We start from the raw sequence: 205,583 nt of genomic DNA, 5'->3' as shown, positions 1-205,583 counted from the left end.
AATTAAACACACACAGACTGCCCTACATGTAACTTACAAAGCGGTGCCAGTTCTTTACCATACTCATTCACTTGTAATATTTTATCTCTGTGCCCTCCCTTTATGAAGGGGAGGGATTTTCTCTTTTCTGTTTGTGCAGCACCCAGCTCATTAGGGTACAGATCTCAATATAGTAGTGCCTACAGGGCTCACTTTAATATATTTACAATAAAAATGAGAGTAACTGAATACATGTGTAGCAGGGTAGTTAGCCGCTCCTGCCTTAAAAGGCTTAAAACAGCCTGGGGAGAGGGCTGTGGCAGGGGAGGAAAAGCTGAGTTGATTGGGAGAAGCAGCCTCAGCTGGGGGCCATGCCCCAATCAGGCCACAGCAGGCCCTTATAAGAGGGCAGTGGGCCAGGAGCACACAGAGTCTCCTTTAAGTGTGGAGAGAGATGGGCCTGGCTGCTGGGGAGTGTACCTTAGGTGAAGCAGGGCTGGGAAAGGGCAGTGGATGTGGGACGCTCTAGACTGGAAAAGCTCCAGGCCTGGCAGATGGCCTAAGAGAGGGTACCGGGGTTGCAACAGGGCAGCCCAAGGGTAGGCAGAGGCAGCAAGTCCAAACTCCCCTTGCCTATGATGACTGGCTTATACAGACTGCCGTCAGCCTCAGTGAAAGGGGGCTAGATGGTGACTGGCAGTAGCCCATAGGTTGAGGCAAGGTGGAGATAGAGGGTCAGGGGTTCCCTGGGGAGGGGAGAGTCAGATCTGTGGGTGGGGTCGGGGGTTCCCTGGGGAGGGGAGAGTCAGATCTGTGAGAGTCAGATGTGTATTGCCCGGAGGGGCAGCACCCCAGGTAAAAGGGCACCCAGGTCCAGCAGCGGTGAGACAACGGCAGAGGGCACTCCAGAGCTGGTAAAAAGAGCTGATTCCCAGACAACCAGCAGGAGGTGCCACTGGATTAGTCTGTGCCCCATTACAACATGGTAATATTGCTCTTATGTTGGCTCCTTCCTAACCATTGTGCACTTTCTAACCCATTATTGTGCACTGCAACACAGTAAAAAACCACAGGCTTCCACCTCATACCTTTAATCAATTTCAGCCTGATTCTGCTGGTACTGAAATCAGTGACATCTTCTTTTGCATGGCTGCTCAGCCTTAGGGTTATGAACATATTGTGAGTGTCTGTGTGCACGCACATGTGTGTTTCTTTGGGCATATGGGAATATAATGCAGAAAAGGTTGAGAACCACAGTCCTATTGCATTCAGTGGTAGGGGTACAGGACCTTTGCATTTTAAAAATTAAAAGAGTATCCTGTCTGATCTTCACTAGAGGAGGAGGAGCTCTGGCATGTTCAAACTCAACACTGTCTGTAGAGAAACTCCATTCTAGAGGACAGGATGTCACACTGTTTCTACACATGCATTTCTCTTGAATAGAATATCAAAACAGAATCATGGCAGTAAGTATCCAAATGCATATGAAAACAAAATTCCTCTAAAGGAACCAGACAAAAAGAATATAAGTTACTTGAACAATATGGCTAAAGGCTATCCCCTTTGCCAAGCTCAGCAAGAATAAAGCTGTTAGTCCAGTCCACTAAATACTACTAATCTTGGTGATGACAAGATACCACTGATAAGGCTAGGCCAAGAGGTGAAAATGAGGGCAAATTTAGGATTTAGTATCACTAAAGCCAATCTCTTGAGGGAGTGGATATTTGATCACATTTAGTCTATTCCAGATCTTTAGGTAGTCTTTGCACAGGTATGTTTTAGGAAGGAAGGAGTTAAAACCAGCACCACACTTTAATCTTGTCAGGTTTTGTTTTGGAATCATCCACCTGATAACTCTGAGCTGACAACTGCATAAAGCCTTCTAAATACTTTACCAGCTAAAGAGACAGCATTCTTTTTAGGTGTAAGGAACTAGTGAAAAGCAGCTTCCCCTCCCACCAAGTTGGTAAGAATAAAATATACCTTATTACTGTTGTATGTAAAGTCACGTAATGAGGGACTCTCAAGATCCACAATGCCCTGTCAAAGTATATTAGTTTTAAACATTAGATGCCATTAACCTTTATCACAAGTCCCAAACCCTACACCATAGCAAAATACATTGTATTACAGAATATATTATTTTGATCATGAAGACAACCTTTGAAATTTTGATTACTTCAATTTGAGAATAATTAAGATCATCAGAATATCATTGCAGCACTGCCACTCAATGACAGAAAAGCAAAGATCGAGTTTCGTGCCTGCAAATTTCACTTAAATAATAAATGGCCCCAGTTTGTCTGTTCACTTAGGTCCTTTCTGGTAGTTTTCCCGTAATTGTGCTAGATTAGAAGACAAGTGAAATGGCAGATACATCACTGATAGAATCTTTGTTTAAGATTTATAATCCTTTAGTTTGTGTGCTTTTGGGGCTTGAGGGCATTTTCCAGTAGCTCTTCTTTATCCTGTAGGGATTTGTGTATCTTTAACTAAGAATTAATTTAATCCTTAAATTAAATGACACCAGAACCAGAGCTTTCACTAGTTGTCAAGTTAGAATTTAAAGTTAAATTGCTTTCTGAAAAAATTAGAAAAAGAACAAGAAAATCATAACCATAAATTGCATATGAGAAAATATATAACCCTGGAGTGACCTAGTCATGAATTCTCTCAAGAAAAAAAAATTGGTAACTTAATTTTTTTAACGACACCACTCTTCCCCCCATGGCTAGGCAATAGTAAATACATGGTCCTTGCCAGAATAGCCTATAATTTCTATCAGTTCAAGATTGAATGAGGAAAAGCAAGGGTTCAAACTGAAAAAAGATAAAAGTTAAGCTCTGTCCCAAATCAAATGCTCCACTCAAACAAATATGCCCTACACAATCTGAGACTTCAAAATGAGATTCCAAGACACTCCTCTTTCTTGCATATTCTGATCAGCAATTAAGTAGTTAATGTTGCCATTTGAAATAGAATCATTAGGCTCTGGAATTATCACCCCAATAAGATGAATAAGAGCAGGTTACACACTTTAGAGCTATTATTTCAGGCTATCTGCAAACTCAAGCAGACAGCATTACACTGGTTTGTTTGGTTAAAAATTTTAGGATTTTTCTCATTGCTCTAAGAGCTGGAGATTCCTCTCCCTCCCCCCGGCAAATAACAAAACCAAAAAAATCAACCAAACAAGCAAGCTTAGATTCTGGATCACAAGTTGGGAACGTCTATGTGATTGTCTAGCTATAGCAAGCTGGGATGTGGAGGAAGGACTCCCACTGAAATTAGTGGCAGAACATTCATTGGTTTCAATGGGATCATTATGAGGTCCTGTATACAGAAGTTTTCCAAGATACCATTTCATTAGAAAAGGAAATAAAGTAACTTTTTGTAATTCTTAAGTTCTTTCCTGACAGGAGTGCTGCTATTTTTGTCTTACAATCAGGCTTTAACTAGTATCACTAGTGTTTTATGATGCAATGTGTTGGGATGTCAGCTGGCAACAAATAAAATATGTAGACAACTTCTGGTGATGATTTGTCAGCAAAGTAATGTGTAAGTGGAAGAATATTCTCTGTTTAAGATATTTGGGCAGTGGCTTAGAAACAACACAGTATACCTTGAGATTTCCTTTGAGTTTAAGAAGAAGGCCCTGCAGTTTTGTATGGCATTTACAGCAATTCCATGGGTCCAGAAGAATTTTATTTTTAGTACTGTTAAGAATTGTAATTTTTTAATAATAAGGAAATTAGAATGAAGGACAAGAAAACAAATTAAGAAAAAACAACTAATATTTAAATGGGAACTTGTTTGGATTTTTCTTCATCCCCCACCTTTTCTCCTGGTTTTGGGAAACGCTATGACTTTTAATAAGCCTAATAAGATAGGAAAACAAGGATATTCTTGATATGTAGAAATACATATCTAAAGAAAATCCATTGTGCAGTATATGTCCAAGGCAAGTAAGATGCCCTCAGAAAAAAATTAGAAATGCAACCTGTTTTAGACAATTAAAAACATTTTGTTAATATTACTGTACAGTCACAATGCATATACTTGAATTTACTATGACCGGTCAAAATAGGGTGGGATATTTAAGAACACTCAGTGTTGGCCTAACTCTGCTCTCACTGAAGTCAATGAGAGCAGAATTAAGCCAAACACTGAAAGCTTTGGAAAATCCCACCCTCAATGTGCAAGAAAAAAATCTAGGGGTAACTGAACAGATTATTTCAGATCCAGAGCATAGATACACAAATTTATATGGAAGAATTCAGTTCCCAGAATGAAGTATTTTATCGTTTAGTACTGTAGGTCTCTCTACATTAAGAAATAAAACCATTTCAACAATCATCAATTTGTTTAATAATACATAGCTCTTAAATAACACTTTTCATCAGTACATCTCAAAGCATTTTATAAACGTCAGTATCACACACATAGTACAGATGGGGAAACCAAAGCACAGAGTGGTGAAGTGATTTGTTCAAGGTCACCCAGCAGGCTAGCAGTAGAGCTGAGAATACAGCCCATATCTTCCGAGTCCCGGTTCAGTGCTCTATGCCACAGGTGAACCAGTGCTGACCACAGCTTAATTTAGGTACAAATCCATCTATTCCAGTTGTTGAAAGTGTTAAATTTCCTAGCATTGACAAGCCTTTGACTTTTCTTACAATGCGTTTCTAAATATTAATGTACGAGTGTCTTATTCTAACAGGTCCTGATTCCAATTAATTTCTGTTACAAATGCCTTTGTCAGCAAGAAAAAACATTTGATTTACTTCACTAATGGGAATATCCCTCAATGCAGGGATTGCTTCTTCTTGAGATTTCTTCTGCTGCTGATTTTTTGCAAAGTTATCTGTAGGAAATACGACAAAAGACATTTCACTATTCCATGATTAAAAACAGATGGTATAAAATGAAATACTTTGTTTTCCTGCTAGAAGTGTTGTTAGACTCCTACACTTCATCAACATAAAAGCATACTGCTCTGATTTTACATCACATCCAGCTACAACCTAATCCAATACAACGTTTAACAGAGTGAAATTCAAGAAACATTCCACTTTTCAGACATTTACAGCATCATTCTGGTTTACTGAAAGTGAATGCATTTTATTGGTAACATCAGTTTATCTACAGTAGATATTAACGTTTTGCTCCCTCTAGCAAAGCAAATTCCATAGTGCTGATTCAAGAAAGAGTTGGGGCTAAATTCTGCCTGTGGATGCGTGTTGCTGACCCTTTTCGTTCTTGACCTCAGCAGCTTTCTATCAAGTCATCAGTCTAGTCATCAAGTCATCAGCTTTCTTTCTATCAAGTCATCACCATCTTTACTGCAGAGTCTACACTTGGCTCTTTCCACTTCAAAGTACAGTTCAGTGGAAGCAAGTCAAAATAAGTCAATGAAACATGCCTTAAATACTAATTTTGTTAGTCTTCATTAGAAGTGAATGGACATGGGCGAAATGGTGCTGCCAATTGGGACAGCTTATCTTTAGCATAGACTTGGATTCTAATAATCTGGGTAATTTTTGAATTCTCCCATGTTCTTGCTCAGGAAAAACAGTTATCAGCAAATAAAAGAAATACCATCTTGAGAAAGATGGGAAAATACTGAGGAAGCCACCTGTATTTCAAGTAGTCAGAACTGGATCGGTGGGCAGAAACAAAATCCATGGGAAAGAGTAGCAAATGCTAGACTGTAATGGTTGTCCTAAAGAAGATATATTTGGAAAAAAATATTACTGCAAGTTTTGACTGTTTTAACATTGTATTGAAATGAAGTTTGAACAAAATATATAATTGTTTATAACAGCTCCTGTAATACATCAATACATGAAACATAGGTGAAAATTCAAGGCTTTGAATCTGATTTAGTTTAGTTATACTAGCAAGTATGTTTACGGTGATTGTCAAAACCTTTTGTTGGAGGCTTAAGAACTAGACAAAAAAATTATCAACTACCTGTAATGGTGTGCATGGAGTTGAGCGGAGCAGTACTCATCATGTTAATACCAAAGAGTAGTATATAGCCAATTCCTAAAGTAACTAGAAGGTATACAGGCAAAGCAACTGCCCAGTACCTGCAGAATAAAATATTTATTTTTAAATTACATCTTGCAAAAGAAAGTCTTTAGTAAAAAATTATTTCCACCTCTAAATCAAGCAAGACTGTGCAGAAGTAGAAACATTTAAATTGAATTTAAAGTGTATAGAAAAAACAATTATAGACAAACCCACCACACTAAAAAGAGAAGACCCTGAAAATACAGTTCATTAACTAAAGATCCAGTCTGGAATTATGTGATCAGTATGTGACCAGTATGGAATAATAGCCAAATAAATGCCTTAGACAGTTTATTTGGAAAATGTAATTTAATAAAATTTACCATGATATTTCAGAAAAAAACCTTAGTTAAACCAAGCTGCCAAATTACTTTAAGAACATAGCAGACAGGTGAACTGCACTTCATTTTAGCTTGCTGACAATTTTTCAGAGTAAACTGTTGTTTCTGACATTACTTTACATACTTTACATAAACATTACTTTACATAAATACTGTAGCTGTTTGTGAGGAGAAACATATTAAATCTCCTTTTCCAAGTTGGATTAAATGTAAAATATTTTAAATGTAAAAGGACACTGGCACAATTTTTCTGGGTATGCGTTTGCTCGTTCACATGTTTAACAGTGAATGAATTTAACCTACTTTTGAGGCCAGTATGTTAGTCCCAATGAGAATAACCAAGATTCAGGAACATACGCCCATACAAGGTATAACACTGTGCAAAAAGAATAAAAGTTAATAGTTAGATCATAATGGTACTGTTTACATTGTTTTAAGAGATAAATTAGTTCTAGACAACACTTATAGCACTGTCATTACAGAGGATACAAACAAATTATAAAAATTTTCTCTATGGATTCCAAAAAGCATCTAAATAGGTCTGCTGAAATACTGCATAGAATGTTACCATGAAAACAAAAACTACGCCACAGGGATACAAACTTTATAACTGATGGTACTTTAACTCTCTCTTCTTCTTCATATTTGTTTTCTAATTCCAGAATAAAATAGACAAGAATTCCTTGCACCATTTGTCGATTTTTTAAAAAAGGTTAAAATTTTAATTTAAAATTAATTTTAAACATTTGTATTTTAAGAACATTGATCCAAGGTATTTCTCTAGGTCTTCAGAAATATGCACAAATGACTACGCATGTAGAACTATATGACAGCACTAAACCACAAAGGGTTTAATTCTGCAGTCAAAACTAGCAATAATGTTAATGGGTAATATGACCACACAAGGACAGCAGGATTTAGCCATTAAACCCCCCCCAACAAACCCAATTAACTCCCAAAATGAGACGTCTGTGGAGTACCAAATGTTATTTGAGCGGAATTCCACACATCTTCAATGAGATTTTCTTTTTTAAATACTTCAGTTCTTTACTATAGTATGCCACGTAAGGGGCTATCACAATAGAAATGATAAAATGTAAACACCCAAAATAGGGATTAGGATAGCATTGTACTAGGTAGTGTACAAACAAACACACAATGACAGCTCTTGCTCCAGAGAGCTCAAAATCTAGAATTCTGGCAAGTAAGTAAACATATAAATCGGGAATTGGTGGGGAAGGATAAAGTAACAGAGAGTCACACTAGTCCCAACTGTCACAAAACTGAAACAAGAGTTACAACAACCTAATACTTGAAGCAATGTTTTTAAAAATGTGTATTTTACTGAAAATATATTTAGAATGGGAGTAAATTTGGATTTACTGATTTCAGTGCCAATGAAGTAAGTATTAATCCAAAAATATTTCTCTTAAGAAGAACAGTAAGGTCAATTTTGGCTCAAAAGTTAAGGTTTTACACCATCTTAGATCAACAGAACAGTTACTAGCAAGAGGATATAGAAGATGGAATCCCAGGGTAGAGTCTGGTGGGAACACCCTTGGAGTGGAGCCCGCCTTAGCTCCATCCTTGCTGAGGTGTTTGAAATGGGAAGGGTTCTGGGATTCCTACAGCCAGATGCTCTTCTGTCCCTGAAATCGCTGGTGCTCCATTTTTCATCTCTGTCTTTGATGTGCTAAATTTGAAGTCCCTAAACTATTCTCTAACTGTTGGAAGAGAAGGAGCACTCCTTCTCTATTTAGTGTTCCCCACCCAAAAGCCTCAAACTTGCTGCAAAGGAGTATGGGCTCTTTGCTACTCCACTCCTTACCCAATGAGTATCTCCAGCACCTTCCTCTGTTGTGGCATATCATTGCTGAAAGCAGCAGCACAGTGAAACTGATGTGATTCTCGTCAGCCTTCATCTTTGAGTATCAGTCCACATCTTCAGCATTTGTGTTTTGCACCTTTAACTTCTACACAGGTCACAAAGTGCCAACTGTGTACACATGATATGCTGTACACTCAGCCTACTGGAAAGATTTTCAACTAACTCCCTGAAATATAGTTGTTCCCACAGTACACTCGGCTACATGGCCAGCAGCAGCAGTATCAGGGAGAACAAAATCCAAAAGGATAATACAAGGGAGAACTGAGAAGACTTGGATTATCCCACAAAGTTGCATAATGATTTTAACAACAGTTCAGAGAGACAAGCTTGGGAGGTAATAACTTTTATTGGACCAACTTCTGTTGGTGAGAAAAACAAGCTTCTGAGCTTACACGGGGCTCTAATGCTTCTCTCTCACCAACAGAAGGTGGTCCAATAAAAGATATTACCTCACCCATCTTGTCTCTCTAATATCCTGGGCCCAACACTGCAAATAATAGAATCACAGAATATCAGGGTTGGAAGGGACCTCAGAAGGGTCATCTAGTCCAACCCCCTGCTCAAAGGGGGACCAATCCCCAGTTTCTGCCCTAGATGGCCCCCTCAAGGATTGAACTCATGACCCTGGGTTTAGCAGGCCAATTCACAAACCACTGAGCTATCCTTCCCCCTAGTTTAGTCCTTCTTTACAACTAATGTAATTTTTATTACATGAGAAGTATTAACACAGAGTTAATTTTTTTTAAAACTTCTACATCTTACTAGAAGCATGACTGTACAGTATTCATTTCTGCCTTTTAATACAACAAATACATGTAGCACTTTGCTCAGAATGCAAACATACTTACTAAAGCCAAACTGGGAACCTAAGAAAAGAACAAACCCATATATTGCTCTTTCAGGCAATGGGGCTGGAGAGTTTTCAACCATGTCAGTCTCTTCTTTTTAACTGAGAAAAAGAATTACAAGAAGCTATTAGCTACACTTCACCTTAGGGTAGGGCTGACAACTTTCTAATTGCACAAAACTGAACCTTGCCCCGCCCCTTCTCTGAGGCTCCACCCCTGCTAACTCCATTCCCCCCTCCCTCTGTCACTTGCTCTCCCCCACCCTCACTCATTTTCACCAGGCTGGAGGAGGGGGTTGGGGTGCGGGCTAAGGCTGGAAGTGTGGGCTCTGGGGTGGGGCTGGGTATGAGGGGTTTGGGGTGCAGGAGGGGGCTCAGAGCTGGGCCAAGGGGCTGGGGTGCAGGCTCCAGGAGGGAGTTTGGGTGCAGGAGGGGGTTCTGACCTGGGGCAGTGGGTTGGGGTGCAGAATGGGGCGAGGGGTGACACTTATCTCAGGTGGCTCCCAGAAGCAACCAGCATATCCAGCTCCTAGGTGCAGGGGCGGCCACAGGGGTTCTGTGTACTGCCCGCAGCTGCTGCCCCCACAGCTCCCACTGGCCATGGTTTCTGGCTAATTGGAGCTGCAGATCCGGAGCTCGGGGCAGGGCCAGCATGCGGAGCCCCTGTGGCTATCCCCTGCACCTAGGAGCCACATATGCCAGCTGCTTCCAGGAGCCACGCTGAGCCTGCTTTAGTCTGGCTTTTAGCTGACTGGACTTTTAGCAGCTGTCAGCAGTCCCTTTTCGACCAGGCATTCTGGTTGAAAACCGGATGCCTGGCAAAGCTACAATAGGGATTTTTTTTATAGGTTTTTAGGTTTCCATGATGTTGAGAAACCCATGAATATGCTATTCCTCTCACTTTCATTATGGCGAATGGGAATCAAGTAGTTTTGTTCCTGGTGCAATGTGGTCACACCCATACTACTAGGGCAAGGGTTCTCCAACTGGGGGTTGGGACCCCTCAGGGGGTCACGAGCTGTCAGCCTCCCCCCCAAACCCTGCTTTGCCTCCAGCATTTATAATGGTGTTAAATATATAAAGAAGTGTTTTTAATTTATAAGGGAAGTCTCACTCAGAGACTTGTTATGTGAAAGGGGTCACCAGTGCAAAGGTGTGAGAACCACTGCGCTAGGGCTACCTGTCGCCACGGCTCCTGGCAGGGGAACCTGCACTCTAACTGGATTTGTAGTTGTTGGCACGGACAAGAAGCCAGGGTTGAAAGAAGCAGTATTTCCTGCTCAGCACCAAGCAGGTTGTTGGGCCCAGGCTGCCCCTGCCGGGGGCGAAGACCCATGCGGAGCCCGGGTTTTCCCTGCAGTGGAGTTGGGCACCCAAAGGACGCCTCACTCCCCTGCGGGGCAGAGCACGGCCCGTGGGTGCCAACCCCCGACGCCTCCCGGAGCAGCCGCGGCCCTCCTCGCCATCAGTGCGGAGACGGGCCCTCGAGGAAATTCCAACGTCAAGGCGACACCGGGGCAGCTCGCCGCGGCCCAGGTGCCTCCCACAGGTGGCCGGGGGGGGGGGGGGGAAGCGGTCAACAACAACGCTGCAGACGGGGCCGGGAGCCCCATTCGCCACCGCAACGCGGCCGCCGGAGGCTCTCGGTGTCCTGGGGGCTGCGAGGCCCTCAGGGCTGGCGCGGCTCCCGGCACGGACCCGTCCCCCTCGGGAAAACTGCCGCCCGCGCGGCGCCAAGCTCGCGGCGGCCATTTGACACCCGCGGGGAGAAGCAGCAGCAGCAGCGGGCCGAGGTGGCGCCCCTTGGCCTCCCGCTCCGCCCATCCCCCTCTCTCACCTCCCCCCGGCCTGCTCCGGGTGAGGCCTGGGACTCCCCAGGCCAGTGAGAGAGAGAGAGAGGAAGCCGCGCACGACGAGCCTCCTCCATCAGGACGGGGAGGTGCGCCCGGCCCCGCCCGACCGCCCGTGACACATCCAGAGCGCAACGCGACGGCTTTCTGCGCGCATGCGTGGTGACACGACAGACACGCGTGAGCAAGCGGAGTCGTCGCCTGCGCATGACGTTCAGAGAGGACGTCAGAGCCGCTTCCCTGCTCTTCACCAGCCAGCCAGCTTCAGGAAGCGTCGGCGTGCACCTCGGCCTCGCGCGCAGGCAACGCAAGGTGCGAGGAGCTTGTTCCCGTTTCTGAAACCTCTGACGTCAGGAGGCAAGCAGCCAATCGAAGGTCTGGGAGGAAGAGGGAGGGGCGGTGGGGGAAGTGGCTGTTTTTTGGCAGAGGTTCCGCTCCTTGGCTGCGGCTGCTGAGCAGAAAGCGGGGGGTGTCGCTGCTCTCGGGGCTCGGGCCCGGCCCGGTGAGTGAGGGGGGGGCGCCTGGGGTGTCGGTTGAACGATCGTTTCTGTGCTCGCGCTTCCCCCGCCTGCTCTGCGTGTGGCGCGCGGCCGGGGGGGGGGCGGCGATTGTGCTTAGCCCCGGAGAGGCCTGTACCCGCGGCGGGGGGGAGGGATGACAGGGCGCCCCCCCCGTGCTATCTGCCAGGGGTGCCCCAGCGAAGAGGGGACAGGAGCCGGAGCCCGGGCGGATGGGGCCAGCGGGCGGGTCCCGCTCACTCCCCTCGCCCACCCCAGAGCTCTTGCGGCGCCGCCGCCGCCAGGCCGCATCCGGTGGCGGGGAGAGGCGGGTCGGAGGCAGCAGGCGCGCCCGGCAAGGAATGCCGGCCTGGCCTGAGGCGCTTCCGGCGCCCTGTTTGCGGAGAAAACGTGGGCGAAGGGAGCTAAGTGTCACGTGAGGCGGCGTCCAGCCCGCGTGGAACAGGGGCCCGCCCTCCGCCGGCTCGGGCCCCGGGCCCCCTGCTTCGCCGGCGCCCGCGCTTCTGGGGCGGGCGAGCGCCCCTCCCTGTGGTGACTGACCGCCGTGAAGAGCTGGCGTTGTCTGCACTAAGGTGTACCTGTGCCCTGTGAAACGGGGGTTGACGGATTAGTTCTGTAAGTGTTAAGATCACCCCTAGCTAGCTTTGGGTCACAAGAGCCAAGACATGATGACTGCAGACTGCTGTAATGGTCCTGTGCTGAACTAGATAATGCCTGGGATCCACTGTACGGTAAAGACTATAGGTAAGCCCCTGTGGGGAAACACGCAGACCAGTCTGGACTGCATGCAGGGTGCCAAGTCAGACAAAGGAAATTGGGAATCCTGAACACAGAGTCTCTGGAATGGATAAAATTGAACCAGGGAGCTGAGGTGAGCGAGTCACTGACTGGAGAGCTCAGTATGTCAGGAAGGCAGCAGTTACAGGGGGCAACCCTTCTCACTCTGGCCAAGCTTGGAGTACCTGGGTTAAGCAGTATGTCCATAAACAGGCAACGGTGGGCTGGGTTTAGGTAGGAAATATATGTATAGGCTTTTTTTATTTAAAACCCTATTCTCTTTCCTTGTTACATTTCTGTGAATGAATAAATCACTTGTTTTTTGAAAAATGTGTTCTGAACCACTGCATTTCATATTGGCCACAAGCTTCAAGAGAGGAGTCTATAGTTAAACCCATTTGCACAAGCTGAGGTATATATGGCTGGTAAATGAGGAATGTTGTAGTCTGGTGATCCTATCTAAAGTGTTGTGAATTGTGGGGTTCTGGTCTGGGAGAAGTGCAGGTAGAGGCAAGGTTTGCTACTTGGAAGAAGTGCCCATGGAGAGACAGAGATCACAGGACAGTTTGCCCTGAGCCAAACCAAAAGCATTTTATGAATGTGGGTTAGTGTACATAGTTGTCTATGATCAGTAAAGAGTACAGGCTGTAAAATGCAAATTACAAAGAAAGTGTTTTGGGTTAGTTTTTTTTTGAAGCAGATAGTCAACTTTATAGGAATTTCTGTTCTCTGTAGTCCAGTGCAAAAAACTTTCTCGAGTCATGAAGCCTACAAAAATCTTAACAGGCTGTGCTGGGACCACAGACGATCATGCTGACCGATATTTGTCTCCTTGTTTCCTGTGTTCCCTCATCGGTCTATCCATCTTTTGTTTCTAGTTTTATACCTAGATTGTAACCTCTTTGGTAACACTGATTATCTGGACTTCTAGACGGTCCTGAGTGGAAAGCTGAATGGATTCACAGCTGAATGGATCATTTCCCCTCACATTAGGTTATAACTTAATTTTGCAGACATTCTAAGCACTATCAGATGAATATACGAATTGAGTTTTTGGTTTTTTTTATAATGCATTTCTGGCTTTTTTCCCCCCAGAGGCATGCACTATGGAAGTAACTACATTGAAGTCTGATTCCACTTTTTATGGTGGTTGTGCTAAACAATGCTGTGAATTGGTAAGTAACTATTAATATATAAGGGACTGGCAGGATGCCTAATGGAGGCTCTTAATTAGGTGGTCTGCACTCTGATTTTGTCCTGGAATAGCTGTCAGATAAGGTGTAGGTGGTTTTTGTTTTTTAATTTAAATCATTATACTGGTAAGGTCCCTAATCAGAACACAGTTATACTGATAGGAGGATGATCTATACCAGTATAGATTATTCCCCTTCCACTTGGGGAATAAGTTATATGGGTGTATCAGATGGTATCTGGCCCTCAGGAGGAGTCAGGGGCTCGGCTTACCTCTGACAGGCTGCACTAGGGAGAATGAGGCAACTCAGGGTCATCTGGCGTACTGAGTAATTAGGAGGCATTTAATTAGGCAGTGAAGTACCTGAGTGTGATAAAGAAAGCTATTCCCAGAGGGGATGGGAATCCAGTGAAGGAAACCTGGGAAGAATACTCTTCAGTGGGAGGGTTTCTGGAGGGAAGGGACTATGAATGACTCCCATGAAAGACTTCAACAGGCAGAAGCCCTGGAAAAGAGAAATCAGATGTTATCCTGAGGAAAGGTCTTGGGAGTTTGGCCTTCACCCAAGAAAAGAGACCCTCCCCCAGTTAGTAAGAAGAGGCCCTGGACTCTAGAAAAGGGTTCTGTGTCATGAAGGCCTCACTGGTAGGGGACATGGGATATAACTGTGCTGACAGCCTAATGCTGACTCAGGCCCTACACCTACCTGTGCATATGGTATTCCACCTTTGGGGTTGAATAAACTAGGCCCCTGAACGGGTGATGTTCAATATATACATCTCATTGGACTTCATAAACCCATCACTCAGGGAAACTGAGGCAGAGACAATGGTGGGGCTGCACTGGGCTGCCAGGGGTACTCTAGGGTGAGGGCCCTGATTATGGTATGGTGCTAGAAGTGGGGAATGAGGCCCCCTCCCATCATGTAGGGATGATAACACGGAGCAATGCTTACACTCATCTTGAGTGAAAGATGTCATATGTTCTGGATCTGCAGAAGGAGTAGCAGTGACAACTCAAGGAGCCATTGTCACAGGCTTGCGAGGGAGCCCAGCAATCCTTGTAGGCCCAGCTGTTAGAAATGGAAGGGAAAGAAGTCAGATGGTCCTGCTAAGGGGGTGCAGGTACTGTGGGCAAGAGGGGCATGCAAATTGGGTTTGTCCCTGGAGTAACAAGGGAGATTACTGGGTGGTGCAGAGTACTGTGGCACACCCAGAAAGTGCTGGGTCACAAAGGATGCCTAGTCTCAGATGCAAGAGACCCCAATGTCTCTTAAAGAGACTAAGAAAACACTGTTTGTGGCCAAGAAGGGTGATTGTCCTAGAATTATTAACGTGCTTGAAATGTGAAGAACTGGGGCATGGAAAGACACGTTGCCTGGCAAGAACTTTGAATTTTAAACAGAGGAGACCTCCCATGGGAATGCATGAAGTTGTGTAATGGGAAACTCACAGTACAGAAGCCAGGGCTAGAGCTTGACCAGAGGGTTCCACCTTCCCACGCTCCAAATTATCTGGGATACAGTGATTTCTCTTGTAGCCACAGGGCAGAAAAACTTCAGAAGTTTGAAGGGCTTGATGGTTCTAGCACTTTCTGGGAAAGAAAGAAGGGGCCCCAGGCTGATGAAGCTTGGGAGGCAAGATCAGCCTAGGTCCCAAAGATCCCAGAGTCCCAGGGAGCATGTGGGGTAAGAATGCAAATGAGGTGGAGAAGCAGTTCTACATTTGCATCTGCAAACTGGATGTTTTCCTGGCAAAATTATTTGAGCAAGGGAAGCAAGCCCATGAACTATCTGACAGGTAGTTTGGGCTAGTAGCAGATAGTGCGGGAAATTATTTAGTCAGGTCTTGGATTAAAGTGCTTGAAAGGGAATAGAGTCTGTCTTAGGAGAAACCTTGTGTTAGCACTCAAGAAGCCCAACAGGTAAGAGTGCAGCACTAACACCTGGATGAACAGACAATGGTTTAAAATATTCCAAGCTTTGGAAGACCGTAAACCTGAATAAGATGTCAAAGGCCAGATGCTGCCTGACCAGGAGAGACCACTCTCAGCAGTGGCAAATATATGAGACCAAGAAATCCTGATATTTTTTTTTTTTTTTAGGAGGGAAGCAGGGCTCAGATGGGAGTAGCTTAAGTCAAGAGTCCAAACGACAGCATTACTGGGGATGACTGATCAAGAAAGCAAATATAGACTCAAGGCAAAAAGCAGATGCACTACCCTAATAAGAGAGCTGTCCTCAGACTCCTTTGCATATGAAAAGCTGGGCAGTTCCAAGTCTAAGAATAATAGAATCATAGAAGATTAGGGTTGGAAGACACCTCAGGAGGTCACCTAGTCCAAACCCCTGCTCAAAGCAGGACCAACCCGATCTAAATCATCCTAGCCTGTTTATAGGCTGGGCCTTAAAAACCTCTAAGGATGGAGATTCCACTACCTCCCTAGGTAACCCATTCCAGTGCTTCAGCACCCTCTGAGTGAAATAGTTTTTTCCGAATATTCAACCTAGACCTCCCCCACTGCAACTTGAGACCATTGCTCCTTGTTCTGTCATCTGCCACCACTGAGAACAGCTAGTTCCATCCTCTTTGGAACCCCCACTTCAGGCAGTTGAAGGCTGCTATCAAATCCCCCCTCACTCTTCTCTTTTGCAGACTAAATAACCCTAGTTCCCTTAGCCTCTCCTCATAAGTAATATACCCCAGCCCTCTTATCATTTTCGTTGCCCTCCGCTGGACTCTCTCCAATTTGTCCTCATCCTTTCTGTAGTGGGGGGCCAAAACTGGATGCAATACTTCAGATGTGGCCTCACCAGTTCTGAATAGAGGGCAATAATCACTTCCCTCGATCTGCTGTCAATTCTCCTACTAATCCAGCCCAATATGCAACAAGGGCACACAAATGTTGACTGATATCCAGCTTCTCATCCACTGTAATTCCCAGGTCCTTTTTTTTGCAGGACTGCCACTTAACTAGTCAGTCCCCAGCCTGTAGTAGTGCATGGGATTCTTCCATCCTAAGTCCAGGACTCTGTACTTGTTGAACCTCATCAGATTTCTTTTAATCCAATCCTCCAATTAATGTGAGTGACAGATGCCATCAACCGGCCAAAACAGGAAGTGAAAGACACTATGGACGGACAGTACAGCACCACACAGAAGGATTTGAAGCAGCTGCTGCATCTGGAATAGAAGAGGGCAGACAAGCTCGATGAGGCATCTGGGCCAATGGCAGGATACAGGTGCCAATCTCTCTGTGGCCAAGCAGCTGCTTTTGGAGGTGAGGCTAAAAAGGGGAAATGAAGAAAAAAGAAGAGGCTGCTGAAGGATTAGCTGCGAAGTCTGCACATAGCAAAGCAGGCTGGAACCTCGCAGTTCCAAGAAGAGTTAGAAAAGCTTACTGAGGAGTTAAAGGAGAAGAAAGAGTTTCCAGCAACTACAGATGCTGAAGGATGCTTTTTTCATTAACAGCAGGGCCAAGATTGACTTGATACAGCAGAAGAAAGATTTCAGCTCTTAGTCTTTCTTCTGCCATATGTACTCAGCTGTGTTCAGCTGATGCACGACTGCTATCAACAATTGCGAATTGTTTCACTATGGCTTGCAGCAGGGCTGCTTGGATGACACTGCAGTGTTCCATGAGGGGGCTCTTGTCTCGGCTCTGGAAATACTGCAGGATAAGGCATAAGGTGTTTGTAATGCTCACAACAAGAGCACACAGCTGAGCGGGTTCCATGCTTATCAGGCTGTGGTGTCCGTGTGACTAACCCAGGCTTTTGAAAAAAGGGGCGAAAAAACTTTAGTTTGCTCCTCATTGATATGACGGAGGGAGGGAGGAAAATGCATCATGAGAAGCTAAAGCCATGTTCCCATTACGACCTGCGACAATGTTTTGGTCACATGAGGCATTGCAAGCCCTACCCAAAATCCCATTTGCCTACTTGCACTGTGGGTAGCTATCCCACAGTGCAGTGCTCGGTGCATCAGTGCAGGCGCTGCTAATGAGGATGCAGTCCGCTGACACGATGAGTATGGGGTGGACACACAAGACTGACTTGCTTAATTTGGAGGTTAGATGTTGACTTACATAAAGTCAACTTAACTTTGTAGTGTAGACATGGCCAGAGCTCTTCTTCAGGTCTGGGAAACGTACTTAATGTTACAGCTAAATACAAGGTGGAACAGATTGTTTAGTGTAAGTAGTTCACCTTGAATGGTCCCTTGAAATATGTTAAGTGGCCTGTTAACAATCCTCCAGTCATGGGGGAGGGGGAGAGGGAACGGGAACGGGAACGGCAGCTTGTTTTGTGGTTGGTAATGGGTTACAGATGGTTGTAATGAGCCATAAATTCAGTGTCTCTATTCAGTACATGATTTTTATTGTCAAGAAAGTTTGAACTAAAGTGCAGTCCACACCATCCTCCAGATCGTTTATGAAGATATTGAACAAAACCGGCCCCAGGACCGACCCCTGGGGCACTCCACTTGACACCAGCTGCCAACTAGACATGGAGCCATTGATCACTACCTGTTGAGCCCGACAATCTAGCCAACTTTCTACCCACCTTATAGTGCATTCATCCAGCCCATACTTCTTTAACTTGCTGACAAGAATACTGTGGGAGACCGTGTCAAAAGCTTTGCTAAAGTCAAGATACAATACATCCACTGCTTTCCCTTCATCCACAGAACCAGTAATCTCACCATAAAAGGCGATTAGATTAGTCAGGCATGACCTTCCCTTGGTGAATCCATGCTGACTGTTCCTGATCACTTTCCTCTCATGTAAGTGCTTCAGGATTGATTCTTTGAGGACCTGCTCCATGATTTTTCCGGGGACTGAAGTGAGGCTTACTGGCCTGTAGTTCCCAGGATCCTCCTTCTTCCCTTTTTTAAAGATTGGCACTACATTAGCCTTTTTCCAGTCATCTGGGACTTCCACCGTTCGCCACGAGTTTTCAAAGATAATGGCCAATGGCTCTGCAATCACAGCCGCCAGTTCCTTTAGCACTCTCGGATGCAACTCGTCCGGCCCCATGGACTTGTGCACGTCCAGTTTTTATAAATAGTCCCTAACCACCTCTTTCTCCACAGAGGGCTGGCCATCTATTCCCCATGTTGTGATGCCCAGCACAGCAGTCTGGGAACTGATCTTGTTCGTGAAGACAGAGGCAAAAAAAGCATTGAGTACATTAGCTTTTTCCACATCCTCCGTCACTAGGTTGCCTCCCTTATTCATTAAGGGGCCCACACTTTCCTTGGCTTTCTTCTTGTTGCCAACATACCTGAAGAAACCCTTCTTGTTACTCTTAACATCTCTCGCTAGCTGCAGCTCCAGGTGCGATTTGGCCCTCCTAATTTCATTCCTACATGCCCGAGCAATATTTTTATACTCTTCCCTGGTCATATGTCCAACCTTCCACTTCTTGTAAGCTTCTTTTTTATGCTTAAGATCTGCTAGGATTTCACCGTTAAGCCAGGCTGGTCGCCTGCCATATTTACTATTCTTTTGACACATCGGGATGGTTTGTCCCTGTAACCTCAACAGGGATTCCTTGAAATACAGCCAGCTCTCCTGGACTCCTTTCCCCTTCATGTTAGTCCCCCAGGGGATCCTGGCCATCCGTTCCCTGAGGGAGTCAAAGTCTGCTTTCCTGAAGTCCAGGGTCCGTATCCTGCTGCTTACCTTTCTTCCCTGCGTCAGGATCCTGAACTCAACCAACTCATGGTCACTGCCTCCCAGATTCCCATCCACTTTTGCTTCCCCTACTAATTCTTCCCGGTTTGTGAGCAGCAGGTCAAGAAAAGCTCCCCCCCTAGTTGGCTCCTCTAGCACTTGCACCAGGAAATTGCCCCCTACGCTTTCCAAAAACTTCCTGGATTGTCTGTGCACCGCTGTACTGCTCTCCCAGCAGATATCAGGAAAATTAAAGTCACTCATGAGAACCAAGGCATGCGATCTAGTAGCTTCTGCGAGCTGCCGGAAGAAAGCCTCATCCACCTCTTCTTTGTTACATTTCTGCTCTGCCTCACAGGACAAAGCCTGCCTTACAAAGGCCTACCCTCTTCAAGCCCCGGCACCCCAAATAACAAGGGAGTGGAACAGAGTGCCTCTTGCTGTCCACACGCAGGCATGTGCCGTGCCCTGCCCTGCCCCGCCCCGCCCCCTTAGCATCTCTCTACATTTCTCCCCCCACCCCCAATCTACATCTCTTTTGGCTGCTCCAGGCAGATGTGCCCAGGCTGCCAGGGAAAAGGGTGTGTGTTTTCCACAGATTTCTTTGCTCCCCCAGGTATTTTTCAGCAGGGGAGCAAAGCAATCTGCAACAGTATTCTGTGAGGAATTCACCCTGGAGTAAATGAGGAGTAGTGTTGATTGATTTCTAAGGGCAAGTCTACACTTCAAATGCTGCATTGGTGCAGTTGCATCGCTGTAGTGCTTTAATGAAGACTCTAAGCCAACACAAGAGAGCTCTCCCATTGGTGTAGTTAAACCATCTACCTGAGAGGCTGTAGCTCTGTTAGTGGGAGAGCTTTTCCCATAGCGCTGTCTACATAGGGGAGTAAGCTGGTATAACTTTATTGCTCAGGGGCTTGGATTTTTCACACCCCTGAGTGACTTAGTTATACCAGTATAGGTCTGTCTTGTAGACCAGACTTGAGGCAGTTTCATCCAGTTCTACTCAAAGAAAATAGTAAGACTATTTGTGTTGAAGGTGGGATTAAAAATGCTTGCATTCAGAGTAGAAGGACAGGAATGATCCTTGTGGCTGTGTCCACAAAGTGTTTTTTTTTCCCTTGTGTTATTTGAGAGCAAAGTCTTCTAGCACTATTACTATTCCTTGATATCTTTGTACAGCAAAGGGTGACAGACCTTAAGTCCTTAGCAAGGTTAAATAAACGTAAACTGTTTTAGAACCAATTAAATCACTATTGCAAAGAGGAATTATGTTGCCTGTGGTTTGTGCATTGTGATTGTTGCTTGCTGTGCAAAAAATAAAATTTTCTTTATTTTTAGGTTCATGAGAAATTTAGAAAGCGTTCTTCAAATAAACGTAAAACAGGTATGTAAACTGATGTTGGAAGTTAGCAAACATTTTACTTTTGTCTGCTTTACTTGGTCATTTGGACTGATGTTTCACAGCAGCATAGCTATGATGCCATTGCTATGCTGCTACAGTGCCCATACTGTTGATATGGCTTTTGTTTTAAGAAAGTGGTTGGTCAATAACGCTGGTCACAGGTTACCAAAGGGTAGAAAACTGTACTGTGTTTCTGTTGACTAATAAACTTTCTGTTTTACAATGCTGGCTGAGAGTCACTGCTGACTGTGTGAAGTGGGGGTGTCCTTTGGAGGAATGTAATGATTCCCCAGGTGTCCCATCTAGGTGGACTCACTGTGGGGAGCTCACGGTGTGAACGGGGGCGAGGGGGGGGTGCTGAATGCTCTGAGGTTGGACCCAGGAAGGGCTGAAGCTGAGGAGGCTTGTTGCCCTGGCCAGCATGCCCTGAGGGGAGTCATGCTGCAGCAGTGTCTTCTCCCAGAGCAGTTTCAGAACACCCAGATTGTGACCCCTGTGAGGGTCCAGAGCAAGTGGACTCCCTGAGGGGGTACACAGCGAGAGACAGGCTTGTTGGAGGTTCCGGGAGGTGTGGTTCCAGGAGGCAGTGGAGTCCAGGGCTTAACCACTGAGAGAGAGTGGACCCCCAAGAAGAGCTGTCTCACTGAAGTGAGGTTCCTCCCAGGGACCGTACAGAGCCGAGAGGGAGCACAGGGCCTGTAAGTCCGTGACCTGTACAATTTCCTCATGAATAGTAACTCTTCTTTGTCATCTCAGGCCATTATTAGGACTGTCCTACTGGTTTCTCTCTCAATTTGCATAACTGGCCAGACCCTGGATACTATGATTGAGGAGGAGGTGGCGTGGCGGTGACAATTGTCATTGTTTGTCCTTAACAAGTACCTCATCTCTTTTGAGGCTGACACACTTTTCTGGTCATGTCAGAAAAACAGTTTTGATGGCATGCTCTTGGAGGCTAATAGTCTACTGAATTTTAGAAATCTTTAAGTGGTTTGGTACATTAATCTGTTGTCCTGGGTCCTCTGTGTAGTGGCTTCTGAGTGTCTTTTTCCTGGATTTGCTTCTCAAATTACCTACTCCAGGTCTAATTGCAGCACAAAGATCTTTAGAAATCTTATTGTGGTCATACATCAATCAGGAAAAAAATCTGCTTTGATCGTGGTTTTTGCAGCATTCTGACCAGCTGAACTGTTCTGAGTGATTAGTGACCTGGTTAATTAATGCTATTTGCAATCTTGGGACAGTCAAGTGCTTGTTTCTCACTAGCAGGAGTTTCCAAATTACTCTTTGATATTGCTTAGTTCTAGATTGTGGTGAAGTTGGTTCTGACTGGAAGAGGGAGAAACAAATGCTTGATTTCAGCCTGTAATGCTTGCAAAAGTATGTGTGGACTAGAAACTTTGGGTCAGATGCATGTTCTTCCTGAAAGGTGAAAGCAAACAAAAAGTTGTATGTGTTATTGCTAGAGATTTGTTGAGAGAGGGTAATATGTCCTTTCTTAAAAACAAAATCCCCAAAAAACCTCCCTCTCCCCTTCTTTACTTCCCTTCCCCCAACCCCAAAAGATCTCTTGATGCTGATCGTTTGCAAATATAGCCCTTTCTGGAATCTCCCATTTATTTGGGAGGTTGTGGCAAAGAACTCAGCTATACCTGGTGTGTTCAGATTTCCTTGATTCCAAGTTTTAGGCCTGAGCATAGCATAGAAATTACTCAAATGTTTAAAAAAACCAGTAAGCTTTGGTTATTCTTAATCAGGTTCCTCATGTCTTCCTTTTCTTTTATTAAGCAGCTGATCCCTGTGAAGTGTGGTGCAGTAAGCCAGTTCATGTACTGAAAGACTATTGCGATGTGATTAAAATATACATCATTTGGCCGTTTCTGTTTAAACTTGAGAATAAACCTGTAGTAACCGATTTCAGGTAAGCATGCATGTATTCATATTGGTTAATCATGTCCTTTATATTTTTGTTTTTATTTTAATGTAGAAGATTTCTGTGAATTTAGAGTATAGATGCATAAGTATTAAAAACGCCCACATTAATGCTTCAATCTGGCAAAGAGCAAAGTTGGCTATAACTGGGACCATACCAAATTCACAGTCCATTTTGGTCAATTTCATGGTCATATGATTTTAAAAATAATAAATTTCATTATTTCAGCTATTTAAATCTGAAACTTCACGGTGTTGTAATTGTCAAAGTCCTGACCCAAAAAGGAGATGTGGGAGGGTTGCAAGGTTGTTGTAAGAGGGTTGCAGTACTACTACCTCTGCTTCTGCATGGCTGCTGGTCACGTCACTGTCTTCAGAGCTGGGTGGCCAGAGAGTGAGGGCTGCTGGACCGGAGCCAAGCTCTGAAGGCAGAACCACTGCCACCAGCAGCGCAGAAGTAAGGATGGCGTAGTATGGTTTTGCCACACTTACTTCTGCACTGGTGCTTTCAGAGCTGCGCCCTCAGCCAGCAGCTGCCACTCTCTGGCCACCCAGCTCTGAAGGCAGCACAGATGTAAGGGTGGCAATACTGCAGTTCCTCTAAAATAACCGTGCGATTCCTCCACCCCACCCCCCGGACCCACAACCCAGTTTTGGATCAGGACCTCCAGTTTCAGAAACACTGGTTTCCCTCTTGAAATCTCTATAGCATAGAGTAAAAAAACACAAGACCAGATTTTACAACCTGTGACACGTTTTTCATAGCTGTGAATTTGGTAGGGACCTAGCTATAACTGAAGTGACTTTAGATTCTGACTATCTGGGATAAACTCTTCAAAAATAGATGCCTGTATTTAAACATCCAAATCATTGCCCTGGTTTTTGAAAGTGCTAAGAACCCCACAGCTACCATTGATTTCTCATTTTTAAGAGATTGCTCCAGGTTACTAAACACTGTCTTCTTTAGATCTGACTGACTTTAATAATAGCTATGGCTATATAACAGGACAAAAATTACTTTTCTAAAAAAATAAATGTTTTCATTTAAGCAATACCTACTTTTGTGAGCTAAGTTTGAAGAGACTCTGGGATATTGAAGTTCTCGAAGACCTTGTTGATTTGGCGAAGAAAGTTGTGGTAAGTGGAGGTCTATAACTTATGTTTTCAAATGTGTTAGACTGCTTAATTAGCACCTTGCCATGATACAGATCTTGATTTATATGTTAAATTAGTACAAGGCAGTTGTTTCTGCTAGGGTGAATAAATATGTTGACAGTCGGTTGGGTTGCACCATGGGTGACTGTTTTTGATTCAGTAATGATTCAGTAATGTCTGCAGGAAAACTGGCTCCTGGGGCTTGATTGGAACATGGACCATCTTTTTGTTATGTGCTTGAACAGTGGATAGTAAAGCATTCTCTGATCCATGATTGCAGTACAGACAGTAGAGCCCTGTCAGTGAGTTGAGAGGTCCTCCTACCCGCAGAGTGAAATAAAGTTGCTTTTTTTTGGTCACTTTCACTGTTCTTTTGCTCAGTAACAGTTTGCTGTTTAAATGTTGCTGCTGCTGCTAGTCTGGTCCAAAACAACCATACACTGGTACGAGACACCAACAAAGTAGAGGGGGAAACAGCAAAGAAAACTTAGGGCGAGTGTGCAAATGATGAACCAAATATTTTGTGTGGGGTGTTTTTTTGTTTTTAAATTGAGGTATTGCACAGTTTTTACTTTGAAAATTCTGATCAATGGAAGATTGACTGAGTGCAGCCCAAAACTGCATCTTGATGGTCCACTCTGCTGTTACATGACTTCATAATAACTAGTGCAGTGGTTCTCAACCAGGGGTATGTGTACCCCTTGGGTGCACAGAGGTCTTCCAGGGGGTACATCAGCTCATCAAGATATTTGCCTGGTTTTACAACAGGCTACATAAAAAGAACTAGCGAAGTTAGTACAAACTAAAATTTCCTACAGATAATGACATGTTTACACTACTTTATATACTATACCAGTGAACTGTAAGTACAATGTTTATATTCCAATTGATTTATTTTATAATGTGGTAAAAATGAGAAAGTAAGCAATTTTTCACTAATACTGTGCTTGTGACACTTTTTTGTATTTTGATGTCTGATTTTGTAGCAAGCACTTTTTAAGTGAGGTGAAATTTGGGATAAGCAAGACAAATCAACCTCCTGAAAGAGGTACAGTAGTCTGGAAAGGTTGAGAACCACTGTACTAGTGGGTTGCACAGTTTGTTGCTTCTGTCTGAGCACATTGCCCTTACAGGGGCTCCATGCATCCTAGGTTATGGCTACACTCTGCAGCTTTTAGTGACATGGTGTGCTGTTATAGCCATGCCACTAAAAGCCACACAGTGTAGCTGCTGTTTGTCTGAAGGAGAGAGCTCTCTTGCCGACAAAAAAAAACAAACAACCAAACTTCCACCCCCCACGAGCAGCAACAGCTTTTGTCAGCAGGAGGGTGCTCCTGCTGATAAGGCACTGTTCACTCTTTGTCCATAAAACTTGTCCTTTGGGGGCTTTTTTTTTTTTTTTAAACCCTTGAACAACAAGTTTTGCTGATGAAGTGCCAGGGTAGACATTCTCCTGGTATTCCCTCCCACAAGCTCCCTGTGTGCCAGCCTCCTTCTATTTCCTTTCTCCCCACTATCCCTTCACCCAACTATTCTTATTTTTTGTCTTTCTGTCTGTGAAATAAGTCATTTTGGATATCAACATTGTACTGTACTGGGAGGATCAGCAAAGTTGAGATAGAGGGGGTATTGTTATGAGATAAGGTGTTAATGGCTGCTATCAACTGGTTCTTTGAAGCTGCTGGCTCTCCAAGTCAGATTCCTCTTTCTCCCCCTTCTTTTTTTTCTTCTGATTTTCACCAAAATCAATATGATTCTACTCAGTGTTGCCTAGAACATTTCCTGAAATTTTTGAATGGATCAGATGTAGCATTCAAAAGTTACCGCATTACAGACCGAGAAATGCTGTTGAGTGAACAACCTCACTTTGCTTTTGGTTGGGTGAAAAGTCTGATTTCTTTTTTTGTTTTTTGTTTTTTTTTTCCACAGAACAATCCATTTTTTATCAGTGGCATATTGAGTATTGGTACTCGAATAGAAAATGTAAGTTATTTTGACTTTTTTTTAAAATAAAAACCTCTGTAAATAAGGCTTTTCCATCTGTTTGCAGTATTTCTTTTTTACCTATACACAAGGTACATGGGTATTTAACAGCTAGAGCACTTGATGGTCTCATTTTCTTAGAAGTCTCTCAGTTCTGAAGTTTTGGTGTGTGGATGTACTTTTTCTTCTGCATGTCACTTCCTCTTAACAGATACAGATGGCATAAACTAGCAAGTTACTTTAATATTAAAGAAATTTGCTTTTTAGTTTGCCATTTTGAAGACCATATCACTTTTTATAGTGGGAGAAATAAATCAGCCACTTGTTACTGGATAATTCACTACTTATATTTTTATTTAATTTAAATGGCATTTTGTCTTGATGGACATGCATTTAATAGTAAATAAAATAATATTCTAAATTCACAATCTGTTTTAAAAACACATTGATAGAACGTACCAGCCAACAAACATTCTGCACTCAACCCCACTCGTTTAGAACGTGCTTTGATGGTCACCCAACTCAGGCTGTGTTGGACACAGGAGAAGTGTTTCAGAGTCAAGGGCTTTTCACTTGCAACACCCTGCTTGAAGAAAGTCTGTTCTCATGTCCGCTATTGTCTCAGTTTGGGTTGAAGCACAAATACATAGGTGGGTGTAGTAGGGCCCTCAGTGGGCTTGGGTGGCTTAGTGGTTAGCATCCACTCAGTTATGGGGTAGTGGTAGGGAAGCCTGTGCCTGCCCATTCCACCAGGCTCTGACCCAGGGCCCTATGAGGGTCAGCAGCGTTGATAGACCCTCTGAGGTACCCTCTCTCTGGGTTGCTTCCTACCACTGCACCTTCTGCTTCTGGTCCCAGATAAGGAAAAATAAAAAGGAAAGCAAACAGTCAGCTTGAACTGGGCTCAGCATATAGTCCTGTGCTTCAGGGATGCATCTCTAGCCCCTTTTGGCTGGAGTTGGTGGGGTAGTTCTGTACTCCTCTCCAGCTTTCTGAGTGGGCTTTGCTCTCTTTTCAGCCATGTTGCCAGTTGGAGCATGTTCTGCTGGGTTAGGGGGGCAGGGCTAGCTGTACCCAGGACTGTCCTTTAACCCCATACATTCCAGTGTGGGGTTTGTATACCCCACCACAGTGAGTTACCAAGAAAAATGCTAAACAGATCAAACCCTACAACTTGAATGGTACCCGGAAGTTAATTGAAAGCCAGTGCAGTTGAAAAGAAGCTTGTGCTCCCTGTGGGAAACCCAGATAAGTAAGGTTTCAGAGTAGCAGCCGTGTTAGCAGATGTCTCATTTTACCTTAACTGATACTTCCAAATGGTCTTCAACAGGAGCACTCATTCTGTTGAAAAGTAGCTTGCAGGATGATGTGCAGACTCTTAAAAGTGATCACCAAAATAAGCCTTCTGCAGAAACACCTTAACAATTTTGTATTGTAAAGGTAGCTTTACAAATTTTATGATGCTACAGTGACAAAATACAAAATTTAAGTTGGTAGGTGTAAACCAATATTTACTTGTTTCCTTCAGTGGAGTGATTTTAAATGATTGAATAGTGCATTAAAAATATTCTTAAAAAAAAAAATCCTGCAATACTTAAATTCAAGTACACTAGTACTGATAACTAATCTGTCAAAAAGAGCAGTTATGGGAAAGCAGGGTGAATAAAAATCAGTGATTTTTTTTTAAAAAAAATTTGAATTTAAATTTTAAAAGTTGTATTTTTAAAAATGTATTTAATTGGTTTTCATATTTCACATTTATCTTAAGGCCTACGCTTACTATAATCTATTAAAATAATTTAAAATAAAAAAAGGTACATTTGCCAAAGTTTTAAAGGAAGTCAGACCACTTAACTGGTGGAAGTCACTTGCGAAGTACCTGGAACCAGTTTTTGACAGCAGTAGCCTCTTCTATAGGTACAGAAAGAGTATTTTCTTTTTTCATTTTATTCAACGAGTTCAGTTCAGTGACTAGTTCATTCAAAGTTAAGAAACCAGTTGGGAGTTGCTAATGCAGGAAAGCATGTTTTCCTCTTCCAACCTGAATAAAAGGTAAGTGTGAGAAGATGAGTCTACTAGTTCTAAAATGTTGAAGGACAATGGAGACAAGAAACAATCAGTTCAATTCACTAACTAGACATTAGTACTTTGTTTTGTCAATGTTAGTTTTAAATGCAAACCATGTTTTTTGATACAGTTTCTTAGATATCCAGCACATTTAAGGAGTTTACTCCTAGGAGAATTCTTTGCCAAAAAAATTAAATTTTTGCACACAATATTTTAAAATTTTACAAAATTTAGCATATTTTATTTGTCAAAATAACACAATATAATCATGCTCCCAGTATCAGCCTGGGGCTGTCAATGGGACACCCAACCCCCAGTGCCATGTGTGTGCAGGAGTGTTGGGGGAAATCACAAATTCAGCATGAAAAAGTAAAATTCTGCAGGGAACACAATTCTGCACAAATGCTGTTTTGTGCAGAATTCTGGCAGAAATAGTCATTTTATTTAACTAAAAAAAATTGTGCATTTTTAATTAAATTTTTCATTGACATGGAGTGTGACACATCACAAGTAAAATATTATATAGTAAGTAATGCATCATTCACCATTTTGTAATGTAATAAATGTAAATTAAAAGGTATATAATTGCTTACATTTGTATACAATGTATCCTTCTGGTTAGCACAAAGAAGCATGAAATATAGTGTAAAGTCTATGTTGAGTTGCAAATCAATGTGTTTTTATGGTTACTAATTATAGAGAATCAACCTTCCCTTAGGAGAAAAAACTAAAGTACAAATACAATGCAGGACTAAAATCGATGATTTAAATTAATTTCCTGCTTGCTGATTTAAATTATTAAAATTGATGAGTTAAATTGCTTTGATTTTAAATTACAATCCTTAACCCACCTTTTGGGAATCTTTTTTGTGTGGGTGTGGTTAAGTTATAAAAAGAGGGGTGGCACCAAGAGCTGTGCTCCGGAGGCACCAAGAGCTGTGATTCACCTATTGCCACCTTCCTGCTGCTTGAGGGCGTGTGGTCAGTGCCAGCCTGGTGTCAACTCCCTAACACAACAAAACTGTCAGCAACTCAAGAATTCTCCTCTGTGCTATTCTAATCGTACTTTTGCCCTGCAGGTTGACAATGGATGCACCACAGCTCCCAAGTCCCTTTAAAGTGCCCCCCTGTGGTGTCCAGCCCCTGATCACTGGATGTCCACAGAAGTACTAGGTTCTCTGTTCCTAAAGGAACAGTGTACCTAGTTTACTAGTTTTACCCTAGACTATTGCTCCTGTATCAATTGCAGCACTTGAGTTCAATGATAATTAAACAAAAGGAAATTCTTTTTAAGAAAGAATAGACATTCAAATTGATACAAGTGTGAGTGATGGAAACAAATGGCTACATACAAAGCAAAATCATAAAACACTAACTAAAGCCTCCACTTATTAATTCCCATCCCAAAGTTCAGTCTTCTTGCAGCAGTTTGCGAGCTACAAGGAGCCAGAACTCAGCTATGGCTACACTACAGTTTAAGTTGATGCAGAACTGCTTGCTATGCCCTCCCCAAACTCCTCCCACACATTCCTTGCAAACACCTGGCCTGTCTCAGTATCCCATTCATGCCACACCTTTTGGATAGCTTCCAAAATGATACCTGGACTTAGCACAGCTATAAGAGCCTACACTATCATCACCCCTCCCACCAAGTGTTCTGTGTGTTAATTGGTATTTAATAAAAACATGCTCTCTGAAAGATTTTTATTTGTCTCCTTCACAAGGTGGTTGCTGCTGGAATTAATACACAGTGGCAATTGGATCATTTGCAGACTGCAGATCTTGGTCAGGAATCAACATTTTCATGGAAGGTGGAAACTTAACAAAGCAGACAAGATGCTGTATAGAAAGACTCATTACTTGTGGTCGTTATCAAAATAGTGTCTTAAAGCTTCCCTTATTCAAATAACCTCCATTGCACCCCTTCTAATAGCCCTGCTATTTGGCTGCTCAAAATCAGCTGCCAGGGGATTCACCTCGGTCCTCCAGCAAAGGGGAAACTTTTTACCTTTAGCCTCACAAATATTATGGAGTGCACAGCAGGCTCCTATGACCATGGGAATATTTTCCTCATTTAGGTCTAGCCTGCCATAAGGGCAGCGCCAGTGTGTTTTTAATTTGCCAGAGGCACATTCTGTACCTGCTCAGCCAATTGTTGAAGCACTCCTTGCTGCTGTCTAGGTTTCATGGCTAAGGCTTTATGAGCCTTAGGAGTAAGGGGTATGCTGGGTCTCCCAGGATCACTGTGAGCATTTCAACAGGCCCTGGTGATCCAAAAGCATCTGCAATACCATAGAGAAGTACCCCTTTCTATTAACGTACTCTGTCGCAAGATGATCCGGGGCCAAAATTGAGATGTGTGCCATCGGTTGCCATGCTGCAGTTAGGGAATCCCCTTGTTGCAAAGCCATCCACTATTTCATACACATTTCCAAGAGTCACAGTCCTTCATAGCAGAATGAGATTAATGGCCCTGCAAACTTGCATTCACGCAGCCCCAGTGGTGTACTTCCAGACTCCAAACTGATTTGCGACCGACCGGTAGCAGTCTAGAGTTGCCAGCTTCCACATAGCCATTGCTATATGCTTATCCACCGAGAGGTCAGCTCTCATTTTGGTGTTGTGCCACAGTGCTGGGGCAAGCTCCATACACAGTTCCAGGAAGGTGGCTTTCCTCATCCGAAAGTTCTGCAGCCACTGCTCATCATCCCACACCTGCATAATGATGTTTTTCCCACCACTCAGTGCTTGTTTCCCAAGCCCAGAAGGGACGGCCCACTGTGTGTAGTTGCTCTATAAATGCCAAAAGTAATCTGGTGTTTTCTTTTGATGACATGTAGCAGGTCAGGCAACTCTGATTCCTATTCAGATTGGGAGTTCATGGTATACTGCATGATCATCCGTGATTTGTTCATAACAGTGACCACAACAGCAGAGAGCCATGCGGGATCCATCCTTTCAGACAGAGATGGTGGGTGCACAGGGGCTGTTGAAAAATGCCACAAAATGCAGTCAGAAGCCTGTGGAATGATGGGATGGAAAAAAAATGCATCATGGGACATTGAGCCTACACCCATGATGCATTGTGATCCACTCTGCTTTCCCACAACTCCTAGCTGCAGAAGGGGGCGAGTAACGTGGGGGGGATAGCTACTCGCAGTGTGCTGCTCTCACTGTCTATGCTAGAGCACCAACTGTGTATGCGCTCCACCTACAGAAGCAGCATTGTGTGAACATGCTCAAGCAATGTAATTACAGTGCTTTTAGATAGAATCATAGAATATCAGGGTTGGACGGGACCTCAGGAGGTCATCTAGTCCAACCTCCTGCTCAAAGCAGGACCAATCCCCAATTTTTGCCCCAGATCCCTAAATGGCCCCCTCAAGGATTGAACTCACAACCCTGGGTTTAGCAGGCCAATGCTCAAACCACTGAGCTATCCCTGTAACTTGCATCAACAGAGCTCTAGTGTAGACAAGGCCTCAGTCTTTCATGAAGCACCCCTGTTTAACAAGGCGCATCTTAGTGAATGGATACAGACTGCCTTTCTCCACCTTGTGATACACTAAATCAGTCTTTTGTCTTTATTCACAAACATGGCCACCCCTTGCTGTCATGTCATTCCTTTTCACTTGCAATTAGTTTCAGTGTTTATAGTTGCTTTGTTGGTTTTCCATTGCCTTTTCTGGGTTGTTACTGGGGTGGATGATTGAGCAATATGTTACATCGTTCGCTAGCCAGAGTGGGGGTGACAGCTCCATTCCACTTGAATTGACCATCGCCAAGACACATTATTCCCTGGTGACTCTCTTTCACTTCAAGACCATAAGGGCTTAATTTTCAGTATAGTTACATTATTCCTTAAATATTTCGCATATGCACATTTCACAATAAGTGAGTGTCGATAAGTTACAAGCTTTTAGTAGAGAACTCACATGCTACTGTTTATAGTGAATGTAGTAAGTTTGTCAGGTTTGAGGAAGGAGCTGCTTGCAAAGAATATTGAGCCATTTGCCAGTTGTCACCAATGGGCCTCGGTGTCACAGTGGGCATTTACTATGCTGAGTAACATTCAGTTCCTTATAAGGAGCAATGATTGGCTGATGACTGCAGGCAAGTTGATCACACACAATGCAGATAATGGTTTTTTAAAATTAACATTTGGTTTTATACTGATATACCAAAAGTGTCCTTTCTGGTTTGTTGTCAAACAAGGATTTGAGGAAAGGTTCATAAGTCAGGAGTAGTAATCTCTAGCACCAGTAAAAAGTAACAATGTATGAGAAATACTACCTATCGAAAGGCATTTTGATATGCTACCTTGCCTTGACTGTAGTGCTGCCTGCAGTGATTCAAAAACAGAAGTACTAACCTCAGGGCAGACTGTTAGGAAGCAGAGTACAAACCCCAAATTGGCTGTGAGTTCTATACTAATACTATGTCTACATTAGCACTTTTGTCAGCAAAATTATTTTCAGTCGGGGTGTGGAAAGAAACCCTGATCGACATCAGTTTCACTGATGAAAGCGCCAGTGTGGACAGCACTATGTTGGTGGTAGAGCGTCTCCTGCCATCGTAGCTACCACTGCTCGTTGGGGGTAGTTTAATTATGCTGGCGGGAAAGCTCTCTCCTGCTGGCATAGAGTGGCTTACACAGGAGACTTTACAGTGGTGCAGCTGCAGCGGGACAGTTGTGCTGCTGTAAGGTCTGTAGTGTAGACATAGCCTTAGAGTTCACCAGCCATTTATCAAGTGCAAACTCCTTAGGCACTATAGCAGCATTAACATGGAGTCACAGACAGTCCCCTGGGCTACTCTGAGCTATCTCACCACCCAGGTGCGCGTACTTTTGTGATCAGTGATCCTTTACACCAAGAAACACAGCAATATTCAAGTTACTCTGAGTCCCAAAGGACCAGTCACTTACCCCAGGTCAGTTGCACCTGAAGTCTCACAACAGAGATAATGCTTTCAGCCAATCCTGTAAAAAACTATATAAAGATTTATTAAATAGGAAAAAGAAATTTAGACAATTCTTTACCAGGGTAAAGCAGTAAACATACACAAATAAGTTACAATCTTAAATTTCAAAAGGTAGTAGAAGTTTCTATAATCCACAAGCTCTATGTCCTTTAGGGCTAACCCAGGTTAAGCAGCTGGGGATCTCTTGCTTATGCCTGGAAAAATCTTGTCCCCAGAGTCCAAGCATCAGTTTGTGTTAGGGGTTTTATACCCCTCATGTCATGTACTCTGAGCTGGAAACTCAACTGATCGGAGGAATCCACTTGCATGACTTCTTGTCACAGGGAGGAGGACAGAACAATAAAAGTATTTTGTTCTCTTGAGGGTTTTTAGGGAGACTCCAGTTGCAGGGTCCCATAATAGTCTGTCGAGTGTTCATGGACCTTTCCTTTGGGGAAAGGCATAACACTTTCTTTTGAAGATGAGCCCCTCACTAATTAAGGTCTTTCTCCCATCTGGTGATTTATACAGTCACAGAGGTTCACAATGTAACTGCTGAAATATTACCTTACAATATCGGATACAATATTATAAATAATATTAATGCACTCACCAATTCATAAGCATTCAATGAAGTATAAACACATTCTTATAATTGTTAAAATAGATATTAGAATTATTACACAGGTGAACCAGACTGATTCCAGCTATGTATTTGTCAGTGTCCAGTTGAGACACGGGGACCTTGGTATGAGCAGGTACCTGATCTGCCAGCGTCACTGGTATGTCACATCTAACCTAGCAGCTAGAGCAAAAAACCTTTTCTAAGGTTGTCCATGTGCCTTTGTTGTGCATAAAATGAGGTGGCTGTTGTAATTTGTGAAAATGCAATCTAACTTAGTGTTGGTTCTCTTTGACCATATTTTTATGCAAGAAATAACGTAGAAATAAACTAAAAATATCTTTCCTGAATTCTATGGGTTGTGGAATAGATATGAAGTATTTGAACTATGCTTTTCTATTTTTTCCAGGCAACACCCTAAACATTTGCCCTTGCACCTTATTTGTCAGACTGTTACACAACATTGCTGATATGCTATCCATATTTGTTAAATTTTTTAGTTTATATTATGTTGCCAGTAATTTAGGTTATTTTCTTTTACTTAGCTTATCCCATATAAGAAAAACCGAGTATAGTTGCTAGCTTTCTCTAATTTCTACCCTTTATTTGAAATAGAGAGTTTTTGATATTGGGGCTGCTCTTGCCTGGGTGAAATGTACAGGCGAGTTCAGTGTTCTACAGAAATTAGAAGAACTTGGAGATTACTGTTGGCCTCCTCTAGAAGCTTTCTTTGCTAAATGTAAGTATAATCATTGTGACAGGCATCCAATTTCCTGCAAGATTCTGGACAAACATTATTGAATTGGGCTACACCTTATTGAATTAACTTTTAAATATCATGGGATCTCATATTAAAAATGCAAATGTTTGTGGTGTTGTGGGATTGTATGTAAGCTGTGTAGGAGACCTGACTAATGTAACCCTTGGGAAGTATTATGAGCTTCAAAGGACTCCTTTAGAAAATGGGCTAAGACAGGAATGAATTTATAGTTGAGCAGGTTTTCTAGAGGGTATTTGCTTTGGGGACAAGACCTCAAGACCTTTATCTATGAATTACCTATTCCCAGGATCAAAAGTTCCAAACAGCATGGAGGAGTAATTCGCAGATTCATGGGGGTGCTTTTTTCTGAGCCAAGGCAATTACGAACTTGTGATCATGAGGGGGGAAAAAAACCTTGGTGAGGCTTGAAGGACTACTCACCAGCCAGAGACCTTGTAGGATTTGGGGCAATCTCTGGTAGCTTATTAGCATGCATGTACGTTCTTTAATTGGTTTTAATATGCTTTCTGTATAATGCTTTTACTTTAAGAATAAACATATTTGCTTAGAAAGAGCTGTGATAACTTGTAACTCTAGCAGTTACACTGTTTACAGCCTTTGAAGAGTAAGCCAAGTGCAGGCACAGGCCTGTTAGGTGGTCTGCCTTGCTGGGGAATAACAGCCTTAGAAGAGAACTGTGCAGCCTGGACATGCCCTGGTCAGGAAGTAGAGAGGTGCATATGTCAGTCCAAGAGTGGTAATGGCTTAGGAGTGGGAAATCTAAGATTGGGTGCTCTTGCTGGATCATAGAGGGGCAATTCAGGTGCAGTTGCCCAGACTGACAAGCATTTAAAAAAAAAAATGGGGGAAGATACCTTGTCATGGGGTGGTTGGGGGTGTGGATGTGTGTCTGAGTCCTATATTTTTTTTTTCTTTAGCTTTGGAGCAGTTGAGGTATCGTGGGAAAATTAGAATCTTTTCAGTACAGAGGATTATTCTCTCGTACTTATGTATTTGTTTTCTAATGTTCATTACAAAGGAAATTCTTATCTTGACTTTATCCCTTCCTGCTGCTTATTCCCTCATTGACATTCCACTCTTAGTCAGTGATAGTAATTTTCACAGCAGTTGATTGTATCTTAAATATCATAACCTCATTTGTGGAATAATTGACAAGAGCCAGATGAACTCTTAGAAGATAACAAAGGAAAAGACAGAGAACATGATTATCAGCTAAGTGAAACAGTTTCTAAATGCAGTATACTTAATTTTTCCGTGGAGTCATCCACTCTTCAGTTTTGTCAGCTATTCTAAAGCTAGAAAAACAGCTTAGCAGTCTTTCCTTTGCAATATCCAGTTTTGCTCCAGTGTTTATCATCGTTCTTGCTGCAGCTGCCATTGGTATGATATCCCCTTCTGTATTAAAAATAAGCTTTTGATAACTGGGATGTGTTCTGTCATCAGTGACATTGGAATCTGAATCCTACTTGGCGTGAGGTACTTTTTTTCGTAGAGAGACAATAAACCAGAATATTTTCTCTTACCTTCCTTTTCAAGAATGACTGTTAAAGAAAACAAGGCTGGTCTAACATTTGATGAAAGACTTCAGTATAACAAAAAACAAAACAAGAGTTTATATCTAATTATAAAGAAGTGACTCACTAGCACTTTCTAAAAATTATCTGAAGTATAGTAAAAAAAAAATTTAAACAGGAGTCCACAAGTTTGACAGTGTCTTTAGGCAGATTAGGACACTGATAATTTTGGTCCCATTAGAAACTAGTGAGAAGTCAGTTTCAAAGTTAAAACAACTCCATAACATTTGGAGACAGTCTGACGATTGGATATGATCAGAAATTTTGCAGTCATCTTGCTCAGGAGGCTTTGTCTCTTGTTGTGATGTCCTGTGGGTAGGATGGGTGCCTCCTATGTTAAAAGACAACATTCCCATATACTGACTCTGTCAGATATTTTTAGAAACTCTTCAATTTTTTCATTTTAAAATATTCCAGACTAGTAAATAATTAGCTCTAAAGTCTTAGCCCACTTGGTTTTAAGTGTAAGCTCTTCTCCTTCATAGAACTGTTTGTGGGTACCCTCTGGTACTCATTATCTGGCTAATATTTTTCTTAGTTCCCAAAGTCTTGAAATGGTAATGGATTTAATAGGTAACTTTACATCCATTTTGTGTGGATATTTTAAAGTATATAACAGTGGTAGAGTGAAAGATTGTTACTTTGTCATCCAAATGAAATACTTGATTGAAACAAAATGTTTGGTGAAACTCTTAACTGCTGTTCGTTCTACTACATGACTGTGATGGTTAACACATTTATATCTGTTTGTTATATTACTGTGATTAGAGCTGAATAATATCTGTCAGCTTCATGAAACTTTTGAATAAATTATTCAGAAAGATGAGAATTTAATTCTTATGATCCAAAAAAGTTCTATTGTAGTAGCAAAAGGCTCCATGGCACTGAGATGTAGGCTGAGGATGGCAGGGTTTGGGCTTTTAGTTCAAAGGGAGAATCATTTAGTCCTTGATTCAGCAAGGTACTTAAGTACATGCTGGCTTCAAATATGTGAGTATTGTCACTGACTTCATTGAGATTGCTCACATGTTTCAAGTTAGGCACAATGCTCGTAATTTTAAGTACCTTGCTGAATTCAGTTGGGACTTACATATTTTGTGCAACAGTGGAAACAAAAATAATCCACATTCTGTTCGAAATTTATTACTTTGTTTTAGCTTATTTCTGTTGTTGATGAGGGGAAAAACAAAACTAGACACATCCTGTTTACGGTTATAGAATATACAATGATTGTTAAAAGCAAGCAGTTAAACCTATTGTTTGGCTTTTGGTTTTTTTTTTCCTTACTTTACTAATTTCTGCCTACAGATAAACATTATATAACTAAAGTTGCATTGGAAGACTGCAATTTAGTTGAAGAGTTTGAAGTTCAGAGTTGTGAAAACTGTATAAAGGTAGGACAAAATACTAAAGTGTGTGTGTGTATAATTTTTTTTTAAAAAAACAAGAGTGATCAAAGATAGTCAAAGTTACAGAAACTTGTAGAGAAGCTATTGGCCAAAAATGAGTATTCCTTTTATAGGATCATTTTCCAACACTTATTAGGAGTTGCATGCCTTTTCAGATAATTACACTGCTCCAGGTCAATTAGTTATGAGTACATTTCAACATTTGGTATACACACGAATGAGATACTTAAATACATATTGTTAAATGCTTTTATAGTTCTCATCACAGTTGGGTTAAATTCTGATTGGTTGCATATTTGTTTTTCTTGATCTTACAGAAAAGTGAATTTATGAAAAAGAGAGGAAATTGTGAGTTTTCCCAAGAGAAATTTGCTTTTGCTATAAGCTCATACACTAAAGCCATAGAATTTTGGTAAGAACTAAGTCAACTAACTAGATCATCTTTGTGTATATCACATTTTTATCTTTTTCAGACTTGTCTTGGTTTGTTTGACCACCCATTTAAAAATCAGATGATGCCTAACTGATTTACCACAGTTTTGTTTACTTTCATATTATCTCTGTTTCCTGTCTTAGTACTAAAGACACTTTTTATCTTTGTCTATGTTAGTGGCGTTTTAAAAAAATGCCCACCATTACTAATACTAGTTCAGCAACATCAGCTCGAACGGTGTTGGTAGCGGTAGGGTAAATGGCCCTTCAGCTTCAGAAGCCAATTTCAGTGCTGTGTGTTAAACATGGTCCCATCAGAAAAACAGGATACACTACTGAAAATGGCTACTGGAGCTGATAGCTGCCTACAATAGGGCTCCCAGTGTTACTGGCACTAGTGGGGCTGACCCAGTGTTGGCACCAGTGGGATATTTAGGGTTTGAGATCATGCTTACTTCATCTAATATGTGTTGCTTATTCCTCCCCTGAAGTCATCCTTTGGGTGGTTGTGGAAACTGTTTTATAGGTATGACTTCAAATGGAGAAAGAAACGTAAAACAAAAACAAATATTATTCATGCAAATGGTACAGTATTTACTTAGTGTATAATGCTATGCCTTGTAAAATAAACTAGCAACAAAACACTGGTTTGCTGAAATTAACAGTGCTATCACAAGCAAGTGCTGCTTTTGGCAAATTCAGTTGTGTCTGTGGAAAGGCTGTATACTTCATAAAGATTCCTATCTTAGGGAGTATTGGGCCTGACATATATTGTCGGCATGCATTTGAAAGGATTGATGCCTTCCTAATGTCTCCCCTCAGACTGTGTGCCAACTGGTAAAGTAGATTTCTTCTTTGAGTAGCTTCCCGTATGAGTGCTCCACTTTAGGTGAGTCTGCATCCCTGTGCCTGTGATTGGAGATTTTTGGTAGCAGTGCTCATTCGGGCTGCTTATACACACTCCCACAGTCTTGGGCTGCTTTTGGCGGCTCTATATTATGCTAAGCGGCCAAACTGCCTTCAGTTCCTTCTCAACCACTTTTGGCCTGAGGTGGAGCCCTTAGCAGAGCCTATTTAGTATATCTTTAGTGTTACTCTTTAGTGGTGTTGTTGTTGTAGTGATAGAGTAGAGTTAGTTTGTTTGAACTATCCTCCTCTCCCCTCATTTTCTTTCTTTATTGTTCAAAAAATATATTATTTACTCCTGAGGGAATTCTGCACAAAAAAATTAAAAATTCTGCTCCAAAACAATAAAAATTCTGTGCACAGTATTTTAAAATTCTGCATATTTTATTTGTCAATAAATAAATGTGGCAGCTCCAGCATGGCAGAAGGGAGCACAGGCCACTGGCTGTATGGAGTTGGGAGATCACCCTGCAGTCCCTTCCTCCCCCACCCTCTTGTGGCCATCTCATCTACTTGAAGAGTGGAGGAAATAGGGGCTCTCATGCTGTACCCCCCCATATATAATTTTCTTTAAAGATAAAGTTACGTTATGACCACATCCAAAGTTCTTACCAAAAATACTTTCCTCATACCACTTGATTAGCTTATACCTATCATCGTTCTTTCCCAAGGCACATGCAATAAAAGGGAGGCCCTGCTCCACATGCTAGACGTTAGAAGAGCGCTAGCATTCTCAAAAGAACTAAACTGTTCAGAAAATCATCAAAATTATTCTTTTCTATTACTGAAAGATCAAAGGGTTCAGCCATATCTAAACAAAGGCTTTCAAAATGGATTTCCAGTTGCATTCACCTCTGCTATAGTCACCATGATATGCAGCCGCTGCCAGGAACTCGAACACACTCCACAAGATCGATTTCCACCTCTACATGAACAATGTACCAATCAGACATCTGTAAAGCAGCCACCTGGGTAAAAAACTGAAAAAAACTTCTGTAGCAGCAGTGCTTTTGGGTTCCTGTCTATATTAGAGAGAAGCCTTTGTAGATTGTACCAGTTCACACCTACCTGAGATGAAGAAACTGTTTGGTACAAGCCATCTTGTAAAATGGCTAGGACAGCGATAAGTGGAATTAAAACATAGTTTGTTTATTGCATGCTCAAGGTGTTCTCATTGTTTTCTGCAGTTTCTTCCCGTGTGTCCAGCAATTAAAAAGTTAAAGATGCAGCATTGTTGTAGATGTAGTTGTTCATAGAACTGAGTGGAGAACTATAGTCATAATCAAAGACAACAAACATGAGAACCACAGGCTGGAAAATTGCTTCCTTTATATGAGGGTGAGGAAGCTAATTTCCTTTACCACCACTTTGGTATTCTCCTCCCTTCAATAGTTAGGGGCAGTGATATGTTTGTTATTTGAAAAGTGACATTTTTATGAAAATTGTTATTTTAGTGGTAGATACTTAAACCCTATGGCCTAGCACTCATCAGTATTCACTTTACCCCTTATAATTCTTGTGGATTAGACATTCCTATATTTCAGTGATAAAATGCTCTCTACTTCTGTAGTAAATAAAAAAAGTATTTGTGTCTGAAGGCATCATGGTAGAGCTTACAAGAAAAGGCCAGTCTTCCTCTTTCAATCAGAGAATTTTGTTAGCTGTCAGTCTGCTGCAAGAAGATTCCTAGCTAGCTGGGAGAACCTCCAAAACAACAGTCAAAATAGAATAAAATACCCTCTTGTTTTTTTTTGTTAATGTTTCTTTGTTAAATGAAGTCATAAGCAATAATACAAGTCACAAATGAAAAATCTGTTTTGCTGTTGTTCTGATTTTTGCTTCAACTCCTCTGGATAGCATTGGATTGATCCAGGAACAGAGGAAGTCTACAGTAATTCATTCAAGAGGGCTTAATGGAGTAGTTGTATTAGTGTATTGTTCAGAAACAAGAATATATTTGCCTAAAAACATTAGTTTCAGCACCAAATAAAGTGCAGTATATATTACAGTACAGCTGGCCTTTCTGCACCTCAGGCACCTTTTTCAGCCTGAAAAAGTGAAGTTGAGCTAATAGAAAATCATGGTAAATATACCCTCTCAAAGGATTTGAACTGCACTTCAATAAGTTCAACAGAGCTGAGTTGCAATTTATCTTCACTAATGCTTTGCTCCTGATGCACCCCATTTCTTCCTCCCCTGAATATTTAGATCTTTCTGAACTGTTTTTTAATGTGGGGAGGGAACTGCCAGAATTGACTGAGTTCTGTACCTTGCCCGAGATTACACACCTGAAATCAATGGGACCATTCAGATTAGTAAAATTAAGCATGTTTATAAGTGTTTGCTGGATTGGGTCACAGACTTGCACATATTGAGGAAATGGAGTGGTTGGAGAATTTTATTGTGAAAAATGAAAGTTTGTTTTCCTTATGATTAGTCATTTTATATTGTTCAGAAGTAATATACTTTATTAACTGATACCTTTTTAATAATTTATTTTTAAGTCCTGAAAACCATCTTCTTTACGGTAACCGGGCTCTCTGTTTTCTTCTCACTGAACAATATGGGTAAGTAAATCATTTCTGGAATCTGAAATGCTGAAGTTTCCTGTAATTGCAAACTCTGAATTGGCCGTATACTTGGTAAAGTAGTATTTTAATCCCTTGAAGATACAATGCTTGGTTCCTGAAGTAATAATAGCACAGTATAAAGGAGACAGGATAAAACTGATTGTTTTCAGGCAGACTGAAAATAGCTGTTTAAAAAAAAAAAAAAGTGAGCTGTGTTGTCATCCTAGTTCTTTGTTAGGCTTCATATTTAAGTTTCATCTTCTATTTTCTATTTTCTGTTTTCATCTTCAACCTTCTATTTTATTGCTGATTGTCTGAGCAGAGCCATCCAGCAAATGTGTTTATCTTGCATGGCTGGATTTCCATCCATTTGAAAGGAAATTCCACGAGGAGAATATGATTGAAAACTTGAAAGATGTAAACATCTTTAGAAAACATGTATATTTTGAATAGATATAATTATATAGATAATTATATAGATATAATTTGCAGCAAATACAAAGCATCTAAATATTACAACTATTCTGATCTTTTCCTCTAACCTTCCACCTGTGCCAGGGATCCCATCCCATCTCCTGATATACCTTACCGCCACTCTGATCCCCTCCATTTCCCTGGTGCTCAAACTCACTCTTAGCATGCTCCCTTCCATTGCAGCACAAGCATGCTTTAGTTTATGCCATTTTAAAAAACAAAAACCCACTGAAACCCTACTTGCTTCTTTAGCTATTGCCCCTTTTCCCCTTCATTTCTAATTCTCCCCAGACTAATTGAATGCATTATCTACTCCAGCTGTCTGGAGTTCCTCTCCTCCTATGCCACTGTAGCCCCTCTTCAGTCAGGCTTACTTTCCCTCCACTGAAATGGTTCTTGCCAAAATCTCTAATGAACTCTCCTTGGTAAAACTCAGAACCAGTACTCTGTTGTCACTGTCTTTAAATTTTGCCATTGTTAACCATGCTCTTCATTAAATCTTGTTTTCCCTCTGCTTTCATGACTGTCCTCTCCAGCCACTCCTTTAGCATTTTATTAAGAATCCTCTTCATTTCCCTTCTGACTTTCTGTGGGAATCCCAAAGAGCTCTGTCCTTCTCATCTCCTTTTTCTTCCTAACTGTTCTTAGTCATAAATATGAGTTCAGTATTTTTATACTGATGACTCAGATTTACCTCTCCATTCCTGATGTGTCACCTGTCCAAGCTAAAAATCTCATCTTGTGTCTCTGGCATTTCTTTGTGGATATATAGTTGTCAGGTGAAGCTCAACATAACCAAAATAGAGCTCAACATAATCAAAATATGATTTCCCCCCATACAAGCCTCTTTCCCTCCCGCTTTTAGTCACGTAGACTCAATTTCTCTTTCACTCAAGACCATAATTTGGGTGTCATCTTTGACTCATCCCTCTGTCTCGATCTTCACATCCAAACTATGCCTAAATCTTGCTGCTACTTCCTGCCTTTCCTTTCTATCCACACAGCTAAATCTCTCATTCAGGTCTTCTTTCATCTTGCATCTCAGTCACTGCAATATCCTCCTTTCTGGTGTTGACAAATCCTGTCTTGCCCCACTTACAGCCATTTAAAATGCTGCTGTAACAATCAATTTTGATGGCTTGTTTTGACCACATCAACCCATCTTTGCATCCCTTCATAGTCTTACCCCTTCTCCACTGCATCAAAATACTTGTTTTCACCGTTAGCATCCTTTTGCATGGTATCGAGAAGTTGAACCCTGCGTCTAATGCACAAATGATGCCTGTCTTGATTGCCACAAGGCCACCTTATTGTCCATTTTCAGATCCCTCCTTACAACTCCTCTCTGCGTTGATGGCTACAAAAAACTTGATAGTTAGGCAGCTGGTATGCTGTGCTTGTTATGCTAACAGCTATTGTCCTATTATTCCTTTTTAGACCCCCTCCATAAGTTTTTGTTATAAACACCTGTTGTCTAGTCTTACATGTAAATTAAAAATTGTTTTGTGCAGGAATTCTTTCTTTGTTATATCTGTACAGCGTCCTGCACAGTGGGGCCCTGAACTCTAGGTACTACTGCAATACTAATAAATATTTCCTTTTGTTTTTTTTTAAAGGAAAGCTCTTGTTGATGGAAAAAGGGCCACTATTTTGAAGCCTAATTGGCCAAAGGTTAGTTTAATGTAAATTTGGCAACAACTCTATCTTTACAGTAGAAAGAAAAATACATCAAATGGTCTAAATACAAGATCCCAGTGTCTGATATAAGGGCACAATCCTTTTAGATGCAGAGTTAGCTCCACTCCAGTTAGCTCTCATGGAAGTGGCAGGAGCTCAGCTCAGTAATCAGAGTAAACTTTAAAAAAAAAAATTAAAATTTAGATTGATTTTTTTTTTTTTTAAATATTATTGGGTGGTGTTTTTGTATGCATGAGGCTGGAGGGTAGAGAATATATTGTACATTTTAAAAACACTGTTGTGATAAATAAAACACGTATTATGTTGCTACATAGCATTAGAATATGCACAACACTTCATAATAAAATATGCAGAACAGTGAACGAAGTCTCATTCCCAAAGTTTTGTCTAAAAAGACTTGAACAATTGTGTAATTGTCCATATTTAAGTGCAAAAGTGATATTGCGGTTTAGGGAAAGGCATCTTCACTTTTCTCTGAAGCCAGAGATGGGATACTAGACTTGATTGATCATTAATCTGTTTTGATGTGGCAAATCTTATGTAACACTGGCCATTCAGCAGTTGGCTAGAACAGATAGTAACTTGTATGTTACTGAGTAGGTCAAAACTTTAACTTGTTCAGTCTACTAAGACACTCTTTCAGCTACAAGTTAGTATTTTTCTTTTTTGAAAGAATCATCACTTTGTAAAAAAAATTTAAATTGATATTCACATTAGGGTCATTATCGCTTCTGTGAGGCGCTCTCGTTGCTGGGAGAACATGAATGGGCCCTGGAAGCTAATGAGAGAGCCCAGGAACTCTGCAAGAATATTCCTGAGCGAGTTAAGGATCTTATTCTGCAAAACACAAAGTTAAGGAAGGAAATGGACGAAATTAAAGGTAGCTTTTTCTGTCTTCAAGATATTTTCTGAATACAATAAAGTACCTTAAACTGCAACTTTCCTTTCAAATGACTTAACATTTTTCAGTTGCTGGATTAGTGCTTTCTGTGTTAAATTTCTATAGGTCTGAAAGTGAGTAAAAACAGAAGAAAGAAAATATTTTTTGAGAAAAAGTAAGTTAAAGACAGATTTATTTTTATTTATAAAAATTAACTCAATTAATCTAAAGTTAATTTAATGTTTGTTTAAATAGCACAGAGCACAGAGTTTGCTTGAATTACTATGTTATACACTAACAAGTAAAAATAAGGGGAAAAGAGGCAAGTATCTGAACCCAGCAGTGTCTAATGCCCATTAATCATAATGAGGGGTAGTTGTGGAGGAGTGTAGGAAACAAAGTAATTAAAAAATGTATTTCAGTTGTTTTGTGCTGACTACTACTACCTCTAGATTGTTTTCTTTAGTTTTTTAGTTTCCCCATGCTATAAATTGTAAATCTAAAAAATCCTGAAAACATAACTAACTTTCCTTCTATCTCTGTTGCAGTACTGTAGCTATTAGGGAAGCAGATTGGGAAATATGTTCCATTTAAAGCATAAAAAGTTTAGATTTAGATTCAGCTAAACCACAGAAAATCCCTAGGGGTTAAAACCATATTGAATCTTAGATATATGGAGTAATTGAGCACCAATCATCACATGTAATAATCATAGATTAATTTTAGCATCACTGAAGTTTAATATGTACATCTATTGGGCAATCCCAGTCTAGTCAAATGTATCTTTTGGGTCTGTATATAGAAAAATATAGGATTTGACCCTTCAGGTATTTTTGTTCCCCCTCCACCTTAGTCACTGTTTATTTAGCTGTGTTAAAGTACATGCCTATAAACTAAGCTTTTTTCTCTAAAAGATGCATTAGATTTTATTGTTACACTTGTAAGCTTTATGGCATGTGCCATTATAAAAAAGAATGCAGTCACTATAATTAAAACCAGTTTTCTGTAAAAATTAGTGACCTGAAGAAATTCCCTCCATAACCTCCTTTTCTGTATAGCAGAAACAACATTTGCTATAGCATATTGAGTATGATTGATGTGTAGACAGAAACGGTATAAATGTACACTCTTTATAGAAAACATCACTTTGCTATTTGATTAGAGGTGCTGTCCACTTAGTTCTTTTCTTGCTGGTCAGTAGTCTGAAGAACTTTGAAGAGCTTGGTAGCTTGGCTACATGACCACCTCTTTAAATATGTCTAAGCTATCTGTGATCCATCTATTTATGGGGATTTTTTTGCAATACATATACAGTCTATAGTCTTAAGAATTGCCTATATGACTTACCAACACTGAAAACATCATTTTATTTTCCTTAGAGAATGTGGTTCTTCACGGTCTGATTTATTCAATTCTCAAGAATCAAAAGAAATGGACAAAGAAAGGAGGAAAATACAAGCAGACTCTAAAGACCACAGCTGTCATCAAAAACACAATATCAAGGTAACTTTAATCTTTAAATTGTACTATTACTGATTAGAAATTACTGTTAATAACGTGTGCTTTATAAAAATTGTGGACTTCCTTGATAGACACAGTTTGTATTATTGAGTCCTTAGACACTGTCCCAGAAGCTCTGATAAACTGGAGCTGACAAAACTTGGCTCATTACTCACTATACCAACTTTGATGAGTATTAGGTGACCATATCCACTCCTGAAGGGCTAGCAGCTTTATTCAGCTCATCTGTCCTGCTGCATCATGAAACTGAGTTCCATGCAGATTTCTCCCCTGATGCACACTGTGTGCAGCCTTGCCTTTCTTTCCTGATTTGAAGGAGTAGTTGGAAATTGATTGGACAGGGGTGGAGTTTGGTGCTGGGGGAAGAGAAGAGACTCCCAGCTGGAATAGACAGGGATTGTTTGGGGCTCACTGGAAGAAAGAATCCTAACTGACATTGCCTCAGTGGCCAGAAAACCATCTCTACTTGCCTCCTGGCACAGTCCAACCTTCAGCCACAGGATTTTGGCCAGTCATTACTTACTGCCACAAACAGTAGGCTGCTTAGTGAACAAAAATGCAGTATTTCCAACCTCAAACATTCAAAAAAGTAGTTTTTTTTTTTTTTAATTTGCTGTCCTGTTTGAGTTTTTAGTGTGCATTCAGGTCACATTTTTAAACTCTTCTCCGCAACCGTAAAAGCTATGGGTAAAACTCCTGGTCCAGCTGAAATCAGTGGGTGTCTTGCCAGGATTTCACACCAGAAACTTTTTAATATGAAACCTGAGGTTCTCATGCTTTAATGTGATTCCAGGAGCTCGGGGTTTCAGTAAAACACCAAATATCGGGACAGATTTGCAATGAAGTTCAGATGGGAAATTCCAGTTCACATCACTAGAAACAACACTGTTTGTACCTGAGCAACAAGACCAGACATTAGATAAATGATAGAGAATAGATAGGAAAGACTGAAAACAATCTGTAACAGGACACCTAGTATTGACTTCAGATGTAAATCACTGGAAAGTATTGTAAATTCCCTGGAAAGCGATACCTTAGTAACATATAGGAATAAGTAATGATGGTTGCAGGAAAAAAACCAGGAGTACTTGTGGCACCTTAGAGACTAACAAATTTATTAGAGTATAAGCAGAGTAAATCTCTGTTAAGAATTTAGGCCTGGTATACTTCAGTGGGAAAAAACATGGCAGTGTAGATGTTTCAGTACAAACGTCTAGTGTAGATGGGATTTGAAAAGGTTCAGTTTATCCTGTCTTGCAACAAGGGTATTCTTGACTGGTACAAATCATATTACACTAGTACAGGGGCTGGCAACCTTTCTGAAGTGGTGTGCCAAGCCTTCATTTATTCACTGTAATTTAAGGTTTCATGTGCCAGTACTACATTTTAATGTTTTTAGAAGGTCTCTCTATAATATATAATTAAACTATTGTTGTATGTAAAGTAAATAAGGTTTTTAAAATGTTTAAGAAGCTTCATTTTAAATTAAATTGCAGATCTTATCAGTTTAGTGTGATCCTTACCCTTGCCCTTGCTTTTCCTTGCTGAGTTTTCCAATGTCTGGCACGTACTTGGAACTTGAAGCTGCACGCAGGCTTCTGAGTGATCAGTTCTTAACTGGCTCTGAGAGGGATAGAGGACAGATTTCATGTGTGAAAATACCTGTTCATACAGGTGTGTGGATCCAAATGCTGAAAGCATTGCGAACACAATTTTCTTCAAACAGTTAAATTTCACTGGCAGGGACATCCATCAGGTCAGAACAGAGGCCCCATGATCTCTCTCGGTAGCTATAAGTGCAGTCCACAGAACTCCAAACTTTGATGCCCACAATTCTGAGCTTTTTAACTGAATGAGCTGCATTTCGAAATCTTCAACACCTATCCACTGAAAATAGACAAATCCAAGTCGCTTTCATTGAACTTCTCAGGTTTAATTAGAAAAGAAAGCATTGGGCCAAATCACTGGAAATCTTGCAATCTGTCAGAAAATTCCAATTCCAGTTCTTGCATGTACATTCCAATCTCATCGACGCTGACAGTGCAATGTGTCGATAGCTCTTTTATGTGTTGGAAGTAGCAGAAAGTCGTAGTTCAAATATCCTGAGAAAAAACTGCTAGTTTTACAACAAATGCCTTTCATAAAGATCCAGAACCATTTGCCCCGCACCCTTGAGACGGAGGTTGAGTTCGTTTAGGTGAGTGGTGATGTCAGTTAAAAACATGAGCTTACGCAGCCATTTGTCATCATCCAGTTTGGGGTGGTTTTGTCCTTTTTCTGACAAAAGGGCCTTGATTGCATCAAAACAGTTTACAAAGCGCATCAAAACCTTGCCACGGCTTAGCCACCAAATGTTGCTGTGAAGTGGAATGTCATTCTGAGCACTGTCCATTTCTTCTAGCAGTGCTTGAAACTGTCTGTTAGTCAAAGCAGATCAAGCAACAACGACATTCACAATTTGCACCGCTGTATTCATCACATTATTAAGCTCTGAATTAGAAATTTTAGCACACAGGTTTTCTTGATGGATGATAGAGTGAAATTTGAGTGTTGGGCGGCCAATTTGATCTTCAGGTAACTTTACAAATCCCTTTTTTTTCCCGACCATGGCAGGAGCACCATCTGTTGTCACACAAAATATTTTTCCGATGTCAACTCCTCGTTCTTCAAAATGGTTTACAAAAGTTTCCGCTATATCTTCCCCCTTTGTTGTGTCATGCAGGCATTTTAGGCAACAAAGTTCCTCTTGGGTTTCATTGGAAGCACAATATCTTGCAACAACTGCCAAATGTGGAAAGTCGTTTATATCCATGCTCTCATCAACTGCAACACTAAACACTGCTGTGTCTTTTAATGCAGTTTTCTGCTTTCCGTTAATGTTTTCTGCCATTTCATTTATGCATGTCTCAACTGTTCTGGCAGAGACAGGCAGTTCTTTTATTCTAGATACGCATCTTTATTTGGTAAATCATTGAAAAAAACCTCCGAATTGCTGAGAAAAACTTCTTTTATATATTTCCCATCTGTAAATGGCTTTCCGTTTTTTGCAATGCACTGTGCAATCTTGTAACTTCCTTCTGTGGCTTGATTTTTACTTATACTTAAGCATTTAAAAAACACTGCTTTGCTTCTCATATCCTGCTACTGCCTTTTTGATTGATTCAGTCTTGTCTGCTTCGTTTGAAATTGTCATCTAACGCTTGATGTGTGACAAACAACACTTTCCCAACAGAAAGCACAAACAGCACAGTCCTTCTTTTGAATAAATCCAAATGTATCTGTCCAAGAAGGCTGGGACTCAAAATCATCTCACATGCTGCCTTTGACCCCTGCATTAGTGTAAAGTGTGTTTACACTGTTGGAATGACAGCACTGGCTACAGGGCTGGGATAAACAAGGCATTATTTGCTCAGCTCTGGCTAGGACCAAGATAAAGCTGTATGCGCAAACGGAATGAAACTGAACAAAAAGCTGTCACTCTCTGAAGGCATTCTTTCCTTTTAAATTCAACTTTTCTGCCTCTTTCTGACTCCGTTTAGCATTATCAATTACTAGAAATTAATAGGTTAGTTATGCTGTGTACTAATGGAGGCATGATGATTCATAATGTGGCTCTTACAGCAATGTAAAAAGACATTTACCTGCTATGTAAATGTGAAAGAAATTCTGCCTAGCAACGTGAAAACAAGGTCTGGCTAGAACCAAAACTGATGTGGTTTCATTTCTCAGTAGATGACTCAGAAGAGCAGAGTAGCAAAATAGAAAGTAAGATTGAGCAATGAATTAATTGGAATGCTCTCACTGAAAAGAGGAAGTATATGAAAGGAGGTTTCAGAGTAACAGCCGTGTTAGTCTGTATTCGCAAAAAGAAAAGGAGTACTTGTGGCACCTTAGAGACTAACCAATTTATTTGAGCCTAAGCTTTCGTGAGCTACAGCTCACTTCATTGGATGCATACTGTGGAAACTGCAGAAGACATTATATACACAGAGACCATGAAACAATACCTCCTCCCACCCCACTCTCCTGCTGGTAATAGCTGATCTAAAGTGATCACTCTCCTTACAATGTGTATGATAATCAAGTTGGGCCATTTCCAGCACAAATCCAGGTTTTCTAACCCTCCGCACCCCCCCTCCCCCCCACACAAACTCACTCTCCTGCTGGTAATAGCCCATCCAAAGTGACCACTCTCTTTACAATGTGTATGATAATCAAGGAGGACTTTAAAGCTTCAGTTCTTATGTATTAGTGGGTAGACTGCCTCTTGTGAAAACATGCCACCTGTTGTTGAGCTAGGAACATCTTCATAAAATAGGTCAGTATACGCTGTCTCCTTTAAACTGATAAATACTTTCTGTACTACTGAATTAAAAGGGGTAATATTTTAATGCAGTTTAGATAATAAAATTAATATGAATTTGAAATTGAATTTCAGTAATACATTATAGAAAGGAAACAAGTGCCTTTTGAAACTTGGTATCCTAGAAAAATGGTGTGAATTTAAAGAACTAGTATAAAAGAGGAGTTTCCATCGCTTGATATGGGAGGGAGACACTATCTTATTTCAGATTATCAGTGTTGCAATAAACTCTTACTGTAACAAACTTTGAACAGTAGCTTAAAGAATATTTAAAAGACTTGGTATGTCTTAGGAAATTGTATAGTTGTATCCATGCAAAATGTAGATGGATAATATTTTAAACTGTCATCTATTTGTTTTATTTAAACTACAGTTAACTTTATGCGGGTGCAAATATTTGGCCTTATCATGCACACTTAATATTTTGGAGGGGGGCTTATGGTGAGCATCTCCTTTGTATGTGTGAGAGAGAGGGGTGGCAACATTTCAGTTCCTTTAAGAACTATAATTGATAAGCGTTCCATAGTATGAGAACAAAGAGGTCACTCATTAATATTCAGTAAGCATAGAACAGTATCACATGTATTCCTGCAAACACTGTTGTTTGAAAAATAGCCCTCCTGGTTTAGGTTTGAAAAGAATATAAATTACAGCATGACTCTCTATTTGAAGCAGAAAAGTCTTCAACTTGTATAATGTAAAGGATATCAGGGAAGGGAAAAAAGCATGAGTGTAGAAGGTGAAGAGCTCACATTTATTTGCTTCCTGGAAAGGCTTTTTGAAGAAAACATACTGTTCTCCTTAGAAGAAGGGGTCAATATTGGTTTAATGTGCAGAGTTGGAAATTTCTCTGTGGAATAAGGTGGATTATAGAATCCAATCAAAGTTGAAAGAGTTTCTTAAACACTGTGGTTACTGAATATTAGTGTAATTGAGGAAATTGGAGGGATGATCTAGGCTCCCTCTTTGTGTTCCCTGTGATATCTCATCTACTCTCCACAAATTCAACCCCCAGTCCCTCTTTCCCCTCATCCTCACCCTCCCCACTATGAGGCTTGGCCTGAGGGTTGTCATACTGAGACCCTTAGATGGCTGGGGTTGCTGCCAGAGCAATGCATCTAGGAGCTGTGTTGCTCAGCCTCTTGGGGATCAGTTTCCCCTTCTGCCTTCCCCCTCTTAAATATCCCAGAAGCCTTGGAGTGGGCAGAAAAATGTGGGGGAGCTGATACATTAGAGACAGAGGAGCACAGCTGTGCTGTTCTGACAGCTGCCCTAGCCTAAACTTTCAGTGAGGAGATGAAGGGTGTGAAGGGGGGAGCAGAACGACCCCTTGTGGACAGTTTAACTTTGATTGGTCTCTACAGCTTAACAGTATCTTCAGTTTTATTTAAACAAACAAACAGGGAAATTTAAAGATTAGGATTTTATTAAAATTTTACTGTTTTGTATGTGTGCTTTTAAGTTTGGGCATTTGTTTTTAGCAACCTTATTATTTTTAACAACTCTTCCCCAAGCAAATTAACACTTATCAGCCAAGGTAGTACCTACACAACCTTACCTATGTCCTCTGTGACATGTCACATGCATACAATATCACTCTAAAATTACTGTGCTTGTGCATTCCTAGCATACAGTGAACAATTATACTACAAACAGAACACTCCTTACTAATAGCAACAAAATTTAGTAAACATTCAATATTACAACAAGAACAAAAATCTTAAAAATGATGAAGGTTCCAAAGGGCAAATGGCTCCCAAAACAAAATCACAAACTAGAAAAGAGAATCCTTCCACAGAATCATTGCCATCTCTCATGAGGCAGAGTTAAGATTGTCTGGATGTCACTTTGAGACTTCGATAATTTTTGATTTGCTTACAGTAGAGATAGTGTGGGATTTCAGAGAGGATATGTATGTATGAGAAGTTGATGAGAATAGATGTATGGCTTTACCCTTGCTTTCTTTGTTTTTGTGGTTTTGAGTTGGGGAGTGTTTGCCCATAGCAAGTGAAAATGTTTTTACAAAGTTTTTTATATTTTTTAATTCTTGTCAGTATTATATGCAATCATGACATCTATGCCTGTGGCACTACCAAAAGTCTTGAATTTTAGAGACAGCCCTGAAGATCTGAGCTACCAAAAGTACGGTGGTGTGATACCTGCCAAATTGGTGACAAAATTAGAATTTGACTAAATATCTTCTTCCTGATACATTGTGATTGGATGTAGCTCTTGTGGGTATTTAGCTGAAATACGGTACTAATAAAGCAAACCATGTAAGGTAGAAGCTTGTGTTGTGCTATTGTTTTAGATTGCCCATAAGTATGCTGCATGTTTCGTTGACAGAGACCAGTCCCAGTTGCTACCTTAAAGAGACTGCAGTCTAAATTTTAGATGTGACACAGCAAGTGGGAGTGCCATATGGTAGGAAGAGATGAGAAAGACGACAAAGATTAAAGTAGTGCAATAATGCAACTGTGCTGCTTATGCAATGTGCACACAATGGTCTGTCCATCGAGCTTTTTATTTAAAAAAAAAATGAAATTGGCATTATTTATTCACTTCTTGTTGGCATAGAAGAAGCAGTACTTAGATGAAGTGAGGTTAGTGGCCTGGCAGACTACAGTAAGAAAAGCATGACAAAGAAAGTCATAGAGATACTTGTGGGAGAAACAGATGAACAGGGCTTTGAGGCTGGTTCACTGGTAGAGTGGAAGGGTTGGATGGAGGTTATGATATTGGAACAAATATTTAGGTCCTGATCCTGCAAACTCTTCCATATGAATTGACTGTGTAGATATGTGGTGCCCCATTGACATTAGTGAGTTCTCGGCTGCACTTCAGCGGGCGGTTCTCAGGTGACCGCGCTCGGAGGCAGCATTTTGGCGGCACGGTGTCCTACGGGTGCACACAACTGCCCCAGGGGGCGCCATTGCGTCCGCAGGCACCACGTTGAGGACCCCTGGTCTAATGTATTTACAGTGAATGAGAACATAAGTGAGTTCCTTTTACTCACCAAAGTTGATCACTTCTAATTTTACTTTTTTTAAGAGAAATTTGTCCCTATTTTAGTTCTTTAACTATTGATATCATAACCTATTTTTAATATTTTATTTTATTCGGATAATACTTATCATTATCTGTAGCATAAACATAGTTCTACTATGTCATTGGAACTTCATATTTATCTAATATATGTTTTCTGTGAAAAATCAAGTTTGTTTATTTGTTGTTAGGTGACTACTGATTCTATAAGTGCAAAAAATAAAGACTGGTCTTCAGCACTTCCATCAGGTGAGTTAATTTTTAATTGACTGAGTTAGCTCTAAAAGTAATGGAAATTTAATTTAGGGGGTGTGTCTTTTTTCCCCTTCTTAAATAACTGTGTCACAGTCAAGCAGACTTGAAAATACTGTATACCAAAATCTCAGTAAACTGTCATTTGTCTTATGTTTTCCCCCCTTCAATTGTCATATTGCTCTTCTCTTATCCAGCTGTCCCCTTCCTGTTTTATTCATCCATTGTTAATTAGATCTTACTCATCAGTATGCATTTGGAATTGAAAGTGGAACTAAACAGACCAACGTATATGAGTCAGGCAATAGCAGCAGGTTAGACTATCCCTTTGGACGGGAGATGGATCACTTAGTGATTACCTGTTCTGTTCATTCCTTCTGAAGCAGTGGTTCTCAACCTTTCCAGACTACTGTACCTTTTTCAGAATTCTGATTTGTCTTGTGTACTCCCAAGTTTCACCTCACTTAAAAACTACTTGCTTATAAAATCAGACATAAAAATACAAAAGTGTCACAGCACACTATTACTGAAAAATTGCTTACTTTTTCATTTTTACCATATAATTATAAAATACATCTATTGGAATACAAATACATTTCAGTGTATAATATATAGAGCAATATAAACAAGTCATTGTCTGTATGAAATTTTAGTTTGTACGGACTTCAGTAGTGCTTTTTCTGTAGCCTGTTCTAAAATTAGGCAAATATCTAGATGAGTTGACGTACCCCCTGGAAGACATCTGCATACCCCTACGGATACATTTACCCCTGGTTGAGAACCACTGCTCTGAAAACCTGGCATTGGCCACTGCTGGAAGACACGATATTGGGCTAGATGGACCTTTGGTCTGACCCAGTACAGCTGTCATTGTTATGTTTGGTCCAAAATTAGAATGCACCATTTTTCTTAGTGTGCATGTATAACTTTAAGATACATAATGATTTCAAGATGCATAGTTTACTGATGAATGCCAAAATCAAAGCCCAACATATTTAAAAAGAAAAACTGTAATCGGGGAGAAAAAGCACTTAAAGCTATAGCGGTTTCCATGCCCTCCACCCTACCCCCCCCAACCCTTAGTTATTTTTTAGTTTAGACCATATAAAAAGGTACGATGCAGTTCATTGTTTTATGTGGCAAGTAACTGTAAACACTGAAGCATAGCTCCACTAAACTCTTTTTTCTGTATATTGGAATGAGGCAGGTTACTAAACGGAGAGTAATGTCGGAATAAAGACACTGCATATAGGTGGAGGGAAAAAGTAGAGAAATTGAGAAATAGAGGATGTTCACATAACTGTCAGTAGCTGGCTATTTTGAGGTCTAGAAATGTTTCCTCTTATAATTATATGTATTTTGGGGAAATCTGGCTTCCATTTGGTATAAATTAGAAGTTAAACAATCAAGGGATATAGTGTGTAGAGATCACATAGCTCTCTAGCTATTGACCCCATACACACTAGCCGTCACTATCCATTCCATATAGATTCCATCAATTTTTGGATAAGAACTTGTTTCTTGGACCAAAAAAAAAAAAAAAATCTCTTGATAGAGGATCATCCCCATTGCAGGGGTGTGTGGGGGTGGGGCTTCTGTTTCTGTGCCAAAGATGGAGATTTTAAGAGTTATGTAATAGTCCTCTTCAAAAAGAGTCTGCCTTTCCTAAATGTAGTTAACAATGTTGATATTTCCTGATAACAGTAGTAAGTGGTTGAGGAGGCATGAGAGTTACTCTTTGCATTCAGAGCTTGTTCTTGTTTAAAATGGTTATATAGAGTTGCAGACATTCCTGGTTGCTGAATGAAGTGTGTGTTTACAATCTGAGGGCTTGTTCCTGCAAGGCACAGGGCCCTGTAGCCTGACCACGCAAAAGTTAAATACATGCTGCTTCTTTAAGTAGTGTCCCTATGTGTGCTCCACTATAGGTTTGCGTGCGTCCCTGTGCTGCCGATCGGAGAATTACAATAGCAGTCCATCCTGCCCACGTAGCTCCTCGCTTGCCACGAGGCTAGCCAGCATGCACGGGCATTTCCCTCTCAGTTCCTTCTCAACCACTCCTGGCTAGAGACGGAGTTGAGAGCTGTCTGTTCATGGATCGTTAATGCTCCGTGGATTTGCAAATTTAGCCTCATTTGAAGCTTTTTTTTCTTCAAGTACCTTCAGTTTTTCAGTTGGCCGTGCCAAAAAAAAAAAAAAACTGGGAAAAAGAGAAGAAAAAGAAAAGAAGAAAGGGTTTGCCTCCTGTCAATCGTGGGACCTCCTGGACCAGTCAGGATATGCCTGACTCTCCAGGCTTCAAGAAGTGTCCGACCTGCGAGGAATCCATCCCGGTAACAGAGGGACACTTGCAATGCGTTTGCTGCTTGGGGGAACAGCACAATCCACAAAAGTGTGATTGATGCCAGCAGCTAAAACCCAAGTCCAAGAAGGACAGAGAATTGAAGCTTAAACTTCTGCTTACAGAGTCGGCCCTTCAACCTCCGGAGTCCCGGTGAGAGCTATAACTGCAACCTTTTATGTCAAAGGCAGGTGATTTCAAGGAGACGAGCCACTCACTCAAGACCTTTAAGAAAAGGTCTGAGTCCCCACAGCGAACCCAGATTGAGCTGGAAATGTTCCTCGGCTCCATCCTTACCATTGGTACTATTGGCATCAATGCTGAGTAGATTGACTACTCAAGGCTCTCAAGGTACTGAGCCGACTGAGCAAGTCAGTCATCCCAAAGACCCAATGGCATGGGCAAGGAAGCTCTGCTACTAAGAGGGTGTGAAAAACATAAAAAGTCCACCCTAGGGAAGCCACATTGTCACGTCAACAGCACCAACACTGGTGCACGTGGCACGGGCGGACCATTTGGTCAGGCCCAGGTTGCTGTCTCCATCAGTACAAGCCAATCAGCAATGACAACTACTGGCACCAACGCTCCCTGCACTGACAGAATTCTGGTGTGCATCTGACCTCTCCATATCTGAAGTACCGGACTCACCCATACTCCGCACCAGAGCCCTGGTACCGAGCTCCCCCAGGGCATTGGAATCGATGGCTTCTCCGTGCCGTGCACTGCCCTTCTCCTCAGAGGAATTGAAGAGTTAGCAAGAGGGGGACCTGGTTTTCCAGTGCTCCTCATACCCGCCATACTGGCCTCAACTCCAGCATAGACAACAGGTATACCGCCTGCCAGCCCCTCAACCTCCATGGTATGGGCAGCCCCGGTATCAGCTGCCAGCCTGCTACCCCCAGTGGCCATACTGGGACCAGCCCAGAGACAGAAAACCTCCAGGGTCCTAGTGTGATACAGCAATCTAGGAGATACCCTCCTTCAGCAGCAGCATCAAGGACCACGGAACCTGCTGTACAACTGATGGAGGAAATCGAGCCTTCAGGCAGAAAGAGAGGGTATCCTTCAAGCCTGTGTGTCGTTCTCCTCGCCTGATCAGGCGGTGATGCCTCCTCCGCCATCCAGATGACTTCATGATGACTTCATGGCGGATGACTTCAAGTCATTGCAGGATTGGCCCAGAGTGTTGCAGAAGCCCTACAAATTCAGCTACATGAGGTGACTGAACCACAAACTGGTAGATATTCTACATACTTCCACCTCTGCCTAAGTGTGCTCCCTGTGAATGAGGTGCTTCCATACCCTGCCAGAATCGTATGGCAGACCCCAGCCTCTGCACTGCCAATGTGTAAGTGGGTGGACAAAAAGTACTATGTTGGCAAAGGGCACAGAGTTCCTGTTTTCTCACCTGCCTCTGAACTCTATTATAGTGGACGCAGTTAGTTCTAGGGGCCTCCAGTACCAATCTAGGTCCACTCCTTCTGAGCGGGACAGAAAATACTTGTTCGGCAGGAAAGCATACTCATCTGCCTCTCTGCAGTTATGGGTGGCTAACTACCAGGCTTTTTATTGGCCAAGTTCTACCAGAATTACAGGAAGTTAAATTATTTTATTGAACAGCTGCCAGATTCTTATAAAGACCAATTCTCGGCCATAATCAGAGAGGGCCAACTGGTAGCGAAGACATTCCTCCAATCCGCTCTAGATGCAGCAGGTACGGCAGCGTGCCTGATTTCCACTGCAGTGGTTATGAGAAGGACTTCGTGGCTATAGTCATCAGGTTTCCCCAAAGAGTTCCAGGAGACAGTGGAGGACCTCTCCTGTGAGGGAATGAAGCTGTTCACTGAGAAGACGGATGCATCCCTTCACACACAGAAGGGTTCTTCGGTGACCCTCCGCTCACTGGGAATTTACACTCCAGCCTAGAAGAGGAAGCATAGCCCTCAGCCACAATTTAAGCCTTGTTCATTGCAATATATGCCTCAGTATCAATCACAGAGGCCCTATGAACCTCAAAGGAAGAAACTGAGGTTCCCTAAGCGGAAGCAGTCAGGACCACAAACGACTTTGTCACAGCCATCAATATCAAAATGGTAGTTTTGACGAGTTGTTTGAGGTGGCCGTAGAACACTCTCTCTACTACCACACACTGGGAAATCCCTCTCCTCCTTTCAGAGATGGCCTCTCCCCATTTTACAGCATCTGGGAACAGATAACCTCTGACAAGTGGGTGTTTGAAATCGTCCAGAACCGGCCAATGGGAGCTATGGGGGCAGCGCACGGAGACCCACTGCCCATCTCCCTACAGGGGCCACAAAGACTTGCTAGCAGCCAGCCACTTCTGGGAGCAGCATGGGGCTATGGCAGGCAGGCAGGCAGCCTGAGCCCTGCTGCACCGCTGGCCAGGAGCCGCCTGTGGTAAGCGCCTCCCAGCTGCAGCCTACACCTCGCACCCTCTCCTGCACCCCTGCCCCAGCCTGGAGCCCACTTCTGCACCCAAACTGCCTACTAAACTCCACACCCTCTTCTACACCCCAATCCCCTGCCCCAGCCCCCTCCTGCACCAAACTACCTCCCAGGAAAAAGACTTGTGTAAAGGGGCCTCACAAAATCTAATAGCCCCGGGCCCACAGGAGAGTTAATCCGGCCCTGCCCTCCTCCTGATGCCTTTCTTTTCTAGCCTTTATATCTATCTTGCACAGAGGTGCCACATGTCTTCAAATTATGCCTAGCTGGCATTATGTAATTAATTTGTCCTATGATAGTTCTGTGAGGGACAACTGAGAACAGGCCACTGTTTGAGGTTGACACTACTGATAATTATTAACTTCTCACTGGGACTCTTGCAGGGGCATCCATGTTTCAGGGCAACATACACCTATGTCATGTCGTTCTTTGTATACTTTTTCTTTTACATGATTTGACCAAAGGCCACCATCAGTTTACCCAAGTCCCCAATGATAGTCACAATTCAGCAGTTTTCCCAGCCTGATGCTAACAGAACTCTGCTCCCCAAATCCTCTAGCAGACGTAGGACTTCAGGTTACCAGACTTACGTCAGCACCACCCCAACAGATGGCTCAACCTCCTTTCAGGATATTTTTTCTGGACAAGGTCACACCCAAGTTGCATCTGAAGTTCACCCCTAAAGTGTCTTCTGCTTTTCGCATGAACCAACTTATTCAGCTTCCAACATTTTACCCTAAACATTTTACCGTAAACACATGGATGAAGAAAAAAATTTTAGACACAAAATCCCAGAAGCTAAAAGACAAATACCACGAGCAGTATAGCAAGGCACACCGGTAGGTCAAACGCCTTGTGAGAGCGGACAAACGGCATTATTTTGATAATCTGGTAACACAAGCAGAGAATGCAGTTGCTCGTGGTGAGCAAGGAACCATCTACAAAATGACGCAGCTTATCAGTGGTAAATGGCAGACACCAACAAACATTCTCATCAGAAACAAACAAGGACACCTACTAACAACCAAAAAAGAACAAGAAAAGCTTTGGACAGAGCATTTCAAAGAATTGCTGAACAGGGAGCCACTTAAAGAGGAAGCAAACATCCAGGAGGCAGAAGAAGATCTTGATGTCAACAGAGCCACCCCAACTAAGGAAGAGATCATTCAAGCCATCAAATCCTTAAAAAATGGGAAAGCTTCTGGCAAGAATAACTTGAATGCAGAATTGTTCAAGGTGAATCCTAAATTAGCAGGACCTATCCTGGCCCCTCTATTTACATCAGACTGGGAAAGGGAAAAAGTGACAGATGAGTGGACCAATGGGGTTATAGTGAATATACCAAAGAAAGGAACTCTCAGTAATTGTAATAACTGGCGTGGTATCACACTTTTATCTGTGCCAAGCAAAGTATTGTGTAAGATCATAGTCCACCGTATATCAGAGGCAGTTGATAGTGTTCTCAGAAAAGAGCAAGCTGGTTTTCTGAAAGGGCGTGGATGCACAGACCAGATCTTCACTCTGCGAAACATAATAGAATGGTGCTTAGAATGACAATGGCAACTCTTCATAAATTTCATAGACTTTGAGAAGGCTTTTGATAGCATTCAGAGGACCACCTATGGTGCATTCTGCGGGCATATGAAATTCCTTTCCGTATAATCAACGTCATCAAAAGCTTCTATTTCAACTTTACATGCAGTGTTGATTACAGTGAGCTCAGTTTTGAACTCAAAACAGGAGTACGTCACGGGCGTGTCATATCTGCAATCCTCTTCAACGTTGCCATCGACTAGGTAATGCAGCGTACAACAGAAGACATGCCAGAGGCATTAAATGGACACTCCTCTCATCCCTTGAAGACTTGAACTTTGCAGATGATGTCGCTCTCCTGTCACATACCCAACACCATATACAAGAAAAAACAATTTGACTCATCACATTCAGCCAGCAAATTGGACTGAAAATCAACTGCAATAAGATAGATATCATGACCTTTAATATTGCCTCACCATCACCAGTATGGATAGAGGATTATGTTCTCACCAATGTAGAAATATTAACATTCTTGGGCAGCACCATCAGCCAGGACGGTGGAACAAGCCAGGAAATCCGGAACAAAATCAGTAAAGCCAGGAACACCTTCAGGAGCTTAAATAGAGTCTGGAAATCATCAAAATACAACACCAAAAGCAAACTCAAGATTTATCAGAGCTGCACTTTATAGTGCAGAATGCTGGGGAATCAGGAAGTATGACATGTCCAAACTGTCTTCATTCCATACAACCTGCCTCCGAAAAATCCTCCCTACCTTTTGGTCCAGAACAGTCTCAAAGCAAGATCTATTGACACAGTGCAGCCAAGAGGATCTGAGCACCACCATTGCCAAGAGGCGCTGGAGATGGATTAGTCATGTGCTTTGGATGGAAACTGATTCCATCACCAGAGTAGCAATAAGACAGACACCTGAAGGCAAGTGGAAACGAGGCTGCCCAAAAACAACATGGTGAAGAGCTGTGGAAGCTGAGTTGAAAACCTTGGGCACAGCTGGGGAGCCATTGAAAGACTTTCCAGGAACAGACAGGAGTGGAGGAGCTTCGTCACTGCCCTAAACACCAAAGGCGTAATAGGAACATCATGATGATGATGATGACACATGGATAACAGAGACCATCCTCCATACGGTTAATGTGAGAAGGGACAGAGCAAAGGCCTTTAGAAAATCCCTGAGACTATTCCTCTCCCTTGTGGATAGATCAAATGATCTATCAAATGATGCAGCTGTTTCAACTCAGCAACTCTCCAAGTGGGTCTCTGGCTGCTTCAAGCTCTTCTATCAATTGCGTCGGGAAATGCCCCCATCGTCAATACATATGAACTCCATGAGATCAGTCTCCTGGTCCATTCTCCGACGTTCTCTCATTCTCTTGCATTCTCCAAGGGTATTCCTAATCAGAGATCTGCAAAACAGCTACCTGCTCATACCTTTGGTGAATACATCTTGGGGAATTTGGCTACAGACTCCCAATTCGGCGCCACAGTTCTGTCATCGTATCAGATATGTAGGGCCCTACCAAATTCACGGCAATGAAAAACGCATCACGGACCGTGAAATCTGTTCTTCTGTGTACTTTTACCCTCTGCTATACAGAATTTTTCAAATTGAGGGTCCTGATCCAAAAGGGAGTTGCATGGGGGTTGCAGTACTGCCACCCTTACTTCTGCGTTGCCTTCAGAGCTGGGTGGCCAGAGAGTGGCGGCTGTTGACCAGGTGTCCAGCTCTAAAGGCAACAGCCTGCCAGCAGCAGCACAGAAATAAGGATAGCAATACCATGCCACCCTTACTTCTGCGCTTTTGCCTTCAGATCTGAGTGGTCGGAGAGTGGTGGCTGCTGACTGAGGGCCTTCAGAGCTGGTATCCCAGCTAACAGCCACTGCTCTCCAGCTGCCCAGCTCTGAAGGCAGTGCTACCATCAGCAGCAACGCAGAAGTAAGGGTAGCAGTACCGTAACTCCCCCTACAGCAACTTTGCGACCCCCGCCCACAACTCCTTTTTGCACCTTTGCCTTTGCACCACTGACCGGGAGCCACCCAAGGTAAGCCCATGCCCTGAGCCCCCTCTAAGACAGAGCCCCCTCCTGCACTTCAAACCCCTAATCCCCAGCCCCATCCCAGAGCCCATACCCCCTCCCGCACCCCAACTACCTGCCCCAGCCCGGAGCCCCCTCCCGCATCCTGAACCCTTCATTTCTGGTCTCACCCTGGAGCCTTCACCCCCATTGAGAGCCCTCATCCCCTCCCACACCCTAACCGCCTGCCCCAGTCCAGTGAAAGTGAGTGAGGGTGGGGGAGAGCGAGCCACCGAGGGAGGGGGAATGTAGTCAGCGGGGCCTTGGGGAAGGGGCGGGGCAAGGGTGTTCGGTTTTTTGCGAATAGAAAGTTGGCAACCCTACTCAGGAGTCACCTACAGTGGAACATCCATTGGGACACACAACTCAAAGAACCATCATTACTGCACAAGGTGAGTAACTTCTTAAGTGCTTAAGCACAAAAGTAGTCCTGTTGAGACTACACATGCTTAAATACTTCTGCTGAATTGGGGCCAGAGTAAAGAGCACCTTGCAAGATTGAACTCTAAAACCAGAAGTGGGTACAACACAAAACAATACATGATAGAACCAGAATGTTGAAGAGTAATCTGGTAGTATGAATGATTCTCAGGACAATTAAGCATATATATATATATATATATATATATATATATATATATATATATATATATATGTAAAGTACGATGAAGAAAGAAGGTATTTTTGAAGCCAGGAAAAGGTACAAAGGAACACGTCTAGACAACTTTGGGTATAGCGAAGAGATGCAATGTAGTAGGATTATTGGGAAGAGATGTTAGCTGTCATAGAATTGTGAAGTATTGCAAGGACTTAATGCAGAAAGATCCTATAAGGCAGTAAAGAGATCTATGAGGGGGGAAAATCATGGTCAGGAGGAAAATCATATTGACAGCTGTATTTGGATAGTCTGGAGAGGCAAAATCTGAGGAGTAAGAAGGTTAAGGAGGCTTTTGTAATAGCTGAGGCAAGAGAGGCCCAAGGCATGAACCCAGGTGTTTTTGAGAGAAAAGGCTAACCCGTTTTAGAGAACGAAGAAATAATAGGGTCTAGTGGAGGATTGAGTTTTTGGGGAAGAGAGAACACACTAAGGCTAAGCAGATAATAGGGCTGTGAATTGCTGTTCCTTAATATGAATTTCTTAGAAAACGTGATACGCTTTTCATTCTGTGCTCTTTAGAGCTTTTCGGGTTTTTGTTTGTTTTTTGTTTTCCTTGTAATTGTCTGTGGTACAAGATATTCTTTGTGTTAATACTGATTTTGGAGGAAATATTTAGGTTGGCCTTGATTTGGGAGGAGGAGTTATGCTGTGCATGTCTGATTGTTACAGTTTTTAGGTGGGTGGAGGGAGTGAGTATTCTTTTCCGGGTTCTTTGTTCAGTGAAGGGCTGTGGCTTGTGGGAGATTTTATATAGGACCCTTGTGCTTCCATTTCTTTTTAATTTGTATTTCCTTTTCTTTTCCTTTCAGTTTTGTTTACATGTATTTTTTTGAGTGTGTTTGCCTTTCTGTAGTATATTTTTGTTCATTCCTAATGGCACTTCCGGTCAGAGTTAGTGTTACTTCTGGTAAAGCTTTAAAGTGTTTCAGGGGTAAGTGCTTTTCATTTACCTTTCAATATGTTCTCCTATGGGTATGTTAAGTAAACTTCAGCAGAGGTTTTTTTGTAGTTTTGTATTTTAAGAGCAAATTGAGATTCTAAGTAAGTATTAGTGCTCTCAGATAAGCAGTGCTTGATCAGGATGATCAGTGGAAGGGGAGACTTATATTACACAACGGAGCAAGTCTTTTTCCTTTTAATTGTTGTCTTTTATATTTTAAATATGAAATGCATAGAAGATAAAATAGAATCATACCAATTGGAATGTTTTTTTCCTTTTCTGGACTTAAGTTTGTGTTGCACTTAATGTTGTGGTGTTCTTTTCTATATATGCTTTTTAAACATTAGAAGAAGATGGGTTATTACACACTAATTAGGCAAATAGCAGGACAAAGGTACAAAAACTGTTTTTTAATGGGGTTTTGGTTATGCTTTTTAATGTTTGCTTGAGTGCAATATCAGTTCCTTAAAAGAAAACTCCAGTGTAATAATGAAAAGAGAATTTAATCTCTACGCTTAAATGCTAAAATGAGGATATACTTAAAACCCTTGGTTTCAGACAGGCTCTCATTTCCTAGTTTCCCACAGGCTACAAGTATGAGGAAACTCTATTGTGCATTATTATTTGTAAGTGTCACCTTCAGTAAATATTTGAACCTGCACCGTGCAGAGTTCCCATAGAAATCTTAACTTTAGGCTCCTATTTTTTAAAAGGTTTTGGTTTGTTTATTCTAAAGTTCATAATTATTTTATTAAGTCTAAATAACTTTTCATTGTTAACACTGGGGTAATTTTTGTTTTAAAGTGATAAAGATTTTATGCCACTAAGAAGTTTTTAGTAAACATATTCGTCCCTGATGCTGCAAATACTTATGCATATGTTTAAGTACATAAATAGTCCCATGGGACTATTCGTGTGAATTCAGTGGTGTACCTGTTTAAGTATTTGCGGAATCAGTCTTAATTTTCATGGTTTTTTTACCTATAGCATTTGTATTAAATTCATATAAAAGATGCCACTAATGTATAATATATTCATTATACATTTTCATCTAAAGTTGCAGTAGCACATATTTTCAAATTAGTTTTACAGCGCCTCAGCCTAATTTAAAGCAGTGATTTAAAAAAATCCTCCTGGAGTAGTTCAGTGAGTCAGAATAAAGTATATCCTTGCATTTGCTAAGCCTTTTATCGAGTTGTGATCGATGAGCATCCTTTTTATTTTTTTAAGGAGAAAACCCTGATTTTCATAACTTAGCATGTCATGAAGAACCCTGGCAAAATCAAGCACTCACCAAATCTATAACTGAACATTGCCAACTATTAATTGTCTATTTAGGAGTCCCAAAACATAATTTTGCTTACACAGATAATCAGATCTTCTGATCATGGACTGGTGAAAGGTTGAACAGCAAATTAATTGCCTGTCTCATAAAGCTTTCATTTAAAATCTACTAAAAATTCAAAACAAAAATAAAAATGTTAAAAATTGAATTTTGACTTCATAATAAACACACATTCAAACATCCAATCTTACATTTCATTTCCTTCCATCTTTAGGCAAGTAACTGAGCAAAAATACTTTTCCAACCAGTGGTTTCACTTCTTATTTCTAGCAGACCAGAAAAGAAATCAAAATACTTTTAAATGTTTTTCTTCATTTTGTTGCATTTTCATTATGTTGCGCTTTTACCTATAGAATTGTAATAAATTAATAAAAAAATGCCACTAATGTATAATATGTTCATTATACATTCTAAAATTATTATAAAAAAAACCAGGGAGTCCTTGTGGCACCCTAGAGACTAACAAATTTATTTGGTCATAAGCTTTTGTGGGCTAAAACCCACTTCATCAGCTGCATGGAGTGAAAAATACAGAAAGCAGTATATATATATTACAGCACATGAAAAGATGGGAGTGAAATTTGTTAGTCTCTAAGGTTCCACAAGGATTCCTCGTTGTTTTTGCTGGTACAGACTAACACGGCTACCACTCTGAAATCCTTAAAATTATAGTTTTAAATTATCACAGGAACCAACCAATTGAGTAATCATCACGATATTAAGATATGTGAAGTACTAGAATTAATTACTTGAGTTTGACTTCAATCACTTACCTGCACTGGAGACAGTGATAGGTATCCTCGATGGACATTTGTTTAATAAATTCTTCTCAGAGTTCTAATTGACCTAGTATCTCACAGATGACTGGGTTTCTAAGACACGGGCTCAACAGTGATGTGTTCAACAGTAAATTTTCTGTGGCTATTGATCATATGAATCTTTCAAGCATTTGCACATTTTATAGCCTCAGAGCTTAATATTGGTCTGAGACAAAGATCTGCAGTCCTAAAGCTAATCTAGGCCAAAATTTTTAAGTCATTAGTAATTTTGGGAGCCCAATTTGAAACATCCCAAGGGAGCTTAATTTTTAAAAGGCTTCTATTTAACACTTGCAGAAACTCATGCCCACTTATGGTGTCTCAAGTTTGGCACCCAAAATCATTAATCACTTTTTAAAAAATTGGAATTTAATCTGTGGTGGAATAATTATAATTTTACAGGAAAAAAAGATCTCTTTTACAGTTGCCTGATATGATGTAATATAGAGAGGAAGAAACTTAGTCATGAATTCTCCTCATCCGTAGAACATTACAGTGTGGACTGGCATAGGTAGAGAAAATAACTTATTTAGATTGGATATACTGGAGTGTTTATTCTCTCCATTTCTTTTCTCTCTCAATGTAAAGTCAGTCGTTTGAACTGAATGAGTCTATTCAGAAAGGTATTCTTTAAGTATTGTGGCTAAATACAGCGAATTGAAATTATAATATGAAATATGTTCTAATAAGGCCCATATTGATATTTTACTCGTTCAAAAAATTAGACAATGTCAACAGGAATTTTCAAAATGAAATAATTTTTAGCTTGTTGCTGATATAACCTCTGTATAATATGTGATTGTTTAAAAAATAAGTTTCTTTAAACAATTGTAAGGGTTTTTCTTCTTAATTAAAAGGGTCTTCTAGCAAGGGAGAAATTGTACACAAAGTGGTGGTAAATTTCCAAAGTAAACAAACTGGATAAAGAAAGAAGTGATATTTTTATTAACTTCTTTCAGTTACATTAATCTGAGATATTTGTAACTGTTGGGAGTACAAAATTTTCAGACAAAATGTGATTTTCGGGTTGGTGTTCTTTTAAATGAATGTTGTCTTCAATTGGTTCAAAATGATATTTTTATGTAACAGGAGAGAATCACCAAAATAAAGGAAAACTAAAGAACAAAACCAGTGATTCTGAAAAGACGAGGTAAGAAGGAGATATTTTATCATTTTAGTAACTTTACATGGTGAAAATCTTTGGAAGAACATTAATGAAATTTTCACTGTTCCTATTTTTATATATTCTTGAAAGGACAAATTTTCACATGAGGAAAGCATTCAGATATATTGGATACAAACTCTCATTGACATGTTGGAGACTTCAACATTTTGTGCACTCCTAGCTAATAAAGAAGCTGTTCATATTTTTTTTTTTAAAGTGGTTGACCAGTAATGGTGGTTCTCATCTTTTTTTGATTCTGTGTAGAAGTCTGTAATATTGAATTTGATCACAGTTGTTTCAATAGCAACAGATAGTTGTCATAAGCACAAGTTTATGATTTCCTTGAAGGTCCAAGAAGAAGAAACTAAGCTGTAGAAGGAAGAGCCATGATTAAAAATTAGATCTTCAGTGACAAAAGGGACCCAGAAAAACAGGACCATATAAATATTATCACTGCTAAATTTGCTCAACTTTTCTCCTTCAACAGTTTTTCTGTAATAGTCTTATAATAAGTATCTAAAATCATGTCCCAACAATTCATTAACATTTGTAAGTAAGTGAATGCTCTAAATGAGTTGGCAACCCTACTTGTGAAGTAGCAAACTTTCTAATCGCACAAAACTAAACACTTTTGCCCTGCCCGTTCCCTGCCCCTTCCCCAAGGCTCTGCCATGAGGCCCCACCCCCCACTCACTCCATCCTTCCTCCCTCTGTTGCTCACTCTCCCCCACCCTCACTCACTCATTTTTACCGGGTTGGAGCAGGGGGTTGGGGTGAGGGCTCTGGCTGCGGGTGTGGGCTCCGGGCTGGGGCCAGAGATGAGGAGTTCAGGGTGTGGGAGGCGGCTCTGGGCTGGGGCAGGCGTTTGGGGTGTGGGGTAAGGGCTTTGGCTGGGTGTGCAGGCTCTGGGGTGGGGCTGGTAATGAGGGGTTCAGGTTGTGGGAGGGGGTTCTGGGCAGGGGATTGGGATGCGGGGGGGTGATGGCTCTGGTCTGGGAGTGTGGGCTCCAGGGTGAGGCCAGAAATGAGGGGTTCAGGATGCTGGCAGGGGCTCTGAGTTGGGACAAGGGATGGGGTGCGGGCTGCGGGAAGGAGTTTGGGTGCAGGAGGGAGCTCACAGCTGGGACTGGGGGTTAGGGTGTGGGAGGGGATGTGGGATGCAGGCTCCAGGAGGAGGCTGAGGGCAGGGGCAGGGGGTTGGGGTGCAGGAGGGAGTGAGGAGTGCGGGTTCTGGGTGGCGCTTACTTTGGGCAGCTCCCCATAAGCAGCGACATGTCTCTCAGCTCCAAGGCGTAGCCAGGTGGCTCTGCGCAGTGTGCACTGCCCCCGGCCTCAGGCACCGCCTCTGCAGCTTCCAATGGCCGGGAGCCACCCAGAGCCAGGTAGGGAGCCTGCCTTAGCCATGCTGTGCTACCGACCGGACTTTTAACGGCCCAGACAGCTCTACTGCCAGGATCCCTTTTTGACTGGGTGTTCCGGTCGAAAATGGGTTACCTGGCAACCCTATTCACAAGGCATAGAAGTTATTTTAAAAAACAGATTAGCAAAAAAGGAAAGTAATAGCAGAATCGCTAATTATAACACATTTGTATAGGTTCAAAGGTATTGAGATGCTAAAGTGTTAGAATTACCAGAGAAATGTCTATAAACAAATGTCTAAAAATAGTGTGCATATGAGAGAGAGAGAGAATACAAACAAATCCAAATCACTACTTGTATAACCATCTTGTACCACACAGCTGTTTACTCCTGCCAAAGGGGTTTCTTGATGATAGTAAATGCATTGCTGACATTAAGATATGCCTGTAGCTATTACAGTAGATCTTACTTTGAAAAATAATTATCATAAAAGTCATAAAATAATTATTAAAACTTCTAAGAATGGTACACGGGCTATAAAATTTTGTTAAGTTTGTATTAAGGCTGTCAGTTTGCTGTTTTTACCTCTCAGATAATTAGATGTGTGATCAAAGATAGGTATTCATAGAATCATAGAAGGTTAGGGTTGGAAGGGACCTCAGGAGATCATCTAGTCCAACCCCCCTGCTTGAAGCAGGACAAAGATCTTTTGATAGAGAACTGTGTCTAGACACAGCAGAATTTTTTTGGTTTGCTTTTCAGCTGTAACATTCTTTATCACAGTGGCTGACTACATAATCTATCATTCTCACAGCCTGAAACAAATTTGATATGGTGTTAGTGGAACACCAAAGTATGAAACCCTACTAGGCCATTTTGAAGTCACTTTTCAGAGCTGAACTACACTTTGATTAACTTTACAGATCCAGACAGCTGACTAAATTTCTTTAATTACTACATCTGTCATGGAGAGGCTGCACTATTTGAAGTTTTTATATTGTTCAGAGGCCATTCGCAATTTTATAAATAAATGCATAATTAGAAAATTCTTGTTAAGAATATGTGTTGATGCCATTACTTAATCACAAACTACTTTTATATCTTTGTGGCTGTTGCTGTGAAAAGTCTATGGAGCCTAGCCATAACAATGAATGTGTTTATTGTGCAGTCGAGGATACTGTGGATCTTATACTAATTAGTGAATTAAAATTTAGCCACACCAGCATAGCTTGGATCATATCATTTTTCAAGGTCCCCTCACACTTGCTCCAGTGTATATAACGGACACATTCCTTCTGAGAAATCTCCATTTCCTTAGCACACAATCTTTAGGACTCTTCCCATGTGATGGGTGCTTGCTGCCCTTGAACATGGGGCAGAGATGAAGGTATAATCAAATGCCTTTAGAAGCTGGGAGTATGGTTCTCAGCACAGGTAGAGAGATGCATGTTAGCTATGCTGGAGCTAGTGCACTAAAAATAGCAGAGTGGCTCAGGTGGCTAGCCCTATGCCCCGTCCTTGATGCTGCAGTCATAATGTCGTTTTTGTGTGTTAGCTTGAGCAGAGCTAGTGCATATCTGTCTACCTGCCATGGAAAGCACCGTCCCAGTTGCTGTGCAGGCATACCCCATATAGCTACATAAGCCAACGAATTTCTTCACCCTCTGAAGAATGGAGTCTATAAAGTGTATATGTACAAATTCCAATTTAAAAATTGCAGTGATGCTAATACTGTCTTTAATTGTAGAGATCATCTGAGTTTGAAGATTGATTCTAAAAACATCCAGGATAAACTCTGTAGTGCTATCCAACAGGTAAATGAAGGAAACAACTGAAAACACTAGGATCTTAATTTAAAAATACTTCTTTCATGTCTCTTGTTTGAATAAATCATGTTATCTTGGCAATAACATTACTTAAGTATTAAAAAATACAACAATGGTATTTAATTAACATGTTGAGGCAGCCCAGGATTTAACTACACATCTATCAGACAAGCATAAACTTCTGAACAGGGCTATGTATACTCTGGTACAACAGAACCAAATTAAACACCATCAGCCCTTAATTTCTGCTGCAGTGTTAATTTATTGGGTTGCTAGTCAAGTGCAGATTAGGACATTTTAATTGAAGTTTACAATTAAGTAAGCATCAGCTTTGGAAAAGTACCTCTTAGGTGAATATCTTTAAAAATATTACGTATTTTCTATGTCATAGAGGCTATCCAATGATCCTCCAAAAGTATCAAAATTCAAGAGACACAAAACTACTTTTAAGGAAGTTGGTATGGTTGACTTTGGGCCATGAATCCTAAGAAAGACATTTATGTCACCAATTTACAGAAAATTCAATACAATAGAAATACAATAGAAAACCACACAATAATAATAAAAATAACATAAATTGACAACCAGTCACTCAAAGATAAGGAAAATAAATACAAATTCAGATTTATGACAAATTTTACCATCAGCATTTTCTCCATTCTATCCTAAGAGTAGATGAATGTTCTTATTTTTTTTGCAAATAGGGCAATTGTAGTAACCATTTTGTTTTGGAATTCAGCTATGGTTTTTCAGCTTGACTTCTGAAATCTGAATTTTGATGGATGAAAGTTAATCTAAAATTCATCAAGATAAAACTTTTGAAATTTAAAATGTTCTCTAAGGCCCCAGTGTTTGACACTGGCTAGTCTCAGCACAGAATGAGAAGATGTTAACATGGATTTGACAAGGTCGTTACTTCAAAATCTCACTTCAGTGGTATCAACAGGACTAGGTAGATTTAGCTTTTGTTTTTGCTTCATTCAAATTTTTAATATTTGGGTGAAACATTAATATTTAAAAAATTACTTCAAACATTACAATCATAACTTTTCAATTTCTACTTCAAATAATCTGAAAATAAAACAATTTTACGTACTGAAAACTGTAATTTTAGGTATGACTTAGGAAATCATTACAGTCTGTGTAATAGTGAATTTCTTTAGTATTCAGCTTGTTATAATATGTTTTTAATGTATTCATTAGGATTTATGTAAACAGGAAAAAGGGGACCTCTAGCACCCTCGCCAAAGCTTAAAAATACACCAAAATAATACCTAAGCATAATTAAAATACAGCAGTATAATTCAGTATAACACACTCTCAGGAAATCAGGCAGCTTAGAATCTCAAGTCATCCTCCCCCATCCAATATTTCCCCACTTTTATCATTCCTTTCCCACCCCCAACCCTATCTTCCATTGCCTAGAGAGACAATGATGAGCTTTATTCATAATTTTTTACATTTAAATTATTTCATATCTTAAAAGAAAATGAGGAATGAAAGCTTATAAAACAGGTCTGCCTGACACAGGAACAATGAGGTATTATGGTGTGTGCGTATACATACATGTACTGCCCTGTTCGTGCATTCTAAAAATCCTTATGCAGTCGTCTTTAACAAGTAATTGATACCTATGCATAGTAGCTACTTTATGACATTAAATTCAGCTTTGTTTTTCCTTAATTACTTGTTCAAAATACTAAGGCTCCAATCCTGCAACTACTTGTGCTTGGAGGACTTCTGCAGAGCAGTCCGTCATATGGTTCACAGCATAGGATCAGAACCGAAGATATTAGACCACTTTATGAACTAATGACTTCTGTGTTTATCTCTTTTATACAGCAACTTTAGAGGAGTAACAAGCTCATACAATACCCAAGATATTGCAGCATTAAATATAAAAGAAAACCAAAAGTGAAAAGATATAGACCAGGGAGACAAAAAATATTTTCAAATTGCTTTATTGTTTTAGAGAAATGGGTGAGTGTAAGGTGAAAAAATATAGGAAGTCTGCTTTTAGGTGGTAAAAGTGCTGAGGGGCAGACTCTTAAATCGTGGTGATGAAATCATGGGACAGGACAGAGGAGTTGAGATTTAGAGTGACTAAGGCCTTGTCTATTCTACAGAGTTTTGTCAGCAAAAGCTGCCTTTTGCCGACAAAACACAGGAGCTGTACACATTACAAAGCTACTTTTAGCGGCGAAACTCTGCTGTTTTGCAGACAAAATAAAACCGCCTCAACGAGAAGCATAAAACTTTTTGCGGAAAAGTTAAAGCGACAAAGTGTCAGTGTAGACACTGCTGTTTGTTTTGTCGACATAACTGACTTCCACCAGTATCCCACAATGCCTGCCATGACCGCTCTGCTCAGTGTAGGCATGCGCCTCTTCTCTTTCAAAGCTTTGGGAAGTATCTGACAGCTCAGTGTGCTGCTCTGTTTGGGAAACAAAGAGCAAATTATTAGTGTGGAATGCTCCTGTTCTGCCCTGCACTGGGAACACAGGGGCAGGCAGGCTGCTGCTGCGGGGAGCAGGGGGGACGATGGATGATTGCTGTGCTGCTTTGACATTCCTCAGCATGGAGAGCTCACACAGCTGCTCAGGATGCTGCTCCTGGCAGCTCAGGAGGCTGTGGGAGAACTCGGAGGGAATCATAGAACCATAGGCTGGCGGAGTGGGCTGCTTCAGGGGAGACTGCTGTGCTGACTGCCAAGCAGAGTTGGGAGCTGATGTGAGGTGTGGGTCCCCTTCCCTCTCTCAGGATAGGTGGTCAGCCTGCTGTCTCGCCTGCCCCAGCCACACCACTCTCCTCTCTCTCCCTCCCACCACACACTTCATTTGAAAAAAGCAGCTGACAATCTACTAGGATGCCCCTGAAATGATGGGATTGAGAAACCTGCCGCATGTGATGCTGTACCTGCCCCATGAGGTATTGCAAACCCTTCCCAAAGCATCCTGCGGCCAGTTGCACAGTGGGATAGCGACCACCGTGCACTGTGTGGATGCACTCTGCCGACACAAGGAGCTAATTGGACATGCAATAGCGGTTTTTAATAAAGCACTTTAATTAAAGTGGCATAACTTTTTCCAACAAAACTTTGTAGTGTAGACAAAGCCTAGATCTGTGTGGTAGGTTGGAACAGTAGACCATTGACATAGAGGGATGACAATTTTTAAATGAATGGGAAGCCAGTGAAGTTGTGGGGGGGAGGGAGAGGGGAATGGGTCTGAAACAATATTTTTAAAGTTTACCAAATTTACTTCTGTGAAAACTGTGAATACCCACAAGCCAGGTAAAAGTGAATGTTGCCACTGAACTAAATTAAAAAAGGTGGAACTCTTGTAACCAAAATGCAGAAAATATTGAACTCTGATATTATTTAACCACTTGGATTACATTTTTAATAATTAGTAGCTTGTTTCATAACATAGTCAACAAAATTTGATTTAGTTAAGATTGATTTTTGTAGGTGGATTTAACTGTGTTGCCAGAAATGTTGAAGAAGCTTGTTCATGATGGCTATACAGCCTTGACGGACCAGCGTTGTCGCAGTGCTGAACAATTCTTTTCAAAGTTATTGAATACTTTGGATCCTTCAGAGTTAAAGGTAAGGAGTAGGGCGCCCTGGGCTACTTATTAGGGATGATTGAGCCTTGACCTGTAAGTTTTATATTTCACTACTTTCCCCCCGCAAAGCAGTCATTATTATTATTATTTATTAATAATTGTTTCCAGTTACATTCCATTATGTGCTAGGCATTGTACAAATGTAAAAAAAAGTAGTGTGTCTCAAATAGCTTATAATTTAAAAAAATAGAGAATAGGAAAAAAGATACAACATATAAAGTGGTTATGGTGACCATGGACAACATCTTGACATTAAAATGTATTGGGAATACAAATTTTTATCTGTGTGCATATACACAAAATTGCACATCCTAAACATTTTAAGATGTGATCCATAGCCGTATTTATTCTCTCACTTTAGATTATAAATTCTCTGTGGCAAATGCCATGATTTTTCTTTAATTATCTAATCTATCCCCAATAACGTTCTTACATATTTTCATTGTCATACATTTCATACAATTTTTAATGTAGTTTTCAGTATCTGCTCCTGGGAGAATTATGCGCCACTGCGCAATGCAGAATTTGCTCAGAATTAATGTTCTGCACAAGCAGCTCCTTGTGGAGGCGGCACTTAGACCGCAGCCTCCACCGGCATGGCAAGACCTGGCACCAAGTTCATCGGTGTGTAGCGCCCCGGCGACTATGGTGGAAGCGGCACTGTGGAAGGACTCTGTCAGAGACCTGCGCCACCGATGCTCCCCAGCGCTGAAAACGGCTGGATTGACCCAGCACGGCTCCCACTCCCCGACGCAGACACGGCACTGGAAGCAAGGGAGGAGCAGCTCTGCATCCCAGAGGTCCACCCCTGTGGAGTGCGCCCTTAAGAGGAGCACCCAGCACTGAAGCCTGCGGAGACAGTACCATTGACTTCGGTCCTGCAAGGAGGACCGTCGAGTCCAGTGCCGTTGGACTCCCCAGCCCAGGTCATCTACCTCGGACACCTTTCAGGTCATGAGGGACCTCATTGCCACGACAGCGCCAAGGTCACCCACCTGTTGCACCAAGCCTCCGGTACCAAATCGCATGGCACTGTCTCGCGGCAAACTAGCGATGCTCCGTCCCTCAGCGCCGTTCACAATTCTGGCACCAGTCATACTTGCGGCACCGCTCCCGGTTTATGCCAGTGTTCCTGCTCGCGACGCTGATCCATGTGTCGATCCCCGTTGCATGGCAGGTCCCACTCCTGGCACCAGTCCCGGTGCCACTCAGCAACCCTGCGCAGCTCCAGGTCATGGCACTGCTCTCTAGCGTGGCACCGCTCACAGGATCAGCTCCGCTCGGCACCGCCCTGGCCATAGCGATCCTGGTCTTCGGACTCAGAGGCGGGATCTAGATACTCAGAGCAGGGTTGGCACCGGTTGGGCCATGGATGCTCTGAGATGGGGGCAGGGCCGTGGCCTGCGCAGTGGCAGGGACCAGTGCAGTGGCCATTTTGGACCCTGTGGGCATACCACCAAGCGCAAGGCGCCCAGTCTAAAGGCTCCCAATCAGCCACCTCTGAACTGTTGTTGCCAGAGGCTTCTGCCAGTTGCCCCACCCCTCAAGGTGCCGAGGAGGTGCAGTGCCTGCCTCCTCTCTCCCCCTGGACCCCACCCTCCCAACCCAACTCCAGTTCCTAAGCAGAACCCTGGTCCAGCCAGCGAGATAGGACAGGAAGTCCCTGATGAGCAGGAGGGACAGGAGGACCCTGTTTCCGAATTAGCCTCCTCATCCTCCTCCCCAGACAAGGCCGTTGCAGGCACTTCTGTCTCCGGACCGTCACCCCATAGACAACCGCACCCACCAGGACCTCCGTCGCAGGGTTGCACGCAACATGGGTCTGCAGACCAAGGAGGTGGTGGAGTCGGGGGACCTGGTGGTCGACATCTTGGCCCCGGAAGGTCCTTTGAGGGTGGCTCTGCCCCTCATTAAGACCATACAGGCCAATGCCAAGACCATCTGGCAGACCCCGGCCTCCATCCCTCCCACTGCTAAGGGCGTTGAGATGAAATACTTCGTCCCGTCGAAGGAGTACGAATACCTCTTCACACACCCGGAGCCTTGTTCATTGGTGGTTGCAGCAGTGAACAAAGAGAGGCAGGGGCCAAGCACCTGGACTTGTCTGGGTGTAAGGTGTACTCGATTTGGGTGGGGGGGGGGGAGCTGCAACTCAGGATTGCCAATCAGCAGGCCATTCTGAGCTGGTGTAGCTTCAGCTCCTGGAACTTGATTCTCAAATTAGAGCTGGTTCCGTCAGAGACCAGGGAGGAGTTTGGAGCCGTAGTGGAGTAGGGCAAGGTGGTGGCACGGACCTCTTTACAGACCTCACTGGATACTGCAGACTCGGCAGTGCACACCTTGTCTTCTGGTATCGCTATGAGGCATAGTTTTTGGTTGCAAGCCTCGGGCCTTCCGCCTGAGGTTCAACAGACAATGCAGGACCTGCTTTTTGATGGGGCAGGCCTGTTCGTGGAGCAGACTGACTCTCGGCTACATGGCCTAAAAGACGGGCTACTATGAAATCTTTGGATATGCACGCCCAGGCAACCCAACGCGAACATTTCAAGCCCCAACAACAGCAGTGCTTCTACCCTCCTCGGCTGAGGCAGGACTTCTACAGGAGAAGGGGCAGGAACGGCTGAAGGAAGCCTTCCAGCCCCCCTTCTGGGCTGGTCCAGGGCCCGACTAATCCATCATCTGGTTCCATGCTGCCCTTTTGAAGGGGCGCCCAAGGACAGTGCACCAGCCTCAATTACGGATCCTTCCCCGTCTTTTTTTGAATCATCTGTCCCACTTCTACCATGCTTGGTCCCAAATAACTTTGGCCAGCTGGGTCCTCCCTATGGTGGAAGTGGGATATTCTCTCCAGTTCTGCTCCTGCCCTCCCTCCCACCCAACCCCCTTCCCTGTCTCATTTCAGGGACCCCTCTCCCAAGCAACTCCTTATCCAGGAGGTATAGGCACTCCTCACCATGGGAGCGGTGGAGGAGGTTCCTCAGGAGCTAAGGAGCAAGGGATTCTACTCCCAATACTTCCTAATCCCCAAGGCCAAGGTGGGGTCTCAAACCCATTCTAGATCTGTGCTGACTCAACAAATTAATGGTAAAGTTGAAGTTCTGTATGGTCTCCCTGTTTACCGTTATCCTCTCCCTGGATCCAGGAGACTGGTATGCTGCCCTCGACATGAAGGATGCGTACTTCCATATAGCGATTCGTCTCACGCACCGGCTCTTCATACGCTTCATGGTCAACCACAAGCATTACCAATTCACTGTCCTACCATTCGGCCTCTCAACAGCCCCCCAAGTGTTCACCAACTGCATGTTGGTGGTGACTGCTTTCCTCCGTCGACAGCAGGTACAAGTATACCCCTACCTGGATGACTGGCTGCTTAGGGGCCACACCAGGGAGCAGGTGCAGTCCCACATCCGTTTGGTCAGGTACACGTTTGAGCGACTGGGCGTCTTCCTCAACTTAGAGAAGTCGACCTTGGAACTGACCCAAAGAATAGAATTCTTTGGAGCAGTGTTAGACTTGGTTCAGGCGCAAGCTCTTCTGCCAGAGACCCAATTCTGAGCCATCACGGACATAATTCAAAGCCTCCAGCCGTTCCCACCCACAGCAGCAAGGGGGTGCCTGAGTCTCCTCGGCCACGTGGCTGCTTTCACTTATGTGACCTGGCACGCCAGGCTGCTGCTCAGACCTTTGCAGGCATTGCTCACGTTGGCCTACCACCCGAGGTGCAACAGCTTGAATTTGATGGTCACGGTGCCAGGGCAGGTCCTCACGTCCCTCTACTGGTGGCTCAACCCTCGAGCAGTGTGCGAAGGAGTCCCTTTCCACAACTCTCAACCTTCCTTGTCCCTGGTTACGGTTATGTAGGCTCTGGGATTGGTGCACATCTGGGAGACCTCCAGACACAGGACCTGTGGTCACAGGACGAGCTCTCCCTGCATATCAACATCAAGGAGCTGAGGGCAGTGCGCCTAGCCTGCCAGGCCTTTCAGGCCCGACTGCAAGGCCAGTGCGTAGTGCTTCTAATGGACAACACCACTGCCATGTTTTACATCAACAAGCAGGGTGGAGCCCGTTCCTCTCCCCTATGCCAGGAGGCCCTCCGGCTGTGGGAGTTCTGCATAGCCCACTCCATTCACCTGGAAGCATCCTTTCTACCAGGAGTTCAGAACATGCTGGCGGCCTTTCACTCAGTAGCGTCTGGTTGATCCGTCTTCGCCAACGCTATGGTTGGTCACTTCCTCAAAGGTCTGGACTGCCTACATTCCCAGATCAGGCATCCTGTCCCTGTTCGGAACCTTAACCTGGTCCTCTCCAGGCTCAGGGGGACCCCATTTGAACCACTGGCAACTTGCTCCCTCCTATATCTTTCATGGAAAGTGGCTTTCCTGGTTGCCATTACTTCTGCGAGGAGGGTTTCTGGGCTAAAGGCCCTCACCTTTGACCCACCTTACACGGTTTTCCACAAGGATAAGGTGCAACTCAGGCTGTACCCAGCCTTTCTCCCCAAGGTGGAGTCACACTTACACACCAGTCAGGACATTTTCCTGCCTGTCTTTTACCCTAAGCCTCATGCCAGTAACTGGGAGCAGAGGCTGCACTCGCTCGATGTTTGGCGAGCACTAGCTTTCTACATCGAGTGCACTAAGTCGTTCAGAAAATTGAACCAGTTGTTCGTAGTGGTGGGAGACCAGATGAAAGGACTCCTGGTCTCATCTCAAAGAATATCCTCCTGGATAAGGAGTTGCATCCACACATGCTATGAGCTGGCCAGAGTACTGTCCCCGGCTCTTACAACGCACTCCACGAGGGCCCAGGCCTCGTCAGCAGCATTCTTGTCCCAGGTCCCAATCCAAGAAATCTGCAGGGCAGCAACTTGGTCCTTAGTGCATACCTTCACCTCGCATTACGCCATTGTCCGGCATGCCGGAGATGAAGCGGTTTCGGCAGAGCGGTGCTACAGTCAGCGTTTCCTTAAGTCCAACCCCACCACCTAGGTAAGGCTGGGGAGTCACCTAATTGGATTTGATATGAGTAAGCACTCAAAGAAGAAAAACGGTTACTCACCTCTCATAACTGTTGTTCTTCGAGATGTGTTGCTCATGTCCATTCCAAACCCACCCACCTTCCCCTGTCAGAATAACCAGCAAGAAGGAACAGAGGAGGCGCTGGGTCAGCAGGGTCATATATTGAGCGCCATGAGGGAACCACTCCAAGGGGCTCCACAGCCGACCTGATGGGTGCTGCTGGGGGAAAAATTTTCCAACCTAATTGGAATGGATATGAGCAACACATTTCGAAGAACAACAGTTAAGAGAGGTGAGTAGCTGTGTTTTTGGCAAACAAAATGTGCAGAATTTTAAAATACTGTGTGCAGAATTTAATTTTTTGGTGCAGAATTCTCCTACGAGTAAGTATCATATAGTGTGTATGTATATATGTATGCACACACCTCACAAACATGAAATATCCCAGATCCTGTTGTATTAGCAGGGCTTCCTTCTGCAACAAGAGAAAGACTAGCTTAACTGTCCAGGCACATAGTATGGTTATCGACCTGAAATCATGTCTCCTAACTGTGGAGTTTCTAGTAACATCCATTCATTTAGGAAAACTTTAAGAAATTTAGTGTAGCCATCTAGCTAAAATAGTAAATATATTAACTTGTTCTTCCTGTGTTGAGTATTTTCTCTGTGAACATAGTATGGTAAGCTCAGGTATAATTTTACCAAAAGCAGTAGTTCCAGAACACATCACCATGCTATGTTTGAGGATGGTAAAAGAACAGGAGAACCCTTTTAAGCCATCATAAAAGGTCAAATCAGGATCCTGTCAACTGTAACACTGATCTGTTATTGCTTGAAGATTGTGATTGTATGAATTGTGATTTTTCCCTGTACCTTCTGTGGAGAACATTGTCTACTTCAAGGCAGTGTGTTCTGGTTACTAACTTAACCTTTTCACACATACTATTAATATGATTTCTTTGACTATTTGCAGCAGCTGAATCTTGCTGTTATTGACTATGTGGTAGTCATCTATGGACATGCCACTGCTCTCCTTGGAATAGGACAGCCTGAGGTAAGACTTTAAGCTATTACAGTTGATTCTTTTGAATCTTAAAATTCTAGTTCAGACATTAGGTGCTCCACTAGCACCTTTTATGAGCAGACAGAAATGACTGGGTGAACTCCAGGAAGGGAGGTTTCGGCTGTTAGAAAGTCATGTTGTTTACTGTCCAGATAAGCTTGTATTCGGACTTGTAGAAATTAAAGTACTAAGTAAGAAAATTACCTATAAGTTTTCAAATGGGACTCCAAGTCTACTAATCAAAGGGAAATCAGTCCTGCACGTCATTTTTTTCCTTTTCTTTTTTTTTTTATAGTATTTAGAGAGTGAGTAACTTGAGTAGACCCAGCTACCATAACAAGTCACTTTTTAGTAGCGTTTTAAATATTTTTGGTCCATGAATGCCCAACAGCAGGTAAGGATTAAGGTTCTGCCTCATTTAGTTGTCTCTCCCACCCCCAAATATTTTGGACTACTTTTAAAAATAGAGTTCTTGTAGCTTTCTAGTCTCTTGAGATTTTGAATTATTTAATGTATATTCAGGAGAAAAAACTAATGATAACATTGTACACTTGCCTCCCTAAAGTAATAAATAATGGATCATGCGAGAGGGAAGCTTAATTTCCAGAACATGCAATCATGATTCAGTCTAGATCAATGAACTGTTTTTTATGTATGTAAATCATAAAGAAAAAGAAAGTGCATAGTCACACCTTCAGTGTTCTTAAAGTTGACCAAAACATAGGCAGTGCTGCATTTTTTGTGTGCAGTTAAGAACCGTTATCCAAAAGCTGTTTGCCTTTTTGTTTTTTAACTATCTCATTCATTTGTGATTATCTTAAACTTATTTTGAAGGAATTAGCAAAGGCTGAAGACCAGTTTAACACGATAATTGAGCAGTATCACAAGGAGAGATTTAATTGCTTGGCACATTATGGAATTGGAAAAGTATACCTTAGACAAAACAGGTTTGTATAATGTAAAACTTAATTTTTATTAAGCTTGGTGCAGAGACAAATGAACTTAGATTTACTCTATAAATGAAGATATTTGTAACAAATATCCTTGTCTTTAATAGTTAACCCTTTCTCCACTACATTGCACTTCATACAGTCTTTAATTTATGATGGCTTTCAGTTTCACAAGCACGAAGCATTACATTCCATGTAAGACAGTTGCATGAAATAGCTGTAGAAGTTGTGACCTCACTGTCCTGTATGTGTTTAAATTTTAGATTTTCAGATGCTATACATCAGTTCATGAAATCACATACAATGATTAATCATAAAATTGTACCTGGAATATTAACTTGGCCCACAACATCTGTTGTCATTGAAGAGACACGGACTGAGAAATTACAGGTAAATAAAAATATCATCCCTGTTAATCAGAGAATTTCTTAATGAATGGGAAGTTGCTGATTTAATACAATTTCACTCAGTTAATGAATCTTGGCTTTCTACAATATCACCAAGACACAAGAAGGGAGAAGCAAGAGTCCTCAGAATCCTCACCCCGACTGTATTTCTTGGCAATTAAAATATCCTCTACCCAAGCCCCAATTTGTAAAGAGGTGGTATCTGTTCCCTTAGTACCAAGCCAGCACTGCTTGAATGGGCTGGGCTCCCTTCTGAATGTACTCAGTTCCTAAAACTTGGGATTGAAGTAGGGCCCTGAGCTTTAGTACCTTTTTTGGTAGCATATTGTGAAACTACACTGCCAGTGTTGTCCAAGCGTAAGTTGATCAGTTAGTTTCTTAGCACTTAGAAATTCAGTGCAGAAAAATTTCTGTAATACCTTGGACACTGTCAGTAAATAAATCATAAATAATAAAGTACTGAGAAACATGAAATTAAGTAATAGTTACTTTGTCAGTTTTTAAAGCCAACATTTGCTGGGGGTTTAACAACATGATTCCCAGTAATTTTAGTGGGAGTAGTGTGGTTACGTTTCTTGGTCAACCTTGAAAATCTCAACCATTAGCTTTAAGAGTGTCTTTCCCATTGAAATAGTAGAAACAAAACTATTTTTTCATTCACAAACACTATCCTTAAGTTGAGATAGAACTATTAACATGTAAAATGGTCTGGCCAAGCTGTATTACTCCTGGGGGAATTATTGTGCACAGAATTTTTAATTTTTTGGCACAGATTTTAAAATTCTGCATATTTTATTTGTCAAAATAACACAATATAATAATGCCAGTTTCAATTATTTTGGTAATTATTTAAAAAGACCTGTCAGCAAGTATGTCTGTAACAATACAGGTAACAAAAAATATTCAGGAAATGGGTTTTTTTGACAAATAGATTCCTTACAAAGATATTAATACAGAATTCTGAGGAATAATTTATTTAAACTACAATACAGAAACATATTTCCTGGACCTCTCAGACAAAGTGCAAAGTCTTGGGGGAGTAAAGGGTAACGGAGAAGCTGAGGGAGAGGGAAGTAATTGCTGGGAAGAAGCCTGGGTGTAATTGTAGTATGATCCCTTTCAAGGCTTCCTTTTGCCTCCCACTATTCTGCCGTTGGGGGGGGCAGGGGGATTCAGAGCAGGGCACATGGGGGACTTCTTTTGGGGGCGGAGGGACGTTAATTCTGCACTTGTGCAATGGTGCGGAATTACCCCAGGAGTACTGTATGCAGAGAGGCTATGCATTCCTCACTGACACCTGTACAAGTACGAAGAACTTTTGAAATATTTTGCGGCATGTAAGGGGGGGAAGTTTTTAAAAATAAAGTTTATACTTGAAAATAATTACTCTTTTGGCTCTGAAAATGTGGTGTGCGTTTCACCCTAAAAACCTCAAAATCTTAAAAATGTAAGTAGAGAGGTGTATGATCTCATTACTTTTTTTTATGGCTGAGAAATAATTTATTCTTTGGGACAATGTGATATCTCTATTTGTGATTTTATTTGATGTTTTATAGTTGATTTTGGAAAATTTAATTGAGGAGTGCAAGTTTCCTCCAGAGCCAGATGCAGTTTGTTCTTATCAGCAGTGCCATGGACATTCGAAAATTCAAATCTATTTTACTGACCCAGACTTCAAGGTAAACTTGGTTTTTTGTTTTTGTTTTTTTTAAGGGTTTTGGAGATTAAATTTTTTGCTGGAGTTATGTGCCTTACACATTATTAAAGTTTTATGTGAAGCATAAATTCTTAATTTTGTTGTTCTTGTTGTTGAATGATACATTTTTTTTCTTTGAAAGCATAAATTCCTATGGTCTTCAAATTTTAGGGTTTTATACAGATTACTTGCTGTCAGCAGTGTAAAGTGGAGTTTCACATCAGCTGTTGGAAAAAGCTGAAAACTACAATTTACAGTGATAAAAATGACAAGGTAAGACCCATGTGAAACTTCTATTTAAGTATTAGTTATTAACTGTTTTCCAGGGGTATAGCTGTGCTAGAGTCATTAAGATGAGTACAGTCCTGAAGCCTTAACATTTCACCTGTCCTCTGGGGAACATACAGTCTGTGTTGCAGGCATAGGGAAATCCTGTAGGTGTCAAGGTATCTATGGAGGACCGGGATATTTATGTAGAGGCTCAATGTGTATGGCCTGTTCTCTTACCTCTTACTTTATGGATGCTTGATTCCCTTAGAAACCTTGCTGTTGAGGCCTGTTTGGCCTTGCTGTTGGCCTTGCTGTTGATTAGCTGTTTGGCTAATACTCCAAAACCAAAAGGGTTTCAACGTGCATAAGGAGACTTGGCAGAAAATAATGGTGGCAATCAGTATAGTGGCAATCAGTATAATCTCCTGTTGGGAAATCCCAGCAGGTTTGGGATGGGAAAATGAGGCTGTTAAGATCAGAAAGTACCCTTTCTCAATCCATAGAGCACAAATTCTGTGGACAGCAAATGGGAAGATTTCACCATTGGTTTGGGAAGTAAAAAAGTATGTGCCATGAGCCACTGCTCCCATTTTTTCTCTCAGCTAAATGCAAGTAGAGGCACCTTTTAGTGATGGTCTTAATTAGCTTGGTCAGCTCAAGTTCAGTATACACAATAGCATTTCTGTACGAAAGCACAGAGATAGTGCATCTTTCCATTTTCTTGAAAATAGAATTTTTTTTCTACATACCTGATCTTCCCCCACAGGATTTTCTTCAAGACTCATGTTTCACTCCTGATTGTAGAGGCCTCATTTCAAAAATTGTTATCTTCAGTTCTTCTGGTCTTGTGAAATGTGTGGTAAGTAATTAAACATCAATGTGAAATGAGAATCAGTTTTTTAAAACAAATCCTCATCTTGCAATGAAGTTCCACTGAAGACTTGTACAGTGTTACTTACTGACAGTGTGCAGTTATATAATTTCACTAGAGGATCACAACACTTTACATACCTCAATTAACGTTTTTAACACTCCTTCCCCCCACTTGAGGGAGGTGGTTTTTGTGGTTGTGGTTTGGGTACCTATTTTACAAATGTGTAAAAAGAGGCACAGGGTAAAGTGATTTGCCCTTGGGAGATAGCAAGTCAATCTACTGTGTTGCCAATATTACAAAACCACAGGTAAACTGGAATGTTTTAAATATAAGCTTCTTACATTTATTATAAGACCTTGATATACAAATGTAATTTAGTGGGAGCTTCATTGAATTTTCATAGTACAATAAGTATGAGGTGGTCTGGCTCTACTAGTTTTAACAGATCCATGCTGTCTCAGATTCCTTGCACCTAAGTATCCTAGTTTGTTTTGTACTGGTGACATACTGAAATGACTGATCATTGAGGAGCAGGATTTCTGCCTGTTGGGGAAGAGGTACATCCAGTTATTTGAGCATGGTCCTCTTGAGCCCCTGTTTGGAGATTTTCCATTAGCAGTGTCTCTTCGGCCCATGCGTGCACTTGATACAACCTCGTGCCACACACCGACAGTTTTTAGAGCTGCGCTGGTGAAATGCCTGAGTTCTTCTCTACCACCTCAGCCTGAGACTGAGTTTTAGCATGTCCGCCTCAGCATGTTCTACATGAACGACATGGCTTCAACTACATGGCATTCTGTTGTTCATAGTTAGTTTTAGTGTTTCTAGTTAGCATTAGCTGTTAGTATAAGATTAGTTAGATTGTAGTGAGAGGTTTTGGTTTTTTCTCTCCCTTCTTTCCCCCTTCTTTTTTCTGTAGCGCTTATTTGACCTGGCTGGACATGCTTGGCTTGCCAGGTTTCAAATGCTCTCTCTTGTCGGGAGGCTATTCTTGTCAGCAATGACCATTCTAGGTGTATCTGTTGCTCGGGAGAGTCCCATATCTCCCAAAAGTGTAACTCTTGTCTGGCTTTCAAATCTACAGCACAAGAGAACTGGGAGCCCAAACTGAGGCTTCTGATCATGGAGCAGTGCCATTGAGCCACTTCTGAGTCAGGTCAGGAGACACACATACACAGACACGCACCCATATACATTTGTCTTTGAACAGATCCAGCATTCTTCAACCTCAGCCCTTGCTAAGAAGGAGAAGACTTCGGAGCTTTCCCTGAATCCTCCAAAGAAGAGGACTTCAGTCTCCCATCACAAGAAGCCAGCTTCCAAAAGGCCACAATCTCCCACTAAGTCTACAGTGTTGGAGTCTTTGACCTCTCTGCTTGGTACAATGGAGGCGAAGGACTCTCTCTGGTACCAGCGGGACAGGTAGATTCTGGAGTGCTTCAGAGAAACATGGCTCCAGCAGGCCCATGGTGGTACCTATGAAGGACAGGGAGGCCCAGGACATAGACTACCCTAAAATGGCATCATCTACATCAGACTTACCCGTAATGATTGTGGCAATGAATGCATCACTGGTAGAGTGGGAAGCACACTTCAGTACTCTCACAACTCAGGGCAGATGGTCACCTCTGGAAACCAGCCTCTATATCAACCTGTTGGAACTCAGGGCAGTCAGAAACACCTGTCTTCAGTTCCTACTCCTCAGCAGGAGCAAATCAGTCAGAATCTTGATAGACATTGCGGTTTACATGTTCTATATCAACAAACAGGAAGGAGCAAGATTCCCCTCCCTGTGCGATGAAACTGTGAAGTTTATGGAACTGGTGTATAGCCCATCAGATTAATCTCTCAGCTGTTTACCTTCCTGGAGTCCAGAATGTCGCAGCCGATATGCTCAGCATGCACCTGTCGTAGCTGTACAAATGGGTGTTGGATTCTCATATGTTTCACAGGATATTCCAAACATGGGGACTTCCAGAGGTGGACCTGTTCGCTACATTAAGCAATAAGAATTGTCCTCTATCCTGCTCAAGAGGAGGTCTAGGTCAGCACTCTTTGGGAGATGCTTTTCTCCTTCCCTGAAGGAAGGGCATTTTCTACACATTCCCTCCAAACACCGCTTATACTAAGAATGAGGAAAAGATAAGCCAGGAGAAGGCCAGGGTTATCCTTATAGTACTGACCTAGCTACAACAGTATCTTGGTATCCTTACCTGCTTCACTTGTGTGTTAAACCAGCTTTCAAGCTTCGGACCATCCCTCATCTCCTCTCCCAGGACACAGGTCATGTGCTTCACCCTGACATAGGGGTTTCTCTGCCTCTTAGCATGGCTCCTAGATGGTTCATGGCATTAGAATCCATCTGCTCGATAGGTATACAGCAGTATTACTAAACAATAGAAGGGAGTCAACTCACATTGCTTAACTTTCGGAAATGAAAAAGGTTCAACCACTGGTGTCACCATCACTTTCTTGTGCCTGAATCCTTTTAATATCTGCCATCTTGGATTACCTGCTACACTTGAAGAAATCTGAGTGATCAGTTAAGGTTATCAGCATTGCCTCCCCCACTAGAAGTGTTTTCCATATTTGCTCACCCTATATGGTTAAGATTGGTTAAGAGTTTAGGGAACCTGTACTCCAAGATTAAGGATCCTACTCCTACTTGGGATCTCATCCTGGTACTTAAATACCTTAATGGACCTCTGTTTGAACCTATGGCAACCTGCTCCTTGCATCTTATCTATGAAGCTGGCCTTGCTCGTAGATATCCTGTCAGTTCAAGGGGATGGGGAGATTGGGGCCTTGATAACAGACCCTGCCCCCCATTTATGATACTTTTCAAGGACAAGGTCTCTTTATGACCGCATCCTAAATTCTTACCTAAAGTGCTGTCAGATTTTCATCTTAACCGGGCCACTCATCTGTCAGTATTTTTCCCTAAACCACATAAATCCCAGCACGAGATCTCCTTTCAGACTTTAGAGGTTAGATGGGCATTGGCCTTTTATCTTGGTAGGACTGAGCAATTTCAGAAATCACATAGATTGTGTCATCGCAAAGAGATCCATCACAATCTCTATACAAAGACTTTGGATCTCTGGGTGCATTGTCACTTGCTATGATGCACTTGGTGCTCTTCTTCTCCAAAGGATTGTAGCACAGACATTCTACCAGATCACCAACAACTGCCACAGCTTTAGTCAAGAACATTCCAGCATCTGAGATATGCGTAGCTGCCACACGGGCCTCAATGCATGATTTTTCTAAACACTCTGCCTTGGTCCATGCTGTCAGATCTGTTATGGTGGTTGGTACTGCTATACTGTCTTCAGTCTTAGTGAGTTCCAAAGCTCCTTCCTCGCAGTGGGTGTACTGCTTGGGAGTCACCTGAAGTGGAGCACCCATGTGGATGCTATTCAGAGAAAAAGAGGTTACTCACCTTGTGCAGTAACTGGTTTTTTAAGATCTGTCCCCGGATGGATGCTCCATTAACAGCCCTTCTTCCCCTCTGTTTTGGACTGGTGTTTGTTGAACATTTGGATAGAGAAGGAACTGAGGGGGATTTGCCCCTGCAGCTCTATATACCCTCATTGTGTGACACAAGGTTGTATAGAGCATGTGCACCAGTCGAACAAGCACTGCTAATGGAAAATCTCTGACTAAGGGCTCAAGAGATATATGCACACTTGAAGTGAAGCACACATAGGGACATGCATTTAGAGCGGGGGTGGCAAAGTTTTTGGCCCGAGGGCCACATTGGGGTGCAAAACTGTATGGAGGGTAGGGAAGGTTGTGCCTCCCCAAACAGCCTCGCCCCCTCCCTATTCCTGCCCCTTGACTGCCCCCTTCAGAACACCCAACCCGTCCAGCTCCCCTGCTCCTTGAACCCTGACCGCCCTCTCCTGGGACCCCACCCCCATCCAACCCCCCCTGCTCCCTGTCCCCTGACTGCCCCGACCCCTATCCACACCCCCGGCCCCTGACACGCTCCCCCGGGACTTCCACACCTATCCAAACCCCCTGTTCCCCATCCCCTGACCGCCCCCACAGACCCCCGACCCATCCAACTCCCCCCCGCTCCTTGTCTCCTGACCGCCCCCTGGAACCTTCTGCCCCTTATCTAACCCCAGCCCTCACCCCGCTCCCCGCCACCTTACAATGCCGCTCAGAGTGGCAGGACTGGCTTATCAGAAAGCCTGGGAGCTGGGCGGGTGCAAGCCGCGCAGCCTGCGTGGCTGTAGGGGAAGGGGGCAGCAGGGGAGGGGCCGGGGGCTAGCCTCCCCGGCCAGGAGCTGAAGGGTTGGGCAGGACAGTCCCGTAGGCCGTAGTTTGCCCACCTCTGATTTAGAAGGACTACGGTTACTGTGCAAGATGAATAACCTCTTCTTTTAGTAAATAGGAAGCATTGCTCTAAGGTTTTCTGTATTGCTTGGTAGGGCATAAAATATTTGAAATCTTGGAGAACATAGCCATGGGATATTTGGCAATGATTTATTTGAGGTACTGTAGTATCTCTCCAGTACTGCCTCAGATTACTGTCCAAGTCAATCTGTGATCACTGCCTTTGTGTTGGTGGCTAGTGGAGCTGAATTCCTGATTGCCATATGGTGTTAATATGTAAGTGGGTTCTTTAATCCCAGAGATCAGTCAAGAAGAAGAGGCTTTATGACCCAGAGTTACCACTATATCCAAACAAAATAATGACAGTATTAGAGAATTCTCTCATAAGGAGGGGAAGAAACTTTCAAACTGTAAAACAGAGGGGAAGAAACAGAGGTTTCAATGGCACAAACCTCTTGGCAACTCCTAGTAATGAGGACAAGGAAGATTTAGGAGTTCATCCCCCTTGACAAATGACGTTTTAAATAAATATCTGGACTTTATGCTGCAGTGGAGCTGTCTTCCCTTTCTTGTGGCTGTGTAAGGTGGTTACTGCATCCTAGAGCAGTATCATCATATGATACATTGGAGAAATAATTGTAAGGAATGCTTCTTCTCTGTTGTGACCTTCTCTTCCAGATTACCTTTCCCGTGAACTCGTTGTCTTTCTATATAACCAAAGCTTACAGCTATATAGGGCTTGAGCAGCCCAGATGGCTGCATTTTTTTTTTAATTCAAGCTATTACATTGTTGACTTCTGAAACATCAGATGTCATTTTTGTTTTTTATTGTTAAGAAGATTGCTTTAGAACTCAAATTCAATGAATGTGGTGTCTTTTTTTTTTTTTTTTTTGGTGGTAGTTTGAACAAAAAATCCCCAAAATTAAGGATCCACCAAGAGCCAGTGTTAAACAGAAATGTTCAAGGTAAGATTTCTAGGATTAACAATAATTTAAATTAATAATTTGAAGATGAGCACTGTTTACAACAGGATGGGATCACATATTTTAGAAATTGCTGAAATACTTCAAATATTTTAGAAAGACGATAGTTGCTCTCTTTATGGCTGTGACAAGGATTCAAATGATTATTTGATTCATCTGTGTTCACTGTGTTACTAGAAAGTTGACAAACTAGAGGGAGTTCAGAAAACAGCATAAAAGATTTGGGGGTTCCTAATTTGATAGGAAGGACAAAACAGCTGAATGTATATAAGCATGATTAAATTAGAGCTCATATTGAGCTGGTACTAGGTAATAAGTCTTATTAGCAGTTCTGTAGTTGTCCCAGCAGTTTCTAAAGAACTAAGTTTTCATTTAAAAACAAACAAAACTTATTTATGGCCATGAAGAAACCCTTCAAAATATGAATCAATGCAAAGAGTCTTCTCTGAATCTCTATACAGAGAGAGAATCCAAGGTCAAATTAGTTCCTGTAGTAATTCCATTGGTTTCCATAGAATTTGAACTAATAATTCTGAAGTGCAAATTGCTCCATTCATCTAAATAGGCTATTAAATCTGAAGCCTAATTATAATTATTTAAGATTCATAAATGCCGTTTCACTGCTCACATCACAAACAACATGGGATTCCAGGACTGTGGGTGGAACTTGAGAACCATCTCTTCCCCTTCATTCTGTTTACTGACCCATGGCTTAAGTAACTATTAAGGGAGGGGAAGGAAGAGCAGGGAATATGCTACCCTTCTTGACATATGTATGTTCTGCTTTGAGTGATGGTCCCTTTTGTATTCCACTATGGGATATGCCTGCACCCAGAGGTCAGAGGATTTGAAAGTAGTGTCCATTGGTCTGTGCACGCTCCCTAGTTCACCTCATGCCTCCAACTGAGGGGATAACGGGTTGGGTGGACCAACCGCCTTTCCAATTCCTTCTCACTGCTGCATGGTCCAGGTTGGAACCATTAGTGTCCGCAGCTTCAACTTTGTCCCACAAACAATTACTCCTGGGGAAATTCTGCACCAAAAAATTCAAAGTTCTGGTTGCAGTATTTTAAAATTCTTTATAGTTTATTTGTCAAAATAACGCAATATAATCATGCCAGTTTCAATTGTTTTGGTAATTTATTTAAATCACAATACAATGGATGGGAAGAATGGGTGTGGAGAGCATTGGAGGAAATCCCCAAACCCCGTTTGTCTAATAATAATAGCTAGGTTTTACCCTTTATTTCTAGTTATTAGTCAACAAATATATGCAGCCATATGCTCAGTATTACATCATAGGCAGCTGAAGAGCAAGTGAGGGCTGGGGAATTAAACTCACAATTTATATTGGCTACCATCTCCAGAAAAGTCAGTGGTAAACAGTTCATGGAGCACATTTTGATAGGAAATTTTTTCAGTCCAAAAATTTAGACCAGTTCTAATCACTAAAGCACAATCAGCATTTATAAGACCATATTGTTATTTACAATAATTGATGTCTCTCCCAGCACCTCCCCCGCAATACAAACACACATACACGCACTGATTTATGTCTTTGCTGGCTGCTCCAAGCTGCTGGGGAGGAGCGAGTGACTGCTCTTGCAGCTTCTCTTTGCTTCCCCTCGGAAATCATTTTGCTGCGGGGAAGCAAAGAAATCTGTGGAAAATCTGAATTCTGTGCCTGCACTGTGGTACAGAATTCCCTCAGGAGTAAACAATAAATAATTTCATTGTAAATTGTTAAGTTTTAATAGTTTATAGTTTTAGCAAATATAACAATTCTAGTAGCTTTAGCGTTAGATTAGTCTGTGGGGGTACCCACCCCACCCTGTACCCTGTTTGGGTACTATGCCCCGGACCCAGGCTTCAAACTCTGTTCTTCCTGCCCACGATCCTTCTCTGTCAGTGACAACCACCAGTGCTGCCTGTACTGCCTTGGAGAAGGTCACATTATGGTAAGGTGCAGTATCTGCCAGCTTTTCTCCAGCCATATCTGAGAGGGGTGGTAACTTTGTCCCTGTAAACACTTCATGGAGAAGGCCATGAGACCCCAGTCCGTCCCAAGCCATGGAACCCTCCCACCTTGTACATCAGCCTGATTCAGCACGGAGTGTGCCTCCTCCTGCAAAGCTTACGTTTGGTGTGGGAGAATCCACCCTCATAGACCTCATTCCAGGGCCTACTTGGGAAGGTGGGAAACACTCTCATAAGCATGAGACTAAGTCTTCCTGAAAATCTACTTCAGAGAAGTTGAAATTAGTTGTAAGCAAGCGTAGTAGCTCAGCCCATGAGGACTTAGGATATCTTAAGGCCCTGAGGCATGACAAGAAAGCCCACAAACATTGGGTTCCATCGGTTCTGGACCGTGTCCTGTCAGTACTATCATCCACAGGTCCTCCCAAACCCCAGGATCCATCGGCACTGATGAAACCCAGTCACCATCCGATGCCACCCTCCTTGCTAGCTCCAATGATCTGGACAAGCTCAGGCCTCTCCAGTGTGAGGGGGACTCTATCTGTTGCTGCCCCACAGGACATCTTTGCTCTCCCGGTTCCAGAATCCCCTCCTCCATCAAGATTCTCCAAGGAGATAATACCTCCTGCAAGAGGATCCACTGCAGGATGGAGCTTATTACCCCTCCCATAAACTGAATACACCTGCCTTCCAATGATATCGCCTCTGGAACCGGAATCAGCCTTCTTATTCTCAGGAGACTTGGAGCTATCGGGTGAACTGCTCTTCCCTTTCCATACTTATCCTCCTCTACCAAAAAGTCCCGCATAGGCTTGGGAACAACCTTCACCTCAACTAACTCAGAACCACTGATACCCCATGCCATGGGGGCCCATGTGACCATCTGTCAACCCCTCCTACTGGCCGCATTGGGGACCTTGAGACCAGTATCCCCTGCAGAGTTGATCTGATCTGTAGGGAGTCACCGCTTGCCTTCCCTGTAAGGGAACATTTTACCTCTCAATCCAAGAGAGAAGGAAGAATACTTTGAGTCGGTTCTTCCGAAACCATCCGCATCCCCGGACACTTCCCTACCCCTGATGACTTCAGGCAGTTCCAGGACCTTCTCCACAGAGTTTCTGGCGAGCTTCAGATTCCCCTTGAGGAGATCCAGGACTCCTAGCACAAACTCTTGGATATCCTGCATGCCTCCGGACCCAGCAGAATAGCTGTCTCTGTCAATAAAGCTATTCTGGAGCCAGCTAGAATAGTTTGGCACACCCCTGCCACCTGCACTCCTGTCCCCAAAGGAGGAGGAGTATTATGTGCTGGTTAAAGGTGCAGAATTTTGGTTTTCTCACCCAGCTCCCAATTTGTTTGTGGGCCATGCCTTCTCTGAAAAGACCAGACAGAAACACCTTAGGTCTTCTTCCATGGAGAAGGGGGCAAAAGGCCTGAATTTACTGGGAAGAAAGGTCTTATCATCCAGCCTGAAGGTCAGGATAGCCAGTTACCAGGCATTACTGGTTAAATACAAGTTCCTGAACTATGCCAAGTTTGCCGAGTTTACGGACAGCCTTCCACAATAGGACAGAGCTCATTTCTAAGCTATGATAGACGAAGACCAACTAATAGCCAGGGCCACCCTCCAATTGGCAGTTGATGCTGCTGCTATCTCCTCTTCAGCTATATTTACTGCCATTGCTATGTGCAGGGAGTCATGGCTCCATGCATCATGGCTTTCTTTGGAGGTCCAGAATACCATTCAGGACCTCCCCTTTGAATAGCACCTCTTCAACCAGAAGACAGATGAGTCCCTCCATACTCAGAAGGATTCTAGGGTTGCCCTCCAATCACTGGGGATATACGCACCTGATCCTAAGAGGAAGTTTCATTGTCTGTCGGCCAAATTGAGGTATATGGCTCAACACTTCTACTATCAGAGGCCCTATGAACTAACATATAAGAGAGAGAATGTTCAGAAGTCCTGCTTCCCTACCTCCTCCACAACAGGCTTGGCATCTCAGTCTCAGCCATCAGCTCGATGTTATTTTTGACAAGAGCTCGAGAGCCATGCACCACTAAGCCCACCGACTCTAGCACACCATTCAGGGTTTTTCTAGGTCTCTTTTTCAACAGCTGGAGTGCGATAACAATGGGCAAGTGGGTGCTGAATGTCATCCACTCTGGCTATGCGATAGTTTGCATCACTACTTCCCCTGAAACCCTCCTCCCCGTCCCCTTTTAAGGACCACTCTCACAAGAATTGGCTCACACAAGAGGTGGATTCCTAAATGCAGAGAGGAGCAATAGGACATATTCCTCCACAATACCAAGGGAAAGGGTTTTACTCAACCTCCTTCCTAATACCTAAAAAGAAGACCCCGGTCCCCAAGGAGGTAAGAGCTCATTCCATTATGGTGTAAGCAACGACTATAGCATCTCTTGAGGACGCACATCTCCTGGACATTTTGTAAAGTGGCCACTTTAGTAGTTCCATTCACACATTTGCAAGGCATTTTGCCCTGGTGCTGAACTCTTCTGCTGATTCCTCTTTTGGGATGGCAGTACTCCACTCAACCCTATCGTGTGCATCCTCACATCTTTCTCCTACTTAGGTACTGTTTGTCAGTCACCCGCAGTGGAGTACAATAGGGACCATCACTCGACAAAGAAGAGAAGGTTACTTACCTTTAACTGGAGGTCCTTGAAGGTGTGTGATCCCTATCTGTATTCCACTACCTGCCCTCCTTCCTCTCTGCTTCAGATCTTATCTGATTTATGGTAGAGAGAGAACCAGAGAGGCTATATGTCCACCCCACCCTTTATCCTCTCAGTCGGAGGCACCAGGTGAACCAGGGCTCACGCGCCGTCCAAGAGACACGATTTGCAAATTCTCCAGCTCCAGGCGCATGGTATGCATGCATAACCCACAGTGGAATTCAGATAGGGACCACACATCTTGAAGACCCTCCACTTACAGGTAAGTAACCTCCTATTATGGAAGTTGAGCACTTCTAGCAGAGAATACAGCCTAGAGCAGTGTTTCTCAACAACCAGTCCATAGCAGCCTCCTTCCCATTCCCTGAGATTTCCCAGACATAGTTTAGACGGGCAGCAAGCCGGTCCCTGGTATAAATGTTGAGAAATTCTGCTTTAGAGCATGAGTTGTCAATCTGGGGGTTGTAACCATTCAGCCCTTCTCATATTGTTAAATGGGAGGAAGGAAATGGCTAGATTCAAGCTGCGTGGGAGGGGCATTGCAGTACGGAAAAACTTGAGCACCTCTACCCTACTTGACTGAAAAATTCTGATTAAAATCTGAATTGTGTATACCGATTACGTTTGAATGTTCGATTTGCACAGTTTTGGCATTTCTGTAATATCTCTAAAGGAGTTTGCATTTATTGCTCACAACAGATTTGACAGAGTGTAAATACTGGTGCTTTATAGTAAGGGGATAAACTTGTTTGATTAGACAGGAACCCTGGGAAATCCAAACTGTAAATATGTATTGGACAGGTTTAGTATAGATCCTCAGCATTTTATTCCCCTTAATCTTGTTCCAAAAAGAAAATTATATGAAGGAATGAGATATTCACTAAACATGTTTCATTTAGGTGGGAGTTTAGATTACTTGGAATATGAATTCCAATAATGAGAGATACATGTGTAAAGATGGATTTCTTGTGTTAGTTAAGTTGGTCATAGGAACTTTGGGAATATTTTTTTAACATTTATTTATAAATAACTCAACATCTTGTACATGTTAGATGTAAATATGGGCATGCATCAGAGAGTCTTTTAAAGTCAGCTCCTCCTAATACAGATTATTGTAAAATATTTAGGCTATTCTCTCTACATCTACAGTATTAAAATAAGTTGTTCAGTATGCCTGAAGGTAGATGGTCTCCATTCCTTTTTAATTGAAGAATAGCTGTATTCAAATTTTACCTCTCTATAGTTTGACTCATGACTTCTACTGTGAAAACTTTATAATGTAAGCTGACAAATGTTCTAATAGATGGAGAATGGTTTGTAAACTGCCAGAGAAAAAATCGTCCATTGATAGTTGAGGCTGATTGGCCTCACTGATCAGTTCCATTTATCAGTTCTAGGAAGCTAAAAATAAAAGAAGAAAAAAAATTAAAGAGAAAGCATGTAAGAGAAGAAGCACTGAAGTCTGCAAAAGATAGTGTGGAAGAAAATAAAAGGGAAAATAATACATCTAAGTATGATGGTCATAAAGGTACGTGGAAGTTTAAGGTATTTTGTTGTAGAATACGTTTGTATTCTAACATATTCTATCATATAAACAAATGGATATTTTGATTAGCAAAAGTAGTAGTTTTAATGTACCCTCAGTGAATCAAATATGAGTATTATTTTAAGGAAAGGATTATAAATACTGATGTGGAGTGTCCTGTATAGCCATGTTGCTTAATTACTTGATTATTTGTATTACCGTGGTGCATAGGAGCCCTAGCCAATGCACTAAGGGAAGATGTTCAAATACTATAGTGATGAACACTATAGAAGAATCTGTATAGAACAGAATATCTGTTTACATATTTATTGTAGTGCTTACGTCCAAATGCAAATTTATTTACCAAAAATGGTGAGATAAGATGGCTGGCAAGCTTTAATTTAGAATTTAATTTACTTTTCATAGGCTTTGCTGCTAAAATTAGACAATATAGTATTAAATAAAATACTACTATGTTTCACATGAAGCAGTTTACTATTTTGTATGTACTAGCTTCCTTTTGTGGAAAAGATAGTGGATAGTTGCTTTAATTTAATTCTCCTTTGAGAATACGTGTGTAGATTCTCATGTATGGGATGAACACATGCCCTTGGTGCAATCAGAGCACAGTCTTTCCCTTCCCTGCTCCCCTTTGAGACCGTTTTTTCCCTCCAGACAGCATAGAATGAAATAGGGTTAGGAGAGTGGGGGTTAAAAATAATCCGTGGAGAATGTTCCTTAGTTTCATTCTCTGCCACCTCCCTTATCTCCCTTTTGAAACTCTCTTTAGATCTCAGATCTTCTAACTTAGCATAAATAAGTCTCTCAGTTCTTCTACCAGCTCACTTGGTCAGATTGCACCTAGTCAGATTCATCTAGATTTGAAATATGAATTTGTGATGTGTTGCTAAATGTGGACATTGAGTGTTCACAAGTAGTTCAAAAAGTTCTGAAGAGCTGTGAAACTTATGCTCTGAAGTGAGAGAGTTTCTTTGTGGCCCTTTAAGTTCTTTAAAAGGGTTGTGTAATGTATCTCCATCTGTTTAAGAGCTGCCACCTTCTTGTAGTTGGAATCCAGGGCTTGATGAACCTACATTTGAGCCTCTGTATTATCTTTATACTATCTACCCTTTCAACCCATGGTCTTTGTACTGTAACCTCAGATAGGGGAAATCTAAGATTTACTGGCTGGTCCCCCTTATACAGTGTTTCATAAGAGTACTTCCTTCACCAAGTTTCTGACTAGGTGATTTCCAAGTTCCATCTGAATCAATGCATAAATCTGCAGTTATTCTTTCCTGAAACCTCATTCCATGTTGGGGAAACTAGGTTACATATCTTTGGGAGCTTAGGAGTTCAGAGCTATTTAATTAGACCAAACCTGTTCATAAGCCCAGATGAAAGGTGAGGGGGTGCACTCTGTATTATTGTTCTTACAGGTGTGTCTGATCCAAAGGGTTTTAGAGTGTAAAGGGACTAAAGCATTTGTAAGATGAGCTTATCTTATGTAACATAATAAAGGCCTAATCCTTATTTAGTGGATAATTGATTAGCAGTGTATACATAGATGTATAAGCAATATCTATGTAGCTTTTGTAGGCTTGAGTAATTGAGTATAGTTGCTATGAAGTCTGTATAATCTTGTAGAGATAAAAAAAGTAAACAAAGATTCCTGGCAAAAAAATATTAACATTTGGACGTCCTATTATCGACCTTTTGGAGTGTATAAGGAAAACAAGGAAGATCCTTGTCAAATAATAGGATTGATAGTTTTGTTCTTGCTAAAAAGGGAAGCAACGTTCTATGTAACCTGTTGTGTAATTTGAAACATCATGTATGGCAATAAATAATACCAAATAGGAAAGATTTGGGGTAGCCAGTGCATAAAAGGGTGTTGATAAAAGATATGTAATATTGTGCATAAAATCATGTCATGACCTAAAGTCTCTATATCTATGACAGTCTATACTACAGTAAAACACCCATGGCAGGCCCGGGATTAGTAGAAATTCAATTAGCGGACCCTAGGTTTGTTAACCTAGAGCTTGAGTGTCTCACTGCATTATTTGGGTCCGAGTCTAATAACCCATATCCCAGATTTCCTAGCACCCTCATAAAATGTGGCCTCTCTCGCTGTTTGTTCATTCATGGTGCAATGTGGGAAAACTTGACTGTCCAGAGGACAAAGAAAATCAACCTATAGGAGGATAGTGGGTTTTTTTGACAGACTCCGGAGCATGAGTGCACTGAGGCGGTCTACACTGCAAAGCAATTGGGCTCGAAACCTGGTGTCCAAGCTTGGTTCAGGCTCTGATCCTCCACCCCTGTAGGGTCTTAGGATCCTGCTCTGAGCTCTGCATTAGCGCTCTTTGTGTGTAGACTGAAGAGGGTTAGGCTTGGGCCTGAGTTTGAGCCCTGCTCTTACATTGCAGTGTAGACATGCCCTATCTGAAAATAGTCAATTCACTGACCTGCTACCTTCCACCTGATCACTGGGGTGTAGCATCTTGTATTTATGCAAATGAAACCTGGTTCTTAGCGCTAAGAACTCAGTGTACGCAGTGGTTTTGTCTGCCTAAGCAGTGGATCTGTCTGCTTTTTTTGGATTTGTGAGGTAATCTGTGGACCTATTGAATCAGTCCTGAAATATCCTTACATAGGGTATTCTCCAACAGGTCTAAGTGATCATCACCAGCATGTCTCAGATATGTATCACAGATGTGTAAGGCTGCTATCTGAAGCTCAGTTCGTACATGCACACAGCCATTACTTTAGACTTGGGTAGGTCTGGTCCCAAATTTGGGAGAGAGCACTTCAGTCTTTTTTAAAATGATCTTTAGCCAGTCTCTCATGTGGCAGTCTGTTAGAGACAGTTCTTGAAGGAGAAGGAAAGATTACTTTCTAGTGACTGTAGTTCTCACATTTGCCACCCATCTTTTCTTCATTGTCTTTTGCAAAGACTTTCAGGCAGGGATAAGGCCAAGGTTCCATATATACCGTTAAAACATAATGTTCAGATGCATGCATCCACATTGGTCACTGCTGCTCTGGAGAGTTCCATCTAGGCACGCAGGGTGCATATGCATTCCATGTGGTGGTAATTTGAAGCTAAAATTACTGGTAGTTAAAATTTTCTTTCTAATATTAATTGAGGAAGACAAATGGTTTGCGCCTTTTGTAAATCAGTTTCTGATGCATCTAAAATTCAATTACCAGTATGAGAAATTCTGTTAGTCTATAGCAAGTACAAGTAGAACCCCTTGTAGCCAAATCTGAGTTCCAGTTCACACGATAGACATTTAAAAAATGTAATAAAGTTGATCTATAGTTTGGGGTTGATTCTGTTTTGCAGTTCTAAACTGACATAACAATCTTGCTTTATTTTGTTATAGGTTCTGTTCAGAGGTTCTTATTTGCTAGTGATAGAGTCCTGCAGCATATTTTGCAGAACATTGAACAGATAAAAACTGGTGTACATGACACTTCCAAACTTCTAAGTGAACTACTTTCTTGGTGGGTAATAAGCGAGGAGGATTACAGCATGTGTTCTACAAGTAGCAGTACATCAAATGAAGTGATGGAGCAGCTCATAAGTCATTTAATTCAGAAGAAGAATAGAGTAAACACAAGAATTTTTGTCCATGTGCTGAGTGAGCTTGAAGAAGTGGATCCCAAATTACATGAGTGGATAAAAGATCTTAACAGTTTTGGTAGGTCATACTTCATATAACTGTAAGATGACTTAATTTGCAGATGAAATTATAAAATTAAGCATGCTTTCCACCTTCCTTTTTCTCCATTTACTGGAAAGTAAGTCTGTAGTATGCTATCATGAGGTGCCATGTTTATCTCTGGTTTCACATGGAATTTGTTCAGTTTACAAATTAAACGATGGCTAAAAGATCCCTAGTAGCCTGCTCTGCATTCTTAACCAAGGATCTTAAAGTCAAGCTTTGTTCTTTCTGACTTGTGGTGTAATCCTCAATCATATATTCTGCGGCAGAAATTCTGCCTTCAGTTACACCTAGGCAACCCCACTTGGCTCTGCAGTGCCGTCAAAAGCACTAAAAGAACCTGTCACTGAAGTGGTAAGATGTTTTCTTAATGCAAACAAGATGCATCTGAGTAGTAAAGTGGCATTTTAAGTCACTTTCCAGAGTAGCATTGCTATTTTAAGTATTGCACTTCATAGAATTAAACACTGTTCTGTCTATAGCTAATTAAGTTCCTAAAATGAAGGTGGTTTAAATGGCAGATACATTGATTTGAAATATTGGACTCTTTGCAACTGATTTGTATGGGACTTTGCCAGTAGGAGAGGATCAGATGTGAAGAATCCATCTCTTTAAAATCCAGAAAGGAGAAGGCAGTCTATAAAATAGGGATAAATCTAAACATTTTCTACAAAGTAACTATTTATTATCTTGGCCATAGAAATTGGAATGCTAATCTTCTGTTTAGCTGACTACAGTTTGAAGAAGTCAGCTTCTAATCTTTTTGGTAATGTTGCCCTGCTATAGAGCTTTAATTGGTTTATTGTTTGATTAAAATGTAGGGTGTATGTTACAAGTAAAGTGCGGTAAGATATGTAATCAATGCCAAAAACGGGATAAAATCAGTTTTTAAAAATTGGATTCCATTACCTGCACTTCGACAGGCAATTGACACATTTATGAAATTGATAGTAGAGTAAAAAAATTGATTTTTTTGGAACCTGTTCTGATTGTTTGCACTTTTCAAGGCTACAGTATATATCTTCAATTTTGGCAACGTTACATCTGGTTTTGGAGGAAACTGTTCTGTAGCAGATGTCAAACACTCAGCCCTAAATTGGAATAACCGAAGTCCTAAATTGAATATATTAACTGATGTTAACTTTTTTCATTTCAGGTTTGGAAGCCACAAAGATCTTTTTCTCTCGTTATGGAGATATTGTTAAAGAGCTTGACCTTAGCTTTATAACCTTTCTATGGAATGAGAAGTATGGCAGTAAATTAGGCATTGTGTTGACCAGCTTTGAAGATAATGAAATACTTAAGTGTTTCTATGAAGCATCACTGAATGAAACTCGATGTGTAATATGGCTATTAGAGGATAATAGAGAGAAATTTCCATCTCTGCATCAAGCTTTAGATGAATTCTTCGATAAAATGGGTAAATGTATACAGCTTATTTCCTTTATAAGTGCCCTCTTGTGCCTGCCTTTACTCTGCATCTATGTTATTGTGGATTATCCTAGGAAAGTGGTGACACTGTAATTTAAATGTTGCAATCTTGGGATAGTATTAGCCTCTCCGATAAATTGCATATTGGATCTTCTGAGTTCCATATTGAAGACTGAACAGTCTAAAGAGACAGGAGCATGTGAAAAAGAACGCAGCTAGTACAATTCAGAGTTATTTAAATAAAATGAAACTAATAATTAGCATTATTTATATTGTAATGCTGTCCTGTAGTAGCTTCAATTATGAACAGCTATTTTTAAGGGATTACTTTGATTCCCGATGATAAATGTTATTAAAATGTTTGGTTATGCATATGTAAAGATTTTACCCATGTATTTCAAAAATTGGAAATACAAAATGCAGCGTACAGCAGGTTTTACTTTGACTTGTTTAGAACTTAGAATTTTTATCTGCTGCAGTTATCAAGGCTGTGTGAGAATGAGAGATACCATGTTCCACTTTTAGGTCCCAATCCTACAAAGACATATGCAGGGGCTTACCCTTAATTATATATATAGTTACAGTAAAACCAGTGCTTAACTCTAACCATGTGCATGTGTCTTAGCAGGAATGAAATTTTAGAGAATAACTTTTTTTATTCTGGGGGATATTTTAAAGATTAAAAATTTTTATCCCCAAAATCTCATAATTTACAGAATCTAATATTTTGTGTACTATACAGCTTTCTTTTTTTAATTAATTTAATATTTTTCTTTCAATAGATGTTCCTTGCATTATATTAAAGAAGCAGGAAAATGAAGAAATTTCTGTAAGTTTTTTAAATAATTAATTGAAAAATGAATAAATACATGCTCAACAGTAAACCATCACAGTGGACACAAAGTATAATGAAGATGCATGCTCACTTCCTGTTTTTTAAGGGGACTTGCAAAATAGAAAGTGAAAATGGTATACTTCTAGTTTTTGTTTTGTTTTGAAGGCCTGAAAGGTTTGCAAAACAATCTGCAGTTAGAAAAAAGGAGAAGTATTGTGAATATCAAGTCTTCCTTGGTTTTTGAAGCAGCACTCCTTAGAAGACTGGAGAATAAGTATGGGAGCTTTCTCAGCTCTCAATTATGGAGTTGGGGGAGATTTGGAATCTTTGAATAGACAGATTTTCTCCAAGTGTCCATCAGGAGATTGAATTAAATAGATATTAACAAAACTGTGAAACAGTCAGGCTAATGATCCTTTTTCTCTTTCATTTGCTCAGGTTTTAGTCTTTTGTCACTGTGATGACATCCTATAGTTTTGCATTCATAAACGATTGAAGCAAGACCCCAATATTTGTAATTTAAAAAACAAGCATAAAAAACCTTTAACAGGAATTGGGGAGACTGGGCTGGCGGGTGGGGGTGGAAGGTGAGTTTAAAGCCTTAACGAAGTGAACAAAGAACTTTTGTTTTTTTTTCTTTTCTTCCTTTTTTTTTTTTTTTTTTTTAAATCTTTCAGCACAGCATTACATTTGCTTGCATTTTGCCAAACAATTTTTCTTCTGTTTTCTCTTTATTGGGGGTGGGGAGGAATCCAGCTATCTATGACTTTGTTTTACAAGGAAAAATGTGACTTGGCAAATGTAATTCTCCCCCCCCCCATTTATTTAGTTTGCTAGAGGGCTTTAGAAACAGTACTTAATACTAATGTGTGGTTTCGATGTGAAAAGTATCACTGTAAAAATAGCATGGTGGTGGTGGGTCAGATAAATTTACCACTTTACGGGTAAAAGACAGTTGTTGGATTTTTGTTTTTGTTTTTGTTTTTTTTCTTTCTAACTGCCAACTTTGAATCCGAAATTGAACTGAGGGTCTTTTTGCATGTGTGTTATTTATAGTAACATTGACAACAATCAGCATTAACTCTGACCACTTCACGTAGTATACACTTCAAAATAGTAAGTGACAGGGAAAGAACCCAACTTGACTATCAGATCTTAAGTTGAGCTTGCATAATTGCAAAAATTATTTTTTATTAAGAACCTCAGCATATTTGCTCAGGTCATTTGAGACAAACTGAGAACTACACATTGACATTTTTACAGTCACTTCTCAGAGTACAACTATGATTTTAAAAAAATACTTAAAGCCTTCTTTGCTGTCCATCATTCTGAATCATACCTTACTAGTTTGCTACCATACAACTTTAGTAATATCTTTGTACCAAGTGGAATAACAGAATCTGCATTTGTCAATGGTGCTCATGTGTTTGAAGCATTCTGGTTGAAAATTTGTCTATTCTGCTTACTAATTAGTCCACCTATGCACTACAATTGACTTCTGATACACAGAATGGGTGTTTTGACAAGGTTAATTAATGCAATTGTCAATGGAATGTAGAACCATGTGCTATCTTCCAGTTTCAGGGAAATATAAACGTTGTTGTATTAAAATATTTGTGTTTTTGGTGTATTATTTATATACAAAAGTAAGCTAATGACATAAGATCACTACAGTTTGCCACAAATAATTGTTGTCGTTGGAAACTAGACATCAATGTTAAACATAAATTGAGAAGACAAATATCTTATTAGAGAAAAATTGGAGAGGAAATAATCTTTCAGTCAGTTCAGTTCACAGTTCCTGTTAACAATATGTGAAGATAATTCCTAATTCCCTCCTTCACTTATTACATAGAAGTATGTTTCATGTGAACAAGATGGTCAACAGTTGCCCTCTTTCTGATGCTTATTCCCTACATGAAGTTGTGGTGTTTGTGACATCACAGTGTACGGTTACAGAAGTTGTCACAGAACAGAATCATTGCTTCATGTGGGGAACAAGGAGCAGAAACAGAAAAATTGTCAATTCTCTTTTTAAAACCCATGTTCCCTATAATAAAAGTGGAGAATGAGGAAAACGCAGAATTCATGTGAGTGGAACAGTCTAAATACAAGACTTGCCAAATGATTTTTCCATGTGGGTTTCCAGAACTGGGGGGGTAGGGGGGGAAAACCACTGCTTGTTATATTCTGTAAATTATTATTCCAAACAATAGGAGAGTTTTAATTGAAGAACTTTGTGTGTCAGTGTAAGAAACACATGGTAACTTCTCCTGAATGAGTAGCTATTGACTTTATATTTCTGTTTTAGACTAATGGTATCAAAGTTAAAAACAAAAATAGGAAGAAGAAGACAAAAGAATCAAGGGTATGTAATAATTGTATTGAATAGAAATAAGCATTTTTTACTAAAAATTGGAATTTGAAGTATTTAAAAATCTAAAACTGGGTATTTTCCAAAAGAGCATGTTGAGAAATATTCTTCAAGTTAAGTTAAAGAGAAGTCCCTAGATAGAAAATGTTACTAAAGTACAGTTAATGTTGTAGGTAGCAATTAAAGTAGTATTCAAAATGTGTAGTAACAGAAAGCAAAAGGCAATATAGACATAGTTTCACAAACAACCATGGTTCTGACCACATCAGCATTTCCAACAATTTCCTTGCAGCGTACTGATCCAAACTTCAATACAGGAGTGTGGGGGGAAGGGGAGGAGGAATTCAGTACCGTAGAGATAGAGAACACAATCTACTGTGATTACTTCAGTGCTGAAATAGACTTTTTGGCTCCAGTTCACACTGGAAATACAGATCAGATTTGGCACAGGAGCTTTTATCAGTCCAACAGCTTCGTGTACCATAATCAACAGAGGTGAATGTGACCGGGACTGTGAGGAAGATCCACATTGTGAGAAGGTGTATCTGTAACAATATTTACATAGGGAAAGTCTTCCTCTTGTTCTTCTGATTGTGTTTATGGGACATGTTAGTAACTGAAAAAGCAGAAAGTAGGCCCTTAAAAGCTCAGAGGGGAAAAAACAAATCCATTACTAGATACCCTGTCAAATATTGGTTAATAGATAACTAAGGAATAATGTCCTGTTTCTGACTTCTGTGCTGTGGAAACCGTTACCTGTCTGTCCTTAGTTCTGCTTTTCAGGGACTGAATTTAGTGAAGATACATTGCTAAGAAGGAGCCTCAAAAAGAATTTTCTTTGTTTTCAGCTGACTTTGAAACTGTAGTAAAATAGAAGTTAAAAATCTTTCACTTATTATTAGTATTAGATAGGGTACTTCTAAAGTTATAGATATGTGAAGTTAATGAAAATTGTTCTTAATGACAAAGCAAAAAAAATGAAACTTAGGAGTGAATGATAAAAGTAGGTAAAATTATTTAACTTAAAAGGTAACAAATGTAAAGGAGCAAGTTAACAGAAAAAGCCTGTTGAGGCACAGAATATAAATCAAATAAATACTTTGGTCCCAACTCTCTAAAATTTGGTCCCAATTTGGTCCCAATTCTCAGTGGGAATTTTCCTAATGCATGAAATTAAGTGCCTAAATATTTGTAGAATAGGGACCATAGATTACATTTGAGAGTAAATGAAAAGATAGAAAAATGTCATAGGATTTAGATGAACAAAGAGTGAAAAGTCATTTGGGGCTGAATGTCCCTTTCCTGCTTTATACAACTAGTTCTGAAGAACAGACGATCATTTAATTCTGGAAGGATTTTTGGGCAGGCTTAATCAGAGTCCTCTAGCTTTTGTTGTAATCACAGTGGTTAAATTTCATAATTCATTATAGGGCATCTGAATACATGTCAAACTAAAACAGGATTTGATACAAATAAGTCACTTACATTCCTGATGGTGGATCACTATCTTGTAGATACTTGAATTTTATATACTGTGGCAAAGTAAAAAATTGTAATTTTTTTTAATTTAGCCTATTTTAGTACTATCTGGCGGGGTTGGTGCAGTAACCCGAGAAGAAGACAGTATATTTCCAGAAGAAAATACCTTGTGAGTACCAGCAAACAGCTTTATTATTGTTTTTGTATAGCACCCCAGAGTGTGCTGTTTTACACAACGAGGAAAAGATACAGTCCCTGCTCGGAAGGATTTATACCATAAACAGATATCAGACCAAAAAATCTATTAAGATGAAAGTTGAGGTTGAGGGTACTTATCAGTAATTTAAGGGTAAAAAAAGTCTTTACAAAAGCTTTGTAGTTAGCCTAAAAAAAAAGAATGCTGACACCAAGAAATTCAGACTCTCAGAGTGTTGCTTAGGGGTACCAAGCCACTCTTAACATTACTATTAAAAAATTTAAAATTAGTTTAATCAAATAATCTTGGGTCCTGTGCATTAGTCAATTGGATGAATCCAATAAATCAAGGTCTGTTTTTTGTTTTGTTTAAATCATAAGATTTCTCTTCCCAACAGAAGTTTTATGAATCCTGGTGAGCCTTTCATAATTCCAGAATATCTTCGTGATCAAGTGGAAGAATTTGAAGCTCTGTATGACAATGTTTCAGACAGTAACAATTATCAGAGACTTTTGGATAATAACCCAGACCCAACATGTGAAAGTTTATATGAGTAGGTGTAAACTTCTCTGTTCAGTCATTTCAAATATTTGTCCTTTTTTTTTAAAGAAAAAAAATTGGGTGAATTTTCCATCTTATATGAAGATAAATTCTGCATCATCCATTTGAGATTTAATCTACAGTATTTTCTGAAGGAAGAAATGCTGAACCGGTAGACATGAATAAAACATCCTAAAATCTAAATTTAGAGTGTAATTGATAATAGCTAATACCTCAGACTTTTGAAGAATACAAATAAATGCTGATGTAAGGGAACAAGAAATTCCATCAAAGGGAAAGCTGGAGGTTGTTCCTGGTAGATTGACAGCCTTGGAGGCAGAATTGATCTGTTTTGCTGATACAGCATCTGTTCTAACATCCTCCTCCTCTCATATGCTTCATCTTTGAGTTAAAACCTCCTCAGACGTTCTTGTTAAACCCTGGATTTGTGCTGGAAATGGCCCACCTTGATTATCATACACATTGTAAGGAGAGTGGTCACTTTAGATAAGCTATTACCAACAGGAGAGTGGGTTTGTGTGGGGGGGGAGGGGGAGAGAAAACCTGGATTTGTGCTGGAAATGGCCCAACTTGATTATCATACATTGTATCATACATCATCATTGTAAGGAGAGTGATCACTTCAGATAAGCTATTACCAGTAGGAGAGTGGGGTGGGGGGAGGTATTTTTTCATGCTTTGTGTGTATAAAAAGATCTTCTACACTTTCCACAGTATGGATCCGATGAAGTGAGCTGTAGCTCACAAAAACTTATGCTCAAATAAATTGGTTAGTCTCTAAGGTGCCACAAGTACTCCTTTTCTTTTTGCGAATACAGAGTAACACGACTGTTACTCTGAAATACATAAAAATTGTGGTGGTATTGGGTTTGATGTGGACATGAGTCTGCTGGGAACTGAACAGAGATGACCAGTTTTATTTCACAGAGGCCACGAGATAGCTGGCAGTTGGTAATACTTGATTTCTATGAACCCTTGGTTAAGACTGAACAAGTGACTTAGAAGTGGAAGATTTTGATACTATTACTAATTTCCTGAGATGTCTGTCTCTGTTGTTGGCACACGAACTTACATTTAAATCTCATTTGCTTTACTATAAAAATGGCAGCTGTGTCATCAAGGAATAATTTACAGGGATTGGAATGGACACACACTTTCCTTATTTAGTATTTCCAGCAGAAATTAAAACTACAGTGAGATTAGTTGACTATGTCTCACACTGATGTTGTCAACTTTTATTGTTTCTCCCTTTCATGTTCACTTGACTTGGCCTCACTTAAAATAGCTATCTTAGTTTCTATTTAATATCACCCCAATGTTTTCTATAGTGACACTTTGTCTAGGTTGTTTGGTTTTATTGTTTCCTATTTATATTTCCAGTGACTTGTTTTTAACATCCATGTACTTCAGCTAACTACATTATGTACTATCTTTTCCTTGCTAATGCTTCAGATAAAGTATATAACACTAGCTTCTCTTTGAGAAATAAAGTGTTAATTGTGAGATTCTGGTTTGCAGCTTATTACAGTAAGTCATCATCTTAGCTCTTGCCTCTGGCCATCTCCTTTTTATATTGGCCTTGTGTTTGGAGAAGTTCATTTGAGTCACAGTTGTAGAAGAGGTATAGAGAGCCAATATCTAGAATTAGTAGGCATTTCTCAATGTGTTTTTTTTTCTGAAAAAAAAATCGATTTCAAAAGTTTCTTAATACATTACTAATACTATTTGTCTTTGTAGAAATTACTGTTAAAACAGTAATGTAAATATCAAGTATGACTTAAAAGTGAAATGAAAAATGTTTGGATTAATGAGTATAACTGTTTGTTTTTTTTCGAGATATTTCTCTCAGATCTTGGAGGAACATGGTCCCATGGAAATTGATGATAAATTGTTAGTTGGAGAATATGAACATTTCCCTGCAGAAGCCCGTAAGATTGTGGAAGATGCAGGTGGTCTGAAAACTTTCCTTCTGGAATCCCTTCATTTTGTTATGATGGATGATCTTATTGGCTTGATGAAGCATGCAGTTCTGCTTAAGGAAAATACGGAGACTGAAGAAGATACTAGAAGTGAAGAGAAAAATCGCATAGCCTGTCAAAATATTCCTGGAAATTCCAAGAGCAAACTACAGTTAAACCCAGCTGCTAAAGAATTCAAACCAGTGTCTTATATTAAACCTTATATGCCAATTTCTACTAATACTACAGTAGAAAACTGTGAAACTCCAGATTATTCAGTCACGGGATATTCTTCACATATTTCTTATATTTCAATGCATTCTCTCCCTAGTCAGAGTATTGATACCATAGAAGGACCACTATCTTTTTCAAATGTATTGCTGCACTCCTCTATTTCTGATAATCATGATATACCTCTGACTAAGGTTTCCTCAGGTTATGAAAATGAAAGAACGTTCTCAATGATTTGTCAAATGCCTCCTATTCCAGATGTTACTGGGCAACCTAGTTATATATATGCTGATTATGAAGCTCCTCTTGATATTGATAAAACAATAATATCAGACAGAGAGTACATATCTGGCAATCATATACCAAGTCAAATACAAACATACCCGGACCCTCAGTATGTATTGGTGAAGTCAGACTACAGCTCTTATGAAGATAATCTTGACCAGGGTATGAGCAGTATTAAGGAAGTTAAATATGATACATCTGCTGTTAAGATGGAATTTGAGAATAAAAATACACCTGTAGTGAAAAGCATTCCACTTACAAGGATGATAGCTATTCAGGTAAGAAATTAAAAGGAAGAGAATTTTTTAAGGATCTTTGACTAGTAATGCATTAAATTTCCTTTCCTGTTCTTACTTGATAAATAGAACACTTAATTCTCTAGGGCTGTCAGTGCAGACACAACCACTTTTTGCAGCTCATTCACATTTGTCCCTTTAATACTTTAAAGGGACATCGAGTTTTTTTTAATGCCTAAAATTTACACTAACGGGGAGGAGTTACACAAGTCAGTACAAAATTTATCTTATAGGTTGGGGAAGGTTCTTGTTCTTTAACTTGCTTTTTATTTCAGTGGTTGTTTAAATTGATACGTAATAAATGAGACATTAACACAGTGGACTAGTAAATACATAGATATTCTGAAATATTGAATTTACTGTACATTAACGTAAGATGACAATTTAAATGTCTATGTATTTTAAACTATTTTATAAAATACAGCTAAGACTAAATTTGACTTATTGTTTTGGGATCCAGTCCTGCAGATACTAACAAGCATTGTACTTTAAGCTAAGTGTTTGCGGGATTGGCCTCTTTATGGCTCCTCAGCACCACTTCAGTAACGTTTTCACAATTATATTTATATCATTTGGTTACGTTAGTGCAAAAAGGCTGATATTTGTATAGGAATGAGAAGGTAGTATACAAATTGTGGGTTTGCCTATTTTTCATAAATAACTTAAATAAAAATGTGCCTTCATCTCTCTTCAAACCAAAGGGAAGAAAATCAGATTGTTCTCCCTGGTTTTTCCATTTGGAAAACAGTTTTCAAATTAACACCTGCATATAATGAAACACTTACAAAAAAGAACCCCTCATGTGCCTAATATTTATATATCTTTTCAGTGGTGCCATATTTAAGTCTTGCAAGATCAGCAGAAGTAAACTTTTAAGACTTTTGGTACAGTGGGAAATGCAACTGCATCATACTTTTAGTAACTATTGTCTCAATATTAGGGATTTCTTAGGGACTCTGAAAGTTAATGGAGATAAAACAAAGAAAAGAAAACCCAAACATTTGTTGCTTCAAATAAGCATTTGAAAAAAAACTTCCAAATAAAATTTGCATGTCGGAAACTACTGCAGGTAGTAGACATCTCACCTGGAAACATGACCTCATTAGTGGAACAGGCAATGTTTGAAGTCCAGTGTCAGATTAATAAAGTACTATTAAAGCAATATAACAATTTTTATAGCTTGCTGATGTTGAATTCCATTATCGCCACTGTCCCTAATGAGGCTAACTTTTTTAGAGCTGTGTGTGCTACAGATTATCAAATGCAAATTTATAATTAAACTGTATTTTCAGGCATTACACATTATTCATGGTAATAATTTGTTTTTTGAACTCTGAGAGTGGTATTTTCAAAGCATTCAGTGTTGGCCTAACTCTGTTCTCATCAAAGTCCATGGTAAAACTCCCTCTGCCTTCAGTAAGAGCTGGAGGCCAGTCATAAACACTTTTGAAAATCCTACCCTGAGCTTTCGGAGAAACTCTGCTTGCTCACTCAAGCTTCTTTTTAAGGAATCTGAGGGAAGGGGTTGCTCTTTAAACATAATATGAATATCTGTCTGTCTGTTGACCTGAGTGGAGAAAGTTCAACCAAATATCATGCATTCACTTACACATGCAGCCATTTTAGGGAACTCATTTACAATATTCACAAAAAGAAAAGGAGTACTTGTGGCACCTTAGAGACTAACCAATTTATTTGAGCATGAGCTTTCGTGAGCTACAGCTCACTTCATCGGATGCATACCATGGAAACTGCAGCAGACATTATGGTTAGTCTCTAAGGTGCCACAAGTACTCCTTTTCTTTTTGCGAATACAGACTAACACGGCTGTTAATCTGAAACCTGTCATTTACAATATTGTTATCCTCAAGATGGTTCCTTCAAGTCTGGTAAATGGGAACTACTCAAGAGCTAAGAGAGGTGTTAATGTGGCTTTAAGTTAGGCCCATCTACACTGCAAAACTTTTAAGGGACTGGTTGCAAGTGTAGATGGGATATAATTTTTTTTTAATTTAAATAACTAGTGGTTTTTTGTATTCTAGGTAAATCAGGAATTAGCAGATAGGGATGCTAATACCATGCCTTTTTATCCATTTGAAACTCAACAAGTAAGTACATGTATTTTTATTTAGCAAATATTTTGAAAGCCTTTGCTAATTAGATAAGGAAGAATTAAGGTTCCAACGAGAAGTGCATAGTGTCATTTAATTTAGTATCTCGCTAATAAAACTCAACAAATTAGTCACTTTAGTAGTAAAACTTAAAAATCTATCATTATAGGATTTTTTTTTGTTTGTGGGACGAGTGTTTAAATCACCGAAACTACTTCCAAACTATTAAAACATTCCGTTTGTATAGATCAAGAGGAGCTTGAGATAAAAAGCATCCCGTAAAAGTTTAGTAGTGAATCTGGCTGAAAATGACAGAGAATTTTAGTGACCTTTGGGGTTTGTTTGGTTTTTTTTTTTCCCCCCAGCCATAGTGTTAGGACCTGCTTTTTAGTATGTCATAGTGTCGGATTCATAGAGTTTTAATGAAAAAGAAGTGGCAGTTTTGGAACTCAGGTTCTCTAGTTGCCCAACCATTAGAGTCCGTTTCAGTGGTGAATTTTGTAATTCTTCCTTTCCAACAGTTCTGAGCATTGATTACATCCCTCCATTCTGGGATATAGAAGAATCAAGTTGATAGGATCACATCAAGGGGGGAACAGACCTTCCAAGTGTTCATGCTAGTTCAGTGCTGAATCAGTATTTGTTTCTTGAGTTGAATTCAAAATCTTTTAAACATTTTATCAACAAAGTTCTCTGAGATCTTGGACCATAGTTCACATTAATCTTTTCCTATTAATGTATTGTGGACTCATGTTGTTCTCTAGGATACTGAGTTCTATAACAAAAGTTCTTTCATAACCTAAATTTCAGGGAGATATTTTACGTATGGAAAAAGAGCATCAGGTATTACAAGAGCAACTTAAGGAAGCAAAGGAAAAATACGAACAGTTACAGTGCCGAAGCTCAGACGAGACGAGTGTTTTGGAAGAGCAGTTAAAAAAAAGAGTTGAAGAAAACAAGGTAAAATTTTTACGCATACCCCAATGTAGGGTAACAGATATAGAGCAATTGGAATTATTTAAAAAACCCTCTTCGTTTTAGACAGCTTATTGATCAATAATGCACTTGAGATGTAAGTGGTAATCATCACAATAAAGCTTAGCTTTAACAACAGAATGCGTTTTTCACTTGTTCTGAGTAGCCCTGTTTATTTTCATCTGAATGTGAATCAAACACTGGCTGGAACACGTGTTCTAATCAGCATGCATTTGCTAGGAGGTGTATAAATCCAAAAAAACCCCCACAACTTACTCTAGTAATTTTTAAAAGAAATGTCTTTAAGAAGCTACATTTTCTTAAATATTTTCTGCCTCTAGATTACACAAAGAGAGCTGGATTGGTTTCACCAAGATTTAGAAATGGAAGTTAAGAAATGGCAACAAGAAAAAAAAGAAAACCAAGAGAAATTAAAAGCAACAAAGAATACATCCAAAAAACTTGCAGATACCAATGAGATGTAAGGGACCCTTTTAAAAACTGATGCACATTGCTTTTTGTTTGCATGATTTTAGAAATGGGAACAGCAATATAAGTACTTGAAATATTAGTTGGCTAGAAATAAACCTTAGATATTGATTCTGTATATTACAACTGAATGGCAGAATAATTTATATTATTGTTCTGACGATAAAAATCTACAAAATTGGTGATGGTTGGTAGCTGGGTAACAGGTATGAAGTGAGAATACATGCGACCAGACTTGTTTTCTTAGGGTGTGACACCTTAAAAATCACATACCTTATTCTGTGATTAGCCCTACTGAAAATGATAGGTCTGCGTGCAGAATAATTTACATAACCAGGTTACAGAATACCTTGTTTCCCATCTCAGACTACCATCTTCAGTATTGTGTTTTCCCTTTGCACTTCCTTGAGCACCCCCTAATTTTCCACTGCTTTTGAACTTTTCTTCTCTTCCCTCACCATCACTGATTCCATATTGTATTCCCTCAACTCCTATGCTCCTCCTCCATTCCCACTACACAGTCATCCCAGCCAGATCCCAGCTCTAGCTCACACTTCAGATTCACTTTCTGTGTTCATTCTGCCATGCAACAGAACATTTCTGGGGCAATCCAAAGACAACATTGATTTCCTCCTGCTTTGATTCTGCCATTTCTTGATATAGTTACACCTGACTTCATGCTATCGTTGCATCTAAGTAGCATGTAGTTTTGATATTCGATTCAGAAGTAGTGATTTTGCAGTTCAGTGTGAAACTACAAGTGTTTCCTTATGCCTACTGTGTTTTTATCCTGTCCTATAAAACAGAAGCCTGAAAGGAATCTCTATGGAACTGGGATCCTTATTATTAAGGGTGCACATCCCTTACATGGGCTCCTATCATCCCCATGCTGTGAGGTTTCTTGGCAAAAGGGCTCTCTGGCTGTGGATGAGAGGGCATTAACTAAATCAACTCCTCTCCACCCACCCAACTCAGTGAGCACTGGCAATAGTAGCAAATAAGAAATTTTCAAACTAGTGATGTATTGGATGAGTTGTTGAGGGTTGGTTGTGGTTTTATAATAATTCATTGTGCTTTCCAACAATCATCTTAACACTTCATAAATACTGACTAAGTCATCTGGTTTTTAGACGTCTTTCAGGTAGGTGTTGGATCACTGAACTTGCGTTAAGGTAGATGCATATCTGCTTAAACATGCTTTTTTTTTTTTTTTTGTAGGTAAACACATTCAGTATTGCTTTCTTCTAACTTGCAAAACATATACTGAAACTGGTTTAGTGATATATCCCTGATTGGCTTTGACATCTTCCTGTAATTTTATTGTTCTCTATTTACATAGACCACCAACCTCAGGAGACTTTGAACCTTGGATGTTTTGCAGTGTTTTCTTTTTGCATATTTATCGATTAATTTTGTCTTATTTTGTCTTGCTAGATGGGTTGGGTCACATCTTGAAATAATCTTAAATAACATTCAAATTACAAATTCACAGTGCTGATATAGCAGAAAGCAAATTTGTGGACTTAAGAGATTAAATCCTAAATGAACTACCTACAAAACTATAAATCAAATGCATAGACTTATTTGTCAACTAAGGTTATAGAAGATTGTATTGTGGTTGCTGAGTAAACATTTTTCAAGCCAGACTTAATAGATTTCCTTTTTTATGATGCACGTAGATACTTGAGGAACATTGATGAGAAGGACAAGCAATATACAGTGTATTTGGATAAATTCCTGGAGATCAGGTAATTTTTTTTTTTTTTAAGTGCTGCTGTGGTACAGCAGGGGGAGCTCACATACTGGTTCTAGTTATAGCAATCCTGTAGCCTTGCTCTCAGGGCTTGTCTACACTGGCAATTTACAGCACTGCAACAACTTTAGGGGGTGTGAGAAAACAGCCCCCGAGCGCAGCAAGTTTCAGCGCTATAAAGCGCCAGTGTAGACAGTGCACGAGCGCTGGGACCTATGCCCCTCGTTGAGGTGTTTTTTTTAGCGCACTGGGAGAGCTTTAGAATTGCCAGTGTAGACTAGCCCTTAGTTTTTTAGTCTACAAGTGGTAGGTTTAGAATTATTCATATAGAATTATCATTCAAGTGTATCTGCCCCACCGTATTTAAGATGAGTTAGCACTGTCCTATAATTAGTCGAATATCCATGTCTACATGTACTGTACATAATGTTAGCAGTGATGTATATTTTTATAGAAGAGGAAACAAATGTCTGTTGTAGAGTTTTTGGAATATAGTTCAAATGTAGATGGCATCCCAGTATTCTTTTTGACATCTTCATTTTTATTTTATTTTATTTTACTTCACAGTAATAAATTTGCCAATGAAAAAGTACAACTGGAGGAGCTAAATAAAAAGAGCAAAGATAATTACCAGGAGTGTATTAAAAGAGCTGTTGCAGCAGAGGTAAAATGTGCTACACTAGAACCTTGCTCCTTTGCATTTCACCAATCCCCACAAAAAAGGTTGATCTGCCCACTTTTCAGCATAGTTTTAATAGAGAGATCTGGTGAGGTCTCATCTTAATGATGACTTCGTCACTGTTACAAAATCACCCACACAACATTTAATAGTATGCTTAGAAGTATTAACATAAATAATTAAAACTATACTTGCTCAATCAGCAAAGTATGTTTTGTGATGCGCTATCCTGGATATTTTTGTTCACTTCGTTGCTAATTCACCAAGGGTCTCTGAGACACTGCAACTTAGCAAGGTTCTATTGTATTTGTTCTGTGTATATATTTTTAGAAGAGGTTGGATGTTTGGGTCAATGTGATATATTGCCAGAAAAAATTTAAAAAGTTAAGTCTCCTATTAAAAGGTAATTGCAATTAAAGAATGTTTTATCCCTTTGACATGCACATAGTTTCCATTAGTGGGAATTACTCACAAAAAAGAATTTATCCTTTTTATTATTAAAAAATTACTGATCTTGAATAGGAATATCGGCACATCTATTTCTAGTAGAATTAGAATGCACAGATCCCTTTGAAAAGGAGTACTTGTGGCACCTTAGAGACTAACCAATTTATTAGAGCATAAGCTTTCGTGAGCTACAGCTCACTTCATCAGATGCATATTGTGGAAACTGCAGCAGACTTTATATATACACAGAGAATATGAACCAATACCTCCTCCCACCCCACTGTCCTGCTGGTAATAGCTTATCTAAAGTGATCATCAGGTGGGCCATTTCCAGCACAAATCCAGGTTTTCTCACCCTCCACCCCCCCACACAAATTCACTCTCCTGCTGGTGATAGCCCATCCAAAGTGACAACTCTTTACACAATGTGCATGACAATCAAGTTGGGCTATTTCCTGCACAAATCCAGGTTTTCTCACATTCCCCCCACCCCCATACACACACAAACTCACTCTCCTGCTGGTAATAGCTCATCCAAACTGACCACTCTTCAAGTTTAAATCCAAGTTAAACCAGAACATCTGGGGTGGGGGGGGTAGGAAACAACAAGAGGAAACAGGCTACCTTGCATAATGACTTAGCCACTCCAAGTCTCTATTTAAGCCTAAATTAATAGTATCCAATTTGCAAATGAATTCCAATTCAGCAGTTTCTCGCTGGAGTCTGGATTTGAAGTTTTTTTGTTTTAAGATAGCGACCTTCATGTCTGTGATTGCGTGACCAGAGAGATTGAAGTGTTCTCCGACTGGTTTATGAATGTTATAATTCTTGACATCTGATTTGTGTCCATTTATTCTTTTACGTAGAGACTGTCCAGTTTGACCAATGTACATGGCAGAGGGGCATTGCTGGCACATGATGGCATATATCACATTGGTGGATGTGCAGGTGAACGAGCCTCTGATAGTGTGGCTGATGTTATTAGGCCCTGTGATGGTGTCCCCTGAATAGATATGTGGGCACAATTGGCAACGGGCTTTGTGGCAAGGATAAGTTCCTGGGTTAGTGGTTCTGTTGTGTGGTATGTGGTTGTTGTTGAGTATTTGCTTCAGGTTGCGGGGCTGTCTGTAGGCAAGGACTGGCCTGTCTCCCAAGATTTGTGAGAGTGTTGGGTCATCCTTTAGGATAGGTTGTAGATCCTTAATAATGCGTTGGAGGGGTTTTAGTTGGGGGCTGAAGGTGACGGCTAGTGGCGTTCTGTTATTTTCTTTGTTAGGCCTGTCCTGTAGTAGGTAACTTCTGGGAACTCTTCTGGCTCTATCAATCTGTTTCTTTACTTCTGCAGGTCGGTGTTGTAGTTGTAAGAAAGCTTGACAGAGATCTTGTAGGTGTTTGTCTCTGTCTGAGGGGTTGGAGCAAATGCGGTTGTATCGCAGAGCTTGGCTGTAGACGATGGATCGTGTGGTGCGGTCAGGGTGAAAGCTGGAGGCATGCAGGTAGGAATAGCGGTCAGTAGGTTTCCGGTATAGGGTGGTGTTTATGTGACCATTGTTTATTAGCACTGTAGTGTCCAGGAAGTGGATCTCTTGTGTGGACTGGACCAGGCTGAGGTTGGTGGTGGGATGGGTGCTGGAAATGGCCCACCTGATGATCACTTTAGATAAGCTATTACCAGCAGGACAGTGGGGTGGGAGGAGGTATTGGTTCATATTCTCTGTGTATATATAAAGTCTGCTGCAGTTTCCACGATATGCATCTGATGAAGTGAGCTGTAGCTCACGAAAGCTTATGCTCTAATAAATTGGTTAGTCTCTAAGGTGCCACAAGTACTCCTTTTCTTTTTGCGAATACAGACTAACACGGCTGTTACTCTGAAAACAGATCCCTTTGAGTATTTCATTCAAAGGCTGGCATCTTGTAAATAATAGGACTGTCCCTAACAGTTCTCTTAGGTGATTTCTTCTAAAACCTGTATGTTTTTCTATATTCAGATGCTTTTAACTCAGATTTCTTGAATAAAAAGATGTTATGCAACTTTCCTTTTAAGGAAGTTTTGGATTGTCAAATTTGCTTGTGATTGCAAGTTGTGTGTTTTGAAAAAGGTGGTTCTTGTTGAGCTAGAAGCCAGTATATCTGCCTTGAAATAGATACATACCTTTTTAATCATAAAGATAATGCACAATATCAAGGTTACCTGTTTTCTAAGGATGGGGATGGAAAGAGTTTCACTATTTATGAAAGTTTTAATGCTCAGCAGGCTGTTTGCAGCCACCTGAGAGTCATTGTTTCCTCACACAATTCTGCCACTGCATTTTAACGCTGCTTGAAATATCTTACTACAGAGATATTCTAGAGCTAGGCCTTTCCTGAGTAGAAATGTATTTCACTGCATCATAAAACCACAGCTCAGCATGTTTACTGAAGACCAGATTGAGGCTGAATTTAGATTAATAATTACTTAGTTTTAACTGCTTGTGCTAAGGAAAATGCTTGTGCGTCTTTTAAGTCAGTAAATTTAATTTTAGGTGTCCGTACTTGAAAACTGGAAGAACACTGAAGTATGCAAATTACACAGCATAGCTGCAAATGCAGAAGCCAAGCTTAAATTGCTAAAGTTAATGAGCAGGTATGCAATTAATACATCACTATAATTTGTGTAACAACTATGAAATAGAAACATAAGATAAGTCTAACTAGAGAACATTGTCACTATTTCATCTAGAATTACATTTTAGTCTAGATTCAGTTTACAAACATGAAAATTCAGTAATTGCATATAATCTTTTTACCTTCCTGTTTTCTGGTTTTAATATAGTTTTATATCCTCTCACTAATTTAGACTTCCTTTTATTTGTTTAATGGAACTGTACATTTCTATTAGAGATAACAGGTATTCACATTGCCAGGTGCACTGGTGACTTTAAATAAATACCATCATAGATGATTTTTTAGACAGCTAACTACATCTTTTAGAATGTACAAACACCATGTTAAAGCTGTGTCCAAGAATGTGTTATGATGCCTTGCATCAGATTTTAAAGACCTGAAAAATTAAGTTCTGAAAGTTTAGGAAAGCAAAGTGGCATTTATTAGCTTTGTGAATTACATCAATTGTAAAGAATATTCTCTTGGTTGTTAGCATTCAATCTCTGACTATCCAACATGGGAAAAATTCAGAGTAAAAGACTTTGCAGCTCTATGCCTGTTCTAGTTTAGCCATGGTGGTTCATTTAGCACAGAATTGCCCACGTTTTCCTGCCTGATGGTCTGAGGAAGGGAGAAGGACTAGAAGTAGGAGATGGAGCAAGACTGATGGGCATGGTGGAGGTCTGTTTCTGCATGTGAGGAGTCAGAGCTGGGATTGGCTCCACCCAAGAGACTTCCTCCTCCCTGCACAGCATCCTCTCCAGGTCTTGGGGTATCCTTAGGAGTCTTGGCTGTTGCTTGCGGGTTCTTACTTTCCAAGACTGGCCAGTTCCTAAGGGTGAAATTAGTAGACAGACACTGATACTTTAATTTGTTAAAATTCTGTGTGACTGAAGTCTTCAGCTATGATTTACCTGGGAGGGGAAGGAGAGCATTACGGTTTTGGGTAGCAGTTTTCTCTGTTGGAAAATCACTTACAAACTCAAGTTATCACATTATTTTGAACTGAAAATTTGAAATATTTCAGTGGTCCCACTTCAGTGTTACCTCATTTGAAGTCACAGATTGATTCTTGGGAAACATTTATTTCAAATATCAAGAAAGAAATGGAAAAAGTAGAAGTAAGTCTGTTTTCCAAACACATTTTCCTGTATTATAAGAGTCCTCCTTAATTATCTCTTCTTACCAAATTTAGAATTGTGATGTGCCCAGTAGGTTAAACAAAGCAATATATGTATCCTCTGTTTTAAAGATGGATGCAAACTGTTAGTTTTGAAAATAATTTAACAATTATAAATATTTGGATTTATATTTCCTTTATAATTATTTAATACAGATCTCAAATAGCTACTCTTGATGTATTTACTTAAATGAATAACTTGTAAGAGTCCTGATGAAGCATACAAACCTGTCTGTATGGAGCCACACTGAAATCAGCAGAGGTTCATGTGGGGTTCTTTTAAATGAAGCATGATTGATTTCAGTGGGGCTTTGTGTGGGCCCAGGTGTTCGCTCACACAAGCATCCTTGCTGAATTGGTCAAAAATGTGACCACCGTTTCTCATTAGTTTACCAAGTCCACATACCTTATAATGAGTCTTCTCTTATGTTTGGGGTGGGGTATGGAAAACAAATAAAGAGGCTGTTTACAAAAAAAAAAAAAAAAAAATCCTAGGAAGCTGAACAACTGGTAGTGGTACACAGTTGGAGAAAAATATTCCCAGTAATCCTAAATCTGTAAAATTAATGAATGTGTCTTCCCATGGCCATATTTTTTAATCTAAACACTAACATAGCAAAAAGAAAAGCAAACTTCTATGTAGTCTTATTTCTATGTATGAGGTCTTTGATTGGTCTCTCTCAAAATGTACTAGCGTTAATTGGTACTTTGAGGTCTTATTTTGGTGTAAGTGGAATAATATAAAGGCTGATTTGTTTTTGGTATTCTTTGTCTTTTTCTGTAGTCTCAGTATGAAGAGAGAATTCACTTAGTGAAAAATGGTGCACAGCTAAATGATCTCTCTAAAGTGAAAGCTGCTGATCTTCAACCTCCTCCTAGCATCTCAGTAAGTATCTCAAAGCTGCTAGCAACTCTTTGTTTCATAGAAAGCAAATGAGACCACTAAGTTCTTCTTTGAGGTGTTGTTAATGTGAATTCCATTGTAGGTGTGCTTGTGCTTCATGCATTTGAGATTGGAGATTTTTTTGATAAACATGTCTGTGCTACCTCATATGGGGGCAGGAAGGGGTGGCAGTGATCCTCCCTCAGTTCCCTCTTACTGCCCACTAGGAGGAGCTGGAACCTAGCAAGTGTCTGATCTGGCACTCTCTTCAGAGACTATAAAATTGTTTTTTCAATCAACTTCAAAGAAATCGCCATCTTCACGTTCTTTGGAATTGGATGTTCCAAAAGAGAAAAGATTATCGGTGACCCCCCTGTAAAGCAGGGCAAGGTGCTTTGTGACAACTGTCGCACCTCATGGTAGACTGCAAACCTTCAGGATTCAAACAGTGCCTGTCCTGTGAGGGATTGATCTCCATCAAAGATGGACAAAACCTCTTCTGCCTAGGAGAAAGCCACATCCCAGTCATGTGCTCTGTGTGCAAGGCCTTTTCCTCCAGGACCCACAAATCCAGGGATGCTTAGCTCAAGCTACGTCTGCTAGAGTAATCCATGTGGGTCAGTTTGGATACAGAGGTGATAATCACTACCAGAGCAAGACCAGATTCACCAGCATTCTCTCGAGTGCACATCAGACCCGGTAGCAGACAATGGAAAGAAGGCAAAAATGGCACAGGCAGAGCTTTACCAGCAACTTTGACTCCAACCATGTCAATATCACTGAAGTCCTCTGCAGCAACAGCACTGGCAGTAAAGCCTCTAAAGCCTTGTATATACCTTCCCACTGATTTCCTATGGTAATAACGGAAGTTAAGTAAGACAGTACCACAGTTGTCCTCATTGCTGGCTACTGACCAAGGCAGTGTTGGCTGCTGGACCTTCTACAAGTGTCAGTTCAACAGCTTAGTCAGCTCTCAGCCTCCTTAGACATGATCCACAGCACCACAGCCAGATACTCCATCCAGAACTAAATTCATTGCATCTGACAGTGTGGATGTTGAGTAGCATGGACAAGGACTACTCTCTAAAAGGTCCAAGAAATCCTGATACAGAGCAGGAAGACATCCACCAAAAAGACAAATTTGTCTCTTAAGTGGAAGAGGTTTTTTGATGTGGGCCACTCAACACAGTCTAGTTTCAGTTCAGGCCTTGATACTAAAGGTTCTTGACTATTTATGGCATTTAAAGGAGGCTGGTCTCTTGTTCAGTTCTATTAAGGTTCACCTCCCAACAGTTTTGACATGCCATCCGCTTGTGCAGTCGTGCTCAGTTTTTTCTCACAAACAGTATCAGAGTTCCTCAAAGGGTTATTACATATTTACCCACCAGTCAGAGAACTGCTCCTACCTGGGACCTCAACAGAGTCCTCCTTAGACTCATGGAGCCTGCTCCCTTTGATCCACTTTGAGAGCTGTGTACAGTTACCTCACTCTGAAGAGTCTTCCTGTTAGCTATCACTTTAGCCAGAAAAGGTAGCAAGCCTCCAGAACTTACGGCTAACCCTCCCTAAATGACCGTATCATGGGGATAAAGTGGTGCTTAGACCTCACCAAAATTCATCCCCAGTGTAGTCCTCAGAATTTTATCTAAACCTATCGGTCTACCCATCTCCTTCCCGAAACTACAGTCTGCACTGGGCAAAAAGAAGTTACACACATTTAGACGTGTCCAGGACTTTGTTTTGTTTTATTGACAGGACCCTTCACACTGTCTCCCCATGTTTCTGGCTATAGCTGGGCATTCCAAAGATCAGGCCATCTCTACACAGCAATGGATAACACAATATCTCTCTGTTACCAGCTGGCTGGTGTATTTGGTGGGAGAGATACTAAGTCTCACTCCACCAGAGCTCCAGCAGTACTATTCACATGCTTCAGGAATATGCCTAAATCAGAAATCTGCAAAGCAGTGAAATGGAAAAACCAACTGACCTTTGTCAAAGATTATGCTTTGGACTTGGCGTGGGACATGGCTGCTAAGTACTGTTTGACTGATGCAGCTGAAAAAACGATTACTTACCCTACAGTAAGTAACTGGTTCTTTGCTGTTGTCAGTGTGAGTCCCATAACCTGCCTTCAATCCCCTCTTTTCAGAGTCCTCATCTAAACATGGGTTTCAAATGGCAAGAAAATGGAAGGCGGGTCACAGCTGTCCCTTCCTTATGTCCATGCATGGGAGCACACAGAGGCATATGGCGCAAGCGCAGCCCCAAAACAGACTACTACTTTTAAAACAAAAACCACAAGAACCTCCAATCTCATGCACATTAGGCACATGTGTACCTACAGTGGGATCCACACTAATACCAACTTGACCTGTAGGAGATCAGCCATTACTGTAGGGTCAGTAACTGTTCTTTCTCACCACCACCGGAAGAATTTTATGGTGTAAAACTAATATTCATTTAAATGGTAATTCTCTTGCTGATTTAAATCTATATTAACTCTTAGGACACTGGTACTTTCCAGACTGTTTGACTGAGCATGTATTTGTAATGTATATAATTTTTTGACAACGTGACTGCCCTCATTAATTGTGGTCAAATAATGTGACTGAAGACTTAGGGCATTCTACAGTTTATAAATGGTGAGTTTCGAGCTGTTCGACAAAACAAATGCAGTTTTCTTGCACACCTGTGCTTGTTTAGTTCATTTGCTTATCAGTCCCTAGAATGTCCTTTCAGCTCACATCTTATTATATTGTAGCATTTCTGGTGAGTGAGCTTTGAAAATAAGCAGAAAGATTTGATGCTGTTTGGCAACTGGCCTCTTTTCTGTTTTTGTTAATTTGTATTCTGTAGCCAGACGACCCAGTCAGAATGGGGGCCCCATTGTACTGGGCACTGTGTACACAACTTCCCTGGATAGTTTTTGTTTTTAATCTTTTTCTGAATAGTTAATCCAGGTAGAGGTTTGCCATTGAATTTTGCACCACATGAAAACCGTTTTCTCCTCTCTCTCTCTCTCCTTCCCTTTTCTTAAATATCTTCTTTTTCTGTACTCTGAGTACTGATCTCTTAAGCCCCTCTCAATGCTGCTTCATTCTTACATAGTATTGTTATGGGTTGGATTAAACCTTGTTGAAATTTGTGGGTGTAATAGCTGCCTTTCATTCATGATAAATATAAAGAAGTCATTAAACATTTTTATGTAACGACATAGGTGAAACAATAGGGGCGTACCACCGAAAACACAGGCATATATTAAAACTTGAGCAGAAGCTGAACTATGTGACCCAGGGGGATGGATATAACAAATGCTGGGGCTAAGGCATTGATTGGTGGAGCTGTGTACGTCTGAATGCCTCAGAGAAACAGCAGAAAGACTAGAGGAGCAAGGAAGCACCAGAGGCAGCCTGAACAGGCACTGGGAATGTGGCTCTGAGAAATGCTGAGTGCTTTTGGGGCTGAGATGCTTGGAGCTTTGAGCAAACAGTTTCCTATTTGATTCCTCTTGTGTTCAGGAAAATAAATAGATAGAATTGCATCAAGGATACCTGACTCCATCAATTTCTTCTCCTAACAGAAACAACCCACAAGGCCCTGAACTTTGCCCAATCTCTCTGGTCAAAATGGGGTTATGATAGTTTTCATCTTTAGATCTGAGAAACATTACTAAAGGAGATAGCGTTATCCTGATTTTATAGATGGGGAAACTAAAACTAGTACTGTTCTCTCCCTGTATTCTTGATCTTTTAACTGATTTCACTGTAGAGTAATGCAAGGAAAACTTGATTCATTTCTGAAATAATGTCATCTCCATAGTACTCTCAGCCCCAAGGGGTTTTGGTGGGTAGACACTGAATTTAGAAATCAAAACCCTACTTTTCTCCATAATGGTACAAAAAGCTGCCTTCCAGTTTGCTGAGACAATCCATATCAGTATTAAAAAAAAAAATTGGCCTTAGCGTCTTTATGAGATGATGTGCCACTGTAGAGCAAAATCTACTGAAGCTTTATGGATCATTAGTCTGCACTTAATTTTGAAGAGGATTAATTTATGGAACTACATGTGAAATAACTTTGTGGGCAGCTGTCAGATTATTAATCTTTTCTAAGTCTTGTACTTCTTCCATTTGAGTATTTCACTTTTTAAAAGGGCCATTTTGCCTGTCTTTTAACTTTATTTGATCATTATTGACATACGTGAACTGCCAGGGTTCAGCTTGCAGGGAAAGGGGCCAAGCGATCCGGAAATGTGCAGGAGGGGGCAACGTGGGAACAACAGAGCCACCATGCCCCCCGGCAGGCCAAGCAGAGCAAGCCCGGTGCAGCTCAGTCTTGCATAAATCTGGGGGGAGGGACAGTGGAATGTGACCCCACCACTCCTCACCTCTGTCTGGGGGGCAGTGCCTTCCCTGCCCCCCAAACTACACCATGTGTGTGGTTGATCAGTCAGTTTGTAACTCTCGTGTTCATATTTCCAAGTTCTACTGTGTAATCATTCAGATTATACATACGTTGAATCCTTATTACCACAAACCAAATATTGTTTAAAGAAAAGGAGTACTTGTGGCACCTTAGAGACTAACAAATTTATTTGCGCATAAGCTTTTGTGAGCTACAGCTCACTTCATCGGATGCATTCAGTGGAAAATACAGTGAGGAGATTTATATACATAGAGAACATGAAACAATGGGTGTTACCATACACACTGTAACGAGAGTGATCACTAAAGGTGAGCTATTACCAGCAGGAGAGTGGGGATGGGAGGGTCTTTTTGTAGTGATAATCAAGGTGGGCCATTTCCAGCAGTTGACAAGAACGTCTGAGGAACAGTGGGGAGTGGGGAATAAACATGGGGAAATAGTTTTACTTTGTGTCATGACCCATCCACTCCCAGTCTTTATTCAAGCCTAAGTTAATTGTATCTAGTTTGCAAATTAATTCCAATTCAGCAGTCTCTCGTTGGAGTTGAATAAATCTCCCCACTGTATTTTCCACTGAATGCATCCGATGAAGTGAGCTGTTGCTCACGAAAGCTTATGCTCAAATAAATTTGTTAGTCTCTAAGGTGCCACAAGTACTCCTTTTCTTTTTGCGAATACAGACTAACACGGCTGCTACTCTGAAAATTATTCTAATAGTAATTCCACTGATTTGATTTCACTAGGTCCACATGTAGAGTATGGCTCTACTCATTATGAGTAAGTGGACACAATTGTGTTCAAAGTGAGGATAAGTGTATCCTTTTTTAAAGAGCCCTGTGATGAAAATGAATTCTAAACCTGCAGAGCCTTTCAGCATGGTGAATACGGCAACCATTTATTTCTTTAAATAAAAACCCCTATATGGCTAAAGTTTTTAAATATACTCCTTTAAAAACCCCACTTTTAAATGCCTCCAGTTGGTGGATTTCTTACCTGCCATCTTGGAATCGTTAATGAAGAAATGCCCACAGCCACTTTCAAAATATTTCTTCTGTAAAACCATGATGACTGGCCAGGACCATTTCTGTAGCTAAAACCATGGGAACTCTGTATAAGTTAAAATAACGGTAAGGGTTGCATTTGTGTGCATGTTATATTTTAATTAGGTTTGGAGCAAATCTTGTCTATAGGTACTGCACAATTATCAGATTTCACATGTATTTCGCATGATTTCGCATGTGTGCTACAAACAGGTTATCCCGTGGGGTAAATCAGGTCAGGATGAAGTGTCGTCTTTTACTGTGTATTTCCTTCTTAACTGCCTAAGTTAAGTACAGCCCAGTCCATGAAGTAGCTGTAGCCTTAAAATGTTTGAAAATAGTACTTGACTAATATTTTAATTACTCTTCATCTTTCTGCGGGACTTTTTTTATAGGTAATGTATGGCAGTCCTCCTATTAATGATCCAGCCATCATAATGTATTCGTCTGCACTTGTCCGTCCCACTTTACTTCCTGCATTTTCAAGCTCCAAAGATCAAAGTCCAGTGCATTCCACACTTAATGTGCAAACTGGAAATAAAACAGCATGTAGAAGTCCTAATCCTTGTTCTGCAAAGAAAGGATCAGTGGAAATACCCTCTGAAACTTTAGGAGCATTATACTCTGATCAAGTCCGAGTAGCCCAGCCATCAGGGATTTCTGGAAGTACTGCTCAGAACATGCAGCCGAACCAAAGACAACTAAATGATCCAGCATCAGCTACGCAGTTGGGAGCTGTTAGAGTGCCAAACAAGAAGGCACTTTCAAAAGCACTGGATAATATCATTGAGCGTCTAATGGCTATATTTCCACACTATACAAGGTAATACTGTTTTAAAAGGTTTTTTTTCTTTTTTGACTTCTAACATGTGCTGGGTTTCTTGGCAGCGAATCTCCTCATATTTTAGCTGGGAGCAGGATAAGCTCTTGGGTGATTTTTCTCCCTGTCTGGGGTTTCTTATCTTCCCATTAATCTTGTAAAATGTTCAGCTGAAGTAGGATTCTCTCCCGGTACATGAGGCTAAATTTAATAGCATTTGAGTCTAACGCGGTTAGGAATGGGGCAGCATACTTGCTGAAGTGTGCAGGATAGAGCCCACTCTGAGGTGACATGATAGCTGCTAAAGTGTGCAAGAGAGAGGAGGATCCTCCTTTAGACTTCACAAAGTGAGTGGGATGTGGAATTTTAATTATACCTAGCCACATGCTCCAGATTATGGAATTTATGCATGCTGTTACCAATTTGCTACTAGTCCTGACAAAGGTGACATGTCCACTCCACCCAACCCCCAATCTTCTTTCCTCTCTTAATAAGAGAGGAAATTCTGTAACCAGGACCTTATATTATTCATAGAAAGTTATGATTACACTGTCAGATACACATTCTTAACTTTGCTTCCTTTTGTGTGTTTATACATTGACAGTCTAAAGCATTACATTATTTTTAAACACAATGCAATGCTACCCTAGTTTTCTACGTCATGTGCTACTGTGTGTCAGTCCATTAGTCATTTATATGCAAATACTCAACAATAGTTACACAACATACAACAGAATAAGTATATACCCTAGAAGTAATAGTAAAAAGTCCTGTTTAAAGTATTTATAGACCACCTAAACTTGCAGCCATTAGCTTTAGAGTTATTTGCTTTGACCCCTAATTTGCACCTGCAGTTAGCTGTGCTTCTGCTTCAAAAAAGACGAAATTATTCAGTACCCACCATAGATATCTTATATGCTAATTATAGTCATCTCTCAAAGGTACAGTGATCTATTACAGCAAACATGTTGGTGTAAGTATAAAAGTCTGAATAAATATTACAAGGTGTAGGAAATTTCATATTATATTGTAATTGAGGAATAGAATGTAATCATGTAATTCAGCTCTATGATAGTGTATGTACATGGGGGCAAAGTAGAGAAGTTGTTAGTGCAACCTTGATATTCTTGCATTTTGAGTTCTTAACCATGCAACTAATAAGGCTCTCTTAGTTTTTATTTAGACTAAGCATAGAATAATAAAATATGTCAAATAAGCATCAGTCCCTTTACATACCATTAGGAATGTGACAAGGACAGTGGTACTTTATAAAAGGCCCTTCAGTTTTTTCTCAAACACCTTCTTTGATGTACAGTAGAAGAGAAAGTTAGTAGAGCTCCTTCCAAAGTGTTGTATGTATATAGTATTTAAAAATTAGTATACATCCAAGAAGCATGCTAGAATAAACACTGAAGATGAGGCAAAACCACTCATTCAGGTTAGAAGTGTATTTTATTTTATCTCTTGAAAAAATTAACAAATTATCATAAAACATAGGAACAAAGTAATTCCAAAAGTAAGATTTTTGTCCTAGTACAAAACCCATATAGGCTATTTCACGTGACTGTTCTGAAATCCCAAAATCGGCTAGGTAAATAGCAGTTTAGTGTATACACTTTTTATGGATTTATAACTTCTGGTGCCAACTCAGGTAGTATGATTTAAAAAAAAAATCACCTATGCAGTTCTGTTATAAATTTCTGAAATTTTTTAGCTTGGTATTTCTGCAGCCCAAGTTCTAAGGGCTAGGCTCCTCCTGTCTGTAATTTCCCAGAGCAGTTCATTTCTGTAACACAGCTCTAGCTGATTACATCCCCTACTGTAACTTGCCACCAAGTCTTCACTACCATAGTAACAGTTCACTTTACTTCCAATCGTTTCTTTGCCGGCCTTTTTTAAAAATTTTTTGGCTAGAAGTAAGTGACCTTTCCTCTCCCTTTCTTATTCTCCTCCCCTGGATCAGGTAAAGAGCATCATGATGGCGTCAGCCACCTTGATCCAGCATAGCAGGTCTCTTCCATAAACACTGGTTAAATCTAAGCAGTGTTCCATATGTGAGGCAGCATTTACAGGATCTTCAGAGGGCAAATTAATGCTGTCTATTCTCTGCCAGGACATGGGGTTCAGGGCAGGGGAGACCTGACATGCCTGTCCGAGGAGCCATGACTCCAATGTAGAAAATCCCACCCAAGAGACAGGTTATTGGGGTGGGGGGAGAGAGAGCCAAAGACGAGGACACCAGCCAGACAGCAAAGGGGTTAAGTCCTGGGGCAGACCCTGGTTAGAATGAAAAAACAATGGGCATCAGCCCCCCCCCCCCAAAATACAGAAGTGGATCGTAAATTCCCTAGGAAAAGAAACAGGATTCCTACATAGCTCTCCTTCCCACACAAAACTACAGACACTAGCAATGAGACCCCATTCCCAGGTAGAGGGGAAGATAGGAGATATTTCCAGGGGACTCAAGAAACACCACCCCAGCTATAGCCTGGTGACAACTCCTGCTGAGCAGATAAAAAGGGCCAAAAATCCAAAAAAATTAGAAGAAATAGAAGAGTATTTCTCCTCTGACTCAGGCTCTGCCGCCTCTGATGAGGAAGGAGAGTTCTCACATTCAGGCTCTCTGCAGGGCATGGAAAACATGCAAAGGTTTTTCACCCTCTGATAAATTGGAGACCACAAGCAGAAAGGTTGCATCTGCTCTCCAGATCAGCCAGAACTGGCACATAAGGACAAGCCTAAGGGCAAATACCTGCCTTCCAAATCCTCACTTCAGACAGCAATCCCACTGCATCCTTTTGAGGATGTGAACAGGGAGGAATGGGAAATGCCTGAGAAAGCTAAGCGCATAACCAGGTGTGCATTTAGATAAAAGTTGCAAGCACCAAAAAACGCCATTACAGAAATACAGAAAGATGATACTAGAGTGGCATCTCTAGCAAAAGAAATGGTAATCCTAGGTGAAGAGGATTTCTCTCCCAATGATACGAAAAGGTAAAAGCCACCATAAAAGGAACTTTGAGACATCCTTGGCCAAAAGAACCATCCTGACTTCTGGTCTATCTAAAGAAAATAACCCCAGCAACAGACTTTATGGCAGATACCTCAGTAGATACAGTAAGATTCTCAGATACTGCCATGGCATCACATCTAACTGTGTCCTGGACTACAGATGCCTGCTCCAAACAAATTCTATGCTCACCCAAATACACAGGTTGTCTCCTGTCTGGAAAAAAATTGTATTAAGTTGTGGCAGACAGCACTTCCAAACCAAAGCAGTCCCTCCCCACATAGTGTGTTGAGAAGGAATTACAAGCCCAGTAATATGCAGAAATACTCCTTGAATTTTCCGTTTCTCAGGAGAATGGTCTCTATTGACCACAGACAAGTGGGTGAGAAATAAGAGTTCTTCGAGTGATTGTTCATGTCCATTCCAAGCAGGTGTGTGCACACTGCATGCACGACAGCCAGAAGATTTCTCCCCTAGCAGCGGCTGTAGGGTCGGCCTGGGCGCCCCCTGGAGTGGCGCCTTCATGGCGCCCAGTATAGGGGCCTGCTGCCCCCTCACCCTCTGTTTCTTCTTACCCCCCGTGACGGCTAGCTGGAACTTTGCTCGCTCTTACAGCAAGCACCTTAGCAGTGTCTTTTGTTCCTAGTGCACATAGTTCAATAGTTGTTCCCTATAGTTATAGTTTTTTCATATAGTTAGTAGATTGTTAGATCCTTCGTTTCCCCTTCGGGGGTATGCCCAGGTCTCTGGGGTTTAAACTCTGCAAGTCCTGTGGAAAATTTATGCCCAAGAGTGATCCTCACTCGTCTTGCTTGCGGTGCCGTGGTGAGACTCACCAAAAGGACAAGTGGCGCATTTGCAAGAGTTTCCGCCCAAGACCCTTAAGGACAGAGAGCAGAGGCTAAAACGCCTGCTCATGGAGACGGCATTCAGATGGCAATCCGACTCGGGACCCAATGACCCAGCACCAAGCACATCCTCTTTGGTGCGCAGTGCTCCAGCACCAACAGCTCACGAAATGCACCCGGCTAAAGACTCTAAAGCCCACGAGCACTGTCACGGCTCGGGCCATAGGGCGTCTACCTCAGTTCAGCACTGTCTCCATCTCTGGTGCCAGTAAAAAAGAAGAGGCCAGTGAGGGACCCATCACCCCCCTCGAAACCTAAAGGGCCGGCGGCGTCCACGAGTGGCTCGGGACAGACCGACTCTGCCTTGCTTCTGTCCAGGGTTTTGTCGACTCCTGTGCCGGCTGGGGTCCAGTCGAATCCGAACCCTCCTCGGTCCCTGGACCATCTGGTGGACCTACAGCCACCATCGATGCCGGAGGCATTGGAGGTGGCAACGGACCTGATGCACCTCCCGGTGCTATCCTCCCCCTCAAAGGAGGGACAATTCGCCAGCAACTGCACGCCCCCTGTTTCACTTCAGGGGTAAGCCAGCCATGATGGCCCATCGGTCTCCATCTCCGGCACCGTCTGCACAGGCGCAGGAAGCACACTGCTCCCCGGAGTCGAGTAGTCATCCGTTGGCGACCCAGGGGAACTGCTTCTCCGGGGTCTTCTTACTCGGAAACCTCGGGGTCAGAGATGGACTCAACTCGATCCAGCAGATTGCGGAACAGGAGGTCCAGGTCCCAGCGGAGTCACCAACCATACCCGGCACTGTGGCAGCCACAGTGGCAACCACCTGCACAATGGCCCTTCTGGACACCCTGAGCGTACCGTCCGAGCCAAGGTCAAGCCCATGGCCCGCGCTCCAGAACAGTGTCTGTGTCCTCAGCGTCGTTTGTGCCACAGTCGGGAGGGGTCACACTGATTCAGATAGCTTTAGCACCAGTACCTCAGGCAGCTCCATCACTGGCTCTCCAGGTGACGCCACCGGTGGAAGCCTCAGTTCCATCCCTATCGACCCCGTCGGTCTCGGTCCCGCCGGATTTGTCTGCTCCGGCACCGGATGCCATGCCAAGTTCTTCATCAATACCAGGTCCACAGCCTGAGTACCGCATGCTGAGGGACCTCAGGGGGGCGGAGGGTAGTGAACTGGGCCCACCTCCTGTTCTCTCTTCCTCGTCCTCACCTGATGAAGCGGTTGCGGGGACTTAGATGGCCCCAGCTTTGGAGGACAGCCGGGTTCTTCAACAGCTTTTGAGGCAGGCTGCCCAAAGCCTGGGGACTCAGGCAGAGGAGGAGGAAGAGGATTTAGACCCTGTCATAGATATCCTGGCTCCCTCCAGCCCATCCAGGGTTGCATTGCCACTTATCAAGTCAATAATGGAAACAGCGAAGAACTTGTGGCTTCTCTGGCACCTACTGCCAAGAAATCTGAGCACCGCTACTTTGTTCCCTCTAAAGGGTATGAACATCTCTGCACCCACCCTCCTCTGGACTCTTTGGTGGATAGAGACGGATAAGAGGATAAGAGACTTCACAGCTTGAAGGACTCGAGGGCTACCCTTCGTTCACTGGGGCTTCACACGCCTGCTACCCAGCGCAGGCATTTTAGGCCTCAACCTGCCTCTCGTCCTTACCAACCCCAAAATTGCCAGGACGCTCAGCGTAGGCAAAACAGAAGCATTCGGAGGAAGCAACGCCCTCCCTCTGGACAAAGCTCTGGCCAGCCCAGGGCCCCTCTGGGCTCTAGACCACCCTTTTGAGGGTACGGTCGAGGACGGTTTGCCAGTACGACCTTTAGATCCTTCCCATCTTACTTTCTCGTCCCGTCTATCCCCTTTCTACCGTGCCTGGTCCCGAATTACTTCAGACTGATGGGTGCTCCGCACGGTAGAGAGGGGATATTCCATCCAACTCTGTACCTTCCCACCCCCCTCCCCCAACCCTCTTCAGGGACCCCTCTCCCTGAACAACTTCTAATTCAAGAGGTGCAGTCCCTCCTCTCAATGGGGTCAGTGGAGGAGGTTCCTCAGGAGGTAAGGGGCAAGGGTTTCTACTCCCAGTATTTCCTAATACTGAAGGCCGGGGGGGGCCTCAGAGCCATACTGGACCTGCGACAGCTCAACAAGTACGTAAAGAAACTCAAGTTTTGCATGGTCTCGCTAACCTCCACTATCCCCTAACTGGATCCAGGAGACTGGTATGCCGCCCTCAACTTGAAGGACCCGTATTTTCATATCGCAGTAGTCACACATCACAGATGCTACCTCAGATGCATGGTGAACAGAGGCCACTACCAGTTTGCCATCCTCCCATTCGGGCTGATGACTGCCTCCCGAGTATTCACAAAATGCGTCACGGCGTTCCTGCATAAGCACCAGATACAGGTTTTTCTATACCTTGACAACTGGCTGATCAATGGTCGCTCAAGAGCCCAGGTGGAGGCTCAGGTCGAATTTATAAGGAGGACCTTCCTCAACTTAGGTCTCCTCCTGAACGAGGAAAAGTCTGCTCTGTCCCCGGTGCAGAGGATAGAGTTCATAGGCATGGTCCTGGACTCTACCCAAGCCAGGGCGTACCTCCCAGAAGTCAGGTTTTGCTCACTTCATAACATCATACAGAGCCTCAGACAGTTTCCCACAACGTCGGCAAGAAACTGTTTAAAGCTGCTGGGACACATGGCCTCCTGCACATACGTGGTGCAGCACGCCAGGCTTAGGCTGTGTCCACTCCAGTCTTGGCTGGCGTTGGTGTACCTACCAGCCCGAGGTACGTTGGACAGGATCGTAACTGTGCCCCGCCTGGTGCTGGACTCCCTCTTGTGGTGGCTCAACCCACGAGTAGTTTGCACAGGAGTGCCTTTTGCTGGCTCTCAGCCCTTGCTCTCCTTGGTGACAGACGCCTCGGATCTGGGTTGGGGGTGCTCACCAAGGGGACCTCAAGACCCAAGGCCTCTGGTCTCCGATGGACCTCGCTCTTCACATCAATGTCAAAGAGCTGAGGGCAGTGCATGTGGCATGCTACGCTTTCAAAACGTACATAATGGGCAGGTGTGTTTCAGTCCTCACGGACAACACCTCGGTGATGTTCTGTATCAACAAACGGGGGTGCACGCTCCTCTCCCCTGCGCTGGGAAGCCCTAGCGCTGTGGGACTTCTGCATGGAGCACTCGACCTACTTGCAGGCTTCATACGTCCCAGGGGTGCGAAACACGCTGGCAGACAGCCTCAGCCAGACCTTCCATGGCCACAAGTGGTCCCTTTGGCCAGACATGGTGAACTCAATCTTCCGGTTCTGGGGCTCTCCCCAGATAGACCTATTCGCCACTCCGGGCAACAGGAAATGTCAGACTTTTTGCTCCCTCGGGAGCCATGGCTTGGGGTCCATCGGGGATGCCTTCCTTCTCTCTTGGGAGGGCTGCCTGCTATCTGCTTTCCCACCCATCCCACTAGTCCACAGGGCGCTCCTCAAGATCCGCAGGGACCGGCACTGAGTTATACTAATAGTGCCGGCATGGCTGCGTCAGCACTGGTTCACCTTGCTCCTGGAAATGTTCATAGCGGCCCTACTCACCTTGCTGCTGGTCCCCGACCTGATCATGCAGGACCAGGGCCAACTCCGGCACCCGAATCTGGAATTGCTCCACCTTACGGGCCTGCATGCTCCGTGGCTAAGTGCCGCAGAGCTGTCTTGTTTGGACCAGGTCAGACAAGTCCTCCTTGATAGTAGAAAGCCCTCCATGGTCGTAGAAAGCCCTCCACCAGGGCTACGTACCTGGCCATATGGAAAAGATTCTTCATCTGGGCAGAGCAACGCAGTCAGTTGCTGCTCCTCGCCCCCATACCATTTATACTGGACTACCTCCTTCACCTAAAACATCAAGACCTTTCCCGTTCATCAATAAGGGTCCACTTAGCCGCTATCGCCGCCTTCCATCTGGGCGCAAATGGTCTCTCGGTCTTTCCAAACCCTATAGTCAGTCGTTTTCTCAAGGGTTTGGACAGGCTCTTCCCGCACACACGTCAGCCTGTCCCTGCCTGGGACCTCAATTTAGTCCTCTCCAGGCTTACAGGCCATCCATTCGAACCTCTGGCCACCTGCTCCTTGTTATATCTTTCGTTCAAGGTTGCATTCCTCGTGGCAATTACCTTGGCTCGACGAATCTCATAGCTCAGGGCCCTCACAACTGAGCCCCCTTACACAGTTTTTCATAAGGATAAGGTCCAGCTCAGGCCTCATCCAGCTTTTCTCCCGAAGGTCGTCTCCCATTTTCACATGACCAAGGACATCTTCCTCCCAGTGTTTTATCCCAAGCCACACTCCGCCGATGCGGAGCTCCGGCTACACTCACTAGACGTGCATAGGGCCTTAGCCTTCTACATAGAGAGAACTAAGTTGTTCTGGAAGTCCATCCAACTCTTTGTAGCCGTGGCAGACAGAATGAAAGGCCTCCCAGTATTCTCTCAACGCATATCGTCGTGGATCACGTCCTGCATTAGGGAGTGCTACACCCTGGCAAAGGAGCCCGCTCCGCAGATCACTGCCCACTCTACCAGGGCCCAGGCTCCTCTGGTGTTCCTGGCACAAGTCTCTATTCAGGAAATTTGCAGGGCAGCTACGTGGACGTTGCAGATTTTGCGCGAGTCGTGGTCCATTCTGTGGATAACTCTGACCCCACCTCCTGAGCTCTAGCTTGTGAATTACCTGCTTGGAATGGACATGAACAATCACTCGAAGAAAAAAGTTACTCACTTTCTCGTAACTGTTGTTCTTTGAGATGTGTTCATGTCTATTCCAATACCCACCCTCCTACCCTTCTGTCGGAATAGTTGGCAAGAAGGAACTGAGGGTGTAGGGGGTTGGCAGGCCCCTATACTGGGTGCCATGAAGGCGCCAATCCAGGATGTACCCAGGCCGACCCTGCGGATGCTGCTAGGGGAAAAATATTCCGGCTGGCATGCATGCAGCACGCACACACCTGCTTGGAATGGGCATAAACAACACATCTCTAAGAACAACAGTTACGAGAAAGTGAGTAACTGTTTTTTGCGGCTACTCTCTGAGGGCCTCACCCATCCCTCCTTCATCCACTCTTCCATTTCAAGCAATCCTATCAAACCCGAACTGGTGATAAATTAACATTCTGGATGTAGGAGCAACAGAAAGGTTCTTAGGGCTATCCTTCATATTTTTTGTCATCCAGAATTTTAAGGGAGAGGATCGCGGCATGGGACTGTCCGCTGTCTTGGACTTCAGACTCAACAAATGGTAGAACACCACAAAATTCCAGAGGGAACCCTAGCTTTGACTGTGACATCTCTGTCCCCCAGGGACATCCTCAGAATCATAGAATATCAGGGTTGGAAGGTTCCTCAGGAGTTCATCTAGTCCAACCCCCTGCTCAAAGCAGGACCAATCCCCAACTAAATCATCCCAGCCAGGGCTTTGTGAAGCCTGACCTTAAAAATATCTAAGGAAGGAGATTCCACCACCTCCCTAGGTAACGCCTTCCAGTGTTTCACCACCCTCCTAGTGAAGAAGTTTTTCCTAATATCCAACCTAAACCTCCCCCACTGCAACCTGAGACCATTACTCCTTGTTCTGTCATCAGCTACCACTGAGAACAGTCTAGATCCATCCTCTTTGGAACCCCCTTTCAGGAGTTGAAAGCAGCTATCAAATCCCCCCTCATTCTTCTCTTCCGCAGACTAAACAATCCCAGTTCCCTCAGCCTCTCCTAATAAGTCATGCGTTCCGGTCCCCTAATCATTGTTGTTGCCCTCCCCTGGACTCTTTCCAATTTTTCCACATCCTTCTTGTAGTGTGGGGCCCAAAACTGGACACAGTACTCCAGATGAGGCCTCACCGATGTCGAATAGAGGGGAATGATCCCCTCCCTCGATCTGCTGGCAATGCCCCTACATATACATCCCAAAATGCCATTGGCCTTCTTGGCAACAAGGGCACACTGTTGACTCATATCCAGCTTCTCGTCCACTGTAACCCCATGGTCCTTTTCTGCAGAACTGCTGCCGAGCCATTCGGTCCCTAGTCTGTAGCGGTGCATGGGATTCTTCCGTCCTAAGTGCAGGACTCTGCACTTGTCCTTGTTGAACCTCATCAGATTTCTTTTGGCCCAATCCTCCAATTTGTCTAGGGCCCTCTGTATCTTATCCCTACCCTCCAGCGTATCTGCCTCTCCTCCCAGTTTAGTGTCATCTGCAAACTTGCTGAGGGTGCAATCCACACCATCCTCCAGATCGTTTATGAAGATATTGAACAAAACCAGCCCGAGGACCGACCCTTGAGGCACTCCAGTTGATACCGGCTGCCAACTAGACATGGAGCCATTGATCACTACCCGTTGAGCCCGACTATCTAGCCAACTTTCTATCCACCTTATAGTCCATTCATCCAGCCCATACCTCTTTAACTTGCTGGCAAGAATACTGTGGGAGACAGTGTCAAAAACTTTGCTAAAGTCAAGGAACAACACGTCCACCGCTTTCCCCTCATCCACAGAGCCAGTTATCTCGTCATAGAAGGCAATTAGATTGGTCAGGTATGACTTGCCCTTGGTGAATCCATGCTGACTGTTCTTGATCACTTTCCTCTCCTTTAAGTGCTTCAAAATTGATTCCTTGAAGACCTGCTCCATGGTTTTTCCAGTGACTGAGATGAGGCTGACTGGACTGTAGTTCCCAGGATCCTTCTGCTTCCCTTCTTTAAAGATGGGCACTACATTGTCCTTTTTCCAGTCGTCCGGGACTTCCCCCGATCGCCATGAGTTTTCAAAGATAATGACCAATGGCTCTGCAATCACATCTGCCAACTCCTTTAGCACTCTTGGATGCAGCGCATCCGGCCCCGAACCACTTCTTTCTCCACAAAGGGCTGGTCACCTTCTCCCCATGCTGTGCTGCTCAGTGGAGTAGTCTGGGAGCTGACTTTGTTCATGAAGACAGAGGCAAAAAAAGCATTGAGTACATTAGCTTTTTCCACACCCTCTGTCACTAGGTTGCCTCCCTCATTCAGTAAGGGGCCCACACTTTCCTTGACTTTCTTCTTGTTGCTGACATACCTGAAGAAACCCTTCTTGTTACTCTTAACATCTCTTGCTAGCTGCAACTCCAGGTGTGATTTGGCCTTCCTGATCCTTGCCTCTGAACCTTCTATTTCTGGTTACCTCTGAAATCGGCTATAATTTATTTTTTAACATTGCAACTATTTCCTTGAGTCAGTCCATTGTGGTTAAAACATCTAACTGCTGGTGTTTCATGATAAGACCAGTGAAAACTAGACACTGACAGAATAGTATCTAGAAGTGTGTCTACTAAAGTGCATTAAAGGTCAACCTCCCCCCCCCCCTTTTTTTTTTTTTTAAAAGAGGACCACTACTATGAAAAAGCTTTTTTTTACTGTAACTGTGCTGACTGAATCACAGTACAAACTGTTGTAAAACTCTGTGCTTTACTTTTTTCCCCTTTACAGTTTCGATCTTACTAACTTCATAAAAGAAGTACAAATTAAAAATGGAAACAAACTTTCAGGATTGAGCTCAGATGAAATCCTTACCAGAGTGACAGAACTCATTTTGGACCATCAAAATAAGAAAAAGGTACATGGCAGATGTCAGCTTTTTTGCACTGTAATTGATTAAAACTGTGAAACAAAGTTGAAGAGGATACTGAATGTTCTTTAGCAAATGCATGACATAATGCTTGATGATGACAGAATTTTACTTTGCAATACCTCTGTAGGCTCCAGCCTCGGCAAAGAGAACTGAAAAGCCAGCATCCTGTGCTGTAACTCAGACTCTGAAAGTAGCCAAGTCTGCCGTGGGAAATGTGTCTAGCCTATCCAAGGCAAGGCCTTCCTATAAATCTGCCGCAAACAAAACAACTCAGCCATCACAGCCAACCCACCAGCCATGGAGACCTGTTGGAGGACCATCACAATCAAAATGGATAAAATCAAACGATTCTACTGTAAGTTTTCTTTACTCTTTCACTAATTTAAAAATATATATGTATTCAATCGATATATCAAAGCACAAGAGGGCAATTTTATGATGCATTATTCCATGGTTTTTAATTAAGTCAAGGTATTATATCTTACAGAAAGTTCAACGAAGAAATCAAAACTCTTATATTTTAAAAAAGAAAATCTGTATTCATTTGCTTCACTAATGTTCTTAGAAGATACTTTATAAAATGCCTTAATTAGTCAGATCAGATCTTTGTGCATTGCAGTAATTAACGAGACAGCCTGTAAATACTTGGCAGTAAATGCAGCACAGCTTCGTTACACACACATCCAATCGAATGAGAGATGCCTTTTTTCTAATGCTTGTTGCTTTAGGCATTGTAAGCCAATTCTCTGAGTGTTCCCTGGTCTTCAGAGCAGAGAACTGGAAAGTCTCTCCGTGTCCTGCTCCTGGAGGCTGTGCCACTAACTTGCTGCAGAACTTCAGACAAGTCACTTAGGGCTCGGCTACACTTGCAAGTTAGAGCGCATTAAATCAGCCTTGGACTCCCTGACTCCCTAACTCCTGAGGTGTCCACACTGGCAAGGCACGTAGAGCACCTGGACTCTGCAACTGGAGCACTCCTGGTAATCCACCTCCACAAGAAGCATAACGCTTGCTGCGTCCCAGCTGGTACGCCCGGGTGTCAGTGTGGACAGCATGTTGCATTAGTGTGCTGTGGTTGGCCTCCGGAAAGGTCCCATAATCCCCTGAAGTCAAGTGGCCACTCTTCTCATTGTTTTGAACTCAGCTGCAGGCATGTGGATATCCCCTTTCAAAGCTCTGTTTCTGACAGCCAGCATGCTTATCTGCTCTGGGACAAAGCAACCATTAGTGTGGAATGCTGCTGAGAGAGGGACAGGGGGAGGAGGGTCTGCTGCTGTCCAAACTTACAAGACAGCATGCTGACACACTCTCTGCCCTCCAAAACACACTCACTCTCCCCCCACATACACACAACACACTCCCTGTCACACTGCACCCCCCATCCCCATTTGAAAAGCACGTTGCAGCCACTTGCACCCTGGGATAGCAACCAGAATGCACTGCTCTTTGTTGCGTTGCAAGAGCTGCTAATGTGGCCATGCCAGTGCGCTTGCAGCTGACAGTGTAAACACACGGCAGCATTTTCCATGCTGCGGTCTCCGAAGGCTGGTTCAACTCCCAGTGCTCTACAACTGCAAGCCCTTATGCTCTTCCTGCATCAATATACTCATCTGTAAAATGGTGATGGGTACCCTACTTGATATCTTCCCCACTTTTAAAGTGCTTTGAAATACTCAAATTATTATTCACTTTCCCAGTCTCTGTTTTCAGATGTGTAATGTATGTAACAGCACTATCAGGTGTGATAGTGTATGAGGATTTATTTATAAGGTGATTTGAGAAGACAGAACGAGATTTATCTGAGGTGCTTGCAGGATGCACTTACCATAATATGCAAATAAAAATTGGAGATGGGATTCCTAAACTTTCAGTCATTAAACTTTGCCTGTTCCTGAAAATTTCAGTGCTCTGTCTTCGAAAGCATTCCGTAATGGTGTCTCAGCTTCGGTAGCATCACTTGTGTTAACAATTTATTTACTTTGAAATACTATTGTTCTGTTCTGTTGGGCTTTTAAAAAAAGATAGGAGGAATGGGTTTGTTTACAATAGGTTGTAAGCTCGTCAGGGCAGGATCTATGCCTGTTTTAGGTTTGGAAGGCACTCGACCCACTGTGTTACAACTAGCTGACTAGATAGATTTTTTTTTTTTAAGTAGTTGTTAACCTTATGTAAAATATATATTTAAATTATTTTATCTCTAGACATCTGATGATGATCCCTGCATAATATGCCATGAAGAGCTAAGCCAGGAGGATGTGTGTGTGCTAGAATGTGGACACAGTTTTCACAGACGAGTAAGGATTAATAATTTTTTTTATATTCTCATACTGTTTACCTGTGAGTCTTTTGAACCTACCTATCTGGTGTAAAAATATTTGAGTTAAACAAATCTTCCCCCTTCTCAAAAAATCCCCCAGTTTCATAGTATTTCATGTTGATATTAAAGTAGCAATTCATAGATTCGTTTTTATTGTATCCCTTGTAATAACTCATCGTATGTTTGAGAATATTCCTCTTTTGTATTTTCAATTGGCAAAATTTTCTTGTATTTTAGAGAGCTAGACACTAAAATGGTTTTCTTAAACTACCATTTAAGCTTAAAAATAAAGTTGACTGCAACCCTTCTATTCAAAGTTTCATAAAGTTACTAATTAATTACATATTTCTGCATCACTTCAAAAAACTAAAGTGCTATAGACATGCTAAGCTCATTAGTAAGGTTACAATTTTGTCATAGACCGTTTTAGTAAAGATAATGGACAGGTCACGGGCAATTAACAAAAATTCACAGAAGCTGTAACCTGTCCCTGACTTTTACTAAAAATGTCCATGACAAAATTGGCATGGATTCACCAAGGGAAGGTCATGCCTGACTAATCTAATCGCCTTCTGTGATGAGATTACTGGTTCTGTGGATGAAGGGAAAGCAGTGGATGTATTGTATCTTGACTTTAGCAAAGCTTTTGACACGGTCTCCCACAGTATTCTTGTCAGCAAGTTAAAGAAGTACGTGCTGGATGAATGCACTGTAAGGTAGGTAGAAAGTTGGCTAGATTGTCGGGCTCAACGGGTAGTGATCAATGGCTCCATGTCTAGTTGGCAGCCGGTGTCAAGTGGAGTGCCCCAGGGGTCGGTCCTGGGGCCGGTTTTGTTCAATATCTTCATAAATGATCTGGAGGATGGTGTGGATTGCACTCTCAGCAAATTTGCGGATGATACTAAACTGGGAGGAGTGGTTGATACGCTGGAGGGCAGGGATAGGATACAGAGGGCCCTAGACAAATTAGAGGATTGGGCCAAAAGAAATCTGATGAGGTTCAATAAGGATAAGTGCAGGGTCCTGCACTTAGGACGGAAGAACCCAATGCACAGCTATAGACTAGGGAGCAAATGGCTAGGCAGCAGTTCTGCGGAAAAGGATCTAGGGGTGACAGCAGATGAGAAGCTGGATATGAGTCAGCAGTGTGCCCTTGTTGCCAAGAAGGCCAATGGCATTTTGGGATGTATAAGTAGGGGCATAGCAAGCAGATCGAGGGATGTGATCGTTCCCCTCTATTCGACATTGGTGAGGCCTCATCTGGAGTACTGTGTCCAGTTTTGGGCCCCACACTACAAGAAGGATGTGGATAAATTGGAAAGAGTCCAGCGAAGGGCAACAAAAATGATTAGGGGTCTGGAACACATGACTTATGAGGAGAGGCTGAGGGAACTGGGATTGTTTAGTCTGCAGAAGAGAAGAATGAGAGGGGATTTGATAGCTGCTTTCAACTACCTGAGAGGTGGTTCCAGAGAGGATGGTTCTAGACTATTCTCAGTGGTGGAAGAGGACAGGACAAAGAGTAATGGTCTCAAGTTGCAGTGGGGGAGGTTTAGGTTGGATATTAGGAAAAACTTCTTCACTAGGAGGGTGGTGAAACACTGGAATGCGTTATCTAGGGAGGTGGTAGAATCTCCTTCCTTAGATGTTTTTAAGGTCAGGCTTCACAAAGTCCTGGCTGGGATGATTTAGTTGGGGATTGGTCCTGCTTTGAGCAGGGGGTTGGACTAGATGACCTCCTGAGGTCCCTTCCAATCCTGATATTCTATGATTCTATGAAAAAAGACAGAGGGAGGAGGGTCCAGCACCCTGCCCTGCTGTGGCTGGAAGAGACCCCCACCTGCAGCTGCTGGGTAGCTGCCGGGGGAGCTTCTGGAGAATTCCCCATGCTGTGGGGGCCCCTGCCACTCCAGGGAAGGTAGGGTAGCCTGCAGCTCCCAGCCATTGTGGGCTGAAGTCACGGATTCCTCCGCGACCTGCATGACCAAATCCTAGCCTTACCCATTAGCAATCAAACTCCAGAACTGTAATAGGAACACAGGCTTCATTGCCAGTATTTTGTTAAAAGGGTAGACACCCATGAAAATAGCGACATCTATAGTAAGTTCTTACAGTAAGGAAGAATCAAAATTGTATACTAAAGTACATTCATTACTATTATGTAGGACTTTAATAAAGTTGATGATTGAAAAGCTGTCCTTGAGCACTTTTATTTTTGTTTCCAAACCTTAAAAATAAGTGTAATAAAAGTAATTGTATAATTGGTGTACACCAGAAATGGGTTTTAAAAAAAAACTCAGTCTGTGTAGCATCATAGAACCAGAGGCTGGATTTTTTCCAACACCAAATCTTAACTTATGGTTGAATGCTTTGGAAAACTACCTGTTTTTAAATAATGTAATTTTGTTAGTATTTATCACTAAATTGAAAACTCTTAGTATAGCTGAAATTAACTAAAGGTTTCTGACATTTCTCTTGCCATCTTTTACAGTGTATTGGAACCTGGTTTAAAACACAAAATACATGCCCAACATGTCGCGTTCATGCTCTATTGCCTGAAGATTTCCCTAAGCTTCCTGGACGAAACCGACATGCTTAAATCTTCCCTTACTATTAATAATCAGATCAGCAAGAAGATGCAATTCATATTAGTAGCTGAAAATAAATAATCTTGGTAACAAATGTATATGTGTAATGTGCTGCCTAGAAACATAGGTGCAATCTTGGCTCTGTTGAAGTCAATGAAGCCAGAACTTCACTGAGTGTTCTACGTCATGAGAAATAAATATTATCATTTTTATTCCAATTAAAATTTAGAAGAAAAAAAATCAAACCAGTTAATTTTTAATACTGAAAATGCTGGCTTTTTTCTTAATTACTGGCCAAATGGATGTGTGTATTAACATACCATAGGCTATCTTGAAGAGGATTTTATGTAGCTTTCTTTTATGTAATTATCCGCTTTGTATGTTTAAACTGAATAAAATGTATATCCCACGTGTATCAGGGTAAAACATGGGGTATTTTTTTATTTTAAAGGCATACCTAAGCCATGTAGGCCACCAAATATACCTTCCTCCAGGGAAGGCCTACGTGCTTCATCCCTGGAAGATGGAGTGATCTCTCGAGAATTCAAGCAAAAGGTTATATAATTATATAAACAGCTAATAAGGAACATTGTTTTTGGGACCTAAACAGGTTGACTGTCCTTTCTTTGAAATTTCTCTACCTTTAAAAGGTCACAGTCAGATACCATTTGACTCCAAATTTAGCATTTATAAAAGTTTGTCATCCTTTTATTTAAAAAAAAAAAAATCAGCTGTTTACATGAAGAAATCAAATTCCAAGTAGCTCAGTTAATTAACATTCTCCTGCAAAGTTGGAACACAAACATTACAGTGTTGCTTCAGTGTAAAAAATAAATACTAACTTCTTCTCAGCTTGGTCAGTCAAAATAAAACAGCTTAAATAATGAAAAGTAGGGTCTTTCAAAACTTCAGTTTTAATTAGCTGTGCTGTTTAAGATTTTTTTTAATTATTTTTAAAATGAGATTCAAATCTATTAATTTCCAATGTATACACAAAGCAGTGATTGTAGTTAAAGGCTTCAAATCACAACTTGTTCAGAACCCAAATGATAACTGTTGAGATTTTTTTTTCTGCAGATAAGGTTTCCACACAAAGTTATGGTTTATACAAAACCAGAATTAAAGTATTTTAGATTAGACTAGATTTTATATTTTGAATAACCACTATTATGTGTTAACTTTTTCTGATTGTAGACCTCCAAGTGAATGATTTATTCACTTTTATCATGTTTATTTTTTCTCTAACTCACTGTGTGGTTTAAATTTCTGCTGCTACATGCAGTTTCTGATTTTTGTTGAAAGTGATATAAGAACTTACATTTTCCTCTAACTGTAAATGTTATTTTTTTGAAGATGAATCAAGTATCATCATTAGTATTTAAATTTAAATTGTGCCTGGACTGTGCTTGGACACTGGCTTATCTCTTGTTCTCTGATATGTATGGGGTAAATGCTTCTGGAAAATTAGATTTGTTAAATTATTTTTTATTGAACCAGTCTAAAATGTTTATCTGAACTAAGTTTAGTGTTGGTCTTTTTTGAATTGTCCCCTCAATCACGAAGTGCTTGCAATTGAGGCACCTTTAAAAAAAAAAAAAAATCTGCTCAGAGTTGTTAATTGCTGAGTAACTTGTCATAGCAACCTGACAACCAAAACTAGGCTACATACCACTAAACATTTCAGACTCTGAAAATGTCAAGAGTATTAAAGTTGACTGGTTACATGAAATAAAATATCTAATAATCCTTTCCCACACGCAGCCTATTTATACTTATTTTGAAGTTTTTTTGTTAAATCTACCTTGTAATCAATTTAGTATGTTTAATGTTAATTTGAGGCTTGTGATCAAGTAAAATTATTTCTACATCTAAAGTGTGTGGTTTCTTTGTATAAGTCCATGTGTTTTACATATGTAACTATGAACTAAGTTATTACTTCCACTGATTAGGAACTCACATCTTACCTAAACATAAAGATTTTCTTTCTTAGGCGTAACCTCTCTCCCAATCCACGACTTTGCCACAAAATGAGTTTGATACCCCTGTTGTACACAAACTTTCATAGGTGATACTGATGTGGGGATATGGAGGTAAGCTAAGGTCCTGAGAAATCAGAATATTGTTGAGGAAGTATCACAGCTAGGGTTCTATCTCAGCTTTTTTTCCTTTGGCTGAGATCTAGTATTACTCTGGATGTCCTGATGTGCCCATACCCCGACCCCCAAACAACATGAAAGCATAAAGGGTGGAGCACAGCCAACCACCTCAGCACTGAGACAGAACTTGGGCTCTATCCATCTTCTTCCCCACACTTACACCTCATTAGAGTAGTTACTTAGTTGTAGTTGGCTTGTTTTTATATTGCCAGTGGGCAAAACGACACAAAATAATTTGTTGTTAATTTTATTATATTACGTACAGTTTTCCATACAGGGGCCTTACACTTCGTGGCAGAACTTAAATCTCTGATGTTTAAATCTTGTCCCTAATGTGGCATTTCTATGTCTCTGAATAACTGGCACTCTAGATGCCTTTTAAATTTTGGAGAAGAATATATCCTGGATCATTGTTCTATCTGACACCACTTCTTTGAAGTGGACTCAGAAGGCAAGGGATGCCCACTTAAAGCTTTCTATTGGAGTGCCCAACGAAGCTCGCCTCAGACTCTTAAAAGAGAGGGGTGGCCACGGTATAAACCCTCAAGCAGTCCATTACTGTTAGCACCCCTGTAAAATGTGCTTCTGCCCTAAGCTCCTGGGCTGCCTCCTTGATCAGAAATTTCAGTTGTCAGTTCCTGAGATTTGAAGGGCACTACAGGCCTCCTTGATGCAATCGACCTTGTACTGGGGAGGACTTCCAAAGACAAGCCTAAGCATAGGTCACCTTCTTCAGTGCTTGTTAAACCAAGAAACAAGTCACCATTTCTTGGACGCATCTCAGGCTTCACAGTCAAAAAGTAGTAAAGAATCCAGACTGGGTCCCTCCAACACCACAACACGCATGATGGACTGTGTGACTCCAGTATCATCCAGCTCTGCAGACCACAGTCCCTTTGGTACACACTCCTACGCACCAGCACTCAGTGTAGATACTCTCTCTGTACCTGTGTCCTCAGCATCAAGTGTTCCAGCACTGACATTCTGAAGTCCAGCATCTCCCACAATTACAATATATTATGGGTTATTGCCCTCCTGGGTGCAGTTTCCAGAGGCAGCTCACAGCTGTGGCACAACCTGTTCAAGTCACGCCCCCTTATGCAGCTTATTGCCCGATCTTCTGCCTCTGTGGCAGCAGTCAAGTGACTGTTCAATTTGCTCCCAGCTTTACCCATTTTTTCCGGCTGTAGCATGCACCGTTTCTTCTCCTGGACTGGTTGTACAGTGGGGTGATCTCAGCCCCCACTTCAGGCCTGGCAGAACTGACGTGCAAACATCGAGCTAAATCCAAGCAGTGGTCTATTTGTGAGGAAGCTTTTACAGGCTTCTTGGAAGGCAAATTATGCCCTCCTGTTCTCAGCCAACCGACCCTTGCATTTCTAGGAGTGGGGCTGTGTTGGACAGGCTTGTTGGGTTCCCACCCTGTCCCCAAGAAGCTGCAACTCCAACCCAGAAAAGCATGATCCAGTGTTGCTGAGCAGACAAGGGAGAGACTCCAAGGACAAGGAGGACTTTAGCCAGCCAGCTTGGACAGAACACCAGAAGGAAAAAACCCCTGAAGGGCTTGGGCTACAACCCCCCCACACACACACCCTAAAATTCCCTGGAGGGAGAGAAGCAGGGCTTGTACTCAGCTCCCATTTGTCCCAGCTCAAACTGGGGAAACTCTAGCAATGAACCCCATTCCCTGGGCAGGGGGAGAGGGACCCTGAGAGAGAGATCCAGAGGGCTCAAGGTACCATACAGAGCAAGCTGCAAAAGCCTGTGCCCTGACCATAGCAGGGCAGCAACACCAGCAAACGACCAAAACAGCAAAAAAATCCAAAAAGAGCTAAAAGGAAAAGCAACGGCATTTAAAACAAAAAGTTTTGTGCTCTGCCTCAAACACTACCTCCTCCACTGAGAGAGGTGAGCCCTCAGATTCAGGCTCTGAGCAGGACATAAAAAAATGCAACAAGGTGGTTGTTTCACCCCCATGTGCAAACAGGTTGTATCCACACTCCGGATCCAACCTGGGTGAGGCACACACTGCACTGACAAGCTTAAAGGCAAATACCTGCCTTCCAAATCTGAGACAGACAGCAATCCCATTGTACCCATCCAAGAGGACATAATCAGGGAGGAATTGGAAATATCTGACCAGAGTAAGTGCATAAATAGGCACACACATATCTAAGTTGTAAGCAACAAAAGAATGCCATTACAGATATACCAGGGTTTCTCAAACTTCGTTGCCCCCGACCCCCTTCTGACTACAAAAATTACTACACGATCCCAGGAGGGGGGAACTGAGCTCGCCCAAGCCCTGCTGTCCCGAGTGGGGAGGGCCAAAACCCCAGGGCTTCAGTCCCAGACAGGGTGCCTATAACCTGAGCCACGCTGCCCAGGGCTGAAGCCTTTGGGCTTTAGCTTCAGCTTCGGGCCTGAGCAGTGGGGCTTGGGCTTTGGCCCCAGACCCCAGCAAGTCTAACGCCAGCCCTGGTTACAGATACTAAGGACTTCATCCCATCCTGTCTTCATCCACTCCCCCATCTTGAATGACCTCCATTAAATGTGAGCTGTTAATGAAATCTCACATCTCCAGGACATAGGAGAAATAGGAAGGGTTCCTTCAGAAGCAAGATTCTTAGGATAATACTCCACTTTCTTCATTGTCTAGATGTTGTTTGAGCCATCCAGCATTTCAAGTGGCTCAACAAATGGATGAAGATGACAAGATGGTGGATGGAGTCTCTAGTTTCAGATATCCCTGTCTCCAGGGGACTTCCTTGCTTCTGTGATTCTAGCAGATGCACACTCCTATATGGCCATGTAACCACAGACTACTGAGATTCACATACATCACGGCTTGCCACCAGAACCAAATGCTGCCCTCTGGCCATTTGCTGGCCCCCAGGGTCTTTACCAAGATGGTGCTGATGAAGCCAAATTCAGGATTCAGAGCACTCACTATATCCCGCTCCTAGATGACATTTTGATCAGAGCTTTGACCCAAGCAGCGGCACATTGTGCTACAATCCGGATGCTGGATCTGCTTCACGCACATCAATTAGTGATAAATACCAAGAAGAGCTTCTGGACTTCCTCCATAAAGAGAGTTCATCTGGGAGCACTGCTGTAGCGAAAGGCAGGGCCAGCTCTAGGCACCAGCAAAACAAGCAGGTGCTTGGTGCGGCTCATTTCTAGGGGTGGCATCCCGGCGCCGGCCCTGCTGCCCCTAGAAATGTGCCCCCGCCACCCCAGCTCGCCTCCGCCTGCTCTCCTGAACGCACTGCCTCTCCCTCGCCTGAGAGGGAAAGGGGAGAAGCAGAGCGGCAGCATGTTCAGGGGAGCAGATGGAACGGAGGTGAGCTAGGGCGGGGGGTTGCGGTGAGGGGGAGCCGCAGGAAACAATGGGGGGGGAATGCAGCACGCCTGGGGGAGGAGGCGGGGCTGGAGATTTGGGGAAGGGGTTGGAAAGGAGTGGAGCTGGGGGTGGGGGGAGGGCACAAAAAAAGCGGGGGCAGCCAAAAAATTTTTTTGCTTGGGGCGGCAAAAATCTTAGAGCCCGCCCTGGATTGGACAGATTCCACAAGATGCAGAACCTGATATCCATGTTGGTAAAGTGTGCAAGGCCAATCCTAATTATCTACAGCTACTGCGCCTCTTGGTTTTGTGTACAGAAATCACCTCATGAGCAATGGTCCTATATCAGAGGACAGGCCTGGAGGCACCTGAAAGTATGGAATCATTCGCCTGCAAGATCAGGTACTGGTTCCAAACCAGATGCTGACTCTCTAAGATGATGGAAAATTCCACAAAATGTTCGCAAGGGTCTTCACACATGCCTTCCAGACCCCCACATACTCACAAAGAATGCCAGCCTCACAGGATGGGGAGCTCACCTGGGCCCAGGATAGCACAAGGAGCTTAGCAAGCCAAGGAAAAGAACCAGAGTATTAAAGCTGTTGGAGCTCAGAGCTATCAAGCTAGTCCTACAGAGGTTCCAGAACTATTCTTCATATTCATCTCGCCAGCAGGTTTTGACACCACAGTCAAGAGTCTGGAAGAACCTTTGGAGGATTTGTACCATCCCTCTTTCTTTTGGTGTAACCTTCCTTTTTCCGCAGGAAGCCTGGACTGGAATCACCACACACCAGTGAGTCCTAGAAATTATCAGTACAGGATACTGACTGCAGTTCCAGACCCTTACTATTGCTACCTTCCTTCCCCATCCCTCTTCAGGAAATCTAAGGAGGTACTGTTGAAGCAAGAGCTAAACTGTATCCCACATCTTAAAGGAGTGGAGGTGGTGTCCTCAGTTAAGGTACAAATGATTTTACTCCCATTATTTTCTCATCCTAAATTGGAAAGGCGGATGGTGTCCCATTCTAGATTGCACCATGGGAGTTCAAGTGCTTGACAGATGTGGAAGCTCACTTAAGGAGACAGGGTATCAAGGTCTACCCCTACTTTGACTGATTAATATGGGGAAGATCAGTCCAACAGGAGACCAACTCTGTTTAAAGAAAAGGAGTACTTGTGGCACCTTAGAGACTAACAAGTCTCTAAGGTGCCACAAGTACTCCTTTTCTTTTTGTGAATACAGCCTAACACGGCTGCTACTCTGAAACCTGTCAACTCTGTTGTAAGTAATTCTACAGCTTCTTACCGCACTGAGCTTCAACACAGATAGAATGAGCATAGATTTTTCTCTGACTGCAAGTATGGAGTTCATAGAGCTGTGGTAGGTTCAAAGATGATGAGAACTTATCTTCTGCAAGAAAAGTTCCAAACTATAGTAGACCTCATCAACCAACTTCAAACTCACACAGACATCAGTTAGAGCGTGCCTCAGACTTCTCAGACAACATGACCGCATGCACATACATGATGCAATTTGTCAGACTTCACCTACTCTCCCTGCAAAGGTGGTTGAAATCAGTTTATTTCTCCAGCAAATGTCACATGGACATCCAGCTCATGGTCCCACAAGAAGTCCTCTCCTCATTTAACTGGTGAAAAGACCCTCTTCAGGTATGCATGGGAGTGCTATTCTCTGCACCAAGACTCTGGTGACAGATGCCTCCAGGCAGGGATGGCTCATTTGGATCTCCTACAGATAGAGGGCCTGTGGTTACCTCAGGAAGTTCATCTGCACATAAATATCCTGGAACTCAGAGCCATCCACTCTGGGTCTAAAGCATTTCTGTCTTTACTTCGGGAACCACAGTCCAGGTCCTGACAGGCAACAGCTCAGCTATGCATTGTGTTAGACAGGGAAGCCATTTGGCTCTGGACTTGGTGTATTCATCATCACAGCATGCCATTGGCCCTCTATCTTTCAGGTGTTTGGAACTCACTAGCACAGGGGTTCCCAAACTGGGGGTCACGAGGTTATTACATGGGGGGTCACGAGCTGTCAGCCTCCACACCAAACCCTGCTTTGCATCCAGCATTTATAATGGTGTTAAACGTTTTTTTTAATTTATAAGGGGGGGTCACCAGTTCAAACGTTTGAAAACCACTGCACTAGCAGATCCTCAGCAGACAATTCTCAGACACCCACAAGTGCTGTCTCAACAACTCAGTTCTGCAGAAGGTCTTGGTCTTTTACAAGTAGTGATTCCCAACAATAGACATGTTTGCCAGAGATCAGAACAAGAAATGCCACTGATTTTGTTCCCGAAGGAGTGCAAGCCTACGTTCCCTGGAAGATGCCTTTCTTATCCCATGGACACTGGGTCCAATGTATGCCTTCCCTCCATCTCCATGATGCAGTGTGTTCTGAGGAAACTGAGGCAAGACAGAACTGATGATCAGGGTAGGCCCAGGATGGGCCAGGAAGTTTTGGTACTCTGATCTGGTGAGCCTGTCAACGCAGTCCTCTTTCCAGTTACCTGCCATACCCAACTGTCTTGCAGAACTAGAGTCAGATCCTGTCCCCAGCATCATATCATTACACCTAACAGCCTGGGTGCTGGCTGTTTAACTGTCACCACAAGAAGCTGTTCAACTGAAATTCAGACCATTCTGGTCCTAAGCAGAACAGCCTCAACTAGATTGCCGTAAAGCTAAGTGACTTAGCCAGATTAGATCCTTCTGTGATTAGTGTGTACTCCACTACAGTGCAACAACCTGTATGGTCAAGTCTTAGTACTATCCTGGCTTCTGAAATCTGTAGGCTGGCTACGTGGAGCTCAGTACACACTTTTACCCAACATCATTCCTTAGTTGAGGCTTCTGGATCGGATGCCAATTTTAGTAGTGCTGTTCAACAATCCTTGTTTAAATAGGCCTCCTAGCAACCAACTCTAAGCAAGGTGGTAACTGTTGGAAGGTCACCATAAGTGGGATCTCTGTGGACAGACAGTCAAAGGAGTAAATGGCTCCTTGTATTGCAGTAACTTAGGTTCTTCGAGATGTCTTGTCCATGTGAATTCCATGACCTGCCCTTGTTCCTTGCTACTACAGAATTCTACAAAATTGGGATTCAGTATTGGAGAAGGAACTGAAGGGTGGTAGCACCAGTGGGGGGAACAAGGACATCCAGGCCACAGATGCAGCCCCCCTGGACACTGCTGGCCAAATGAATCCAGTCCTGCACTCATGAGGATCATGTGCACTAGGAATGAAATCCATGTGGACAGCACATATTAAAGAATTACAGTTACTGTAAAGTAACACGACTGTTCTTTCCTAAATTTTGTAAAACTTTGTGGCCTGTTGGCTGAGGCATTTGCTCTGGGTGGTATTTTCCTATTCCTTCCTGATAATGTTCTCAAAAGGTGACTGTAGGAGGAGGACAGTCTCCAGTTTACATTTGGATGCCAGGTATTTCCTCATTGGCTTTCTGCTGCTTTATCCTTTCCAGGTTGCATTTCAACCATGGCCACTATTTTACTACACACTGTCAAATTTGACAATGAGAATGAGAAGTTTCTTACCAGATAATTTTCTTTCTGCTAGCAGCTTCTGTACTCATTCATAAAAATGGACAATGCATCTGACCCGTGGAATTTGGAAGTAGTCTTGTGTTGTTGCTTTCAAGTTCCAGAAATGAGTCACTGTCTTTCAACTCAAGCTACTGTCCACAGGAGCTCTTCCAAAGCTGTAGAAACACCCCAGGAACAGATGAGCATTGACAATAACTTGAAGTTACATTAAACCTAAAAGCAATTATGTATTTGTCTCCCTTTAAAAAAAATTGGGGTTATGTCTGTACAATATATGAATTGTGATTGATATCATGAAATTGTATTATGAAAATCTTGCTGTATAATGAATGCCTGTATGTATGTGGATCCGCCATTGCTGACTGGTGTTGTACACACCAGCCCGGGGCAATGGGAATACTTAAGAATAACGATGGTACTTAACCCTCACAAAGCTTATGCTAAAAAGCAGTGCAAGCCTTGGAAATCCAGTCTAGTTTTAATCCTCTGAAATCAGGGGTGAGGTAGGAGCAATGGAAAATTACTAAAAGGAGTACAAACTATGCCTATGGTCAAATATCCTAATTGTGGGAATAGCCCAAAAGAGGGGGAGCCTGAAATTATGCCTGTCTGTTCCCCCCAGGCTGGCTAGCAGCCCTCTGAGCACTTTAGGAAAGAAGTAGGGTCACTCAGGGCTTAACTCAGTAGATCTGGATCAATTTTGAACACAGGAAAGGATTTCTCACTTACCCCCTTGTAATTCCAAAATGGTGCAGCTGCATGAGGAATGGGGAGTCCTCTTCCTGACACGCTGTGTGTGTGCTACTGTGGAGACAGCCTCTGTGTGTGTATCTAGAGGGACTCCTTCCTTCAGGCTCTGAGCTCCTTTCCCTGGCAGAATGAGGGGCTGTGGGCTGAAAGAAAGAAAAGCACAACTCCCATTACAGGGCTGCTTGAAACTTACCCAGAGATGCTGCAACATGGAGGGGAAGGGCAGTGAACCTGATACAGACCACGGGGAGAGCTTCAGTTTAGGAGAAAAGCCCCAGCACACCCTCCCCTCCAGGGAGAAAAGGTGAAGGAGAAGGTTTAACCTGTGATTTTTACACCACTTGCTCATTAACAATATGAATTGCCTTAATGAAGGGGATGTTTTTGTCTTTTTGGGTCCTGGAGCCTCTGGAGTTTGCAAGACTTTAGCCCTGTGAGGGGTTCTCCTTTCTGCAGGAATCCTCATGTTCTTGGTCCAGCCTACCATAGCTGAGTTGTGGCTTTGGGCGGGGTCTGAGGCGCTGCCAGAGTGAAGATTGGCAGCTTGGGGCAGCAGGACATAGCTCACTCGCTGAGGCTACTGGGAAGCTGCCTGTGCCACTTCTTGCATATGGCTCAATGCTTGGAGGCCTTCACTGCCACTGTGCTAAGGGGTGAGAGTGGCTCCGGAAGCTGAACTGAAGTCGCTGCTGCATGAAAACAAATCAAAGTTAAATTATATAAAACAAAGCAATCAGAAGAAACTGAACTGCCAACATGTTCCCTTGTTGGAAGAATTATTGCTGGTGAGCTGAGCTGGAGGCTCCAGCAGCAACAGCGGGCTGCCCCCCAATTCCACAGGTGAGAGGTGTTACCTGTTAGTGAGGAATGAGGAGCGAAGCTGTGCAGCAGAATCCTCCCCGCCCTCGTGGTTGCATTCTGAAAGCTGCTCCTCTTCAGCTGAGGAACAGGAATTAAAATTAAGAGAGAGCGCTGCCTTTGGTGCCTCTTGGAGTTCATTCTCCTTTTGTCTCAAAGCTCTGTCCTAGCAGAGTGAGGGTTGGTGGGCTGTGGGCAGCTAAGGCATAGTTCAGTCTCTCAGTGTCTGAAAAAGAGTTGCTTCACAAATAGAGAACTGCTTGGGTTTCCCTTGCTGCTCTTTGGACTGCTCTGCCATGAAGGAGCCAGTGCAGCTAAGGAAGTAAAAAACAGATGTGTTCCCCAGGTGCTGACAGGCTGGAGAGAGAGCCCGCTCCTGTCCAAAAATAAATAAAGGGTGAAAAAAACAAAGGTAGGAGATTGCTGGATCACCAGACTTGTTCCTATGCTGTAGGCAGAAAGGAGGGATGTAGTGGTGGGTTGGAATATCCCAGAAACAGTACTGAATTGACTCCAACATCCACACAGACAAGGTAGAGTCATTCAGTTGTGAATGGGGGAGCAGTTAAGACCCAGAATATGATTGCAGCAATTACATTCCTTAAGATATTCATACAAATAGAGATGCAGAATGTACCCAGTTCTAACATAGTAGTGGGCACCACAGGCATACTCAGAGACAATGAGATGAATATTAAGGAAGCCTGGTCAGGATTCTGCACTATGAATGCTGTCTCTATCGTCACGAGCGGCAGTCTTTCTAAAGATCCACATCACTTGGAGCGGGCCATGTTTTCTGAGGGAACCCTCCAACTTCCTCTCCCTTCTCTCAGCTCCAGTACAAGGGCACACACAAGCACTTCCTGAAGTTGTAACTCCTAACTCTCGAGGTGGCTAGCCCAACATGGGGTGTGGAACCTCAGCAACGCCGGCCTATGCTCCCTCTTCGCCAAGGAGGAGGAGCAGCACCACTCTGCTCTTGATCATCGGGGTGGGGGCGGGGGCATTTATCCCGCCCTCTTTCAGGGCATGACACTATTTTGCCGACCCCACTATGTCTAACTGAAGAAAAATTGCAAACTGTGCAGTAGCTGCCCCCTAACATTTTGTCCAATCTCTCCATACTGCCTCCTGGTGACTGAATTAAGTGGCCGCAATTTGGCTGTGGCCACCATGTCTTCCACAGGAACAGCAATATCATCACATGCTAGCAAGACAAAAGTCACAAAATACTCAAGTAGTTATTGCATCTGCTTTAACTATAATCTGTTTCATTGCTTACAAAGTTTCTTCTAGTTCCACAGAGACATGTTGCCCCTGAGGAGGCAGCCTATGCATATTTCCTTTGCTGGAGCATTGCGCCCTCATTTGTAATCAGTATTTGAAATTCCACTCAGGTAACTGTCATGCTGGAAATAATTGCCTGTCTGTGCCAACTGAACTTGGTACAGTGAGGCAAAAATCTCCCCACAGTGCATCACTCCCAGTAAATCTAACACTTGGTGATGAGTTGGTGCAAATACTTCCCTAAGGTCATACCTCACATCCTTAAAACAGTTAATGGATTCTTCTCCTTCTGAGAGATGTCACTAGAGAAGCATTGCAGACTCAGTGGCAAATCTATATATATATTCTTTTATATAGAAGAAAGTTTTCTGCTTCACTGTACCAACAAAACACCATACAGTCACAGGCAACACTTTTGTAATTATTTTTAAAAAAAGAAAGTCACAATTTTCAACATTTACCCAGTGATGCTCCTAGGTATAGTTGTCAGTAGTGTGGATAAACATATATGATTAAAATTTTTTTTTTTTTTTAAAATGACATTTTCTGGATTTAAATGAAATCTAGGTTTACTTTCAAAAAATACCAAAATTATTTAAAAGTAAAATTTGAAATTGACAACCTACATTAATGCCTACATTTACTAGAAACTATTACAGTCATTTAAATTATTTTAAAACAATAATATTAAGCAGTATATCTTTGCTGATAAGTTTTAAAGAAAGTCAAAAGCACTGAACTGGTAGAAACCACTGGCTAAGCACCTGAAACCAGGGTTTGTTGCAATGCTAAAACACCTTTTGACAGCAATAGCCTCTTCTGCAAGTGCAGAAAGAGTATTTTTTTCATTTAAGTTTGTTCAACGAGTTAATTCAAAGTTAAGAAATCAGTTGGGATCTGGAGAACTAGGGAAGCTTGTTTTCCTCTACCAATCTATAAATAAAAATGACGTATGAGAGGATGAACTCTACTAGTTCAAAATTTTAGATGGCATGGTGGCCATCAATTCAATTCACTAACTACAGACGATACTTCCTTTCTTTAATAAACCAGTTAATTTTCAATGCAAACCATTTCAATAATTTTCTTACATATTCAGGACATTTAAGGTAGTTTTATTAAACTAATAATAAAAAAAAATTCAAAATGCTGGTTTCGTGCATTTTAATTGAATTTTAATTTCTATCCAAATAGATTTTGACACAAAACACAAGTAAAAAAATTAATCATTGCGTAAATAAGAAATGCATCATTCACCATTTTCTAACAATATAAAGAATCTGAATAAATGTGAGAATCTACATAATAGCTTAAATAAATGCATATAGATATCATAGCCTCCTGGTTAGAAAATAAAAGAACCAAATTTGGCTATATTTAGTTGCAAATCAACATGTTACAATGGTTGTCAATCAATGAGAATCAAGCTTTCTTTAGGAAAATTAAGAAGTACAAATGCAAAAGATTAAAAATGATGAGTTAAATCAAGATTTCCTGTTTGTTGATTTAAATCATGATTAAAATCGCTCCGATTTTAATCAATCCACCCTGGTGGCTGCAACTGAATAACATGAGGAGAATACTAGATATTTCTAAAACGATCAGATTGTGTGGGGTTCTCTTTAAAATTTCTTTGATTTTAAAAATTTCCCATTCAGAGGTTTTTTGTATGTCAGTTTTAAGCAAACTTTGTTCATATCAGATATAATCAAAACCAATGAATTGTATTTACTTTGGTTCTTTATCTGATCCTCTTTGTTAGCTAAAGAGTTAGCAACTTTATAAAAGGACTCTGACTAAGGCCAACGCAGTCTTTGAAATCCAAATTATGCATGCAGTGACACAGTGGAACAAACATGTCTGTCTGATGGCTGCTGCTTTTGCAAGGAGCATTACGTAAGAATTTAGATCACTCAGTGGTGGTAGGAAATACTTTATTACTGTCATTAAGATGATGTAGCTTCCAAAGTTTTGTTAGGATAACTTTAGCTCAATTCTAGATTCCCACTACAGTTTTATCTTGGAATAACATGCTTTAATTTAGAGAGGGAATTATGCTGCTCTGTGATTACTGTACCTTATTTTACTCCTGGGGGAATTGTGCTCCAAAAATTAAAAATTCTGTGCACATGTTAAAATTCTGCAGTTCTATATATTTTATTTGTCAAAATAACACAATATAATCACGCCAGTTTCAATTACTTTGGTCATTTATTTCAAAATACCTGTCAGCAAATATGTCTGTAACAATACAGACAACAAAAGAGAGTCGGGAAATGTTTTTTGACAAATAGATTCCTTACTAGTCCTATTAATATAGAACTCTTGAGTAATAATTCATTTAAACAACAACAATACAGAAACACATTTCCCGCACCCCTCAGAAGCAGTGCAAAGTCTTGGGGGAGTCAGGGGTAATGGAGGAGCTGAGGGAGAGGGAAGTAATTGTTGGGAAGGAGCCTGGGTCTGAACATGGAGGGTTGTTGGGTGTGGGTGGGAGAAGGCTTTTTTGGGGGGTTGGAAGGGAATGTTAGGGAGCCTCCACTCTGCAAATCTTGGCTCACCCTTAGCTGTTCTCATTCAGTCAGGTACATCTGCCCGTCCCTAATGTGTCCCTGCTCCCCCACTCAGCCACCCGTCCTCCCCCCATCCCTATGCATCCTTGCATCTCCCTCCCCCCACGTGTCTCCGCACCTCCACTCAGCCATCTCCTCTACCTGTCCATATGTGGCCCTGCACTCCCCACTCAGCTGCCCCCCGCGCAGCTCTGCACCCCCACTCAGCCACCTCTCCCCCTGACCCTGCATGGCCCTGCAATCCCCAGCCACCCCTCCCCCTGTGGCCCTGCATCCACATTCAGCTACCCCCTCCCCCTGCACCCCCATTCAGACAACCCCCTCCCTACACATGGCCCTGCACCCCCACCCTGTGCCCCTACTCAGCCACTCCACTATCCCTATGTGTTCCTGCACCCCATTCCCCATCCGGCCCTGCACCCCCACCCCCATTCAGCCCTTACCCAGTCTGTCCTTCTGAACTCCAGTCTGTGGACCCCTCCCCCCCCAGCAGCCTCATGCTGTCCATCCCCCCATAACCCAATGCACTGACCTGGCCGGCCGCATAGGCAGGGCACTGTGAGGAAGGCAGCGTCTTTCTCTTCCCTGTCTGCAGCTGCAGTCTGTTCTGATGCTACAGCAGCCCCAGGTGGGCAAAAGGAGTAACTGCAGAATGTATTTTCTGAGGGAAAAATTCTGCATGGCACACACTCCCCCAGGAGTAGTATTTGCTGCGTTTCCACACGGTCAAATGCAGGGCAGGCTTCAATTTAAAAAATTCCGCTGGTTATGACTGTCTGTATTCCGCGTTGAGATCCCTTCCCACCTTGCTCTGGAGTTCGCGCTGCTCTTCCTGCAGAACTCCCTCTCCCCCCCTTCAACAGTCCTCCTCAGAGCGCCACAGCTAGGAGGACGGTGAAGCGCAGTGGTAGCTTCAAGCGGGGTTGGTTTTCAGAGCAGTTTTGGAAAGCATGCTTGAACGGTACAGTACCCAGTGAAACCTGTACAAGTGGCCACACACCCCCTTACCTAGCAACGGCCTTAGCTGAAGAGCCCATCCCAAAGCAATCTCAGATATTATAACGCTTTATCTTAAAAGTCCACTGTTAAGTAATCCAGTTTTGTCAGTCTCAACTCTGCCAACTCTATAGGTTGATATGGTATAAATCCCTAGTGGGACAACACCCAACTCATTGGTTGTGCTTCTCTAGTCTCGCCCCCAACCCCAGGGCCAATCCATCAGCTGCTTGCCCAGACTGTCAGCCCTCACAATAGCCACTGCCCAGCTCCATGCAGCTGCTTTCTTCTGGCTCCTCCTCCGCACCCACCCCGAGAGGTGAAGACTGGGCCCCTGGCTGGGAATGAAGAAGTCCTGCTGCCTCCAGACAGGCCTGAAAGGTGGTGAAGATCTTGCTGATGGGGGACGGGAAAGCAATGCTAGGTTTTTCTGTGTATGCGAATATGTGGAGGGGGGCTGCTAATACTGTGAGCTTTCAGGTTCTCCTCCGAGTTTAGAAGGAAAACCCACCAGGGTATGCAGCCAATCAGAGCTGCTACTCGGGTTATGAGGCTTTCTTCCTTCCTCAGCATGTAGAGCCGGCAAAGCTCCTTTTTTTCAATCTCTCCACTCTCCCACTGCCTCCTTAAAGGGTCAGGAGCGATCAGCCCTGCTCCCCAGCACCATACCCTTGCATGTAAGGCTTCCTGCTGCACCACTGGCCTAGAGGCTGGGAATGAGACTCCCAGCTGCCCCCATCCCAGACTCATCCAGTATCAGAAGGGAAAAAAAAGGAAAAAAGCAGTTGGAGATAAAAGAGGTGAGGTGAGTGCTCCAGAGTGGGGTGGGGAAAGGGTCTGGATGGGTGGAGGGACCAGTAGTAATTGAATCAGTATTTGGTGATGACAATGTGTTTCCAGCTCCTCTCCATTGTTGTGGGTTGCAGGGTGTAGGAAGAACATGGCAGCTCCTCACCCTAAGAGCCCCTGCACAATCAGCAACTACCCTACTTCCAACAACACAACTTTAGAATAGGCCATGTTTTCCCCACAGTGTTGGCTGATATGAATCTGTGAGCTGCTGGTTTTGCAGTGCAGGTCCTTCAGCGACTAAGATAAGTGTATTCATTCATACACATTTTTAAAAACACTTGTCACAATAGTATCTAAGACTTCACTACAGCAAGGACTCCATGTATTCTGCAGTTCTACTGCACCAGACTTCACCTCTTGGTGCAGAAGTGTATTCTAGCGTTCCAGAACTAAAAAAAAGCAAAACTTTGAAAACTGCTCAATGCTAGTTCCCAAATCTCACTTACTTGAAGTCAGCTAGATAGGACTGTCTTCTATTTGGAAACTGCAAAACCAGCATCAAAGAGCTAGCTCGGTGTTGACATGCACTAAACATTTACTACTGCCCCTCTCCCTTGCTACAGTCCAAAGTATTTTTGAGGGTGGATTGCCGATTACAGATCCCATCCTTTTAAGTATGAGCTTTCTACCTAGTACAGTTAGAGATTTCCCTGATCTTAGAAACATGTGACAGACCTAGCTACACAGGGCTCATCTATCCTTAAAATGCTACAGGAGTGCACGAGCACCGCAGTAGCTCTTCAGTGTAGACACTAGCTATGCTGACAGGTAGGGGTTTTCCTGGCAGCATAGGTAATCCACCTACCTGAGGGATTGCCTACACTTGAAACACTGCAGCTGCACTACTGTAGCACTTCACTGAAGATATTGCCTATGCTGACAAGAAGTGTTCTGCTCTCAGTGTAGGAAATCCACCTCCCAGAGAGGCAGTAGGTAGGCTGATAGGAGAACTCATCCATCAACCTAATGCTGTCTGCACCTGCAGTTAGGTCAGCTTAAATACATCACTCTAGGGTGTGGTTTTTTTCACACCCTCAAGCGATGTAGCTATAGACCAGTCCACAGACTTGAAAGGGAAAAAGCTACTTCACATATAATTTCCAGCTTTAAAGGGGAAGTCTGAGAGATTACCATCAGTAGCTCACTTTAAAAGTCCAAACTGCTTCAGAATTCAGATAGGTTATATGGACAAAAAATTAATTCACTGAAAGCAACAGCTACCTTTCCTGAAATGAGCAGGACAAAACTCCATGGATGCAGACTTATGGTCATGAAGTAATATGAAGCGCCATAGTCTAGAAAACTGGTTATGTTCAACAAAAATTTAGAAAAGGATAATAAAACTAGTTAGATTGTGATTTAATGGTATTTCCCTAATGGTGTGAAGTAAAGAGATTTGTTTAAAGTTGATCAGTATTTAATGGTTGTGGTTTAAGTGCTAGATCATAGTTGTTTCGGTGAGATCAGAGGTTTGGGGACTTTCAAATTTGACCTATGGAATATTGCTGAAGGGCTTTGAATTAATAGATGATTGAGGGCTGAGGAAAAAGTCAAGAAGTCACAGCCTTGTCTGGATGCTTCTTATGTTCCAGTTTTAATGCTGCTAGAAGTAAAGAAACTGTCACTCTACAGCAGGTAACATTTTAAGTTGTGCCTTGGAATTTGACCAGCTCTGCTAACATTTGAGTATAGATGAGCAGAGTCATCAACTTTAATTCATGGTAAAGATTAATCTGTCAAAAAGCCCCAAACCCCTCTGTAGTGGTGAAAAGAGACTATGAAAAATGTAAATAAAGTACAGATGAGAGTCTTCGGGCTTCCACCAATCCCTAATTCAGCAGAGTGGAAAAACAATGTCTTTAAAAAAACCTGATAATTTAAGGTTCTGGGGCCCCCAATTACCATCTACCCACTCTCAACATGAGGGCAAAAATCTATTGTTTATGCTGTAAACAGTACAAAATATCTGGACCACTGTGTTCAAAGAACCCAGCTAGAGTCTTTCATACCTGAACAATAAAGAAACAGACGTACAGTTAAGCACAAGGGAGGTTATATACACAGGACTTCCTGCTAATCATAGCTTAGTTTTTGGAGGACAAACTTTTTCTCCCCCTCTGCATCTTTTCAGCCAAATGGCTTAGTAAATAGAAGGGGAGGATGTATGTGCTCTCTATTCCCTAAGGAAAATAGTGTTTCTTCTATTACACTGATATTCCTAGCTGAAAGGCTATCATCCATGTAGCGAGATTAACCGGGAGCTTTAACATGCTCTCCTCTTCAGCAGATCCAGAATAATCTTCATAGTTTGTCTCACACACTCCAGTAGGTGTCACATCTGAACAAGAACTTCAGTGGGATGATCTAGGTTGGTGTAATTCTGTGCTGGAGGGTATAGGTCTGTATATGCTGTGAAAATGTCAGTACTCCCTAAACTAAATGCAGGATTCATAGTAGTGTTATTTATATATTGTTTCCATTAGATGTTCATTACATGCTTACAAAAGATCCCTAAAAATCTGTAAATTCATATGGCCATTTTGGTATTGGTCAATAGCTAGCAGTCTAGTGTCATCCTGCCTCTTTGAAAGTCACAGACCTCATTTCCCCCCAAATGATCCTGTAATAGTATTTCCAGATCACATGCAAACATTGCTTTTGCAGTGGCTAAGGAGAGGATTTTGAACGATTTAATGCCAAAATGTTGTGCTGATACTGCAAGTTGTTAAACTAGATTTTTAGACGTTCAGGTTTTTATTCCTAAAACATGGAAACTGCTGAACAAGGATTTTGCCATTAGCCAGAGCAGAGGCCTGAATAGCCAGCTGGAAAATTTAGTATTTTTCTGTTGGATGAAGGGAGCTGTAAAGCCAAAATCAGATGTTTTGTCAAGTGTCTTTACTTCAAGATTGAGTTAACGTTTTAGGTGCCTGCTCATTTTGCTTTACAGTGCCTCTTCCTCCTCCCCTGACGGTTTCATTTGCAAATGTATATTCAGAAAAAGCACACTTTGCCTTTATACGTACTTTTTCTTACATTATCAAAAACACATTTCTTCCACCCTACACCACCTCCCCAAAACAAGATGGTCTCCTGGTTTAGTTCCTGCTGTGGCAGCTTAAGGGTGTCTACCCAATAAAGATGTGCTAACTAAAAAAAGCAATGGAGGGCTTTTATCAGAAAATAGTTTAAAAAAAATAATAAAAAACCCAACTCATTTCTGCCTGGTGCATTTCCCCTTCCCCACACCCCCTAATATAGTTATGTCTTGACATATTCAGCAAATGTCAACTAACCCTTCCAATGAAAGGGGAAGCAACTAGTAACTGGCTCAGATACAGTTAATTACCCATATAATACCATATTGCATAAAAAAGGTTAACCGGGGTGGCCAAAACATAAATATGTTTATACAGTCTATAGTAAAGTATTCTATCTGGCAATAAAGTCAGGCATAGGAAGGAGCTAGTCTACAATATAGCAGCCAAGCATACTGACAGCAGCTTTCATCGGATTGCTCTCATGGCCACAAGAGCAAAGCAAGGACCCACGTTTTCGCACCACAACTAGATTGTACGTAAAGAACTCAGTAGTTGGGGGGGAAAGAAATTAACATGGAATGGCTAATCAAGCGCAGGACATCTGCCACAACTGCAAGCTAGAACCTCTTTTGACAGGTTGGTCCTCGCACTGCAGTAGAACTTATGCAAGTAACTGACCAAGTTAATGAGAGTGTGATAGTTGTATCAACTTTGTTACAATAAAAAGCTTTAGCTCTGAGGTTGTTCCCCTGATTAATAGATTCACTTCCTAATCTAACTGAAACATACTTAGTTTCCTTTCACTTCATATCTTTGTGTGATGCTGATCCAATAACACTGTGTTCCAGTTCTGTAGCACCATTCATTAAAAGGTCTCAAAACATTTCTTGAACATTAGGTCTCCCAGCATCCATATGATGAGGAGGCTTAGGAAACATCTAATCTCAGTCTCTCCTTCAAGGACCAATACATAGCAGGGCCGGTTAGTGTTTAGATACAAGGGTCCTTATAAAGGAAACATTTAAAGCGTTAGCACAAGTGTTAAATTATGAATTAATCATGGAAACTTACTGGGTGTTGTACACATGACAGGAATGTGTAAAATACATCCCTTAAGGGTTCTTAAGAAAAACAAATAGAGAAAGGGAGGCATGGCTGTCCAATTCAAAGAGATACCTGGCAGGAGTCTCAGCAGAAAAGCACATTCACTAATAATATCAGAAGATAGACAAAGTGTTTGGTAAGAGTTACAGAGAAATGCACTCCCTTCCAACACAGAAGTCAATAGTGGGATGAGCAAATGTTTTAGTCCTTCAATTAAAATAAGCTTGAAGATACGAACTGAATTTCCATTTGGTAGCTGAAGAATTTCCTTGTTCCTCCATTAGCAATTCTCCTCCGGATATTCACACCCTGCAGAGCTTCAGTGGGAAATTCTCTGTGATGAGGTGATCATCATGCAGGAGGACAACAATGTTAACTTCAAACTCTAGGGAAAAAGAGAGCTCTGGTATTAACTCAAATTGTACAGTAGAAACAATGATAATTCTGTGGCTCCTGCTTTCAGCTGCCTTCACCTTAGATAAATCTTTCAAGCTGTTTTTAGTGTTTAGGATTATCTGTTGCTAGATGATTCAACACTGCAGAAAACAACAGGGCACTATAAAATGACCACCTTCTCCAGCCTATTTGTCAGCATAAGTAGCTCCATAAAATATATGATTAATTGCATTAGTGGTAGCCACCTGTCTAGCCATAATTAGCTAGTAATTTACTGTTGGCATCATAGTAAGAAGTAGATCTTGAGGAGTAATTTGAAGGAGTTTAGGGTAGTAGTTCTCCAAATAAATCCATAGGAGGGCATTGCACATATAAGAGAAGCACAAAAATGGATGATCAAAGTTGTTGAAACAGAGGAAATGTAATTGGAGATGATACTAAGATACAAAGGTACATAAGTAGGGAGGAGCTAAATTGTGGAGGGTGCTAAACGCAAGCACAAAAAGCTTATGTAGTGGAAAAGGAGAAGCGATATAGGGGATAGATTCAAAAGAAGAAAACTTGGCTAGAACTATGGATTATGAAGATGATTTTAGCAGAAACGTTTCAAATGTCCATAAATGGAATATTTGATGAGGTTGTCAGGAAGGAGGGAGGCAACTGTAATATTCAGGAGGGGAAATAAGAGCCTAGACAAGAGTTTTTGTGGTGTGCATCGATGAAGAAACAATCTTAGCAACACTATGGAAGAAGAAGTTGACAGATTTGGATATGGCCTGGCTGTGAGTCAATAGAGTGGAGTCACAGACAACCCCCAACTTCCAGGCCTGAGTGACTGGGAGAATGGTGAGTGTGTCAGTGATGACAGAAAGGGATAATGGAAGGAAAGCATCACTTTTCAGCATTTTACCCTCAGAATTTCCTGCTGCTCTTGAGAGCTGTGAGTGTTCAGCATATTTAATCCCTACCGGATCTTTGCCATTAAAACTGCGTCTCCCAGAGAATTTTTCTGGTCACAACTAGTTTAGTTCTAGTTTAGACCATTTACGTACGAAACCACTAAGAGTAAGAAAACAACAATATATGCTAGATCGAGAACTTAGTTCTGAATGGAGAAGGTTATAGCTAAAGGAATGGTATAGAGGTTTTTAATGAGACAAATTGCTTGGTATATTTAGTATTCCCTAAAGCTAGTGGCCTGACAGGCTTGGAGCCTGAGTCCTCTTTATCCACAACAGGTACAGTTCAAAGAACAGTAGTGCTGATTTCCCCACATTGCTCTGGTAATATACTTCAACCCTGGTATAGGACCACCTCTGTTGGTAAGAAGGTTTCCTTGGTCTCCCTTGCAAAGCTGCTCATTAGTGTCAGTGGTGGTAGTTTGTATTGTGGCCCCTTACCCACTAGAAACCAAACTTAAACTAGCAGCTTGTTTCACATGGATTCCGAAGGTACCAATATTTCAAAAATAGCTGGGTCCTTACCAACTTTGAAATTTGTAGTTTCCAACGTAGGGCAAGTGAACAGCCTGGGGAATACCATGTATATTGGAACAGACAAACTTCTGCAGACATCCCCATCAGCAATCTGAATATTCTGAATCTCTGTAGCATCTCTAGCATAACCTTCAGCACAACCTGGAGAAAACAAGTATTGGGGTGAACAAAAAAAAGTAGCACTAATTCTACTAGAAAGTTACTGAACATAGTTCAAAGGCTGGAGGCATTAGCCAAAAACCAAACACCCTTCCTTTTACCCATTAGAGCTTTGACCTTACCACTGTTTAACAATTACATCTATACACCCTAAAAAAAGATACTTTTGATACACAAAAAGTAACTTTTGCAAATGATTTCTACTACTGCTTTAGACAAGTGTGCTATGTCCATTTAGAATATAAATATTCAGATAACCAGTGTGGTATATTCAGATTTTAATTTACATGAAACAACCTACCACAGGTTTCCACACGTACTAACTGTAGTTCAATACTTTTGACTGCAGCTTCTGCATTCTCCACCACCAACTCCCCAATTAGTGGTTGTGTAATGATGCAGTTAGTCGAGTTGAGATGACCTTTGATGAGAAATTTTGGGAGCGAGGCTCTCTACATGTAGAGTGGGAAAAAAAGTCACATGACTAATCACAAAAAGCATAGAGAATGCTAAGTAGGCAAAACCTCGCTTTGTGGAAAAAAGCAGCATAAGAATTACTGAAGTACATAAAAACCCTACATCAAAAGATTATTAAGGTTGGAAAGTCAGGACCCTTAAAAGTTCGAAAATGCCGGGATCAAGCTTGCCTGTGCAATGTTAATGGAGCCCCCTTGAGTGTAAGCATTGTGATACAGTCTTTAATTACATGGTAACATTTTTTTTCCCCACTAGGTCCCTGCACAGGATGGACTGTGGATGAATCAGGATCTTGAGTGAAGGAGGCCGTTGCCTGTAGGACACCTGATTTATTTTTTGTGGCAGTTGGAAGGTGTTTAGTGAATGAGGCAGGGGATTGTAGGGAGAGAAAGGAGGGTCTCAGGGTTAAGGCAGTGAATGCTGCCCTGAGAACTGGACTCTATCGCTGCCTCTATCACCATATAGCTACGTGACACTGGGCAAGTCATTTAAGCCAAAAGTGATTGTGTGTTCCTCATTTTCTGGTGCTCAGCTTGAGATGCTGGGGTCTGATTTACAGAAGTGCTGAGCACTCACAGCTTCATCTGAAGTCAATGGGAGCTCTTGGCTACCATATTCCACTGACTTGGTTGGTTCCCAGTAAGGGGGAAATAAAAAAATAACGCGTAACCATTACTGAGGAAAGCTCTGTTAACAATACAGCATCAACACAAAAGAACAAGTGACAGTGCTGTCCATTAAACATGTTGCTCAGCATGTCAGGAATCAAAACTGGCAAAAGAGGAGAGGAAGAACTATGACTAGCTGTGGAGCAGAATCTAATAGTAGCCACTGATCTCACTCCTCACACCAATTCACACTGGAGACAAGGGAGTCACTCAACACCATTTAAAGCATTTTTTAAAACAAAAGGTTTACCTCTTTAACATTCTGTAAGGTTTCAGGTGTAATTGTGAAGTCCACTGGGCTTGGCATCAACTTCCCTTTCTGAGGCTGGAATGAAATGAAAAGGTAGGATCGATATTGGACACTCAGTATATAGAGTTTACATAATGTACACACATCGAATCATGAAAAGAATCCCTTTTCATATGCCATTACTTGCAAGACCAGTTTAGAAGCTGACCTAATCACTTTACAATGTCTAACTTTGAAATAGTCTTTAGAGAACTAAGTGTAATTCTTTTAATAAGAAATTGACCCATTTCATGTAAAGTCTATTAGACGTTGCAAGAAAACAGGACATGATTATGACATGGAACACACACAAGTCACCACGTGTTACAAAATAACCACATTTTGACACTCTAAACTATCCTTGCCATTACTGTAAAACCATGACACGATATGAACTACTAGGCTACTGGTGCCTGCCCTGAGCATGCTGTGTTGTGAGTCACAAGGTTAAGTGCTCTAAACCAATAGCCAACTAATGCACACCTTGCCATGCTGTTAAAGTAGGGCTCTTGATTTTACATATCAGTGCTGGCTTTTTTTTAAAAGTTTTGTGAGGTCTGATGCAATGTGTCCTTCCAGTATTACTCAGCCTTCCTAGTAAGCAGATTTGAGAAAATAGTAGGGAAAGTTATATATGCACTTCCTCTATTATCCTGAGCATATTGATTGTTTTTCTAACCCTCTCTATCTGAAGTTCCCTACCTGCACTATTTCAACTCCCTAACTCCGCCCAGCAAGAGCTCTTTTAGAAGCAGGTTATGGCCCAGTAGCTGTTTTTAACTTACTGGGTCAGATCCTCAGCTGGTGTAATTCAGTGTTGTTCCTCTGATTTTGCCAGCTGAGGACCTATGTTTTTTTTTTTTTTAAATATATATTTGGAATATTTAACAACCTCCTACTTTAGGTTTTACTGTAGAAAGTAAGTTTAAAGTGACTTAAAAGGCCCTGAATTGCTGCTGAAATGGCAGTCTGACACTTTGTGCAGAAAGGAAAACATAATTGTCATTTTAAATCTTCAGTAACTGCCTCTCTTCACCCTCATCCCAATGAGGTGCCTTATGTTTGTTCAGCTCCATTCACATTTCAGCAAAGCTTCCATTTAAAATAAGTGTAAGGATTTGTTGTGTGCCAATCAATGATGAGGGTCCCAGCTGTGCACTGTTGGGAGTTGGTGCAGTATTGTATCATCATCAGAAGGCCCAACTTGAATTTTGCAGTTGTTTTACTCTCCATTACTTTGAGTCCATAGTAGTTTGTGTACAACAGCAAAACTGGGAAACTGCCAGCCATAAATAAATACATATTTTCAGTAATGGGAAAATACAGTTGACGAATTCTGGCAAAGGAAATAAGGTTAAGGGAAATAATATTGTGTACTGACAGTGAGAATTTTATGTACAGTAGAACCTAATTAATTCACACTGACTGGGAATTACTGAATTTTGTGAACTAATGAGTGGTATACTCTGAACAAGAAATAAAGCAAGGATACTGCGTAATATGTAAGCTGCTCATTATTTTGATAACTGTGGCTTATTTATAATACTTCATAATGTACTAGTAAATGTAGCATAGTATAATTTTTCATTTTACAAAATGTAGGAACAAGATCTCTACAGTGTCTTGCTATTAAATCTTTGCTGATAGAAGCAATTTTTGTGCAGGTTATTGAAGTTCTACTGTATTCATTTTCATCACTGATGACGAGGGGAACAAAACATCTTTAAGTATATTAGAGCTCTTCTTAAAGAGCTCCTTACAGGAGTTAAGCATCATGTGTGTTCTAACAAGTTTTGGGTGGAAGCAAATGTATTTTGCTTGTTAAATTTGTGCAGATTATATTGCTTATACATGTGCTCTGCACACATCTATAATCAATAGATATCACAGTTGCACCCATTTTCATGATGAAAGGCAAAACATGTTCATGCCATACAGCTAAAAAATGTGGGCCCTGATTCTGCAATAAATTTCACACAGGTGCAAGGGTCCACTTGCACAGAACTAACTGCAGAATCAAGGCATTAGTTACAATAGTCATTTCTGAGCCTACCACTATCTATGAACAACTTGATGAGAACAACTCGTTTAGGACACCAGCTTTATGTGGTCCCTGTAGGTATGTCTACATTTCAATTAAGAACTAATGGCTGGCTGGAGTAGACATTCGGCTCTGGGACCCCCCAGAGTTTGAGCTCCAGCCCAAGCATCTACACTGCAATTAAACAGCCCTTTACCCGGAGCCCAAGTCAGCTGACACAAACCAGCTACAGGTGTCTAACTGCAGTGTAGTCAGACTAAGAGGCTGTAAACTTGTCTCCAACTTGATGCAGGCCTATTTCCACACCTAGAGTAAAGGACCTAAAATCAATAATTTAGGCATTTGAATACAAGAGGCTTGATATCTTCCCTCCACAGATGCTGAGCACCCAAAGCTCTCAACCTCCAATGGGAGCTCAGGATGCTTAGCACCTGGGGGAGGGAGCATGAGAGAGAGAGAGAGAGAGATCAGGTCATCCAAAAGATACAGTACTTATGGGAGCACACATCACCACAGTATCTAGATACCGAGTAGAACAGTATGTATCTAGGAGATGAACCGAACAAGCAGGGAGAGAGAAGGGGAGGACTGAGTGAGGAAACAGGAGGTTTTCACAACAAAGCAAGCTCATCATCCAAAACATATTTGTGTCAGTTAGAAGAGTAAGTTTAAAAGAAGTTAAGGTGAAAAGGTTATCTAAAGTATAGCACAATGAGATCCTAGTTCATGTCTCGGCTGCTAGGTGCCACAGTAATACAAATAGTAACACAAATGCTTGAAACCTGAATATTGCTAACTTCAAAACATAAAAGAAAGCATGACACCAACCTTCCCTCCCTCCCCCCACCCCGCCCCTTAAGTCTTATGCCTTGTTAATATAGGAGGACACATACAAGTTACACCATTACATCTTGTGAACATCACCATAGAAGACTGGGCACCAAACTTTGCTAAACAGAACAAAACTGCAGAGGTGAAAATCTCAGCTAGTTGAGAGAGTTAAATATCTCTATATTCCAACTTACTGGTGAGTGGACAATGAATTCACAAGTCTTAGTCAGGTCCTTGGCCAGTAGAGATCGTCGCATATCACACCGAAGGGTATACTGTGAGAAAGAGTGGGGGATAGAAGAGTCTTATCAAAACTTTCTTCCATCTCCAGCATGGACTTAGAGAGAAATCATTCTATAAACACAAAGTCTCACTGGCTATTTATATTAACATTCCATTTATAAGTAATTTATTAAAAGGTCAGTAGACTACTTATATATTCTTCAATAAATTGTTAATCAATGGTTATAGAGTGCTGTAGAGTCCAACAGGTTGTTTATAACCATCAAAGTAATACTCATGTATCTAACAACCCTATAACATCTATTAATCATTTATCAGTTCTTTATAAACTGTTGAATATCTGTACAGCAATAATGCTCTCAATTAGCAATCAGGACCAGGCCTGATTGCTCTCAATGCTGATCACATAATAGAAAGATATGTTCCCTACCCAGAACACTTTGCAATGCCCACCCTTCAATTCCCTTTCCTGATCTCCTTGGGGGATGAAATCCACCAATTGAAAATCACTGATCTAAGGTACCTGTCTGAGCCCAGTACAATCCAAGCACCTCATCATCTTTAGCATTTTTTATCCTCACAACACCCCTGTAAAGTACGGAAGTAGCATTTTCCAGGTAGGGAACTAAAGCACAGAGATTGTAAGTGCCAAGGTCACATAAGAAGTCTGTAGCAGAGCAGAGAATTGAACCCTCATCTCTCAAATCCCTAACCACTGCAACAACTCAGGTCATCTTTTGAAACTGTATGAAATTAAAAAAAAAAAAAAAAAATCTTTGATGGATGTTTCTGCTAATGACATCTTTGATTATTCTAAACGAGAATTAAAAAAAATTATATACTGTTCACAATTTATGTTTACCTTACCTCTCAATTTGGACAATAAAAACATTTTAACCACTTCACTTTTTGGCTTTATAAATTGTTTTCATTTGTTTTTTTTTTTTATTTAAACTACTGAAACACTTTTAAGCAGCACATAGCTTCTTACCCAAAGCCTAAACATTGGATCAAATCTCCCCTGCACATCCATTTTAACAGATATTAATGTGTTCTATACAAAAACTGTTCTTGGAAGTCAGATTTCACTTTATTTCTGGGGTGGTACAGCAATGCAGGAAACAATAACTCTGAAAGGTGGTGAAAAGCTAAGGAAAGGCCTGATCTGGACCTTTTTATTAAGTTTTATTTTGGACCGGGAGGGGGAATGGGTAACTGAGATAGGATAGGAGATAGGTGATAGGAGAATGGCCAAAGGTAACATATATACCAATAAAATCATACCTTACAAGACAATCCATACTGATTATAAACAAAATATCTGGATTACAGAAAGCAACTCAACTTGTAGGCTGGTATTGTTTTGCAAAAGACGTGCCAGACAACAGATGTTATATTAGGAAGAAAGCCAAGGCGAGGACTAGGTAAAGGAAACACCAACATTAAGAAAAGGAAGCCTTTCACCATAAGCGCTGTCAATAGGATATAAAATTTAGAAACAAACTAGCCATATGCAAAGGTATATAGTTTAAGTAAATATCATCAAAGTCTACTGTTGACTGGCATGACTAACAATTACACATGCTTTTTCTTTTTTGAAGGGTAGAGGGACGTACTGTGAAGAAGCCCAGAGTAAATGTAGGGAATTCAGAGACTTAAGTTCAATATGAGAGAACTGATTTAGATAATCTGTAGAAAAAGGAATTTTTCTCCTCTTTTAAAAAGAAAACAAACTGATAGCTCACCCAAATGCCAATCTGTAAATACATTAATTTGTTTTTAAAATATCAGGTATTTTCCTTTATCCCTATCAGTAACAGGACAATTAAATAATAATTAAATAATTTCAGAGGATAAGTTCCTCAGCTCTGCAAAGCACAGAGAGCAAACAGGTCTCTACATCGCTGTTTCTGGTTGGGAGAAAGGATAAACTCCTTTTACAGCTGCTTTCTCAATATAAATGAGCCTTTGGCAAGGTTAGTATTGAAAATGGAGTAATGACTCTTCAGACAGGGTATTTCAAGCAGAAGAGGGAAGGATGATCACTGCTTGGCTATGTTGAAAAGTCTGATGTACAAGATCACACTGTTTGCTCTGCAAAAGGGGAAAATATCTAAAATATTCATGTGCATGCATAAGACAGACTAGAATGAGTTTTATTCTGGCAATATAGTTGCTTATCATATTTCTATCCAAGGCTTTTTACGAATAGGTGTTGTCTCATGACATAAGTCTCTTGTCTGTTTTTTCTGGTAACTAACTCTTGAATTTAAAATGCTTAATGAAAGATTTAGTATCCTACTGCCAGGAAGTTAGAAAAACAAATTACAAAAAAACAGAATACTACCTTAAAGCAGCTGCTGCAGCTGAATGAGAAGCTATTTGCATGAACATACAACAGGATTCATAATGAACAGATACACCAATTATACTTATGATGGAAAATCCTGATAATATGCATGATCATAACAGTAGAAATAACATGATGGAAAAGAGATAATAGTCTGCTGAGTCAAATGACCTTTCAGCTTTTATCAATAAGTGCATAAAAAGAGTCAGAAAAAGAACAGGTAAGATTCTTTCAGATACCCGAGATCAACAGAAGAGTCTGTGTGAAAAATAATTTAAGTACCACAAGCATGCTCAGTGCTCAACACCTTCTCCCACCCCTCAAGAAAAATATGGGTCATGCCTGAAGAAGTTTAAAATAGGAGGCCAGATATTGCTCCCATTGAAGTCAGTGGACAATATGCCCATTAACTTAACTGAATCCAGGATTTGGGCCAAAAATTAGAGATGAAAGAGATGTGACTTGGTCACTCCTAGTATATCCCCTTGCCAAAGCAGAACTGTTCCCTTTCTATATTTTTTAGTGTTTTTCCCAGTCTAGTTTTAAGTGATTCAGTAATTCAAGCAATTGTGCTTCCTTCCTTTACTTGACACTTTAGCAGACATCACTGTTAAGAAGTTATTCCCTGATATTAAAAATCTCTTTACTCTTAAATTGTATTCCTTGGATAATTCTAAACAGTACCTCCCCTTCCTGGATACTTACACCCTACAATTAATTGCAGACTTCTGTCTTGCCTTATTTGTAGTTTACCCAACTGCACTCTTGGCCTGCAAACCTGCAGGTGAGTCCATGTGGGTGGATACTTATGCCTGTATGGATGCTCCTTGGAGTCAATGGAACTCTGCCCATATGGATCTAGCTACAGGATTGAGAGCATAAGGTATCTCCCCCCCACCTAAAAATTTACTTCAAAGCCAGTCCCTTTGTCTCTAGTTTTTGTTACAATCATAACCATCTTTTAATTGACCAAGGTGCCCACTATGGAATGCAGTATTCTAGCGGTTGTCTCATCAGTACTTTATAGGTTGGAATTAAACCTGTCTTATCTGGGACATGGTATCTGTGTGTGCAGCATTTTATAGTTATACTCTGAATATTCTTGAAATTACTTTTGACATCTCAACAGGTTGATAAAATACACTTTCATCAAGAGTGTTCTGTGCAAGTCCGGTTCAGTTATAAAAAGTAAGTTTTTATTAGTTTATTTTGTACTATATACTCACAGCAATGGCTGGGGGGGGCAGATGTGAAGATTTTGGTGATTCTTTACTAGTACTCTAGTGCAAAGCATCTCTCTGAAGGTAATTTGTTTTAATGGATTCCTCTGAGCTTTATCTTAATAAACATAAAATTTCTCGGGGGGGGGGGGCGAGGGGGAGTCTCCCACTAGTACAAAAAAATATATATGTTCAAGACCAGATTTTCAAAATGCCTCCTTACATCACATTAACCAGAGGAAAACTTTTCAGTTAGAAACCCCCCCACCTAATATTAATGCAACATTATGGTAAAAACATTTAATACAAAAATCAAAAGATTCAAAGCTGTACTTCTCACAGTAACTGTCTGCCTAAATGTGTATACAATGTGGTAGCTAATCTGTTGCTATATAAAGTCATAGGAAATATGCACAAGCGAAGAGGTTTGGTTTCTAAGGGACCACAGCTTTCAATTTTGTGGCTTGTATGTGTAAAACTCAGCTGTGATATTACATGGCCATACTTCTACTTGGCACTAAAGGTAACAGAGGTGCAGCCCTTATTCATGAACCAAATTCATGTCATTCACCACTCCTTATACTATAAAAGTAATTATAGATTACAATTAACTGATGGATTATTAAGTCCTCCTGTAATAGTCTGCATACACCCTTCTCCTCCTCCTCCTCTTCTTCTTGTAAGATTTACTCAATAAGATGTAAAAAGAAAAGGAGTACTTGTGGCACCTTAGAGACTAACCAATTTATTTGAGCATAAGCTTTCGTGAGCTACAGCTCACTTCATCCGATGAAGTGAGCTGTAGCTCACGAAAGCTTATGCTCAAATAAATTGGTTAGTCTCTAAGGTGCCACAAGTACTCCTTTTCTTTTTGCGAATACAGACTAACACGGCTGTTACTCTGAAACCTGTCAATAAGATGTAATGCAGAAATATTTTTCTGTCCCCTTTCATTTCAGACAAGTTACCAAGATTCATAAGAGACTTCTCCTCAAAAAAAGAAATTAGGAAAAACTGTACCTGACCCTGGGAAAGAAAGGAGAGAGACTGCATCATCTTGTGTAGCAAGCTGCCACCAAATCAGGAATGGATGTTGGTGACATATGAGCATAGGATATCAGATTCCAAAACAGCGTGTAGCCCTGTCCTGAGTGAATTTGTACTCCTCTCTAACAGATAAGTGAGGGGTCAATCTGTTTTGGTATTTTTAAAAAAAGTATCTTGGCAACACTTGTGTAACTTGTCATGTTCAAGTTTCATCGAAAGACACTTAACTGTAAGCACTTTCTTTTGGGGTATAATACTACAGACAGTGCATAAAATGGGAGATACAAGTTACTACATAATAAAGTAAGAGTTAGAAAATATTATAATGTACACAAAAGAAACTGTCACAGGTGTAGCTACTCCACTGCATTCCCTGCTGGCTGAGCATGGCACTGCAAGCGCTTCCTGCCTCAGTTCACAAGATGTGGCAGCCATTCCAGAGCAGGGCAGCCCATGCCATAAGCTTGTCATCAGTCTTTAAACAGTTAAATTCTGAATTTGGCCGTCTCTGCCATTAAACAAACTAACAAATAAATGTAAGAGGCAAGCACTTGGTCACTTTAAGTCAAGGCCCTGATCTAGACCTGGCGTTCTGGGATAGGACAGAGGAAATGCTCCTCAGTATATCTCACCCAGCACTCCCCTTGTGAGGGAACAGGAAAGCTTTCTTAACTGATCTGCTGGCTCCTGATTGGCCAATGTCTCCTCCTGGCCCTTCTCGGCTTCTGGGGAACCGAGTCTTGCTGGTAGCCTGACTTGAGTGGGTTTTCCTTGAGTTGGGGAGTGATGGAGGTAGTGTCACATTGCTGACACCTCCAGCAGGGAGGAGAGAAGGTCTCACAGACCCCATCCCATAAACTAATAACAGCTCCTACATGAAATGAAGGGACTAAAGAAAGAGTTTTAATTCAGGCAATGTATCTTATTAACCATTAAATGTGTAAAACAGGTATAATACAATATCCTGTGCTAGGATATCACTGTCACACTATACTTCATATTTGAACCTACTGAATGAATCAATCCCTCTTGATTCTAAATTTATAAAATGACCCTACATTAAAAAAAACAAAAACAAAATATAGATGTGAAAGGGTGAAGAACAGTATAGATTCCTTCTTTGTTTTTAAGACAAAACTTATTTCAAGCAAAAACAAAACAAAAAACCCCAGTAACTTTGTTCTTCTTTCTTACATTTCCAAGGCTGTATCTGAGGATCCTTGCAACAGGGGATATAAGTAACACAAAAACCAAAACTCCTACTTAGGAAAAAACAATCCCAAATATTTTGTTTTAAAAGTGCAAGCATAATTTTTAAGCCTATGGAGATTTTATATAATCTCCTGATAATGTTTTGAGATCTTAAAAGGGCTGTTATGCCATGTTTGGAAAGAAATCCAAAGTGTTTCTCTTCACACAGGCCTTCCACTGTCTCTGAAGTACTAAATCCTGGAGACTTAGCTAATGGGACAATTTTTGTTCGGTCTCAACAGCTGTGAGCTGAAAGGAATTGTGAAACTTTTGACTCAATTTAAGCCATGTAAAGTACACCCAAATACCACAATGATGGATGTTTGGGAAATGTTTGAACCAATATATAATCTTTTCCTACTAGAGTTTCAGTAAATTTAAAAAATCCCCCACAGCTGGAACATGAATTTTAATTTAAAGGACCTTTAATTTTTAGTTACTGTACATGAGCATTGCAATAACTTCACAAAATTGACAAAACCAAAAATATTGATAACATACAGTTATGGTACCACCAGATAGTTTCCTCCCACAGTGCAATTAGAGAAGTTTCTCAGAGTATAGTTCCTGCAGACAGTGCAAGTTCATCACATTTTCCCTACGCAGAAAACTGTCTCACCTGAATATTGACAAACACACCATGATATGTCTCGTATAGAACTTTGTTGCCCTTCGCATGCAATGGAAGCTCAAAAGGAATTTCTGTTTTGCCGCTGGGAAGTTTTCCTGGTTTTACCATTTCTATGGTACTGTTGATAACTTGAATAGGCTGTAAAGATAAACATTGAGAAGTTTAAAATAAAGCAGTCTGCTTCATAACGGCCCAATAACAGAGCCACATGAAACCCTATCAGCCTTTCCAAATATCTCAAAATTCAAGTGTCTGTGTCCCCTACAAACAATTCTTTACAAACTCATACTGTGGTAAAAAGTGGTCTTACTTAATGTTTCTTACCATGACAGTCTGTACATTTTTTTGCATCCTTGTCAGATTGGTGGCTAAGCCCATTAAGAAGCTAACAAGTAGAACCTAGTACACTTTTGAAAGCAGTACATTTCTTGTTCCATTATCAAAATCACAAACCTTAAACAGCAGAAGGAGTCTGTATGTGTATATGCCAGTTGAGCAGTTAGCTCTTGGAGAGAAGAAGGGCTCCCAAAGGTAAACTATATATTTAACATCAGAATGTTGTTGGAACAATGACAAACTATGGTTTGGCGCTTGACTGGAGAAGCATGCAAAATCTCATGAAATATGCCTCCATCAATTAAAAGACAACAGAGTAGGAACAGCAAAAATAAAATAAATAAATAAATAAAATACATGCACTCCCAGAGCAGAGAAATTAGTTTAATATCAAATAGAGCATTGACAAACATTTTATTTTCCCTTGTGATTTTTCATTTTTCTTTTCAAACCATTTTTGTTTTAAATTGCTACAACACCCAATGCCAACGATAAGACAATGGCCCCCAATTACTGTTCGAAGGTCATTTGTCTAATCAAGCAACTTACATTTGAAGTTAAAAAACTTCAAAAGCTGAAATGGAATTAAAATTTCTATTCTGATTGCTTGAAAATGCTTTGTTGGGGAAAACATGGATCTCCCCTAAGTTTGGAACTATTCAAACCTGGGGTTTTGGCTCATCTCTGCTGACACATGAAGCAGAATAGACTGACGGAGGCTCTCTTTCTTTTCAGAGTAAGTATTTCTCACCTCCTCTCAAAAGTAAACTACCAAGCTGCTTAGGGCTCACATTTGGAAGAGATATTTTATATAACTAAAAACAGGCTTCTCATTGCAGCTTTGCTTGGAGCCCTCACATTCACTCTATTTATAAGAATTCAGTTCTAGAACAGTTTTACTCATTTTCCCTTTGCAGGACTGTGCTTCTCACGCCAGTTACAGCTACATGCAAATGGCATGGCACATTACAGCAGTAAATATCCTGACAAAGTTTCTTTAACTCTGTGGTTACCTAGGCTGGGTCTGTCTTAAAACATTTTTCTGCCTCTGAAGCTCACAGTGTAATGCTAGATAATGGCAGTGATTGGGAAAATATTAAACTACCTGCATGCACTGAAGTAAGACACAACCATAAAGAAGTAGAATTACTAAGGAGAGATTTGGTTTAGACACAACTTTTGTATCCAAGAAACCAATCTACGTATTTCTTACCTTAACAGAGTTATAGAAAGCTTCAAACACACCAACGCTTTTGGCACTGAGCTGCAAATTTACTGATCCTTCCATTGTTAAGGAGACACCCTGGTGTTGGACTGCATCTTTGCTTGTTATGACCACCACTCCAGAAAGAACTTCCTAACAAGGAAAAGGTGACAAGTAAAACATATTGATTTTATCAGTTTCTTCTCTTGCTAGAATTCAGACTGCAGTGGCACCCAAAGTATGTTAGATGATTTCCAAGTGCCAAGGAAGACAGTTCCTGCCTCACAAAACACACAGTCTGAAAAGACATATTGATGGAGAGGAGGCAGGGGAAAAGGATACAAAATACAAGTTAAGTGATCAAGGTGATGGCAAGCAGAAGTCTCTTTAAACTCCACTCCCACCCAATCTGCTTCCAGAATTCAAATCTCTCTTCTTCCCCTTACCCTAACTCAAATTTTGTTCCAGCATCTGTATGCTCCTCCCTCCTAGTCTTCAAAATCTTTCCGCCACATAAATGAGCAATTTACTTATAAATAAATGACATGTGTAAATAGATGGCTTGGTCAGCTAGCTTCTATGGGTGTTGAAGAAGCGGTCCTTCAGAAGGGATTTAAATGAGAGGGGATTGCTCTGCAGACCTGTTCAAGGAAGGTAATAATACATAGCAGCAGGGGAAAAGTATTGTTGTAAAAGAAGTGGACAAACAGGACTTCACAGCTGTTGTTTCAAGTGGAGTGGAGGTGAAGTGAAGAAGGGGGGGAGTAGCAACATAAAAAAAAAATGGATAAATTGAAAGGGATAAACCTAGGCAGGATATTGAAGATGATCATAAGAAGTCTGAACTTAATATGGTGAAGTCAGTGGAAGGATCAAAGAAGCAAGGACAGCAGAGTGTTGATCTGGTCAGAATGGTGGGCAAAGTCTTAGCAGATGTATTTTGTATGGACTCCAGGGGCTGATGTGGGTCCTGGGAGCCCAGTGAAGAGTAGGTTACAGTAATCAAAGTGGAAAATGATGAGCATGTGAGCTTCAGTTAATGCTGAAGTTGTAATGGTTCAATATGATTGTACTTCACACCAGTTAAGAAATACAGTTACATAATGCTCAGCTGGTAGCTGCCAGGGCATCAGTACTTTTCCCTTAACAGTGGAGAAGTGTCAGTACTAAACAGAAATTGGGTCACAAGTCTGATGTAATAAAGGTTTAGAGAAAGGAATTGCAGTAGCAATTCAGGGATCACAGCATGAGAAGCTGAAGCACAGGAAGCCAGAAGTGGACCTGCAGGAATTAAGAAACGTAGCTATCGTAGGAAGTGCTGGTATAATTGGGCAGTGAAGAAAAACTGATCTAACAGAGTAGAAACACTCAGAAACAGCTGTTTGCTGCTGCTGGCGGGTTTAGTCTGCAGCTGTTTGCTAGGGAGATCCCATCCAAATGCACACGAGTGCTATGGCTCTACCCAGTCATCATAATATAGCATCAAATATGTCATCTTATTCAGCAACTCTCTCATTACTAGAAAAAAAGAAAAGGAGGACTTGTGGCACTTTAGAGACTAACCAATTTATTTGAGCATAAGCTTTCGTGAACTACAGCTCACTTCATCGGATGCATTCAGTGAAAAATGCTACAGCTCACTTCATCGGATGCATTCATTTTCCACTGAATGCATCCGATGAAGTGAGCTGTAGCTCACGAAAGCTTATGCTCAGATAAATTGGTTAGTCTCTAAAGTGCCACAAGTCCTCCTTTTCTTTTTGCAGATACAGACTTAACACAGCTGCTACTCTGAAACCTCTCATTACTAGGCTGCTCAAGGGCTCACCCAAAAGGTCCCACCCTAGCCTCAGGGAAGTTCACAATCTGCTGAATTCCAGTCTCAGAGGTCCATGACTTTCTGGGACTATTTCTCACTACAAGACTGACTGAAAATTCTTTCGGTCTTTCGCTCCTTGGATTGTTCCCTTTGTCTATAGGGCCTTTATTGACTAAGGAAGCCAGAACTGCTTGCCTGTTCCTTAGTCCATCCCCCTTTCTCGGTATTTTCCCTGCCAGGAGCTTTCACCACAAACTAGCAAAGTGATTTTTTGTTCCATCTGCCCTAAAGAGCTCGTTATTCCAGACCAACACCTTGTGGCAACAGGCAGACAGTTTTTATTAGTGTGCAAATCCTTAGCCATACTCTTACTTTCCCCAAATATACCCTGTTATTGGAGCTACTGTTGTTAGATTCAGACTTAGAGGACATTTCATTTCTTTCTTCTCCAAAGCACACACTTTGGGGATTTTATTATGTCAAAACACCTTCCTGTCCTCTCTGTCTACTCACACTTCTTGCTGAGTGCTTGTCCTTGCTATGCAAGTCAGCATAGAAAGGGCATTTTCTGTGCTGAAATTCATTTTGTCACTTCACTGACTGACTGAGTGCTGGAGCATGTAATTTGCATGCACCAGTACAACTTTGTGTAGAAAAAAATATTTTTTTCTACACAAAGAAATATTTATCAGTGTATTTTTTGCTAGGAGTTACATACTCTTATGCTTGCATTGACACATTAATCTCCAGAAACATATCTGAAAAGGTTCAAATGGTGGCTAAATTAGAATGATGGTTCGGTAACTAAGTTAGTGTCTGAATCGGAACCGAACTGGACACTTAGGAAATACCTATGAACCCAAACCAGAATGGAACCAAAATTTTTAATATTTCAACGCCCTGGTTTCATCTGCCTATCTGATACCTACCCTGTAAGGACTGTCTTTTTTGTTACTTGTCTAGCATGATGATCCTCAATGGGGGATTCTAGGTGTTAAAGGAATATATATAAAAAATAAATAGATAAAATAAAATAAATAATGGAACTGTGACCTCCTTTTGAATTGCATAATTGATACATGGTAGCTGCTAATGAAAAAAGGATCATATACTCAGTGTAGGAATTGTTCCAATCATTTTAAGAGTTCCCTTTTTTGAGATGAATTTTGAGGTGTATTTGAGAGAGCAGAAATTGAATGTCACAACACTGGACCAAAGCGAGGGTAGTGCTAAGCACCTGTAACTCCCTTTGAATTCAATATGAAAGGTATCTTTTATGGTTATGCCCAACGTTGCCAAAAAGACAATGAAAAGATTCCAGAAACAAGAGAAATATACAAGAAAAGGAAACTTAAGTAATGGACTTTAGGTCTTCCCAAAAGAAAGTAGGATGTCAAGCAACACTGGTTCACTGGAACCAACTTCAGAATGAAGAGCCCACTCTAGCAAAATAAAACAGCAAATCAAAAAGCTCAGTAAGACATTATTTCTGAACCGTAGCCTATACGAAAGCCGTATATATAGTACATTAGTGTAAAAAAACCCAAAGTTTTCACACTTAGATGCTATAACGCCTAGTGCATTAGTGTAACATGCGCAAAGTCTACAGTTAAGATTACCTATAGTCTATACCTATAAAATTTCACCTATAATCCCCTATTTTCAGTTACTTATAACTTTAACCATTTAGGCTGAGAATCTCAATGCCAGTTCTCTGCTTCAGGCTGAGATTTTCCAGCCATTTTCAGCAAAACAGTTCAACCTTGTCTGATAATGAGGTTAGGGGAAAATAAGGAGTTTTTCCAACGTTCAAAAAATATTTTCCAACAGTTTCTTTTAGGAGCTTTAGCGCTTTCAGAGTGTTGCACAGGAACTTGATGTTTACCAGGGCAGTGCTCAGGTTAGAACTACTTTTTGCTGTCCCCATGAAAAACCAACCCAGAACTGGAAAAATTAAGATACAGTTTTTAAAAGTCTTTTTGTTTGTTTTTGCAAATGTTCAGTGGAACATGTCTGAGGCTTTCAACTAAAAATCTCTGAACATTCCATCTACATTGAGCATGCCCCAACCCCAAAGATCTTTAATATGCTGGCAACCCTGACATGTCCAAAGGCACAGACTACAACTTCAGAGAGGGGAAGGGCTTAGTAGCAGCTGCTGCCCTTTTCAACTAGGGGAAGGCAAGGGCTAAAGTAAGTGGGACAAGAATTCCCCCACATTTTCCCTCCCTCCACTACTTAGCTGGCATAAGTAGTGCTCCTCTTCCTGTTTCATTCTGCTTTAACCATTGGGGAAAGGTGTGATCAGTACCAGGAAGGAATCATGAGTCTCAGATCTTCCACTGACTGGTGTTAATAATTTGGTGCACTTTACAGCTTTCATAATTGAGCAAAGCCTCATTCCCTTACCTTAGGTTGATACTTGCATGCCTCCTAACAGTGGGTAGATCTACACGGAGATAAAAAAAAACCCCACAGCACTGAGTCTCAGAGCCCAGGTCAGCCGACTTGGTCTCACAGGGCTTGGTCTGTGGGTCTACAAACCTGCAGTGTAGACATTCAGAGCTCAGGATGCAGCCTAAACTCAAGACCCTCCTCTTCATCGGGTCTCAGAGCCCAGGCCCCAATCAGAGCCCCAACATCTACACTACAATTTTATAGCCTTTCAGCCCGAGCCCCACAAGCCCAAGTCAGCTGTCCCAGGTCAGCCACGGGTCTTTTATTGCAGCGTAGACATATCCTGAGAGGTAGGACAAAGTTGCTTCTGGCAGAATTGGGAACAGATTCTGAAGGCCAGATTTTGTGCTGCATCGCAGATGGCACAGCACTGAAGTCAGAGCCAGAGGAAGGTGGTGATGGGAGAGGTAGCTTTAAGCTACCTTTATGCTTCTGATAGTCTAGATTGTTCTGAAATCCAGTAATGCCCCCAGAATAAATTAGAGTGATCTCTGGAGCTGTTCCAACTTAAGGCATCCTTATCCAGGTATCTATGGGCATCTCTACAGCCCAAAACTGCCAAAGCATTCTATTCTTCTACCAATCCCTTCCACCTCCAGCATGGCCCTATTCAGATATAAACTTTGCACAGGATGGACTGTGATTGAGGCAGAGGGTTGCAAGAAGAGAAAGATGTTCCCTTGCATTTAAAACACTGGAATGCGAGGCAAAATAACGGGGTTCTACCGGTGGCTCTGCCGCAGAATTCCTATGCGATACAGAGCAAGTTTATAATAATAGATATGCATAAGGGTGCCCAGTTCAGGTAGCCCAAGGAATCTTCATACTGTCATTTCCTAACTTTGAAGTGCTTGACGTTGCAACCTTGTTATTTTAACATAGTTTTTATATATAATTATATTAGTGACAAAAATATGCAGCAAGCTGTAATGGTTAATTAAGGCATTAATATATCTGCCTAAAATCCAAACGCAGTTTCAATTGGATTTGGTAATTTGTTTTCCCCATCTTAACTACTGTGTAATATTGCCACCTGCAGTTACATAGCTAGACAGCACCACTTGGGTGCAACATGAGCATTCGTAGGTGAAGGCATTCCTATACAAGTACTGTTTGTGAAAGCATATTTTGGGATTCTGTGGAATGAAAGGTGCTATAAATAAAAGACATTATTACCACTGGCTAATGTCAGTGTAAAGTGTGGTGACAAGTGACTTTCTAAAAAAAGAACAGAAAACCTACACCATGCAAGTAACTCCCATGATTAATTAAAACAGATTTATTTTTAACTTACTGACTATTCCTAGGGATACCTGATCAAAGATGCATACACTATCTCTAGTACAGCACTCAGCGAACTAAATAGTTCTTTCAACATTGTGTTCTCAGATCATTCTGCTCTCCTGTCTAGTCAGGGTACTAAAGGTAACTTTGTTGAATACATTTCCTTTAATCTCTTTAAAGTGGCAACATACAAACACAGCCAGACCCTTAATTTAAAAAAAACAAAAAACAAACAAAAAAAAACCCTGATTTGTTCTTTATAAGCAAGAACGAATCCCTAGCTCAGTGGTTTGAGCATTAGCCTGCTAAACCCAGAGTTGTGAGTTCAATCCTTGAGGGGGCCATGTAGGGATCTGGGGCAAAAATTAGGGATTGGTCCTCTTTTAAAGCAGGGGGTTGGACTAGATGACCTCTAGAGGTCCCTTCCAACCCTAATATTCTATTATAATGATTTAAATGCAATTACTGACTGCTTCAGCTAAAACTGATCAGCAATGAAACATCAAGTAAGCATTCTTAACTGTTTTTGGTTCAATGTAGCTGCAGAGACTAAGACTAAGTGCTGTCAATGGTTCTGGACTGGAGAACCCTCACCTCAAATTAGTCACCAGTGTCCCTGCACAAAAAAAGGAAATACACTACCCCGAACAACAAAAGCCACATTTACATTCCATGCTCCCTGTCACAACCTTCAACAAAGCTGTTACTTGTTTTCCAATTCAAAAGTCTGTGGTATATAAAAAAAAAATTAAGTTTGGGGACAGCATAAACATAAATATAATTTAATATCAAAATAATTGACAGTAGGTCAGCGAGTCCGAGGGGACTGTGGGAGGGGAATAACCGAGTGTATAAATCGGAGGTCTGATGTGCCATGTAAACTGCAAGGTTTCAGAGTGTCATCTTTCCGAAAAGATCAGTATAATGCAGGATTTCCACATAGGCACCTGTTCATTTTGCAACGGATAAAAGGTGGGATAGGCTAGAAGGGTGGAAGTTTGTTATTTAAGACATCGCAAGAGAGCAAACCCATTCCATTTTCCGCGGGCGGCCGGGCGGGGGGAAGCGGAAATCAGAAGGCAGGTGCTCCGTCACCCGTTACTTGCCCGATGGCTGGTAAGACGCCGGGAAGGTACAGGACCAGTCCCCTCTACCGGCGAGGGACAGGCAGGCGGCGCCGGGAACCGGCCCCCCAGGCGGCCAGGGAGAGAGGAGCTGGGCGGGCGCAGCGCGGGCTTGCATCAAGCCGGGGAGGGGGGACCCCAGCTGGGCCGGGCGAGGCGTTTGGATTCCGGCCCCGGCCCGCGCTTCACCCTGGGGCTGGAGCAGGGGCGGGAGGCGCCAGAGACCCGCAGCCCCGCCCCGGGGCTCCGCGACCCCCCGCCCCCGCGAGCACGGTCCCCGGCCTCCTCGGGGCTCGACGGTTACCGGGGCGGACAACGGCCCCCCCTCCGGAGCCAGCGCGGGCAGCGGCAGCGCGCCGGGCCCCGCACTCACCCCGCAGAGATAGACCTTGTTGGCCCGTTTGAGCTTGATGTCCAGAGCGGCCCCCATCGCTCCGCTTCCCAGCCCCGCCCCCTGCCCGTCCAGTCACGTGACCGCCCACGTGCTCCGGGCGCGGGACTCCTGGCTTGTGTCCTCCCACCCTGTGGGGCGCGCCATTTACATCCGGGTCATCAGCGCCCCCCCACGCCATTTATAGCCCTAGCTAATGGCATCCTTATACAACATGGCTCTGCCCGTTCCCTGGTAGTCATAGCAACGGTGGAACTAGCCGCGGCGGGACCCTCGCCCTCTGTTCCCTACGTCACAAGGGGGGCGGAGACGAGCAGGCGTCTACCAGACGGCGGACTACAGTTACCAGCATGCAGCGCGGCCCGAGGGGACTGAAACCTTCAGCGTGTCACCCCAAGCCGCAGCGGTGCATGCTGGGAGCTGTAGTGCTGGGGCCGCGTTGCGTGCCGGGTGGTGGTGGGGCTAGGTCAGCCTGGGCTGGCTGTGCAGAGGCCGGGCCCGGGCGCTCGGCTACGGAGTCGGACGCAGGGTGGGGCCTGTCCTTGTTGGCGGGGGAGGCGTCGGGGCCCGGGCCCTGCTGCTGAGGGAGTCGCGGGCGGCTGCGAAGCCTGGGGCGGGGGTGGCCTGGAACCGCTGCGGCCCCCCGGGAGGGAAGAGATCAGGGGGACGTAGCAGAGGCGGCCGCGTCTTCCTCCGGCCCTGCGGAAACCCCCCCGAGGCCGCGGCCTCGTTCAGCCTGTCCCTGAAAGCGGGCCCGCCTGCCCCGTCCCGAGCAGCGCCGGCGCCCGCTGGGCTCGGCGGAGTTGCCTCGGGCTGGCGGGGGGAAGGGAGCGCGGCCGCGCAGGCGGGTGTTTGGCTACGAGGTGCCCTGTGCTCAGGCTACAAGGCCTGGTGCACAGTCGCTGCCTGCGGCTTAACTGCGGGGCGTGTGTTTTTCTCACGTGAGGCTTTGCTGTGCTGTAGAAGAGAAGCTCAACTCGACAAGTCGGTGGAAAGGAGACAGCAGGCCCCTTCCATGTCTGCTCAGTTGTGGTCAAATATTTTGACCATTTTCTCTTTTGCCTTTGCACTTGACTGTCTCATGCATCAACTCGCCTTTCAGGGCTGCGTCAGAAGGATAAATCTGGGCTCTTGAGTCTGGTGGATGGGGGGAATTAGACACAGGAATCCTTAACATATATATATATATTTTTATGTAGTCTTAAAGTTTGTTAATGCTTTATATTTAAAAGTATAAAATAAATAATGTACATTGCACTTCGCACATTTTGCCTATCTCAAAACTATTTACTACTTTAATGCATTTAACTTCACAATATTCTGTGAAGTGTGGGATGTGTTATCCCTGTCTTCTTACAAATAAACGGAGGCAAAGAGATTAAATACCTGATCCAGCAGGTTTTCAGTGCCATCTGTGTGGTACTGAGAAACCTCCATTGCTTCCCTGGGAGCAGAAGGTAGTCACCAGCTCAGGAGGCGCTCAGCATCTTGCAGAATCAAACCCAGAGGCTACGTCTACAGTACAGACCGTACAGTGGTACAGCTTTACTGCCGCAGGTGTGCCTCTGTAAGGTTTCCTGTGTAGCTGCTTTATGACGGAGAGAGCTCTCCCACTGGCATAATTAAACCACCCCCAATGAGCGGCAGTAGTTATGTAAGTGGGAGTTGCTCTCCCACCGACATAGCTCTGTTCACACAGGTGCTTTTGTCAGTGAAACTCATGTTGGTCAGTGGTGGGGGGTTTTCCCCTCATGCCCTGACCAACAAAAGTTTTGTTGACAAAACTGCTAGCGTAGACAAAAGGCTAAGTGTAAAATCCCTAATTGATCAGGATGTGCCCTTAAATGCCTTACCAAAATCTCCCAGGAAATCTGTACCTGTACTGAAGTACAATAGAACACAGGTCTCCTGAGTCTCAATTCTGAACCTTAACTGTTGTTCTTCCTCCCAGGCAAAACATATTTGTTGAACATTTAGTTGAAATATTACAAGCACAAATCTCATGATGATTCACAGACCAACTGTAACCAGGTTCAATTGCATTTTAAATGGTGATAGGTTTTCTGCCTTAAAACATATATGTGTAATGTGCTCAAGTTGTGTGGAAGAAATTAAACTCTGCATTTTCCAACTTGTGTGTCTGTTGCATCAACATTTTTAATTTTCTTGAGAAAGGTGTACATTATACTTATTTCAGCCATTTCTTTCTAATTCAGAAAAAGTAATTTATGCCTTATTGTGAATTACATACATGTTGATTTAGAGCTTTTATGAAGAATCCATCTTTTGGTTATCCAAATCTCACTCTAAGAAAATTATTATTCTTATATAAACATTTTTTTCCTACTTTCATATTAAATGCGTCCTTGATCACAATTATAGTGTTATGGTAACTAATATATTAAATGACAATGTAAACAATGGGGCAGATATTTAAAATTAATGAGGGGAACAGTGAAGTAGTATTAACTTTAAACTTGGTGCTTGCTACAGACAGCCAAGTGCATTATAAGCTGAGTACATCTCATGAACAGGTGAAGCAAGTGTTTCTGATGACAATTTTGGGATCATAATGTATTTGTCACAAAGTGTACTGGTCTTACATTTAAATGTTTTCTTTACCTTAAATGCCATAGAAAAAGAAAAGTTAAGCAGGGATAGGAGGTGGCTTGATAGGCTGATATATTGTGCGGTTTAGCTTGAATGTGTCTCAGAGATGTTGGCTCATCTGTAACAGATTTTGGAGAGGTTTATCCAATCTTCCACCATATGATACCTTTCATGTGCTTCGGCTGTTTGCTTTGCTAATCAACCAGTTATTTCAGGTCCCTGTCCAGAAAAATGTCTCCATAATTTGGTCCTATGGAATTTTTGTGTGGTAGCTTTTTTTTTTTTTAAAGTATTCCTAATCTAATAACTCTCTGGAATGTTTCTCTGCCTAAAAAATCTGTGGGTGACCCAATTTGGATGGTCTCAGGGGACTGTTATTTAGGCGCACAATGGGCTCTTGAAGTTCTAGTGCTTAAGGCATGTTTGCTGACTGCAGGTGGGAAACAAATCTTAATATTTCTTCATTTATAATAGATTAGACAAACAAGTCTGTAAAATGATAGAAAGAATGAACCTTTCAAGAACTTCAAAATCTTGTGTATTTTAATTGTATTGCCTAGTATAAGCAACTCTTTCTCTTCAAAAGCGTTGTGTAGATATTTTTAAATAATTCTAGAAATAAATTGTCCTCAGAATCTCAGAGCTAAACAGCATTAAGCTACTGTCCATGTTGGAAATATTGGACCCTAGCAACAGCTTGCAGTGACATCATTTGTGGGGCAAGAACAGTGCCTCCAGCAGTGATGGGAGAGTGCACACCTAAGTAGCATATACTATAGCATTTTACATGAAGCAATGTGTGCCACACCAAATCCACATCTAGTTCCACTAACTGGTGTGGAAGGAGGCTGGACTTCTCCAAAGAAATTACACATATCAAACACAGGAATGGTGTGGTACCACTAGGATACGAGGGAGTGAAAGGAGCAAAGACTTGATCCTGTAGCACTAACCTCTATAACAGTTTTTCTGTTGACTTCAGCAGGTGCATGGCTCAGTTGAGGATAAGGACATTGTAGAGAAGCTAAATGAATGAGCAGAAATAAAAATTAAAATGAACATAAGAGAGGGACAAAACATCACAGCATCCATAAAATAAAATCATCTTTCTACAATATAGAATACTTTTGAGTGTGTCAACTGAAGAGTATAAATTATTTGGACTTTCAAAAAGCTTTTCCTAGAGTCACTACACAAGAGGCTGTTAAGGGTACTAAATAGGGAGTGACAGGTAAAATACTGTCATTGATTAGAAACTGTCTGACAGGCAGAAAGTGAAGTGTAGAAATACAAACTGTTGCTAAATTTTCATCATGGCAAAAGTTTAACAGTGGGGTGCTCAGGTTCCATACCAGGACCAGTACTAGTTAATATATTTATAAATTTTCTGGGAAAAAGGGGATACACAGTGAAGTGGCAAAATCTGCAGACTTGCCAGATAAGAGGGAACATGATAGAGGTATAATAAACATAGAGAAGGTAAATTCATCATAAGCTGCTGTTGAGTAAGGTGACTTCTCTTGGTTTTTTGGCTTTGATAAGTACCTAGACTTCCAGCCACCTTAAGTCTAGGCACATTTTACAGGTGGGGAACTAAACCAGAGAGAGGCTAAGTAACTTGTTAAAAAATCAGACGGGAAGTTTATGAGAGAGCAGGGACTTGAACCTAGGGTCCCTACATCTTAGGCCTGTGCACAAACCTCTCATCCATCCTTCTCCAGAATGTAAGTTGTGCACTGCTATTTAATATTCTTTATAAAACAAGTACAAATAAATTGAAATGCAGCACTTCTAATCTGGCCTCTTGCTCCTCAAAAATTTCCTCTTGAGGTTCTGGGGCTCTGGACATAGAGGCTGCAGGAGATCGTCTTATTAGCTGAAAGTAGGAGATGTGAAGCATGGTGCCTGTATGCTGCCCATGGATCCCAGTATAGCCACTGGGGTGGGGGGAAGGGTATGGGGGGCGGTACCCACAGCTGGTCATATCAAGAGGGCTGAGAGTTAGACTGATGGTGTGACTGGGAAGGCCCTGGTTGGTGTAGAGATGGGCCATGATGTGTGGGTAGTGAGAGGACATCATCCTGGTCACTATTTGAATCCTTGCTGGAAAGCTGTGGAGCTCATAAAGAGACTGGAAGCAAACACCCCATTGCTTGTGGTGATTCTGGGAATCAAGAAGTGCTCGGTACCGGGACCTTCATACCGAGTAGCGGGGACTCTGGAGTCTCAGCCACCATGAAACCTCTGGAAAAACAAAAGTCTTGCGGTACCACAGTGATCAGTACCATCAGGGCTTGTTGGTGCTGACTCGCTGGTGCTGAGAAAATTGGCACAGATCTTGACAAAGATGGTTGGTCTGATTAGGGTTGTCTGGAAACAGTTGGTAGCAGTGGTTTATGTGCCAGTACCTCCTTCGCAGAGATGGTATGGTCTGCGCTTTTGCCTTTGTCAGGCAGTGCTGCTGCTTCAGAGCCTGCACGCTTAGGGGCCGTAGGGCTTATAGGCGGTGTCTGCAACATATGACCTATGGGTATCATGCTTTGGAATCATCAGTGCCTCTGGTGCTGAGGTGACTGATCTCCTCTGGCTGGTCTGGGGCTGAGTTTGAGGACTTGCAGCCCTCTTCTTTGAGACCTTGCACTGGGAGTCAGAAGATTTCCCCCTTGGCTCGCTGTCCTTAGAAGTAGAAGGCTCCGGGGATGGTCTGCATCATGGAATGGATTCTGGACCAGGGTCAGATGCTGGTTTAAGAGCATCCTCCATAAGGATGAATTTCAGCTTTAACTCCCCGTTTTGGGGGATCTAGCCTACAATTGTTGGCAGAAGGTGCACTTCTGCAGAATGTGAGCCTCTCCAAGGCACTGGACACAGCAGGAATGCCTGTCCGTTACCGGTATTGCCACTCTGCAGGAGAGGCACCTTTTAAAACCGGAGAACGGGTCATGTCCCTTATTGGGGGTGATCCCCAGAGGAGAGGAAAAGAAAGAGGAGAAGGAAAAAAGTTACGTTTTGTTTTGTTTTTTAACTGGGAAAAAACCTAAGAAAAATCTAATGGAAATAATAGCTAAAACAAAACCTAGCTCTAAGGTAAGGGAAAGGGGATTGCTATTCACTCTGTCTCAGGCTGGGGGCGGTTGAGAAGGAACTGAGGGTGGTTCGCCCATGCAGCGCTAATTAGCCTTGAGGCAGAACACAAGGGAGGGAGAGTGTATGTGTGGTCTGAACAGATACTGCTACCAAAGATCTCCGATGAGAGGTGCAGGGATGCAGACATACCTACAGTGTAGCACCTATAGGATGAAGAAGAAATTACGATTGTTTGCACTATAAATATCTTTGTGTTATGTTATATGGGAGCTGATCCTCAGTTGATTCAGATAGGCTGGTGTGTACATTGTTTCCTTTGGGGGAAAGCAAACCTGCTATTTCTGTGAGTAGCCAGCTGGATATCGCAGGGGAACACTTCAAAGAGGCTCAGGACTGGGGTGCACCTCTAGTTAATTTGCAAGGCAAAGTAAGGGCTGGAATAGCCCTGAGGAAATTGTTTGGGTGACTAACAAATTGTAGGTGTCAAGGACACATCAGCAAGTTTCTCTCTTGGTGGAGCCAGAAGGGGTAACTGGATACTATGAGAACCCTCAAAATTGCATAGAATAAAAAACATCTCCTAAATAAAGGATAGAAACCCTCCTGTGTCAGGGTATAACTTAATCATTAACAAATGGCAGATTCAGGAATAAAAATTTTCCTGTTGGCAGGGTATTCCATAACTGTCCACTATAGGGTTTCATGTAACTTCCACTGAAGCACCTTGTAGTGGTCTCTGTCAGAGAGGGCAGAATACTAGACTAGACAGAGTGACTACTAATCTGATTTAGTATGGCAATCCATATGTTCCTGTGTTCTTAATCTTTATGCTTAATAGTTTTTCTCCAATTGGTAGAACAAATATCTGACATGACCAAATTTTCTCAGGAAAGGGGGAAGCACCTGATCCTCAATGTTTCAGTATTGATCTAGCATTTTAAATCAGGTCTCCATATAATCAACAGGTTTTGCACAACAAAGTTTCAAATTGGCATTAAAAGAGCCTCATATGCAACATAAAAAAATTAAATATTTTTTAAAATTATATCCTAGACTGAGGAAAGAAAGAAAAAGTCCAGGAATGAAATTGATACTCACATTTTTTAATCAGATAAAAATAATTTCTGAGACTCTAAATCTAAAATTAAATCCCATAGATTAGTTTGTATCCACTGTTATTCCCTTCTGCTAAATCTAGGGAATGTACAAATAGGCATGTAATTTGAAGTATGTGAGGGACTGGATATTTACAACTCCCCTCATCTGATTGGCAGACTATGGAGACAGATGAGATAGCACCCACCTCTTTTTTTGCTTTCTTGTTGTTAGACCAAAATAAAACTAAATAACTTGACACTCAAAATAACTTTTTCCTTTGGCATATAATCCAAATATGGCACGAGGTGATGAAGTATCATAAAATATTGATTGACTCTACCAGTTTGTAATACCTGAAACCTCTCTTTAGGTTGGAATGATGGTATTTTAAAAATGGAATGAGGGAAGATATTGAAATCATTGCTGACTTGCGCATGTGTGTACATGTGTGTGTACATGTATGTACACACAAATCAGCAATGATTTCAATACTTGCCTTCATTCCATTTTTAAAATACCATCATTCCAGCCTGAAGAGAGATTTCAGTTATTACAAAACAGTAGACCATATACACACACCACACAAAAGGTGGTTTTGGCTCTTATCAAGAGATGCATAACAGTATTTCTGAGATACTTTTAAAAGATAATATTTATTAGTCTGTTGCAGTTTCAACAGATTTAGGGCTAGATCCTCAGCTGCAGTTGAGCAGTGCTTGGCACAACTGAGAAGGGGAATGGTGCGTGAATTCTTTAAGGGCTAAGTTAGGCAGATTTGCACTGCCAGATGGTGTAAGGCAGCCATAGTACAAGGCAGGATATGGCCTTTAAATGTAGTCTATTGCACTCTAGAGAAATCTGGCTGTCACCTCTCACAACAAAAATGGGCCACTTAGCCAGTTTCTTTCTTCAAGTTACAGTATAGATATCTTTTTTCCTATGTGTATTCTGCAAAGAGAACATTCGGGGCGGGGGAGAATAAAAGCAAAGTCAATAAATAAATTGAAGGTAACAATATAAAGGATGGTATGGAATGATTCATAGACTGGGAGGATATTGGGAGTAAAGGCAGTGACTTACTGCAGTGTTTCCGAAATGGTGGGTCCCGATTCACCAGTGGGTCCCAGGAAGGTTCATATCCAGGGCCTGATTAACCCGTCATTGGGCCCTGACCTAGGCAAACATACACTCCTGGCCAGGCCAAACCTGGATGCGCTACAACCCTATACACTATGTCACAATGCCTGGAATAAGGAGCCAGCCTGCAGGGACGTAAGCTGGTTATGCAGGGTAAGCGTGAGGCAAGCTTGCTCTCCAGCCCCCTCCAGCTTCCTCAGCTGGGACAGAGGGTGCATATAGGTAATGGTGGGATACAAAAAAAGACAAAATGCAGTTGGTTGTTGCCTTAGTAAAAACTTTGGGACCCACTGCCCTAAGGAAGGGAAAAGTTTAGGCTGCAGAAGGTAATCTGGGGCACTAGGCACAGTATGACATAGGGCCTTGTGTAGCCTTAGCTCCACTTAGAGTTGTGGTGGCAGAAGGAACCCCTATCAACCTAGAGAGGAAGGACCAGTGGCATGGGGCCCTTTTTCCCCAAAACCAGGAGCGGTAACAGAGGCCACCTCCTCTCAGGAGCAGCAAGTCAGAGGCATGGGGCTCCCACTCTCCTTACCTCAGCACCTGGGTTGTATCTGTCCAGATCAGTGGGACAGGCCTGCTGCTGCACTCTTCCCCTCCTGCCACACACACAGTTCTATGCTGGGGTGATATTTATGGGGCTCCACAGAGCAATCATCTCTTGTTCCAGCCTATCGTGGTGGTGGATCATGATGGTAGTTATGTAAGTTGAGGTTTCTGGGCACTACAAAAGGAGGTACATGTAGCTATGGCACCTTTACTACAGATATTGGAATGATCATAGAATATCAGGGTTGGAAGGGACCTCAGGAGGTCATCTAGTCCAACCCCCTGCTCAAAGCAGGGCCAATCCCCAATTTTTACCCTGATCCCTAAATGGCCCCCTCAAGGATTGAACTCACAACCCCGGGTTTAGCAGGTCAATGCTCAAACCACTGAGCTATCCCTCCCCCCTAGTGTACAGAATGATGTACAGAATAGTCCTCAAAAAGGTAGGGATCAGGCTGGATGAGTCAAGTGGTCTCTTCTGTTCCTACCTCCTATGGTTATTAATCAGGTAAAGCACAATCTATCTATCTATCTACCACTGAATAGGAATGATTTTTAGGAAAATTACTTCAGCTAATGACTAGTGGCCTGATTATTAGATGTTCTGAATCCCCGCCATTTCAGTTGAAGTTAGTAGGAGTCATGGGTGCTCAGCACACCTGGAAATTGGGTGCTAGATTAGCTCAGCAAAGTTGTGGAATTTCAGTAACATGGTGTACTTAAAAATCTATATTCCATATCCAATTGAGAGCAAAATAAGGAAATGAAAAGTTTTGCCTGTTCAACATATATCATGGTTAGGTTGGATCTAGACTACAGCCGGATTTTATCAACAGCCAAGTGCATACAGGGGCCATGCACATGGAGTGAGAGCAGGCAACCCACAACTTTAAGAGACCTGAAAGAGAGAGAGTTAAAAATATACATTTAAAGTAAATTATATGCCAAATGCTTGTCTTAGCTTTGCTATTTGAGACATTCAGCATACGTCTACAGCGGTGAATGGGATTAGTTAAGGTTGCAATATAGTATCCAGTCTAACCTCCCTTTTTCGTGACTTACAAAAAATTCATTTGAACTGGAACTTTCCATGCTTGGTCTCAGCCCAAAAGGTGAATGTTGTTGGAAAATTTGAGAAAAATGAGTTATTTTTAAATTATATAATGATGGAAAATACATTTTCCCACTATGTTTCAACTGAAATGTCCTGCTATCATAACTCAAAAGCTGAAAGTTGGCTTGTTGGGTCATTAAGGAAGGAAAAATAATCCAAGTTTGAAGAAAATCAATTCAAGGTTTTTTGAGGTACAAACAGTTAAAACTGAAATGTTCATATTCATGTAGTAAAACATTTTCTATTAATTTTTTTAGGTTGATATATAGCTAAAGTTGTTTAGAATGGGTGGATACTGAACCACTTCAGTTTTTAAGTACCCTTAATGCCTTAACCTTCCTCAAAACCACATTAACAATGGGTTGAGGTAAAGAGCTTTTGGTACTAACTGTGCATAAAAAAGTTTAATGCAATGAACATCTCTGCTCCAAGCACTAATTCATTGCGTGAGCATTACCTGAGCTGCTACCACAGACTTCTTGGTCCAAGTTCCCACTTCTCTCTCAAGCATGTGCGGGAACCAGAAAGGGTACAGGATTTAGAAGGGAAAACAATGAGGTTTGACAGGTCCAGGAACAGGACTTCACGAGCATAAAAGCTACAGGTTTTATTTGTGCACTCGCCATCACAAGGTATGTGAAACAAGGATCCACACAGGACAAAGAAAGTAGAAGGTTTGGAAAGAATCATGAATAATGTGTTAATTTTTTTCTCAAAATAAGCAAACTGTACTATATTTTAAACGTGCAATCTAATCATGGAGTCATGAGGCATTAAAAGAAAATATACAGTGTTTTGTGAGTCCTACTATTGGTTGGGCATTTGACTGGTCCAAAAATAATTGGTCAAACATTGGTAATATATTGTCAAATAATGTTACAAATAGTCAAATATTTTAAAGCACAAATTTAGGAGAACAGCAACAACAGTAACAGAAATTAGAAAAGAACATGGCAGATATTGAGTCATCTCGACTCAATATTCATCAGATGAACAGGAAAAAGGCAATAGTGATTAATTTAATGATGATACAGATGAAGCAGTTAAAACTGATAAAGAAAAAAAGATAATGAAAAGCAAGATACTTGCAGAGTTGGCCTGTTGCCTACTTAGCATAAGTGCATTTAAATTACTTTATTATTATTATTATTTATTATTATTATATTTAATTATTAATAATACCTTTTTAGCAATGTTAGGTTAGCATTTAAATGTGAATGTTATTCAAGACTGAACTGTTATAAAAGAAAAATGAAACAAAACAGAAATAAAATAAACATAGCAACTATAAAAGAAAAAAGATTTTGAAATGCACTTATGCTAGATAGACAACAAGCCAGCTCTTGAAGCATCTTGCTTTTCATTATCTTCTTTTTCTTTATCAGCTTCAGCTGCTTCATCTATATCTTTGTTGTCGACATCAATCAATCAATCATCATCAAATTAATCCGTATCTCCTTCCTCTTCATCTGATGAATATTGAGTCACTTCTTCATGTGCCATTTTCTCCTCTAATCTTAAATTGTGATACACTGTCCTCAGTTTTTCAGCAGTGGAGGTCTTCAGTCTATTTCTCCAAACCAACCAGTTTTGTTCCCCACATGCAGAAGTACATGGAAGTGTTAAAATAAGTTCTGCCACTATAGCTAGTGTTCACAACCTTCTCCACCATGATGAAGGAGCAAGCTGTTTCGATTCAGCTGCTGGGACTGAACTGCACATTGTTTTACGACTGAGCGGGCTGCTTCTTGTTTTATAATTTGCTACCTCCATTAGAATGGTTTATTCATTTATATAATCTTTAAAATTTACAACAGCCACTATGAGGTTAGAAGCTGAATCAAATTCATCATCAGAAAGGCTTTGGACCTGGAATCATGGATCAAAAAGGTAGGCACCATTATGTGCGGGCATGATCATTGGATTTTTCTGTGCTATTAATTATCTATTATCTTCAGCTTTTCTAAGTGGACTGTGTTCAGTATTCACACATTTATGTTTCTTAACATGCTGGAATTTGTTTTTGGCATCAGACAATGTAGAATTGTCACTTTCTATATTCTTAATGGATGAAACTATGTGTTGCAGCAAAATAAATTTTGAATTTTTATATCCAAAAGACATTGTCATCAAGAATGTCAGTGCAGATTACTTAGGGGTGAAACTTGGCTACTCCTACTTCAACAGCAACTTTTTGAAGAGCCTTCTTGTATATTTGAAGGTGTTTGAGACGTTCAATAGAAGATGCCCATCGAGTAAGACCAGACTTACTCAGTGTTGATGAAATTGAGTGCTGTACTAAATGATACTGAAAAATGGCTGCTAGTTGTGTTTGTTTCTGAAAAACGTAACAATGCTTTTCACTTCTGACACCTGATGAGAAAGTTGTCACATCTTCAACATCACCAATGAAAAGCTTCATCATATGGGCAGCACGTGCGTAACAAATAAGGTGGGGATACTTTTTTATCAACAAGCAGCCTTAGGATTAGCTGCGTTGTTGGTCATAAGTGAAATAAACTTCCATGGATCCAATTTATTGATTTATAGTTGTAAACTGGCCAGCAATATATTGGACTTTGATGTGATGCTCAGTTGTGCATTGGAATGAGTAAAACACTGATTGTGGAGTTGCTACTATGAAGTCAATAACGTCCGAATTACGAATACTGCTCCGTCCATCAGATACCAGAGACACGCAAGGAGCTTGTACAATCAGAACACCAGTTCTCTTTTTCACATTGTCCACTTCAGCTTCCTGCAAGCTGTTTCCTACTTGGTACTTTGTAAACTGGATGAATGTTACGAAAAAATTCTGGCATGAGGATTTTTGAGACATGAAATTATGTATTGCTGGCATAAATACCTCTAACAAATATATGGTTACGTTTGTTTTTCTGGTCTTGGCACATTCTATCTAAAACCTCTTAATATCAATTTGATGAACATCTGAAGACTTTCCAGAAGCAAGAGTTTTCGATGCTGAAGGAGATGGAATAGCAAAATTCTTATTAAAAGGTGGAGAAATGGAATTTGCTTAGCTTTCACTGTCGCTCTATACTATCTTCATCAAAAGACTGCATGCTCCGTACTGAAGCTGCCAAAGATGAAGTAAGGCAATACACAGAAGAAAACAAATTTTGATGCAGACCACTTTTCCCCTTCTTGCTGTTTGACTGCAATATATATCTTTGGCAGTAGCAGGACACATACCACAAGAATTCAACAAGTGTTTCTTCATTCTATTTACATGTGTCATATACTCAGAAAAACAGAACTTGCACTTAGCTAGCTTTAACAGTGTTTCCATGTTAATGTCTAATAAAATATTTCCATACAAATTATTTTGGCTTTCCCTGACTCTGCATTATATGTCTCTGTTACTAATGTCTCACTAGTTCTGAAATTATATATAGATTATGAAGTATCTCTCGTATTTCAATCATCCAATAGCTGCTGAGTTCTGTTTCTAAGTGTTGCTATTCCAGAAGATTCCAGACAATCAAAATGTTTTGGCCATGCTGCCCCTTCTCTTGCAGGACCCTTATAGACACCCGGATCTCATGAAGGGAGAGGGAGTCAGGTGGCCCCTTCTCCCTACAGCAAATACAATGGACTCACAAGCAGCAGCAGCAGAAGGAACAGAATTGGTCAGGGGGGCCCTACTGAGCCGTGATGACACACACCCTTCATCACCAGAGAATTTTTAGTGATGTGAAGTCAGGATATTTTCTTAGTGTAATTTGTTTATTTATAAAACCCTATACCAATCTTCAGAATGGTAGCTGTGTTAGTCTGTATCAGCAAAAAGAACGAGGAATACATGTGGCACCTTACAGACAAACAAATTTATTTGAGCATAAGCTTTCGTGGGCTAAAACCCACTTCATCGGATGCATGCAGTGGAAAATACAGTAGGAAGATATATATATATATATATATATATATATATATATATACACAAAGAGAACATGAAAAAATGGGTGTTGCCATACCCACTATAATGAGAGTGATCAGTTAAGGTGAGCTATTATCAGCAGGAGGAAAAAAAACCTTTTGTAGTGATAATCAGGATGGCCCATTTCCAACATTTGACAAGAAGGTGTGAGTAATAGTAGGGGAAAAAATAACCTAGAATCCTATTTTCGACGACTCCAACTCAAGGAATATTTCCAACACACCTCTGAACAGCATACTAACCCACAGAGACCTTCCTACCAACACTACAAAAAGAAGGATTCTGGGTGGACTCCTCCTGAAGGTCAAAACAACAGACTGGACTTCTATATAGAGTGCTTCCGCTGACGTGCATGGGTTGAAATTATGGAAAAGCAGCATCACTTGTCCCATAACCTCAGCTGTGCAGAACACAATGCCATCCACAGCCTCAGAAACAACTCTGACATCATAATCAAAAAGGCTGAAAAACATTCCACACAAAGATGGACTACAAGCCATCAGGAACAGTATCCCTGATAATGTCATGGCAAACCTGGTGACTGAACTTTGTGACTTTGTCCTCACCCACAACTATTTCACATTTGGGGACAATGTATACCTTCAAGTCAGCGGCACTGCTATGGGTACCCGCATGGCTCCACAGTCTGCCAACATTTTTATGGCTGACTTAGAACAATGCTTCCTCAGCTCTAGTCCCCTAACACCCCTACTCTACTTGCGCTACATCAATGACATCTTCGTCATCTGGACCCTTTCTTGGAAAAGAAACCCTTGAGGAATTCCACCATGATTTCAACAATTTCCATCCCACTATCAACCTCAGCCTGGTCCAGTCCACACAAGAGATCCACTTCCTGGACACTACAGTGCTAATAAGCGATGGTCACATAAACACCACCCTATACCAGAAACCTACTGACCGCTATACTTACTTACATGCCTCCAGCTTTCATCCAGACCACACCACACGATCCATTGTCTACAGCCAAGCTCTAAGATACAACCACATTTGCTCCAACCCCTCAGACAGAGACAAACACCTACAAGATCTCTATCAAGCATTCTTACAACTACAATACCCACCTGCTCAAGTGAAGAAACAGAATGACAGAGACAGAAGTGTATCCAGAAGTCACCTACTACAGGACAGGCCCAACAAAGAAAGTAACAGAACGCCACTAGCCATTACCTTCAGCCCCCAACTGAAACCTCTCCAGCACATCAAGGATCTACGACCTATCCTGAAGGACTATCTCTCACTCTCACAGATCTTGGGAGACAGGCCAGTCCTTGCTTACAGACAGCCCCCCAACCTGAAGCAAATACTCACCAGCAACCACACACCACACAACAAAAACACTAACCCAGGAACCTATCCTTGCAACAAAGCCCATTGCCAACTCTGTCCACATATCTATTCAGGGGACACCATCATAGGACCTAATCACATCAGCCACACTATCAGAGGTTCGTTCACCTGCACATCTACCAATGTGATATATGCCATCATGTGCCAGCAATGCCCCTCTGCCATGTACATTGGCCGAACTGGACAGTCTCTACGTAAAAGAATAAATGGACACAAATCAGATGTCAAGAATTATAACATTCAAAAACCGGTCGGAGACCACTTCAATATCCATGGTCGCTCAATTACAGACCTAAAAGTGGCAATACTACAACAAAAAAACTTCAAAAACAGACTCCAATGAGAAACTGCTGAATTGGAATTAATTTGCAAACTGGACACCATCAAATTAGGCTTGAATAAGGACTGGGAGTGGATGGGTCATTACACAAAGTAATACTATTTCCCCATGCTTATTTTTCCCCCCTACTGTTACTCACACCTTCTTGTCAACTGTTGGAAATGGGCCATCCTGATTATCACTACAAAAGGTTTTTTTCTTCTTCTTTTTCTCCTGCTGATAATAGCTCACCTTAACTAATCACTCTCATTATAGTGGGTATGGCAACACCCATTTTTTCATGTTCTCTGTATATATATATATATATATATATCTTCCTACTGTATTTTCCACTGCATGCATCCGATGAAGTGGGTTTTAGCCCACGAAAGCTTATGCTCAAATAAATTTGTTAGTCTCTAAGGTGCCACAAGTACTCCTCGTTTTTTATACCAATCTTGTTTCCTTGAATAGTAGCAGGAACAAACTGTGTACAGGCAGTGCTCTCCTTCAGAAATCTCAGATAAGGGATTTTTTGGTTTTTTTTCCATTTTCAGTTGCTTATAACTTTGCCAAACTTTAACTGTTTGGGCTGAAATTTTCTGTGCTGAGTATCTGCCTCAGGCTGAACATTTGGGAAAGACATAAATGATTCAATTGTTTCTCAGAATGAGGTTAGGGAAAGTATGTTATCTAGATCTTTTAAAAAAAATTCTTACAGCCTATTAATTGAGTAGCTCAAATACCTCCATGCTTTGAAGCACGGACTTGAAATTTGGCATATGGGACACCTTCATGCCAGGGATGTACCTTCTGGTGTCCCCTTGAAAATTCACCCAAATTGGCAAACGTAGGAAGCTCTGAAGAACCAGAGTTTGCACATTCTCAGTAGAGCTTTGTTAAAGTCTGGCAGCTACATTTTCCAAAGATTCTGTTTGTATCAGGCCTAGCTCCATCCAGGACTATTGCAGCTAGGCAGGACTTCTTCCGCAATTGCTTCTTCTGTAAGCTGGGGGTCACTGTGGTGCTAAGCACCAGAACTGTGAACAGGGAGACTGGCTGTAGTCCACAAAAGCTTATGCTCAAATAAATTTGTTAGTCTCTAAGGTGCCACAAGTACTCCAGTTCTTTTTGTGGATACAGACTAACATGGCTGCTACTCTGAAACCTGTCTTTCCTGTGCTCCTGTTTGTGGGCAAGGGGTTGACAAGGAAAGAAAGGTCTGTAAAGAGCATGCTTCCCTCCAGAACGTGGAATATGATCCAGGTTTCCTGATTCTGAACATTCCTTTGCTGTCAGCAAATAGCTGTGAAATGCACTGGGAAAGTGTGTGTGTCTCATTCCCCTCTACTGGCTGGTCCACATAGAAGATAATAGCCCGCTACTGCTGTCAGTAACTTCATTAACTGATGAGGTAGCGGTCGAGGCTGATGTTCGGGAGGCTCCAGTTTTATACCAAAAACCTCTCAACTCCTGATTTTATAATGTTATCTCCCACATAAAAATACAGGGAGACTTGGTCAATCTGGCGGGTGTGCGGGGTTGCAGCACTGCTCAGGTTTGGGCCGGCTGCCTCTCAGTCATGATGTAGGGGTGGGTGTGCCAAATTTGAGTGAATTTGTGACTTGGAGCACGGGTTGCAGTGCTGCTCAAGTTTGGCTTGGCGGCCACTGAGGACCATGCCAAGTATCTAAAAGGGGACATGTCTTGGCGTGTTAATGAAATTGCCATCCTGTTAAAATCAGACTCTTGTTTTTCATGCAAAAAGAAAATAATACTGATGGCTATTAATTACACACTAATTTTTAAAACAATACATGAAAATAGCATTAAGAGTCTAATGCATTGACATAAGCCGGTAACTGTTTTTCTCAAGATAGTAATTCCCTGCTTTGCTCTTCTCTCATGTGATTGTGCTGATGCATTGTAGTGATCTAAGTGAAGCTATTGGCCTTAACTGTTAGTCAAGATACAGTAAAAATAGTAGACATAATGGAGTGAATTAAGAGTGAAGTTATATTTTTAGCTTGGAATACTCTAAAATTATGTTCATAATCAAATAACTACATATCTTGACTGAAACCCATTTCTAAACTGTTACCTCCGTATCTAGAGTGCCATAAACTACTTTTACCCCTCTCTTAAAGAATTGCAAATACTCTAAACCTCAAGTAACTTCTCCATATCTAATTTAGATCTGTTTTTTAAAGAAAAAGTATTAAAATATATCCTTCATAATAGCTTTTACAATTTATCGCTTTAACTTTGCATACATATCTTCTTATTCTTCTAAGTATGACCCCACAGAGGATATGGGGGGTATATTTCCCCTTGTATGTGTAAACACTACTAAACCCTATGATGTGCATTAGTATTGGTATTCAGCTGCCAGAATCAGGGTGGCCCACTTCTATTTAGGGTGACTTCTAGTTTTGAGAAGAACAAGGGCTGTTCCTTAAATTTTTCAAATTCTGTTCTGGCATTTTTGGATATAATTTCAACAGTTTTGTTGAAAGGAGAACACGGTTTTTTTTAATCTTACCTGAAAATCCTTCCCACCCCCCTTTTTCTTTAAAGTATAGGGAGAGAGAAATGATCTGATCTTGCAATCCTTACTCACACAAGTAGTTTCCCTGGAGTCCTTCCATCCAGATAGAAAGGAAATAGAATTGCTCCCATGAGTAAAGGGTTGCATGATTGTGTCTGTAGTTGTATTGCACTACCGTGGAGTCTGACATTAACCAGCACAAATTCTCTCTCTATACAAAGGGAACTTATAGCGTGTGTCTCTTCAGATAACTTGCTAATAAAACCTAAGTACCACCACAAATCCAATTTGAAAATGATGCTCAGCATGTAGAGGTCTGTGCGGTGGATCTAGAGGTTCCAGTCCTGTTGATGACCCCATTTGGAAGGTCTATCTGGTTTCGTTTTCACGTGATATAATTTAGGTATTTTTCTGTTTGTTTTTTCTTAAAAGCTAGGAAATTACATGTGAAAACTACATGAAAAGAATGTTGTTACACTTGCAAAGTCAAGCACTGACAAATTAGGAAATGCCAGAATTAAACCTGCCTGTGCTGTTGGGCACTCAAATTTGGCCTTTAGTCTGAGTGCCCTAGTTCCCCATCTGTACAAGGGGGATGCTGTCACTTCCCTCCGTCACAGGGGTTTTGTGAAGATAAGTTAATTAATGTTTGTGGGGGCACTAAAATATTACACTGTTGAGCACCACAGAAAGGCCCATAAGGAAATTAATGATTACGTAATTACAAAGATTGGTGAAGTGGTAAATAATGAAGAGGACAGGTCACTGACCGTGATCAGGATTACTTGGTAAATGGGTGAAAAACAACAGTATGCATTTATGACCAAATATAAGTCACACATTGGAACAAAGAATGTAGGTTACACTTACAAGATGGGGGACTATCCTGGGAACCAATGACATTGGAAAGGACTTGGGGGTCATAGTGGATAATCAGCTGAACATGAGCTCCTAGCGTGATGCTGTAGCTCAAAGGGCCAATGTGACCATTGGATTTATAAACAAACAAAAGAATATTAATTAGTAGTAGGGGCGTTATATTACCTCTGTATTTGGCACTGGTGCAACCTTTACTGAAAGACAGTGTTCAGTTTTGTCAGAAAGATGTTGAAAAATTGGAATGGGTTTAGAGAAAAGGCATGGGAATGATTAAAGGATTGGAAAACATGCTTATAGCAATAGGCTCAAGGAGCAGTCTGTTTAGTTTAACAAAAAGAAGGTTAAGGGGTGACTTGATCAGAGTCTGTAAGTACCTACAAGGGGACCAGAAATTTGATAATAGAGGGCTCTTCAATCTAGACGACAAAGGTATAACAAGGGCCAATGGCGGGAAGTTGAAGCTAGCCAAATTCAGACTAGAAGTAAGGCATACATTTTTAACTGTGAGGGTCGTGGATGTTTTTCTAACATATATTCTCTAGTTCAGCAGTTCTCAACCAGGGGTCTGGGATCTCCTGCGGGGCCATGAGCAGGTTTCAGGGGGGCTGCCAAGCAGGGCCAGTGTTAGACTTGCTGGGGCCCAGGGAGGAAAGCCTAAGCCGCACCGCATGGGACGGAAGCCCAGAGCCTCACCACCCAGGACTGAAGCTGAAGCCTCAGCAATTGCCCTGCTTGCTACCCTGTAAGGCCAGCCTTGGCTTTTATATGCAGAAAAACAGTTGTTGTGGCACAGCTGGGTCATGGAGTTTTTATAGCATGTTGGGGGGGGCCTCAGAAAAAGATAGAGAACCCCTGCTCTAGCTGAAATGGGAATTAATTCAGGAAAGTCCTTTGGCCTGTGTATACAGGTTGTCAAACTAGATGATCACAGTGGTCTCTTCTGACTTAATAATTGATGAATCTATGTACACAGTGCAAGGTTTGAGATGATATATAGACATACAGACTAGGGCCACACGCTGAATGATTAGTATGAAAAGAAATATTGAACAGCTACCCGGTGTGTACTGTCTATCCTCTACATTGAATGAGGCAGGGGTCATGTGGGGAAAAAAGGGTGTGATCATGTAACTAAAGACTGTATACATATGCATAAGTACAAGAGGGTCAAATTTAGGTTGCACAGGAAACCGTAATTCTGGCATTTCCTAAATTTTGAGTGTTTGCCTTTGCAACTTTAACTTTCTCTTAATATTTTTTGTAAATAAAACATGTTTAATAATTTTCATTGATGCTAAATTAGTACAATTTACAAATTTAAGGGTACAAAACATTTAAGAATCAGGAAGGAAGAGTTAATAACCAAGAAATAGTTGACATGAGTAATACAAGGTATCATGCTGTACATTGCACATGTGAAGGAAAATTGTACATTTTGTCTATGGCAGATATAAAGTGTGTGTCCCATCTTGGATGTATTTTTATACTAGTCACTCTAGACGTACAGTTAGAAATGGGATAGTCCTAGATTTGTGGAAAGAGCATGGGTCCGGTCTAGTCAATAACGTTAAGGTAATCTATATAAGTTAACTATATTTCACAAAGTTTGTGGTATTATCCTTGTGGATAGTCTGTCATCTTCACAAGCTTAAAATAATTAATTAATTCAGGTTTCCAGGTGTTAAACATGAGATTTTTGCATTTGATATCCACAAATTTAAAATAAGCTTTTTGCTATCAGTGCAAGTACTGTACATTGATATCCCGATTTCCATACCACTTATGGTATTATGGGGCTGTAGAGGGGCAGGTGCCCCATTCTGGTGTGGAGGAGTTGGAGCAAGCCAGAGAGGCTGCACAGAGCCCAGGCCAATCATGGAAGGGCTTACTGGGAGCCAATCAAGTGGAAGTTTGAAAGCAGCCTATTGGGGCCAGGCTGGGCCCTATAAAAAGGCTGTATGGCAGAGAAGAGCTGAGTCTCTTCCTGGAGGGCAAAGGGAGAAGAACCTAGGGCTCGGCTCTAGACTGACAACTGCCAGACTGGGGCCCTGACACATAGGGGCAGAGAAAGTGCTGTGGCTATGGGGAAGTGGCCCAGGGAAGCAGGTAGTACAGGAGAGTTGGAGGAGGGCAGTAAGTGGCTGCTGCTAGAGGGTCCCTGGGTTGGGGCCCAGAGTAGTAGGTGGGCCTAGGCTCTCCCCTTTCCCCCCACT

The 205,583-nt window shown here is 41.6% G+C and overlaps 3 protein-coding genes across 8 annotated transcripts; 1 reads left to right on the top strand and 2 right to left on the bottom strand.

Annotated features, from left to right (window-relative positions):
• Positions 1–4,323: 4,323 nt before the first annotated feature.
• On the bottom strand, positions 4,324–11,138 carry PIGP (phosphatidylinositol glycan anchor biosynthesis class P). 4 transcript variants are annotated; one of them, XM_073361017.1, is made up of 6 exons: positions 10,968–11,138; positions 9,132–9,232; positions 6,699–6,771; positions 5,953–6,071; positions 5,615–5,701; positions 4,760–4,843 (listed from the first exon to the last, which is right to left on the bottom strand). In XM_073361017.1, exons 2-5 carry the CDS (start codon positions 9,211–9,213, stop codon positions 5,622–5,624), a joined length of 354 nt encoding a protein of 117 aa, XP_073217118.1. In that variant the 5' UTR covers positions 9,214–9,232; positions 10,968–11,138; the 3' UTR covers positions 4,760–4,843; positions 5,615–5,621. The 4 variants fall into 4 exon arrangements, with proteins under 4 accessions (XP_073217101.1, XP_073217109.1, XP_073217129.1 ...); XM_073361000.1 differs by lacking the exon at positions 5,615–5,701 and having other exon boundaries at positions 4,324–4,843; positions 10,968–11,134; XM_073361008.1 differs by lacking the exons at positions 5,615–5,701; positions 10,968–11,138 and adding an exon at positions 10,311–10,659 and having other exon boundaries at positions 4,324–4,843.
• TTC3 (tetratricopeptide repeat domain 3) lies at positions 11,134–142,463 on the top strand. 3 transcript variants are annotated; one of them, XM_073360955.1, is made up of 48 exons: positions 11,134–11,355; positions 13,371–13,450; positions 20,485–20,530; positions 22,337–22,469; positions 23,530–23,617; positions 25,565–25,618; positions 29,410–29,496; positions 33,885–34,008; positions 36,933–37,018; positions 37,351–37,381; positions 39,163–39,343; positions 40,876–40,938; positions 43,032–43,086; positions 43,831–43,993; positions 44,120–44,168; positions 45,373–45,496; positions 53,114–53,171; positions 66,461–66,521; positions 69,643–69,709; positions 73,191–73,328; positions 79,346–79,426; positions 80,270–80,382; positions 80,649–80,775; positions 82,349–82,471; positions 82,660–82,761; positions 83,525–83,617; positions 88,878–88,942; positions 95,029–95,165; positions 98,555–98,872; positions 100,053–100,316; positions 101,110–101,156; positions 103,474–103,530; positions 105,108–105,184; positions 105,609–105,764; positions 107,609–108,524; positions 110,585–110,650; positions 111,464–111,613; positions 111,970–112,109; positions 113,797–113,865; positions 114,438–114,534; positions 117,522–117,622; positions 118,670–118,763; positions 119,607–119,708; positions 125,569–125,996; positions 137,385–137,511; positions 137,654–137,881; positions 139,728–139,820; positions 142,335–142,463. In XM_073360955.1, the coding sequence occupies exons 1-48, from the start codon at positions 11,136–11,138 to the stop codon at positions 142,440–142,442; spliced, it is 6,387 nt and encodes a 2,128-aa protein (XP_073217056.1). In that variant the 5' UTR covers positions 11,134–11,135; the 3' UTR covers positions 142,443–142,463. The 3 variants fall into 3 exon arrangements, with proteins under 3 accessions (XP_073217056.1, XP_073217065.1, XP_073217074.1); XM_073360964.1 differs by lacking the exon at positions 39,163–39,343 and having other exon boundaries at positions 37,351–37,445; XM_073360973.1 differs by lacking the exons at positions 29,410–29,496; positions 39,163–39,343 and having other exon boundaries at positions 37,351–37,445.
• VPS26C (VPS26 endosomal protein sorting factor C) lies at positions 124,812–184,771 on the bottom strand. Its single transcript, XM_073360986.1, has 12 exons — positions 184,683–184,771; positions 177,635–177,778; positions 176,074–176,223; positions 169,538–169,618; positions 166,433–166,507; positions 165,339–165,489; positions 164,867–165,019; positions 157,526–163,371; positions 152,757–153,211; positions 152,252–152,415; positions 151,514–151,677; positions 124,812–125,240 (listed from the first exon to the last, which is right to left on the bottom strand). The coding sequence occupies exons 1-8, from the start codon at positions 184,737–184,739 to the stop codon at positions 163,289–163,291; spliced, it is 894 nt and encodes a 297-aa protein (XP_073217087.1). The 5' UTR covers positions 184,740–184,771; the 3' UTR covers positions 124,812–125,240; positions 151,514–151,677; positions 152,252–152,415; positions 152,757–153,211; positions 157,526–163,288.
• Between the last annotated feature and the right edge of the window lie 20,812 nt (positions 184,772–205,583).

Source organism: Lepidochelys kempii, chromosome 1 (genome assembly GCF_965140265.1).
Source record: "Lepidochelys kempii isolate rLepKem1 chromosome 1, rLepKem1.hap2, whole genome shotgun sequence".
Classification (NCBI taxonomy): domain Eukaryota; kingdom Metazoa; phylum Chordata; order Testudines; family Cheloniidae; genus Lepidochelys; species Lepidochelys kempii.
Note: the sequence above shows the minus strand (reverse complement) of the source record. Positions and strands in the feature narration are given on the sequence as shown.

Excerpts from the sequence above, each read along its gene's own strand:
- PIGP (XM_073361028.1), bottom strand. The coding sequence starts at position 8,317 with ATGAAGGCTGACGAGAATCACATCAGTTTCACTGTGCTGCTGCTTTCA. Across the intron at positions 6,772-8,223 it reads GTGCTGGAGATACTCATTGG|TGTTATACCTTGTATGGGCG; the intron begins GTAAGGAGTGGA and ends CTTTTTGCACAG. Across the intron at positions 6,072-6,698 it reads CTAACATACTGGCCTCAAAA|GTACTGGGCAGTTGCTTTGC; the intron begins GTAGGTTAAATT and ends TTTATTCTGCAG.
- TTC3 (XM_073360955.1), top strand. The coding sequence starts at position 11,136 with ATGCGTGGTGACACGACAGACACGCGTGAGCAAGCGGAGTCGTCGCCT. Across the intron at positions 44,169-45,372 it reads AAAATATTTTTTGAGAAAAA|AGAATGTGGTTCTTCACGGT; the intron begins GTAAGTTAAAGA and ends TATTTTCCTTAG. Across the intron at positions 66,522-69,642 it reads AGTGATTCTGAAAAGACGAG|AGATCATCTGAGTTTGAAGA; the intron begins GTAAGAAGGAGA and ends CTTTAATTGTAG.
- VPS26C (XM_073360986.1), bottom strand. The coding sequence starts at position 184,739 with ATGGGGGCCGCTCTGGACATCAAGCTCAAACGGGCCAACAAGGTCTAT. Across the intron at positions 177,779-184,682 it reads ACAAGGTCTATCTCTGCGGG|GAAGTTCTTTCTGGAGTGGT; the intron begins GTGAGTGCGGGG and ends TTTCCTTGTTAG. Across the intron at positions 165,020-165,338 it reads AGTACGTGTGGAAACCTGTG|GTTGTGCTGAAGGTTATGCT; the intron begins GTAGGTTGTTTC and ends TGTTTTCTCCAG.